The sequence below is a fragment of the Desmodus rotundus genome, chromosome 1, assembly GCF_022682495.2.
Source record: "Desmodus rotundus isolate HL8 chromosome 1, HLdesRot8A.1, whole genome shotgun sequence".
Classification (NCBI taxonomy): Eukaryota; Metazoa; Chordata; class Mammalia; order Chiroptera; family Phyllostomidae; genus Desmodus; species Desmodus rotundus.
The window spans coordinates 203,843,733-204,096,967 of record NC_071387.1 but is presented as its reverse complement, the minus strand read 5'-3'; the positions used below and the strand labels follow the sequence as shown (position 1 = coordinate 204,096,967).

Below are 253,235 nucleotides of genomic sequence, written 5' to 3'. Positions count from 1 at the left end.
AGTCTGTGGGCTTGCATCTACTTGAGTCTACTGAGAAATTTCCAAAGGTCCCCACTGTCCATTTCCACCATGCCCACAGGATATGAACATCTCTCATACGTGGCTGGCTGACCGTTTATATAGGATTATGTGGCATGATTTAGTGAAAAAAAAAAAACACCTTGAAATTGGACCACATGTTAGCTAAATGATTGATGAAAATTATCTTGCAATAGGAGAAGATGGCTATCTGTCAAAAGGAAAAATGATATGGCTTTAGTGTCTGCACACTGACCTTCAGTCGCTTCCACAGAGACAGTCTGCAGACTGGCCACTGCTTTTTAATGATCCCATTGACGTCAGACAGTGTCTAGTGCAACCAGCTATTTTTATATATCAATTGAAATTGCAGCAGCTATCTCTCCTCTGAATTAAATCACAGAGCAGCAACGAAGCGTGTGCCTGGCCACAAGGTAGATGAAGAGACACTTCTGGGTTCTGTTAGAGAGAATATGAGCTTTTCTCCATCTGCCCTGTAGCGATGGTTGCAGTTGTCAATTGTACAAATCACAGGGTGCTTTTTCTTGAAGTATTTGTTAGGGAGGAAGGAAGAAAGGGAATGTTTTTCTTTGCTAATCACCTGCAGGAAATTTGAGCACAGTACACAGAGCAAACCAATCTTTAGGAGAGCAGCAAGGTTTTCAGTCCAAGACAAGGAAAGGAGTGAGGATAAAACTATTGGTGCCCTTTCCTCAATCCTAATGATGATTCCTTTGATGAAGAAGAAAGTGGGTGATTAGGTGCAGGGCCAAGAAGATTATCTGGGCCCAGGACTCTCAGGGGTAGCTTCTATGACTTTTGAGGCTCTGGATCCCAAAGAATTTCTGCAATTGGGTATATTCTGAGTCAGATGTTACCCTAAATATCTCCTGATATTACCAGAGAGGGATCTCTGGACTAGAAAAGCTTATGCATAAGCACACAGCAGCATCGCGACTATTCTTGACATTCTGAGCAGAATTCTAAGTAGCTTTCAAGAAGTTTTCATATGCTTTCACATTTTGATTACAAACAAAACAAACAAATGATCAACAAACAGCACATGATAAATGTTCAAGAAAAATTTCCTAGATATGATGGCTAAGGTCATACAGATTTTTGAGTCCTCCTATATAAAATTGGTTTCTTGCACATACAATTTTGTTTACTGCAGAAGGTAAAAACTCATTATTTTGTAGATGTTGGAGGTGAGGTGAGAAGAAATAAATATTCAAATTCAGAACCATCAGCTTGTGTGACTCCATGTTGTCTTCCCAGGTAAGCCCAGAGGTTTCAGTGAGGCCTTTATTTGCTGGGCTGCAGGACGTGACCGCACTTCATATATTCTGAGTTTTAAATTGCAGATGATAATATCAGCTTCCAAATGTCAGACATCATAATGAACTGGCGTTTCAACTTTTCAAGACATTTGCTATCCTTGCTTTCAAAATGTCAAAAGTAAAGGCTCCTGATAACAATGCTGTGCAAACAATGTTATTTTTTTTATTTTTTTTTGCAGCAATCATCATACTTAATGGACAATTCTTCCAAAGCTTGTTGCATATGTAAAAGCCTGTGTTCTTTGTTTGATATTCTAATTGTTCAGACTGAGTCAGTTTTTCAGTAATTAATAAAATCAAAACCTCCCAATATAATAGTGCATTTGACATGATTGATTTCACCACTTTTAGTAGTGAAATTTGTGTTTTTTTAATATCAACTTAATGCTTAATTAATCTTATTTTTAATTTGTCTTTTGTTCCAGACACACAGCTGTTCAGTTACCCTTTTGAAAGTCAAGGTTGAGTAGCTAAAAAAAGCATTTCAAGGCTCATTGAATTTTTCTTCGTTAACATCTTAATCTAGCAAAACTGACATAAGAATTGCACCTTGTAGTTCATGGAATGTTATTATGAATCAGTATTAAAAATGGACTGTTGTGCCTTTTTTCTATTTTCATCAGTGCTCAAATGGAAATACTCATTGTTGAAAGTACAGACATTCAACCATAAATTGTTTAAAGGGTTGGCTGATTTATTTATACAGGTACTTGTTTACTCATTCATCCAACATGTTTTTGTAGAATACCTACCTAACTAAGACTAAGCTTAGTTAGAAACATGAGGATAAATGAAGCACAGTTTCTGGCTTTAAGGAGTTAGAATTTAAGGTGAGAAGAGGCTATACCACAGCCATAGGTAATAATTCAGGAGGTCAAAGGCTATTCATTTTTTTTCTGGACATACTTTTGAAATTGTTTCTAAAATTCTGAAAATGAATATTACACAGTAATTCTTGAAAAACTTACCTAAACCATGATCTAACATAGCTCCACTAGGAACTCTTCCTTTGTTTAGGTCACATTACTATTCCACTTTTTCCTGTGGTTCACTTATGTCGTCTCCCTTTTAATGTATGTCCAGTGATGGGAGGCAGGGCACAGCGACTTAATAGGTTCCATAATACACACAACTACAGATTTCTCACAGGGACACTCAGCAAAATAGCTGTTGTATTGCTACATTTTCAGCACGATTTTCCTCTATTTTCTTTTTCATCTCTCGGGAAAATGAGTTGGACTTTTAGCCAATTCTGATGATCGTCAGCTTGCCTGTTACAGAGGAAGCACGTAAGTTTCAGATGGCTTAATTGATAAGCAGAACTGTAAGACTCAAAAACCCTGTCCTCCATACAGACAAAGGAAGTGAGAAATGTAGTCCTGTGATGCAAGCACAAATATCTCTGGGAGGGCGCACATGCAACTGATAACATGGGTGCCTTCAGAACTGGGCCATGGGTGGCTTAGAGAAAGTGACGCAGGAACATTTTCACTGTATGTCTTTGTTAACCTTTTAAACATTTAAAATGTGCATATATTACCTATTTAAACACACATATGCACACATACATATGCAAATATCTTGAGATTAGAAACATTTTGGCCCCACTAAACAGTGCATTCACACTTTGTTTCAAACCCACTGAGTGATCTTCTCTTATCTAAACCAGAGGTCCTGAAATTCTGTTATTTCCTCTCCCTGGTCAAGTCAGCATTCTATTCTTCTCTCCATTTTCCTCCTCCTCCTCCTTTTTCTTCTTCTTCTTTTTCATCATCTTTCTTGGGGTCTTAAGTACCTCCCAGCTCTAGCTTTCCCTTTTCCTCACCACTACCCCTTGCTTCTCTCTTCACACTCAAGGTAGTTGGAAGAAAGACCAAGGTTTATGGTCTACGGGTTGCTACCTTTGTTAACTAAGTCAGCGAGCGGCACAGTATTTTTGAGAACCTGCAGGTGGTACATGAACATTGATTTCTCCTACACTCTACTCCTGCCCCTGCCCACCATGTAGAAATAATTTTTTTATGAATTAATTAAAATGTAAATGGACATAGGAAAAACTTATGAAACACTGTATATTCTTACCTGGCTCTCTCCACACTGACCTGTGATCTCGGTGAGGCCACTGGTCCGTGAGCCTCTCAGGTGCAAAGATGACATAAAAGCACACATTGTCTTGAGACGAAAGGTGGTCAGCCTCTCTCACCCATCCCTGACACGTCAGCCAGAAACAATGCTCTCTCTTTTTCCTGGTTAAGGACTTCTTGGGCCACACAATTTATCCCCAGATAACCGGTAAGTAACCTAAGAGAGCATTTTTTTTTACCTTCTTTCAAAAAAAAAGTAGCTACATTTTTATATCTGAAATTCCTTTTTTTTAGAGAATACTGCTATCTTTGCCTGATTGAGTCCAGGGACTTAACTATTCCATCTAAAATGACATTTTAAATGTCATATATTAGTCATATATTTTAGGAAAGAAGTGCCTAAGTGAAACTCTATTTTGAGTGAGTGCCAGAGAATGAGTCCAGAATAAGGAGTAAATCTATTGTAATAACCCTAGGAAAAGAGAAAATATCACTGCTTATAGAACTCATGATTGTATCACCTTTTCAGGTATCATTCTAAAAGAAAATAAAAATGTATTCTTATTCCTTTCCTTTAAAAGACATTAGAGAGGTGTCCTTTATTAGAAATCAGTCTGTTACTAGAAAATTCAGGACAATATAATTGTATCACTAAATTGGGTCTGTTGTATTTGACTTTTAAACCTCTTAACAGAACATACAGTAGGAAGTTTATATAGAATGTCTCAAACTCTCATTTAAATTATGCACTGTGTAGTTTTATGTCTTGTCCCTCCAAATATAAATGCTCTTGGAGAAAAGGAATCAAATATTACTTAATCCACAGCATCTGTGTCTCAGTATCTGACAGATAATAAATTTCAAGACCTGGTAGTTAAGTAACTTGAGTTGAGAAGCTGTAGGGAGTTAGCAATACAGAGCCTGTAGGAGAAAGAGCTGGGCCAGGAAGAATAAGCCACTTCCTTAAGTATTAGTATCCTTCAAAGGAAAATCAATTAAATGTAAAAAATAAGAAAGTTTTCTTTTCTTATAGAGAAAGAAATTTGATCTACCAGCTTTTAAAAGAGAAAACGGTCATCTATTAAACGTGTAATACACTCAAAGGAAAAGTAAGCTACTGTAGTCCTCAAAACATGATCGATTAAAGCAAGAGGTCTAGGGAAGCAGATGAATAAAAAAGGAGAAGATAAGGGGGTAGAAGCCAGGCAGATTGAGGGAGGAAATCAATGACGGGAATAGGAAGCAAGAGTGTGCAGGGCAGGGGTGAGGGTAGAAAGGGGTGGAAGTCTTCAAGATGTTGGTGGGTTGTACATTTTTATTGTTTATTTGGGTTGTGAAGCTCAGAGAAAATTACCATTAATCAGCTTAGTCAGCTATTCAATATTTTAAATGATAGTTTCTACATTTCCTCATTGATGAATTAGTTAATTGACCACTGTTCAGGGCTCCTCTGCTTGACTCTCAGACAATTAGCTGCCACATTCCACCACTGTCTATGGAGGAGAGAAATAGCAGCCTGGTATCCCCTGAAATCACTCTCAGAACTGACATTTCCTAAGAACTAGCTGGCCATCATCCCTAACTGAAGCCCCAAATTCAGATTCTAGAGGCCTCTATCTGCAAACTAAAACTATTCTGCACCAGAAGAATAGGAAGACTCAACATTTTCCTCAACAGGAAAAGCAGTATCAATTGAAGATTGTTAGTGCGACACCTACCCCTCGTTAAATGACTACAGTGTACTTACTTTCAGGTTCTGTGATCTGCCTTTTGCATTTACCACCTCACAAAGACTCTCATTTTCACAGCCAGCAATCCTAAAAAAAGGCCATGGGCCAGAGGTAGCCTGATGAACGTACGCCATCTGCAAAAAACTGCTACCCAGCTGTGAGGGTCAACGCAACTTAAATATGCAAAGGTAACTTGGGGAACAGGGCCAAAGATAGCTTTATTGCTTTATATTTGAAAACAGAGAGGCCAGAAAATTTGTAGAGGACTGAGGAGTTTAAGGGAGTTGAAAGAAGGCAGCTGCCAAAAAAATGTCCCCAGTGGTTTGGTAGCTAAAGAACTTATCAACCCTGAGATGTCTAATGTTTCATTTGGATATGTTAATGTGTATGTAATGTACATCTCCACTCTGATGTACTTCAGAAGCATCTTCCACTCACACAAAATTATCTTGTATGGGAGTATGTTTATTTTTGGTGGTTAAATCTAGGGGGGGTCATTTTTTTGTGTATGTGGAAAATAAGGAAAAGATCCAAGCCCCACACCAGATTGACTCAGAAGGGAATTGGAACGACACGAACAAGGAGGCAAGTCCACTTCAGAGTCAGCTGGCAGAAGCGGGTGTCCAAAACCAGAGGTGGCCTCGAGGACACAAGTCCCTCTGAAGCTGATGGCAATCTTGAAAGGGCTCTGGTTTTCCTCAAACCAGGGAATGGGGCGCAAATCAATCTGCTTTAGACCTGAAGGGTTAGGGAGATCTACAGACGTCCAGATGGCATAAATATTTGCTTGGAACGAAGCACTTCCCCGATTAAGTGATTACAGAAACCACAGGCAAAGGTTTTGTGTATCTGTTGCCTGCTAGAAGGTCAAAGGAATATAAGACTGTGCCCATTAAATCTCCTGAATAAGAGCTAGATTGCTGTTTTCCCTATAATTCTTCATTGTTTAAAAGAAGTTGATGCTAGAGAACTGATCCTTTGACCTAGAGCTAACACATTAAATATGCAATTATTTCTATGGAATTTTAGTAGTCACTTTTCTTGAGAAAGGCTCAGAGAACTGGGCTAAGGTAGTATAGATACACCAATACTTTGTGGCCATAGAACTTTCTCCCCTTGTCTCTGATAACACATTCCATGAAAACCAGATTTGGGGGAGGGAGGGGGGTTCGGCTGGGGTGGGGTGGAGGGATGGGGAGAAAAGGCATACAACTGTAATTGAATAACAATAAAATTTAAAAAAATAAAAATCAATAAATAAAAATATTTTAAAAACTTAAAAAAAAAACCCAAAACCAGATTTGAATGTTCTGTAAAATGGTTATTGAAGACATTGTCCATGTTGTCATCCCCTGTCTGAAGCAGACTACCCGATGCCTGTCAAATATTTTTAGTGGCGTAAATTACTACCCAGAAAAAGATGGCATTTCCCAGCAACCTTCATCTTCATATGACGTGACATGTGACTAAATTCTAACCAATAAAATAGGTGCAGAAGTTTTGTATTAGATTTTGGACAGTTTTCTTAAACATGAAGGGACAAGTAACTTGGGGCTTAGTCTTTCTTGCTGACAGCCTGAACCGCAGACATGAAGGCCGATGCTTCAGCAGCCGTCTTGGACCAAAAGATAATCTGGGGTGGAGGTCACAAATCTTGAGGACGGCAGATCAGAAAATAGGAGACTGGGTCCTTGGTGGCTCTGTGAAGATTTTCCAAACAAGGTGGAATTCCTTATGTCTGACCTTCTTTTACATGAGAAATAGCCGCTCATTTATTTAAACCATTTTTATTTGGGTTTCTCCGGGTTCATGCAGCAAATCTAATTGTCTCTTATATAAGGATATGTATTGAGTGTCTTTTAGAGTTCAGTGCCAGGAAAGACTATTTTTTCACTAACACGTTTACTCCGTATTGCACTGCCTTTGCTTCTTTTGGCCTTGTCTACCAAGAAGAGCAGTTAAATTTAGTGCTTGTTTGAAGTAATGACTCTTGCCCTAGGCTGCTGATATAATGATTTCCATCCCTTCCCTCCACCCCCAGCCTGACCCATTCCATTCTACTGGTTTACCTCCATTTGAATAGTCCCATTGCATTAAATATATATATATATATATACACACACACATACACACACACACACACACACACACACACATATATATATATATATATATATATATATATATAGTTAGGGGATTTAGTATAATCTGCTGATTAGGTGATTTATTGTACTTTAGAAAGAAAAAAAATGCAGGAAAAGGGAACTGTAACTTAAATCACTATGCAGTCTCCCTGAGCTGAAGGATAGTCTCTCTCTCTCTGTTCACCAAACAAATCTAAGTCAAATGAGACCTATATACATTTATGAAACAATCCAGATTATGAATTAATAAAGTTCTTATGCTGTTGCTTCCTTTGTATACACAGAACTCAGGAACCCAAAACAGACCCAAATTAATTGGTGTTGGATCATGAATTTTTATGCTAACAGTAAGTGGCACAGCCAGGATACTGACTCCTACGTGCAGAAAATAATTATTTATAAAGCACAGCCTCAAAACAAAACAAAACAAAATGCTACTCTGCTAACAGCCATCACCTCCTCTCCTCTTCGGAGGTTTTTTTTTTAATTAGAAAAACATAACAGAAAAATAAACACACCAATTCTGCAGTTGCACCTCTGCCTCCACTGGTCATGAGGTGCTGGCACCTTAAAATCAGTGACCTCAGGTCGACACACCTCCGCCCCTCCCCTACCTGCTCTCCTCCTGTTACTCCAAGACTCTGGAAACTTCTCAGATCTTCAGGGACTTTCTCCAGGTATAACTACTTGGGACAAAAGTGTGGAGTGATTTTCACCACGTTATACAAGAAAACGCAGCTTCATTTTTATTAGAACATAGTTCAGACTGTGATCTCTGTGGGTGGATGAAGTTGTGCTTGAAGTAGATGATTTTGATAAACCTGCTGTCAGTGGGAGAATACAGTTATATTTCCTTCGGGCAATATCCTACTTAAACACAAAGATTTTCTTAAGCACAGTATTTGGAAGACATAACTCAATAGAGTAACAAAAGGGTATTTTTTAAAAAATCCTCATCCCGAGGACATGTTCACTGATTTCTGGGTTTGGTTTGGTTTTGTTTTTTTTAGAGAGGGAGGAAGAGAGAGAGAGAAACATCAATTGGTTGCACCCCAATTGGGATCAAACCTGCAATTTAGGCTGGGGATCTAACCAAAATGCTTTGGTATATGGGACAAGGCTCCAACCATCCACCCAGGGCAACAGAAGGGTATTTTTTCCCTAAGAGATATCCTGAAATCCCAGAGTGAGAATCGGCTTAACTTCTGAACATAGGTTTCAGTTTCGAGAATTGTGCTGGCCTCTCTATCCACGCCTCGGGCAGCACTTGCCCTTGCTAACGATGTCTTATTCCTATGGGATCTTCCACTGCTGACTTTCTAGGACAGGCCCCACAGCACAGTATCAGGAATACATATGTATAGTGGGGACGCAACAAATGCCAAAATGAAGCATTTCTCACTTAAGTCCCTCTTGCCAGTTCCTCCTTCTTCACAGAGAGATCTGCTCATACCCATACTTAGTCTATTTTCTTACTTGAAGATTTACAATCCCCATCTACATTCTCCTCTCCTAACCACTCAGTTTATTTAATTATGTTTTGATTTCCTAGTTTGATGTGGTTCTTGGTATTTTGACTGGCCCCCTCCCTTTGAATGAGTGGGAAACAAACTCACTCCTTCACTGACAAGCTAAAAGTAGTTCCAACAGCAATAAAAATAGGACATGCTAGGGAAATGTTAATGAAGATTCAGCAGGTTGGCATGAATGGCTGCCTCCCATAACACCTGCTCTCATCGCTGAACCCTCAAGGCCTAAAATCCAGCTCTACAATGCACTTGCCCTCCTATTACATGGAGCATAGAAAGCATGAGTTTTTATTAATCAATTATTCTAATTAAGAAAGATTAGTCTGATTAGTCCTTAAATGGATTGCCAATTTCCAAATAATCTAAACACAATAAATATAATAAATAGAAAAAAGAATTATGCAGATATTTTTTTTCAAAATCCAGAAAGCATTTCCTGATTGGATGTAAACTACTTTGCCCATTTCCTGGAATATAATGTTTTCAACTTTATTGGAATCAGTTTTATATTATAATGGGAATTATCTTCAGACCAGCCATTAAAAAAAGAAATACAAAAAACTCATTATATTGATCCAGCCTTGAAAAAATGTATATGTGATATATAATATATGTATACATATTTATATATACATAGAAGAAATGGAAGGAAGAGGCTGAAGAATAAATGACTAAGGCATGATGAGGAAGATATATATATATATATGTACACATATATATTTTTTATTGATTATGTTATTACGGTTGTCCCATTTTCCCCCCTTTATTCCCCTGTGACCTACCCACCCCCTCCCACCTGCATTGCCTCCCTCTTAGTTCATGTCCATGGGTCATAAATATAAGTTCTTTGGCTTCCACATTTCCTATAGTATTCTTCACCTCCCCCTGTCTATTTTGTACATACCATTTATGCTTCTTATTCCCTAACTCCCAACTCCCCCCTTCCCCTTCCCCTCTGATAACCCTCCATGTGATCTCCATTTCTGTGATTCTGTTCCTGTTCTATTGTTTGCTTGGTTCATTTTTATTTTTGTTTTTTTAGATTCGGTTGTTGATATTTGTGAATTTGTTGCCATTTTAATATTCATAGTTTTGATCTTCTTCTTTTTCTTAGATAAGTCCCTTTAACATTTCATATAATAATGGCTTGGTGATGATGAACTCCTTTAACTTGACCTTATCTGGGAAGCACTTTATCTGCCCTTCCATTCTAAATGAAAGCTTTGCTGGATAGAGTAATATTGGATGTAGGTCCTTGCCTTCCATGACTTCGAATACTCCTTTCCAGCCCCTCTTGCCTGAAAGGTTTCTTTTGAAAAATCAGCTGACAGTCTTATGGGAACTCCTTTGTAGGTAACTGTGTCCTTTTCTCTTGCTGCTTCTAAGATTCTCTCCTTATCTTTAATCTTGGCTAATGTAATTATGATGTGCCTTGGTGTGTGTTTCCTTGGGTCCAACTTCTTTGTGACTCTCTGAGCTTCCTAGACTTCCTGGAAGTCTATTTCCTTTGCCAGATTAGAGAAGTTCTCCTTCATTATGTTTTCAAGTAAGTTTTTAATTTCTTGCTTTTCTCCTTCTCCTTCTGGCACCCCTATGATTCAGATGTTGGAATGTTTAAAGATGTCCTGGAGGTTCCTAAGCCTCTTCTCATTGTTTTCAATTCTTATTTCTTCATTCTGTTCTGGCTGAATGTTTCTTTCTTCCTTGTGCTCCAAACCATTGATTTGAGTCCCGGTTTCCTTCCCTTTACTGTTGGTTCCCTGTACATTTTCCATTATTTAGCTTTTCACAGCCTTTATATTTTCCTCTATTTTGCAACCATACTCATCCAATTCTGTGAGCATCCTGATTACCCATGTTTTGAAGCGTGCATTTGATAGGTTGGCTACCTCTTTGTCACTTAGTTGTATTTTTTCTGGAGCTTTCATCTGTTCTTTCACTGGGGCCATATTTCTTTGTCTCCACGTACCTGTTACATAGTAAGGGGTGGAGCCTTAGGTGTTCACCAGGGCGGGGCAATCCCCATTGCCGTGTTGTGGTGCTGTATGGGGGGGGAGGGGTCTGAGAGGGAAAAATATTGCTTGCTCTGCTCTCTGCCAGCTTTCAGTCACTTCCCGTGCTACCCAGAAGCAAATTGGGCCATTCTGGTGCTGATTCCTGGGTGGGTGGGTTTGTGTACATTCTGGGACCCCGTGGGTCTCTCCAATGAACTCTTCTGTGAGGCTGGGAGTTTCTCCCACTGCTGCCTCAACCCCCACAGGTGTTTTCAGTAAGAGGTTTAAGGCTTCATTTCACGGCACTGGAACCCTGGGTTGTGAGGTCTGTCTCACTCCCCAGTTGTTCCTCCCGGTTTATCTGCACAGAAATGTGGGGCCACCCAGTCCTCCAGCCGCAGCCTTGCCTCGAGTCCTCTCCACCCCAACTGCCTCTCTCTGCCCCTCCTATAGGTCTTGGTGAGTGTTTCTTCTTTAACTACTTGGTTGTCAGAATTTCATACAGTTTGATTTTCTGTCAGTTCCGGTTATTTTTTGCTTTTAAATTTGTTCTTCTTTTGGTTGTGTGAGGATGCATAGTGTATCTACCTATGCCTCCATCTTGGCTGGTGAAGCAGGAAGATATGTATTTTTAAGGGACTTTATCCAATAACAATTTATTAATACAAAACTATTAGGACATCTGAGTAAAGACTCTGCAGGAATAATGAGAGGTAATATCTGGATACTACCCTAAAAATTTTTTGAGTAATAAGATACTTATGAAAGAACAATAAATTAATAGTATGAGACCAAAGATACAAGCAAAATTGTAGGAACAGCTAGAAAGTCTTTACAGGTCAGAGGCAGGACAGGCTTCTTTTCAGAGAGAAACTCAGGGGCCACCAAGAAGGGTTAAGTAACTTTAACTGAAGCTAAAGCTTCTAGGTGTCAGTCCATCTTCTGGTTCAAGTTCCAGTTCCCACCAACATCCCCAACCCCTTACTGCTCTCACCAGACCAACCAACCATATTTAGTCTCTCAAGTACCATCCAGAACATCAGGGGATCACAGGGGAGGCAAAGTGACTTCCCAGCCTGATATGAAGGGCTTATGTCACAGAATCTGAGATGAGATTACCATGTAGGAAGTTTATTAGGGAGTGTTCCTGGGATTAACAGTGAGAAGGAAATAGTATTGGATAGAGGAAGAACTGAGGCTGTGATGCATTCAGTTCAAGGTCTCAGCCAACACCCCTGGAAACTCCAACTTTAGCTGGGAGTGCTTAAGAGTTGTTTCGAGTTGGTTCAATATGCCCAGGCCATTACTTTCCCAAGCCAACATGTCAGGGGGTTAAGCTGCCCTGGGAAAGGGTTGTGACCTTGGCTGTATTTGGCTTTCTTCAGTCAAAGAAGAGAATTACAGCTCTTCACAGCTGGGGTATTGTTACCAAACAAAAGTCCATGTGCCCAATGCTTTAAATGGCCAAGACTCAAACCATCAGGGTTTGGAATAAGGAAAGGATTATTGATCAAGAAGGCACCAACCAAGAAGATGGGAGGCCTAACAGTGCCTCAAATCCACCTTCCTTGCAGGACCAGGCCAAGGGTTTTTTAATGGGCTATGGGGATAGGTATGTGGAAGTGCTGGTGGGGCAAGTTTTAATTAGAGGAACTTTGGAGCTTGGCTATTAATGATGAAGGGACATCAAGATGGAATCATCCTGGAAAATGAACCCTTGGCTTCTGAAAGTGTTCCATGTTCAAGTTCCAGTTCTGTCCTGGTGCTTTGGTTCTGTGTGTATATTGGAGCAGTGGGGGTGGGGGAAGGTGCAAGACTTTGGTTTCTAGTACAGCTGGAGGTCAAGATTTTGGCCTATTGTCTCTCAAAGATAATTCAGTACTTCATTAAACTGAGCAGGTTCTGCAGGGACAGGAGAAATAAATCTTTCAGTCCTGGAGGGGGGATCAGAGTGGCTCAGGCCAACAATCAAATTGGTTACACATTTCTTCCATTTAAGTTTCCCCAAGTTGATCGGTATTTTTAGAATTGCCTTTACTCACTTCATGCATATACTCAATATGTCGATGTCTCCTGATTAGTATTATAATTAACAATTCTAAGTAATAAGAAATACTATAACTTTGTAGATGATAAAACTTGAAAGCACTAAATAATAATGCTCATACCTTCCTTTTCCAATAGAATAGCTCTTCCTTTTCTCTTGCCCAGCTGTTGCAAAGTAATTTACAACTCAAGAAAGGCTAATGAGGTATAAACAATGCACAGATGTCTCTGATTTCTTTATTGTGTTCATCTGGGAGATGTTACGAACATTGTTTCTCAGTTTTCCCAGAGCTCCTCGAGGATGATCACGAAGGCAATGAGCAACTGGGTGCAGACAGAAAGCAGTCCTGTCCTTCCTGTCAGAGAAGGTGATCAGAGGTGCTACATCAAGAAGCCATCAGAAGCTGGACTTCTGAAAAATTGTTTAATAGAGACTTTAACTGTGACATATAAGCAGCCATTTATATGATAGAATATGCAGAAATATGACAGTAGCTGGTTGAGGTTCTCACTTAATAACTGTATTCATTCATCAACACATTTCTGTGGGCGCACTAAGAAACTTAGAAATACAGTAGTAAATACAACAGATACAGCCATGGCTTTCATGGAGACTACAGAATAGTAGAGTAAATAAATATTTTAACTGAAGAAGTGACATTGAGTCCAAGACCTGAAAAATGAGTTGGATTTAGACTTTCAAAGAGGTCAGGGGAAAGTGTTCTTTTTAAAAAATATATATTTTATTGATTATGCTATTACAATTGTCCCAACTTTTTCCCCACTATCCCCCTCCACCCAGTAACCCCCTTCCCTCTAGCAATCCCCTGCTTAGTTCATGTCCACAGGTCATACATATAAGTTCTTTGGCTTCTCCATTCCCTATATTATTCTTAACATCCCCCTGTCTATTTTGTACCTATCAATTATGCTTCTTATTCCCTGCACCTTTCCCCCCATTCTTCCCCTTCACCCTCCTTGATGATAACCCTCCAAATGGTCTCCATATCTATGATTCTGTTCCTGTTCTGGTTGTTTGCTTAGTTTGTTTTTTTAGATGCAGTTGTTAATAATTGTGAATTTGTTGCCATTTCAATGTTCATTGTTCCGATCTTCTTTTTCTTAAATAAGTCCCTTTAACATTTCATGTAATGATGGCTTGGTGATGATGAACTCCTTTAGCTGTACCTTGACTGGGAAGCAATTTATCTGCCCATTCATTCTAAATGATAGCTTTGCTGGATAGAGTAATCTTGGTTGTAGGTCCTTGCTTTTCATTACTTTGAATATTTCTTGTCAGTTCCTTCTTGCCAGCAAAGTTTCTTTTGAGAAATTAGCTGATAGTTTTATGGGCACTCCTTTGTAGGCAACTCTCTGCTTTTCTTTTGCTGCTTTTAAGATTCTCTCTTTATCTTTAACCTTTGGAATTTTAATTATGATGTGTCTTGGTGTGGTCCTCTTTGGGTCCAATTTGTTTGGGACTCTCTATGATTCCTGGACTTGCATGTCTATTTCCTTTGCCAAATAGGGAAGTTTTCTTTCACTATTCTTTCAAATAAGTTTTCAATTTCTTGCTCTACCTCTTCTCCTCTGGCACCCCTCTGATTCAGATGTTGGTATGTTTGGAGATATCCCAGAGGCTCCTTATACTGTTCTCATTTTTTTAAATTCTTGTTCCTTCTTACTGTTCTGGTTGAATGCTTATTTCTCCCTTTTGTTCCAAATCATTGATTTGAATCCTGGCTTTCTTCCCTTCACTGTTGGGTCCCTGTAGATTTTTCTTTATTTCTTAATATAACCTTCATTTCTTCCTGGGACTTTTTAATTTTATTGCCATGATCTGTGAGTTTTTTGAGCAGCCTGATCACCAGTGTTTTGAACTCTGCATCTGATAAACTGGTTATATCTGCTTGTTTTAGTTCTTTTTCTGGGGTTTTGTTCTGTTTTTTTATTTGGGCCATATGTCTTTGTCTCCTCAATTTGGCAGCCTCCCTGTGTTTGTTTCTGTGCATTAGGTAGAGCTGCTTTGACTCCCTGTCTTAGTAGCATGGCCTATTGTAGAAAAGGCACCTGTAAATTGTGTAGGGCAGAGCCTCAGGTAAACTCGAGGGAAGGGCAACCCATTTCACTGCTTTGTGGCCCTGTGAGGGGGGAGGGCTCAGAGAGGTAACAATGGCGCTGCCTACCTTCTGGAGGTCTGCCCTGCACTTGCACCATTTCCAGTCACTTCACCCATTCCCTGTATGTGACTGGCACCCTTCCAGCTGTTGCCTTGGCGCTCAATCAGAGAGTGGGTGTGTTTGCATACGTTCTAAGACCATGTGAGCCCTATAAGTGAAATCTCCTGAAAATCTGGAAGTTTCTCCCACTGCCCCAACCCCCACTGGTTTTTACAGCCAGAATTTATGGAGATTTATCCTCCTGGTGCTGGAACCCTGGCCTGTGGTCTGGGTGGGGCTGGGATTGCTTACTCCCAAGGTATTCCTCCTGATTTCTATTCACCACACGTGAATGTGGGACCACCCTGTTCCACCACCGCCACCACCTCTCCACACTGCATGATGTCTCCTCACCTCTCTGCCATCTCTGTGTCTATGCCCATCTCTGTATTTCCACCTTTCCTACCTGTTTAGATAAATAGTGAATGTGACTTCTTTAAATCCTTGGTTGTCAGACTTCCATATGGTTCAATTTTGTGACTGTTCTAGTTGTTATTTATTCAGAGGTTTAGTCATAATCCTCCCTGTGGTTGTGCAAAGAAGTGAAGTGTGTCTACCTACATCTCCATCTTGACTGGAAGTCTCCAGGAGAAAGTGCTCTAAGTAAAGGGGACAGCATGTACAAAGCTCCAGAGGAAAAAAGGAGCATGGCATACTTTAGAAAGTGACTAAAATAACATTGTTTGTTCAAGGGCAATAGTGCAGGGGAGGAGTTGTAAGTCAGGGGTGAGAGGGACTAGAATCATGAAGAGCACCATAAACCATGTTAAATGCCATGGGGTTTGTTGTCCAAGGGACATGCAGAAGCCATTGAAACAGTTAAAGGAGAAAAAAGGTTCAGCCATGATTTAATTTTATAAAAATTACTTGGGTGGCAATGTAGAGAGTAAACTGTGGAGAGCAAAGCTGTGGGTAGAAATCAGAAAAGAGGAAGAGATGATGATGGATTCTATTAGAGTAGGATATTGGAGTTGAGGAGACATGATTATAGTGAAGAGATGACTGGCAATTGGAATCATGAGTGGTTAATGATTGATTGAATGATGAGGGGTAGGAGAGAGAAATCAGGGAGTGCTCCCAGATTTCTAATGAGGTAATTTGGTAGAGATTCATGCCACTTACTGTATCAGGGAAGGCTAAGAGGAGAAAAGATTCAGGATGCAGCCAACAAGTTCACTTTTGTACATTTGAGGTTGAAACACCTTTGAGACATTGAGGGGTAGCTTTTCAGGAGCAATTGGACCTTGCTTAGGGGACTTTCTGGACTAGAGATATACATTAAATTCATGTGAAAGAATGAAATGGGCCAGGGAAATTTTAGAAACCAAAAAGAGTAGCAGACTTGGAACAGAGGCATGAAGAAAATCAATGTTCTAAGATTAGGTAGGGAACAAAGAGTCACAAATGCATCAGAGAAAGAGCATGCTAAGAGGTAGGAAGTTACTACTAAGTCGACATTATTAGCTGAGTACCAATCTGCTTCTTTTTTCTAGACCTTTTCTAGCCTTCCAGACAGTTCAGCATTGCCACTAGATTGAGTTCCAACCAATGCAATGGGAGCAAAAGTGATGAAGGCCATTTTCAAAGCAGACACATAAAAATCTCCTGTAGTGATCGCTCTCTTTTCCATCTGGTGGCTCAATGTCAAGCCCTACAGGCAGCCACTAAACTTCCCTCATCCCTTGGGTGAAAACATTACTGGACTTTACATGAGTGAGAAATAAACTTTTGTGTTAAGCCACCAAAATTTGGTGAGTTATCTGTTGTAGCAGAATGGCCTTCACTTACACAGTGTGGAATCACAGAAGCCAGGAAAAGAGGCTATTTCAAAAAGGAAGGTGTATTCAACAATACCAAATGACTGCTAAGAAGTCAATCAATTAAGTACTGAAAAGAGTCTCTTAGGTCTAGCAGCATATGGGTCCTGAGTGACCTGCATGTATCCATATTTGCAAGTGAAAATCTTTAGGATGCACTGAAACATGTCTACAACGTTGATGGTAGTAGTTATTTTAAGGCTGATTCTGCATTCATAAATCAGTTTGACTATTTTGATGAACTTTGCATGTGGGGTGTTTTAAATGTCATCTTTCAGTCAAATAAGACTTCTGAGATTGGTTACATAATTGGGTTTTGGTTCACTGACTTGGTGCGCAGTTTTTGACTGACCAAGTAGATAATTTGATACTCTGAGTCTGTTGGGTAGAAGAAACAAGGCCTAACCAATCTGGTAGAGAAAACTCTGAAACCTGCAGTAATCAATCAGTCAGTGGCTGGTTTGCCTGACTACAACAACCACACCTACTGTAAATTCTCTGAACTTTCTAAATGTGATCTGAACCTAGATTTTACACACACTAAGCCTTGGTGTCTTTAACAGATAGAGGGACCTTGTTAAAAATGTAGAGGTCTGGACCCCCACATCCAAATATTCTAATTCAGTAAATAGACCTGGAGTCTGAGAATTCACATTTTTTAACAAGCACTTCAGCTAATTCCGATCAGCATAATCCTTAGCCCATACTTTACTAATCATTGAAGTGCATCATTTGAATGCTTTGAAATCCAAACTTTTCTCAAAAGAACTATCACTAACTTCAGATACTTGGCACCAAAGTGAAATGTTGAAAAAAAATCAGAAAAGCATGTTTCTTATAATAAAATGAAAAGGAGAATTATAAAAGGCAATGTCACATTTTCTACCCTTATACATTTACAGTATTATTTTCTTCATTTTTACATATTGTTCCCTCATTGTGAAATTTTAAATAAAATGTTAATTCAGTGATGCCATTTTCTCTCTTCAGAGTCCCAGAATATAATTAGCAGGTAAAGCAGCAAGCTCCTGTAGTACTTGCTGCATTATGAACACGTTATGAAAACAAGAAGAGTTTTTACTAATCTCCTGATGTACAGAAAGGCAGCTGAGGATAATATCACCTATTACATTCTGCTAGTGCCTGAAGCCTGTGCCGTAGGCAATTCACACAATGCCTGTTTACCACTAAAATTTCACTTGCTCCCATTAAATCAGTTTCTGAAAGAATTTCTGTATCTGCAGAAATGTCATATGTAAAGAAGTATGCCAGTGAGCCTTTTAGAAGCTTCTATACAAAAGATTTATGCAAAAAGTGTCCATATAGTATGCCTGGCCTGATTTTTATGCATAACTTATCTCAGATGCTAATAAATCTGGAAAAGAAAGGAAGGAAGGGAAGAAGGGAAGGAGGAAAGAAGGGAGGTTGTAGTTCTTTAATTTCAGGTGACCAGGATAACAAGTTTTAGTGACATGAACTAGTGCAAGGACTGTGATCCTCCACACACAGCATTTCTTCCTATAGAGTATCTATTGACAACCTGGATAAAAGCTTGAAAAGAGGAATAAGTACCTCATTGAATTAAAAAGGGAAACTGGTCATACATTTTAACATATGTGGCCAAACTTGAAAACCAGTTTTCATCAAGTAAGGTTATCTGCTACCTTCTACCTTCTACCTTCCGTCTAACAGAATCTTATTTCCCAGCAAACTCACCTCTAAGATAGCCCTCCCATTGGTATAACTCAAAGAATAGGATCTCAGCCCTGGCTGGGTAGCTCAGTTGGTTAGAGCATCATCCTGACACATCAAGGTTGTGTGTTCCATCCCTGGTCAGAGCACATGCAAGAAGGAGCCAATGAATGCATGAATAAGTGGAAAAACAAATTGATGTTTCTCTCTCTCTCTCTCAGATTAATTTTTAGAAATTAAAAAAAAGAATTTATTTAAAAAAATAGGACCTTCCCCACCCACACCATCCAGATGTGTATCTGCTTTAAACACTCATTCTTCTGCTCTCCATTTATTCTCTCTTGATCTTGGTTTCCTCGTTTGTAAAAATGGGTTAGTAAGAGAACCAGCCTCATTAAGTTATGAGAATTAAATGAGATAGTGTATGTAAAATGTTTAGGGAAATGTCTGGCATTTTCTAAGTCTTATACAATTGTTGTTCAAGCGAAATCCTAGCTAGCCACAGAAGTTTCTGCTCTACCACTATATGCATTCTTAAGATTCTGCAAAATCGTACACTAAACACAGTAGCACTCATGGGGGAGAAACAGCATTAGGAGCTAGTGAATCCCCCAAAACTATGGGACGTTTTAACCAGGGCGCTAAGGAAAACAATAAGAACCCTAAAGATAACACCAGCAGAAAGAACTCTCCACTGGCCTTTGCCCTGAGAACCCGAGTCTGTCCCAGCTGTGGTGTCTCAAACCCCGGAGTTCAGGCTTCTCCCTTGGAGATGTAGGTCTTTAGTGTCAGCCACTTTAATGAAGACCAGTTACATCCAAGAAAATATATAATTCAGAAGTTTGTTCTTTTTTGTTGTTATTGTCTTGTTTTCCCACAAGGACACGTCTGCCCAGGTTCTTAACCTGCATGTACAGACTGTTCAGGTAGCTTAGCATAAAGAGAGTATAGCAGGTCTTCAGGCCACTAAACCAGCCATTTGCTTGAACTAAGGAACAATATTTGAAACTTTTCAGCTTAAAAAAAAATTTAACTGTGAAAAAGCTTACGTTTGATCATTTCAAACAATGAATACACTGGGAAAAACCATGTTTGGTCCAATTTGTTTTCTGTGGTTGATTGATGTCACTCCCTAATTACCAACTGCATGTGAGTTGATTTGCATTTAAAATACATGCTGTAGCAGAACTGTGGTATGATAAACAGAGTCTAGCTGTCCAACTGCCACTCTCCCCGACCCCAGTATTCTTTCAGAAGTGACTAGAGTTCGATTATTAAGGGTTACAAGTTTGGAATGGTGTGTGCACTGGTGCACCCTGGTGGTAAGCAGAGGGCAGTCAGACTTGATGTATTTGGCTAATGTATTAACCAGAAAAAGCAGCTCTACTGTTTTAACTCCCCCTATATCTCAGCCAGTAACAAAGAAAACTCAACTCTGAGCTTTCTCCACGGACATTCTTTCACTGTTGGGTTTTTTTTCCCTTCTTTTGGTCATCACTCATTGCTTGTTTTTTTCTTTTCTCATTTCTCCTTCAAAACTGGGTAAAAAAATAAGTAGAGGTTTCTGCTGTTTTATAAGTAAGAACTGTTTTCCAGAAATACTTTAGGTCCAAGATCCTTTGAGGGGAGCTAATGGGAATGTGATATTACAACAAACAGCGGGCTCAAAAAGCTTGCGGACCCTCTTTTTTTTTTTAAGTTAAATTTTAATTGAAATACACATACAGAAAAGTGCACAAATCCAAAGAGTTCAACTCAATACATTTTCACAAAGTGAACACACCTGCATAACCAGCACCCGGATGAAGAAATAGAATATTATCAGCTCTCAGAAACCCTTAAATGCCCCCTGCCAGCCACCCCTACACCCTAAAGGCAATGACATCCTGGCTTCTAACACCATACCATGCATGTAATTCTAGTGGCTTTGCAATAGTATATGAATAGACCATGTTTTATGTAACCATTTCCCACTTTTCTAATTTGGACCTTGAAGATGCTTTTTTACTCTTAACTGTGAAACCCTTTGGGCGTATACCTTTGCTGGGACTCCTCCAAAGGATAAGGGATGCTCTGACAGACCACTGGTCACACCCACTCTTCCTGCTCTTTGTTGGGAAGTAATAGCACCAGATACAAGAGAAACCAAGGACTGCCATGGATAAGGCACCACTTGCTGAGCCAGCAACAAGGAAATGGGTCTTCTTATACATTCAGCATTTGTTCTGCTAACGCTGCAGCCGCAGCCCCCCTGGAGCACAGCCACACCCTGAAGATCCCAGTGGCAGAAAAGTCACAATGCAAAACCAAGTTCACCTCACTTAACTGCCTCTCTCCATGGCGGGAGGCCACACAAGTTTCTTTGAAAGAGACATTTTCTGAGATCTGCGTCCTACAGGGTCGGGCAAAAGTAGGTTTATAGTTGTTCGTATGGGAAATAATTCAATAAGTTATAAGTACTAATTTAAGAATAAACTCTGTGTTTCGTGTACTCACAACTGTAAACCTACTTGTGCCCACCCTGTGTGAATAGTAGTCAGACTAAGTGGGGACTTGTTGAGCTGTACATCCGTGAGGTTCACGGCGTGTTACCAGTGTTAGTTGTGAGCGTTAATAAAAGAGAAGGCAGCAGAGTTCAATTCCTCCTCAAATTAAGGCAAATGGAGTGAAGGAAAAGTAATATCACCCGGCTATAATCTACTTAGAGCGGGATGGCCCGTGTGAGCATGTGTGGAATCCCTCATTCTTGCAACTGTTTTCCACGGCCTCACCACTTGGTAGCTGAGGTCGTCACTACCCGGATTTCATTTGCCTGTGTCACAGGCACTCCCTGTGCACTCAGAACTCCAAATAATAGGGTGGAGACACGGCTACATGTGCCCCGAGCCTGCATTCTTGTTGAGGTCAATTACAATTGTCAGATCTAATGACTACAACAAAGTCATCATCGGGCTGATGTCTCTACTGCATTTGGCCTAATTGTCTAATCTCACAGCCTCCTCTCAGAAACAACCCCTCACACTCTTCTTGTGACTCTTCATCTACTTCTTTCTCATTTTCACTATGATTTCACGGTCCTTCATTTCCGCCTCTCTCAGCAGGACAGCTTTGTTCTCCTGCCCACAGACTCGGCAAGGCCTGTACCTTTTCTGCTGCTATGTAAGCATCAACTTGCTTGTGACTTTGGCTTGTCATGAAGTCAGAGTTGACCTCATGTTTGCATGTCCATTTGGGCCAGTGTGTAATACTATATGGTCAGATAGCCATAGCCCGTAAGGTAAATGTCTGAGATGGGAAATCTACCTGGTCACAAGCAAGCCAAAAATGGAGTGGCATTGGACCAGGCATACACCTCTGCTCTACTCAGTTTTGAATGGTGGTGGACAAGCTATCCAATCAGCAGGCCCCACAGGGAGCATTAGGTGAAGGCCAATCGAGTGTAAGTTTATTTATAACAGTTCTTCGCTCTGTGCCTCCAACCCTATCTCTACCAAAACCGTTAGTTATGTCTTGGTAGCCTCCTGCCCTGCCCTTTCCTACATCCACGATAGAAGTTTTGCCATTTTTTTCCTTAATTCCTCATGTCTTTGTAAATGTCCTTATCTCTACCTGAAATCTCCTTCACCATTTCTTTGTCTGCAAAATTTATCTTTCAAGATCTAACGTTACCTTCTCTGGACTAACTTTCCCTACTTCTGTAGGCATAACTCTCATTCTCCTTTACACGCACTTTCATTTTAGTAGTTACTATACACTATGGGCCCGCTTTATCAATACAGCTAACCTTGGGCATATAATTGTATCACTTTTAAGAAGATGATTTGATTTGGGTTTAAACCAATCCATAAATAGTTATTGAGCATTTACTGAATGCTCAGTTTTATTTGGCCTCCTTTAAAGTCCTTAGAAGGTCTGTTTTCATGAAAAAGATGCCATTGCTGATGGTTTTTTAATAATCTAATTTGTCCTTAAAGAAGAACAATCCCTCCCTGGGTCGAGTCTCATGAGGGGCAGAAGCTCCATTCTAGCTACATGTGTGGCTTTGGGGGACTTAGCAGGCCTTTTCAGGGTTTTGGGGATTTTGGTAACTGCAAAATTTATTTAATGAATCTTTACTTAGTACCTACTCTGGATCTGTACTGGTCTAAGTACTATGGTGTGAAAAAAACAGAAGACTGTTTATCCCCTCAGAGAACTCGCAGGGAAAGGGGATGTTCGCAAATAATGATGATGCCATTTTCTAACAGCTAGTACTGACTGCTAAGTCTCTTTCATCTCCAAAGTTATGAGGCTCTATGACTTTTAATTAACATAAACAATTTATATGTAAATGAATGTCTTTGAGGAACTTATTCTCTTAAAGGTTTAAAATATGCATCTGTAAAATTTGTTTACATTTTCAATTAACAATTGACTGTATTTAAATCTCTTCTTACGGAGTCATCAGACACCGTAAATGAAAGTGGTTAGGAATGCAGCCACTCCAATCTCTTCTTCTACAGACAAGGAAACTGAGACACAGAGAGGCTAAGGGACTCATATCACACAACCTGTTCCTGGCACAGGCAGACTGGGCCGACATGTTCCACACTTCACTATGGGCATCTGCTTGCCCACAGAGACAATTTAGTCCAGCTTCTCTGTGCCCTCTGAGTGCTAAGTTTCAGAGCCCTGTAGGTTTTCTTGCACTTGGTTTCCCTTCTTCACAATGATAGTGCTGTTTTGAGGAACAGAACTTTAATCTACTTCACAGCTTTTGAAATCATATACCGATATGTTCACTATATAGTGAAATTATCCAGTGAAAATTATGTAGTGATAATGCAGGCCCACACACTTCTTGGGCCGTGGAGAAAGGTCTGTAAATATTGATCCACGCCCACTAAGACATAGTTTCAACTGCTTCCATTTGCTCTGTAATTCCTGACTAGAGTGAGCTTAGACAACATGGTTGTTCCCAAGTACAAACATTTCACTATTCAAACCACAGTGTTATCCTAGATTTTTTATTTCTCATAATCAATAAGACCTACTAGAGACATGGTTTCTATGAGCCTCTGTCTCTGAGCTGTAGGAAGAAGTACAGATTTCCAAAAGAGATCTTAAAATACATCTAACTTAATCTCACATTTTATGGACGTGAAAGCTGAAGCCAGGGGGTGAGCTGCCTGTTCTGAGGTGCCAGAGACAGTCCCCAAAGCTTTAAACCAGAGTCCAGTTTTCTGGTTCCCAGGCAGTGCCCATGTCTAAATGAAAGAGTTCTGCTGGAACATTCTCAGAAAATAGTATTCTCACATTGGATGAATGCAAAAATGCAGTTAAAGTTATCTTTCTCCTAAAAAGAAAATGTCAGAGAAAAGCTTTCACAATCTTTCCCGGCCTCTCATTCACAAGATCATTTCCTTCTCAGGTGGTTCGGTGGGTCCATACAGATGTGCTCTGGACAATAGGGAAACACTCCATCTGTCTTAATGAAAATAGGAGAAAAAGGATGAACCCTCCATGTTTGCCTTAATGGTTCTTTTGTTGATGTGAAAATGGTTTGTTTTGGGAATTCCTTGAGCCATTTGCTGCCCACAGATGGTTTCCTCAGAATTCTCCAAATTAAGGAATTGTTGACATTATATCTTAAGGATAAATATTTGTACAAATTAGATCTTCCTTAACTTCAGTCAGGACCAGCGTGGACATGCTGTGAACCAGACAGCCTCGTGGGAGGCAGCCCTTGCTTGGCAGTTCTGAGTACTTCCGTGCTCCGTACTGACTGACACCTCTGGTCTCTGCGCTATTTCTCTTCTTTCAGCCCCCAAAGACCATCGTGTCTGCCTAAGTTTTCTTCATCCCTTGTTCACTCTTCTCTCTGAACATCTACCCCTTATCTTACTCTGGTCTTACTCACGCTTTCTTTTTTTCAGGTGTCAGTACAAATTGATCTTAAGACAGGGCATGTTCAGGCACCATACAAATTTATAGAACATGAGCTCATCACTGGGAAAATAAGGGATATTTCACTTTTATTCTCTATATACTGATGCTAAATAGACATAATCTTACTGTCTCTGTATTTTGAGTTGGATAGTAAGCCTTCAGTTTAATTTAAAAATAGGCTCCCAGTGAGTAGGCTTCTGTCTTTGACCTAATCATGAAGCAAACACCACGCCCTTTCAGGAATATCCTGGTTCTGACTCCTGGACAGAAATGCAATTAGCTTATATCTGATGTTTGGGAGCTGAGCTCTTGAGGCAATTCACTTACTCTTCTCAATGGGATTTTATTTGCTAATATTTTCCTCTGGTTCTAATGCAGCCTGAAGTCCTATCTTTAAGAAAGCTCTTAAAAAGTTAGAGAGAAAAAGCAAAAAAGCTAGCTTCTAGGACCTAGGCAAAGAGAAGCCAGAGGCAGGCTGGGAAATCTCTGTTTGGTTGTGGCAGCAAAGCATAATGAGTAGAAAACTGTAAATTAAGCAAAAGGCTGCTGTTTGATCAGAGGAAGCAACACAGGCCGCAGCACATTCATCAACTTCCAGCCCTTTCTAGAAAAGAACTGCTCGTGTTTGAAGGAGTCAATTTGCTTTAACCTACCACGATCACGTCCAGAGAAAGTACTGTATTTTCCAGTGTATAATGCGCACCCACAGTTTGTATGCGTTATACACGGCACACTAGTACTTCGGAGTGTACGCTCCTGAGTCGTCAAGTTCATCTTGCACCCTGCCTTTAGAGGCTCAAACGCAACTGGACTATCTTGGTTGCATTCCCACCCCACAAGGAGAGGCTGAGAGACAGATCTATCCCAGTCTTCTGGTTTTAGGAGATACCTGAGCTGGAACAGTTAGATGGCTCTTTTCCTAGGCAACTTCACTTGCTTTCTCCCATACTCGTGGCATCGCGTGGCCAACCCTGGGAAGCTGGGACCACTGCACTTGGGGTCCTATTTTCTCTGCACTGCACTATTTGTGGCGCAGGTGGGTGTTGGGAAAAGCCCCGAGCGCTGTTCTTTCTCTATTATCTGCTCTCTAGCGCAGCTGTGGTACCTCCCTGGAACCTGGCCTAATGGTTTTATGCAGTCAGATAATTACTCACCGGACTATATTCATTGAGCACATGCTGGGGAGAAAAATAACAGCAGGATACAGAAAGCATTATCTGCCTCAGATTCGAAATTGGTTCCCAATGACTTGACTGTGGTTCGTGTTAGGAAAGGAAAATGAATAGTCTGCCTTTTATTGCTAGGAATGCTTTGACTGAGCCCTTGCCCCAGAACTTCACAACCATGCATCAGAAAATGCAGGTGTTTCAGGCAGTATTCCAGGGGTGAGGATGGATAATAGAACCATCTATATTGCTGTCCCTGTTGGTTCCTGTTGAGACCAATGACCTCTGTTTGTGCCATGATATTGGGAGAGGGGTGTCCCATCTGTATTTGAGTTTGTGTTATGACTCCAGGTGACCTCTGTTAAAACATAGGAATGGTACCTGGAAGGGGGACACTCAGACCCGTTGACCGTCTGCTGAGCACTTTAGCAGGTTTGGTTAAGATAATGTGGCTTGAATATCCAAAGCTGTAAAAAGAGGCAAGATTTCATGAGAGAGGAGGAAGTTAAGAAAGACTTCTTGGAAGTTTAGATCTTTGTAGGTTGTAAAAACCAGGACACTATACATTCAGGGGCTATCACACAAGGTCCAAGCGCCTAGGTAGTGCTTAGAGAGAAACTCCCAAGCAGTCCAGGGGGAGGAAAGCTAAGGAAGTCTGGAGGGATGATAGTGGTGAGAGATGAGGGGAAATAGCCCCAAAGGCAAATATTTTGTTGTTGTTTTGTTTTTCTTTTGTAGTTTATTTTTTTTTCTTTTTTAAAATTTTATTGTTGTTCAAGTAAAGTTGTCTGCATTTCCCTCCCACAACTCCCCCCGACCCCAGTCATCCCCACCTCCCTCCCCTGATCCCCCCCCCTCCCGGGCTTTGTCCATGTGTCCTTTATAGTTGTTCCTGAAAACCCTTTCCCCCTTTCCTGCCATTATCCCCTCCCACTTCCCCTCTGGTTACTGTGTTTGTTCTTAATTTCAATGTCTCTGGTTATATTTTGCTTGCCTGTTTGTTTTGTTGATTAGATTCCACTTAAAGGTGAGATCATATGGTATTTGTCTTTCACTGCCTGGCTTATTTCACTTAGCATAATGCTCTCCAATTCTATCCATGTTGTTGTGAGGGAAAGGAGCTCCTTCTTTCTTTCTGCTGCATAGAATTCCATTGTGTAAATGTACCATAGTTTTTTGATCCACTCATTTACTGACGGGCACTTAGGCTGCTTCCAGCTCATGGCTACTGTAAATTGTGCTGCTGTGAACAAAGGCAAATCTTAATGGGAGCTCTCCTTTGATTTGAATGTGAGCTTTGAGGAAATCAATGACCTTAAGAGCAGTAAATATTGCTAAGATATATTACTTAAATTAAATTTAGACTTTTAAAAAAGCCAAATAATCTTAGAACAGCAAATACCTAAAGCCAACTTTCCTGAAATTTTGATTCATCCTTTTCAAATAAAACACTGAGTCTGTTTGGCCATCCGTGAGCAGCACATGGTCACTTACTATATTGGTCACTGTGAGAAGTGTCAGGACTTGCCTCGGTCAATGTTGGGGAGCCACCTGCATTAAATAGCCTCCTGCTCCACTGCTAATTGTCCATATTGGTCACTGTACACCCTTGTTAATGATTTCATGCTTCAATCCAATCCCAATTACAAACGCAAAAGCGAAAAAAACACGAACACTGACCCACATACTGCTGCAGTTCATATTGCAATAACCGTCTTCCTTAGGCACCAAGATAAGATGAAAACACTTTAGTCAAAACAATTTGAAAAATGAAACTGGTTATTTTACCCCCTGATCCATGGGTAGAGGTTTAAGTACAGAGCAAATTCCTCTGAAGGGATGTGTTCCAGATAACAGGTACAACTAATTTATTTTGTATTTGTATCTCCTGCTGGAGGTTCAAACATACTACCCCATTAATGAAGTCTTCATAATATTGTAACACCTGTTTTCAGAGGGGTGCCAAACAGCAGTGACAAAGTTCAGTCATGACCCAATGGATCAGTACCCAGAGAAGTGAAATTTCTAATAATCTCAATTTTCTTAAAGAATGCCCTCCAATTTTTTGTGTGTCACTAAGAATGGAAACATAAAATAATAAATTTCATCTTAAAAATGGGTTCGGCTGGGGTGGGGTGGAGGGATGGGGAGAAAAGGCATACAACTGTAATTGAATAACAATACAAATTTTTTAGAAAATTAGTGTGTGAGTTCTACAAGCCCTATTCACACACAAGCACAGTCTTAAAATGGTCTTTTAAATGATTGCAGAAAACTCAGACTTCCCTGCTTGCTCACATACCTGGAAGGCCCCCTCCCTGCACCCCGCCTCCTCAGTGAAGGAGTGGACAGAGGCCCTTCCCGTGGGGAGCCCTTGGGAAGCAGGGTGTGGCAGGGGAAGGCAAATGGTTTCAGGTGGTGAGTCTCCCCATCCTCACACCACAGTGTAAACCTGGCTTCTGCTCCAGTTCCAATTACTTCAAGCAGCTTCTACCACCCTGGAGTACAGCTGTGAACTTCACAAATTGTCTGTCTGCAGCAACTTTCTCTCTCTGTGTTTTCTGTTTGTACTTTCCCTCTCCTCCCTGCCCACCTCAGCTCTTCAATTCCAGTTCTGAGAAACAATTACTTTAGGGAAAGTGGATTTTGAAAGGCAGGAAGGACAACAGAAGGAAATAAGGGAAGGAAGGAAGAAAGAAAAAAGGGAAGGAACAAAGGAAGGGAGGGGGGAGGAAGGAGGAGAGGGAGAGAGAGAGAGAGAGAGAGAGAGAGAGAGAGAGAGAAGGGACCAAAAGGATTTACTTGCTCACTACATAGTGACAAGATTTTTTTCGCCACAAGTTTTTCTCCCTACAAAAGGATGTCTTGCTATCACAGCATTTAGTATATTTTATTCAGTGAAATGTTTTTATTCAATTGCTATGTATTCTAAAAGCTTATCAGAAACATAAAATTTAAAAAGTGTTTTGAAAGCAGGAAAAACCACCTTCTGGTATAGGGATACCGCTATTTTTAAAATCTCATTAAATTGTAATAAAAGATAATTTGGGGGTTGGTAAGTAACCATTAAACAATGTAGAAATGACTACTTTCACCATTTAAAATTTTAATTGTAAGACTCTAAATGTTTACATGGAACTCCAATATTCTTTTTCTAGACTCATGATTTTTTTAAAATAAAGTGAAAAGTTATTTCATTTTTAATTTGTGCTTTTTAATTTTAAAATATTGGGAAGAAGAAACTTAATATAGCTATGTCTTTGTTTGCTCTGCCGATTTCCTTTGGAAAAAAAACTTTAAAATTTAGACATTTTCAATTAGGTTTAGAGTATACAGAAATTTCTCTCTAAGATATATTTGAGTCTTTTTTAATTTTAAAAGCTTAATCTTTATTAAATTTTATTCTGAAACTAAGTCTTCAAAACTAGAATGTTTTTGAAGAGAAATGCTTCTGACCTCAGTGTTTCAGTATCTATTGTGATTCCCAATGAGAGCCAATAAGAAGTAGGAAATTAGCTACTTTGGACTTGGCTGTTGTGCGGAACCGTCTGCTGCTACCTCTTCAAGTCACCGGTAAGTTCTCCACTTTTTTATTATTTTCTTTCCTTTATTGGTAAGGATGCCTGTGAGGTTTGTGTTTCTTAGAATGGCCGGTTTACAAAGGAAGATTCCTAGATGAAACTTGACTAAGTTTTATAGGCTGTTATTAATACATAGTACCTTTTACAACATGTGATCGGTAGGTGACAAGGTCTGTGTGAGGTGACTGGCGATTTCATTTACACATTTGGGAAGCAAATCTTTGTGTAGTGTCTTATCAGTACTAACTGAAGTGTGGTCTTGTCAAATCCAATGATTAATATTTTCATTTATTACATAATTCTGCTCTTCCTACTCAGTGTTCATCTTTGAGACTAGTGTTTGAGACTAGAGAAATTGTGGGGTTATTTATTTATTTTTTTTAGTGAACAGTTTTGGAAGTCAGAGGTACTGACTCAGGTTTGACATTATGTTTGAAACTCTGTTTCTCAAAACTTTGGGTGTCCTTTCCCTGGGTAAAGTTGTGTGACTGGGTCACACAGCTGTTCTGCATGTGTGCCAGCTCTGTTCACTGCCAGGGAACCCCTTCATGAGCCCAGATGGAGAATTTAAAAGATATTTGAATTTTAGAGTTTATATTAAGTTTGTGGTGGAATAAAAACAAAATGTGGGCCTAAATTACTTTAGAAAAAAATTAAACTACAGTTAACTCTGATTGTAATTGCTGAATGATCTAGAAGTCATTATTGGTGCGTGCATAATAAACAGAGACATTAAAAAATACATTAGTTCTTCCTCCTCTGAGGTTCAGGTTTCCCGCTGGGGTGGTTTGCTCCCTAGAGGACATTTGGAAATGTGTGGAGGAGGGTTTTGATTGTCAAAATGACCGGGGACAGCCCCAGGCATTTCGTGAGTGCGGGCTGGAAATACCAACAAACGACGCATTCGAGACCATCTGGCTAATGAAGAACCAGTCACATCGGGATGCCAACAGCACCGCTGTCGGGAACTGATGGTGGCCCTATTCTTTTTCTTTTTAAAGATTTTGTTTATTTATTTTTAGAGAGAGGGGGTGGGAGGGGGAGAGAGAGGGAGAGAAACATCATGTGCGTGAGAAACGTAGATTGATTGCCTCTTGCACATCCCCAACCCCGGACCTGGCCAGCAACCCAGGAATGTGCCCTGACCATGAATTGAACCTTCACCCTTTTGGTTTGTAGGACGATGCCCAACTCATGACATGGCAGATATGAGGAAGCTAGAATGGGTCTTCTTCTCTTTCTTCTCCTTCTTTGGAAGTACAGCCTCAGGTCAATAAAGTGAACTAATTAGGAAACAAAAACTTCTCTCTTCCAAAAAGCATAGTTAACACCCACTGTAAGGAGTTGGTAATTTAAATTCTCAGTGGTGGTACCAAGGGGGTTGATGGTTTCGTGTAAGGTGGTAATGTGCTGGAAACCGTTTAAAGCTTGTTAAAAAACAAAACAAAACAGTGCTATTATCTCAGAAAACAAAAGATTTCCTGTAATTTCTAGTGCTCAACGTTGGGACAGCTGTGGAGGTCTAATAGCCCCGGACCTGAAAAATAGGATTAACGTTAAAGTGAAGCCTGTTAAGAGCCTAGACATGATTGTTTACATTGATGTGGAATAAACATAAGAGGGTCTAGAAACCCACATGTGTATCAAGGAACAGAGGGTAACATAAGCTATGTATTTGACTCATCCTAGGCCAATTAAACATTTCCCATTAGCCTCTTATGCTCATCAAATGTTTGGATATAATCATTTTTAAGTTGAGTAAATAATCCTTCCAAGTCCATTAGAGCAATATTCCCTAAAGGCATCACCAATTTATCACATTATTTTTAATTAAGCATTTAAGACGTAATTTCTCATCAGGGATCATGATCCAGAGTTCAGTTCTTTATTAGTGAACTAAAACCCACGGGCATTTTGGTGAATCTCAGTGCGCGTCTATGGATACAGTCACTTTCATTTAAAAAGTCTGTAGCTTTGAAACCTGTTCACTACAACCTCTGAGCTTTCAAAACTATTTTTTACATATTTTGTAGTAAAGTTGGGTTTTAGCTGTGTATTTCTCTGTTCTGAACTTTCGGAGCTATTGCTGAGAAAGCAAAGTGGATTATAAAAAATTTATTTGACTTGGGACTGAGTTTAGGCTGTTATGTTGCAATTACTTGAACCGTAGTTTTATGTTAGAGAACAGACATTATCCTAAATAACCCTCAGAACAACCCTGTAGGTTCAGTGGTGTTATCACCAAACCACAGCGTCAGAGCACTTAAGTGACTGGGCCCTAAGGTCCATCATTTGAAAAGGGGCGGATCTGCCTTCCAGTTTGGAGCTTTTCCCATGATATTATATAACCTTCCCAGTTTTATTTAAATGTGATTGCCCCATAATTTAACTGATCAAAGCATTCGATAAAACCATGAACCTACTGCAGTGCAGACACCTGAACCCAAAAAGAAAATTATCTTTGTGGTCTTCCCTATATGTAAGCCTAGGAAAACACTTTTATTCAAATAGACTGCTTTACCTAACCTACTGAAAGGCTGAGCCAGTGCAATCACACGAAAGGTCAGGCAGGCATATTCCGTGGCGTCAAGAAAAGGTATTTTGAGCTGTTGTCCTGAAGGGCAGGGCTGTGATGGTACCGTGTCCAAGTCATCTTGTGAGTTTCGCTTGGTGACTTCGCATCTGGGATTGCTCATCCACCCAGCCTGTTGTGTAATTGTTGTTCCCCACTGATTTCCTCTAAATTCACTGGAGAGAAGAGCAGGAATACAGTGCTTCTGTTCAAGCACAGTTCCATTCGACCATCTAGTCCTTGTAGAATAAATGAATTCATCCCAGGTTTATGGCTAATTTGCTGCTGCTCTATTTGTATTCCTGCCTCCTCGGACATGTATCTGCCAAGTATCCTTTGGGGTAACAATACCTATTGATTCCTAAATGTCAGCAATAGGAGGAACCATAAAAACCAAAGCCTTCGTTTATTGCAGTAGTACCTGAGGCAAGTCCAGCTTCAAGCTGAATGTGCATCTCCCCCTCACATTCTTATGAATGATATTTTTTTATATCTGTGATTTAAACAGATCAAAAAGCATAATATACAGTAGAATATCAAAAGGATTTGTGCATGTTCAAGTTTCTGAAGATGGGGGAAGGGAATAAGGAAAGTATTTAATTAAATGCATAATGTTAAGAGGTTAAGTTTATTCCCATTTAAAGGGCTACATGAATTTCTATTGAACAAAGCAATTGCTCATATGGGGTAAGTTTATCAATCTCTCATCATAATAGAAAGAAATAAAATGTTGTAAGCCCAAAAAAGACAAGGAAAATAGAGATCTCAGTAGACATCCTACATATTTCAACAATGTTTGGAAAATAGGAAGCCAGTGGAAGAATGGTACCTGACTTAGGGCAGAGCAAGCAGTAGGCTGAAAGGCACAGAGGTGAATGCCAAAGGGAACAGAGTCAGTTTTCCTCTGCGGGACCTAGTGCAGGCGAAGGACTTGGAGGACTTATCTCTCTCAAGATAAGCAACCACCTCCCCACCTTCTCCCAGCAAGAGATCTAGGCTTGGAAAAACAGATCTTACATGTGGACTGAAGGAGGTCAGAGGGACAAATCTGTGGTCACACATAAAAGTAAATGATTTCTTCCTCTTCATTTCTCTGAAATACATATGATGGTTAAATTACTTTCCCAACCACTTTTCATTACCCTGGGAGCCTTCTTAGACTTTCCTCCCCTGATCACTCCCTTCCCCCCACCAATTAATTATTGCTAAGTACATTTTCATGTTGTTATTTAGTTCTATAAATTATAACTTATAAAATTAACAGCAAATTAGCAACATAGGTAATACACAATAAGAAGAGCAAATGACATGAATTGTCACAAAAGTAACATAATTTAAATAGATATCTTAAAAATTATGTTTAATTAAGTTAATTTTTAATTGTTGGTTGACATAAGAAAATAAATACATGTTCACTTCAATATAGTCAATATTTTTTTAGCACTTGACATGATCGGTTGAATCATATGGATAGAATTGAATAGTAAAATATAAACTACTTTCATTTAATTCTCAAAGCCAAAGCCACAGACAAGAACACTGAGGATCAAACAGACAATGTCTGTGAGGCAGCCAATAGCAGCCAGTATGTGTGAGTAGGCCACCTCTCTCCTCCAAACAGAGCAATCAGAAGAAAGAAGCCATCTGCTCCCCAGAGTTATTTAACCCTGATCCTGCATACGTTCTATCTTCCGTGAACTCAGTGTCAGTGCCGCTGATGACATATGCAAGAAAACCCAACAAAAGCAATTAAATTCTTAGGAAAGTAGTTTTGTTGGGTAGGGTTCAGCTTTGTAGGGCCACCGACAACCATAATACCTGAGAATTTTCATCACCCCCACCAACAGCCTCGTTGAATCCTTGTGGGGACGATGTTACCCCTGTTGTGAATGCATGGTCTAAAGAAAATATAACAATATATTACAGGGTTTACATGAAGACCATAGCATGAAGACCTGGCATCAGGATAAATGGATGCATACAGGTGCTAGTACTAAGAAATATGGAGATCAAGACAACACAAAGCCCCCAGCTCTAAACTGAAAGTGACTGGCACTAAAGAGAAGATTGAAGAAGTGGGAAGAGGTGGAGTAATGGCTTTGGTTTGTCATTTAAGACTTTCATTCTATTTAATTATGTAAATAGATTAATAAAACATTTTAGTAAAATATTAAAATTAAACTACCAAGAATGTTTTTTATATCCTTGCCCTTTTAAAAAAATCTAGTTTATTTAAAGTCTTCTTTTTTTCTAATTACACTCAAAACATTAGTAGGTCTACTAAAGGAAAACAGGCATCACAAACGATTTGGGTGGCCATGGGAATACTGGAAGACAGTAGAAAACACAGTAAGACAAACTCCACTAGAGAGCAGCAGACCTCTAATTCCCCTCTTACCATTTATTTTTTGCATTAACTTGGATACTCCCTAAAGACCCAGGACCTTAGAGTCTCCTTTATTAGTAATACTTTACCTGCATAAAAATGAAGGCTGTACAAATGGCCAACAGGTACATGAAAAGGTGCTCGATATAAATAATCATAAGGAAAATGCACATTGAAACCACAGTGAGAGATCATCTCACACATGTTAGCATGGCTATCATAAAGGCAGAGGGAGGGGAGAGAGAACAGGTGTTGACAAGGATGTGGGAAAAAGGCAGCCCTTCTGCAGTGTTGGTGGAAATGTAAATTGGTGCAGCCACTATGAAAAACACTATGGAAGTTCCTCAAAAAATTAAAAATAGATCTACCATGTGGTCCAACAGTCTCTCTTCTTGGTATTTATCCAGAGGACATTAAAGTAGAACACTGAAGAGATATCTGCACCCCCATGTTCATTGCAGCATTATTCACAATAGCCAGGACACAGAAACAACCTGTGTCCCTCAGCAGATGAATGGACAAAGATGTGTATACATACATACAATGGAATAATAGTCAGCCCTGAAAAAGAAAGGAAACCTGCCATTTGTAACAACATAGATGAACCTGAAGGCATTATGTAAGGGAAATAAGCCTGACAGAGAAAGACAAATACTGCACTATGGTATCACTTACATATGGAATCTAAAAGTAAAAAATAATAAGAGTCTAACTCTTAGAAATAGAGCTGAGGAGCAAGGAAAATACAAAGAGGTTGGTAAAAGGGTGCAAACTTTCAGCTCCTAGATGAATGAGGCCTGAGGATCTAACATAAGATATGGTAACTACAGCTGATAACATTGTATTATATAATTGAAATTTCCTGAGAGTAGAACGTACATGTTCTCACCAAAAGGAGAAAGACATATGTAAGGTGACAGATACGTTCAGTAACTAGTTGGTGGGAATCTTTCACAATGCATATGTGTATCATCACAGCACCATGATTTCTATTTAAAATAATAATTTTGTCTATTATACCTTAATAAAGCTTGCAACATCTTTTTAAGCTTTAAGAAAGTAATTCTACAACTCTTTATCTGTCTCTCTTTATTCTACTTACTGAATTCTTTAATAAAATTTCAGCTCAAATATTTGTCCTCCAACCTTCCCTGATCTCCAAACCTAAATTCCATATTCTTTAGACTTTCTCGTAACATCCTATTATTTTTATGGCACTTACCATATTTTATTAAAATATTTTCAAAGTTATTACTTAATTTATACTTTAAGTTATTATATACTTTTTGTGTGTGTTCATTCATTTTACATCACTTTTACCTAATAGACTATAAATAAGCTCATGAGAGCAAGGTTCATATCTGTTTAATTCATAGTTATATTAAGGGTTTAATCAATTCCTTCATCTATAGTAGGCACTCTATGAATATTCAAAAATGAACCCAGAAAATGGGCTTTTAAAATATTTCCAAACTAAGGGTTGGTTGGGAAATAGTTTGAGTTCATTACAAGCTCTCTTAAGATAAAATTTGTATAGATGTGTAAGAAAAGTGGCTTTTTATCAAGTCTTAAGAAGGATAAACACAGCTAAATGATCAGTCCCATTTTGGCAAGTGTTTGAAAAACATGTCAAGAAATCAAGAAACTCTTTTTTCATGTCAACAGAAGTTGTGTTTTTCATCACTGTAAGACCGTCTCATCATCATTTATGGAAAATACAACTATTCATCATGGTTTGGTTATTTTAAAATATGACCTTGCCACACACTTTTCAGTTTGTTCCATTTCTTTCTTTTTTCTCTCTGCTTTGGCCACAGACCTGGTGTTGTGCAGCAGGGTGATGGGAACTGCTGTCTGCCGCTGCTGGGTTCCAAATGCTGGACCATTAATGTGCTTGTTAGGCTTCCAAGCACTTCACTGAAACAACTTCCCCCTTGAAGAACTTGGAAACACTTGGTATTTATTTGTGGGAGCCAAGTCTCACTGCATCTTAAACGCAAACTGTTGTTAAAACTTGGACTTGTTTACGTGCCCCAACACAGCATTTCTTCCCATGCCTCACAGCCACTGGCCTTGCTGTGACCCCAGTGATGTCTGACCTGGACTTATTCCTTCCTTTGTTCCATGCTTCAGGTGCTGCCCCTTGCCCAGAGCATCACATAACTGCCGCCGTTAACTTTGCGGGAGTTTTCCACAGCCTCAGAATTCAGAATAAAAGTTTTCCCTTCAAGTGCTGGGTTAGAACGATCTCAAGGACCTCAGCACTAGAATGGAGGAAGTGTGGGAGAGAGGTTGCCACCCCTTATGCTGTTCTATCTGGAAACTATTAGCAAACTTTAGAATATGGAGGTTGGTGGACAAGGAAGCAATCAACACAAATGTGATGGGTAAGTCCATGGAGGTAGATAAAATATCTGATGAGAGAAAAGAGACTGAGGATAATCTTCCAGACAGGAGTGGTAGGAGAATCACAGTGGTGGAAAGAGAAATTTCCTCAGAGGCGTCTGTGTCTGAGAAGGCAATAGCGGATCGAGAGGAGGCCGCTGCATTTGGCAGTCCAGAGGGTACTGGTGGTCATTGAGCGAATAGTTCCTGTAGGCTGGTTGTATTTATAGCACAGATAGCAAAGAGCGAAGTTAATGAGGTATCGATGGTAATAAATCAAATGCAGCCAATTTAGACTATTCTAATAATTTTCGTAGTTAAAAAAAAGAGAGAGAGAGAGAGAGAAAGAGCATGGTAGCCTGAGATCCAGCTCAAACTTCTGTTTCCTCCATTTGAGAGTTTTGATCTATGAACCACCACGTGAAATAATTCGGTTTGCAGTTTCACTTTATCCACACACACATTGACTGACAACGTGCACTCTGAAGGACTTGTGAAATAGATGGGGTCATTAGCCTTGGCTCTAATGAGAGATTATAGTATTTTTGCTGTAATGATCAGATGACATGTGAATACTTAGCATATGAAAAAGCCTTCAGGTAATCAGTAGCTTCCACTGTTCATTATCTCATGTTTGGGGTTATTTTCTTGGCAGAAAATACCATTTGGCTGTAGATCTATCATCATTAGTAGAGGAATAAAGATTTTGAACAAAATACTATTCTCCTTCTGGAAAAATTATAATTGTTCCATCTTAACTTTCCATGTCTTAGCTCTGATTTCCTCGTACACCCTTCTGTTCCTCTGCAACTAAAGGCTTTTTCTACTGGTCCCTCTACATGTAAGTTCACTAGCAACTTTCTACATTATGAAAATAGAGAACATTTTGTGTGAAAATCGTATTCCATGTCCTCAACAAGTACTTCAGAAGGCCTGCAATTGTTGAAACAGCTCAGCTGGTGAACTTCATAGTATGCTCTGTTTCTCAGCAACATGCATCCAAATATTGCTTCGAGAGCACTTGTATTCTTGCACAACTGCACACAAGCATTGGATTTCTAGTTCTGGAACAATCACCCATCCATCAGTCCCAAGAAACACTACTTCTCCCTCCTGGAACTGGACACTGTGGTTATACAGATCAGACTAGAAATCTCAATTTTCCCTGTAAAGGGCCAGGTAGTAAATATTTTTGGCTTTCAGGCCATACTGTCTCTGTTGCCAACTACTCAACTCTACTGTTGTAGTACAAAAGCAACCATAGACAATGACATTGTGTAACTTTATGTACAAAATGAGTAGCTGGCTATTGTTTGCCAGACCCTCCTCTAGAAAAGGACCCTGAGTGATATATTATTGAATCATCCATAAGGACCCAAGATGGGGGGCCCAAACATACGTTATCGAGGAGATGCTAGATTCTCTAGTTGACACCAGGTCAGTTCTAGCATTTGGATCACAGACATTTGCACTCCATCTGAGGAGTTCCTGCACACCACCTTCAACTCTCTCCACCTCTGTTTTCCCTGTGCCACGGCATACGACCCTCTCACTTCTCTGTCCTCATAGCCCACGTTGCTTAACAATCCCATTTAGGCTCATCTTATTGGCCCCTGACTTTCATCTCTTTAACTTACGAGTTCTAGAATGTGCCTTTAGCTCCAAACACCATGACCTATGAATAATGTGTTTAATTTCAGGGCTTCAAAGAACCAACAACAACAAAAGAAGTGTATATATTTAAATGATATAGTTTCTTTCTAGTCATCAACTATTTTCTCTATTTGTCATCTCACATACTCAAGGTAAATCTGCTACACCAGCCCCAAAGTGTCTTCAACACACCACTCTGCTTTCCTCAGCCTGAAATTTCTATCTTTAAAGTCCCAGTACAGTGTTGGAGAAAGAAAGCATACCATAAATCAGATATGTATATTCTGGTTGTGATGTACTCTGGTTTGGGGCACATTACTACCATGCATGTTAAAGCATGTTGTGGGAGTAGTGGTTCCCTACTCTCCTTCAGGGAATCTTTAGACCTGCTGAGATAATCATTCCCCACCACATGGTGAAAATTTAAGTTTTCTGGGGAATATTTTTTTCACTGTTTTCCATATTGAGAATATAATTAATATTTTTTTAAAATTTTTTACTGTTTTGAAAAAAATATGAAAAACATTTATTTTACAAATGAGGAATCAGTTTCAATGAAGTAAAGCTACTTATTGAATATCACACAACTGATTTTTGCTGAATCAAAAGTAAAATATATGCTCCCATGTTCTCAATCCTTATCATTTTCTTTTTAAAAAAAATATTTTATTTATTTACTTTTAGAGGGAGGGGAAGGGAGGAAGAAAGAGAGGAAGAGAAACATCATGTGTGCTAGAGATACATCAATTGGTTGCCTCTTACACACCCCCAACTGGGGACCTGGCCTGCAACCCAGGCATGTGCTCTGACTGGGAATCAAACCCATGACCTTTTAGTTGGCAGGCTGGCGCTCAGTCCACTGAGCCACACCAGCCAGGGTTCATTTTATTTTTTTCTATTACACTATTTTGTTCCACTTCAACTTAGCATAATGTCCGTATTAGTCAACCTCAAGCTATATTGTGAACCTTTTATAAAAGCAGAATCATCATTAGATGTAAAAAAAAAACCCCACTTGACCATTGTTATTTAAATCTTTTCAAATTACATATCATATTGAATTTTCCTTGTGTGTGGAAACAATTTTTTCTATAATAAACTTGTATCCAGAAATCCTACTAAATTTATTTATTAATTCTAACACATGTCTGTAGATTCTTTGTGATTTTCTACATACACAATCATCTGCAAGTAATACTATTTTATTTACTTTCTTTTCAATGTTATGCTTTTTGTGTCTTTTCTTTCCTTATTGCACTGGATAGGAATTCCAGTATAGTACTGAATAAAAATGGGCATAGCAGGCATTCTTATCTCTCTTCTGATCTTAGAAGGTAAAGGTTCAGTATTTTTCCATTAACTATGATGTTAATCTCAAGTTTTTTGTAGAACCTCTTTGTCAGATTAAGAAAGTTATCTTCTCTTCCTAATTTGATGGAAGTTTTTTTCAGTAATAAGTGTTGAGTTTTAATAAATGCTTTCCTGCATCTAGTAATTGATAAATTTGGGTTTTTTTTAAATTTACTTTATTCCATCATACACCATTTGTAAAACACAGCGTAACAGCAGAGGATTAAAGAATACCTTATATAATGTAAAACTACAATTTCTTAAATAAAATAACTTCACAAACGAAAGAAAAATTACCCAAAGCAAAAACTATCAGGGGAAAATAAGCATATTAGATTACATTAAAATTAAGATTGTTCAATCAAAGACACCATAGGTAAAATTAACACATAGGTGAGAGAAGAAATCTGCAAAATCCAAAATTTACAAGGCATTAGTATCTAGAATGTGTGGGGCATACCTGACAATCAGGCAGCAAAAGCAAGTAAAGAAAGATAGTAGAAAAATAATCAGAAGGTATGAGTTCTTAATTTACATAACGAAAATTGGAGTGTCTGACGAGAATGAAGGATGCTGAAGTTCACTGTTGATCACAGACAAGCTGTTTCAACAACAGCCGTGAGGTGCCACATGGCACAGATTCCACGTAACGGCAGGAGGCTGGCTGACAGCTACTGCTGGTAAGAACTCACTGCTGAGGAGCCCTCGCAGGTGCTGGTGAGAGTGTAAAGGTCTACAGTTTTTCTAAAGAGCACCCCGGAAGAGTGTAGACATTTTCTCCCAAGTTCACAGGGGAAGAGTACACTGTGTTTCTGTCTGCAGGGAGCTGCAGGCAATGGGAGTGCGCGCTACGTGAGGGGTGAGTGAGACGCGGCTCCCACTCCGGGTGTCTGTGCCCAGGTAGGTTGACGTTCAGTAAGGCTCAGAAGCATACTGCTCAATCAAGAGAGTAAGAAATCAAATACAACTTTTAGCCAAATGCCATTTCTGTAAATTGCAAAAAAAAAATACATGGGAAATGACACTATATTTTTGAAGGATACGCATATATCTAAATAATGGTATGTAAGGAGAAACACCAAATACATTAATACATGCAACTAATATGGGAAAGAAATGAAATAAGATCTTGGGGGTGAATAGTAATATAAAGTAAAAAACATTTTGCACAGGCCAGGGATGATATGGTTCTATAAACTGTGGAATGTGATCAATTCTATACATTTAAATCTTTAAAAAAGTATGTGATGGCATTTACAAATTATATATGTATGTTTATGCGTATACTTACACAGAGACAAATACACATTATAAGAACAGAAGTATTTATTCCAAATATTAATAGTGGTTTTGTCTGGTCATTAAAAATGATTTTGATCTTTTTCCTTGTACTTCTTCATGTTTTCTAAATCTCCCTCAATAAATATTCTATAATCAGAAAATAATAAGAATCTATATTTTTTTAAATAAACATTCCTATGGGGGAAGGAGGAGGCAATTTTAAGCAGTTTATTCTAAAGGGGTTTTTCCCCGATGGAGTCAGACATTTCTCTTCTCTGCAGTGGCAGGACTTACTATGATAGCCCTCAACTGGGACAGTCACTGAAAAGTCCAGTCCCTGGGAGTATCTCACTCTTAGGAGTGTGCCGGTTAACTGCTGATTGAAGCAATCATTTACAAAGTCCAGACTTTCCACAGAATGTTTGCGTAACACACTGTAGGTGTGCCAGGTCTCTGCGCTGTAACGGCATTACCCTGTGCTAGTAAGCCACAGGGTCAAAGGTTTGCCTGGATTATCGTTTAAACCCTTTTTATTGTAAGCACCTATTGTTTCCCCAGGCATTCACAGATTCTGCTCCTTGGCCACCACAAACTCTGTGTTAAAGGTGAGTGACATAATGATTTCATTTGTAATCTTAATCTTTCAAAATTGTAGAGTGTGTTTCTAACAAGTTTATCCTTTCACATGTAAAACACATTAACTCGGATGATCGCCATTTCTTTGTCTTTTTAAAATTAGCTATAGCTACTTTGCTTAAATTTCAAAAGACCCAAAAGTTTGTGTTTCTTACATAGATTTTCTTCCATAGAACTACCTTGTTGTTTAAGGTTAAAAATTAAGCAAACATACCCTTTAGCTAAAAGATTAGTTAAGTGCCGGGGGTTCCTCAGTCTGCATTAACAATGGTAGATCATTTCTTGAGCTCCTGAGGCATAAACAGAAGAAAAAATTAAATAAAAGATTCAAGGAGTTTACAAGGGGATGGAAAGGGAGAATCTGTATTTAAGAGCAAATGAGATCATCCCATAAACCTGCTGGAGAAGATGCACTGAGCTGCCTTGCAGACAAATCGGTCAAGGGAGGGTCACAGGTCAAAACCAGACTGACTTCACCCTATGCTAACATTCTCCAAATGATCAGAAAGCCATTTCCAGTGATTCAATGGGATCCCTGATTTTTAGGGTTCAAGAGGGGGTGTCCCTGATGAGAAACCTGCAGAACAGCTGCCCTTTTCGCCGGTCCCGCAGTGGAAGGTTTTCTTAGCCATCTTCTTTCGTTCCATGTCTGTATGGAAACCATGTGATAATGTATAAAATGTCGTCATAAAATTTTAGATATCTCCCAATTGCCTAGAGATATTAAAAATTAACAAATATGGAACCATTTGATATTATATGCTGGGAACTTAGTGAAGTAATTATCTTTATTGGAATGAAAATTATCTTTTTCACATAAAATAATTTCTCCTTGTAACAATAAAATGTTATAAAAGGAGGTGCTGCCAATTCGCTCTTTTGTGAGCATCCCCTCAAATGAGAAGCCTTGACATACCATCTTAATTTAGAGCAGTTTCTCAATTGCCTCGGAACAGTTGTAGCCAAAGAGGACATCAGAATATTGTTTCCGGATTCTGTGCTTGCAGTTTCTGATGGTAACTGAAGTAAAATCCACCTATACTTTTCAACCTTTGGGCAGTTAAAACAGTGTCTACTGACAACCGAGAATTGGTAACCTCCTGTAATTCAGTCTTTCCCAGTCCCTTACAAGCTGAATGCACATAATATACTTTAAGAATTTGTTCTCTCTACAATAGAAAGAATTATTCTGGAAGATACCCATTTCTTCAAAATCTAGTAAGAAAACACCAATAAATAAACAACAGCAACAACAGCCAAACACTCTGTTTAGATTTCCTTGTCGAAGCAGTCTTGTATAAGAAGACCCCAATTTGGGGGGGAGGGGAGGATGGGATGGTGGTCTGTTTAGCAATTAAACAGGGAAACTTCACATTGTTTAGAAACTTCAGCTCCCAAGGACCATAATTGCATAAATAATATAATATTAAAATTAAAAAAAAGAAAAAAGCAGTATTTAAATGTAAATGAATAGAAAAAGTTTTGGAAGTATATAATCAAAGTGGTAATAATGGTTACTTCAGAAAAGAGGAGGTAGAAATTAATGGGAAATAAAGAAATAATATATAATATTTTCATTTGTATGAGAAAATGTATTCATCTGTCACTTGAATAATTTGTAATTTCTTAAGAAATTACCCTACAAATTATTCTCCCCCCCCCAAAAAAAAGAAAGAAAAGAAAAACAAACCATCCAATCTGAACTTGGGTCTGATGTTTAGGCCTCCTGCCCTTCTGTCTGATCACAACCTAAATTCTGTCTAAACACTCCCGTCCTAATCTCCCATGATGCCATGCTGCTGAGGGAAACCAGGCAAGTTACTTACCAGAAAACTAAAATCACCAGGCAAGTGCCATGCTCAGTTTAATGACTTAAAAAGTCTTGGACTGTAGCTGCTTATCTATGAGTTAGAGGAAAAAAGTTTGGATAGAAAACATGGATAGAAAAGCTTGGATAGAAAACACGGGAAGCATCTTCAGTGTCTGTCCACCCCTTCCCCCTAACAATGATAATGGATCCTATTTCTCTGTATCTCACTCGATGCCTAGCTGCACACAGTGGGCACTCAAAGGGGTGCTCATTCCACTTTAAACTGAAGCACACGTTTAGCCATATGTCAATGAGTTTGGTGGCTTTCATTCCAGCATTCTTCTCTGAGCTTGTAGGAAAGGTCAAAAAGTTTACTGATTTATTTATTAGGAATGCTCTAATTTGTGAGCATATTGGAGAAACAATTTTTATATCTGATCTCAAGCTTCTGACTTGAACAAAAATGCATAAAATGATGAACCCCCCCCCTTTTTTTACCGAAGTACTTTTTCATCACAACTAAGAAGTGTAAAATAACCACATTAAAATGTAATCAGAAACTCACTCTTTGAGACACTGGAAGCTGCCATATTTCAGTAAGGCAAATTGTCAGTATCTATCAAAATTTTAAATTTACATATTGTTTGAGCCATTTTGCTTCTAGGAATACACCTGTTTACCCCATGGAGGGACTACAGAATTATGCTAAAATACATTACAAAGATGTTTGTTGCAGTGTGTGTATAAACTAAATGTCCACAATTAAGATAATGGTTAAATCTAATATAATACAACCATATGGAATAAAATTATGTAGCCATTAAAAGGAATTAAGTAGATATGCCTATGTTATTATGAGAATATATTCAAAGTGTATTATGGAGTGCAAAAAGCAAAGTGCAGAAGAGTATATATCATATGTCATGTTTGGGGGAATATAAATAATATATATATGACTAAATGAATTACCAGTATTAAAAATTAATCTGAATCTCAAGAGTCCTAGTTTTTTATTTCAATCAACTATCACAAGCTAGAGATTATCACTCTTGTTAAAACAGTGAATGACAATTGAACAGAAAAGTTCATTTCTAAAGTCTATAAAATATCCTTAATCTGGCAGAAATATTAAGAGTAGTACACAGAAGTTTCTGTAGGTATGGACTCAAATTTCATTCTTCACATTTCATTAAAACCCATTTGAAACTCTTTCTTCTACTCAATCAATTTAACAATATTTATTATTATATACTATGCTTGCTCTCATTCTTCTAAATGCTAAAATGAACAAAACAGGCAAAAAAAAGATTAACCTCCATGGTGTTTACATTCTACTGGTGGAGAAATGGAATAGGAAATATTCATTTAAACTTCAATAATAATTTCTATATAGGAGGGGGTGTATAAAAGAGAAAAACAAAGCAGTGAAGGAGGGCATGAAATACTGATGGGAAATTGCAATTTCCAATAAGATGGTCAAGGATCTGATTTTATTTGTAAGATGAAAAGTAACTGAAACCATATGTCTAAAGCATTTTGAGTATTCAATATCAAAACATATTTTTGATCTTCACTTGATATTTGCTGTAATTCAAAGATCCCTTAATTTTGGAAAATGCATGACCAACTGCTGCAATTAAATTTGCAACACTCTTAAGTGTTATTATTAATTTTAAAAGCCAATACTGGGTTAAAAGCTAATTCCATGCTAAGAATTGTTTTAAGCACCTTACATGAATTTTCTTACTGAATTCTACCAGAAGTCTTATGAAGAAGGTAAAAGTAGTATTCCTGTTTTCCAGATAATGAAACTGAGGCAGAGAAATTAGGCAAAAGGTATTTTACTTCTTTAAATGAAAGTTACTATGTTAATTACGGTAGTATTTTCTCTATGTACTTAAATATGTTGCATGTTTTCTTAGAGATATAAAGGTCAAAATGGCAATATTGTGGGGCAGAGATGGCTTTGCAAATTCCTTTCAATAATTCCCAATCCTCAAGTCTCCACAGCTTACCAGTGGGAACTACGGGTTGAAGTTTTCTCTGGCGTTCCCTCACATCTGGAAAGTCCTCTTGTGGTCTGCGAGGCAGAGCTCCAAGAATAGGGAGATGCTCCAGTAACACAAAAATTAGCATCACTACTAATTCAATGAAGGGATACATCTCACATAAGAATGAGGAGTCATGGGCTCTTATTTGCCTTCTAGCTGCAATGTCAATGCACCTCCTTAAGCCTCAGTTTCCTCACCCATAAAATGAGGGAGTTTACCCTGCAGATTTCAAAGATCTATTCCAGCTCCAACTTCTATGACCTGAAAGTAGAGGTAAATTGGGCAGTGAACTCTCTCTCTTTTTTAAATTTCTTGGGTATTTTTTCCTTTTTTATTGACTTTATTGGGGTGATGTTGGTTAATGAAATTATATAGGTTTAAGGTGTACAGTTCTATAATACATCATCTGTATATTATGTGTTCACCACCCCAAGTCAAGTTTCTTTCCATCACTATTTACCCCCCTTTACCCTCTTCTACCTCCCCCCACCCCCTTTCCCTCTGGTAATCACTATACTGTTGTCTGTGTCTGTGAGTTTTTTGGTTTTTGCTTTAACACGTTTCCAGGATGTCAGGAAACTGAATAAAGCTTCCAGGAGAATGGTCCTAACTCATGCCCCAGGCCCAGAAAAGTATGAAGAACTGAAATGTACTTGAGGGATCTGCCCACACAAAATGAACAGGTTTTTTTTCATTTTTTAAATTGTTGTTCAATTACAGTTGTGTGCATTTTCTCCCCATCCCTCTACCCCACCCCAGCTAAACCCACCTTCCTCCTCCCCCTTGATGTTCTCCATGTGTCCTTTATAGTAGTTCCTGAAAACCCCTCTCCCCACTATTCCCTCCCCACTCCCCTCTGGCTATTGTTAGATTGTTCTTAACTTCAATGTCTCTGGTTATATTTTGTTTGCTTTTTTCTTTTGTTGATTATGTTCCAGTTAAAGGTGAGATCATATGGTATTTGTCCCTGACCACCTGGCTTATTTCACTTAGCATAATGCTCTCCAGTCCCATCCATGCCTTTGCAAAGGGTATAAGCTCCTTCTTTCTCTCTGCTGCATAGAATTCCATTGTGTAAATGTACCATAGTGTTTCGATCCACTCATTTGCTGATGGGCACTTAGGTTGCTTCTAGTACTTGGCTATTGCAAATTGTGCTGCTGTGAACATTGGGGTGCACAGGTTCTTCTGGATTAGTGTTTCAGGATTCTTAGGGTATAATCCCAGCAGCAGGATTGCTGGGTCAAAGGGCAGTTCCATTTTTAGTTTTCTGAGGAAATTCCATACTGTTTTCCACAGTGGTCACACCAGTCTGAATTCCCACCAACAGTGTACTAGGGTTCCCTTTTCTCCGCATCCTCTCCAACATTTGTTCGGTGATTTGTTTATGTTGGCCATTCTGACTGGTATGAGATGGTACCTCATTGTGGTTTTAATTTGCATCTCTCTGATAGTAGTGATGCTGAGCATCTTTTCATATGTCTCTGGGCCCTCTGTATGTCTTCCTTGGAGAAGTGTCTGTTCAAGTCCTTTGCCCATTTTTTAATTGGGTTATTTGTCTTCCTGGAGTGGACTTGTGTGAGTTCTTTATATATTTTGGAGATCAGGCCCTTGTCTGAGGTATCATTGGCAAATATGTTTTCCTATACTGTTGGTTCTCTTTTCATTTTAATGCTGTTTTCTTTAGCCATGCAGCTTTTTATTTTGATGAGGTCCCATTTGTTTATTCTTTCCTTTAGGCCCCCTGTTTTAGGGGACGTTGCTGTGTGGAATGTCTGAGATTTTCCCGCCAATGTTTTCCTCTAGGACTTTTATGGTGTTACGACTTGTATTCAAGTCTTTTATCTACCTTGAATTTATTTTTGTGTATGGTTCAAGTTGGTGATCGAGTTTCATTATTCTTGCATGTAGCTGTCCAGATCTCCCAACACCTCTTTGTTAAAGAGGCTATTTTTGCTCCATTTTATGCTCCTGCCTCCTTTGTCAAATATTAATTGACCGTAAAGACTTGGATTTATTTCTGGACTCTCTGTTCTGTTCCATTGGTCTATGTGCCTGTTTTTATGCCAGTACCAGGCTGCTTTGATGACAGTGGCCTTGTAATACAGTTTGACATCAGGTATTAAAAATATGGAATGCTTCACAGATTTGTGTGTCATCCTTGCTCAGGGGCTCTCCATGCTAATCTTCTCTGTATCGTTCCAATTTTAGTACATGTGCTGCTGAAGTGAGCACAACCGTTGTTTTGAAAATGTATAAGGTTATATAAGAATTCCCATTTTGGAATGAAATAGGTTTCAAATATATGCTCTGTACTTTGTCTTGTAGCCTATCACTAACAGTTCAGAGAAATTTACTGGTACTGGGGGTTGTAGCCACAGGAATCTATGCCCTAAAATTCTTTAGAAATAGGATTTGTATTCACGAACATGTAAGTTTATAAGTGTTAACTTGCCTCCAGGAAGGCAGGGAGACGCTGATGTTTTCTAAGATAATATCTGCATCTCTAACAGAGAGTGGTTTGTGAAGCTTTACACTAATGCATCTTTGATACACACTATGTATCATTCCTTTTCAGGGCCTGGAGCCTCTCAAACATGGCCAGACACTCCATCCTGTATTCCATCCTGCTGAGTGCTCTGATTGACAGGAGCCAAGCTTGTTACTGTGATCATTACCCATGGAGTGAGTGGTCCAGCTGCTCAAAAACCTGCAATACTGGAATCCAGAGCAGATTTAGGTGGGTGGGAGCTACGTAGCTTTTCCCGTGTGCCCTAGCAACCTCAAAGACGAGTGCAATATCGAAAGTACCATACTAACCAATGGGGAAAAACAGTGTGTCTCAAAATAAGAACTCATGAATTTGGATGGAGTTTGAGATCTTTTCCACATAAGGTTGAATGAAAGTCTATTTTTGTTCTCTCCATAAAATTGAGGAGTTTCTAAGAAATTTAACTAAGAATCTGTGTGATATTTTCTGTTAACTATTTACTTAGAATCACTACTGAAGCCTGTTACTCAATCAGCATATAACTCTCCTCGCCACCAGTGAGTGAGTGAATTATAGAGAATTTTCTGCTTGTTAGAGTCCAACAGGACCTCAACCGAGCAGCACCGCCCACTATTAGCTTGGTTGTTGGCATGTGCATGAAGGCAGGAAAACTATGTTGACTTAATAAGGTTCAATAATTCAGTCTTTTCACCAATTCAGGCTACTTGTCCCTGGCAGTTTTTAAAAATCTGCTGGGTGTTTGTGCTCCATGGAGATGCTCACATGACTTGAGGGAGAAAAGCATGTATTTAATGTGGTTTAGCTATTATAGCACTTTTAAGATATCTATTTTAGAAAACTATTTTTGCGTATGTGGTGCGAGTCTCATTAAAATAACCAATTGACTCCTCCAATAAACCATCCCCTATGTGTGCAAAACCAGATTTGTTTATAATAGTCTTTTACCGAAGAATCCCTCAGCAGCTCTCTTACTGCCTACTAACTAAAGTTCAACAGTAAATCTGGTTCCTTCCGATCGTGTACTTCACAAGCCCACACACCCTCCACAGACCAGTCGTGCTGCCCACCTGTCATCTCTGCACATGCCACTCCCACCGTGTGCCCTTCCCCTTATTGCCTGGAGAACTCATGTGAATTTTTCAAGAAGTATCTCTCATGTCCCTTTCTCTCCGACTCTGGCCCCACACCACTCTGATTCCAACCATTGTGCTATCACACTGTGCTATCACCTTTTAAGCTATTTGCAGGGACTTTCTCCTCTCTTCTCTTTCCTGTCCAGCCTCTTGCAGGAATTCCATCAGGGCCAGCTGCACCATGTGTGAGCCCACACCGAGAAGGGCTTCATGCATGGCTTAATGCTCTACCATCACTGCCTTGAAATTCTTCACTTTTGAGTAAGAGCCACCCCCTTCCCCATTTTCATTTTGCTCTGGGCCCCATGAATTAGATACCTGCTCCTGAATTCCTTGAAGAGGTAAGACCTGCACAATGCCAATCCCCCTGATTTTTCATGAAAACCTGCTTTCCTTTCATTCACTGTAGTTAATACATGGTGATATTTTTCTTATTGGCTGCAGCCATAGTGAATATACTCATTCTAAGCAGATTTTTCCTCACTATTACAGACATGCAGTAAAAAATGATTACTATATGAAGAACAACTGTGACAAGCTTTGTGTCTTCTCTGAGGTCAGAGTATGTAACTTGCAAGCTTGTCCTATCAACTGCCTCCTGGGAGATTACGGACCATGGTCAGACTGTGACCCTTGTGTTGAAAAACAGGTAACACATGGACATACTCAGGAAATCTGAATCACAATAAGAAGGCTCAGACTCCCTGAAAGGCTCAACAATCACAGAAAGGCTGAATTTCTTCAATTTCTGAAAATAAGCTTTCCCACCTTCTACTAGGGGGAAATTTGTTTAATAATTTTGGGGGGGATGGAAGGTTTCATTTTACATGTTGCACTGTTGTATGACCATCAAAAAGAACCACAGAAATGGAGATCACATGGAGGATTATCAACAGGGGAGTGGGAGGGGGAGATAGGGGGAAAAAGGTACAGAGAATAAGTAGCATAAATGGTAGGTAGAAGATAGACAGGGGGAGGGTAAGAATAGTACAGGGAATGTAGAAGCCAAAGAACTTATATGTATGACCCATGGACATGAACTATAGGGGGGGAATGTGGGAGGGAGGGGGTGAGCAGGATGGAGTGGAGTGAAGGGGGGGAAATGGGACAACTGTAATAGCATAATCAATAAATATATTTTTTTAAAAAAAGGAAAGAAATCCTGCCCCCAGTAGTTGTATTGCAACTGCCCGGGTGTGTGCCACTGAGAACCCAAGAAGCAAATGCAGGTGTTAGAACATGAGGATTTCAGCCCAAGGTTTAAAATCAGACAGAAATTTGGGACATTAACCAAAAGCCTGCCTCTTTGCCCTTCCTCGTATTTCCCAACCCCCCACTCTCCTTGGGAAAGTCCCTCAATTTGTTTATTGTTCCCAGCTGCAATATTTACCCATCAGTAAGGACCTTGACTGTGCAAACCCCAGTTAGGGCAGGTGCTGAGCAACTGCACGTTAGGGGAGAAAAAGAAACTCATTTGTGGAGTGCCCACTCTCTGAGCTAAAGTGTCCTAGGCCCTTTACATACATGACCTTATTCAAACTTCACACCACCCTGTGGTCCTTTACTCATTTTACAGGTGAGGAAGTTATGGCTCATTTGGAGTTAAGTGATTTGCTCAAGAATACACCACTATTGGATGTACGAGCTATATTCTGAACCAAATTTCTCTGACATCAGTCAGAACTCTTTAATCCTGTCATGTTTCTATTCTTCCCCGACTCTCTGTTCTACTCCCCACTTAAAATCTATTTTAAAGTGTAGAGAATGTGTCAACCTTGGTTTCCATGCTGACTTCCTTGTGCAAAAGAACCCCAAATCCTTTCACATTTATCACTCACGTCACACTATCTTTGAGATATGGAAGGGCTGTTATTATTATTACCCAGAAGAATCTGCACTCAGGAGACACTCAGTAAATACCCGTGCATTAGATTTCAATTTAATTTAGAATCATGATTTTAGAGTTGGAAGTCTTAGAAATCCTTTTGCTCCACCTCCTCATTTTAGGGAAACTGGGGCCCAGAGAGGGATGACTTCCTTAAGGACACACAAGAATGGAATCGGAAAAATCATTAGTTCATCAAGGAAACACCACTGTGGTCAAAATCCCTACTGTGCGTGAGAAGTCCAGTCTTCTTAGTTACATTTCGGCTTTCATCCTGCCGCAGAGTTACTCATCTCTCTCTCCTTTTCTCTCAGTTTAAGGTTAGATCCATGCTGCGCCCCAGTCAGTTTGGAGGGCAACCGTGCACTGAGCCCCTGGTGAACTTTCAACGATGCATTCCATCTAAACTCTGCAAAATCGAAGACATTGACTGCAAGAATAAATTCCGTTGTGACAGCGGTAATGTACTTTTGGAAAATATTCAGCCTCCACTAAAAATGGCTTAACTAACAGTTTTTCCAATGGACTCCAGTAAAAGTTGTGATAGAGAAATCCCACCATATTTTAAGCATGGTGAGATGGAGGTGTTATACCACCAATTACCAAGCTATTTATGTGTGAAATTAGAGCTTTCACTATAACCACCTTGACGACTTACCTGATTCATTTGCTCATCAAGTACCCAGGTTTCTACACTGTTACAAAGCAGGAAGAGAGAAAGGAGAAGGAGGCAGATACTTTCAAAAGTCGGCTGTTAATAAGTACAAATCTATCATCGGAATAAGCAATTGAAAAGCAGCAACAGACTAAGAAGGTTTTTTCTACTTTATTAAGCTAAGAATATTGATATGAGGGTATTATGTTGGGGCGGTTAGACAGGATGTGACCAAGGTTCTGGGGTGCTCTGTTGAAGGGGTTCAAAGGAGGAGACTGAAGATGACAAATACTGGCAACATTCCCTTCAAGGCCAATATCCATGCAGATTTATAAATTCAGTTAATTTTCACTAGATTATAATCAGATCTTGAGTATACTCTTTAATCAATGTATTTTCTTGCTAATTAATAGCTCTTTAACACTCAGCATTTTGGGTAATCTAGATCAGATTCCTGCAAGTATTTTCAGTGAAGGCCCAGCAGGTAAATATTTTAGGCTTTGCGGGTCCGAGGTCTATGCTGCAGCTACCCTGCTCCGGCATCTTCACATCAAAGCTGCTATAGACAGTGCTGTGGACCAATGAGAGTGGCTGTCTTCCAGTCAAGTTGTATTTACAAAAACAGATGGCAGGTCAGTTCTCAACCACGGGCCATAGTTCACTGGCCTCTTATCTAAATAGGCCATTCAAAGTTAAATTTAGAGTTCAGGTGAATGCAATTTACATCACTTCCATGTACTCTGGAATACGCTGGAAAGAATTCATAACTACATTGTGGATTTCCAGTTCCGTAGAAAACGGACCCCAGACCTTAGAGAGGTTCTTGTCTTTTTGCTCCTTGCTTCCTTCCTTCAGCTTTGCCAATCTTTTCTAAATGTCAGTCAGAAATGCAGGTGTCAGTGTTTTCCCTCTGTGCCCTGCTCCCCCAAATGTGGAATGAGAGGGTGGGACAAGGGTAATAGATGTCATGCCTGTGTGAACAAGGTCATGTGAGATACTGATGAAAGAGGGACTAGAAGAAAAATCTTCATGGCAATGGCTGAGGACCATACAGACCCAAGTGTTATATCCAGAATATTAAGATAAAGACTTCAAACTGAAGTATAATTGTTTGAAGCTTGAAGGAGAGTTTTTAGAACAAATTAGCAGGAAAAACTTGTTTATTTAATGAATGATAAGTTCTATAATTTTTTTAAAGCTTTGTTTAGGCCAAAATATTCACAAGTTTGAGAAGGTTTTAAGTATATCCATAGGCCACCAATTCATCGTGAGCAATTTCAGGAAAGTTAGTAGTGTACACACAACTACTCACTAGTTCATCAGCAGTATGTCCACAGCCATTGGTAAAAGAAAAAAAAAACATTGAAATGAATCTGCAATGGTTAGTAAGCAGTTGCTAGCCTGAGTCTCCAGATAACCCCTGCCCTATTGTCCAGGTCCCTTCACCAGGAATCCCTAGATCTTCCCATGATTCAGCCATTCATTGATTAATCCCTGGCACAGACTTCATTGGCAACCATTCTGACTGGGTTGTGTCATGGCCTATTGATTGTTAAATATTCTACTACTATGCCCTCCTGAAACCATCCACTAAAACCACTCTCAAAGGGAATAAAAGGTTGGATGGACCATAATTAGTCTGACTCAGGATAACATTTAGCCTTTAATTACCAAAGAACTGTCTATCCTAAAGAGTTTCCCTCTTCGCTTTCCTCCCTCACAGTTTCTGTTCGGAGTTCCCAAGAGTTCCCAAGAGTTCCCAAGACTAAGCGTATTAGCTTAATGAATCTTTGAGAATTACCCATGAGGCTAGCCTCCACGCACTGTGCCAACTCCTCTCTCCCAAGTTTAAGCATGGAAGACTAGAAAATTTGCAGCTGGTTATAAAAATAATGTCATTGCAGTAACAAAAATCAGTTCGAGTATAATCAACAAAACAAACAAGTGAGCAAAATAGAACCAGAAACATGGAAATAAAGAACAAACTGACAGTGACCAGAGGGGAGGGGAAGGGGATGATAGGGGAAAGAAGGAGAAGGGTCAAGTCAAGGAACATGTATAAAGGACCCATGGAAAAGGACAGCAGAGGGGATGATTGAATGGGGGGGTTGCATAGGACAGGGGAGAGTAATGGGGGGGAAATGGGGATAACTGTAATTGAACAACAATAAAAAATTTTTTTTAATAAAACATGTTTATGCAACTTAAAAAAAATCAGTTCAAGTAGATAGGAAAACCATGTACAATTCCTAAATAATTACATGGCTCCAAGTATAAGTGTATACATGTATTATGTGCACATGTTGGCTAACGGCTGACGTCTGCAATCCTGCACGGTCCAAACTGCCCTTCACCTTTCCCACCCCTTCTTTGGTATGTGGCTTACACTCCCACTCCCTTGCTGCTTCCTGCTCCAGTGACTTTTGTGGCCTGGAACTATTCTTAGCTGTGTCACGTCAGGCCTAAATCACACATGCCACTCATTCCCAAACATCACTCAAGAGATGTTCTTTGGCTTTCATTCCTACCCTTGCTAGTAGATCTTCTCCAATATACCTAGAAGGACAAATAGAGAGAATTTCTCATGTTTTCACACATCTGGCACCCTGCGCAGGAAGCTAGATTAATGAGAACGGTATCCTGCATATGTTTCCCTACCTGTTTGATAAACTAGGGATTATTTTAGTGTAACCATATCAAAAATTAGCTTTTGCTCAAATTTGTAAGTGCCAGATTCAAAACATTTAGAAATGTAATATTTGGGGTTTTTTCTTTAGTGAAAGAATCTCTATTTCAAACTAAATTACCTATTCTGTTCTGCCCTGTAAACAAACAAACAAACAAAAACTAAAAAATGTGCTCTTGTAAAATAGAGCATCTTTCAGATTATAAGCTGAGATTAATTGAAATGCTATTCTTTCTATATTTTCAGTCTTGTATGATTCTGGGGTGTGCATAACCATAATTCTTTATAATGTTAGTCCAGACACTATCCAAGGTTTTGAATAATCGAGTGACTTAATTATTTCCATTACACCCTACCTTCTTAGCGAAAATTATTAACCGAAGGAGTTAAAACTAAGTGCTTTCTAGGGAACTCTCCAGTAATTAAAAACAAAATGTATTCAACAGAGTACCCAGTTTCCCCAAGCTTTTCATTTAGTCGAAATAGTCACACATAGCTATAGAGAGATGCCAACCACAACCTAAAATAGTTAACCAAATGATCTGGAGTGAAATGTTTCATTGTCATCGGTGAGGCCTGTATATAATGGTAGGATGCCAGCAGCACCCCTGATCACAGGCAAGAGAGTGCGGGACGGGAGAGGGGCTGTCATTGTGCATGAGGCATTTCCATGTCTGTAATATGCAGTTACCGATCCCAAGGATCCTTATGAAATTCAGTAAGATTAAAAGGGAAAGGAGTCACCTAAGTACATGAAGTTTGCCCTGTTCCCTAAACTCACTAACTTAACCTGCCAACTAATACTGTATCACAGAGGCATTTAACTTGTCCAGACAATAATTAGATATAGTAAACTATGTAGTAAAACAATTCTATGCAGTAATTATACATAGTGGCTACATAATAAAAATGTGGTAATTATGTATAGTAAAATAATTATGTATCATAAAATACACAGACAATAAGTACACAGTTTTATTTTGACGAATGTGTGCACCCATGTAAACAACCCCTAATCAAGATATAGAAAATATCCGTAAACCTGTGAACTTGCTGCTTTCTTATTTCTAGTTAACCCCTCTCCTTGCCCTTGAACATCATATGCAGCACTCGTGGGGCACGACTCTTACGTGCCTGGCTTTCTCAACATAGAGTTTTAGAGATTCAGCCATATTACCGTACATGCTAGTGTGTGTGTAGGTAGGTGTGTGTAAAAATTTTAAGATTTTTAAAAAATAAAACAGTGACATTGAGTCGGCTCTACTGGCTCAGAACAAAATTCTGTTCATTTTCTCCCACAGAGCGTGATTTCTGCAGCAAGCTTACTGTAATGGGAGTGGGATTCTAAACTTAATTCTCCTATTTAAGAAAATCAGCCCCCTGGTGACTAAATAACCATTCCATTTTCCATATGTTCCTAAATCGTTACCAAAAAATAATAAAACCTTAGGTGGGTACTAGACTTATTGAGCAATCACTTCCTAAGTTTAATAAATATCTAACCACTGTACTCCTGAAAGTAATATAATATTGAATGTCACCTGTAATGGAGAAATTAAAAAAAAAATTTTTTTAAGTAAAGCATGAGTTTGGATGAATCAGTTAAAAAAAATGAAAACTTACTTTTAACTTTTCCTTGAAATTTAAAGCACTAATATTTCAAATTAATAAATACTACCTTAAATGATCATTTGTTATCAATGCTGTTGTTCGCTTTTCTTGACCAGGCCGCTGCATTGCCAGCAAATTAGAATGCAATGGAGAAAATGACTGTGGAGACAATTCAGATGAAAGGGGTTGTAGGAGGATAAAAACAGTGTGCTCTCGGAAATTCGAACCCATCCCTAACGTGTACAGGATGGGCACTGGGTATGTAACATCTTTTTATCATTTGGGGGAATAACAGCATCTCAGAGCTAATAGGGGTAGCAACAATGGAGCAATCAGACTTCGCTCCCTCCTTAACCTCCTACCACTCTTCCCAGCCCCATCTCTGGCACCTGGCTGCCATCCTCAGGCAGCATGTGGCCACGGCCCTTGCTCCTAGGGAATAAAATTATTTAACATTTTCACGGTTACTTTGTAACAGGCAACGTTAAGGGCCCTTCATACTTGTTGCTTGTTTTAACCTTCACACGTCCTTTCTGACAGCTGTAGAGCAGATCAGGGCCAATGGGAGGGAGGCCTGCCACGCAGGGAGGTACCGGGATGGATTCCTGAGGATAGATCTTGAGTGGATGAGTAACCACTCAGAAATGCCAGGAGCCAATAGAGAACGAGGGCATCCAAAAAGTATGCCTAAGGTTGTGTCAGAAGTCCAAACACTAGAGAAGTAACCCTGAATTAGCATGAAATGGTGAGAGTCAAGCCCTGAATCGGTAATGGGAGACCAAGGCAGGGGAAAGGGTTTAGGCAAACATAGAAAAAAAAAGGGTGATTTAAAAAAAAAAACAACAACAATGGTCTGAAAAAGTTTAGAGAGTTAGAGGTGGAAAGAACATGGCTAGGGTGTCCAGAACTTTTTCTCACATAAACTATGTGATGTGTGAGGAGGTCAGTACAGTTTAAAGGCTGAAGGTCAGCCCTGCATTACTATCTGGTTCTTGTTCAATCTACAAACTGTGTCTCAGAAATCTTCGATAACCTGCCCAAGTCTACCAACTAGTAAATGGTGGAAACAAGACTCAAATCCAGACTTCAAAATCCAGGTCATTGTCACCATTTCATGCTCATTCAGAACAAGAGCCACCTAAACAATGGGAGCAGACTGGAATAAACCTCAGGAGGCCCTGCAGCGCTATCCCCATCTTTGACTACTACTCGGAAATTCTAGTATTCCCATTTCAGAAATTCTAACATCCCTATTTTAAGTCATGAGAGCATTGGAGGTTCAGCAAGGGATTCTAAATTTGTGACACTGAGCTAATGACTTCGAAAACTTTAGAAAACGTGAGAGCAATTAATGGAAACAGAAGAAGTAAGCCTGAGTAGGACGCATGAGAAAACAGTGAAGATAATCTCCTGTACTCTCCTATTCCCATGATAAAGAAATCTCCCTTTGATTTTTGACCAAAGGCAAATAGTTTGCGATAGGCTTTTATTACTTTGAATAGGACTCATTTTTTAAATTCTCCACTTATGCTGCCAGACGTGCATAACATGAAGCCTTGAGGCAGTAAAGACAAACAGCAGCCATTGCAAATACAACCTCATTTGACTGGAATGAAAACTGGCAGTTCTTGGGCCAGGATAGCAGTAAAATGGAACAGCCATTAACTTGGAAGGATGGGGAGCCGGGTTCTATACCCAGTTCCGCATTAACTCTCCACATCATAACCAAGTTGTTGAACATCTCTGGGCTGCAGTTCCCCCCTGGTATGTTAGATGACTGCAAACTTATTTGAGGTTCTGTCCTACGAATTCCTAATTAGAGTTGATTTCAATGAGAGCGTTTCAACAGCAACTTCTTATCAATGTGCAGAAATGGTTTCTGTTTTCTCCTTTCCCTGGAAGGAGACCTCAGCCAGAACTCCCACTTGAGAGTCCTGTTTTCTAGCGCTCTGATTGATGAGGGCTGACATCACACACTCACCTCTTGCTCAGCTGGTCTGCACTCTGGAGCTCCAGATGGGGAGGACCGCGTGCTGTGTGTACTTTGACAGGAGGACTATGTGGCCCTCTGCCCAGCACAGCTGTGGTCCCAAGGATTCTCAGAAATGAGCAAAACCTACTGGCTCAGAACAGCCAGTTCTCTCCTCGCTTCCCCAAGAACTGAGTTCTGAGAGCTACTTACTGGAATCTCTCTCTAATCTGCCCAAGAACTGAGTTTTGAGAGCTACTTACTGGAATCTCTCTCTAATCTGCTGGCCTTAGAATCTCCATCCCCTCTCTGACACATTTCTACCCACAAAAGGTCACTTCTTGGGTGGCTGTACCTCTTTTTAAATGGCATCTCCCCAAGGAAGAGTAACAAGACAGAAGAACATTCTTTCCTTGCCAACATCAGTCACTGGGTCTTAAATCTGAAGCAATATAAGCATGCTATTCATTTTTTTCTCAGGTTCAGCCAACATACATATATAATTTTAAATAAATTAAAAAATGTACAAAATATGATGTATTAAACCAAATTAGACAAAAGCCATTTAGAAATTGATAATATTAAAATCCATGATGTGTTTGAAACACCAAAATAGTTAAAGTCAATTTAAATATCACAGAGGGGAGGAGAAAGAATAGGCTGAAAATTGCTGCATACTCGACTTACCCCGTGAAAGGCTCCTCAGGCATGGCTTGAGAGAGCCCCTTCCTTGAAAACCCTGTCTTCAGGCTCTCCGCAAGCAGCTGCGACCTTCGGAGCTTCCTCACGACCTGGGAGCCATTTTTGTTAAGCTCTTTCTAGCTTGTGACAAACTCAAAAGTACGTGACAGAAGGCAGTATAAGGTTCACAGTCCTTTTTGCCTCATTGACTAGTCTTAAGTCAGGAAATGAAAAGGAATGAGTCTGAAACACTTGTGTTTGTCATGCTAACTTCAGTAGTTCCGAAATTTCTGTCCAGACCAGCTCTTTGTACTTCCTCCCCCAGGTACCCATGTTGACACAGATTCAAGTGTGAGTGAGAACACACCTGGAGTTGTGCTCGCAGCCTTTAGGGTGTGAGATGAACCTTACTGAACATGCAGGAATCACTCCTGTTTTGAACTGCTTTGCTGAGCTGTAACTCATGTACCAGTCCTCCCCGTGACCTGTTTTATTTTCAAACTGTACCACACTCACACTTCTGACAGCAGATATGTGGGAGCTCTCCCCAGTGAAGTGACTCTCTGTGACACTAGCTGGCTGTCCTACAATTTAACTCAATCGTGACACTGTCTACCTGGAGACAGAGTCAGATGCCATATGTGAAGGGCTCAGTCCCATAAGACTGTCCCCCACCGCCCCCAACATTTCAGGTGCTACTTCACCTGCACTCCTGATGTATTGAAGTTTCCCATCAACCCCCTCTTTGGATTTGATTAATGCGCAAGAGCGGCTCACAGAGAGAGCCCAGTGAAACAATTTACTTACTGTTTACCAGCTTATTGTAAGTGAATATGATGAATAAAGCCAATGAATACATGCATTTGGGTAGGTGTGAGTAGGGCAAGGTATGTGGGAAGGAGCTCTGAGCTTTCGTGCCCTTTCTAGGTGCACCTCCCTGTATTCACCGAACCAAAAGCTCTCAGAACCCTATACCAAATTTGGGAGGAAAATGGGGGTGTGACTTATAGTCCAAATGTAGCTTACATTTACATTGGTGAAATATGTTATTTATGTTATTAAATATTTTACCACATTTTTTACTTCAAAATTTTTTTCCCCATTTTCCTCCTCTAAAACCTAGGTGTGTCTTATAGTCTGAAAAATGGTATTTTGAGGATTTCTTTTTTGGAGGCTTCATCAGTAGGTGTGATTGATCAGTAACTCCATTTCAACCCCTCTCCTCCCTCTGGAGAATGGAAGGTGGGGTTAAAATTCTAAGCTTCTAATCAAGGCTTGACTTTTTTGGTGGCCAGTCCCCATCCAGGAGGCCACCAAGAGTCACCTCATTAGGAAACAAAAAATCATGGCACATACAGATACTAGATTTATCGGGGTGGTCACTCCATAAGTTATATAAATGCCTAACCACTATGTTGTACACCTGAAAGTAATACAATATCGTTCATCAACCATTATTGAAAAATAAATTTTACAAAAGAAAAAAAGACAACATTATCACCCAGGAAATTCCAAGAGATTGAGGAGTCCTGTGTCACAATCCAGGGTCAAAGACTAAACATTAGAACAAAAGATAAACTCAGTGCTCTTATCACTTAAGAGATTACAAGGGCTTTAGGAGTTCTGTGCCCAGCAGCAAAGACCATTATATATATTTTCTGTTATCTCACCATATGCAATCCAGCATCACTAAACATTTTGACTCAAAACTTTATTCTTCCCCACGAAATACATGTTAATATCTATTAGAATTTGGAAAACTAATAGCATCATGGAGAACTTTTTATCTACCAAAAGCAATTTCTTAAATATTTGAGTTGTGCTAAGCTAATTAATTTCTACACTTCAATTTGCTCATTTGCAAAATGAGTATAATAATTCTATCTGCATCACATGGTTATCATAAATTTTTAATAAGTAATGTTAGAGATCAAAAATGCTCAACTTATCATAAGTAGTATTGAATATTAAGCATTTGTTAAATAAATTTTAAATATTAATAAAAACAATATTACTGCAATTCTATTAAAATATTGCTATTACTATTTTATTATTAGATCTTTACAAGAATTTCTTTATCACACAAAGAAAAGCGGGCCAAGGATGGCATTAGTTATGTGGTAATTTATTTCATAATCCGCTTCCAAAGTTAGTGCTGGTTTTATAAGTCATGAAATAATTATAAACTCAAATTTTATTTCAGGTTGAAAGCCCAAAACATCTAAGTGAGTGGAATAAGGGGAACCTGGAGGGCCAGAAGGGTTAAGTTTTGGCTTCCAGAGCTTTCTGGATGCTTCACCATGGACTAGGAAAAAAAAATGGGCTTTCTTTCCTTCAAGTCATTTGTCATGAGTCAAAAATGTCTCGGAGAGGGATTTCTTTCATATAAGTAAAGTAAATTTTAAAGATTGCTATACATCTATTGAATTCTTGAAAATTACTTTATTTCTAGGTTTGATTTTCTGGCAGGAGAACCCAGAGGAGAAGTCCTTGATAACTCTTTCACTGGAGGAATATGTAAAACTGTCAAAAGCAGTAAAGCAAGTAATGCATACCGTGTTGCAGCCAATCTGGAAAATGTCAGCTTTGAGGTATGACAGCCTGTCTCGGTGGCATTCCAACACCAGTGGTGTCTGTAAGCTAAAATTTCCAATGAAAAATTAGTGATGAGTGAAGGGACAGAATAAAAAGCCAATGGATATTTTTAATGACCTGGTTTGTGTTAGCGTTTAATCCTTCCACAACCCAGTGAGGTCAGTGTGTTGTTGTCATCAATTTACAAATGAAAAAAACTAAGGTAATTCATTTGCCAAAGGCCAACAGCTATAAGTAGCAGATTAGAGATTCAAGCCCACACTTCCCAAACTCCCGAGTTCATGCTTTCCCCAGAGAACACACAGCTGAGACATATCCTCACACAGAAAATGGTTTGATTTATTCAGAATTTTCTCCTACTATATAGCTTGTTATCTCAGGTAACCACTAAATTTAGACATAAAAGTTGAGATGAATCTAAGTATAATGGGGGTAGTTTTGCCCACCTTCCTTTCTATGTTATTGGTGGATTTGGTTTTCTGTGTGTTTCCCTAAGTGGTGATGAGCATCGTACTACACACACCCAGAATCTAGCCCACTGCCTTACACGTGATAAGTGCTCCATACTTGTTGAACTAATGCAGAAATATCTATTTAATATATAAGAGAAACAGGAAAGACATGATCGTAATGGTAACATCCATGCATACAAATTGGCATGCTAGAGGGAATTTCAGAAGGTTTAATAATTTCTGAGACCACTTTATGGACCGTATGAGTTCAGCAAAAGTCATTCGACCCTTTTCTTTAAGAATAACTTTTATATACATATAAATCAGGCATTTTCCAATATGATAAACTCAATTTAACACTATGTAATATCTATTAATGGTGTGAGGTATGTCATTAGGATCCAACTGCCAAATTCAACCATTTTGGGGGAGACCTTCCCTGAGAATCCTCATCTCTGCCTGAAGGTAGAAGTGACCTCTGACCAGGTCAAGGGACCACCCAGAGGTAGATGCTAACCCCAGAGGGCCCTCCACCAACAAGGGAGGCAGGAACGATCTTACTGGTATGCTAACTAGTAACTCAGAAGAGGTGTTTTTCCAAAGAAACAATAGCATCAAAAATTCTGTCAGCGATGGTTCTAGTCTTAAGAGGTATTGTATTGAATAGGTTTTGTGGACAGAACTGAAACCCAAATATTTACATATAATATTCTTATTATATGTAAGCATCCTGTTTCAGGATGCTTTCCTTCTCTGAAAAAAGGAATTAAGCCTACTTGCAAAATACATTAATTTCCAACAAAAAAACCACACTGCCTATGTTCTCAGCATCCACTTTGTGCAATTTTACAAGTAAGAGAGATTAAGCTCAGCACTTGAGGGTAGGGTACATTTGGGCTTAGATAACAGTTTACTCTTATAGAATACAGTTTTCAAAGTACTCGCATACATTGTTTTACTCAGTTCCCATACCAGCCTGCCCAGAAAGGTAGAAAATTCTTTATATCCACCTTACTAGTAGAAGACTTGGGCTCCGTGAAGATAGACAACTTTCTCAGGGATGTGCAGCCAGTAGAAGGCGGAGTAGAAGGAGAATCCTGGCTCCCAGCTCAGGGCTGCCTGAGCTAAACGAGACAGTGGTGGCCATGGCAAGACAGACGTTAGCGACTCTGCTCTTCATGCCACGTCTGTCTGAGCACCTTTCATAAACTGTCATTGGAAAGGTGTCACCCATGTGATTTGCCAATGGAAACAGGCCTTCCAGCTTACAAGAGCCAATCGTTAAATTTTGGGGAATTTCGTGAGCTGATTATTAAACATAGCCATCGTTAAGTATGAAATGTATAATCTAACAATTAAATAAAAATATTAAAATCATGGGTGATAACTACTCAAACTGTATCCCTTCGCAAAGGTGTTTTTCCATTTTCCTATCGCTTACGCTCCTGAGGTTACCTGACATCCACTGTGTCTGCATCATGAAAACACTAGAAAATAATTTGCTTCTGGGCATCATTTCCCAAGATGGAATTAGAGGCACCGCATCAGTAACTTGAAATCAGCTATGGTAGGAATATATACACCATGAAAAAATGCAAAGGCTGGAGTAAATCACGGTATTTTTCCCCTCCCAGAGAACTGGTTGTTCAGCATTTAGCAGCAGGCTCCTGGATCCACCAACATAACTTGATAACCCAAGCCTAGAAGGCAAGGTAATATCAGGAAATACAGCCTGAAAACCCTTATTCAGAATCAAACAGACTCACTGCATTATCAGCGTAGTTCTGAAACTTGTCCAAGCTGAAGAAGCTGCGTGAGCTGATCTCCACCTGCGTGTCATTGAGTTCTAGGCGATGTTCAACTGCTGAGGAAGCTCATGGTGATATGTACGTCTTCCAACAATGATTTTGGAGATGACTAGAACCAAGGGCACAAGCTATTGTCTTACTTTTCACTGATTTCTATACTGCTTTGCATGCCTTTAGCAGGCATGTGCAAATCTAAGTGGTACCTTATTGAAAACAATAAAGGAGGAGAAATTTAGCAGGCATCTGACTTCCCTTCTCCTACAGTTCTGGAGTCTATTAAGACAGGTGATACAATGGGCTGGCTGTAGAGTGGCTCCTAAAAGAGGGGAGGGAAGGCACTGGACAGGAAATCAGAATAGGAGGCCATGGGAAGAATTGTGCCCCTCAGGGGTCCCCCAACTGCTGAATGCAGAGCCATCACCCAAGATCCCTGTACTCATCCCCAGAGTCACACCATTTACTCAGGAATCTTCCTCTCTCTTCTTTGGTGTTGCTGCTTCGCTACTGGCTGTGTGCTAAGCATTCGCTGTAACCAGCAGACTGCAGAGCATGGTTACGATTACACTGTGATTCTTACCAATATACTCACCAACCTAGAAATGGCTTCTCGCAGCATCCCAAAGCCCAAAAACCTTCAGAGCTCTGCACTTCCTCAAAGCCTTCTTAAATCCCTTGTAAAATTCACAATTTCCAGTTCTGTTTCTAACCGGAAACTAAGCGCCACCCTGTCCTCTCTATCCCCCTCCCCCATTTTCTCTTAACTCTCTTCTGCCTCTGCATACAAGCTCATCTCCTTTCTCCAAGAACAAAGGTAAAAATGTCCGTGAGGATGGAGCCCTGGGAGGTCATCAGCCCACCAGACATACAGATCGTCAAGATGGCCTCAGGGAGAAACTCACAATAATATATAAAATGGGAACTACAAGTTTTTTCCCAGAATTTGGTTAACATCTCTTCCTAGGAAAATGAAATTTATCAGCGCCTACCAGTTTTTCCTTATACACCATTAAAAAAACTCATCTTCCTCCTTTCAGAAGTCGCATTGGCATTCTGTATCCTAGATTCCCTTTCATGGAACAGTATTCTCTCTTCTTCCCTCGCCCCCCACCCCCTCTCTCTGTCTCTCCCCACCCCCATCTGCTTGGTCAACAACCTCTGTTGACCTACCTTCTAAATATCTTTTCCACCACTTTCGTTCTACCCAACCACCACTCCCCTAGACCTGGCTGTTGTCCTGTCCCACCTGGATCATTGCACCAGTTTTTAAATCTCTCCTCACCTCCACTTCAATTAACTATAATTGACATGATCTTTCAAACCACAAATATGGTGGTAGCCCTCCCAATTTTTCATTCACTCAGTTAATATTTTTAAAGATCTTATTATATGCAAAAGCTTGCCTGTGGAATCCAATCCTGGTATTTTAGCAGGGCCTACCAGACCTGGCCCAGTCCCCCAGTTTCATTTAATTTCCCAGCACTGCTCACCTGTGAGCCTACCCTCCCACCCAGTTTATGTGCATGGTGAGACGTCCTCTGAGCTTCTGCCCAGGACACCCAAGCCTCCTTCCTTACATGTTAATATCTTTTTATTTAAGCTGACACATCTCTTCTTGTGTGAGAGCTAGTTCATGAAACAAAATATTTGTCATCTGAACTTTTTAGAGAAATGGTACAGAAATGTCAGTAACTATATCTAAATATGATTGCATTGCTTCAGTGTTAAGAGCTTTATTCATACACGTGTTAAATGCTAACTAGCGTGCAGTGCAATGTCTGAAAGTAACACTGAACTTTTGACTGTTTTACTGTTGAGCAAGACTTTTTTGTAGCTGAACTATTTTGTCTTTGCTTGACTAATTGTGCAAGAGAGTTAATTGTGACATGTGGTTTGCCTCACAGTTTATTTGAAAACTGAATATGTTAAAACAAGAAGAGATTTTTCCATTGCAAAACAGACCAGCATCTTTAATATAAATACTCTTTAATTTCCCTTGTAAACTTTAAAAAAAACATATGTGTCCATTGTTCTCTTTCATTAATGTCCTAACCATAATGAGGATTTGACTTGTACTTAAATCCAGCTCCACTCAGCCCAAGTCTTCCAAGACCAAGTCATTAAAGACTGATAACCACCCACCAGGCAGAACCAACTGATTATTTGTCCTCTGCCTTGCAGGCATGGCCAGTAGAGTGCTGATGCCCAGCACTGAGACAAGGCTAAGGGGATGGGGATGATCCCAGAGCAGGATCAGACAGGACCTGCCTCTCCTTTTCTAGGCCTTAATTTTCTGAAAGATTTCTAAAATTAGATTGCAAACTGCATCAAATTCACAAGCAGACTGAAATAGTTCCTCATTATCCTAAAAATCCTCAGCTTGAGAGTCACTTCCCTGAAGTAGACTTTCCTAGTATTATCTCCCTGGGTTTTATAGTTATTTGTGGCAATTCCATCAGCAGCACAATATGTCATATATGGAATGAAGTGTCTGTGATTTTCTTTCTCCCGAACTAAACTATTGACTCCGGGCAGGCAGCAACTAATATTATTCCATGTTCGCAAGCAAGATGGATCCTCAGTAAAGATTCATTGAATACACAAATGAATGATCATTGCATTAGATCCTTACAAGAAGCTCCAGTATTTCCTAAATTCTGTTTTATTTCATATGGATTTTTCTCCAGGAAGAAACTACTGAAGATGATTTGGAAACAGATCTCTATAACGATTTAACTCCTTTTGAAAAGAATAAAAATCAACAAATCCGGGATTCGGGTCAAGCAGACCGTAGTGTTTACGTGCCAATTTTTTATTCCTCTACGCAAAGTCAATCCTCCACCCAAAATGCTGCCTTCAAAGAAGCCATTACAGCCTCCCACAAAAAGGTAATTCAAATGGTTCCTGAAAATTAATACCACCCACAATCATGCAACAAGAAAGGTTTTGACATCAAATGAGTAGGATTTCTAATTCATATTTAAATAGTATTAATTTTTTTGTGATTGTTGTTTTATCCTACTGCAAAAATTATAGAGGTAATATGTATAATGATGCTTCCTTTGTGCATGTATTTAGCTGTATTTATAGTTGTTTTCTTTGTCTTACTGTTTTAGGTGTATATACTTCTTATAAACCACATGTAACAGGACTTGGCGTTTTAAATGTAATCTGACAGTCTCAGGCCGGTGCTAGGGAAATACAGCCAACTTACTTTTAGGATATTCACTGAAATAGTTGATCATTTTCCTCCCATTTTTAATTTTTCTTATTCATTTCACTTGGTTTCTGTTTCCTATCTCTCTAGGTCTCCATCTTTGTCGTAATTCGATCTACCCCTTTTATCTGTGTGGTCCTTTTGGAACTTCTGATAGCTTTATAATGCTGCGTGTAGTTACCCTTCTCTAGCTACAAAGCCTAATTATGCCTCTGCTTTTCTTTGATCACAGTCAGTAATATCTGCACTCCCCAAAGACGCGTTACCTGTTGCCCACACCCCATTTCCACTCTCTCCTTGAGAACATAAGTACGCTCTGCTTCCCCAGCGCTGTTATCACGGGCCTTCGAGACCTGTTTTGTTGAGGTAGTTCAAAACCTTAGTGTTCTGTAAAGATTGTTTTGTATTAGCTTTTATATTCTATGTGTACATTTGTATTTTATTCTGACTCTTATCTTCTTTACTTAAAGGTCCCCTGTGTAACACTTATAAACTCCAAGATTTTTTATTCTCTTTTATTTTATATTTGTGTTATATTTTACATATGTATTTGTATGTATATGTGTATGTATATATATATATATATTTCCATTCACTCATCACCATTTTCTGTCCTCTCATCTTCCCTTTCTTAAGATCCTTCTTGTCATGTAATCATCGCATTTTTAGTATTATTGTTAGGTAGGATGCCTGCAAAATATTTTCCCTCAATTCTTACAATATCTCTAAAAATGCCTATATTTTCTCTGAGCAATAAAGACAAAAGAGTACCTCGGCTAGACAAGGCACCTGGGGTCATAGTCTTCTTGTCTAGGTGGTTATTGGCTGTTATTTCACTATCTCCCAGTTCCCATTGTCGCATAGGAAAAAATCAGTGTAGTGATGATTTTCTTCCTTTTGTTCTGTCTGGAAATTTACAATTTTTTATGCTGAGAATTTAGGTTATGTCTAACTATTGGACTTTTCCTATTAATCTTGCCAGAAGCTTACGGAATTCTTTTAATATGTAAAAATGCATCTTTATCCATTAATCTTTCTCCTTCTGTTCCTTTTCTCCTATTTTTGCGTGTTGCATCTCCTAGATATGTCTTCCAGCTCTTAAATGATTTAGGGGAGAGATTTTTTTGTTAGATATTTTTAGACACCTGGAGGGCACCGTTTTATGGCTCCTCCTGCCTGTACTGTAGTGTATTTCACATTGTTATTTATTCACTCATCATACAGTTATGTAAATGAGACCCATAGCACTTTATAGATAAATTTCCTAAGCATTTCATTTATCTTCAAAAGAACCGTAAGAGGTAATCAGAGTATATTTTTTAAATTTTTTTATTGTTGTTCAATTACAGTTGTCCTGCCCTTACTTTCCCCTGCCCTGCCCACCCCCTCCCATATCAATCCCCCTGCCATGTTGTCCTTGTCCATGGGTCCTTCATGAATGTCCTTTGACTTGGCCCTTCCCCTTCTTTCCCCCATTATTCCCATCTGCCCTCCCCTCTGGTCACTGGCAGTTTATTCTCTATTTCCATGTCTCTGGTTCTATTTTATTCATTTGTTTGTTTTATTAATTAGGTTCAGCTTATAGGTGAGATCATATGGCATTTGTCTTTCACCACCTGGCTTATTTCACTTAGCATAACACTCTCCAGTTCCATCCTTGCTGTCGTGAAGGGTAGGAGTAGGTACTTTTAACATTATTTTGCACATGAATAAATTGAAGTCCATATATTTATGTTTAATTCAACACTCATTTGCCAAACACCTAATGTATCAGGCCCTGCACTGAAGTCCAAGAAGCTAAGGGGCTCCCATGATTTTACAGTAAGCCAACACCAGAGTTGGAAATTGAAATCAGTGTGTCAATTTTTGGTCACTATTCTTACCCACTACATTACACTTCATTTATTTATAGTTTCAACAAACTGTGAAAAGAGTACAGCTCTGATATGAACATATGAAAAAATAAGAATAAAATAGATTCCTTTTACAACATAAGATTGCTAACTCAGTTGAAATGGGCTATGGGTCCTATAGTGTCCCTCAAATTTATCAAATTATATTCTTAAGTTAGTATCAGAATTATGAGGATATAAAAATATATCACCACCCCACCCCCACCTACATCCGTCCATTAATTTACTGATTCAGGGTATCTATCATTGAGCATATGATTCTGGCTTTTTTTTTTTTAAGTCCAGCTCACTCTGATATCATACCCAGGATTGGAAATAACTGCCTAAAAATACAGTCAAGATGGGTAAGGAAATGGAGATGTTGAAAGATATATGTATAGATTGACATTAAGATTTGCTTTACAGAATTGCTTTATAAAGACAGTTTCAAACATGCTAGAGGACACTTGTAAAACTCTCATCTGTAGGTAAATGGCTGTTTGATCCTCGAATAGTCTGACCTAAAGTAGAAACATTTAGGACTATTACAGTATCAAATTGAAATATGTGAATCTTTTGATAGTCAACCTGATTTATAAAATTGTCAACTTCATATGATTCAACCCAATATCATAACTGTTGTCTTTGAATAAATCAGAAGAGAATGGGGAAATCTTAATCTAAATAGGAAATACTACTGCAAACTCTTAGTCTTCAAATATTGAAAACAAGGTCCCACAAACTTGAAAATCAACCCAAGCCCTTTAGTCAAGCTTAATGTTTTATTTATTCATTTTGTCAATCACAGATTTGACTAGATATATTTGTTGGGTGTGCAGTCTGTTTCAACGTCAAAATGCCAGTTTCCTCTGTAAGAATTAGTGCTTTTCTGATTTGCTTTGCAACAAAAGATCTCACAGAATGTTGAAATAGATCACACATGGTTAACAACATACTGTCACACGTAATATTTTTAGTCTAAAATAACCAATTCAAGCGATCATGCACTGGCAAGTGGAACACCATGGGGGTGCTTGTACTGAGCTGAGTTACCAAAATTTTACTGGTATTTTCTACAATTTAGCTTTTAAAGCTACCTGGAAATTTTGAACCTCTCATTTCAATGCCCAGATCTAAATGGGTATTTCAGGTATACAGGGAGTGATTGTGCTTCTTATTAAAAGCATCATGTCCCTCCAACTTTCAAAAGCCATGTTTCTATGACAAAATTCAGGTTTTAAACATAAAGCTAGAATGAATGGGCACTTCAAGTCTAAGCTCCACAAAGGCTTGAACTTGGCCTTGTTCACTTCCGTGTCCACTGCACCTAAGACGGTCTGGCAATAAGTGTACCAAAGGGAAGAAGGCAGGAAGCAGGGAGGGAGAGACAGAGAGGGGAAAAGGGAAAGGAAAAGAGGGGAGGTGGATGATGACTCTTTTTCAGGCCTTGTGATTATTGTTTTTCTTTTGTGTTAGCAGTCATTTTGTGGCCAGAATTATAGCATACAGGAAGATAGCTGTTTAATAATTTACAGCTATAATAAAGTTCTGTTGCCGAAATATGCTCCTCTTTCTGTTTCTTTTGGTCAAACACTGTAATTTGCTAAAATTGAGATATCAGATAAAGTACATAGCAATCTTTACAAAGAACAGTTACATGGGTACACTTACAACTCAGTGGCTGTGTAGAAGAACAATCTAATGGAATGAGATTTGCAGCTTAATACCAACCACCTAATTCTAAATCAACCAGACATGACAAGAAATGATTAGAAAAAAAACCCCAAAATATCCAACAGATATTTTTGCTTATGGGTGGAGGAGAGAGAGAATACAAATAATTTTGGTTAATTTTACCTCTTAGTAATTTTGAATCATAGCATTTTGGTCCATGTGATATTGAAGGGTTGTGAATAGTCGTGGTACACAGCCCTCATCCGTGCACCAGGTGACACAGATAACAGAGGCCTAGAGAATTTAAATGCTTTAGCCCAGTGACACAGTTGTGACTTGACTCTCAGTTACATAACTTCCGATTGAAGATTCGTTGCACAGCTCTGATTCAATTACCAGAAGTATTTGCGTTAGCAAGGCTTTCTAAATAAAAACTCAGTAGGGATGCGGCCACGAGTGACAACCAAGAGAAGAAGATGACTTTTCTCATCACTGATCTCATTTTGGTAGGGAACATGCTAGTCACACCGTTCACATCATTGAGATAATCTCATCTGTTCAGCACTTTGAACGTCTCAGGCAAAGGTGCTGGGCAACGAAGTGAAAATCATAGTTTTGCATGTGAGACTATATGATAGAGAGTTAAAATGCTCGTAATACTAGATTGCAATGAGGCTAATGACCAACAGATGACATTCGAGTGCTTGATACCTAAAGGCAAACTTTCACGACCTTTAGTCATCTTTTCTTTTTACTCTTTTCTCCTGTTTCTTTCAGGATTCTAGTTTTATTAGGATCCACAAAGTGATCAAAGTCTTAAACTTCACAATGAAAAGTAAAGACCTGCAGCTTTCTAATGTCTTTTTGCAAGCACTTAACCACCTGCCACTGGAATACAACTATGCTGCGTACAGCCAGATATTTGAGAACTTCGGGACGCACTATTTCGCCTCTGGCTCCCTGGGAGGTGTGTACGACATCCTCTATCAGTACAGCCGGGAGGAACTAAAGAACTCAGGTATGCTGACGGCAGCCCTCATTTCCATTCGCTGATCTGATAGCATGTGATCCCTTTTTCTCTTACTGTATCACTTTAATTCTTTTTTATTGACTTTATTTAGACCCTGCTTTATTTCCAAAATGATATGAAGAAATACCAAAGGTACAGAGTTAAGTAAATAGAACAAAAATAGAAAATTGGGACCAAAAAAGAAGGAAAAATAAATATGCTTAACCTCTTTAAGGGGGCATCATTTTTGTCTCTGAATTTCCTGATTACTTAGGAACATCATAAGCTACACGTTAGTGGTCCTCCAAAAAGAGAGAGGCATGCCCTACCTCAAGGAAAACAAGGTCAGTGCTGGAACCAAATTCTAAAGGATAATCTACTTATAGTATTTTTATAAGCAATAATAAATTATATAGAACAATAATCATAGCAAATTCACTAGCTGTCTTTTTCTTTTAATAATTTTGAGCTAAAAGCCAAGGGCATAAGATGAAAGAACAGTTAAGGTCTTGACAAGGGACTGAGTTAATGTGGGCCAGATATGCACCTGTTGGTGCTGAGCTTGAAACTGGATGAGAAGCACTCTTAAGGAAAAGTCAGAACTTTATATCTTGGTATATAATCAGTGATATTTTCCTGGTTCCATATAGAATAATAATATAAACCTTAGTTTATAAATAAATCTTGGTTTCTTAACTATTATCTTTTTTAAAAGATTTTATTTATTTATTTTTAGAGAGAGGGAGAGGGAAGGAAAAAGAGATGGAGGGAAACATCAATATGTGGTTGCCTGTCATGTACCCCCTACTGGGGACCTGGCCTGCAACCCAAGCATGTGCCCTGACTGGGAATTGAACTGGGCAACACTTTGGTTCACAGGCCCACGCTCAATCCACTGAGTTACACCAGCCAGGGCATGGTTTCTTAACTATTATTGTAAATTGTAAATATTAATTATTCTTACAGCTTAAGCACCTTTGAAATAATTTGTTTTCAGACTGCTTTGTTAAATGGCATAGGGCCCTTATAATAATTCTATCACGTGTCCCTTGAGAACATGGTAAGAAGCTGGATGGTAACAAGAATCCAATGGACCAATTTGCCCAAATAAATCATAATTCTTGATCATGTACCTTTATACAAAAGAAACCAGGAATTTACTTAAAAAGACAACATCAGAGTCCATGGACTGTCAATTCCTCTGTCCTTGCCTCTCATATGACCAACACTCATGGTTCCTGTGGCTGCCAAGTCCTTCCAAACCTTAAGTGACCAGAGATCGCTCATACTCTGCTCCCTAAGGGGGGAGTTGGGATGAATGTCTCTGAGAAGTACTTTCAGTAAGAGGGTCTTCAAGAAATCTCACCTGGCAGAGTTAGTGAAGTCGAAAAGATTCATGCTGTGATGCCCTTTCCACACCGCCTAACCTGCATGTTCATGTCCATTATCCTCTCCGTGGAGCGGTGTTTGCATGATGAAGTTGATGTCTTCTGTCACTGAGAATAGCATCCGCATCAAAGCTGAGCAAGCCCAGTCAGATGGACGTGCCTGGCCCTTTCGTTCACCCTTGGGATGAAATTATTCTGGTCACTGCTGCTGTGGCCCAGAGAATAATTTCTCACTTGATGAGCTACACTCGTCATGCATTCAGAGCAAAGCCTCTCAAGGCTTAGAGATCAGGTCGGTTAAAGAACGATGTGAATCTTTAATCACCCCTCCAGCATTTTAATAGCTGAAACCCCATAACCAAAATGAAGAGTGATGAGCGATACTTCCCTCTTGGAACATTCTTGCCTTCCATCTCTTTCTCTACAAATGGAGGTAGAGACTGACAGTCAGATATACATAATAAGGAAAAGAAAGGGAGTTTGAGATGTGAGAGCAAACTGGAAATATATAACCATGTACACCTGCATACATATACAAAAACACACATACACAATATACATATATAGTATTTATAGTGTGTATATATGTATACTTAATATAGTCAATAAGACAGTCATATTCAATGTTCTTAGGTATGTATTCTTATGTTTAATGAATAGATATTTGTATTCATTTCTCTGAGTCACAGTAATGATATTGGTGCACAATTTTAATTATGGTTAAGATGAAGCACCCCTAGACAGAAATAAATTTTTAACAAAATAGAATTCTCCAAGGGGATGTGCTTCACTGTTTTTTTCCCAATCTCTAGATAAATATATATCCTGACCTCTTCCATTTTCTTTCTTTCTATTCCTTCTCCCTGTATGTAGTCACAACATGAAACTGGAATATGAGCTTGCTTTTTGTTTGCTTTATCCAATAAGTATCATATCCCTTGTCATTAATTTCTCAACGTGACTTGAATATTTCATAGCACTTTGTCTCTCTCAAGGAAAATAAACAAAATTCAGTTGCTTTTTTGTTTGCATCCCTTGATTTATTCTACTGTTCAGTGTTCTCATAGTCAATTTAAAACCTTGAATAAAAGTTGACGTTGCTTCAGCGTGCAAGGTGAAAAGAATTTCCGGAATTGGGAGAAACATTAAACAATTAAAATACCATAATATGTAAGATGGTAATTTTAAACTCCTTTTGTTGAGAAGTCACTCTCTGCTCTTCATTTGAGGAGAAATTGCCTCACTATTTATCAGTATGACATTTTCAACTAGCAGTATTGACTTTTGCCCAGTCAGAGCAGCTGAGGACATTTCCAAAACACTCGTCCCTGCGCCACATCCGAGGGACACTCAGGTGAGAGGGGCCAAGTGCTGTGGCATCACATGACTCCTTGGCCAGTGTGGACAGAGGCCAGGCAGCGAGCTGGAGAACACACTGCAGGGAAGAAAAGGCTCATGCAGAAATTCACTGAGGAAGCCTTCATATTTTAATCACTATTTGACCAAGCCCAGGGCTCACAGGAAGGATTCTTTATTCAAATCTTCAAGAAGTCCCCTCTAACCCTCAGAAAAGGAAATTAACTAAGCTTATGGCTAATTAATTATGTTATAATCAATGAATAGAGCACATAAATTTCATTTTAACTTACAAATAATCGAAACCTAACAAAAGAATGAGAACATGTGGGCATTATGTGCTACAGGTATAAGTTCCTAACATGGCCTAAACATTTGATTTTGACCCACTTAGAAGAACCATATTTTCAGGAGAAAAGTGGCTCATATTTATTCAGCTTGATCAAAAGAGCCATCTTTTTTTCTTCTAAAGTTAAAGGTACAAGGTAAACATGAGGACTTCAAGCCAAGAATTTTTTACTCCCAACTTCTAACGCATCTCTTCAGATGTGTCAAACTACTGAAAAAAACTATGGGAAAACCATGAAATGGGCACAGCCCATACCCGTCCACTCAGCCTCCTTCCTCAGTGAGCTCTGCCATTAGGTTCCAATTTCAGCATCACCTGGACCGGGCCTCAGGCTTGAAACCTGCCCTTTCTTGCCTATGGTAACCTGCAACCCTAAATATTGGGATTTGATAAACTACTTTGCTTTAAGGTGCTTAAGAGCTGTTATTAACAGCTCTATCTCTCATGTGTTTACATTTTGCAAGGTAATTTTTAACTAAACATCAAAAAAAACTGGATTCTAAAATTGGTGTTTCAGGTAACAGGTCAGGTGGTTTGGGAAGCCATTAAGAAAAAGGAAAAAGCCATTAAATCTTCTCAGGTGACCCCAGAGAGACAGTACCACCTCAGCCTCCAGATGGCAAGACCTGTTTCCCTACAGGGTTCCCCGCTCACCCCTGACACCCACACTGATGTGGAAGTCATTGAGAACAATGGCAAGCGTGGTGGTGGGAAGAGTGGTTCAGGTGACAAAATCTTCCACAAAGATGCTTGGGAGTTTGGTAAAAGACAAGGACAATGAAGACCGGAGATATTAGAGCTGGGTGGCCTCAGCCTCTGATTATTGGAGTTTTTATAAGACTTAGCAGACTGTGGAGAGGCATCCTACAGAAGCAGCGCTGAGAAACGAAGACAATAGCACCAACCCCAGCTCCCATAGCTGAAGGGGCTGGAATGAGGACAGTGGGAAACATATCAAATTCGGGTTCAAATTCACATAAGGAGAATGAGAGAACAATCAGTGGGGATGTTGAAAAGAGCAGTTCATAGGTGAGAAGTCAGAATTTCTGAGAGCAAAACAAAGGGATGTGGAGATAGAGGTGGAGTGGGCCACTGAGTTGGGGAGAGGAAGCACAGAAAGGTGTGAGAATGGGTGTTCAGGGAAGGAGGGCCAACCTCCGAAACTGACATTTTAGGTGATTAACATAAAAAAAGCAGAATGCACTGAGGTCTCACAACATCAGCTGTGGCCCAGCGGGGCAAGCGGGGGGGGGGGGGGGGGGGGGGGGGGGGGGGGGCGGGCGTCTGTCAGTGGGCCACCACACACAGTGTGTGTTCATGTCTTGGTGTGCAGGCTGCACACAGTGGCAGTGCCCAGTAGGATGGGCAAGCTGAGAAGTTTGTTCTGTGTAAGCAATGGGGAGAGGCCTAGGTGACCCACGGGATGGGCCACAGTGACCCCATCTGTGCTTCTGGGGGCCAGTGGTGAAGGGAGAGAGAGCAGGGACTCATAAACACCTCTTCTGTTCAGTACCATCGCAGGGCCTGTGGAGGATGGAGTTGTGGGTGAGGACTGCCACTCATTCTCCCCAACAGGAGCTGGATGTCAGTGGCTGATACACGGGGGCCCTGGGGCTCCCAGAGGGCCTGGGTCCCCAGGCTCGTCTCTGCGTTCTCAGTGGTGCATTCTCAGGAGTTTCTGCTTGTACTCTATTTCCTAGGTTTAACTGAGAAAGAAGTTCAAAGTTGTGTCCGGATCGAAACAAAGAAACGCTTTCTTTTCTTTACAAAAACATCCGTGGAACACCGGTGCACCACCAACAAGATGTCAGAGAAATACGAAGGTAACAGTACTCTCTCTTTGCAGCTTCCCCTGCGTGCCCTGCGGCTGGCAGGAATTTAAGTACCAGATTGCACGGGACTGTGCCGTTTTTAACTTTTCATTTATTTCATTTATCTACCTCAGAGCTCTATGTGTGGGGGAGAGAGTGCTACATAAAATATCAGTAGCACCACTTAAAAGGGGAAATGGTGAAGGTTTTCATCTGAAGTTGTTTAATTTAGTTAACATTTATTGACTCTTCCCATGGACGAGACCCAATGTTAGAGATTGTGATGTAAAGATGAATGTGAATCAGACCTTCCTACCAAGGAGCTTACAAAGCAATGATATGTGTAAACAATCATTAAAAATACAGACGGATAAAGGGCTAAGAGAGTGATGTAAAAAAGCTCAGGCTCCAAGCCAGAAACCTGAGTATTCTTTTTTTTTTTTTTCCCTTGGCCTCGACGTGGCCTCTTCTTTACATCTTACAGAAGTTCTGTTCAGCTGGTTCCCCAGGTGGTGGCTCTCTAATGTAGGTGTAATTTTGATGTGGTTGTGGGAACAGGTGAGCACAGTGGTTCACCTGCTCTGCCCTCTTGACCCTGAGTGCTAGCTTTTATTTCTCCCTCCTTCTAGCCTTCACACCCACTAAGCAATCACTCTACCTCCCTCATATTTCTCCCAGTTACCCCCATCTGCTTACTGTTTATCCCCATGCACACCCTCCACTCATCATTTCCAACCTGGATCACCACAGCAGCCTCCTGACCGGCCCCTGGCCACGAGACTTGCCTTCCTCCAGTCCATTCCACACATTCTCTGAGAGCAATCTTCTTCAAGGCAAATCATAGCATAAAACTCTGATGCCTTAAACGTGTAGTGGTTTCACAGAGCCTGAAGGATAAGTTCTTGCCTCTTTTTCTCTGCCTGGCTAAACTGTAGGTTGTCACCTAAATAAGTCATGCTCTCTCCTATGCCTTGCCATTATAAATAACTCCGTTCTCTGTAAAATTCTCTTATTCCCTTATGTCACCAGACTGATTGCTACTCATTCTGCTCAGGACGAAGGGAAGCAAAATCACAGAAACCTCCAAGATATGAAGCTTACTTCTCATGAAGAGTTAGATAAGGAACACATAAAAATATTATGTTCACTCTCATGATAAATAGGGAATTTAAAATATCAGAGAATATAGATGGCCCTGTATAGATCTCACGTTCAATCACGCATGAGCAAAATGAGAGCTGGTTTGGCAACCATGCATTCCTATTATATAAAGAAAAAACACAGAAAAGGAGAAAAGCAGGCAAAACAGACCTAGTAAAAGAATAGATACATGTTCCATGCCAGCTTTACGTGCAATAGAATAATAAGAATGTAAATTCAATGATTAAGAGCTCAGAGACCAAAAATTAATTTTAAGAATTAAGTGAAAAGGGAGATTTCAAAGCTAAGGTACAAAGACAAAAAATAAAAATATCACCATTATAGTTACAAATAAATTAGGCACTGTAAAGACAAAATTAATTGCCATATTTCAGAGATACTAATTCCCACATCTTAAATTATACTTGTCATTCCATTTCCATTAGGTTTGTAATGTAATTGTTAATATCTGAACTTTTCCCTGCACTTATTATGAATTACTTTAAATATTTTCTATATGTAATTAACTTTATTAATTTTATTTTCTGACAATTTTTATTTTGTCACTGTCAATTAGTATATGGTATAGTGGCAAATACTATTTTTTCTCTTATTTGTATATGAAAATAAGTACAAAAATCTTTAAAATTTTATTTTTATAACTCTGTATCATTTTACATGCCTCACTTTGAAAAATATACTACTCTTCATAGGGAGAGTATTTCGCCCATTGTTCCAATCGTTCTAGACTAGTTTACAATGAGGCACAGCTAAGCCTTCCTGGCACTGAAGAATCAACATCATATTAATGGTATTCACTGTTACCCATATCCCTAGTCTGCTTTTCATTTGATTTTATTTCTCATTACAATATCCTCTTACTCAGTTGCTATTCTTTTAGTTAAAGACACCATTGGTTAAGAGGGGTTGTTTTAAAAACTTGTAGAAAAATCTGCTGTGCACATTAAATGCCACTGCCTCTAGAGAAGCATCGTGCCAACTCTTAACTTGAGGTTTAATTTCTTTTTTTCCCCTTTAGTTAGTTGTGCTTTTGCTCCTGTATGTCAGCTTAAAAGCCGTCTGTCAACTTCTTTCTATAATTGGAAGTCTCAGGCACACAGGCAACGGACTGGCCCGCAGATGCCAGGTGGTTCATATGATCCCCAGGGACCCAAGGCATGCACTAACACTCATCAAAAGTGGGGTCTGGCATCAGAGCGCAGGGGACAGAGTCCTCAGGACTTGGGCTGCATTTGCATCCCAGCCCCCCACACCCCCTTAGTCCACACGTTCAGGGCCAAACTGCTCGCTTTAACATCCATGGTTCCAGTAATACCTACTTCTCAGGATTGTTGTGAGAAGGACATAAACAATGTGTGCAAAGTACCTGGCATATAGAAGCTACTTAATAAATGGTAGCTCTTGGCACTGTTACTATTGTTTCTGTTATTAAACTCTCTGCAGGGTTGAGGACAAGTGTTCTCTTGCTTTTCACTTAACTTAATGGAGCTGCGTGGCTATACCATCTACTTTCATGCAAACAGGCTTTTCGTTAAAGGTTGGATGTGCAGTGAAATTAAATGAGTCATTTTCTTAACACATCTTGCAGGTTCGATAGTGCAGGGAGCAGAGAAATCCATTTCCTTGGTTCAAGGCGGTAGAAGTAAGGAGGCAGCGAATTTGGTGTGGGAGAAGGGGACCTCCGGTCCCAGCAAGAGCGCCTTTACCGAGTGGCTAGAATCGGTGAAGGACAATCCTGTTGTGATTGACTTCAAGGTAAGATGAAAAAGCAATATGGGTGAGAAAGCTAAAGTAGTTCTCTAGCAGCCCACAAACGTCACACTATGCCTTTTCCGTTTTTCTCTCAGAGGCTAAAGGAAATGTCTTCTTTAGTGTGCATTGCACAATGGACCTTTTCTTAAATGTTAAATTACATGTCTATTGCTTTGCTCTTCAAGCAAGCATTCTCTAGTATAGCATTTAGAATTTCTATCATACATAGAATATCAGGAAAGGGAATTTGGTTAATAAAACTGCTCAAATTTGCCGTGGGCAGTGTTCTTCATCTCCCCAATGTATACAATAAATTCGATTTCTGTAGTTTTTTTGCAACTCTTATTTGACGAGCACCCCTAAATGTCCATTTATAGCCCCATCGGATCAATAGGATTTTAGAGCTATTTGGCTTTCCGGTTCTATTGCCTTTGATTAAATCTTACACTTGTTGTAATTACATAAAATGTTGATTTTTATTATTTATGGAACATTTTGCCCACACATCAGTCATAGGCCATTTAGAACCAGTTTTACCTAAAACAGAAGCTCATTTTAAAATGTCCGCTAACAAGCCATTCTTCTCCTTTCATTTAAATGAAGCCAAAGGAGCTCAATCATTATGAAAATAGACTAATTTCTATGTGGCATGAAGATGCATCACGATCTCCAGGTTGTGGGGGGAAAATGAGACCCAGGCACCCATCCGGGCACCTGTGAGTCGCACACGGCATTAGACAGTCATTGCTTTGGGGTTTTAAAATATTAACAAAATGAGCCCTGGTTTTGTGTTCACCCAGGGGTGTCGAACTCACTTTCACCAGGGGCCACATCAGCCTTGAGGTCGCTTTCAAAGGGCCAAATGTAACTTTATGACCGTATAAATGTAACTACTCCTTAACTGTTAAGGAGTTGAAATTACATTTGGCCCTTTGAAGGCAACTGGGAGGCTGATGTGGCCCCCGTGAAAGTGAGCTTGACACCCTGTCAGCTGCCCCATTACTTGTTACGGTAATTCTTCCATTCATCCTACCAGTGAGTTCATCTCTCCAGTTTCTCCCACTCTGCATGTTCTCCCATGGTTCCACCAAGACCAATGCTGCCCTGGAAAAACTGAGAACTCAGAAAGCCTCTCTTTATCCTCTCTGGATTTTTCTGCTTGGGTCAAACATAATGAGGTTTCAGCAGAGCATTCCTGAGCTGCCTAACTCGTGGTCACCTATCTCAGCACTTTGATGCATGCATTTGGTGCTTAATAAATAATATGATGCCAGTCCAAGTAAGCGACACCTCACATGAGGCTTCCTCCATAGTAGAATTCCAGGGAGAGGAACCTCCAGGTCCCTCACACCTGCCCTACTTTGGGGAGTACAAAAGCAAGCTGATCTTGCTGAAAGCTGCCGCACCCGCTGTAGAAGGGTAGGAAACCCCTCTGCCCTCCCCTTTTCTCCACTGGTTCAGCTGCAGATGCACCACATTCTACCCTAATCCCTTTGAAGTTCGGGATTTTCCATGCCTTGCCTCCCATTCCATGAGAATTTTGACAGCATGTGCAAAAGGATGTCACTGTGATGGGACCTCCTCTCTGCCATCTGCTCTTAGCTTGCTCCCATCACGGACTTGGTGAGAAACATCGCCTGTGCCGTGACCAGACGGAACAACCTCAGGAAAGCTTTTCAAGAATATGCAGCCAAGTTTGACCCTTGCCAGTGTGCTCCATGCCCAAACAACGGCCGCCCCACACTCGCCGGGACCGAGTGTCTGTGTGTGTGCCAGAGTGGCACCTACGGTGACAACTGTGAGAGACGCGCCCCGGATTATAAATCTGGTAAGTGTCAGTGACTGACTTGTGGCACACACCTTTTCCCCTGCAAAAGGTATGTTAGGTTGGTCCATTCAAACAAAAACACTTCTATTAGCATCTTCCACCTTATGCAAACACAGGGGGGAAATAAGCCTGTAAAAGCTAGATGCTAAGGTCAAACAGCCCTGGAATGTGTCCGTTGTGACCTCCCAATGATGTGGCCTTGGGAAAGTCACCCAGCCCCTCTATGCCTCCAACTGTTCATCCATTAAACATATCCAAAGATGTATCATACACACACACATACATAAAGGATACACAGCACAATGCCTATATTATAAAATAAATAAAATAATAGAAAATATTAGGAAATAAAAATGTGATAGTATTGTGATAAGCCTTTTTTATGTATTGTAATGTAGAATGAAGATGGCTTGGTATTACGGATACATTAAGCCAGGACCAAGGCTTTCATACAGGACTAAGTAATGTCCCTGGTTACCTGTAATTCTTCTCAGAAAGGGGAGGTGTCATGGGAGTAAGAAAGTATTCCATTGCCTTTAAACACATGGGTTGATATATGTTGTATTCAGAAGAAGTTCCTCTTTCTACGCAGATGTATGCATATACCTGTATGTGTGATATGCTGCAGATAGTTGAAAATGATTCATAATAGTTGTCATTTGATCCAGGCTGTGGGAACAGGAAAAGGAAATCAGGCCATGTGTCAGGCCCTAATTTCTTTTTACCCTACAATAATCCTGTGATATTCCGCAAAGGATGATACAGCTAAAAAGTAGGGGAACCAAGCTGGCCAGGTGCCAAAGCCCACATCCTCTCAGGTGCACTGTGATGGGTGGGTGCATTCCAGATGCAGTGGATGGGAACTGGGGCTGCTGGTCTTCCTGGAGCCAGTGTGACGTCACGTATAAGAGATGGAGAACCCGAGAATGCAACAACCCTGCCCGCCAACAAGGAGGGAAGCCCTGTGAGGGGGAGAGTTGGCAAGAGGAGCACTGCACGATTTCAATAATGGAGAACAAGTAAGGAGGCAGGATGCCTAGTGGGAAAGGATGGTCAGTTACCCGCTAACACAGGCAGTTAAGGGGTTAGTATCCTACCGCTAAATAAAGAAATAATTAGAATTGTCTCTATTCCCACAGAGCATATTAGTGAGATATTGTACCTGCTGTTACCCTTTCTCTATTTTTTACATATATTACATATACACTATATAATGTGTATGCATATGCCTACACATATACATAGACACGCAAACACGTGTTACATATATTCATGTTTATTGTATTATGTACACATGTATTTTTCCCTTTTAGTGGACAAGCCTGTATCCATGATGATGAATACAGGAAAGAAGAAGACCTTCCTGACAGGGAACCAGATACAGGGTGTCCTCTGCCAGTTCCTCCGGAAAATGGATTTATCCGAGTAAGCATCCTCACCTTCACTTTAGGTGTGGATTTCAAAAAAAAAAAAAAAAGAGCTTAAAAAAGTATGTTTTTTAAATTTAGAGATTGTTTTCCTAGTTTGATCATCTTCTGTTGACTTGGAAAGTAAAGAAGGTGACCTTCAGAAACGGTTGGCCACTCTTCCACTCTGAACTCCCTGGAGAGGTCTTTGTGTCTGATCGTTAGGGCAGAGGCTGCAGGTCCCCTGTGTTCCTGGGCACTACCACTTCATGTGCTAATGGGACAGTTATGTGAACATGTGAACGGGGAATGGAACTTGAGCATGACAGGTTTGCGTGTGGGTGAGAATCTGCGAGTACGATCCGACTGTTTAATTCTGAGTCCGAGCGGACAAATGCCCGACCCAAGCATGTTGTCCGAGAGACAAACTAGTCCCGGCTGCAGTTGCAGGAGGTGCTGCATCTGTAATGACTTAGTAAGTTAGGAACCTATAGCACCTTAACTAGTCAATACAGTTTTAATATAATTAATATACAATTAATCATTTTATTTTTTTATTAAGCCACAATATGTTGCTATGATTTAAAAAAAAAACAAATATATATTTGGTCAGACTAGTCAGACAGGTCTGTGGCTTCAGATATAAACTTTCAAGAGACAACTTAAAATGGAACGGTATGCTCCCTAATCAATTTTACTTTTCTGCAGAAAAGCCTTTAATTTTTTTCAACTATATCATTTTATCTTGAGAATTTTAGTGCCCCCCCCCCACATACATACAACAGTAGTTGTATTTTAATTACCCATAATTGGGAAAATATGTAATGACCAATGGCTTACTAGGAATTAACACTTTTAAATGATTTGTAGTCAATTAGTCATCATAGCAACTGCATACGTTTGCATATGTAGGATATATTATATATTCAGTTTATAGCCGCTAAAGGATAAGCATGTAGTTTTTCTTTTCTTTTCTTTTTTAATTCTTGAAATAGTAGGGCATCCCATATACAGGGGAGCAAGTTTGTAAGGGAAAAAAAGAGAATCCTAATCAATTTAGATTAGCAATGTGGAAGCTGGATTAGAAAAGGGACCAGTTAGAAAATTGTCCTTGTAAGAGATGATAAACTCCATGCACAAAGGCCGTGGCAATGACAAAGGCCAGGGGAGCATGCTGAGAGCTACTTAAAAGTCAAAATTGAGAGGCCTCTGTGACTGAGTAGATACAGGAGTGAAAGAATAGAAAGAGCCCAGGACAACCCCACGGCGTTCAGAAATATTATACATAACCACTAATAACTTGCTGGTTTTGCTTTTGATTCTAGAATGAGAAGAAATTGTACTCATTTGGGGAAGATGCTGAAATCGCATGCTATACTGGATTCAAACTTGTTGGCTACCAGTACTTCCGCTGCTTACCAGACAGGACCTGGAGACAATCGGACGTGGAATGCCAACGTGAGAACTGGGCATCTGTGTCGCGAGACTACTCTAAGGGACGAATGCACCCAAAATAAATAAAGCAGAGTCACACCCATAGATCAGTACATGTTACTGCTTTTTAACAATGCTGGTAAAAAGCTTTAGTGAAGCAGAAAATAGGATTCATCTGCTAAAATTAGATTTCAAAGTATTTTCATGTTTTAGTTCTACCCCTGTGTGTTAGCCTCATACACACAAGATGGCAAAACCTGTGCTTAAAAGGGAATCTGGAAGTTTGCTCACTGCATGTAACCAGGGGCATCTGCCTCGCCTGATGTACAAGCTGATGCAAATGGTTGAGTCCCAGGAAGATGATACTTACACCCTGTATGTATTAGAAATGGGATTTTACAGGAAATGCGGTTTTCTCTTTGGAGCACATTCACATCCTTTCCTGAGGAGGAGGGGAGGAGTTTGCAGGCTCCACGCATATCTGTGCTATAGAAGCGTCAAAACGGGATTCAAACAGGGCTCGCATGGGGACTCCAAAGAGTTATTATGGGACCCCATGAAGCAGAATTGAGACTAGCATCAATTACAATGTCCTGCCGCTGAATCACCCACAGTGTGGTGACTTGCGCTGGGGCAAACAAGAAAAGGGAAGAAGAAGAGGTCCCAATAATGCAATGAAAGTTGGAAGTGGTGGGAGCCAGTTCCTTTGCAGGGGAATCTCAGAGAGTGGAACTAAAGGGGAAGCCTGGGATCCTCAGCCGTCGAGTGTTCTGATCAAAAGGCGGCATTAAAGCAGACCAAATGCAATAAATCACATTAAAATCGCCTCTTGGGCTGCATAAAACCTGCCTACACCCAGTGAGTATTCTGAGCTCCACTAAACACATCGCAACTGCTTCTCTGCCTGCAGGAACACAGTGCCTCAAGCCACTTGTGCAGGACGTTCTGACACTGTCACCATTTCAGATATCATATGAAATTGGTAAATCTGTTGAGCTCACCTGTCCCAAAGGCTTTGTCGTTTCTGGGCCGTCGACGTACACGTGCACAGAGGATTCCTGGATACCGCCCATTTCAGACTCACTCACCTGCGAAAATGGTGAGTAGCAGCACAGGACCCTGGGTCTGCCAAGGGGGCGCCTCCCAAGATTGTAGTATGACTTCTACCATGGTGCTGTCTCTCGAGTGTGATTTGGGAGGACAAGGCAGGTCGTATAGATAATGAGGTCACATGTCATCCTATATAGATGAAGCAGTCAGGCAGAAATGCAAAGTTATCAGCCAAGGGGATATATTCAAAGTTTAGAGATCGAGGTCCTTTTTCTTTTTCAATGGACTTCAGTATTTTGAGGGAGTGCAAGTTCACTCGTCTAAACGCAATCATAATTGATGGTTAGCTGAAAACTGGTTAAAGTAGAGGGCCATAAAAATAGCAGTGCACACTACTTCTCAATTACATAAGCATTTTATTTTTACTTGAAACATAGAAATGCACATTTATTCACCAATTTTCTGACGTAGGACAAAATTCTTATTTGTAGTGAGTCTCCTAATTTGAGTTCCACAACTTCTTCCTCCTCATCATCTAAAACAAATACATAATTCACCCCATACCATGTTATCTCACGCCAGTTGCTCTGAAACAACAGTTTTAACTCCAGGTGGGGCACATCTTTAATCCAAAGTCGTCCCCCCGATTCTGATGTCATTAAGCTAGGGAGGGTCCAGTATTCAGTCTTTGTTTAAAATCTGTCCTAGCTCATCCAAGTGTGTGTAGAGTTGATAAGCATTGCTTTAAAGGCACTTTTAAAGCAAATTAACTGGACAGTGCTTTACAATTTTTTTTATATTCTTCTAATGCTTTCATAGTACAAAATTTTGCAAATTACTTATACTCATTCAAAGTTTTCTACTTAGTTTGTATAAAAATAACTTTTTTCTCCTTATTTCTTCCGTTGATGTATTTAATTGACTTACAGCTTTACAATAACAACTGACGTAAATAGATTTGGAACAAACCAAACTGACTCTTGATAAACCTGTTGTTGGACTGGTGGGAGCAGAAGTGTGAACCTTCGGGAGAGAGGAACCATAAGTCTTGAAGTTCAGTGTCAGACAGGCAGCTGGCAGAGAGGGACCAGAGAACAGCCTGGCAAGTCAGGTACTTAGTGAAGGATGGTTAAACAGTTAACGGAGCTTCTACCAATTCATGTCTTCTAAATTTCTTAACATGCGTGTTCAGATAATGTCTCACTTTTAATCAGAGAATCCTTGAGGCTGTATCTGAGATCAGATGTGATTAGGCCCATTTTGCTAATGAAAACACAGGAGGCACAGAGAAGGTAAATTCGACCCGAGGCCAGACAGTTCTGGTCAAGCAGGAACTGTGCTAATTCCCCAAGCTCTTTGCCATCTTGCCTTCTTTATCCTCTTCTGAGTTTTTACAATGTGTGAAGGAAAGGGAAAAAGTTAACCTGTTTCATAACCTTAAAATTATTGATAAAGAGATCTCATGAAAATTTGTAAGAATTTCAGGTAAATATTGTAGCTTGGTCTCGGCTGACGCCTAATCATGCATGCGGGAGGGATAGAAACGTTTGGGATGCACAGGCTTCAGAAAGCTAAGGTCCTTGGGGCATCTAAGGCAGCATCCTCTTTTCTGTGCAGACAACAGCACATGTACGCACACCCACACAGGTGCATGACTGTGTATGAAAAAGAAATTGCATTTATAATCCAAACTGAGGGATAATGAGATGTTCTGCATCAAGATATTGGAAACCTATATCCTCTCCTATAAACTTTCTCTCCAACAACATTGACAAAAATGATTAATGAAGCAAGACACAGAAAGAGAAAAAACTCATCAGTGAAATTGGGCACCCTTTCAATGTGGGGGAGCTGTGAGGTAAAGAGACTTTCAGGCCATTTATTGGACAGGGAAGGACTTTGGATTCTTTCAACATGAAAAAATGAGATGCTGCTCGCCTCACAGTTACTATTTTCCTTCCTCTGAGAAATCAACACCTCCAGAAGATCCTCTTGCCCTTAGCCCCTCACACATGGTGATGTCCTTATTTCCATGTTGCTCACAAACTGTGCTGGGGGGTGTGGGCCACTGAGGGCCAGCTCTGCCTCCAACCTGACTCTCAGCAAGGGAACAAAGACTCCTTGCCTGTGATCTCTGACAATTTCAGCTTCCCAGTGAATGTGATCCCTGACAATTTCAGGTCCCAAGTGAAAGAGTAATGCTCTGTGTCTCTGAAAAGGTGATTCTCTTTGGAAACAATGTGTGGCTTGCAGTCCCTCCCTGACCTAAGTGTGGATTTATTTCCAAAGGGCAAAGAAATATAGCTATATAAGAAACGAAAGACAGTCCCATGTTCCTGGAAATCTTACTATCTGAGGCCTAACCAGTGGCTGTAGGTCTCCATGTTCATACAAGTTCCGGGCCAGATTTCACCAGATGCAGTGAGGGTTCTAACAGAGTAGCAGGAAATGGCAATAGCAGTGAAGAAGAAAACCTACCAATTTTTTAAACCTTTATTTTCGCCTTTTAACATAAACCTTCTTTGTTTCTCAAACCCTTATCGGCTAAGAGGAGGGACTATAAGCAGAGTCTCTTGCCGTATCATCTAATGTGGCAGAATATAAATAACTGCCCACTGCCCCCTTTGACAATGACTTGCTTGTAGAGGCCAATGTGGTTCCGTGGCTTAGTCAGATTCAGTCCCGGGAAGTCTTTCAGCCCCCAGGCTCCAGGGGTCAGTTCCAGGTGTGACTCAACCCGTGTACAGGTTCTGTGGATGAGCCTTAAGGTAAGCAAATTATATCCAAGAACTCCCCTCCCTTATAATACACCCGAGTGCTATTCTCTCTACTTTAATTTCCCTTTCTCACATACTTACAAGTCACTTGCTCATCTTAGCTCAAGTGTCATTTCCTTATGGATCTTGCTTGCATTTCTCAGTTGGGGTCTTTTTTAATGTGATCTCCCAGAACCATGTTCTCTTTCTTCAAAACACCTATCTGAGCCTTTAAGTGTGAACCCATTATAATGATTATGATTAATGTCTGTTTTCCCACTACCCTTTAGATTCATGGAGAAAGGGACCACTGCTGTTTTATCCTTTCTTTTTCTTTTTCATCATGATATCCTAGTGCCCAGAATATCGTGCATGTATCAATAGCTCCATTACGTTTCTTCATTGATTCTTCTTCTAAGAAAATCAGACTCTCAAGCCATTGCTCCCCAGCGCCCACTTGCAGAATTGTCATCACTGTTACCTGCATTGCTAAATGTAACAGACAGTATGTTGGTTCTCATCTTTCTTGACCTCTCAGCCACATTTAACAGTGTTGACCGTCAGTATATATGTTCTTTCTGTGGTTTCCAAGATAGGACACCGTCTCCTTTAGATTCTACTTCTCTGGTTATTGCCCTGTATTTTTGGCAGGAGCCTTGAGGAAATCCAGCATTTAATGCTGAAGCTCCTCAAGGCTCCAATCTGTCTCCCCCCACCTATGCTAAACTTTTACTGGGGAGTCTCACCCCTACCCATAGCTTGGATGATCCCCCATATGCTAATGACAAGTGTAAGTCTTCCACTCCTCCACTGAGCTTTAGACCTGAATATCCAAATTTCTATATATCTGTTCTGTTTAGATGTCTTAAAGATGCCACATATTCAATACATGCAGAAAGGAACTCTTGAATCATCACACTCCCCTCCCTAAAACTAACATCCAATATTTTCTGTTTCAGTGAAGGCACCCATGTCTAGTCTCTTATGCAGACAAAAAACCTAAGAATCATGCTTCACAGTTCTCATATCTCCCCCACAATGCACACCATCAGCTACTTTATCTACTACAATAACCTCATAGGTTGTCTACCCAAAGCTGTCTTGACCACCATGCCTCTCCATTCTCTACACAGGAGCCAGAATTAATTTCTTTTTCAAAAGCCAGACCTGATTTTGTCACACCTGCTTAAACCTATCAAAGACTTTCCACTGCTTATAAAGTAAGGACAACGGTCCTCCCAAGGCCTGTGAGACCCTGCCCAAGGCCGTACCTTGTTCCATGCGCTTGTTTTTGTGCACTCCAATCAGCTCGTGTCCACTTCCACATGCTGCTCTCTTGAGCACTTAAAAAAAAAAAAGATGTTATTTTTAGAGATAGGGGAAGGGAGGGAGAAAGAGAGGGAGAGAAGCAGCAATGTTTGGTTGCCTCTAGCATGCCCCCCTGCTGGGGACCTGGTCTGTAACCCAGGCATGTGCCCTGACTGGGAATCGAACCAGCGACCCTTTGTTTTGCAGTCCAGCACTCAGTCCACTGAGCCACACCAGCCAGGGTCTCAAGCACTTTTATAATGATGTTTCCTTTGCTTTGAAAAGTTCCCCTTTTTTCATTTTACCATTTCTAACCTTCCTAGCTATATCAATTTTCTTGATTATATGCTTTGTCTTTAATAGCATTAAGGACAACAATTCTATTTGTATTATTATATATTTTTTATTTCATTAATTTGAGAGAGAGAGTGAGAGAGAGAGATATCAATTTGTTGTTCCAATTATTTATGCATTCATTGGTTGATTCTTGTATGTGCCCAGACTAGGGATCGAACCCACAGCCTTGGTGCATCTGGATGACACTCTAACCCACGGAGCTACTCAGCCAGGGCTGTATTAGTGTATTTTGTATTAATATCTGTCCACCTCCATTAGACTATAAGCTCTGTGAGCATAAGGTCTGGGTAAAATTTTCTCAATACTCTACCCCTAGAACCTAATGTAGTGCTGGGAATACCATAGTTGTTCCATAAATATTTAAAAAGTAAATGAACAGAAATTTCTATTTTGTTGGTAGTTATCTGAACCTAATAGGAATTTTAAGTTGGAAATGACAGCTCATGAGAGCTAGAAAGGACCTTTCAGGTGAGCTATTTCATGACTGCTTATTTGGAAAAGCCATAATGAATGTTTTAACTGCAGGAGATAAATTGCCTTCGCTCCTAAATTCAGGTTTATCACTTGGAATCTATACTGTGCACTGTTCTTTACTCATTTTTCTCTTCTTGCAGATATTCTGAGCAAATTAAGGGGCAGTTGTCAACTAGGACAAAAAGAAACAGAATCTGGATGCATTTGTATATCTCTGGAAGACTGCAGGTAAGAGATACTCCATGGACTATGTTTGGAAACTGGGAAGACCAGTCTAGTGTAGCCATCTTGATGGGGGAGCTGAGCTTCTTGAAGCACAAACATGGAATATACTAAGTTTTCAGATAACTGATAGCCTCTGTGTTCAGTTGAATTCCTTCTTCCCCACTGGTTGCAAGCTTTCTCATCGTCTCTCAGCTCAGTTCCATAAATTTTCAAGGATTTTGTTTATTTAAAGTCTTGTTTTTATTATAAAGATTTATTTCTGTCTATTTTAAAACTTCAGACTCAATTGTCTTAAAGCTGTCCTCTTTCTCAAAATGTATGGCAAAGTCCTGACTCAAAAACCTTGGAGAAAGTGGTATGAGGGTAGAGTTCTCACACACACACACACACACACACACACACACACACACACACCTCTTTGTCAGTTTATTTTTTCATGCAGGGGCAGAGAGCATGAAGAATAAAAATTATTATCTTTGTTGCTATAACTGCCTTTCCTTTTATGAACAAACCCAGGAGGGTTGATGGTGCTTATTAATTGAAGGCCTATATTCAGCTGAATTTAATCTAAAACAACAGTAGTTTAAGATAATATTTTGTTTCTCTATATCACAAAATATACCCGGAGGCAGGCCATCTAGGGCTAGTTTGGTGATTCGCTCATTTAGGAAAGCACCGAGGCTCTTTCTGCTCTCTGGCCTGCCGCCCTAAAGTTACATCCTGGCACATGGCCTAGGGGTTGGTACTTAAAGCCTTCATAGTGCCCATTTAACCCAGAGGAAACTTCTTTCTCTATCTTGGCAATACCAAACCATGAGAACACAGACCGCCCTCTGTAACTGTCTGAATGCTAGTTCTTCCCCTAACCTCTTTCTGTCGTCCTTAGCTCTCTCTTCTATGGTGTTGAAGGAGCTGGTGAGAGTAGCTAGCCCCACAGCCTAAGTTCTCTGAACTCAGTGAGGGGCCTTTTCTTCTCTGCTATGGGATCTAGTTCCTGGCAACACTTTTAAATGCTGGTACACCGACTGTTAACTCTAAAACTAACATCAGAGAAGAGACCCAGATTTGGAGTAACCAAGGGGTTCTTGTCCTCTCAGTAAGACAAGAGCTATGGCCCCTGGGTACCTCTTGGTAACAGGATCCATCACCTACTTAGAGAGATTAAGCAAGGTAACAAAGAAGAACTTAAAAGTGCATGCTCTTCATCACAACATAAACACACTTGCAAAGCCGTGTAATGATATACGATTCTGGTGTTGCAATTAATGAGTGTTACTGAGTTCAGATGAGATACAGACTCCCATGTGCAAGGTCAAGGGGGGTTATTTTCAAAATGTAGACAGGAATTGAGCTGCACACAGATAGGCAGAGAGGAGAGACTACACAGTGCTGTTTGGGCAGGGCATGGGATGGCAGCAGAGAAATGATCTTACCAGTTTAGAAAATGAGCAATACAATTGTCAGGTGATGAAGAAGGAGTAAGGGGGTGGGAAAAAATAATTCCAGAAAGGCAACTTGATTAGAGTCAAAATATGGGAGATCTTCATTACCAGAATTTAAGAATTCAGATTTTAATTCAAAGGCACTGGGGGTAATACCAAGACTAAGATGAAACTTTAGAAAGATGAATCCCAGAGCGTGCAAGGGGATGGAAAGAGGAGAAACTGGGATGGAGGGTGGGGGGATGAGCAGGGTAAAGATAACTGGGTACTAAGGTAACATATTAAACTGGCTAGATGTCTTTTCTTGTTTCCTGGTCCTCACGTATAAATGCTTGCTTTCCTCTCTCGGGCAGCCGTTATTCGGAAGACCTCTGTGTGTTTGATTCCAACTCCAGCTACCACTTTACTTTACCAGCTTGTGAATTTTTAGCCAAAAAATGCTTAAATAATCGGCAATTCCATTTTCTACATTCTGGTTCCTGCCAAGATGGTCCACAATTAACCTGGGCTATTGAAAGGAAACAACTTGCATTCAATGGCACAAAGAGAGAGCCCTGTGGCTATGACACCTGCTACGACTGGGAAAAGTGCTCAGGTAAGCTCCAGGGTGACCCCCTCCTGTAAATGCTCTCGCCTGAAATTCATCTCAGCTAGAGTATCCTATTTGCATTTCTACACTCTCCCTTAAAACAAACCTTTCTTTAATCAGAAATTATTCTGTTTTAGTGTACAAAAAATGTATAAAGTTATTTAAAGAGAAAAGAAAAATATGAACCACCCACAATGAGAAATAACTACTTTAACCATTTTGGTGTAAGTCTTTCTATTCTTTCCATGCATACACCATCAGCAGCACTGTTAAGAGCCCAGGAAGATGAGTCCTCACCCAACCGCATGCACCAGGCACACTTCCCCACTCTCAGCTTTGGAGAGCATTGTCTAAGCTTCCCTTTGGCACCAGGGACCAGCTGGGGACAGCACATATAGAGTGCTCTGGGCCTAGGCGGGGTTCCTCATGGGCAGCAATTGCTGAAGCAGCTCCCTCGGTTTTGGGGTTTGTTTTTTTTTACATCCTCTTGTACCACCTGGCACTAGCCAAGGCACGGTGTTACTCGGGCTGGACACCCTGAACCCAGACAGGGTTCTCAGGGACTCAGGCACTGTTTCTCCCTGTGGAACATTCTCGGGCCCTCAACTACTTCTCTCCTCCACCACGTGTGGGGTCAACCAGATGTTCTAAGGGGTTCCACCCAGAGTCATCCCCGGCTCACAGCTAGACTCCTGTGCCCAGAGAGCAGCCTGCTGAGCCCCCGCCAGCAGGACAGTCTCTCCCAAGATTGCTGGGGATTGGACTGCTCATGTAGTATGGCCACTCGGAACTGGAGTGATGTTAGTCATTTGTACAGACAAGCATTCCATAGAAAAATTTTCTGCAGGGGAGGCCCTGATTATGTTACAAATTTTAAAAAAATAAAATAGGGTCATACTCTCCATATGATTTTACCTATTGCTGCTTTTCACTTATATCATGAAATTATTTCCCTAGCATCATATACTACTCCACTACATACTTTTTAGTGCCTGCAAAAGCCTGTATGGACATTTTGTGATTTCTTTAACCAACCTTCCGTTAGGCCTTTAGATCTGCCCCAATGTTTTGTTATTATAAACAGTGTGATATTATCTATCACAGATAAATCTATAATGTAAGATTGTTTTCATAGGGTATACCTTAGAAAGTGAAATTTCTAGTCAAATACTATTTTAAACTATAAAGTCTGTTGTGTCAACTTGCTTTCCAGAAACATTTTTCCCACATTACATTCACATCTACAACGTGTGGCAAAGACTGCTCGCCCACACGCTCGCCAGGCCTGGACTTACCATGCCTTTATAGCTGTGCCAGCTCGGTACTCAGAAAGTGGCATTCCACTTCCACTTTCTGCACGTGTGGACTATTTGCACTTTATTGGCGAATGTCTTGGAAGCAGAAACTCCACAGCAGTACGTTTGCTCTGACATAAAGTTTGACCCTGACATAGCCCAGATTAGCTTCATACAATACGCAAATATGGGTTGGAGATTAGAATTTAACAGAACTCACACGGGCAGTTAGATTTCCCTTGTGACACTCTTCAGAAACTTTCCTTAAAATGAGGCATAAAGTATGCAGTGAAAACTTGTTCGATTGTTACATCCTAGGTTTTGCTAAAACCACCTTCCTTTTGAGGGGAGACCTTATTGTTCCCTTGACTCCTTTTTCACTTTCCGGCCCAATGTTCCTCAACTCAGCCCTGGAAAAGGGGAGAGATCCCTGTTACCCAAATATAGTTTCATCCCAATCTATGCAAAGCTGGTGACCAAGACCCAGCTCCCTTGGTAGGTGGCAGAACTGAACTCACGGCAGAGGGCAGACACAGGAGGGAGGCACGGTCAGCAGGCCATCTGATGGTGGCAACTCAGGATGTTGATGTCTGGGGCTTCCAACCTCCCAGCCGTGTCTGAACAAGGCAGTTCCACTGTGAGAGACAGCAACCCAGGGCCTGCTGTGTGCATTGCCTCGTCCTAGTCACTACTAAATCAACTCACAGAGAAACACTATCACTCATTCTTTCACTGCCTGACCAACACCATTACCCAGCTGCCATCTCTCTCAGAAACAATAATTTGTGGTAGAAAAGAGCTGCCGGTAGGATGCAACACCATTTTGTATTTAAAATACGCCCTTTTTCTTTGAAAATTGTAGTGCGAGAACAGTTTTGTCAAAAATACATACAGACAATAAAAGGAATCTGGACAGGAGACCAAATAAAAATGGTGCCTGTCTGTGCAATAATAGGAGCCTCCAGCATGCAGGACTGCGTTTACCGCGGACTTGCCTTCCTCCTCATTTATCACCGAGGAAGTGTCTGCAGGGGGCTCTTTCGTTGCAGAGGACTTGTTTTTTTTTTAATTTTTGTGTTTTTGCTGTTTTTCCACAAATTTTTCTTTTTTAAATCTGAGTAACAAATAAGCTGCAGCTTCCAATTTCACAAAAATCTGCCTTTACTATTAGTTCTTTGTTTTATATATATCTAAATCCCAGGAGTCTAAGTTTACCTAAATGAAACACTGTAAAATGTTTGAATACACCAATTTTGCTTGAGTTAGCAGAATGTCTTAAGGTAATCGTGCTAAAACATAAGTATTTCTTAATAAGATATTTACATTATTTAAAGAATTCTTTGATCCTGCACACAATCAGCAAACGGAAAGCATCTTCTCCGCAGGAGATACGGACTGCCTCTGGCAGCCTTCTGTACTTAGAGAGCAAAAGTCAATGTCCCAGGGAACTCAGTCCAGGTAGCACTCTAGAACCATGTACAAACCACAGTGTTTATAAAGAAAGAGAGAGCCAAAAATGCATTTTATACCTAACCCGCTCATGGCAAGTTGGGAGATTATTCAATGTCACCATGGCTAAATTGTGTTCTCAATTACTGTGTACATTACTACTCATTTCCTACTCTTTCTGAAATGAAATAAGAAAAAGTTAAAAACTGAACTTCAAAGTAACATGAAGTTCACTTGTCAAAGGTTAGAACACAAATGATCTTGCAAGGAGCCTATTTTAAGAATATGAAGTGTTTTGTCTGAATTCCAAAAATACCCACCATCAACCAACAGGAGGGGAAGATTTATTGAGCAAATAGCCATTGTTATTCAATATGCAGAAGTCACTGCACAAAGCATGATGAGATGCCTGAAGTTAAAGGACTCTGTGCACTGAAATTGTTCACCATAACTGGAGGAGCTACTTTACACGATTATTGCATGGATAATTTTAATGCACAGCTGCATGTGAAAAGGGCTGTGGGAGAGAGAAATGCCTTCTGGCCTGGAAGGGTTTCATGAGGCTGCAAGCATGAGAACTGAGCGTGGGAGGACAAGTGGATGGAGGTGATGGGAAAGGCCTCCTGTGCCAGCCCTCTGAAGATAACCTTGCTCAGAGCATTGAAGCACTCACTATCCCAAGAGTAGTGGAGACTGTGGCCTCTCCAGAGATGGAACAGCCTCGCCTGACCTTTCCAACAATGCACAAGACTTTCCACATCTAGAATCTGCTCTAGCTGACTGGCAGAGGGCATAGTAGGGAAATTCATGCTTTCTCACAAAATGTTCCTACCAAGGGCAGAAAGCCTGTACATATGAGTATCTCCCCAAGCCCTTTCCCTATTTTCTCCCATCAGTTGAGACACATGGGTTAGAATTGATATCTGCCTAAAAGAAGCTACTCATTAATGAAATCACTGCTGATTCTCAGCCTGACTTAGAGGTATTGGCAACATGAATGATCCCAGACCCATCAGATACATTTCTTTTTGAATATGTATATCTGCACCTCAAGTTCAGAATATGAAATCAATGGGCAAAGCAGAATTAATTGAGTGCCATCATAAGGACTGAGTGGGACATGCAGATGGATAAAGCCACAGTTACTGGTCTCAAACAAAGCACTTGTAATTGTCTTGGGAGAAAGACATAGGAAAAGCTCACTAACGAGAAAGTATGAAAATGTCAGATATAGTACTGACAAGTTTACACCATTAAAGTTTAGTTAAATAGAAGTTTGATGTGGGGGTAAGTGGCTGTAAAATGCTTCATGGAGGATGTAAAACGTGTAGAAACTGGACATGTGGGGGAAAGTAGGACAAAGCACATTTGTCTGACAAAAAAAAGGAGAAAGAATCGTATGGGCAAAAGGACAAAATGGGAACACCTTTCAGAAGGAGGGAACAGGTTACTCTACCTGGAATGGAGAAAGCAGGAAAGGTAATGTTGCAAAGGGAAGTTGAGGCCAAAGTGTGAAGGGTCTTGAACTTTGATTAAAACATGTATATAGATAAATGAATCTGTGATTTAATATACTTAGCTTTGGTAACTTTATTCCTAAATGATCTTTTTTTTTTAAATTAATGGAGTAACATTGGTTAATAGGGTCAAATAGGTCTCAAGTGTATATTTCTATGATACAAAATCGATGCCTGAATGATTATTTTGATACTATTTCATAAACACAAAATTTATTTCAATTGCGAAGTGACTAGGTGGTTCTGAAACCGGGCCTTATTCATAAGAGAATTACCCAATTTAACTGGCATAACTGAGGAATATGCTGGAAAGAAATAATAAACAAATAGATAGAGTTAGGTTAAGGAGTTCAGGCCTATGAGTCATTTAGGGTTTAAAACCTGCCTTCACCACTTACTAATGTGGAACCATGGACAAATCACTTAATGTCTCTGAACTCAATTTCCTCATCTGTATAATTACTATGTTAACATGTATTGTATATGCTTGTTGTAAGGACGGAATGAAATAAAGCATGTAAAGTGCTCAGCATGCTATGTGGGATTCATAGTACATGTTCAGTAAATGATAAAGACAAGTGCACTTTGGCAGTGCCCATGAGAAAAGAGCAGAAGGGACTGACTGAAGACATTGTGGAAATGGCCCATCAGGATGGAACTGATTGGATGAGGGCAGTGAGCAGAAGGCAGGGTCAGAGATAGCCCCGCTGCTGGATCTTACTGGCTTACTGTGCATTCTGCTCATTTACGTCCAGGCCACTCCCCTCAGCCACAGTTGGGTATTTTGGGTCATCGCCTTTGTTTCAGCTTTCTCATTTATGGTCACCAAGGCACTTGCCACTCTGGAGAGAAGTTAGCTAAAAGCCAACCTGAGTACCATGGTGAGTCACATGGTCTTTCTCTCTCACTGCAGCCTCTACTTCCAAATGCGTCTGTATGTTGCCCACCCAGTGCATCAAGGGTGGAGACCAGCTCTACTGCGTCAGAATGGGATCATCGACAAAGAGTAAGACAGTGAACACCTGTGAAATAGGAGCTGTAAGATGTGCCGACAGGAGGCTGGAAATCCTGCATCCTGGAGCGTGTGAGGCCTGACAGTTACTGATAAACAGATTAACTGTCCAAAGCTAATCCCTACAAATGGGCATTCTTATGCCAGCTGCAGACTGGCATGCCCAGAAGTTACTGACAAATTCTTCTGTGTTAGTTTCTTCTCGTTATTCTCCCCACCTCTCCTGCCTTGGCTTCCCCTCCAGCTCCAGCCCTGATACCCTGCAGCACATCCTGTGGTAACACCTTTCATATCGATCCAGTAAACTCTTCTGTTCATGTTGCATTGAAATGGTAGCACTTCAGAGGACCTTATGACACCTGTGGTATTAAGCATCCTCCCAAGTAGAAATAAGGACAAAAACCATAATTTTCTTCAATGAGTCACTAAACATAGAAATCTACAACAACTTGTAAAACACATTCTTGAAATCCAACCTTCACACATTCATTCAACAAATAGTTCTGAACGTTTACAACGTGCCAAGTACTGGTTAAGATGCTGGCGAAACAGCAGTGAATAACAATCAAAACCATTTGCCTTCATGAAACTCTCATTCATGTGGAGGAAGACATACAGCAAATAAAATAAGCACATAAATTACATGGTATGTTCGATGGTGATAATTGCTATGGAGGGAATAATGCAGGGAAGGGTGAGTCTTATCCTAAGCCTCATCTTATGCAAGGAAATATTCCAATAGTAATAATAAGCATCACAGTAAGGATGATTGGACTCAAATGGAAATCATCTGGTTAGAGGGGTTAATAAATTTCTGGAGTTCTAATTTCTTAGGAAGAAGAAAAGAGATTCCCTTTGCCTCAGCTAAAGTGCATCACAAAGTCTTTAAATCAAAGCATGTGCTGGATGGAAAATTATCAGAGAATTTTCAGGGAGTAATTTTTCAAGTACATCATACTTTTCATATTAGGCCATACTAAGTAGACCCCCATTTCTCAGAGAGTCTCGAGTGCCATTGGGGATGAGCAGTGTCTTTGGAGCAGCAGTCCTCAAATATTAGTGGGCATCAGTATTACCTGGTTAAGGCAGGTGCCTGCAACCCTCCCCCAGTTTCTGGTCCAGCAGGTCTGGGGTGAGACCTGAAGATCTGTATTTCTAAGAACTTTCCAGGTAGTACTGCTGCTGATGATCAGGGGTCACATTTTGAGAACACATAGTTTAGAAGTGGAATCACTAGACTGCTAATCCTGATTTGGTAATGGATCTCAAAACCTTCGCCAGCCAGTCACCAAGCTGGCGAGGGGCACAAGGCCAATTCCCTTCCTCTAAAACTCACTGGTTTCCCCACTTAGTGGGAGGGGCTACCAGTCACGGACGCCTGGCAGCACCTTCAGTAAACCGTACACATTAAATGCAGCTCCTCCTCCATCTCACAATCATAGGGTGTTGACAAAATCTAACACATCTTGCAATATCAAAGGAGAATGAGAAAGGAAAAAAACTTAGAAATAGAGAACATTTTATGGTGTAACAGAAACTGAGTAGGAACTTTTCTTTTCCCCCTGAATCAGTAACCCACCTTTGTCCCAGCCATGCTACTCCACTCCCTTCTCACCACAGGAGTGGTGCAGGTAGGTCTTCAGCACTCCTAGGACCCCCGACGGAGGGCAGAGAGGCACTAAATACTCCCACCTCCTAAGGAGAGCCACCAACAATGACATCCACAAAGCTTCCTCAGGACTGAATTGGCTCTGCTCTGCACAACTCACAGCACCCATACCTTCCAGGCTACACGGTGGGACAGGGGGTGGGACGAGGTGGACCTTGGGGACCTGCGGTCACATGAATGCAGTGCCCGTAGTGAGAATCCTAGCCCTCCCCTAACTCCTTTCCCTCCCCTAGCTGAAAGTGTCCACGGAAGCTAGGCAAAAGAAGACCCAAGAGAGTCATTTGTAGGGTATGAGGACACCTACAGCCAGGATTTACTGGGCTGCCCCCTCTGGGGAGCAGGGCGCTGGAGGGGTTCCTGGGAGACGTGGATCCACCCTGGGGAGTTTTCCCTGACTTCTGCCCAAGATGGCCTGGGGCTCGGAGCACTGACAGCAGGAGGCAAAGAGCGGACAGAGCCCGTTTGCAGTGAGAAGGACAAAGACAGGTGAGCCCTTCTCCACCTGCATCCCAAGGCATACCTAGTGAAGGAAAAACTCTGATAGTTCTGACTCTGCAGAAGGAGCATAAAGAAGAAAGGCAGGCACTCTGAGGCCATCTGAACCTTGGACGTGAACTGTAGAAAACACCAGAAGGAGAAACAGCTGCCTCTCTCAGGAAGTTCTGTAGGCAGAGAGGGTAGGAGAAAAGCAAAACGTCACTCCAAGGAAACATAGAGACCACCGGTAACATCAAGCCAGATTTGGTAAGAGCAAGTCCAGAGGTGGTGCCCTTCCTGGACAGTTACATCAGACAACTCCTGGCATCTCACCTAGTCCACTTCTTCTCTTCCAACGCAGAGAACCAGACCTGGCAGCTGCAGGGGAGGGTGGTGGCCAAGGAGATGCCCCTCCTCATCACTTCCACAAGGCTGGAGGGCTTGGAAACATGCCAGCACAACCCGGGTCCTTTCCCCACCCCACTTCCTCTGACCCAGGAGCCTGGTTAGTACCAGAAGCAGGGAAGGTGATGAGATATAAATTGGATACGAGGGTGAAGGCTTAAACTGAACTGACTTCTAAACACAGAAACTGACCACAAAGTTCTATGATCTGTCCCAGATTTATGTGAGGCAAGGGAAAATGGAGTTGGGCAGAACCTAATAAAAGCTGTATTCATTTGCTAGGGCTGCTGTGACAAAGTACCGCAAACTGGGTGGCCTAAAACCACAGAAAGGTTTTGTCACAGAGTTCTGGAGGATAGAGACCTGAGACCAATGTCTCCGCAGGGCCAAGTTCCCCCTGACAGCCTAAGGGTGGAATTCTTCCTTGCCTTTTCGGGCTCTTGGTGCTGGTCAGAATCCTTGGCGTTCTTTGGTTTGAAGACGTACCCATCACTCCCACCTCTGCCTCCATCATCACATGGCAGTCTTCATCGGCTCCCTTCTGTGCATGTCCGGGTACTAAATTTGCATTGTCTTACAAGGACAGCAGTCATGCTGGATCAGGCTCACTCTAATAACCGGATCATATTTCTATTACCACTGCGAAGACCCTATTTCTAATAGGGTCACATTCACAGGGACCAGGGGTTCGGACTTCAACATATCCAGTGTTGCAGACATGCTTCAATCCATAGCACTGTGATTGAAAAAAAAAATGTTCTCTGTTTGTACCCCATACTAGAATCAAAGGCTTATACTAGCTGTTACATTCTGCCTTGTTTGATTAAAGTTAACCATGTTGCTTTAAAGGATTTTATTAATTTATTTATAGCAACATTCCCTTTTTACCACTTTGGCTACCCTTGTGGCAAAGGATTTTTTGAGTGCATTAATCCATTAAAGTTTGCATTAGTTTACTTTGCATACCACTTACCAGTTGAATTTTTCACACTCTAATATCAATACTAATATAGCAATTTAGTACAATAAAACCATCCTCGTGAAGCAGAGAGCAAAACTGAAACATATTAAATACCTGGATTTGGACTTAGAGTCTCTACTGCTTTCCTAGAAGATTAAATAAATTTTAGGTCAAAGGTGAAAGCTTTATCCTCTTAGGCTATTAGAGATGAATACCAAGTATTCATGCTTCTATCTTAAGTAACAGAAAAACAATTCAGGTCCTTTTTTAATATGAATTTTAATTTGTGTTGATTCTGCACGATATTGACTAACTCAGTAAAACCCCAGTTTAAAGAACTTTATAAACCATAATGCTGTACATCTCAGATGCCTTGCACGCAGAGTTCTAAGACTATGATTTTTAAGCTCCAGTCCTCTGGTGAGGAGACATTCAAGCCTCACTAATGAACGCCTCCTTTTGGCAGTCTGTGGGAAAGCTCATGAAATTTTGGAAAACTCCACTGTTCTTTCTCTTCCTACAAAAGCCTGCAACTTGTACCACCAAGATTCCTTAAAGATCTTGTTTCTTCTGCTACGTGCAGAAGAGCCCCCAGAAGCTAACCCTAATCCACATCCCTCCCTGAATTCCAATTCTGAGTAACGAGAGTCTGGCAGATCATGATGTGTTGTTGGTGTTGGAAACCAAACACCTTGAAGCTTGATTAATTTGATGCTAAATGGCTGGCTGTCTCTAAGGTCACCTTCATGCTTTGGGGATACATCATGTGTGGAATCAATGAGGCATCAAGCTTCTAACCAAACAAATGGCCTGCAAAATTATAGTTGTATCTATTTTATTTTATGGGACTGAGACAGTCATTGCTACCCTATCTGTCTTCTTGACAGGATCTAGCTATTCAGCTTCAGTTCCATGTGTCAAACGTCAGTTAGTTGAGGTATGTGTCACTAATCAAGGGACTCCAAGGGACAGATGGTGCCTTGAAAGTCATGTCACACAAAGATCTATAGAGAAAGGTGTTCATGACAACATTATTTATAATAGCAGAAAATGACAGAGCCTAAATGTCCAATAATAAATTATGGCTGCTCCATATGGGAACGGTACAAGACCACTGACAAGCATCTTTTAAAAAAGATTTTAAAGGACGTAATAAAAAGTGAAAAACCAGGCTACAACACTGTATATGATTAAAGCTATGGAAATTGTGTGTGTATAATGCCTTTGAAAACAGTGAGTGGGAGAACTAATCTCCGGAATTTGGAGTTGTTTTAATTTCCTTATTTGTACTATTCTTCGTTTTCTAGATTTTCTACAATCAGCATGCATTTTTTTTTTTCATAATTGAGCATGAAAATCACCCTAAAAATCTTTCTTTTCTACTTTGGTTGAGAAACAGAGAGTTACTTCTGCTTGTATAGATACACTGATGGCAAATTGTCCTGAGTTCAAGCCAGCCCCACTGGTCCGGACTGGCCCACATAGAGCAGGTAGTAGCTTGCAGCCAGACAGGTCAGCCTCACATGCATGCACACACATTCCCGAAGACCTGCTTAGCCCAAATGCAGAGATTTTGGAGGTGCCCACCTACGGTGTACAGGGAAGATTTTAAAGTTGTGCTTAAACCAGCGTTATACAAAATAGAAAGCAGTGAGTTGCTATTTAAAAATTAAACAGATACAGATACCATCTTTTGGAAATTAAAAAAAACTGTATAATTAATAAAATCAAGCCTCAGTTCTCAAAGTCTGATATAGTTGGAGACACTGAGTAGCTGTTGAAACGTAGGAAACCCCTCTGAGACCCAGGTTCCTAAGTGAGAATGGGGACAAGACCAGCCAGCTCACTCTGCTTGTTCTGAGAACTGGTGGGAGTGTCTATACTACAACTACGAAGTGCCAAATGAATTGTGCATTCAACTACTTGGGTATTGTTATTATTATTCAGCGTCAATGGAGAGAGTGACTGGACCTCATCCTTTATTCCCTATCACTCGAGACACTGTCTCTACTGCCAACCTTGCCGTCGGAGCCTGATTTATGAAGGAGCTTGTCGCTCACACCGAGTGTTACTGAGGGTAATGGCTGCAATACTCGGACTCCATAGCTGCCCAGAGTGATGAAAGGCACTTGCTCACTGTGCTCGCACAGGCCTGACCCTGATGAGCAGTATCAGCAGGAAAGGTTTCCAGTGCTCTTTGGAATGAACCACCCTTCATGCCAAGTCAGTGGAAATGGCCCAATGTTTGCCATAGAAAACCTAACAATCTACAATATCGAAGCTATGTAGACAGAAGACCCATGGATAGAAAATGAAGAGAAAATTAGACTGGGTAGCTGAAAATAAGTAATCCAAGGACTACCTATTTGATACCACCCCTCCAGTCTGAGGAGATAACTTAGACTTGGAAAAGGCTACCTTTTATCTAAAATGTGACACTTAACATGAGGGTAAAACCATATCTCAATTCAAAGCCATGAGACCAAAATTTGTTGTGCTTCACGAAGCTGTGTTTGTAACATGCCAGAATGTATAGAGAGTGCCACCCTCTCTGAAGCATTTCCCTTTCGTTTATAACAACCAAAAACAAATGGTTGCTTTGGGGGAATGTCTCCCCTCATGTTGAGAGGCAGTGATACACTTGGGGGCATCTTTACAGGTGTCAAAAATGCTGATCAGCAGTGTTGCCGGGTCTCCATCTCTCAGGGACCTGATAGCATCATACTTCCCGGGTCTCCTGGGTTGGGGTGCCATGTAATTGGTTCTTACCAATCGACTGTGAGCAGAAAAGTTCAAGCATAACTTCTGGCCAAAACGTCATTGCTGCCACAATTTCCCCAGAGCTCCCCTTTCCCTTTGGCATGTCTGCAATGGTGGCTGTTCCATCAGCCTGAGTCCCTGAGTCACTAACATGATCGGGGTCCTTGATACCCCACTGAACCTCTATGGATATGTGGCTTGAGCAAAAATAAGCACTTCTAAGATTTGGTGTGGTGTATTGGTTACATCATTACCTAACACACCCATCTGATCTTAACTATAAGTGTAACGAATGACATTAGAAGCTGATCTCTTTCACTTCCCCAAACTGCATTCTAGAATCCGTCCAGTTTTCTATGGTGATTACTGAGTAAATTGGGGTTGTTATTGCTTTGAACATGGCCTATAATCACTAGTACACTTGGGGGGAAATGCAGAAACAAATCAGAATGAGGAAAGCAGATTGATTATATCCAGTTCTTAAATACATTCTTGATTGCATCCATCATTTTTTAGAGAAATTTATTAGTGGAAAATTAAAATTATAAAGAAAATAAATCCTTATATGGAGAGTTTACCTGCTAGAACTAAAAAGGAGCATATATGCAAAGATGGCAAGTACTCTTCTAAGAAACTCCTTATTATACTTGGGGAATTTTTTAGAACCTTAGAAATGTTTATTTAAAAAAAACCATTTCAATGTTAATTACATTTGCTTCATATTTTTGATTACCAATCATTCCTATTATAGTTTATATCAAATGCTTATCAAAAGTGTATTCTAAAGAACTTCAGGCATTCACTAATGATGAAGATATACAAAAGTGGGTTCTTCATTCCAATTTCTAATGCTTGGATATAATTTAAAATCTAATCAGCATATTGTAGCAGGTAGAATTTATTGCCCCTGCACCAAAAAATCTATTCAGCCCCTTGCCAATGGTCAGTATTTCATAAGATGCTGGTCCCAATCCCAACACCAGAGCCAAGAAATAAATCCAAATTGGCTTAAGTCAATCAATGGGTTCTATTTCCCTCTCACATGTGGTTTAGACACGTTTGGGTGATGAAGTTCAGTAAGTGAGAGGTGATGAGCATCTTCTGGAGGGATTCTCAGAATGAGTTTCTCTTCAAGGGTCCACAGTCTCTTCTGAAGGTTGCCAAGTCTGAATGTGATACTTGGAACTGCTGCTGACTTTCTGATGCTATGAGGGGATTTCAGTTTGTTGTCTAGGCCAATATGTGGAAGAGGATCCAATAGAGATGTAGAAAAAACCCTTTGTGGGACTCTCGTGAAATCACTGGGCCACTGAATTAGCCAACTTGGGAGTGCCCATGCTTCTGGTCTTCTTGTCATAAAATAATAAATTTTCTCTAATGTTTAAGCTATTTTGTGAGTTGGGGTTTCTGCTACTTGTAGCCAAAGGTACTCTGATTCAGCAATTCATCATATTCTTGAGGTTTGTACTTTCATGATGTCTCAAAAATGAGGACACAAGGAACTACTATAAAGGACACATGGACAAAACCAAGGGGGAGGGTGGAGAGGGGGGAGGGAGGTGGGTTCACCTGGGGTGGGGTAGAGGGATGGGGAGAAAAGGCATACAACTGTAATTGCATAACAATAAAAAATAAATAAATAAATAAATAAATAAATAAATAAATAAATTTTAAAAAAAAAAAAAAAGACTGAACTAACATTTAGTTATAAGTCGTATCAATTTAAGTACATCTGTTCATTTCCATTGTTGGATCTTGTAAAAAAAAAAAAAAAAAAAAAAAAAATGAGGACACAAAATTCCATCAGAGTTTCAGTGAAAAGCCCTGGTGGACCAAGGCCTAAGAATAAATGATAGACCACTACCCAGCCTCAGCCCAGTTCAGCCAATGGGATGATTAATGATCAGTTCCATATTCTGTCTAGCAGAAAAAGAAAGAAAAAGAAAAAGATTGAAAGTTCCCTGATGGATAAGAATATCGACTGAAGACTCTACCCTTTTAAACACATGCAATATATGATAATTAACTAAAAATTGCTAACCATGCAAATAGACAGAAGCATACAATGGTTATATAACCACTAATCAAGAGAAAAATAGACAATAAGTGCAAATACTCATGTGATCTAGATATTAGAGTTAGGAGATAGAACATTAAAATGAGTATGACTATTATGTTCAAGAATATATTTTTAGCCCTGGCTGGTGTGGCTCAGTGCATTGAGTACTGGCTTTTGAACCAAAAGGTCACTGGTTCAACTCCCAGTCAGGGCACATGCCTGGGTTGCAGGCCAGGTCCCCAGTTGGGGGCGTGTGAGAGGCAACTGATTGATGTATCCTCCCCCATATCGATGTTTCTCTCCCTCTCTTTCTCCCTCCCTTCCCCTCTCTCTAAAAATAAATAAAGCATTTTTTTTAAGAGTGTATTTTTAAAAAAGAAATAAGGCTGATGTGGCTGGGTGACACAAGGCCGTGAAACACGAGACTGAAAGTACAGGCGAGGGTGGGTCACGCAGGCCTTCTAGGCCACTGTAGAGAGTCTAATTTTTTTTCTAAGTCACGGTTTTAAGTGAGACAGTTAAAATAACCCAATTTTCATTTGAAAAGAACATAAACAAAATCAAGGAGACTATTTAAGAAGCTATAGCTCTAATACAGGTAAGAAATACTAGTAGTTTCTTTTTTAAAAAAATATATTATATTGATTATGCTAGTTCATGTCCATGGGTCTTATATATAAGTTCTTTGGCTTCTACATTTCCGATACTATTCTTCACCTCCCCCTGTCTATCTTCTACCTACCATTTATGCTACTTATTCTCTGTACCTTTCCCCTGTCTTTCCCTCTCCCAATCCCCCGGTGATAACCCTCCATGTGATCTCCATTTCTGTGATTCTGTTCTTGTTCTAGTTGTTTGCTTAGTTTGTTTTTGTTTTAGGTTCAGTTGTTAATAGCTGTGAGTTTGTTGTCATTTTACTGTTCATATTTTTGATCTTCTTTTTTCTTAGATAAGTCCCTTTAACATTTCATATAATAATGGTTTGGTGATGATGAACTCCTTGAACTTGACCTTATCTGGGAAGCACTTTATCTGCCCTTCCATTCTAAATGAAAGCTTTGCTGGATAGAGTAATCTTGGATGTAGGTCCTTGCCTTTCACGACTTGGAATACTTCTTTCCAGCCCCTTCTTGCCTGCAAGGTTTCTTTTGAGAAATCAGCTGACAGTCTTATGGGAACTTCTTTGTAGGTAACTGTCTCCTTTTCTCTTGATGCTTTGAAGATACTTTCCTTATCTTTAATCTTGGGTGATGTAATTATGATGTGCCTTGGTGTGTTCCTCCTTAGGTCCAGCTTCTTTGGGACTCTCTGAGCTTCCTGGACTTCCTGGAAGTCTATTTCCTTTGCCAGATTGGGGAAGTTCTTCATTATTTGTTCAAATAAGTTTTCAATTTCTTGCTGTTGTTCTTCTCCTTCTGGCACTCCTATGATTCAGATGTTGGAATGTTTAAAGATGTCCTGGAGGCTCCTAAGCCTCTCCTCAGTTTTTTGAATTCTTGTTTTTTCATTCTTTTCTGGTTAGATGTTTCTTTCTTCCTTCTGGTCCACACAATTGATTTGAGTCCCAGTTTCCTTCCCATCACTATTGGTTCCCTGTACATTTCCTTTAATTCACTTCTCATAGCTTTCATTTTTTCATCTAATTTGCGACCAAATTCAACCAATTCTGTGAGCATCCTGATTACCAGTGTTTTGAACTGTGCATCTGATAGGTTGACTATCTCTTCATTTTTTAGTTGTATTTTTTCTGGAGCTTTGATATGTTCTTTCATTTGGGCCATATTTTTTTGTCTCGGCATACCTGTTACATAGTAAGGGGCAGAGCCTTAGGAGTTCACCAGGGCAGGACAACCCACGTGGCTGCGTTGTGACGCTTTATGTGGGGGAGGGGGTAGAGAGGGAACAATGGCTCTTGCTCTGCTCTCTGCTGGCTTTCAGTCACTTCCCCCACTACACACAGGCAAAGTGGGCCCTTCTGGTGCTGATTCCTGGGTGGCTGGGTTTGTGTACATTGTAGGACCCTGTGGGTCTCTCCAAACAAACTCTCCTGTGAGGCTGGGAGTTTCTCCCGCTGCTGCCTCAACCCCCACAGGTGTTTTCAGTCAGAAGTTTGAGGCTTTATTTCCCCACACTGGAACCCTGGGTTGTGTGGTCTGTCTCGCTCCCCAGTTATTCCTCCCGGTTAATCTGCACACAAATGTGGGGCCACCCAGTCTGCCAGAAGCTGCCTTGCCGCGAGTCCTCTCCACCCAGTGCCCGTCTCTGTCCCTCCTACTGGTCTGGGTGAGTGTTTCTTCTTTATCTCCTTGGTTGTTGGACTTCCATACAGTTCGATTTTCTGTCAGTTCTAGTTGTTTTTTGTTTTAAATTTGTTGTTGTCCTTCTTTTGGTTGTGCAAGGAGGCACAGTGTGTCTACCTACTCCTCCATCTTGGCCGGAAGTCAAGTAGTTTCAACTGGGGTTGTTATAGAAGGTATGGAGAGTCCTAGCTAGATTCAAGCTATGTTTTAGAGATGGAATCAACTGGCCTTGCTGATGGTTTGAATATAATTTATTATAGATAGATGCCAAAGATGACTGTCAGGTTTCTGACTTGAACAAAACTGGGTAGAATGATCGTAAGATAGTTAGGGAGCCATGGGAAATCCCATAGGAGTTGAGCTTTCCTGGGAACAACTAGATAGTAACAAAACGAGAACTAGAATCCCGGTGTCCAAGTTTCTATTGCATTACTCTCTGCTGTACTAAATTAACTTTCCTTCAGGAATTCTTTCAGTAGCATTATGTCTGTAGTAGTATTACACACACACTGCACAGGAAAATTTTGTTTAGGAGTCCAGTTTCCAGGAGTAGTCGGATATTACCTTTCAGACTTTAGACCAGGGTGTCAAATGCAAATGGCTCCAGAGCCAGGAAACATAAGATGGGTGAGATCAGGTTTTATGCTCACAGAGAATGGCTGGGGGGTGGGGGGTGCTCTTTTAGTGAACCTGCAGCACATACACCACATAATGGCATTCACAACCAATTTAAAAAGTATCTTTAATCACTTTCCTGCCAATTAAAACAAATTTGTATGCCGTGTACCAACTCCTGCTAATTAAATGCAAATATGTTTGGTAACACCTTATTTTGCCTTTGAGCCTAAGGAAATGGTAGGCAAGTTCTGTTCAAGGACTCTGCTCTTGTTCAGCCACTTATTGGAAATCACAATATGTTTAACTGCATACATAGTCACATGTAAAACAGGAATCTAGATATAATTCCATTTACAAAGAACTAAAAGAAGGCCATGCCTTATGATCCAGCGATTACAGTTAATCAACCTTTTACAACTCAAATCCAAATAAATTAATCGGATTTATTTTACCTGATGGGGTAGAAGCTGCCTGCCATGTCTGAACACACAGGAACTCAAAAAGAAACCAAAGGGAAAAAATTGTGACATTAAAAAGAACTGTTTCCACCTGTTTCATGAAATTGCTTAATGTTCAGAAAAAACGTTCAATTTGTTTCTGTTTCAATTGGGAAGCTGTTCTACTTAAATGTTTCTTTGGCTGAATGCCTTTTAAATGCTTAATTTTTGAAAATGTCCTTAATGAAAGGTCAAAAATTTAATCCATTATGTAACCCACAAAACAAAATAATTAAATAATGATGAAATATCTTGAAAATATATGACCCAAGGGCTTTTGTTATCAAGTTAACATTTTAGAATTTGTATTATCACTTTTGAATCTATTTTTTATAACATTTCTTTCTTTCTTTTTTTTTTTGTTTTTTTGGCTCTCAAGATGCCTGAACTTTCTCCTTACATGTTGTTGCCTTGGCCACTCCAAACCATTCTGTGGGAGTGGTAGGACAGATATTACCATCGATAACTTGTGTGAAACCAATCAGTTAAGTTATATAGCTAAGGCCTTGTGAATCCACACGCACTCCTCTTATTCCACAGCTTTCAATTTGATATAATATTGTCTGTACACATGAATTAACACTAAACCTTTTTTAAGGGAGAATAAAGTTGTTTTTCTAAATTGTGTACATAATGTGTGTTAGTGCAAATAGTTTAATCTGTACTCCAGAAATTCTATTGTATTTTATATCTCTACAAAACAGATTTAAAACAATTATTTACTTTAAGAAATGTAGTTCTGAAGTTAAACATTTCAGAACAATATTTGCAATAACCTATACACAAGAGGTACTGGGTAACACTGGCATATTAGCCCTCTGTGGTAGAATGACTTCCTGCAACAGAAAATGGTGAAATGAACTATACAATACCGACCCTTCTTAAGTGAGTGTTGCTGAAATTTGACTCTCATCCTTGTGCTTAACTTTGATGTTACAAAAAAAAATTCACCCTGGAGCTAGCGCTGACTTGAACCAGATGATGGCCATATTACCCTTGGGACCAGGACTTCTATTCCACACTCATAAATACGCCCTAACTGCTGATGAGTTTAGACAAATTTCATGAATAATATAATGAAAGTGATGACACCGCACACACGCAGCTTGCAGTGAAGAAAAGTTGCAGTGCTCTAGGAAGAGAAAATGTGATAAACAGGACTAATGCTCATGGCAGAGAGAGAGTATATTCCTGGAGTGATTTTTTCACTGTGAGTGGAACTTCCCTTTGGGCTCAGCTGCACAAACTGCTGTCCTTTCATGGCCAAATTGGTCTATACAATTGGTCCTTTGTATCCATGGGTTTTGCATTCATAAATTCAACCAATGGCTGATCAAAAACATTTAGAAAAAGAAAATACCAGAAAGTTTCAAAGAGCAAAACTTGAACTGCCCAGGCACTCAGCACCACAATGAATCCACACCAATGAAGTGATGTGTCGGATATCCTGCTGGAACCCCATATGCAAATGTAGATTATATGCAACTACTACACCGTTTTATACAAGGGACTTGAGCATCTTCAAATTGGGTATCTCAGAGGGTCCTAGAACAAATCCCTCACAGATACTGGGGAGAAACTGTATTCCTTAACACTGAAAACATTCCTTCTAGAAACTGATATATTTTTTATTTGTTTGAGGTGCATTCAATACAACCCTCAACAATTCTGCCGTGACGACAAATGCCTTTCCTTCCAGTTCTGTAATGTCACCGCTGGCCCTCCCAGCTTGCAACATCCCTCTCTTATTTTAGACTTCAATCTGCTGCGGGCTCGGAAAGCACCGTGGTGTTTTTGGAATTCGTGTTTATTTTTAGAGGTATATGACTTTCATTAGAATTCACAGCTCTGCCTCAGCCCAGCTTAGACTCATGTCCTGACAAATGTGTTCACGCCAGGAGAGTTTCAGCGAGCATGCTTTGAAAAATAACTGAAGAAACCAGTCCTGGGGAGGCGTGAGGGTGGCGGGGTATGTTCCTCCGTACCCCTGATTAAGAGTCCTTCCAGGTATTTGATTCATGCCAACAAACAACGTCTGGTGAGGGTGTCTTTAAAAATAAAGATTACGAGTCTGATAAATAAATCACGGCCCCGTGAAGCAAGATGAAAGCCTATTTGAAACAAAACATGTTGGAAGAGGGAGGGACTAAAAACTCAGTAAGTGCCCACCAGGTCCCAAGTATTTTCTGCAACATAAGAAGTAGGTATTGTTACTATCGCCACCTTACAGTTGACAAAACTGAGCAAATAAAGAACAGAGCCAAGCTGTGAACCCAAGTCTGTTTAAATGCCCAAAGCAAGGCAGCCCTCTGTCCTACAGAGTACATGTTGAATGCAAGTGCAGTCTGGCTCTCAGAAGTAGATGGTATTAACTCTCCCAGCTGCTCCCTGCTTCCTGTATGTGTGCCCGTGACCATGTATCTTGATGGGGCCCTTTCACTGGAAGCAGAGTAACCCCCACATCCCATGTCTGGTCTCAGCCATGTGACTTGCTTTGGCCAATAGGCTATAAATAGATGTAATGCCAACAGGGGGTTAAAAGCATTTGCATGATTGAGTTTGCCCCCTTGTACCTCTGCCAGCACTATGAGAATGACTCACTGGTTCAGGGTGAGGTGGAGAAACACATGCAACAAACCCGCACAGCCTGGATCAGCTGCACCCAGCAAGTTGCCAACACATGGGTGAATGTAGCCAAAACCAGCAGAGCCGTCCAGTCACATCTAGCCTAATTCAGCCACCCTCAGCCAATCTGCAGATCCATGAAAATAAATCCTGTTGTTTTAAACCACTGAGCTTTGGGGTGATAATTTATGCACAGTTTTGTGGCAATAGTTGACTAATCTATCTTCCATACTCTGTCCCAATATGGTGCAAGAATTGAGTTGTGTTTTTCTTTTTAATTCTACAGGTTACAATACCTACAACAGATTGGATATTGCTGCTTTGCACAGTGAAGGGAAAACTTTTAATCAAACAATTAATTCTAGAAATGCTTCCTGAGAGTTCTTGAAATACTGAAATGTCAGCCACAATACATACACAGTTCAGCAACTGCGAAGTAGTGTGTCTCAAGATCCCCAGGGGTTGGACTTCACAGAAGGTAATCTCTTTCCAGGGACAAGGTGATATGCTTTTAAGAGACACTGGCAAGCTGTGACTCTGAAGAAGTAAGTATGTAAAAATTGTAACCTATGAAAATCACTTTTGAAAATAACTAGTGGGGGATGTTAGAGTAGTTTGCTCTTTTGTCCCTACAGTTTCATATAGTTTCTTTTCCCCAAGAGACCTGACTGAATTCTCAGAAAAGAGAAAATGACCATGTGGAAATAAACAGATTAATTATAAATTCATTTTCCCACTTTGCTTATGATTGCCCTTGTACTAACATGCAGGGCTCGCTTCTATTTTGCACATTCTTTTGTGTCTGCAGATCACTTCTTAGAAGAAGGCTTTTGGCTTTCTGGCAAACTTCTACCCCTGCATGGGGACTCAGCTCCAATTTCCACTCTTTGTTAAAGAGTTCCATACGCTGTTCTCTCTTTTCATCCTAATGACTTGCCACCAGCCGAAAATAATCCCACAGACCTCCCCTGCCAATTTATTTGCACTTCTTTGTAATAGCCTCTTAACACTTTCCAATTGGGTTTTGAGGTAATTTTGTGATTTTGACCCATCTGCCATGCAACCTAAATTGGTCATAAATGAAACTGCCTCCAGAAGCCAGATGGGTACTGACGAGGAAAGAGGGCTGACAAATGGCAGTGGTGGGTGGTGACGAGTCTGGCTAACTGAAAGGGCCTGTGCCATCTGAGGGGAAGAGCTGTACTTGGGTCCACCTAATGCTTGCTGTTAAGAGAATATAGGCTCAGAGGTGACAAATCTATCAGATTTTATGATGTGCGACTCCATATTTTTATGTAAAATTTCTCAACTTTATATGAAAATCCCCACATTGAGATGTTGTCACGGCCGAGATTTCATTATTGTTCTGAGTTACACACCCTCTGTCTTGGGTCTCTGCCCCTCTGAGGATGGGCTTGGCTACGTGACTTGATTCACTGAATGGTGGTTATATTCCACATGTAACCAGAACTTAAAACGTGCCACAGTGGCCTCCGATCCCAAAATGAGAGACACAGGGAGCAGACCCCAACCCCAATGTGCAGCCTGAAACAGGACCAGCCCGGCAGACTGGCAGGCCCATGAGCAAGGAAAAGAGACAGTTGTTGTTGCGTGTTCCTGAGACTTCTGGGGTAGTATTTTACACATCATTATTGTATCCAAAATGTCACTAAAACATTTGGACATAAATTTAAAGAAAAAAATAGAAGCACAAAACATTCCGGTAACCAGTCGTGGCTCACAACATTACTGGGAAGTTTTTTACGGGCGTTCATAGTGAGTCTATTTCCATTTAAATTCCCTGCCCCCCCCAAAAAAATAAAAATAGAATAAATTAATGAATTACCTGTCTCCCATCATTTCAACATCGCCAATCATCCATCACTGAGAAAACAAAACTAATTTTTACTTGATAATAATCTGCCACTTTATGACAGATCTCTTCTTATTAAAAATAGATACTTCCCATCCAGAGTCAGATTACAGGGAGATTATTTTATATAGGACACTGAGTCATCATTAAAATAAACTATCTCACATTTCCACACACCACTTCCCCCACATAAACCCTACAGAAGTAGGTAGCGCCCTTGAAAAGGAACTTAAAAACCTTCTCCCAGCACTGACTTCACTATTGATTACAGAGACACAAAGGAGCAATTGTAAATAGAACAAGTTGATGTTCAGAGTTAGTTAAATGCAGTCGTCAATCTGGGTAATTGAAGCTGTTGTGCACAGAGAAGTTTAGTTCTGGGAAATGTAGCTTCATAGACATACTGCTCCCCAGCTAAAGCTTCAATGTCTATAGAAGTGATTATGTATTGAAGGGACAACTACCAGTCTAGGTAAAATGCAGATAAAGAGAACGTTTTGACAGTTTTTAAAACATTGATTCTGCTTTGGTCTATGTATGTGAATTTATAAGAGAATCTGTCTCTCTGTGTGCTTCGTTAATAAAAGCCACCACCTTTTCCCCTTACTTCCACTATGTAAACATTGAAGAAAGATATTTAAAGAAATAAATTAAAAATTTTCAACTTCCCCCAAAAGGCCAGAGGATTTGATCTAGTCCTTTCCTTGCCATCGCAGGATCGATATTGGGTCCACTTTGTTACAAAATGAAAGGGGTGAATTTCACAAAGGCAGGTGATCTGTAGTTGTTCATTAGCGGTTAGTGGTTAGTGGGTGTCTAATTATTGAAGGACAACATGAAAGGCTCTTTGCTAGGCACGGGGGACACAAATGGATAGCTAAGCCTACGCGGTCTTTGTCTTTTTGGAGAGAAGCTGGACATCAGTCACATCATCACACAAGTAGAAGCACGATTACAATGGATGCAAGTGCAGTTAAAGTTGACAGTGCAGAGCAGCATGCAGGCAATGGAGATACGAAGATAAACGCACTGTTAGAGAACGCAAAAAGCTTCTCCTCTCACCTCAAGCACAAACTAGCTCTCTTCATGTATCTTTTGTTTTGAGGGTAAAACCTAAGGGATTCCTTAAGAATATGCCACCCAGAAATGTAGCTAATTAGCTTTCAGGGACCACAGTTATACCTTTGGGAGCACTCTGTTAGTATAACAATTAATTTTTATTCTAGTTTTCTACCCCGCCCAAAAAAGCTGAATAGTCCCTGTGAATAATAAATAATAACTCAGGGATGTGTTTGTCCCAAGCCATACTCTCTGCTTCTTGCACGGAAGTGTTCTTTGGCTACCAAAATGGTAATCAGCCTCATTAAAAGCATCCCGACAGTCAGTGCTCGGCAGAAATTGAGGAGGATGCTGGGAAATTGGCATTGCTGTGCAAGATGCTGGGTCTTCGTTAAAAAGAGCAGGTTTTTCCTGACAGGAATGTGAGGTCCAAAATAGAGCAGTGCCTCGGGACGATATAGCACCCGGGAGAGTTTGGAGATCTATGGTTTCTATTGTTAGGAATTTTTATTGTGTGTACTAATATTTTTTATTTTATTAGTATGGTCTTATGACCATTGCTCTTACAGAATCCCACTCAGTAGTTCCTGCCTCCTGAGCCAGTTGCCCCCATTCTGCACTGCTGCCCGCTCCATGACATTCGCTCACCTCTTACCTCTGCCTTTAAAACCACAAGCGCCCTCATCCTGTTCGGCAAAATAAGAAAAATTTTAAACACTCAGTAATTCCATTTTCCAACACAGGTCGAACATCTGCTGCTTCAATGGGGAAATCAGGAAGGGGAGTTGCTCCCGAAGTCAGCAGACCTGAGCCTCGGGCTCCTGCACAACAGCATGGTGTTAGAACACCTGCCGTCCTTCACTTTGTGGGGCTTTGATGACAGGAAGTATACACAAGCATTTTGAAGATGACAGTCAGGGTCCCGTGAACACATGACATGTGGCATGTTTTAAAGACTGAAAAATCTTGCTGTCTTCATGACTTCACTCCTCCCTTAAATCTCAGTATAATCCAGTGTATCATGATACTCAAAATTTGCACACTTGCTATTGTTCTTTTAAATTGAGTCTTAGGTCTCCAGAAATTCCTCTGAAAATACACAGATCTACCCAGTATTAGTAACATGTAAATCTTGGGGGCAGGCACAAAGAGAAGTATGTCAGATCACTTCATTTTGGTCTTGCCAAATAGATGTGATACCTCAGAGAATGAGATACGATATGAGGAAACTTGGATTGAATAGAGAAAATTCAAGTTTGGCTGAACTACGTATGTGATGAGAGAACAGAAATTAGGGAAGGGAAAAAGGAAAGCAAGTACTCTACAGAAAGTCCATCTACTTACCCACTTAATTCAATCTAGTCAACAAGGACCAAGTTTGCCTGTGAAAATCAATTATGTTCCTAAGTCTCTTTCACCACATCCTTTGTGAGCCTTGTTTTTCTCATTTGTGAAATAAGAATAGTTAACACCTTATCATTCTGTTGAAGTATTAGATATTAATATAATGAAAAGCAGTAAGATACGGTAGCTAGACTATAGCATGTGTGGAATAAATACTACTGTCTTCCCCTTGTACCATCTGTGAAATTTTACTGCATGAAGTGTTTAGCAGAGGTGCAGGAGGAAGCATTGGCATAAAAGGGAGAAGAAAAATACTCAACTCATAGAAAGTTACCTTAATGAATATGGACAATAATAAGCAAATGTATAATTTTTATAAAAATATTAGGAGTGCACTCAAAAGCATGTTTTTATTTCAACTGAGTGCTTAACCAAAACTCTCACAACTGTGTAGTCAAGAAAGAGAGAATTAATATGATAAATACATACAGAAAGAAAAATTTATAGATTTATTAAGAACCTTCAAGTAGCTCCTTCATCGATGTCAACAGGAGCAGAATAAAGAAGGGTCCAGTTATAGACTTTAATTTCTATTTTATTTTCCTTGCCCTCATCCACCTTAAAATGACTTTCCAAATCCCCCCTATAGGCAGCCTTGAACCAGTCCCCTTTCCTAAGCCCATCGTGAGAGAACAGAATATACCCTGACTTCATGTTGTATCCTCAAGTGGTAGAAAGAGGGCTAGAGATCTCTCTGGGGTCTCTTTTATAAAGGCGCTAAAGTCATTCATGAGGGGTCCATCCTCATGACCTAATTACCACTGAAATGTCCCACCTCCTAACACCATCATATTGGAGGTCAGGATTTCCTTTTTTTTTTTTTTAAGGTGTATTTTATTGATTATGCTATTACAGTTTTCCCAATTTCCCTCCCTTTATGCCCCCTCCACTCTGCACCCCCAACTTCCAGCATCCCCCCTTAGTTCATGTCCACAGGTTGTACATATAAGTTCCTTGAGTTCTCTGTTTCCTATACCATTTTTGACTTCTCCCCATCTATTTGATGCCTACCAATTATTCTTCCTCTTCCCTGTACCTTTCCGAGCCTATTCCTTCCCTCCCTCTCCCCACTGAAAATCCTCCATGTGATGTCCATTTCTCTGAATCTGTTCCTGTTTTAGTTGTTTGCTTAGTTTTTTCATTGTTTTTCTTTTTTTAGGATCATTTGTTGACAGTTGTGAGTTTGTTATAACTTTACTATTAATAGTTTTTGATCTTCTTCAATTTCTTAGATAAGTCCCTTTAATGTTTCATGTAATAAGGGCTTGATGATGATGAACTCCTTTAACTTGACCTTATCTGGGAAACACTTTATCTGCCCTTCCATTCTAAATGATAGCTTTGCTGGATAGAGTAATGTTGGATGTAGGTCCTTGCCTTTCATGACTTGGAATACTTCTTTCCAGCCCCTTCTTGCCTGAAATATTTCTTTTGAGAAATCAGCTGATATCTTATGGGAACTCCTTTGTAGGTAACTGTCTCTTTTTCTCTTGCTGCTTTTAAGATTCTCCTTATCTTTAATCTTGGGTGATGTAATTATGATGTGCCTTGGTGTGTGCTTCCTTGCATCCAACTTTTTTGGCACTCTCTAGGCTTCCTGGACTTCCTGCAAGTCTATTTCCTTCACCAGATTGGGGAAGTTTTCCTTCATTATTTGTTCAAATAAGTTTTCAATTTCTTGCTGTTGTTCTTCTCCTTCTGGCACCCCTACGATTCACATATTGGAATGTTTTAAGTTGTCCTAGAGGTTCAAAAGTCTCTCATCATTTTTTTTGAATTCTTGTTTCTTCATTCTGTTCCGGTTGGATGTTTATTTCTTCCTTTTGTTCCAAATCGTTGCTCTGAGTCCCGGTTTCCTTCCTGTCACTGTTGCTTCCCTGAATATTTTGTTTTATTTCATTTTGGCTATCTTTCATTTGTTCATTCATTTTTCAACCAAGCTCAATCAGTTCTGTGAGCATTTTGATTACCGGGGCTTTAAATTCTCCATCAGATAGGCTGGCTATCTCCTCCTGACTTAGCTCTCTTTCTGGAGTTTTGCTCTGTTCTTTCATTTGGGGCCCTATTTCTTTGTTCAGGGCCTTGTTAAGTTGGGCGGGGAACAATGCAGCTCACCTTCTGGTCTCTAGTGCACTTTCCAATGAACTCTTGTGTTAGACTGGGAGTTTCTCCTACCTTGGCAACTGCCATAGTCCACAGTCAGCTCTGAGTCTCAGTTTTGCCTTAAGTCAGCCCCACCCTTGCAACCTGCCACCACCTCCTCCCCGCAGCCAGCCCCATCTGCACCGTCCACTGCCTTGCCATGCTGTGGGTCTCTCTGTTCGCCCCCTTACAGGTCTGGTTGGTCTGGTTGACTGTTTCTTTAATTCCTTGGTTGTTGGAGTTCCATGCATTTTGATTTTCTGGCACTTCTGGTTGTTTATTGATTTCAGATTGGTTATTATCCTTCTTTTGGTTGTGTGAGGAAGTGAAGGGTTTCTACCTACACTTCCTTCTTGGCCAGAACTCTGGAGGTTAGGATTTCAATGAATAAACTTCTGGAGGACACAAACATTTAATCCATAACACTAAAACTTCTATTGTTCCAGACATTCTTCAAAGCTAATTAGACCCAGAGCTGAATTACCAGGAGCGAATCTTGGGCACCTGGGCAGAAGTCCTCAGATTGCTAGCCCCACTCCCTTCCCCACACATTTTATACTGGTCCATCTGAAAATTAATGAACAAGTGTTTGTTCATTAATTGTCCTTCTTCTCTGTTATTTCTAGTAGCTGAGTTTTGCCCATTGTGTTGGGGTGGTAGGAGTCCACCAGTTTCCTTCTGTGCTCCTTTCTGGGATGGTCCCTGGTCTTCACACACTCACCCCTCCTACCCACTGGCAAGGATCTCTCTCCCCATGTGATGCATAACTATGACTTGCTCTATATTTGTCTGTCACTGAAATCCCAGGGGTCCAGAACTCTGCTCACTGTCCTGAATACTTACTTATTTTACTAAGCTTAATTTTTTAGTGCTTCTAAAAACATTCATCCTTCATTTTAATGAACATGTCTCTGGTCCCCTGATATCCTCTCCATACTGGCTGTACAGTGTTGCCAATTTCTAAATACTCCTACGGGTGAGATCACCTGGTTTACAGCATCTAAACCATTTTTAAATGTTTATTTTCAAAATTTATTCATTCGACAAGTATTTATTGAGCATCTACTATATGCTGACTACTATTCTAGGAACCAAAAACAGAGAAATGAATAAACAAGTGAAATGCCCTGCCCTCATTTGAAGTAGATGTACTTTGAATTTTTTCTCAAAACTGTGAGGTATATTATTAGAAGGCAGAAGAATCAAAATATACTATAAGGATAATCCTAAACAAATAAGATTAAATTTAGCAGAATAATACATTTTTAATTGTTTTTAAAAACTCCTTTATTTAAACGTGAGTTAGAGAAGATCTAATATGCTGGCAATTCAAGTGAAAAAGACCTGACAATTGATTAGAGTATAGAAACCCAGTGTGATAGAGCTGCTGAAAAGAACAAAACAAAACTTCAGTCTTAGCCTAAAGGAAGAGAAATTCAATGTTTACATCAGTATGGAATACTGCGATCAAGTTATTGGCAATACAGAGGGGCTTTTGAGCACAACAAGGTATTTAGAGGAAAATGAGAAAGATAGTAAGAGAGACATGGAAATCACATTATCGTGGGAACGATTGAGAGAGCAGGTAGATACTTCCTAGAAAACAGAAAAATTTGTGAGGTATAGAATGGTTCTGGAAATCTTACCAAATATTTAAAGTACTATCATATGGAAGTGGGAATAGTTTTCTTACTTCAAAGGACAAATCTGCAGCCAATCATATGCTTTCCAAACCAAAGAAACTGGCTCATACACTAGATTTTTTAAATCTTAGTTGTGTCAAGATGGAATGGTCTGACTGTCTACAACTTTTCCAGCAGAGGCCAAGGTGCTACCTGCTAAGAACTGGAGGTGAGTGAGAGCATGGTAGGAGTTTTACAGTAGGACACAGGTGACTGACTGCACAGGCCTCTAACATCCCCTCCTCATACCTCCTGCTTCACCACTTACCAAAGGAAAGAGATACTTCCCAGGCATCACAAAAATAATCTGACAAGCCCAGGGACCCTCCTGACGTGGAGAAAATGATATAACATCAACACAGTCAGCACAAATGGAGGCAAAATTGTTACAGTAGGCAGCCAGCTAGATATTAACAAAGGAAGGGAGCAAATGGAATCAGACATTAAGCCTGATGTCCAGGTGCCCTAGGGCACAGCTGCATCCTCTGCCAAACGGACATTAATCCCAATCAGTCTGGACGGATGGGCTTTCCAATCTCCCCAGGGAACAACTGGCCTCTGCCCAGAGGTTACGAGGGTGGGGGCGGGGGGGGGATGGGTTGGGGGAGGAATAAAACAGAAGGGGAATTTTCCCTGCTGGGTACATGCACAGTAGAAGCCAAGATAGAGCAGGGGTAGGTCCTTCTACTATGAGGCATGTGCAGTAGGAGTCACATGTTGACCAGAAAAAACAAGTGTCTAGCCTGGGAAAATCTGGGAAAAGAATTAGATAGGATAAGAGCACAGAACACCAGAAGATCCAGGAAAGGAATTGGATAGGAAGAGGGCCTAGCACAAGCTAGGAAAGGATTAAGAAGATTGGTTAGTCTGAAAGGAGGCATACTCTTTCCCAAACCCGAGGCGATATAATTAAAGCTTAACAAAGGCCTGAGGTTCTCTCTCAGTAGCAGTTTTGAGCCTGGGTGTGTCGATCAATCATGCCCCGGGTGCCATCAGTCTTTGACCAAGCACATACAGATGGAGAAATGAGACACAGAGAAGTTCTGCACCTCCGGGTCCTGGACCTCCTGGGCCTGACAGGCAGTGGTGCAGGTCAGAAGCCCTGGACGTCTGCAGCAAGATGGAGCTAAGCCACCTGGTCATGGATGAGGCAACAGGCACCTGGAGGCAGTCCTTTGTTTCTGCTTCAATAAATCTTGCCACTATTGCTCACATTCTCCTATGCATGAGCCTTCAAAATGTTTTTATTGTGACTCTGTGGAAGAATCCTATTTCTACTGGCAGCAAAATGGCCCTTGTGAGAATTGCTAATTCAATCGCTTAAATAAAACTGTCTAAATTTAGATGTGCATATGGTCCACATTTAATAAATCTTAAAAGCTACACTTCTTCTTGACAGGCAAGGGAAATATTTAAGTGCCAACTTCAGAACCACAAATCTGTCTAAATCCTATCATTTGTGAATGATATACCTTGCCAATTAAAATACAAGTAAGATATACATACAGCTGCAAATATGCACACACATGCTTTTTAAAGTAGTCCTTCTTATATGTGTTTGTCTTTATAAGGCAAGTGTTTATAGCTGAAATTGTTCATTATTGTCTTGTCTTTAAGCTTATTTTCTCTTTATTTCCTTAATATTGCTATCTTTTACCAAACCAATGTTTTGTAAATAGGGAAAACAATCATTCTGGTATAGTCTGCATGTTAAGTCACAGCAGGCAGTAGTAAATTTTGTTCACATTAACTTTAAACCACGTGCAATATTGTAGTATCTGTACAACCAAAATGTATTTGTCATGTAAATTTGGCCTTCATTCAGGCTTTCTAGCTCACAGCTCCCAAAACCTTAAAATTTCCTTAAGTGTTGAGAGTGATAAATATGTCTTTTGTTATTTAATGAGGAGACTTTTGGAAAACTCCTGAGAATAGGGGCTGGTGGCCAGACGACCCAACCATGGGATTAAAGGGTTGGGGCTTTCAGTCCCACCCCTGACCTTCACCTGAGAGGAGGAGAGAGGAGGAGAGAGGGGCCGGAGATTGAGTTCGATCACCAATGGTCAATGATTAATTATTTATGCCTATGTAATGAAATGTCCATTAAAAAAACACAAAAAGGTCTGGAGAGCTTCCAAGCTGGTGGACACATGAATGGGGAGAGTAGAGTGTGTAGTAAGGTCATGGAAACTCCTCGCCCTTTCCCTGTGCCTTGCACTGTGCATCTCTTCCATTTGCCTGTTATTAAATTATATCCTTTTATAGTAAACTGGTAATCTAGTAAGTAAAATGTTTCTCTAAGTTCTGCGAGCCACTCTAGCAAATTAATTGGACCTGAGGAAAATTTCATAGGAACCTCTAATTTACAGCTGATCTATAGCCAGTAAGTGATATAGCATTTATTTTATTCCACCAAAAACAAATATATTCCAAATAGCACAGGTAAATTATGCAGACTTTATTGACTGTTTAGTTAGGAAATGGGAAGAATTTACATCATTCTTTACACAGGTGTCAAATTTTTTAAATCTATACATGGAAATAGACTTAAGAGGCATATCAGCTAATTGCAATGGATGTACCATAACTGGCTCATATTCAAACAAATGAACTCTAAAAAGCATATAATGATACTCTGAGTAAATTAAACTAAATATTTAATGATATTAAGAAAATGGTGTTAATTTTTTGAAGTATAATAATGGTATTATGCTTATGTTTTCTTTAAGGACTCTTTGTTTAAATTTTAATCTTTATTGTATTTTTTCCATTCCCGTTTAGTCCCCTTACACTCCACTCCCCCAGCAATCACCACACTGTTGTCTTTGTCCATGAATCCTTTTTCCTTTTTGTCCAATCTCTCCACCCCCTAACCCACCCCCCTCCACTAGCTGTCATCTGTTCTCCATCTATGAGTCTGTCTCTGATTTGCTTGTTAGTTCAGTTTATTTATTAGATTGCACATATGAGTGAAATCATATGGTACTTGCTTTCTGGAAGTCATAGCCACAGCAATTAGAGAAGAAGAATTAAAAGCCATCCAAATTGGAGAAGAAGGAGTAAAATGTCTTTATTTGCAGATGACATGGTTCTGTACATAGAGAGCCCCAAAGATTCCACCAAGAAACTACTAGAACTGATAAATGAATTGAGCAAAGTAGCAGGATAAAAAATTAATATTCAGAAATCAGTTGCATTTTCATATGCCAAAAATGAACTAACAAAAAGGGAAATAAAGAAAACAATCCCATTCACAATTGCTCCAATAGGAACAAAATACCTAGGAATGAACCTAAACAAGGATGTAAAAGACCTGTACTCAGAAAATTATAACATGCTGAAGAAAGAAATTGAAGATACGAATCAGTGCAAGCACATACCGTGTTCATGGATAGGGAATGAACATCATTAAAATGTCCATACTACCTAAAACAATCTGTAGATTCTTTGAATCAGGGATTTGCTTTAAAACAATCCATAAAAGCAGGGAAAGGGGGGACATGGATGAAAGAAGGTGAACTATGACTTGATAATTACTGAAACTGGTGATAAAAACATATATGAGATGCAAGAATGGTGGAGGACTAAGTGGAAGCTACACTAACCTCCTCCCAGGATCAATCTGGAATTACAACTAAATTGTAGAGAAATCACCCAGAATAACCAACCGAACAATAACTGGAAGAAGACTTATAACCACAGACAGAAGAAAACACTTCAGCACAACATGATGGTATGGAGTGCAGAGGAGACGCAAGAGAGCTGGATGGGTGCCCACGGGTGGCAGCTGAAGTACTTGAGGAATATTTCAGCAGCTGTGGGGGTCCCCCTGAGAAGTGTGGGGTCTAAACTCCAAGCTGGGCTCCCCAGCCTACAGCACGAGAGCCAGAAAAGAACCCAGATAACATCCAGAGTTTCAATCTGCCAGGGAGAGACAGCTGGAGTCACAGAGTCTCTTAAAGAGCCAACACATAAAATTTCATTTGCAGCCACTTACCCTAGGCTCTGGCAGAGGGGGGACAGAGCAGACTGGAGATGCTTGAGGAGAGACTGGAGACAGTGGCTTTGGGGACAGAACTGAGGGAGTAGCCACCAGGGTCCCTGGGCTGAGTCATCCCCCATGCTGCAGGAGCCTTCTTGCTCAAGCAGAGCACTGCCCTCCAAGTGGCATCAGCCTGAGGGGAAGCAATAGCCCTACCCATAGGAATTACTCTGCCCCACCCTGTGGTGCTTAAGCTGGGCTGTTGACTACAGCTTGATTAGATTAACAACTAAAGGAGACAGCCATAGCTTGTGGACCCCTTAGTCTCCAACACGCTGCCTAAGGCCAGACTGGGACACCATCTGGCATCACCAAGGGTGGATCCAGAAAGAGAAAAAAGTTGTAAATACTAGATGTTACCAGGACAAATTCCACTGTGTCATTTGTGATAGTTTCTCTTCTGCAGAGCTTGTTAGCATTCATTTCTTGTTCTTCAAGCGTGTACATATTAAGTCACTAGATTTTATATTACAGTTTATTTCAAATCTCATATTTTGCTCCTCCCTTCTCTTTCCCCATTTTACCTTCTTTCCTCTTCTTATTTTCTATTTTAATTTTATTTTCTCTCTTGCTATAACTTGTTTCCCTTCCCTTACTATTTCTCCCCACTCCATCCTCTCAAAACCATTTTTTCCTGTCATTAGTCAAATCACATTCTTTTTCCTACTCTTAAAATACCATTATTCTCTCTCCACCTTTATCAATCTTTGCTTGTTGGTTGCGGATAAGGTGGTTGCTGAGCATTTTTTTCAACTTTATTTCTAGATCTTCACTATTTTGGTATTTCAAATCTCAAATTTTATTGTTCCCCTCCCCTACTCCATTTTGCCTTCTTCCTGCCCTTTATTTTTTTTATCTCAGATTTTAATTTTTCCCTGTCTTAGCCTAGTTTCCATTCCTCACTCTTAGTATTCCTTCTCCTTCTATCCTCTCAAAATCACTTCCCTTTCCTCTAGACATCGCTTAAGCTTTTCTTTCCCCACCCCCTTATTGCCATCCCACCTATATTAATTTTGGCTCATTGGTTGTTGATAGTGCTGTGGTGGATCTTTTTCTCTAATTTGGTTTCTATTTTTTTTTCTTTCCCTAACTATATATTTTTTTAAATTTCTGGGTAAACCTAATACTATGCACTTCCCTTCTCTTACTCCATTCTGCCTTCTCCCCTCGCTTTTTTACTTACAATGTATGTTACTTTCTTTCTCCCTTCACCTTGTCCATCTTCCCTACTCTTATTATTGCTCCTCCCTCTACCCTCTCAAAATCATTTTTATTTCACTTAGTCATCTCATATTTGTTTTTTTTTTTCCTTATAAGAGTCTTAATCTCTTTACACCTTTACTAATACTGGCTCATTTGCTGTTGATAGTGTGATCATGGGTGGGGGTTATTTTTGAGGGTGTGGGTTTGTTTCCTGAGCTGTACTGTTTTCTTCTGGCAGCACAACAGCTGTACAAGACCTGGTGGGTGGAGAGACTAACAGTCTGCCAGCCGTAGGGAAAGGCCCACCAAAGAATGACCCAACAACAATCAAAACTCAATTACAGAGAGCCAACATAAATGGCATAAAAGGCATCCCAAGAGCATCAAGTTCAGGAGATCAAGGAGACTGCACCACTGAGTCCCACAGGCCTCCTACCACAGAAGGTCACACCACAAAGACAGGGAGTCAAAGCAGATCAATCTGAGAAGCAGAAAGAAACAAGAAGAGTCACAGTTTTATCCATTTTGAGTATAGTCTGGTGTATGGTGTGAGCTGGTGGTCTAGTTTCATTTTTTTGCAAGTACCTGTCCAGATCTCCCAACACCATTTGTTGAAGAAGCTATTTTTACTCCATTTTATGCTTCTGCACCCTTTGTCAAATATTAATTGACCATAGAGACTTGGGTTTATTTCTGGACTCTCTGTTCTGTTCATTGATCTATGTGTCTGTTCTTATGCCAGTACCAGACTGTTTTCATCACAGTGGCCTTGTTTAATATCAGGTATTGTGATCCCTCACACTTTGTTCTTCTTTCTCAAGATTGCTGAGGCTATTCAGGGTCATTTTTGGTTCCATATATTTGTTCTAAATCTGTGAAATATGTCATTGGTATTTTAATAGGGATTGTGTTGAATTTATAGATTGCTTTGGGTAGTATGGCCATTTTAATGATGTTGCTTCTTCCAATCTCTGAACATAGTATATGCTTCCATTTATTTGTATCTTCCTTAATTTCTTTCTTCAGTGTTCTGTAGTTTTCCAAGACATGTCTTTTACCTCCTTGGTTAAGTTTATTCCTAGGTACTTTATTTTTCTTGTTGCTATAGTAATTGGGAGTTTTTCCTAGTTTTCGTCTTTGATATTTCATTGCTGGTGTACAAAATGCCTTCAATTTATGAATATTGACTTCGTATCCTGCTGTTTTGCCAAATTTACTTATTAGGTCAAGTAGTTTTCTTTAGTGGAGTCTATAGGGTTTTCTATGTACACTGTCATGTCATCTACAGATAATGACATTTCTATATCCTCCTTTCCAATTTGGATGCCTTTTATTTCTTTTTCTTCTCTGATCACTGTGGCTAGGACTTCTAATATTATGTTAAGTATAAGTGGTGAAAGTGGACATCCTTGTCTTGTTCCTGATCTTAGTGGGAAAGCTTTTAGTTTTTGCCCATTGAATGTGATGTTGGTTGTAGGTTTCACATATATGGCCTTTATTATGTCGAGGTATGCTCTCTCTATTCCTACTTAACTGAGCACTTTTATCATAAATAGGTGCTATACTTTATCAAATGCTTTTTTAGCATCTATTGATATGATCATGTGATTTTTGTCTTTCATTTTGTTTATGTGGTGTATTGCATTTATTGATTTGCAAATGTACCATTCTTGTATCCCTGGGATGAATCCCACTTGATCATAATGTATTATCTTTGTAATGTATTGCTTGATCTGTTTTGCCAATATTTTGTTGAGGATTTTAGCATCTATGTTCATCAGCAATGTTGGCCTATAGTTTTCTTTCTTTGTTGTACCTTTATCTGGCTTTGGAATTAGGATAATACTGGCCTCATAAAAAGAGTTTGGGAGCCTTCCCTCATCTTGAATTTTTTGGAATAGTTTGAGAAGGATAGGTGTTGGCTGTTCCCTAAATGTTCGGTAAAGTTCACCTATGAAACTGTCCAGACCAGGGATTTAGTGTGCTGGGATTTTTTTTGATTACTCCTCCTTTATAACCACCATTTTGAACTCAATGTCTGACAGTTTACTTGCCTCTAAAGTATTTAGCACTCTTTCTGGGCATTCTTCCTTTCCTTTCAACTGGGGGTTGTTTCTTTGTCTCCCCATTTTGGGTGATTCTTTTTGCTTGTTTCTGCTTCTTAGATTGATCTGCTTTGACTCCCTGTCTTTGTGGTGTGACTTTCTGCGGTAGGAGGCCTGTGGGACTCAATGGTGCAGTCTCCTTGATCTCCTGAACTTGATGCTCTTGGGATGCCCTTTATGCCATTTATTTTGGCTCTCAGGTTGTAATTGGGTTTTGATTGTTGTTGGGTCATTCTTTAGTGGGTCCTCCCCTCCAGCTGGCTGACTAAGGGTCACTCCATTCACCAGGTATTGTATGCTGTTGTTCAGGGGCACTTTTCTCTTTCTTGATCCACCTTGGTGATGCCAGATGGTGTCAGCCTGTTCGAGACTATCAGGGGTCCACAAGCTATGGCTGTCTCCTTTAGTCGTTAATCTAATCAAGCTGTCATCAGCAGCCCAGTTTAAGTACCACAGGGTGGGGCAGAGTAATTCCTATGGGTGGGCCTATTGCTTCCCCTCAGGCTAATGCCATTCAGAGGAGTGCTCTGCCAGAGAGTAATGGCTTCTGCAGCATGGGAAGTGACTCAGCATAGGGATTCTGGGGGCTGCTCTGTCAGTTCTCCCCCCAAAGCCACCGTCTCCTGTCTCTCCTAAAGCATCTCTAGTCTGCTCTGTCACCCCTTGTCCCAAACCCAGGGAAATGGTTGCAAATGAAATTTTATGTATTGGCTCTTTAAGAGGTTCTCTGTGCCTCCAGCTGTCTCTCCCTGGCAGATTGAAACTCTGCAGCTAGATGTGATCTGGGTTCTTTTCTGGCTCTGATGCTATAGGCTGGGGAGCCCAGCTTGGAGTTTAGACCCCACACTTCTCAGGGGTCCCCTGGTCACTGAAATATTCCTTTAGTACCTCAGCTGCCACCTGTCGGTGCCATCCAGTCCTCTTCTCTCCTTCACACTCTGTACCAATCATGTTGAGGTGAAGCTGTTCCTTGTGTCTGTAGTGATTATAAGGCCTCTCTCCACATATTGTTCAGTTGGTTATTATGTATGATTTCTCTACAATGTAGTTGTAATTCCAGATTGGTCCTGGGAGGAGGTTAGTGTAGCTTTCTCTTATTTCTTTGCCATTCTTGGATCTCCCCTTTGTCAAATATTAATTGACTGTAGAGACCTGGATTCCTTTCTGGGCTCTCTATTTTGTTCCATTGATGTGTGGGTCTGTTCTTATGCCAGTACCAGACTCTCTTCATTACAGTGCCCTTGAAGTACAGTTTGATATCAGGTATTGTGATCCTTCCTACTTTGTTCTTCTTTCTTAAGATTCCTCAGGCTATTCAGGGTCTTTTTGGGTTCCATATAAATTTTTGAAACATTTGTTCTACATTTGTGAAATATGCCATTAGTATTTGAATAGGAATTGCATTGAATCTATAGATCGCTTTGGGTAGCATGGACATTTTAATGAAGTTGATTCTTCCAATGCATGAACATGGTACATGCTTCCATTTATTTGTATCTTCTTTAATTTCTTTCTTTAGTGTTCTATAGTTAACTGTGTACAGGTCTTCTATCTTCTTGGTTAAATTTATTCCCAGGTACTTTATTTTTCTTGTTGCTATAGCAAATGGGATTTTTTTTTTTTTCAGTGATTCCACTGCTGGGAGTATACCCTAAGAGTGCTGAATCACCAATTCAAAAGAACTTATGCACCCCTATGTACATAGAGGTGCTATTTACGATAGCCAACTGCTGGAAACAGCCTAAATACCCATCACTATATAAGCAGATCAAAAAACTGGTACATTTACAAAATGGAATACATTTAGCAGAAAGAAAAAAGGAACTCCTACCTTTTGTGATGGCATGGATGGAACTGGAGAATATTATGCTAAGTGAAATAAGTCAGTAAAGATGAATAGCATATGATCTTACCTATAAGAGTACTCTAATAAACAAAATAAAGTAATGAACAAAATAGAACCACAGGCATGGAAACATGCAACAGACTGGAAGTGACCAGAGGGGAGGGCAAAGGGGTATAATGGGGGAAGGAACTAGACAAAGAATATGTATGAATGACTCACAGACATGAACAGTGAAGGCATTGACTGTGGGAGCAGGGGTGTAGGTTGAGCAGAGGAGGGCAAAGGAGGGAAAATTGGGGCAACTATAATAGAATAACAGTAAAAAAAGGAAGGAAGGGAGGGAGGGAGGGAGGAAGGGAGGAAGGAAAGAAAGACCTATTGTAACACTAAGACAAACCACAAAAGTCATGGTTTGTTTTTCAGTCCTTGACCTGTGGTGTTGAGATGTGCCTCTTTTCCCGCAAAATCCCTACTCATATCTGAATGATTCTGGTAACCCAAAATTTATCAATTGAACTTTTATCTAATATTTAACCATTAGTTCTTGACTTAAATGTTTTTGAAGACTTTCACTTAATAAGCTGTTTTTGTAAACTCATTGAATATTTATAGGATTTTAAAAGTCTCTAAGTATACCATAAAAATATCCACATTTTTTATGATCTATCTAGAGAGGCCATTGAAACTACCAAAATCATGAATTATGTGTTTTTAATGTTATAAAAGGAATCAAAAGACAACAGAGAAGTATTTGTTTCCTTAAGGAAAAAAAAAAGTAAACTATTTTTTTTTTTTTGCTTTGTAAATATAAGATAATCACCCAGAGGTAGTCAAGTATCCTTTAATGCTTAAAAATATAATACTAATGACTTTTTTAAAAGGATTTACTTACTTAGGAAGTTAGGGGACCCAAGTAATTTATTATGGAAAGCTGAGATATCTTAGCAACCATTGAATTATCTAGCAACCATTAAAGCTAAATTCCTCAGTCAAAAACATGACGTTTCATTTCTCACTAACACAACCTAACAGTTAAGACCTAGTCTTTCTAAAAGCTTCAGCCAAGGTCAAATGAGCTCCAGAAAGCAGCCAGCCAGTTTCTGTGATGCCAGGCATTAGGTGAGGTCTGTGGGGGTCAAGGGCTTCCTCGCTCCTCCAAATTACAAGGTTGGGCTGTGTTCTCCTCCTGGCGCTTGTTAGTAATGAAGCTAGGGATGCCTGATAGGAGAGGCATTGGAGAAACAAATTGCTAGAAAATTACTTACTCATCTGCAGGGGCTTGAATTACCTATCACTTGAGAGTGAAATCATTATATAAATCCATCTTCAAATTTCCTTGTCTGGATTAAATTCCTAAGCACCTTCTGAATTCCTGAAGTGATGACTTTCAAATCAGAGTCTCAATTTTAAAATGCAACATGTTAAAAATAATATACAAAAAAGTAACTGCTGTTTACACATGTTTCATATTAGCAATTCATGGCTAATATCCCTTGAGGTTTATTATTCCACAAACATTAATGAGGCTTAGTCACTAGGCTTTCAGGTGTTTTCGTGAATCTTCCTGTGCCCTCCACAGTGGTTCTCTTACATTCAATCCCTAGACCTCCTCCACCTCCATCACCAGCTGCTGCTATCAGTGCAAGGAAGAAGGGAGTCTTCATCCTGGGTCTATGTGGGGAAAAGTATAGGGCATTTCTTATTCACAAAAGATCCAATACAAATAAATCATAAGCTTGTTGCTTAGGAATTAAAAACAGCATTACAAATGATTTTGGCATTACCAAGAAAATAGAAAGTAAGTCGCTTTGTGCAGGAAATAATAATCCTTAGGTCAGCTAAGGATTACTTGTGATCCTCACAACTAATGTGATCCTCATATTTTACAATTGACAACACAAGCCCAGTCTAGAGAGGCTGATTTTTTCCAGAGGGATACAACTAGTTTGAAGCAGAACTTAGATGCAATTCAAGTTTCTGAACTCCAAGTTCCATGTTGTTTTTTCTCTTTCCTTTTATTTTAGATCATGCTCTGGGGGAAAAATAGGTATTTTGAATATATACTTTGTCATGATAACATAGATGAACACCATATATTTGCACTGAAAACAGTAACTAACTCTTGGCAAATAAATAGAAAAAATTGATCACCTAACTTTTCTAATCTGTATGAAATCAAAACATTTGTTTTTTTAAAGATTTACTTATTTATTTTAGTTAGAGGGGAATAGAGGGAGAGAAACATCAATGTGTGGTTGCCTCTCACATGTTCCCCACTGGGGATCTGACCTGGCCCACAACCCAGGCATGTGCCCTGACTGGGAATTGAACCGGTGACCCTTTGTTTTGTGGGCTGGTACTCAATCCACTAAGGCACACCAGCCAGAGTGAAATCAAAGAATTCTTTATGTACAGACATTCACAAAAATTTATGACATCATTTACAAAAAGAGTAAGACATGGGTTATAGCAACACCTAAATGGCTAGCTTTCTTCTTCGTGATTCTATTGCACATTGTTCTTTATAATTCTAAGTGCACATAATTGCCAAATGTTTCTTTATTTTCCTGTAAGACATTAGGGTTTTTAGGCTGCCTCTCATCACCTCCATACCTTTCTGACCCACCAATTCTCAACCCTTCTCCAATGGCTGAGTCGGGGTGACAAGGTGAGCAACTGCTGGTTGTGCCCAACCCAGTGGATGCCCTTGAGGTAACTGCCATATTTTCAGTTGTCCACTAATGGGTGATTGGGCAAGGATCTTGGCCAGTGCTTCTCAGAATTTAGCAAACCTAAGAATCACCGGGGCACTCATTAAAAATACAGATTTCTGACACTCGTTCTAATTTACCAGGTCTGACATGGACCTGGGAAGGGATTTTTTAAGTAAGGCACCAGGTGGTTCCTGTTACTAGGCACTTGTGGACACATCAGAAAATAGTGATGCTGACTTGGAAGCTGAAAATGTTCTGAAACACCAGCCTGCGGAGGACCCCTGAGTAAGTACATTAAAAAATATCGGTCTATGAAAACAACAGTGAATTCAAAGATTTAGTTGGAAGCATTTTACCTCAGAATGTGGAATAAAGTTCACTAATGAAGGGAAGATAGCCAGAGAAGCAGCAGCACCTGAGCACGGTGCTGAGCCACCCCCCACTCCCCACCACCACCAGCACCAGGCCCCTTTCCCAAACAGACCTATAGATTGCTAGGATGTGCTTTCCACTCCCTCTATCAGGTCACATTAACATACCATCTGGACACACCTTGGAAATTGTGGTCATATAGATTTAGGGTTAGGGGGGTATGGAGACCAGATTTAAGTCCATACTAGTAAAGTTGAAAGCATTATAGCTAAGAGGTCTGGATAAAAAAATCATTTGAAAACCAGAAGAGAGAATGGAGTCAAGAGAAAAATCCTGAGCCTGGAGTGCAGCCACATCCAGGATGGGGGTGGGGTGGGGAGAGCCGGGAGGGAAGTAGAGAGAGCTTTGCTTTGCTGTCGTCAGTTGGACATTCCATCCAACTGCCCCTGGCAGGGATTCCAGTACACTGAGCATGCCCAGTTTGTGTGACTGACTTTCACCAAGTAGAACAATCAACAAGACCACCATAAAGGCTTTACCACCACCAAGCCTGTAAAGTGACCACTGAAAATCATTCCCAAATTTGTGATCAATGGACCCAAGTTTAGAGAGAGGAGCTCGTTTGGTCTACAAAAATGGTTTAAGTTCCAGGCTCTAATTTCTTCCCTCTCCGATCCTCTGGTCTCCACTAAAGGGACACTATTTGGTGAGATGCACCCATTTTGTTGGTCAGCAGGAGCTCAGAAGCAAGAAAATGTCCTAGTGGTAGAATACAGCATCCTCCTCCTCAACAGCAGCCCATCGCTGGAGCTTCCAGGTCATTGTGCCCATCAAGTGAAGGAGGGAACTTTCAGTTAGAGAATCTTATGTGAACCTTGTATGAGAAACCTGCCAACCTGCTTCTTTGAATTTTGAGCCTACTGTTTCAGATACTTCGGTGCTATCTCTTCGCCTGAAACAGAAAAGACATGACTCAGGGCAAGGAGGAATCCGTAGGTAAGCCTCACACTCTCCTGCGGAGTTCAGTGTTTTGGGTCTGTGTGGCCACATGCATATGTGGGGCAGGGGATGGTGTGTGTCATGGTGGGAGGTCTATACACCTTAAAGGTTTTGTGAGAAGCTATGCTAAAGTAAGACTGTCTCTCTCCACTCTCTCTTAGTTCCAAAATGATCAAATCACACTAATTGTAAATGACCGAGGATAGACTAGGAGCCTGGGAGATGATTGCATAGTCTTTAAAATGAATAGTCTGCCTGAGGATAAAGTGGCTGCAACACAAGAATGACCATTTATTTTTGTTACTGTAAGAAACATCCAAACCTGTACATAAATTGTATGACTTTTTTGAGCTAAATTGATGACATAGGCTGGGGAGCAAGTTCTTAAATGTTCTGGAAAAGTAACGCTTTTGCAGTTTCATTTATGCATTTGAAATAAAGGAGGGAACCTAAGGAAGATTACATAAAGGTGGGAGGAAGGAAGGTGGGGACTAAGTTACAGTATACTTAATGAGATTATGCGCTCTCCGAAGGTGGTCACATCTTGTTTCAAAGGTGTGCTAACCTAGACACACAGAAACAATGAACTGGCTTGTTTAAAGTATAGCTAAACCTCTGACTAAGAAGTGATAGGCTTGTGTGGCTAGGTGAAAAACAAAAAAATAAAGGGATTAACCAAAAACCTATACACACAACACACACACACACACATATGCATGCGTGCCTGAGGTGTGACTAGCCACCATGATCTGCCTATTTAGGATTTTATGATCAGATAACCCTGTGAGGTTACTTCTTTGAACCACTTTTTTTTTTTTTTTGTCCACATTGTTTAACCTTAAATACTGATTAAATAAGAATTCTTTGGAAATATTTTCCCTAATTCTCAAGTTTGGTTGCCTTTCTGCTCTGCCAAAAAGAGACTGCTAAGGGCTCTGTCGTTGGACTTAGAGGCTTGTGGAGAATCACTGTCTCCAAAAGTATCTCTTCTGCAACTTGCTGTGGGGCCTAAAATTACTCAATCTCTTTGACTCAATCATTTTTTCAGTTTTCCAGAGAGCGGTCTTCAAATACAAATATTCCCAGAGAGTGCACATCAAAAACCTTTAGAATGCTCTTATCAGGAAACAGCAAGCTTCCATGAGCATGGGGCCACAAGGGGGACTGGCAGGGCCCAGAAGGAAAGAGGGTGTGGAAGGAGGAGGTGGAAAGTGTGCTGAGGGAGAACCGTTTCCCATGCTGCCCTCTCAGGCTCTTGTCAGGTGTAAGGGCTTCAGCTCATGGAACCTGAGGGCTGAGCCTTGCTGGAAAGGATGTAAGGCAGGTGATGCCTACAGAACTGGAGGGATACACAGAAATCTGGCATCTTTTATCTTTTCCTCCACATTTAATTTATGTTTGGGGAAAAATACTGACCATCGGCTAGTTTCGAATACGTCAAGTAAAAGAAATATGAATAAGACATAGTTCCTGCCAACCGAAAGCTGGCAGTTAAGAAGCAGGGGAGGGTGAGAGAGGGAAGGAGAGAGAAAAATTTTTCTGTGACTATTGATTATAATTAACAGGAGGGAACTTTAGCATAGATTCAATTCATTTTTCCCATGCATTTCAGAGACTTTTGGAGATATTAACCTCACTCTTGGCATGCTGAACAAGGAAGATATTATCAGCAAGGTAAGGAAAATAGAGAAAAATCCCCTTCCCACTCACTTTTTCTAGTTTGGTTATTTCAGCATTTCACATACATCCTTCTTTGCCTCAACCTCCTCTTTTCTCTCTGGTTTCTTATGTGGTAATCATTTTTTCAGAAAATGCACTTACAATGAAAGTCATTATAACCTCTAAACAATTACCTTTGGCATTTGAGGTATCAGAGTATCCAGCTCCAGCAGTTAGCAAAGACTGCCCCTTCCTATAATCTTTCAGAGGAGCGTGTGGACAAGGGGATGGTGGGCTCCCAAGCCGTGGATTACAGCCTCCTCCTGCATAACTCCAGCACTCCCCTGAGAATCCCAACAGGTCTCCCGTGGGCGTTTGCAGTGCTAATTAACAATCGAATGTTCTTTCCTCGGGGATGTGAAGGCTATCTGGCTTCATTAACCTTTTGTAAAATAACAATAGCTACCCTCTGATGTACACTTATTGTTAGCTTTGCAAACAATAGTGTATCATATTACATTCCCTCCTCGCAGCTTTACAAGGTAGGTATGGCGGTCTCCATTTGACATCTAAGAAAAGTCAGGCACAGAGAAGTTGTATGCTTTGCCTCAGGACAGCAGGGCCACATCCACACACAAGCCCGTCGACCTCCAAAGTAAGGCTCTGGACAGTTATTGAGTGCAGCCTCCCAGTGAGCGCCAATGGCTAGTCTTCTCTCCCTTCGTCCAGTGGCTCTCACCCCTGACTGCATGTGAGGGTCTGTATTCAAAGAGAGTTGTTTCACATTTTAAATATGGGCTCAGCACCCCGAGGTAACATGCTGAGGCTGTTGGAGATTTCAGAACACCAGTCTCTCATCTTCTGAAGACTGTGGAGCTGCCTAAGGGATCTGCAAGAGCCTTCTCACACAGCATCTGCTCAAACCGTACAATTCTCAGAGTCTAGAGCTCTATCCAAACAACAACAACAACAATGAATCACAACTTCCTCCCCACAAAGGCATGAATGGAGCAAGGACCTATAAAGCTCCCTTAGGAATAAATTTGGTAGCTTAGCCGCCTCTTTGGGAATCACATGTATTCCTAAATACCATGGCTACACCCTGGTAGTAAGGGCAACAATTAGGTTGAGGGGCATTTCCATTCCCTCTGAGTGCCCTACAACAGTGATTTCAAGAGCCCTTGATTGTCAGGTAGCCCACCCTTGCCTTCAGTTAGATTTTGCCATATGAATGTATTTCAGTTAAAATAGTTTGTAGAATGAACTTTGCTCTACCTAAAAGCCTTCAACTCCTAAAGATGCATATTATGTTTAGGAAGCCCCAATTAAGATACACAAAAATCTCCTGTGCAGTAGAGATGAATTGCTTAGTTTAATGGTGGTATTCATTTGGGCTACCTCTGATTCCTTTAGTTTTGCAACGCAAATTTCTGTGCATCCCTGGTATGTTCACAGGAAGACATCTATAGTCATCTGACTTCCATTATTCAGAACACTGATATCTTGGATGACGCCATCGTCCAAAGGCTGATTTATTATGCTTCTAAGGACATGAGAGACAACAATGTAAGTTTGATTATTGACAATGAATCAGGGTCACAGCTAGCAACAGGTGTTTGAGTGACCCCAACCGCACCACGTAGACATCCACAGGCTTCTTGCACATCGCTGCCGGGACCATTAATTATTTTTGTATGTTCTTCCTAGTAACTTGGATACCGTAACAGTGCTTGTTATTTACCCTTTCACAGATGAGGAAACTGAGGCAAAGCTAAGAAAGACTTTAGAGGTAGTGTTATTCAACCTACTTTTATGTGAGGCAGTTGATGTTTAGAGGGTTTGTTTCAAAGTAACGAGCTATGTATTGACAGAACAAATGACTAGAACCAAATTTTCCTGGCTCCCATATAAATTTTATTTCTTTATGTACCTCCTTATTTAGGTTTGTAGGCATTGTACCTGAAAAATTATTTGCAGAAATTATTCTGTGTCCTGGGATAATGATATTTTCTTCCAGAAAGGATTTTCACTTGTGTGCCTGCCAAGAGCATTCACAATCTATGATTAAAATTTCAGAGCTTGAGATTTTCTAGGCAACTTCTCAGGAGTAAGGTTGACCAGATCTACCTGGTTCACCATTACCAAGAGCAGAAGTCCCTGCAAGTATCTCCAATACCAAAGACATTATTAGATGAAGACAACACTAAAACCCAAAGCTCTAGACGCCTAGCCCCAGTGTTCTCTCCTCATGGCCTTTCCATCACCATAACTCCACCACAGTACTTCATATCACTCAGACATAAAACATAAATCCTATGTTTACAGTGTCTGATCTATTAGCAAAAAAGTATGTATTTACCCCAGGTTTACAAGATTCCCATTATAACTTAGTTTTAAAATTACCTCTGATTTCCCAGCTACTGACAGCTACCCTGAGACTTTCGCCCCGGGTTTATAAACAGCCTGTTCTGTAGCTACCCCAAAGCCAGGGCAACTCATAAATATTAAGTATTCCATTCCCTTCTGCTCTTCCTGTCCTCATTGTTGTTTTCCTTTTCTTCTTCAGGTCCCCAGAGAAATCAGAATGCTGGCTGGTGAGGTTCTGGTGTCTCTTGCTGCACATGACTTCAACTCTGTGATGTATGAAGTGCAAAGTAACTTCAGGATCCTGGAGCTACCCAATGAGTTCATTGTGCTCGCCCTGGCTGAGCTGGCGACCAGCTATGGTATGGAGGGAATGCTCTGCACGTTTTCTTGGGAAACACCCCCCTGACTAATTGTTGAAAACCCCAGTGGGAGCAAACTGCAGAAGGGAGAGCATCTCTCCCTTGTGCCGAACTAAAGAATATTGATAGAGGGATTTGGGCAGCTGTGTATGGGCTGAGATGAGCCTGCTGACTACCACAGGTCCGTGTGGCTCTGAATTTGGCTGGATTCTCCCCCAACCTCACCTTCCCTTTCATCCAGCTTTGTGTCTGCAGAAGCACATTTTCCCCAGGTATATTCTGCAAACCAACCAAAGCTTAAATGAAGCAAGGGTTTCTTAAGATGCTAGACCCTCAGGATATAGCAAAGTTCTGATAGAAGGGATGAATGTTAATGAAATAATTATCCAAATAAGTAATTGCTACTAAACTTAGGTACAGGTGGCTGTGTAGCTAGTACCTTACGTTAAGCCAGTGATTCCTTAATTCTCTAACTACAGCCTGGCATTATGGTGGGGCTGGGATAGAGAACATCTTCCTACTGCGCCTCTGGAAATGCTTGTTGTTGGCCTAAGGAGGAGTCACAGAACTCTCCTGTGTGAGAAGATAATGCCTTTCTTCTCTGGCCCCTCACTGCAGCATCCCAGAGCATCCCCTTCATGATGATGACCCTGCTCACCATGCAGACCATGCTCAGGCTGGCCGAGGACGAAAGGATGAAGGCAGCTTTCTGTGTCGGTGGGTACCCTGTGCTTTCTGCTTTAGGACCAGACTATGAATGAAACAAATATCTCATTTTTCTTTTGCTCCAGTCTTGTCCTTTCTAGTAGCTACCATTTACTGAGTGCCTACCATATGGAAGGCCCTCTGCAGAGAGTTATCAATCCTCACAACAATTCTGCGAAGTAAGTACTTATTAGACCATTTTACAGACAAGAATCATGGAAGTTCAGCAATTTTCCCAAGGTGGTGACAGAGCCAATGAGATGCGGAGGTGGCATTCAAACCCAGGTCTACACAACCACCCAATCTACACTCTTTCCGCTGCTTTGTATGGTCTCCATTTCCACTAGCCTCCTTCTTTAATTGGACCACAATTTCTCTGCAATGATTACGAGGGCTTACCTTTTCTTACCAGTTGGCTAAATTTTAACATCTCTTTATAATGCAATAGCATAATCATGATAAGCACACCATCTAATTAACTACAAGCAATCATAAAATCAAGGAAGATGGGTAAACAAATTATGGTCATGAACTCCCTCCACCTTCAAACTGAAATGCATCTACGGTGATCAAGGGTCTGTGGGAACGGCATGCCCTGGAAGGCCCAGGAAAGAGTGTTCACAGCACAGTGAGAGGCTTCCTGGATGAGTCTGGAGACCCAGACTCTGGTCTCTGATTGGCCACTGAGGCATCAGGCGCCTCCACCCTTCACTCAATCTCAGTTTCACCTCTAAAAACATCAAATAAACTGAGTGCTAAGATCCCTTCCACACTTAACATCCCCTATGTGATTATTTTTGTATTATTTGAAAGCCCATGCTGTCAGGAATGTCTTCTTTATGATTTTCCATTCTTTTTTGCCCTTTTCCTTTCGTTCTGTCCTCAGGGAAGGTAATATTTACATCTGACATATACTAAGAATGGACTATGTGCCTGGGCACTTCCTTGGGTGTTTCATTGACCCCCCTCACAGTAATCCCATTAGGTAGATAATATTTTCCTCCACTTTGAAGCTGAGAAAATTAAGGCTTAGAAAGAGTATACAGCAAGCCTGAGGCCACACAGCTACTATGTGGTGGAACCAAGATTTGAACTCTTAACAGTCTGACTCAAGGACTTAAGCAACTACACCAGATTAGCACACTTTCCAATACTGTGTGCTATCCCTGCTCACAATGACAGCTAACATTGTGTTCTGTAAATAAACGTTGGCACCTCTTATAACATTTTTACTTGCAAAATTAGCAAGCAAAAAAGTACAAGAAATGAACATCAGAAATCATTATGTCTACGAATAAGGGAATTCTCTGTCTTTGTGTTGTGATTTTATCTAGTGCTATTGGCCCTAGAGCAACTTCTGCCCAGCTGCCACTAAAGAAAAGGCATAGGGTATAAGCTCCTTCTTTCTCTCTGCTGCGTAGAATTCCATTGTATAATATAGGGGGGAGTGAGGAGCGGACAGTGAGGAGAGGGGATTACAGGAACTACTATAAAGGACACATGGACAAAATCAAGGGGGAGGGTGGAGGTGGGGAAGGAAGGTGGGTTCAGCTGGGGTGGGGTGGAGGGATGGGGAGAAAAGGCATATAACTGTAATTGAATAACAATAAAAATTTAAAAATTTAAAAAAAGAAAAGGCATAAAATTCAATAGCTCTCTATCCACTCACCTATCTACTCAATCAGCAAATAAGTAGACCCTGTATCTGCTGCTTTGAATGCCATCCATGCATAAGACATCATCCCTTCTCTCACATTACTTATAGGCCAGGGTGAGACACACACACACACACACACACGCATGCACAAAAGATTGTGATAAAGCATAGCAGGAGATTCTTAGGAAGAATTTGGAGAGAATGGCAGCTCTAAAGCTAAGATTCTTGGCACCTTTCCTAGAGTTTTCTTTTCACAGGTGATATCCTTGAGAGAGTAAACTGTGGATTTTATTTATCATCCATGACAGGGGTAGAATGAGGGCTGAAGGAAAAAATAATATTATTTAATACATTTGATGCAAACACGTATGGGTTAGTGGCCCAAATGACATTTGTATCTGCCCAAGGTCTTCCAGACCGATGAGCTGTAACAAAATGAACATAGCCGTTCGGCCATCACTCTGGTCATGAAGTGGGACACTGGTAACCCCCAGAAGTCTCCCTTCATCTTCTCCCAGTCCGCACCCTCCCTCCTCTCACAACCTTGACTTCTATCACCATAGACCAGCGGTGCCTCTTTGTCAGATTTGTGTGTGTTGTTTTGTGCAGCTGTGGTCCATTTTCACTTCTGTGTACTATTACATGTCTACAGTAAAATTTAGTTCAGTCTAACTTTTGGCAGATATATGGACTGCTTTCTTTGGGGCTATTACAAAAAAAAACTAATATGAACATTCTTGTACAAGTTTCTAGTGCCTATATATATGTACATCTAATGAGTATTTACCTGGAAGTGGAATCTGGGTTACAGAGGTCATGTATTCAGCTTTGGTTGATAGTGTCAAGTAGTTTTCCAAAGTATTCGTATTAATTCATAATTTCACCAGCAGTATGTCAAAATACCGGCTGCACCTTAGCCTTGTCAACACTGGACATTGTCTTAGATTTTAGCCTTTTTGATGTTATGTAATAGTATCGTTTTATAGTTTCAACTTACATTTTACTAATGTGGCTGAACATTTTTTATATCTTTATTTGGTATAGTCATAAGATTTTATAGAAAGTATTAGACTACATTCACTAATCATCAGTACTCTCTTTTCACATTATTTTATGGTCCTTCTCGCCTTTATATTTTTCTCAGTCTGTCATTGTTTTTAAAATGCAGCCCTTGAAAAGTTCAGCAAGGCCATTTACAAGTACATCAACCACTGGAGAGACTTCCCCTACCCCAGACTGGATGCCAACCGACTGTCTGACAAGGTCCTCATGCTGTTCCGGTACATAATGGAGAAGTGGGCCCCTGGGGCCTCCGCCATGCAAGTGAGTGAGGCCTCAGACTAGCTCTCTTTCTGTGCCGGTGCAACTTCCTCCTTTTTTCCCATGTGATTGTTAACCTCATTTGGGGTTTTTTTTGTTGTTTTTTGGGGGTGGTTGGAAAGCTATGGGTTGTGTTTCATGAGGTTTATCAAAATTTTCATTTTTCTTAGTGCTAATCGGTATTTATTCATTCTTCCAACCAATATTTATTGAGTCTGCACAACATGCCCAACAGGGTTCCATGTGCCGGGGACATAGCAGAGGTTAAACAAACTAGAATCCCCACTCTCTTGCAACTGACTTTCCAACATGTGGAGAGAACAATAAACAAGCTAAAATGAAAAAAAAATATGGAATGTTAGCTCTTTCATGTCATATATCATAACCCATATTTGGGCTGAGTCACTGGTTAGGTAAAACAATAGTCCACAGAAATTTCCTGTGTGTATGGCTATCACAGTGAAATGAAATAACGTGTAAAGAATTTGGTTGACTGCTTCAAAATATTGTAATGCTTTATAGAGAATAGTTCACAAAGTACATATATATAATCCTATCCTTATCTTACTTAATTGCTATAATTTTTTCAAGGTAGGCTAAATTATATTCTATTTAATTTCCTATCGCTACATTTTAAAAGATTTAACACTTAGCCACCTTCTCTAATTCATGTTCCCTTTCTATACTTTAAGCTATTAAGGCATTTATTTTTAACATGCTGTGTTCGTTAAATTATTCACAAACATGGAATTTTTAAATTATCCTATAGAAGTCTTTTCTTCAGGACACCTGAAAAACAAAACTCATTACAAATTCGATGACTACTTTCCTAGCTTCCCATGAGAGAGTTAAGCAAGTGATAAGAAGGAGCAAGTGATAAAGTAATAAAGGAGCACAGAGAGAAGTGCTGAACTCCTGTGGTGAGCACTGGAAAGGCTGTGACATTGGAATTGAGCGTTTGATCCTTGAAGTCATTTACTACACGGCAGGTGCATTCCCTAAAGAGGGAATAAAACCTACTGAAGCAGAGGTCGGAGATGGGATCACATGCACACTTGCGTGACTCTGGTGGGAGAATTCAAAGGGGGTGGGGAAAGGGGATATGGAAGCAGAAAGAAATGAAACCACAAAGGTCTTAGCTACACAATGAAGAACTTGAATGTTACTCAGGAGTTTGGACTTTTTTTTTTTTTTTTTTTTAAGAAATGAGACACCTTTAAAGGATTTTAAACAACGGTTTAAGTGCCAGAAAAATCATTATAATATCAATGCTAAAGATGAATTGGCTATAGAGGTGGAGTAAGACAAAAGGTATAGCCTCAATTAGGAGGCTATAGAGACATCCCAGGTTGTAAATACTAAGGGCATCAAAGAAGTCACGTGCTGAAAAATAGGAGCAATAGGACTTGGCATCAATAATGAGGAAATGGAGTAACCTGGATGATTCTTAGATTCCCAACTTGAATAATATTGGGGCCATTAATCAAGATGAGAAAAAATAGAAGGAATAACATATTTGGGGCAGTAGGAAAAATGGGTTTAATTTTAGATATTTTGACTTGAATGCCTATGGGACATTCAAGCAGAGGTATTAATAGATTTGGGGATATTCAAGATTAGTGTTAAGGAGAAAAGCAAAAACTGGATACACAGATTTGGATGTCAGCTTTCCATAAGTGTGAACTGACTAGGTGGTTGTGGGTAGAGTCGTTTAGGAACACTATGTGTTCAATGATCGGGGGAACTCTTTGTAACTGTAATGAATGTCTATTGACTGAGCTGCACACCTGAAACTAAGGCAGAATAGTGTTGATTTCAAACTTTAGTTAAAAAAGGAGTATGTGGAGTGGAAAAGTGCCAAAAATCGAGTTTGGGGTTGGGGGGAATGCACATTTAAGGAAAAGCAAAGGAAGAAGAACTCACAATGGAGAACTGAGAATGGGCTGCTGAAGGAGTGGGAGGACAAGTGGAATGAGATCTCACAACATAAGAAAGGAGGCTTTTTCAAAGAAGCAGAGAGATCTAGAATCCATGGGCATAGTGTTCAAGCAAGAGAAATCTTCAAAGGTATTCATTTCACAGAAACGTGCTAGAACAATTCAGCTGACACACAGTCCTGAGAGAAATAAATGGTGGTTGTTATTCATGTTAACTTTGGAGGTAGTTTTCTGTACAGCAAAATTTAGCTAGCGGAGAACCATTCATCATCTAATGTTAGGCAGAAAAAGTAGAATATAGAACTATGTATTAAAGAATGTATCATTTTTAAAAATTTTTTAAATGTATCATTCTTTTTATGTATCAATTTTTTAAAAATGTAAATCCATAGAGATAAGATTTTTTAAAAGTGAAAGAAAGAACATATTAAAAAATTCACCGAGCTGTGATTATCTATGAGAACTGTGAGTACAATATTTTCTTCATCATGATTTGTGGGATTTTTAAACTTTTATAATCAATACATATTACATTCATATTTGTTCATTTTTCATGTCAATGGAAGCCAGATGATAGTGGATTGGGGGGATAGATTGGAGGACGGAAGAGGAAACAGCAAATGGAAACCATTCCTTCAAAAAACTTTGCTCTGAGAGTAAGGAAAAAAAACTGAGTGAGGATAATAGTTGGTCAAAGTAATATGGGATCAAATAATTTCTTAATATGAGGGAAATTTTAAATGTGTTGATATAGTGAAAGAAAGTAACTATTAGAGGTTAAAGAAATAAGAGGGGCAAATATTGAAATGAGAGTTAACATAGATATAGATGTCGATATAAATATAAATACAAATGTAAATAGAACTGCCTCGTGCAATGACCTTAGCCTAAACACTTCTCAAAGTTTTTAGAAACATTTCTTGTTTGAAAGCAGTGAGTTAAGTTTGGCGGGGGCAGGGGGCTGAAGCGCTACATCTCCGGGCATTCTGAGAAATGTATAAAAAGCAGAAAGGGGCACTAGAAGTGCTCTTTCTTGGCTGCCTCTGCAGACCTTGGCCATCATTAAGGCCCATGGCCCCACAGTGAGCCTGCTGCTCCACTGGGAAGACCTCTGTGAACATGCCCTGGGCCAGGTGCCCTGGCTCCTGAACCAGTATAAAGACAAAGAGATGGATTTCCACGTCACTCAGGTAAGAGCCACACCCTAAAGGAACTGATTCAGGGAGTCCTCGGGTAACCATCTTAGACCATACAAAGTCTCGAGAGGGCCTAAGGAACTTCAATACCTCTCAGGCAGCTGAACTTAAAAATACCTCTTGGGAAATACGAGGCAGCAAGAAGTTGACATAGCTGGATGATGGAAACTCCAGAAAGGGATTGTTATTATTATTTTTCAATCTGCTGAAGCACTGAAGAAGGTAGAGGGGTAGATCATTTAAAAACAAAACAAGCAAACAAGAAAAGCCTTGTAACTGCAGGAAGGTTATGGATTTCTTATGGAAGAAAACAATTATTTGCCTTCCACATCCTGTGCTTGCTGCTTCATGGGCAGCCTCCAACTCACCTTTGATTCTAGAGCCTAAAGCAAATACTGGCCGCGGCTGTCCTTTATGACATTGGCCTTCCAAAGGACTTGAAAAGAAGCATCTTCATCAATCTACTCCACCAGGTAAGAAGACCGTGCTATCCAATCTGATTGTTTTGTTCACACCAGTTGTCTGTTTTTAACATCTGCCACCTGCTTTTTCCTTCTCATTCAGGTGTGCAGAGTCCCAGAGCCTCCAGGGAAGGAAAACGAAATCGAAGCTTCAAGCTGTTTCCTCATTCTAGGTAGGACCAGACACTCGGAGGGTTTCTAATAAAAATGTCTCCAGGTGATGAAGGTGACAGTGATGAAGGGTGTGCAAACTGTCAGCATTAGTTACTTTCACACACACGCACACAAAGTGTTTCTGCAGCTCACAGTGTTCTGTGCCTGTCCTCATCCTACCTGTTCCCCAAAAGAGTGCAATATGTCAGGTCATCTGGACATAAGACTCTTAGTTCTGAAACCAGAAAAGTGTCGCGTGTATTTTGGTTATGAACCACTTAATCAACTCCGCGATACTAAAGAAGAAAGAACATAATAAAATCTAACTACGAACCTAAGAGTGACTTTGACAACCCTCACGGAATTCCCCCTTTCCCTTTCACAAATATTTTACTTGAAGAGAAAAATGAGTTCTTATGATGCCAGTGTTTCTTAAACCTGCAGCCCATTCCAACCCTGCAGACCTGATGGAATTTTTTGATGAACAAATAAGAAGTAATAATGATGCCATTCGAAGGGGAATCTTGGCTTTGTTAAGACTGGTTATCGGTGCCGAAGGTAAGCGATAGGGATGCAGCCAGAGCGGGTGATTTTGTGTCGGAGGAGGAAAACCAACGCTTATGCATGCTCTAACCCTCTCCCACATCTGTGGGGTTTCACAGAACATCAGATTCCACGGAAGCTCTGTCTTCTTGGCTGTCTACAATTTACTAATTTTAAACAGCCATTTTTCACTTACCTCCCTTCTTTTATTATATTTATAGATGCGCTGAGTTGATAAAGACAAGTAGAATATTTGAGAATTTAATTTAGAATTTAGAAGATCTAGTAAGCTTGGTTAAGTGGCCCAATAAACAGTCAGGGTGTGAGAAAAATTCACAATATTCTAGAGATTAGTACATATAGAAAAGAGCAGAATTTAATAAACTATCATATTTCATTAATTCCAGGAAGCACATATTTTCATAATATTGGAATATATCTTATGATTGACAGCATTTTTAATTATAATCAGCCACTACAGTTTTTCTTTTTTTTTGACGCAATATTAAATAAGGGTGCTTCATAACATTGATGATATCTTGGATTATTAATAAAATATAATTTATTTTTGCACTATATCATAATAGCTTTTAAATTCAGTTAGCACTGGGGTTTACTGAAAAATTGAACAAGAAATATGAAGTAGTTTCACAAAATTTAAAGCTGAATGTATTGAATTCACTTTGGGCTCTAACTTAATTTTAAACAAGATGGAACCAAATATAATAAGGAGCAAAGAATGTAACTGATATCTTTAAAGAGTGGGAGAAGGAGAGGATACCAGGATAAGATGGGGATGAAACGTTAAGGACAAGAGACTTTGCAATTTTGTACCGTAACTCTAATGGGTTGTCATCAGTCCTAGAACATACTGTACTACTGACCCATGCCTCTCAATTTCTCCTCTGCCCTTCAGAGCCCAGCTTGAGGGACCACATCACTTCAGTTGAAAGAACAGTCAAAATCGTCCTGGGTGACCCCAGTGTAAAAGTAAGAGAATTAACAGGGACTTTCATGTGATTAATGGTAGCTTTAGGAGTCAACCAAACAGTTTTGATGGTTTAAGGATCTACGTATGAGACTACTTTATAAAGAACTTGGATCAATTCTGTTTTTAAAAGAACTCCCTTTTTCCTGAAAAAAGGTAACCCAGTTAAGATCCAGTTCTAAAGTACATTGAGTTCAAGGGCTTCTCAGCAGAAAAAAAAAGCATCTTTGCACACAGCATCACTGTGCAATGCTCTTCCAATAGAGGGTTTAGAAATAAATTGTTAATTATAAAAATAATATACCTCCCTCCAAAAATAATAACCCCTGACCTTGTTCTGTGAATAGACATCCTGTTTTCCAAGCAGGGAGCAAGTACAAAAGACTTACACATAAGAGATTGCTCAATATTTCCAGATTATTTGACCAAATGTTTCATGTTAGGAAAGATACAGGATTTATGCTAATATGAATTTTTAAAAATTAGCAATTGTATTTTCTTTATAAAACCATATTTTATTTGGCCAATAAAGAAAAGTCCCCTAAGAAGCTTTGACTGACTGTGACTGTGTTTGAAACAAAAGTTGTGCAATAAATAACAATGGAGTGATTATACAGAAAAATCTGACCTAGTAATTGGACAAGCCAATTAAAGAATTATTCGATTTTAGGGTAGAATAAATGAGCACAGAAACTTTAAGGAGGGCCAGCTCCTTGGGCAGAAACAGAGAGAAGGTGTACCTCTTTTGTCTTCCCTTGGTGAGACTACTGGGTGACCTTTTTGCTAATTGCCACCATGTAGCTCTGCCTCCCTGTTCCAAAGTATCCTTTCCTTCCCAGCCTCCATTGAAAGACCCGTTCACTAAGGGATTAGATCTGAGGTTTTTATCCTCCAGGGAAGCAAACCACTAAACTAACGGAAGCCAAATTATTAAAAATTTGTAACACAAACCCATAACCCCTTATTCCAGTCCTTAGGGCCACATGTATTTCAGAATTTGTAACTTTTCAGATTTTAGAAACATATTACCATGACAATATTCCACAGTCAGAACCATTAATATTTCTGCAAGAAAATGTATAGCTATCCACACTACACAAAACAAGACCACGAATAGCTTTAAAACAGCTCGATTTGGGTTTTTGCCAGTAATGAGTTGGCACCAAGTTTAAAATCCCAGTTTTCAGAGGTGTTTGGATTTTGAATTTGTGAATAAGGGATGGTGGAACTTTACTTCAATGTATTATCTTTCATTGAGGATCTTTAAAGTGAGGCAGTGTTTTAGCCCAAAGTCACCAACATTGCATGTTTATAATAACAGAGGGCATGTCTTGGGAGCTAGAGAGAAAGCTTTTGGTTAAAGAGAGCTTTTCTGGTGACCTTTTAATCATAACCTACAAACTATATACTGCTCTATTATAGTAACATTATTCGATATATACCAGCTTTTAAAAAGATTTCCACTGAGTGATCCATCCAGGTTAAAGAATAGGAGCTAAATTTCCATTCTGGCCAACATAATAAAATGTTGCAAAGGCATTTTTCTTGTTCTAGGTGAGAAATTCCACCCTCCTCCTCATCCAAACCATGTGTGAAAAATGCTACATTGAAGCTAGGGAAGGATGGCCGCTGATCCATTATGTCTTCTCCCAGTTTGCAACGTCCAACAAGAATCTGGTATGAAGAGGGAGCAGTTCCCAGTACTGTTGCGTAACAAGCACGGGCGACTGGACTGCGCTTTGAAAGAAAGGGCTGGGGTTCGATGCCACGACGGAGTTAGAAGTGATGTTTTACTCTCATCACTTTTATTGATAAGTTTTTCAGCCTCTAGCGTCATCAGTTCCCTTTCACTGACATCACTTCTGACCTGCACAAAACACAAGGTAGTTAAATCACAGTTTGCCCTAAGGAGGAGGCAGCCTAGCCTCCAAGGCTGGCAGGTGGTGGGGGGAGAGGCAGAGAAAATGAGCTGTTAGAGAGAATAAGAGCCAACAGTACTTGCCGCACTGGGGTTGGCTTCACCTGCAGGAACAGGTGTGTAACATCTCAGTGATTTTACCAAGTTTGTCACAACTGAAACTGCAATCGACTCCATGAGGAAGCATTGCCTTTGACATTTGTAGTCCCAGAGAAAATGACAAAGGCCTGCGAGGCCAAGGGAATGTCCATGGTTCAAGGAGCCTCACCATTGGCTTTTCAGCTTCAGCCAGGGGTGCTTTTTCTAACTCATTCCTCCAAGAAGCATTTCAAAACAGGAACTGGGTGCTGAAGACCAAGGTGGCTGGGCCCCAGGAGCCCCTGCTGCTGAGTGACTGCATTCTGCACCCAGGGTCTGAGAGCACACCCCCCCTACAGTCAGAGGGGACCCGCAGGAGGGAGCATTAACAAGCCACCTCTTTCACGTTTCTTAAAGGAGAAACCAAGGAAACCTATCTCCCAAGAGGATGAAAAGGGAGAGAAATCTGTCCGGGAAACAAGCCTCGAGGTCTTAAAAACGCTAGATCCACTGGTCATTGGAATGCCTCAGGTGAGGGGTCCTTATCGCCCCTTACAGTTGCTTTGATCACCTTTCCAAAGCTCTGTTCCGTGCGTCAGCGGATCTTTGATGCTCTGACTACAGGAAGGTGATTGTGATACCCAGTGCCCAGCACATTGTAGGTCCTCAAAGATGGGTATGGAATTACTTGGTTAATTAATCAGTTATAACTGGATAGCGAGTGACAGTTTATAAGTACCCTGGTACATCTCTCCTCTACTTCCCCTAACATACCTAGATATGTTGTTAAGTGCTGAGTGGTGGTTTTAATGAGCAAATGCTAAACACCCCCACTCCTCCGGGGATGTGTTAGAAGCTCATATTCTCAGGCCTCACTTGAAGCCTAATGTAATCTGAACCTCAGGAGAAGGGCCTTGGGCTGTATTTTCCTTAAGCTAAACAACTGGAGAAGGGATTTGGTGGCCAGAAGTACAAGGTAAAGCCGGGAGACAATGAAAGACCAACTTAAGTGGACCAGAGGCTTTGTCTAGACGGGGGCACTTGAGTGGAACCCAGGGAGGCAGTGCCTGGGGCACTTCCTCCTGCCCCACATTCTAGCGACCACCCATGGAGAAACACCAACCAACCCTCACTGCAACTAGCAGCTGGAAGCGAATGTGCTGTACAGAGATTTTGTGTAATGATTTCGTTTTGACTTGGCCCAAAGAGCAAAATAGTAAGTGGGAAAAGATTTTTAAACTGAAGTAAACACACAGTGAGGACCCAGGAGAAATAATGGAAAAGAATAAGCAGTCCTTGCATCTTGGCCTATGTTTTCCACAGGTGCTCTGGCCAAGAATCCTGACTTTTGTGGTACCTGCGGAATACACGGGAACACTGGACCACCTCTTCAACATCATCAGGATTCTGATTATGGCAGAGGAGAGAAAGAAGAAAAATGCCACGGAGTCAACAGCCCTTGTCATCTCTACAGGAGCTGGTTTGTACTTTCAAAAAAAAGCAAAACATTTCTCTTGTCTGAGACTCATTTCCAGAAAGTCTACAGAGCTTTGGACATAGCCCCAGCCCTGACCTGAGACCTTCTAGCCCCCACAGCAATAATGAATGTTGCTTTCTCTTTCTAGTGAAACTTCCTTCACCGCAGCAGCTCCTGGCCAGACTCCTGGTGAGTGAGTTACAAATAAAACAGTGTGGGATAAATGGAAGCCAGTATTGCTAACTCAGTTCTGAGCAAATGCGAATAAAGATTACAGATACCCCAAACCAAAAGAAACACTAAAGGCATAATAAGTGTTCTACTCTACGAATGACACTTAGGAAAATTTATGATTGCCAAGATTATCTTCTCACTCTGAAATGCTTGTTAAACTTCATGATTTTAAAATAAGCATAGACCAAATTTGATCCATAAGTATGGTTCAAACAACATTCACATCTGTTGTTCAGATTGCATTCTCTCTTTTTTTTTTTTTGCCCCACATGTATTATTTACTCAAGTACTATTTCCACATGCACTTTTTAAATTAATAAATGTATCTGTATTGGTACCTTTTGTTTATTTCTGCTCTAGAAGAAGTGAAAATGGGCTGTAGTAATTTATTAAAAGATTAGCTAATGTGGGAATCAAGGGAATCCGGGACAATAGTAAAAAGGAAAAGGTAGGTGGCCTTTTTTTTTTAAGTTTTTCTTTATAATATTTATCTTTTAAATTATATCAGAATAAAGGTAGGTGGCCTTTTAAACACGCTGAGTTGACCAACACTCTTCTGTCCTTCAGGTAATATCTATGCTTGCCAGTTTAGGGCAGTTACGTGGTGCAGGTGCGATAGGACTTTTGAAGATACTGCCTGAGATAATTCACCCCAAATTGGTAAACCTATGGAAAACATGCTTACCTGAGCTCCTGAAGCCTCTGGAAGGTACGAGGGAGTGGGATCGGTCTTAACCCAAGGCGGCAAGAACACAAAGAAATGAGGCTCACTTCTCTGAAGGAAGCCACTATGTTCACTTTAAGCAATCAAAACAATGAACTTGTATACAAGGTAGACCGCTATATTTTTCCTTGATCGCTCACGTTCTGTTTCTCTGTCAGATAACTTACACTGCAAGAGGACCTGGTGGCTAACATCCTTAGCAGGAACTTTTACTTTTGCCCTGGTCTTTTTCTTGTTCTTTGAGAAACTGTTTTGGTATTGTTCTAGACAGTTATTACTCATTCATGTTAGAATATAGAAATAATGATCATTTCAGTAGTTACTGTTGAAATTAGCAAAAAGCTTAGACTTCTATCTCGGATTGAAGACCCTCTTCCCACCTGACCAGCACTTGAACATGGGCAACGTGGTACATTTCGTCTGACATAACCATCCCATGTGAAAACAAAGCTTGAAATGGAACTCCACATCCTCTGGGGACCTTGGAAGGGGGAAATTGAGTCTGGATTTGGGGGCACTTACAGCATTAATTTCTTTTTCCAGGAAAGAATGCTAGTATCGTGCTATGGGAAACCATGCTGCTTCAGGTAAGGGTAACACCTGGATTAATTGTTGATAATGGGGTGATAAAATCAGCTAAAGTTACCCATCTGGATTCCAAACTGCAGTAAGCAACATTTCTTCTCTGAGGAAAAGGACTAAAATGGTAAAGTGACCACTTAAGAATTATGCTCATTAAATCGCCATAGTTTGAGCAACAATCTTTAGTCTCCAATTTAAGAGTTGAAGACAGTTTGGAATGTTTCACTTACCAATATTTGTCTCTGTGTCTTTCTTAAATCTTCTCCAGTTCTCAGGGTTTTTGTTTTTCTCTCCTTGCAATTGCATTCTTTTGCCATTCATGTAAAGAAACACAGACTAACACCATTTTTACTTCCATGCTTCTAAATACAACTCCATTTCCTCTATGTCTGCTTCTCACTGTCTTTTTCTGATTCCTAGAAACCAAGGGGCCATGTTGTACCCTTTTTCAGAAAAAGAATCTCCTTTTCTTGAGAAAAACTTTTTGGACTTTTGCAACTAACCAGAGCCCCAAATGATGTAAATTCCCAAAATGGCAAATTCCAGACAAGAGCTGTACATTGGATTTACAGGGCGGATTTGATTTCAGGAGCCTACAAGAGGTCAGAAAGCCCATGAGCAGGGAGCTCTTGACCTCACAGAGGAATTGCATGTGCTGCTTTTATTTTTTATTTTTGAGGGATTTCCTTTTTCAATTGCAGTTTCCCTTCAGTATTATTTTGTGTTGGTTTCAGGTGTATAGCCTAGTCAGACAGTCACATACTTTATAAAGTGTTCCCTCCAATATTTTCAGGACCCAGCGGGCACCATACATAGCTATTACAATGTTATTGATTCTATTTCCTACGCTGTAGTTTACATCCCTCTGACTATTTCGTAACTGGCATACAGCTTCTTGTAAAATGTCAACTTTCAGTGACCTCTCCACAGCACCTCCACTTCCCCTCACCAGCCCTTCCAGAATCAGAATCTCAGGGCGGGCTGGGTGGGCGTGAGAACTGACAAATTTTAAAGGCTCCCACAGTGATTCTTACCCAGTATCCAGTATGAGATGTAAAAACCACTGTCTACTCTCCTGGTCGTTAATTCTGGGATCTACCTCTTCTCCATATTCATGTTCCTTTTATCCCCTACCCCACCGCCCCTGCCCATCAAAATTCCTACCTTATATGCCCCTGCTGCCATTTAAAAATAATTGTTCTAACTAGGAAGAAAGGTTCTTTCCCTGGAGACAAGCCTTGAGGACGGGTTTGGGTTTTTTTCCCCCTCTCTTCCAATATTGAGTATGCTTCTAGCCTACTTTCAAAACTCTTTGCATGTAGCTTCTTCCCCATCAACTTCCAGGGCTGTTTAATTTTTTTCTCTTCAAAGAACCCACTCACTGAATGAGTTCTTATTAAGAAAATGCATATAGGTTTTTGCACTGGCTTTGAGATTAAGTGTCCTTTTGTAGGCTTAGAGAAAATATAGGTAAAATAATAGATTTTAGAAATTACAATGGATTTTGCCCTCCAAAAGTCAAAAACCCCTTTTTGTGTAACTGTTTAGTGAGGAAGGACATGGGTTCAGGTGACTGATTGTGGCCTTAGCTCAGAACAGTTGGTGAAATTGGGAATATTTAGTCCTTAGAGCTGAAGTTAGCAAAAAGTACCTGTATATCTAATTGGTTTTTAAAGACATTTATTTCTTTGTTACAAACATGTCCCCCTTTTTTTAAGTATGTAATAAAGTAAACTAACATTGACTAATGGAGTTTTTCCAAATCTATTCACAACTTGGAAAACCTTAACTTCAATTTAAGTTTCAGGATAGATTACTTCTTCTTTTTATGTTTTTAAGCAATTTTTATTTAAGAAGAAGAAGAAAGGCACTGATCTGGAGTTACTTCCACATTCTGTGTAACTTATTCCTAAGGGGAATTCAGAACATGACAGATTATGGCTTTTAAAATAAACAAAGAGGAAAAGTCCCAAAGTAAATAGCTTTTTAATGAGAAATGGAATAATCCCATTTAATATATATTTGTACTTTTGAAAAACAAGATAACAAAAAAGGACCAAGAAAGCACACTAACCAGTCACATCTGTACCTAACTTCCACTTCCTACCACAGTTGCTCAAAGAATCTTTATGGAAGATCGATGACGTGGCCTGGACCATTCAGCTGAGCCAGGATTTCAACCAGCAAATGGGCAGTTACAGCAATACCTCCATTGAGAAGGTTGGTGGTCAGCGGAAGGGCCTTGGCTCTACCTTAGACTGTAAAATGTCCACTCAAGTTCCAATTCGTCTCTACTGCCATCAAAACGATGAAGGAATTGTTGGACAAACGCCACCTTCTCTTACCTCACCTTTGTCCAAAAGTCACCCGTGGGGCCGCAGCCGTCTGAGAGTAAAATTCAAAAGTATCGTGTTTTCAGGATAGGTATATGCTCACTAAAATTCAGGGGTTCTGTTCTAGAGAAGGAAGAAGAACAAATGCCAGAAGGCAAATAGCAGCCTCACCATAGCACTTAGCACATAGCTTATGTCCAGAAAGATCTACTAGAGTTTAACAAAAACTTAGAACTAAAAGAATGCTCAAAGGCCAGTTTTTCATTCCTCTGTCTCCAACTAGCCTCTGCGTAACCCTCCTCTCTGCAGCCATCCATTTCGAATGGGGTTTGAATCCACCTTCTGCCGCTTCCTCCTTTTGTAGCTTTAGGTAAATTGCTTAACCTCAGTATGCTCGACAATGAAACAGAGATTATTCCCACCTCCAAGGGGTGTGGTGTTATGAGGATTCAATGGGATAAAGTACATAAAGTCATCAGAGTCCTGCTTTCCAACTTTTAACATTCTGTTGCTTGTCCTTTGTTTTCCAGAAATTCCTTTGGAAAGCCTTGGGGACCACCTTAGCATCCTGCCAAGATACACACTTTGTAGGCTCACAGATTAAGGAATTTCTGATTGCTCCCAACCAACTGGGGGATCAAAGACAGGTAGTAGCCCTTTCTCTCAATTTCTTCTTCTGACAATGGTAATTAATTCCACCCAGAGAAACCTCTGTCACTCTCATGATAATGTCTTACTTGTCTAGAATTATCCATAGATACCTTCAGAATCGCCCAATGAAATTTTTCAGAAAAATGACACATCCCTGTCTAAATATCAATGCCTTATAATTTAACCAGGTTTATAAAAATATTGAAAAATGTGTTTTATCATTCTTCCTTAACAAAGGTATCTTTAGTATATTTTGACACTGGCTTTTTTACTTGAATATGATCACAAACATCAATAGCATTGAGTTTACAAGCTTAATGTAAACTTACATACCAATGGTCCTCAACCTAGACAGAATATAAGTATAACCTGGGGAGTGTTTGCAAAACACATTTACCTACCCCTACCCCAGCCTAGGCTGGAGAGCATTTTTGAGTGTGGAGGAAGGAGAGAGTCTATATTAAAAAAAACAAAAAACAAAAAACAAAAAAGAAAGCACAACTCCCTAGGTTAATGAGGATCACCTAGTATAAAATAGTTATTGGGTCATGTTATATACTCTCCTCAGGAATTCCAAGGTGTTTAGGGTTCCTTCCCCCATGTTAAATGTCCAGATACCACTAGACTCACTAAACTTTTGAAATTGCTTTTTTACTTGCTATTATTTCTTTTGTCCTAGTCAGATATTTACTTATCCATTATTGCCCTCACTATTATTGCTAACACCATCTTCCCTACCCTGGTTGCTGTTTTACTTCTGCTATAAGCTAGGAAATAAAGAAAGTTTATTTTATTTTATTTATTTATTTTTTTAGTTTTATTTAATTTTTTAAAATTTTTATTCAGTTACAATTGTCTGCATTTTCTCCACATCTTTCCACCCAACCCCAGCCAGTCCCACCTCCCCACCCCCACCTCTACCCTCCCCCCTGATTTTGTCCTTGTGTCCTTTATAGCAGCTCCTGTAGACCCCTCTCCCCACTATCCCCTCCCCCTCCCCTCTGGCCATTGTTACATTGTTCTTAATTTCAATGTCTCTGGTTATATTTTGTTTGCTTTTTTCTTTTGTTGATTAGAAGAAAGTTTATTTTAGATATAAGCATGCAGTACGGCTCTCATTCTAGGTCTGAGGAGTTTACAAACTTTAAAAGACAAACTTTATGACATCCATTTGAGCTTCTTTAATTCCTTTTCTGCTTAACTTCACTTCAGGTTTTAGAGTGTCCCACACACTTGGGTCACTTAGTAAGTGATCTCTGAATGGGGAGCGTGTTAGCACATGGCTTTCGTAATCCTGTGGCCTGCTGACTTTCCGGCTCCTAAGCATGCCTCTCACTCACGTAACACCAGACTTCAGTTATAGCGTGTCAGACTAGCTGGACTCAAATCTTGGCTTCAGTATACTAGCTATCCTCCTCTGGTTCCCCAAAGTAAAACAAGGGACAATAGGATGCTTCTGGTGAGCAGTTTCAGATGAAGAAAAGATTTGAAATTGAGAATTGCTATGAGAAACTGGAGAGAGGCATTGAACTATGGGAAGACAGTTGGGGATTCGTGCAGATCTGAGGGCCCTGCTGGGGCTGCAATCACCTTCTCCCGCCGCCAACTGTCTCTGTGGTATCACCTTTTTTTCAGTAGCATCCAGAAGACCAGGTGTGGGCATAGGTGACAGGTGAATTGGAGAGTCAGATTATTGCAGAGCTTGGGTTTTGCCAGACTTAAATGACAGAAAGATAAGGGCACATAGAAAAGTTGGGGAGGAGATAAGAAGGGAGATGGAGTGGGAGAGGAGAAACACAGAGCGTTATGTGGTGAGAACACAAAGAAGATAAAAAAACATAGAGAGGGTTATATCTCTGCCCATGACCAAGGAACACAGCAATGTCAGGCTACAAGCCTTTGAGGATTTTTCTGAGTGTTGTCTGGTGATGGAGGCTAGGTGGCCTGGTACCTGAGGACTAAGAATGGTGCTAGCTGAGACCATAGTAACAGTGGTCTAGCCCCTGGGTTCTCTAGCAGGGCTATGAAATCAAAACAAATGAAATAAGATTTGTGAACAAATCACCATGAAGGTACTGTGCTGAAATCAGCCCGGGGCAAGAGAGGTGGAGAGGAGGGAACATAGCCTCAGAGTGCCAAACAGGAGCTAGCTGCAGCTTTCAAAAACTAAACCACTTAAGATAAAGTTTCAGCCACAGAGTGAGCCTTTTAAAATGTTAGTCAACTCAAGCTCAAAAACCCCACCAATCTAAGACTAAAACTCTAAAATCTTGAGTATTACCTAGAAGATTCTACTAGAACCAGCCTGCACCTCTGCTTTGACCTCATCTTGCATTGTTCTCCTCCTAGATCATCCACTCAGTCCTCCTCGGTGGGCCCAGGGCCTTGGCTCTTACTTTCTCTCTGTTTGGAGCTCTCCTTCCCAGAGTCCAATGACTCGCTCCCTCACTCATTCCAGGGCTCTGTTCCACGTCACCCCACAATGAAGCCTTCTCTGGCCACTGTATTTAAATTGCAAACTTCCCCCAACCCACAACAACTGCACCTTTTTTTCTGTTTCTGTTTTCTCCATCACACTTATCACCATACAAACACTGTATATTTCCATTTACTGATTTTGCGTTTATTTAATGTCCCTTCCCTGACATTTCCCTTAGGTGTATACTCCACAAGGACAGGAGTTTGGTGTGTGTCTTTTCACTTTTGCATCCCCAGGACCTAGAAAAGTGCCTGCCACATAATAGGTCCTCAGTAAATATTTGTTGAATAAGTGAAGGGTTAAACTCAAAATCTTATCTTTTCTGATTTTAGGGAGTAACATCTATTTTAGGGTACTGTGCTGAGAACCACTTGGATACTGTTTTAAAAGTTCTTAAAACATTCCAAGATCGGGAAAAGAGTTTCATGAATCGATGTAAGGTAAACAAAAACAACAAAAACAATTTTCTTCTCCAAAGCTTTTGGTCATATTGTATTTACTCCAGTCCTCAGGTCTTTATTCCAGGTCAGAACTGCGGGACCCCAGGCCCCGCAGAATGACCAGCTGGGAAACAAGGCTACTCTATTTTCTGTCACTAATGCTGACCCTGATGGTCCTAAGGAGCTCTATATGTGCTTAGGTTTGTCCCTACTAGCTGCTCTGGCCTCACAGACAGCTCCCATTGTGTACGCCCTGCCTCCCCTAAAGGAGACAAATTTAATGAGTAAGAAGAAACCCAAGCCTCCTCACAAGTAGCTCTGTTAAAGCCTGACCCATCAACAACACAGTCCAGGGTGTTTAAATCTGGACAAACAAGAGTACTGTTTTAGACAAATTTTCCTCATCCCAGTCTCATTTCTTAACCGCTGTACTTGTCCGTAGGATTAGGAAAAGACAAAGAGGAAAGGAACCCCCTTCCGCCATGTTTTTCATGCCTCTCCTTGTCTTCAGGGTCTTTTTTCTGGGAAAAAGAGCCTGAGCAAGACTGATGTCATGGTCATCTATGGAGCTGTGGCCCTCCACGCTCCCAAGGCTCAGCTCCTCACCAGGCTTGATCAAGACATCGTATCCCAAGTCCTGTTCCTTTATGGCCAGTGCTCTCAGGTAATGACCAAGAGAGCTGCTTCCGTTTCCGAGGTGGGGTTCCCAAACCCTGGAGAGGCTCCGTCCTTGGGAATCTTCATGCTCAAGGGACAGGCCAAAGTCAAGACAGGATCTGGTGTGTTCGGGAGATGAGAGCATGTGGGAGCAGAGAAGTTTACTATGAAACGGAATCAGGTGATTTGTTTCTCTGCTATGTCCTGCCACCCCTGTGATGCCCTCCCAAACCAACTATACCCATAGTGGCCTTACTCACCTTTGAACTTCAAGCAATTACTCCCATTCTACTTTAAGGCAGCTGGTGTATTAATTGCTTCTAACAGCCTCTAAAATGTTACTAATGGTATGTCATTCATCAGGCTACCCCATCTACCTCATTGTCCTGTTTTCCTCTCCACACTCATCCCAGCCACCTAACTGTCCTTGACACTCCCCAAACATGCCAAGGATGTTCTGATTCTAACTCAGAGCCACCAAACTGAGTTAGAATTCATCCCATCACTTTTGTGCCCCATAGCACTTTGTGGATGTTTAATAAAGGGCTTCATATGTATTGTCAATTCAGCCATTTTGCTAACTAGTACCAATTTAGCCACCTAAGAATTACCTAGGGATCAAGTTTGAAACAGGTTCCCAGAGCCGCTTTCTAGGGAGGTTGGTCTGGGGTGAAATATGACATGTGTTTTTCAAAGGTTTATGAATGATTCTTATCCACAACCAGGTTTGGGCAGCTTTCATTGATTAGGTACACATCTGCTTCTCCCATTAGGTTGTTGGCATCTTGACTTTAGGGATTGTAGCTCACGCTCCTTTATCTCCTCTTCTGTGCCTTCCCGAAGCCACCTGCTTGATAAATCTGTGCTCTGGACTCCTGTTCATGTGTGTATGTGATAAGAATGGAGTCACAGGGAGCTCGTGGGATAGGTATAAGCCTATGCCAGTGGGAGGGTGTAGGGCAGTGGTTCTGACGCCTCAGCTGCATGAGAATTTTTATCTGGAGTCTGTTATAAATAGAGATCCCTAGTGAATCACAGCCTCCCAGGATGGATCACTGAATCTGTACTTTTAACATGCTCCTCAGAAGATGATTCTGACGTACCCAAAATCTGATACACGATGATGATACCGGAAAACATAATTTAACAAAAAGACATTTTATGTTACATTCATTTTCAGTCCATCACTGGGGGAAATTGTGATGCAAATAAAAGAAGAAAGGAGATAAAGATGTTTTAGGTAAAGATGACTGTCCGCTTTCAAGGGACAATCATTTTTTCTGTAACACAACACCTGTACTAGAAAGTAGTACAAGAAAAACCACAGGGATTGTGAGGGAAATGGGTTGAGGGGCATAACATTTTAAAAACTCCATCAATGACATGTTAAAAGAAACAAGAATATCTTTAAAACAATTTTTAAAAATAATTAAATATATATAACAAAAAATTATGGCCCTTTTCCTTGAAAAACACCAAAAGTCAATTGTGAAAGTTGTAAAATATTATGAAAGGGTAGCAAAGAAAAGTAACCTGAAGTCTGGCAGACAGTTGTAACGGCAGACTTGGATGGGAAGTGCTCACAACCCAATAAGCTGAGGCGGCTAGCAGATGTGCTAGGGGGTGAGTGTGAGCATTTTTACATGGCTCGGTTCAAGTAGGGCACATTCTGCTCTTACAACTGTGAGACACAACTGTGCATACGCAAACGTGACCTAGAATTGCTACAAGTATTCCCCCATACACCAAGCTCACTGCAACGAATCTGCATTCTCAGCACAAACGTTGTAACAGACCTGACTGTATCCAGTTCCAATGTGAGCTGCTCTATTAACTTTCCTTTTAGAAGATTTCACTGCTCATTTATTTAGCCAGAAGCCTTCCTACCAAACTGCGACGCCTGAAACCCAACGGCTTGGCATCCTCACGCTGCCTCCTGTAGAGCAGCCACGACTCCCCCAAGGGAAAGCTTCTGCCAACAAACAAGCCGCACTTTGAAAATGGGGGAGGAAGTGAGCAGACCCCACCCTTTGGCGAGATGGGGTGTACTGTTTCTCTGTGTCCTTCAGACTGATGGGTGGGTCTTCTGCTGGGGTGTGGGAACTCTGTTACTGCTTGCTCCAGTATGTGTTTTTGCCTTTGAATTTCCAGGTCCTGGGCATGTCTGTGATGAACAAGGTATGTGGAATATTTGAATATACATATCTGAACACAAATTCTGCTCCCATAGATGTCCTCTTGATTGGATTCTGGAGGAAAGCATCCCAGTATATAAGCGGTGAATCCAATTCTGCAGCCAGGATTACAGAGCCTGACCTAGGACCGAACAGGTTGTTCTATTTGGTTCCAGGTGGTTTGGAAGTTAGACTGCAAACTGTGCACTGTGACCCGCCAGTATACCATGGAATTAATTTCATAGATCACAACTGGCGACATTTTTATAGTGAAATAAAAGAGAAATAGAAGAGTACATTGCACATAGCAAGAAGTATCCTAAAACTTTTATAGATAGATAGATACAGAGATATGTATGGTTCATGGAGATGCTGGGTGGAATTGTAAACTGTTCCCTACTCTGGTTTATGGTCAAAAAGTTTTGACCATACTCTAGAGAAAGTATTCTAGAGAAAACTCAGTCTGTCAGGCGGCTGGGAGGCAGAGGTGTTTTTCACCTTCCCTGCAACTTCCACCCTAGACTGAGGTAGAGATGGCAATAGGGGCAGAGATTCTCACTCCTTCTGGGCACACATTTCAAGCCCAGGTCACATGCTTACAAAACCAGGAGCGCTGCCTATGAGCTGGCCTGGACCTTGAGTCATTGTGCTTCAGGACATGGATCTGCAAATGAGCTTCACAAGAAGCATCACTGAGATTGGCATAGCTGTCCAGGACACCGGGGACCAGGGGTTCAAGTTTTCCTACAAAGAGGAGCTGCTCGGTCACATGCTGGTGAGTGAGCAGAGAGGACATGGGCAAGGTGCTGAGAAGTCCATTCCCGAGGGTGCAGAGCTGTCTTTTAAAAAATGGGTGAAACTAACTGGCCAGTCCCAAGGAACAGATCCCTGTGGTAATTCTGCCCGAGGGCACCCGAGGGTCCCATGAGGTTGCAGCTACACCTGGAAGCTCGCTCGATCCTCTCTGAACCATTTCACCTCCTTGTCTGTGCGGCAGGACCTCATCAGGGATGAGCCCCTGGACTCCTTAGCCAGCCCCGTCCGGTGGAAAGCCTTAATCGCCATCAGATACCTCAGGTAGAGAACTTTCTGTTATTCTCATTGAAAAAAAACCATTTCCTTCCCCATGTCCTTTGGATTTGTGGATCAGTGCAGACTCCAGGGCACCCTCCCAAACATGAACACAGTTCATCAGTGGGCCCTGCAAACAGAGGCCTTTTCTCTTTCCAGAGTTAAAGAACCGACGGGCTGGTCGTTTGATGACCAACAGAGACTAAAGAGCTACTTAGAGGAATTGCATTTGTTGATAGATGAAGACTGAAATTTCTGGGCAAAAGGAAATTTTTTCTTCCTAGGTTTAGGTCTACAGGGAAATTTTAATCTTCCCATTAACAAAAATGCAAAAGCTCTAATCACATTCTGGTTGGTTAGTAGCAATAAACCTGAAGCAGAAACTAGTTTTAAGTAAATTTTAAAAATAATATTTCCTCCCGGCAGTAAAAGAAATACAAGTTCATTGCTAAAACTTGGAAACTATAGAAAGTTTTTTAAAAAATGATAAAATCACCCCTACTTCCTCCCCCTCTTTTCAACATTTTGATATGTTTTCTTCTAGTCTTTATGTATAGTGCTCCGTATTGATTAGTTCTGATCCTACTCTGCATATGCTTTTTCATGCTGCTTTTTCCTTACTTCACCTTTTAGCTTTCCAAGTTATTGCCAATTCTTCACAAACATCATTTTTTTCATTAAATTTTTTAAAAGTTCTAACTGTGTTGAAATACACATAACATAAAGGTTATCACGTTAGTCATTTTTGAGTGTACATGGTTCAAGGGCGTTCAGTAGAATCACATTGTGGAACCTACACCCATTAAACCACCTTCCATTCCCACCTCCCACCAGCCCTGGAAACCGCCATTCTACTTTTTGTCTCTATGAATTCTATAAGTTAGGTACCTAACATAAGTGGAATCATACAATATTTGGGGTTTCGTGCCTTCTTTACTATACTTAGAATAACATCCTCCAGGTCTACTCATGTATCACACATTAAGCCAGATTCTAAAAAGACAATAACAAACAAAATACAGCCTTGCCCTGAAAGAGTAAGAGCCCATTGGGGAAAACAGGTGCAAATCACAGCTACATAATTGCTCTAAGCTGTGGGAAGAGGCAAGATGAGGAGGGGCATAGGTTGCCACGTTCACAGAGTGAGGAAAATTTGAAGATGGCTCAAATAAACAAAGCTTGAATGTGAGTTAAGAATTAACCAGACTGTAGATCAGTGTTGTGATGTAGAAAAACAATGCCAGTCACATACGTCATTTTAAATTTCCCAGTAGCCACTTTTAAAAGAATAAAAAGAAACAAATTAATTTTGGCAATTATTTTATTTAATCCAATGTATTCAGTATATTATTTCAACATGCATTCAATATAGAAAATAGTAATGGGCTAGTTTGCACAACTTTTCTTACTAAATATTTAGAATCCAGTGTGTTTTCGAATGGCGGAGTGTCTTCCGACTAGCCACAACTCAAGTGCTCAGCAGCCACACGTTGCTAGTGGTGGCCCTCGCTTGGACAGGACACTTACAAGCCCATGTCTGATGACAGAAAGCAAATCGGTGTTTGCCTGGGATGCGATGAAATACCAAGGGGCATAAGGAAAACCTTGGGGCAATAGGAATATTTTATATTGATTATAATGTTTGTTCCATGGGTATAAAAATCATTTAATTGCACACTTTCAAAGGAAGTAGTTTGTTGAGTATAAATTATCTCTCGGTCAGTTGATTTTGAAAAAGTCAGCCAGACAACAAAGATGAGAAGCCCACTGCACCTGTATCAGCACATCCACCACTTTCAATAGAGCCATCCCAGCTGCCCCTGACTTTTCCTCCCTGTAGGGGGGCCAGTGTCACCCTACCCGCCAGGCAAGTGTCGTCTCTTTGTTTTTTCACTCATCTGGTCACTGACAAGTCATATTAGGCTGTCTTGATTTGCATTTATTTAATAACAAATGGAACGGTTCATGTTTTATTGAACATTTGCATTTTGCCAAGGTATGTCCAGGTTTGTTCGCATCCTCATGTATATTTAAAAAAAATAAAGGGAGAGAGGAAGGGATCATTTACTCACTTGTGCTTTTATAAGAACTTCTAGTATGTATGACTCCACATGAAGCCTGAGAGGGCAGACGAAGTTGATAAACACACTGCTCCAAACTCAGAATCTCTCTCCTTCTCACACACACACGAGCAATAACGAAAACAAAAAGGTTCATGTTACCACAGGTCATATACTAAAGGGTTAAGGAATGCAGAGCAAGTCGCAAGCTGCTTATAACTCTGATGAATCATAATCGAGGCATATTGATGATGTTCACTAGCACAGTCTCATTCCATGTCCCCAGTCGCTCTCTCCCCACTTCTGTCACCTCCTCCCTCAGCATCCCAACATGTCAGAAGGTGTATCTGACCCCTTCAGACATGACGGACAGTTCTTGGGGACTCTACTGGGTCCTGTTTTGTTTGTCATTGTAATGCCCACTCCTCCATGTGGTTCTCATTTCAGTAAATTGAAACCACGGCTCTCACTAAGCGACCACCTTAATATTCTTGAAGAGAACATTCGGAGGCTGCTGCCCCTTCCACCTCTGGAAAATCTCAGAAACGAGGGTGAGACAGACAAGGACAAGGAGCACATTAAGGTAGGTGGGGAGAGGCCCAAGTGGAAGGAAGAACCCAGGGGGACCTTCCTCTTGTTCCCCAACCTCACCCTCCCACTCACATCCGGTTTCAGTTTCTCTACGAACGGTCCATGGATGCTCTTGGAAAGCTGCTGAGGACCATGATGTGGGATAATGTGAAAGCAGAGGACTGTCAGGAAATGTTCAATGTGAGTAAGGCTCAAACTGGTCCCCATGTCCCCTAGTCTGTGCGCCAAGTCACCACTCAAAACTGTACCTCATCTTCTTCACAGGGAGACATCCAGTCTGACCCACTAACCCTCCCCCCCATGTAGGGCCGGTCCACTTAAAAATAGTTTGTGAGGAGGTGAGCCCCTGCTCCAGATGAGGCAGAGAGAGAGTGGGACTGAGAGAGAGTGGCAGCAAGAGCGGGAGGACGCGAATGAGTGCATAGGAAGGACACAGAGGAAAGGACAATTCTTCTTTGACCAACAGCTTCTCCGAATGTGGCTAGTTTCACAAAAAGACTGGGAAAGAGAAAGAGCCTTCCAGATCACCGCAACAGTGCTGACGAATGATGTTGAGGTGAGTGATCCCCTAGAATGAATAGGCATCTGTGCTTGCTAAGAGCAGAGGTCACCGAGGCCCCTGGAATCCAAAACTCCTATGCACGATGGGTCTCCAGTCCCAGCCGGAGCGCTTTCCAGAAAGGTGGCTCCCAATCCCGGTGGCGGGGCGAGGGGGTGGGGAAGATCAGAGGATGGCAAGCACTTGGGAACAGTATCTAGTTGTCATTGTGTACTTGCTTAATTATTTTTCACCACCCTTAAGGGGCAAGTCCAAGACTGGATTTCATTCTAAGGACCTGCAGGGAGAAAACAAGGGACTGAATATCCAGGGTTGGGAATATCCAGAGGGATTATCAAGCCCCCCTCTTGCCTTGGGGGACTCCTTTTTCCTGCAGGCACCAGGGAACTTTAAAATCGGCTCACTCCTGGGCCTCCTGGCTCCCCACTCCTGCGACACCCTGCCCACTATCCGCCAGGCTGCGGCCAGCTCCACCATCGCTCTGTTCTGTATAAAAGGTGAGTGAGGGACAAATGAAGAGAAAATACCGTTCTCAGTTTTTCCTCCTTGTACATATGTCTCTCTCTCCTTCCTCTTCTCTGTTTCTCCTTCTCTCTCTCCTTGCCTCCCCACTTCATCCATTTCTGAGGAAGTGAGGCACCATTTCAGTAAGAGAAGAAATGTGTCAGAGAGGGGACCTCAGAGGAAGAAAGGAATTTGAATTCCACTATTTTTCTACCTCTTCTTCCTTTAGCCTCTTTTATTTCCTTGAAAGATGCAAAATTCAGATCTTCAAATACTCTTTGTTAACAAGAAATCCCCTAATTTGTGATTCACTTTAACTCTTTCTCTTGATTGATCAAATACGCAGAGTAGAGAGGAAGAACATGAATATTAAACACCTACTAGATATAATTATCGAGTGTGATACTAAAGTAAATGCCCATCCATAACTCATGGATGTTACTTTGTCAGTTTGAGATGAGGTGTCTGAGGTTAAAACGTACCAGTAGTTTGGACTGCTGAACTCATGGGGCTGGGCTTTCAGCTCTAGTCTGTGTGACTCTCAAGCCTGTGTGTGTTTGCTGGGCTAGGTGGCCTTCCGCCAAATCATTCACATGCGAGTTCTCACAATTACTATATATTCAAATGACAAACCGAAAATCATTTCTATTTAGGTCTGCTTTTATAAATTGAGATCAACAAGCACCTACGCAGTTGCTGACATTCCTATTAAACGTGACCTTTCCGTCCCCCTACGGTGGCTCACCACAGGAAGGAAGGCTGACAGGGCAGGCAGGACAGCGCAGTAGTGGGAGCCCGGGCATCGCCGTCAGGGTGTCAGACAGACCAGGGTACCGGCTCTGACTCCCTACTTTTTACTCGCTATCATGTGGCCAAATGGCTTCATCTTTCTGCCTCAGCTTTCTCATCTGCAAGATAGGGACAGTAACAGCAGAGTCCACCTCAGATAATTTCTCAGAGTAGTAAGTGGGGTTGTTGTATGTGAGGATTCAACACAGTGCCCAGCAGGTAGAAATTACTCAGTGCATGTTTGTTCTTATGTTCGCTGTCTCATCACACGGTCTCCATGGTGTCCAACAGCTGAATTAGCATTGCATCGAAATACAGCCAGCCTTTTCAAGGTCTTGCGGGTCTCTGAACTCTTACCTACGTCTCCTGTTGTTGCTTGTAGGAATTCGCCTGGAAATGGAAAGGCTGCAGGATTTGCAGGATGGGCTGCAGTGTGATGATGTGCAGGTCCAGGTCAAGATTTCTTCTAAAATAGCAAAGGTAATAGATGTGGAGGCCTGGCCAAGGGATGTCAAGGTGATTCTGGCTGACTTTCAAGTAAGTAAGTTGTGTATATCCCACTACCAAAAAGGGCAGTAGTATAGCCATCCAAGCCGAACAGAAGACCTTTGACCTGTTGTTTGTGAGCTCTGGGCTGACATGCGCCCAGTCGATGCCTGCTACTGCTCATTTCATAGTCTGGGAAACCTGGTCAGCCAAGTGGTCCTCTGCAGGCTGAGGAAGACAGTGGGGTGGACTAGAAGGGACAAGGACTATGAGAGTCAATCAGGTAGACTCCGTGTGCACTGCTTGAAGCTCAGAATCCTTACTCCATAAAAGTTCCTAGACTACCTGTCAGACTTGTTGTGAGGATGAGTCGATCAATTCATTCATTTATTCAATCATCCATTTATTCACCTAATATGCCCTGAGCACCCGCCATGTGCCAGACTTTAAGCTCTAAGAACAGAAAAGGACAAAATGCCTGCCCTCACCGAGCTTACACCCTAGTAGATGGAGTCCGCCAAACAGATATCGTGTCGGGTAGGGATCACTGAGAAAAATACAGTAGCGTCAGGAAGGGGTGATCCCTCCGGGACTGTCACTCTGAAAGAGACAAGTGTGCAGACCTGTGGAAGAGAACGCTCCAGGCAGAGGGGAAGCAGCAGGTGCAAATACCTGGTGTTGGAGAAAGAGGCAGATAATGAGATCCAAGAGATAGCCCAGGGACAATTCGGGAACCTGCCAAGCCTGTTAAGGACCCTGGCTTTTACTGCAATTAAAATCTAAAGCCACACACACACACACACACACACACACACACACACACAGGAACGGAACCACAGAAATGGAGCTCACATGGAGGGTTATCAACAGGGGAGTGGGAGGGGGAGAGAGGGGGAAAGGTACAGAGAATAAGTAGCATAAATGATAGGTGGAAAATAGATAGGGGGAGGATAAGAATAGTATAGGAAATGTAGAAGCCAAAGAATTTATATGTATGTCCCATGGACATGAACTATAGGGGGGGAATGTAGGAGGGAGGGGGTGTGCAGGATGGAGTGGAGTGAGGGGGGGGAAATGGGACAACTGTAATAGCATAATCAATAAATATATTTTTTAAAAAATCTAAAGCCAGTGGAGGCTTTTGAGCAGAAGAGTCAGGACCACTACCTGTAGTTGTGCCACTTGCGAAGAATGCACCAGGCCACCCCCATGTGCAGCAGCATCTGTTCTAAAGTAGACATTGTAGATTTGTGTGCATTATGGCAATTATCCACAAGTGGCAATGGAGAGTCCGACAAAATCAGTCAGGATAGAGGACAGGACACCTTTATCTAATTTGCAACACCCTTTCATGGGCTAGTGATAGTTCTGTGAGGAGGAAATGGCTAAATTTTTATTTCTGAAGTGTTGTCCAACTGCTGTGTTTACACCAGAAAACAGGCTGGCAGGAGTGCCATTAGTGAGCCGACTTTGGAGGAGACTACAGGAATCTAGGTGTGAGATTAGGTGACTCGGACTAACAAGGCAGCAGCGATGGCAATGAGAAAAGAATCAGAATATGGGAGAGAAGCGAGGTGGGGATTAGTGGGGAACATAGGCCACATGCCTAAGGACGTGTCTGTCACAGGATAGGGGCTCAAAGACATACATCCCCTTTCTTCCTTTCTTCCTAGACCAACACCCATCACAATGTGTTTAAAAAAAAGAAGAAGAAGAAGAAGAAGAAAAGATAGTCACTGAGCTTGGCATTTGGTGCAGTGTAGAACAGACAAGCCAGCCTAGCCCTTTGATCTGGGAACAATGAGAAGTCACACACTGGCCAGGACATGCCACTGCTCGTGAACAGGAACTCAGTTCCTCTCAAGGGTGGTCCTGCCAAACATCATCAGCCCATTTAATCCGGGGGGCGGAGGGACGGTCAGCTGTGAATAGGAATGTTTTCATACCAAAAGACCTGTAATTACGACCACCTTACTTGGTTAAAGTCCCAAGTAATGCTCCTGGAATTCTTTCAAACTGCTGACTCTTCATACACTCACCCCTCCCCCCCACACACATCCATAGTCACACATTGCTATCAACCAACATTCTATATAGTTTTTGTACGTAAAGACCAAATTGCAAATTTTTTAATTTCTTGACATTTGATTGACTACTCTTAATATTGAGACAGAGAAGAGCAAAATACTGGACTCATAATGGTTCATCTTAGCTAGTCTTTGGCAGACGTGAGACTCATTTCTGTGCTGTGTGAAATGTTTATGAAGTACTTTGAAACATATAAATTACTGTGTACACATTGTACATCATTTTCCCCTGTGGAGCGTACTACAACCTTAGTTTGGAGAGAATATTGCATCAGCAGGCCTGGGACTGGATAAGTGCACAATGATAAAAAGGCAACTCCAGGGGAATTTTGCTCAGAGGTAAAAGGTCATGTGTGTGTGTCCATTTTGAGTATTTTCTCTAGTTTCTAAGGCCCCCGTCCCATGCTCACTGTTTGCCAAGCCCATTGGTCTCCAATATCCTAAAGCAAGGAGTAACAGCACATTGTACGTGTCCAGATATGAAGAGCGGTGGTTGGTAACATGAGTTTTTCTGGTACCTTCTCAGATGGTTAGTAAACTCATCCCAAGTGAAGAAATTGTCGTGTTCCTGGAGGAAATCCTGGATGGCCTGGAGACCCTCAGCCCCTCGTGTACAACTGCCTGTGGCATATGGATGATCACTGCCCTGAAGGAACAGGGAGCTGCTTTGGAAGATCAGGTAAACTGACAGCCCGTTGGGCAACTGAGCCAAATTCCCGCACTTCTGAAATGCCACTGGGTTGTCACTTCTCACCTTGTCCTTTCATGGGCAGCAGACAGAGTTGACAGAGTGCCTTGCACTGTCTCAGTTGCCTCTCTAATCTGTAATCATAAACACCTTCCAAATTGTTGTTTGTTGGCCAGAGGAAGCAGCTCTGAACCAGAGGCATTTGGATTATGGGAAACTGGCTATTAGATCTTCGAGGATGAGAGTGGCCATATGAATATCTCTGGGATGGCCACTGAGAGCCAGGACTGTCTCTACAGCCACTGGCACTCTTCTGGCTGGTCTTCCACACACCTTAGAACCTATTCTGGGGGAAGGGGAGCTGTCCGTGAGGAACTGAATGAGGGGAAAGTCCTCCATCCTTTTTCCCAGCTGGAGAGGGAAGCTGAAACAGGATTTCAATTAAGGAAGCTTGGCTAAGAGCTCCAAATGGATGTGTTCTATTCTCTCTCTTGAAGTCAGAAACAGAATACAAACAATTCAAAGATTAGTAAGAAGGAAAAGACTCTTTAACTCAGTGCAGGCATCCCAAGAGACTGGGAGAAAGAAGATATGCTCCCCACAGCCCAGTGTCACCACCCTAAGTCAAAGAATTCACTAATGCATGACTTTTCCAATGACCTCTGTGCTAATTATTTCCCAATCAGTTTGTTTTTTTTCAGGAACATTTATTGACTACATACAATTGGCAGGCATTGAGCCAGGCATGGGAGAATCAAAGGTTAATAATGTAGAATGTTCATGAACTTGTGTGTTTAGCATAATAGAGAGTTACTCACACTGTAAGTAGAAGGATACAAAAGGGACTTAAATCTTCTCCAAGAATCATTGAAATGAGACGCTGTAGTAATCATGTTATGCTTAACCTAAAACTTTCTATCCAAAATAAGTGAGGGAAATGTCTACTAGAAGCAAAGTTACCTTACCATAGAGACACACCCTTCTCCACGTCAACAATCCAAAGGTATAATATCACTCCATGCTTCTCGCAGATCAACACCCAAATTCGTAACGGCAGCCTTTGGTGGCCTCTAGGACCTGCCTTCATCTTTGCTAGCAAATGGTCTTCCTTTCAATGCGTTCATTCTCTCTGCGCTCCAAACTAGACCGTTCTCCGACTCCAGGAGTCTTTTCTGCAATTGCTTGTGCCCATGATCTCATACTGTTTTTTATATAGATTTTTTAATTTTATTTTTAAATTAAATTTATTGAGGTGACAATGGGTAATAAGACTATCAGGTTTCAAGCGTACGATTCTACCACACATCATCTGGATATTGCATTGTGTGCCCACCCCTAAGGTCAAACCATTTTCCATCACCCTATATTTTAGCCCTTTTACCCATTATGACCCCTCCCATCCCCTTCCCTCTGTTCACCACCATCTTGTTCTCTGTGTCTATGAGTTTTTGTTTGTTTTTCTTATTTCATTTGTTGCTTTCAGTTTTATACCTAACGTATGAGTAAAACTATGTGGTTTTAAATTTTTCTGTCTGACATTTTGTTTAGCATGTTACACTCAAGGTATAGATTTTATCTTTTAGAGTCATTTTAAGCTCACCGCAAAATTGAGCAGAAAGCACAGAGTTCCCCCACGGCTCCTGACCCCACGCAGGCACAATTGACGAACCTGCATCGACATAGGATATGAGCACCCAAAGTCCATAGTTTACATGAGGGCTCATTCCTGGGGTTGACAAATACATAATGACACGTGTCCACCACTGTTGTGTCATCCAAAACAGTGTCACTACTCTCAAAAGCCCTCTATGCTCCCCCTGGTCTCATACTTTATGATTTTACCTCTTCACCTGTATTCTTTCTGACGAGACTGCCTCTCGCCACCACCTCCACCTCACCTTTTGAAATTGCTGCGTGTCCTTTGAGACCCAGACCAGGTATCTCTCCAAAGTAACCTCAGTTACTTCTGGATTCCCCTGTCAGCCCTGTGTATTGCTTGTATACCATTTGTCACACACTGTCTTGTGCATAGGCCTTGGAGTATATGCCTAACGGCCTTCATCAGGCTGCCCATTTCTTCTGGGAGAGGGCCACATCTTACCTGTCTCAGGTAAATTTTGCACAGCGCTCAACTTGGCACCACACCTGGCATAAAGCAGCCTTTCACGAAATAGTCACTAAAGTGTTTAAGAATACTTACCCAATTCATCAATAATTCTCCCAAATAAGAGAAAGACCATGTGTAGAATTGATTATCATTTTTAACAGTTTGTATAATTCATCAACCACCAATGTGCTGACCATAGAAGCCCTAAGCCTTTCACGTAAAGGAAAACGACAACTGAGTGTTCGCTTTGGCTTTTCCTTTTTAGCTGTTGGATATCTTGAGCATAATTTACTACCACATGCCGGTCCTCAGGCAAAAGGAGGAGAGTTTTCAGTTCATGCTGGAAGCCATCTCCCAGATGGCCAGCTTCCACACGGAGGCCGTCGTCACCAGCCTCCTGCAGAAGCCTCTGCCCTTCGACAGGTAGAGTCTGACTAAACCAGCCCCTTCTCCCAGGAAAGGCCACTCTGCAAGGCATCAGAAAGGGGTTGTTGTGTGAGAGGAAGAGAGTAAATCAAGGCTGAATAATAATTTAACAGTTAGAATTTGAATCACAAGTAATGTTTTCATATATATGCTCCTTGAATGATAATGAGATTTTTCCTAAATACACCATAGGAATAAGTATTAAAAAGTGAATATTTCTCCTCTTTTTGGTTGCCCAGAACACACCTGTTTGTAGGTTTCTGTCCTGATGGACATCGACAGGAATCCAGGGCCAGAATGCTGGATTGTTAAATAAAACATCCTCATTATCCCCCCGCATGCTGACATGTCCCTCTGCCCTTGAAATTTTGGTTAGTCATTACGTGGTTTTAGAGTGAGTCAGAGGCAATAGCTCATATTCCAAGGAGTTGTGCCTTATCAGCCCCTGCCTCGCTGCCCTAGGGACACAAAGACACTGTGGAAGGCTCTGGCGGAGAACCCGGCCTCCAGCAGCAAACTCCTGCGAGCCCTGACAGACAAGCTGGAGAACAGCTTAGAAGATGACCTGGCTGGCATGGACGCCATCGCAGTGAGTTGGACAGCCCGTCACTGTCTGGAATCAGGCCCCACTCCATGACTCTCCCCACCTGGAACTTGGTGATATGCCATTCATCATGCTTGTCCTCTCATGCCCTGATTTTAAATCAACTCCAGTTTGTAACAGACAAACATGGCAGTCATGTTTTCTGTGGCTGCCATTGTTAGAAGCAAATTTCTCGTCAGCCCAAAGAAAATCTGTGTCACTATATTTCCAAATTTGTCTTTAAGATATCCGAAGCAGCCTTTTGTGTTGAGAGAGCCCCCACTGCTGGGAAACATTTCGTTTTACATGACTGGTGGCCCCTGGAGTGTAGAGGCACCAAACATGGCAATCCTGAGAGAGATACACAGTCCAAGTTGACAAGTTTCCCAACAGGTCCCACTCCCCACCCCCCCGCTTTTTATGTGTTTTTACCGTGAAGGTGGTCAACTCGGGAGGCAGTCATCTGGGGAGAAAACGAAGTTGCCGATTGGCCCAGTGAGAGGACGACCTTGGAGGAAAGGAGCCAGCCTGACCACTAGGCCCTTTCTCCCCGCAGGTGGCCTGTGCCATCCATGAAGTCGTGTCAATAGGCACCTCTGTGACAGGCCTGTACCCGGAGCTGTTCACTCTGCTCCTAAAGCTGGTCAGCTGCACGCTGGGCCAGACGATGCCCACTTCGACCCTGAGCTTCCGGCGGCGGGTGATGCAGCAAGGGGAACGGCAGCAGATTGCAGACCCCTGCAGGTGAGTGGCCGGGCGGGCATGCCCTCCAGAGCTGTCCTCGGCCTAGATCCAGAACCAGGATGCAGGAGTCAAGGCCTGCGCCTTCTGGCATGGCCTCAACTACCCGTGAGAAAGCAACGCTCTGCCACTCTGACGTCCCTGAGCCTTGGAGCGATTCTTCCTGAGTCAAGACCCAGTGCAATTGCCCAGAGGGGTAACAGGTCAAATAAGTGGCTGTGTTTTCTTCCCCAGTGGGCCCGCTCTGTTTCCTGTGTTTTCTTTCATTGAGACCTTTCCAGGAAAGCTGGCATTCTGCAATACACAAGGCCACCAGGGAAAGAAGAAAAATAAAAAACCATATTTCAGCAAATCTAAGACTTCGCCCATCGAAGGAAGCAACTTTATTTTGTGTACTATTGAGAAAGGAAAAAAAAAGAAACAATTAAACCATGGATCAATGCTTTCTCATAGTTTAAAATTATATTCTATTTTTATCCAAAAAGCTGCTTTAGGATTATTAGATATACATTTTTCTCCAATATTACATTTCTCTATTTCCCCACCCTTTTGCATAACTTTTCATTCCAAGGTCAAATGAATTTTTAAAAAGACAGTTTAAATAGCAGTTAGCACAACCCGTGTAGTTTCAATAGCACATGTAACTTCACTAAAATGGCATGGGTATGAAGGGCCCTCCCCCCATGCACGTGCACACACGTGTGCATGCACAGACACACGCAACCACGTCACCGCTACTGGCTGGCCACCAACGGCAACACACTGTCCACTGCAGGATGCACCCTGACCTCTGGGGCGCTGTTTCAGAATCAGTGAACTGTGCCGCGGAGCTCACTTTCCATCCGAAGGCTTTGTTTGCTGCTGAGAGGTTGACGAGGTTTAGTGACATTATCTGCCAGCTCACATCCTCTCGATGTCTGACAAAGTGTGAGGCCAGGCCGCCTGTTCGTTTCCTTGCACCACATCCCCTCGGGCAGTAGTGAGGGAGTGTTGTGGGGAGAGGAAGAATGGGCTGGGGAAGTCACAGCGCACTGTGCAGGGCTGACTTCCTCTTGCGATGCCATCTGGCTCCTGCAGGCTCTCAACTACTACTCTGAAGTGCGTGCAGGCCCAAGCCGTGAGAGGAGGCTTCGCCATAGAGTCTGACGAAGGGGACAACGTGTGGACGCTGCTCCACAGCCCCAGCACCCACCACCTCGGAGTGTGCGCACTGGCCAGGTAACACGCAGGTATCCCAAACTGGATACTAAGGAGAAAACTAGAAATGGAGTAAAAAATGCAGTGCAGGCGACTTCACTGAGAGCAATTGACTCACCGAGAGCTTGTATATAGTCAAGGAGAAGAAACAGAGAAGAAGGAGCAAAGGCGTTTGGGAAGAGGTGGTAGGGTCAGCCCAGAACTCACCACCCCCTCAAAAAAAAAAAAAAAAAGCAAAATATTGAACAGTTCTGGGCAAACCACACTTAAGTTGGGCACATGATAGGCAATTTTAAAGTTGAAGCCTTGGTGCTCTTTCCTTGAACATGCCTTTTTAGAGGATTTATTTTCCTGAGAGAGAGAGAGAGAGAGGCTACAAGCCTCTGGTGCTGAGAAAGAGAAGAGTGCCCGCTACAACTGGAGGCCTGCTTTTTCTAGGAGCATGGCCGTGTGGCAACACAGAGTCATCCTGGCCGTGGTGGAGCACCTGCACTGGTCTCTCACCTCCTCCTCGGAGAACTACCGCATCACTGGCATGGCGTTCTTCTCTGAGGCAAGGCCAGCAGCATCTCAGTGGGCTCGAGGGGATGTCCCCTGGGGTGTTTCTCTCAGGGACCTTGCAGGGGAGACAGGGGACCGGCCAGGGCCTTGGTTCCCTGAGAAGAGAGTGAGAGGAAGAAAAAAAAGAACCCACCCCAACCTCTTCCTTCCCTCCGGTCTGCAGAAGTCAGCCTCCCAGGACGCAGAAGGGTGGAGAATAAATACAAAAGGGACAAGACAAAAAGTAACCAACAGGCATCTGTTACTGCCCCCCACACTCTGGGATAAAGGCAGTCCCAGTTGATCCAGAGAACGAAAACCCCCGTTTTCCCCGCCCTGTGTTTTCCACTTAGCTTAATTAGAAGCATCTCCTTAACTAGGGGTTCTCTTCTCATCACGGGGTAACCTTGACCTGTGGGCTGCTCCCATCCAGAGCTTAGTTTCTGCAACACTTTCTGGTCCACCTGAGGTCTCTTCCTCCTCTGCTCGACGGGCAGTGGCCGCCCCCTCTTCAGCTGTAGCTAGGAGGCTTCTGGCACTCTCCCGAGGGAAGCCACTCCCTCACCTAAAGGGGAGGACTGCTTCCATTTCAGCTCATGAAGGAGCCCATCCTCTGGAAGCTCTGGAATCTGCGGAACGTGCTCATCTTGATGGATCAGAGTGCCTGGGACTCCAATGCCACCCTCAGGCAAATGGCCATCCGGGGGCTCGGCAACACAGCTTCTGGAGCCCCCCACAAGGTAACAGGAGGGTTTGGGGGGTGGGGAATAGTATATTTAAGTAGAGTTTGAAATACTTATCGACTAAGCCACACCTTGGGGTTGCAAAGGAATTATGCACAAATCTAAGTAAATTGCTAAAACTGTAGCTCTTGATTTGAAGGGCTTCTGACCCTAACAGAACTTCAGTCCCCTTCTCTGGGGTCTTCTACCCTTATCCCAGATACACATACGACAGCTTTTGAGATTAAAGGAGCTTACTTCAAAACAGGTGAAGAAGCATAAACAGATAATATTAGAATCTATCATCAGAGGTCTGTACCACCTGGCCCGCACCGAAGTCGTCTGTGAAAGCTTGAAGGCTCTAAAAAAGATCCTGGAGCTGCTCACAGACCGAGACGTGAGCTTCTACTTCAAAGAAATAGTGCTGCAAACGAGAACCTTCTTTGAAGACGTAAGTGAGCCTGCTCAGGAACCTTCCCTCCCCCGGAGAAGTGAGCGAACACAAGAGGTTCAGGTAGTGCTTGTAGCAGACAATATCGGTGTCTCATCCATATTCCTTGTCCTGGCCCTGAGGTCACCTGCCCAGGGGTCACCTGAACAATTCCTGAGCAGGCTGTTGGCTTCCTGTGTCTGTCTCTCTGTCTAAGGGTACCCTCTGGCCCAGGAATCATAATGGGTCTAAGAATGTTGGGCCCGATGTAGGGGAAGGACCCTCAAATGATAAGAAACAGGAGTTTGTAGCTAAACTCCCCAGCTTTCTCACCCCTCGGGACTGAGCTCCACCTTCCTACATGGGTAACACACTCAATCAATGTTCCCTTTCACAGCTTTCGTCTCTTCCCTATCTCATTATGCTGCCTGGGCTCACCTCCCAAATAAATTACTTACACCTAAATCCTCATTGTCAAAGTTTGCTTTGTGGGGAACACAAGTTAGGACTGTAAGTTACACTCAATGCAGAAGTAGAGGCCCAGGAATGGTGCTGTCACCTCTAACTCTATCTTTTCCACATCTGAGATTTAAAGACTCCAAACCCTTATGTGGCTCATTTCATCCAGGAGTCAGTATGAACCATAGCTCGTGGGCCAAATTTAGCCCAGAGCATCTTCCTGTAAATTGAGTTTCTTTGGAACACAGCCACGCTCGCTGGTTGCATAATGTTCATGGCGGCTCTCCCATTTCATCTGCAGGGTTGATTAGCTGTTACAGAAACCAGATGCCCCACAAAGCCCAAATGATTTCCTGTCCGGCCTTTTAGGGAAAAGTTTGTCGACCCCCTGATCTAGTCCATAGCCCTAATCTCAAAAAATATCAGGCAGTGCTCCTGGGTCAGGGAAGGCCATTTTCCTTTAGAACTTCTGGGAAACTTGGTGTTATTGTTTGGTTTTGGTGTGTGCACTGTCATGGTGTACAAATCTACCTCACGTCTAACTTCAGTCTCTGTGTTTGGGATCCAAACCTGTTTTCTGTATTGTCAGAGGAGGTGGAAGACTGCTAGCTGCCTCCTTCTGAAACATTAAGGCTTTATTAAATTACTTCTTTACCTCCAGTCTCCAGCCTGGAAAGTCTTCATTTCCTTCACTATTCATCACAAACCTCATTTTTCAGCACTTAAGTATTGTACAAGCCAGTGACTGTATTGTATCTCTAAATGAAGCCTGAGAAGTATGGAATAGAACCTAAAGAAAAAAGTACCTCTCAAGTCCACACTTTTCCAATTCATTCACTCCATTTCTTCCTTTAAATCTTGTCCTTTCTTCCTGACTCTTTGGCAAAATTTCTTAGCCACACAGACCTCTGGATTCGGGCCTGCGCTGTGTGCCCACAGTCAATCATTCTCCAGTTGTGTGTATTTCAGCGTCCCTTGTTTCCTCACGTGCTAGCTTAAACCAGACCTTGGAAAGGACCTTCCTGCTCCTGTCTGGCTACTTCTTTTTCATTGCGCATTCAGCTGGTGACGATCTTTAACAAGGGGCTCAAGTCGCCCCTGCAGAGCCCGTCTGCTTGCTGGATTCCCCTCAGTCGTTGTTGCTTCAGTGATGATAATTGTTTTGGATCTGAGCCTCCAATCATCACAAGGGCATTTAGGGCAAGATAATGTTTTTCCGTCTTATTGTGGAAGATAAAATCTCAAGTCGCACAGGTTGTTTAATTCGACCTTTCTCATTCCTAATAGGTATCAGTTCCTATTGCATTTGCATAAAAGTTTGATAAAACTTGGGTCTTAGCAATGACATGCAATTTATTCTCCAGTAATGCTCTCTTTCTGCAAATATATTTAACTCTACTTTATGACACTTTGCCCCTATATTTTCTATAGATTAAACATACAATTTTGTAATCTCCAAATTCCCCCTCTTTTTTTTCAATATTTAAATATTTTCCTGGACTTCTAAGAATACGGCAGCACTTTGGTGAAATGGTAAAAGAGAAAACATGGCTGCCGCCCCGGGCCCCAGGCCCACCCAGTTTCCTGCTGTCTCCCACACCGTCACCCTGAGCAATCACCTCTCTCTGTGACTCCACCTTCTCAACTCAGAACAAGGACGTCGGACTCCAATGTCTCTCCCAGCACCCGAAACGCTTTGGCACTTCTCTATTCTGCTCTTCCATCCTCCCGGTCTGTTGATTCTTCCTTAACCTATCATTAGGTCATGGGTTTTGAAAAATTCAGATTTTTTTTTAGTAAATACCTTTGGGGTACTTTGTTATTGACCTGCTTTCTTCTCAAAAATGACACTTTAAAAAAATCTATATCCTGACCACATTCCTAGTACATTTAAAGAACATTTCTACCATACGAGGTCGTATCTCACAGTTTTGTTTAATTTTCTGGCCCTTTCGCAACAGGCCAACTTTATTTTTTCTGGGAAATCTTTATTAAGTTCCTTTTTCACAGCACTTTGTTTGTGTGCCCTCTTACACATGTAATCTGCCATCAAAATTAACCGCTCTGTCTGCCCTCCCTTGCATTTGGGCAATGCTTTTGTGTGCCCATGTTTATCGCTAGTCTAAGTAATGTTCTGCCCCCTGGGACTCATTCTTTCATCCCTGTGCCCCCACATAGGTCTTTTAAACTAATTTTCTAGACCTGGGTCAGGGGGAAACTCTCCAGAAGATTCATCAGAGTTTGTTAGAACTCTGAATATCATCAGCAAAGCATCAGAGACCATAGAAGGGCATCTTTCTCCACCACCTTACCCTTCAGTTTTTAGGGTCATTGCCTGCCATCCAGGACACCCAGCAAGGAAGTTCCATAACTCCACATACACAAGAATAAGGCTAAACGCATTTTTGTTTATCCTCTCTCGTTGAGACCCAAAGTCCAAATTTCTGAACGGCCTGTAATTCCATTAGAAAGTATTTGGGATCTTAGAGAAGGTCCTAGGTCTTGGGAAATTTAAATTATGGGTCCCATAACTCTAGGCCCACGCTGCTGTCAGGCAGATCTGTGTAAATAAAAAATAAACAGGAGCCCTGTCCTGGCTTTCTGCTCCCTGCTTCTCATTCCTGTGGTCACATGTCCCCATTAGCTACTCAGAGGCAGAGACCAAGTCTCCCGTTTTACAGCATCACTTAGACCCCAGGCCGGCGGCCATTGAAACCCTTGTAGTGACTGTGGGTCAGAGGGCTGCTGGAAAAGGAACAGTTGGGGCTATGACCAGGCTGCACCAGGCAGGGTGGGGGTGGAGCTAGGCGTGCTGGCTGGAAATGGCCTGAAAGGGGGACTCATCCATGACCCACGTCTGTCACCACAGGAACAGGATGATGTGAGACTGACTGCCATCGTCTTATTTGAGAATCTGGCATCCCTAACAGGAAGAAGGTGGAAGATGTTTTTTGTGGAAGAAATTAAAAAAAGCATGATATCGTTCCTCCTCCACCTCTGGGATCCCAACCCCAAAGTTGGAGCCGTAAGTGGCCCTTGCACAGACACCTGCCCCTTCTCCTCCCCTGTGGCCAGATGTGCCCATGTGCCCTGTGTGACCCAGAAAGCCACTTCTCCACTCCTGGCTTCTCTCTCTCTCCATCTCTTCCTGACTTTGCTCTTCCTCCCTTGACACCTCCCTTGGGAAGTGCCAGTATGGACTAGGAAGCCCTTCCTGTCACTGACATTGCTCCTTTCCCAACACTAGCAAACATTTCACCCTCTGGAAGGGGATCCAGTGCTATGGACTGTGATGCAGAAAACTCTGTCTTTCAGGCTTGCCGTGATGCCCTGACGGTCTCCATCCCTTTTCTGGGTCTCCAGGAACTCTACGGGGTATTAGATAATCTCCTTGATGGTCAGGATCCACCAAGGGCCCGAGACTTCTATAGGCAATTCTGTGCAAAACTGGTGAGTGTGCTGTCGACGCTGACTGGAAAACAGTGCAGGCAAGAGTCCCAGCCAATCCCAGAAAGGCAACCAACAGGGCAAGGGAGCTCCAGCCAGATGCAGAAGTGTCTTGGAAGGACGGCAGATATCCTTGGTATCCCGCCAGAGTTCCCAAGTCCTGGCTGGACTCTGTTCTCCTCGATTCCTGAAACACCTTTGTTGATTTGTCCCCTAAGCCCATTACCTTTCCAATTCAATTTAGGTTGGAACAGCTGAGAGAGTAATCAATGGCTTTGTGAGTTTCACTGTCCTTTAGAGCTTCCTCCTTAGGGCTTCTAGGATGTTGTTTTTTTGTAAAGGGTCCCTTTCTGGTTCCCCTCTTTGCAATTCCCTTCTCTTCTAGGCCAAGAAAAACCAGGAAATTCTGTGGATCCTGCACACACACTCCTTCCCCTTCTTCAGCAGCAGCTGGGAGATGATCAGGAGCTCGGCTGTAAAACTCACAGGTGAGAGCAGGCCACACCCCAACTCAGGTGAGTCTGCTCTTTGCCCCCAGAGCTGTGCTCTGACTGTAGCTGCTCCAACATGAAAACTGGAGAAATGGGTATGACAAGAAAGAAAGAGAAAGAGAGAAAGGGAGGAAGGGAGGAAGGGAGGGAGGAAGGGAGGAAGGGAGGAAGGGAGGGAGGAAGGGAGGAAGGGAGGGAGGAAGGGAGGAAGGGAGGGAGGAAGGGAAAAAAGGAGGGAGGAAGGAAGGAAGGAAGGAAGGAAGGGAAGAAAGGAGGGAGAGAAGGAGGGAGGGGAGGAAGACAATTTTGTCTTGCAACATCTCCCCTGAAAGGAGCAAACCTGTTCTCTTTTGTGCATGAAAACCTACAGTATCTTCTGTCTTTGCAACACTCACTCTCCATACTGGGCTCTTTGTTCTTCTTCTGGCCCCAAGTCATTGCTCCTTCTTTTCCCCAAGTCTTTGCTCCAAGCCTGCTGCCCCCTGCCTACATGTTTTCCTTTGTATCACCTCTTATCATAAAACAATACACCCAGGCTCAGGTCAATCTGAGAGCTTTGGCAGCAACACAACACAAGGGGAAAGTGCCTTGGCACGGGGGGTGAGTGCCTCACTCACCTTGGCTCTGCTGTGTGAATCTGGACAATTCACTTCTCTCGTCGGTGTCATGTCTTTGTCTGATCTATAAAATAAGAGAGAGGAAAGAGAGTGAGTCTCTAAGGACCCTCCTGTCATGAAATTCTAAGCCCTAGCATGGTGCCTGTTCCAACTGATCAAGCCCACAGTGCACAGGCCCACTGGCTGGCCACTTTAAAGAGTGAGGATTTTTCATCAGATTGTGTATAGGACCCCCAATAACGCTGTAAACTTTTTGAAGACAGGGGCCATATCTTACACACATTTGAAACCCTGACAATAAATGGCACACTCCCTGGGAAGTCATAGTTTGAGCTTTGTCAAATACACATCGAGTGAGTGGCCATTGCAGAAATGGCACTCAGGACACCAGACACAGGAGCCTCGCGTCACCTGGCATGAAGGGGGAGTTGTGGATTGCTCATTCACTAGCCAGACCACTTAACCTCTGACCAAGCGCATGGCCTCTTCCTCTATAATGAAGTCAGTCCCCTTTTCTCCTATTGATTTTAGATGCCATTGTTCTCAATCTGACCAACCAATATGTAGAGTTGTTAGACAGAGAACAGCTGAACACACGTGAGTACCAACCCCAGTTTCCACCCGGTGTGCAGCTGTATTCTGAGAGAAGGAGAAAGCAATGCTGCTCCAAGCTTCATGTTCACCCAGAAACTCTCTAGATGCTCCCTAAACCTTTCCCAGAGCATCAAATGATCCCCAGCTCCATGCCTGTGCAGTCATCATACCCAAGAGACTACAGTTTTCCAGTTTTCTTTGATCACAGGCTCAGGAGCTTCTCTGACCTTATTTCAGTTTGTGATTCCCAAATCCTACTTTTCAGGGCCACACGTGAGCCTGAGCCCACCTTGATCCTCAGTGGGGAGCCTCATAGCATGGCCCAGCTCGGGCCTGGGCATTCCTCACTCACCAGACTTGCCATTGTCTCCATTTCAGGGCTCCAAGAACTGCGGCAAGACCCCTGTATCAGTGTCCAGAGGGCAGCTGAAGCGGCCTTGCAGACCCTCCTGAGAAGGTGTAAAGAGATAAGCATCCTTCCCTAGGCCATCAGGAAATAAACTGCTAGGCTTTTCCGTAACTGACTCCGGTCTTCTCCTCATGACTCAGACTTGCAGTATCCAAAGGAGGGACGTGGTGCCTGGGGTGGGACCTTGAATGAGTGGTGGACTCCTCACCCTCCAGGGCCTCCCTGGGGGGCTTCCACAAGTCCGAAGTCAATTCCACAAATATACTTGAGCGGTGACAACCGCATGGCTTTGCCATGGGCTAGCCCTCTGTCTGGAGGAGCTCAAATGCCTGCAGATACCCCAACCAACAGAGCGTGAAACAATTCTGCTGCCATGAGGAAGAAGGCCACTCTGTTTTCCACGCACAGCCCTTTTGTGTTGTGGATTAGCCAGCTTCAAATTACTGCCCACATGCCTTTCTTTCTAATAAGCAATCTTATGATAAACTTGAACCTGTCGGGTTCTTTCTGGCGTTATAATTTATGTGTCAGGACTATGCCAGCTACTTCTCAACAAAAGACACTTTCTGACATTCTATTACATCTCATGGTGTCCTCTCCATTTTTATCCCAGAGTGTTCTTCCCTCTGCATTGTGTGTGGGCCCACACATGTACATGAGTGTGTGCGTGTGTTAGACTTCTGTGTAGCATCTGAATCTGAACTCTTGGCTCTTTCCCGCAGTGCATACCAGAGAGGCCATACACAAAGTTGTGAATGGAAAGAGGAGTCTGCAACACAGTGCCTGGCACTCATTTAACAAACACCACCTTCATGATGGTTTATTAGCAGCTTTATTAACTTGGTGTATCCCTTTTACAGATTCCTGTTCCTTACTTCTAATCTCTCCATCCTCAGCCTCTGAGGGAGCAGCTTTTGTTCCTATAAAACCTTGTAAGGACCAAAGGAATCTTTTAGGTCAGAGATTCATTTATTCAATCATTTAGCAAATATTTATTGAGTGCCTACTATTTATAAGGCACTGTTATAGCCACTGGGGCTACAACTATGACAAAAAATATTTTAAAATTTTACCCTCATGGGGCTTATTCTATGAAATCGGTGTGTAAATTCTAGAGGCTAGAGCCAGCCTCCAAGATGGCCTCCAAGATGGTCCTTGCCTCCTGGGATCCATGTGGTCCCCTCCCACAGTGCCTAGAAAAATAGAAATGACCTGTGCAATCAATATTTCAGAAATGACAAAGTATAACTTCCAAGGCAAGGTCATACATGGTGTTGTACTCTCTTGAGTCACTCACTTCGGGGGAAGCCAGCTGTCATGTCAAGAGGAACCCCAAGCAGCCCAACAGGAGTTCGTGAGCAAAGAACAGACGCCTCCTGCAAACAGCCAGGGTGAACTTTCCGGGCATTGTAATACTCTGTTGTGGGAATAAATCCATGAGCCTCAGGGAAAGGCCTCACATGAGGGAAGCCTGGCACATTGGTGGGCTTATGAGTTAAAATACAGAACGCCCAATTAAATCTGAATTTCAGATAAACAATATTTTTTTAGTAAAAGTATGTCCTGATTATTGCCTGGGGCATATGTATAGCAAAGAATTATTTATTGTTTATCTAAAATTCAAATGTAACTGAGCATCTCATATTTTATTTGCTACATCTGACCACCCTATTGCACTCTAATGAGAACCCTGAGCCAGAATCACTAAGCTAAACTCATCCTGAATTCCTGAACCACAAAACTGCATGAAATAATAAATCTTTCTTGTTCTAAGCCACTGAGTTTGAGGTAATTTGCTATGCACCCGTGCACCCGTGGGCAACTATTACACAGAGGGTTCCTGATCCCACCAAAGCTGTATGCAAATTTCTGTGTGTGATTACCCAGGTGCATTTTCTGGGTAATAGCTTTCATTAAATACTTAATGGAGTCAGAAGTTATTCCCAAGGCTAACATATGAAACGGAGCAAGGAAAGAAGGCAAGGGATATGGGTTTAGTTGACCTCTTTTGGCAGGTTATTTTAAGTCAAATGACTTTTCAAAATATCCCTGCACGACAGAACTTTCTGCTCTGATGGGAAAGTTCTACACCTGCACTGACCTGTATGGGAAGCCACTGGCCAAATGTGGCAACTCAGAACTTTTCCAAATGTGGTTGGTCTATCTGAGGAATTAAATTTTTTAAGTTTAATTACATTCAAGTGGTCATATGTAGCTAATAGTTACAACACTGCATAAGACATTTCCAGAACATGGGGCAAAGGGTCATATAGAATTTGGGCTGAGCCACCCGAGAACTATAGGACATTCTCAAAAGATGCATAAATTGAATGACACCAGACCTCGACTGATCCTTCTTTATAAATCTCCATTGTTACTCTCCACCCTTCCTAGCACCCAGCGGAGAATCCTCCTCATCATCTATTGATGGAAATTAGGTAGAACGGCCACATGTAACACACATTGCTGCTAAACCTCTATCTGTGTAAACCCTAATCGTAGATCCAAGGCAAAGTTGGTCATACATGGTGTGACACTCTCTTGAGTCACTCACTTTGGGGGAAGCCAGCTGCCATGTCAAGAATATTAGAAAATTTCACCCTGACAAGAATTTCCAAGACTTTTTTTTTTAAAAAATCACATCCTGGCTCCACCTCTAACAGCCGTGATACTTTGGAAAATCATATGACCTCTCTGTACTTCAATTTTAACATCTGTAAAATTAGGATAATAATTATCTACATCAAGATGCTATTGTGAGGACTAAATGCATTCCTGTACGCATAAGGCATTTAGAAATGTGGCACAGCAGCATCGTTAAGTAAATGTTAACTACGCAATATGAGTGAATCAACAAGCGTATTATTATTAGGATCACAAATAATAACGTGAACTCAGTGATTGGTATATGAAGCCAGCTGATTATCCGATCCCCGTGTGGCCATGTTCCTGGCCTTCTTGGGAGGCTGGAGATGAGGCAGCCTCTCTGTTCAGAAGATCCTCACTCAGCAGCTCCCACTGCTGCTCTCACCACCTCTGAGTCACCGCCATGCCCTGGCGGGGCCTTCTCACTTGCTCTCGTACCAGACAGAGTAAGCCACAGCCAGGTTGTGTGACAGGAGAAATGGAAATCTAACTGCTCTCCCCAACAATTATGTCCATTAATCCCAGTGACTGCCATTCACTCTTATGAGTTGCCCACAGCCCTGCCTGACGCCTGTCTTCCCAGTCTATCCTCCGTCAGCCTCTGCAGTTCACCGGTGGGATCAAACACAGGTATGTAACCCAAGTGAGATTGGCCTCTCCAGGGTCTCGGGGAAATAGAACTACAGAAGAAGCACATGTTCAAGTACTACTGAGGAAATTACAGATTCTGTTCAGTCTCCCTCCTGTTGCTTGCCTCACTATTGCTAGCCCATGAAATCATTTTTTTGACTCATGTTTACTTGAGGGTAGAGAGGCTGCAATGGTCGCAGCCTGCCTAATGGGCTAGTGCTGCTTTGCAGGACTCTGAATCGCGGCGTTTTGCAACTCAGGACTCTGCCCTTTAACCCAACAGTGAGAGCCAGTGTTCTGCTGGTAAATCAGGGACGTTCAGCCTGGCTGACCCTGGTGAGAAGGCAGTTTCACCAGAAAAGAGGAGAACAAAGATCAGAGATGGGAAAAAAGAAACAAGCTTCCAGAGAACGAAGCCAGGGGCATTGCATAATTGGAATCATCCCTGTGTGACCATAGTTTTCAAGGATAAAATACAAGACCAGCCACTTCCTCTGAAGCCCTCAGGAGACTCTGAGATTATAGTAGAGGTTTTCTAATAGCGTTTTATTATTACTTGATTTCGTCCTCAATCCCACCATTATCCTTCATCTTACCTAAGTACAGAATCGGAGAGCTCATGGTCAGTCAGACCTGGTAAAAAAGGGCATTTTGATCCAGGCCCCTGAGAGAGAGCAGCTTTCTGACAAGCAATTTTATACAGCTGCAACTGGGAACGATCGTTTCTTGCCATTTCTCTTTGTTACTCATTTACTGCAGGTGTCCTTAAACTGGGACAGTACAAAACAGGGAGGGAGTCAAGTGCAACGTGAGGAAAGAGAGTGGGTTTTATTACAAAAATGTGTGTGTGTGTGTGCAGAAAATCCCCAAGTCGTGACCTGAGAAATGGCATTGGCTTCTTCCCTCTGTCAGACTATGCATCCAACAAAACATCCTCCCTTATCTGTGTTCCTTTTGGATGAACTGTCCTGGACTTTATTCATTGAATTATGTGGTTATCCTGAAAGCAAGATAAATTTGGAAACACAGTTTTATAAATACCCATGACTCACAGCTTCTTTTTCGATCTCAGAGCCACCAAAAAACACAAGATAAGAAATCCTTCCTTCTACATTACCTACCACTTCCTCCAAACATTCTCAGAGGTAAACTTTGAGGATTAAATTGACCAGTGCGCTCACACGTTCTTAACTGCACAATGGTCAAAAAGAGGCCGTATCTTGGAGCTGGAGAGTCTGGAGAATTGCCGATTAGCCTGCAGAACAGGATACCAGGACCTTTTTATTTCCAGAGACAGCAGAGGGGGGTTGGGTTTATCTTCACCCTGATCCCCGTGGAATCATCAGAAAATCATTAATTACCCGACGTCCAACCCTCAAAGGCTTTGCTCAGGGTTGGGATGACAAGACTGAGCCAGGCCTGTGGCAGACTTGTGGTAGGGCCATTGTTTAGTCTACAACATTCTATGGAAGATGGAAAGAAGCCCCCTGGGATGATAGCAGAAAGGTTTTATTAATAGATAAAGATGGCTGCATAGCAAGGCACAAATATTGAATGACAAGTTGAGTTACACTGTATCTAGAAAACAATGAGAAGCCAAAAAACTTCTTGGTCAAGGTAGTAAAATGATAAAATCAATGCTTTGGCATGGGACTAACAGAGTAGATAAAATGATAAATCAGGGAGTGGGCAATGGGCTTTTAGACTAAGGAAATATCGTAAGAAAAAAAATGACAGGGCCAATTACTAGTAAGGAGATTGAAACAGAATAAAAAATCTCCCAACAACTAACTTGGACTTAAATAGCTATGCTTTGTCTTTTGTGCCTTGGAAGCATGCCCAAGTCAGTATTTCAGAATAGCAGCCCTGTGCATGTAGCAAGAGACCACCCCCCACACCTTGTTAACTCCTCCCTATCCAGGACGACGCAGCTCAAACAGGACATCCCAGGTCCACAGTACTGGAAGGAAGCCGGTGATGTCGTGATACAGGACGAGCACTCCCCTGGGAAGCACAAGAGCCATCTTCAGATTAGGCCTTCTGCTAACTAGCCGAGGACTATGAAGACTACCTGTGTGACTATGGAAAATGGACATTATATTGAGTATACACAGGCAGCATGCTGAGCAAGAAGGGGCGCAGAACCATCCAGGTTCCAACCCTCACCAGTCGAGAGGAGATCTGGGACCAGATCCTCAAATGTACCTTCCTCTCCCTTTTAATGCATCTGTGCACCCTGTCCATAGCAAACAGCCAATCATTGCACTTTTAGGAGACTCGAGGTCCTTTGTAAGTCGTCTTCTCATCACACCAAAGTATTAAATCCTATAGGGCTGCAACCACCCAATGAATGGGCTTGTCCACAGTTCTCCATCACACCCAATTTCAGGAGTTCCTCCTGGTGCTCAGCATCCAGGAGTTCAGTTAGGGCCCTTTATCAAATTCTGTCACAGTGCACACTTGGGTTGCACATAAAGTGGGTCTCACTTTCCACCCATCCGGGGCCTTTCATGGGAAGCACTTTCTTTTGAGGATGTCTGGTAAAACTCGCTTTGATGAGGAAACTCCTCTTCACTATTACGGAAAATTCCTTTGACACCTCTCTGTGATCCCTGCCCACATGGCCAGCTGACTGCTACACAACCGTCCCTCATTCAGTATTACACATGCCTTACTCTTCCGGCCAATGGCTGTCTGGCTCAAACCTCACTGCTCTGTCATGAGTCTAATGGGCCCTCCCCTGGGATTCAGCACAAGTCTCCTCGCCTCGGGATGCGTGGAAATAACAGTGATGACAGTGCGGTTCTCTGGGTTTGTTCTTTCACAGGCAACTGACCGTGGCCTGTGAATCAAGGGGGATATTGTATTGTTTTTCTTCTCCTGCCCAGCCTCTCACCTTCAGCCCATGCCTTGTAAGCAACAACACTCTTTCTCTCTGGTCTTGTTAACCCTTGGCTGGAAAAGGAAATTTTCCTACATGGTTGCTGTTTTGAGTGTAAATCTGGGTTTTTTGCCTGACAGGAACCAATAAAAAGACAAACTGTAGATGCTTCAGTTGTCACGGCAGGGGCTCCTATCTTGCCATCAGCCTTCATGTCCCCAAATGTGCAAACTGCCTGAAAGACCAAGGTAATTGAAAGTTGTGCCTATACCTCTGGTCTCTCCGGTATTAACAGAAATTGCCTCCTACTGTGGTTGCTTTCTGGCTCAGCATTCAGGATGAGAAGCAGGTCGTTGCATTCCTAGCACAAGTAGTGAATATGCTTTAACTAGTTCATCAAGGAGGAAAATTCTCAGCAGACTGGCACATAATAGGACTGTGGGTGTTCAGTTCTGCTAATCCTATACAAGAATGGCCCAGTATCTCTCCTTCCCTCTCTCTCTCTCTCTCTCTCCCTCTCTCCCCCCTATTCTTCTTCTCATTCCTCTTCTCTCGCCTCACCTCTCCTCCTCTCTCTTTCCTACTTCACAGAGAGAGAGAGAGAGTAGTAGAACACACACTTCATCTTATACCCAAAGTATGCAACATCTTAGTTTATTTTCAAGTTTATGAAGACCACCTCCACTAGCTGTTACACCTGTCTTACATATAATCCAAATGCTTACAGCGGGTTAGTGGGTGTGTGATTTTGTGGCTCCAAGAAATGTTGGTGAGCATAGAAAGTATAGAACCAATAATAAATTGTGGGGTTCAAATTTCTTTAATACACATCTTTATCTTAACCAAAAGCAAAAGTGATTGATGATTTTATGTTCAGACACCCAATAAGCTACTGCAGGGGATGCTGGGTAAGCCAGCTGCCCAGTGGAGAGGGGGGCCCTCACTCAAATGAGCCACCTAGTCTAGCTAATCCCTGGGTAGAGTTCCAGGGGCCACCTGCCAGATATTCCTGCCTGCTACTCTGCACCCCCCATGTACCCCCCCTGAACACCAAGAACCTTCTCTCTGTTGCAAGGGGATTACAGTGCCTAGGACCGGGGAGGGCGGGGAGGAAGGTTGTGCACAGAGCTGTTGGGATGGGGCTCACTAGGTCTCAGGGCAATGACAGCAGCACTTCTGTCAGTCCGGGATCAGGAAATGTGTGCCGTGTCACAGGAAGACACTGGCCTCCCGAAGCAGCTTCTCTGCCCGGGTGACTCACAGGGTCCACTTCGATTGCGAGCGATGCTCTGTGGGGTGCGGCTTGGCTCCCCTGTCTCTTGGAAGCTAGCGTTGGTTAATGCACCAGCCAATCCTCTCTTCTCCCTCCGTCCCTCCCCTCACCAAGATGGCTTTAATCTGAGCACTCTGCCTTTTCCCGCAAGGCGCTACCCCTTCCTCCCCAGGTTGCCCCCACCTGGCTTGAGGCAGAGGAAAGGGAAGCAGGGAAAGTCTCACACTCCCTCAGTTCTCTCTGCAATCAATTTTCACGTCAGAAACAGTCCTCGCTTTTCTCAAAGCCCTCTCTTTAGCTATTTAAGACCTTATTTTGGGAGTCTTAAACATCTTTAAAGATGTAACATTGAAAGTTACTTTCTCTTTGCAGACCCACTGTAACAAACCCAATTCTCTTATACACAATTGTGAATGTCTCTAACAAGAGGAAAGGTCAAGTATAACAATGTTCAAAAAAGAACAAAAAAAAAGCATGAAATTATGTATTTCAAGACAGCATCTTTCTAGAACCTCATTCACTGCTCCCCTCCTTCTCTAACAGCTGGTCGTTAATCCCTTACTTCTTCTTCACTATCTCTGTGAAACTTATTTCTCAAACTTTAGCTGTCATATCTTCTGGGGGTTTTCCAGGCCTCTTTCTCCTACAGCATTTCATAACGCCGGCCATGTCCTCTGCCTCAGGTAGGAAGGGGACAGCAGTAGACACCTACCCCCAGACTAGCTTAAGACTGGAAAGAGACCGAGCTATCTCCTCCCAAAGAAGTTACTGTTTCGACTCTTTGTTTTGAGATCTGCATCTGGCCTGGCATTTTCAAATCTATCCCCCACCCAGGGTATAAATCAGCTCCATAATAAACTCTAACAAATATTGTTGGCCTCAATCAAACATCATTGTTTAATTGTTTTCAATTTGTTTCCATTTGTTTCACATTGTTCTCAATTATTATTTTCAGTTGGACCCTACCTCCTTGTAACTTCCACACATTATGTCTGAAATGTCACTTGAGGGATAATTTGGTATGTAAAGCTTGACCTGGGTCAGACCTGGGTATAGCCATTGTGGAAAACAATAGGGAGGTTCCCCCAAAAAATGATAAATAAAATGACCATATGATCCAGCAGTCCCCCATCTGCGGGAATACGTCCAGAGGAATTGAAATCAGAATCTGAGAGATACCTGCCCTCCCATGACCACTGCAGGGTTATTCACAATAGCCGAGACATGGGAATACCCCGAGTTCCACCACGGATAAATGGATGAAGGAAATGTAGTACAGGTGTGCACTGGGACGCTACGCAGCCTTTATAGAAAGGAGAAAACCCTGCCCTTTGTGACAACATGAATAGACTAGGAGGGCACTGTGCTCAGCGAAATAACCCAGGCAAAAAAAAATGAAACACTGTATGATCTCACTTATATCTGGAATCTAAAACAGTCAAGCTCATAGAAGCAGAAATGAGAATGGTGGTTGCCAGGGGCTAAGGAGAGGGAGCAATGGGGACATGGCAGTCAAAGGGTCCGAGTGTCCGTGACATAAGGTAAGTTCCAGAGACCCCCCATGGCACAGCCATAGCCACCGGCCAGCTATAGCGCCTCTGGCTAGCAACACTGTCACGGATGCTTAGGATTTTCTAAGAAGAAAGATCTTATGTCATATTCTTATAATAATAATAATAATAATGGGAGTGGGAGGAAACTTTGGGAAATGATGGATACATTTATGGCCTTGATGGGCATATACTTATCCCCAAACTCATCAAGTTGTAGTATATATTACATATGCACGGCTTTTTAATATGTCCATCATACCTCAATAAAGTAGTTTAAAAAATAAAAATATATTTTAAAAGAGCACATTAACCACTCTTCATGGAAAGATTCTTTAAAATTAAACATAATACAGATCAAAACATTGCAAAGGGTAGTATCTTTAATGAGTATTTTAATCATTGTCATTTTAACTAAAGATTTGCAGAAATGTACTTATCAGTACCAGAAAAATACAGAGATATTATTTGTATAGGAAAGCGTATTTTAAATTCCATGTGAGCCCACTCATTTCATCCCCCACAGCTGTTTTCTTTTCGTTTTGTTTTGATGAAGAATGAATAAGGAGCAAACTGGAGGCCAGCGCTTCAGATCGATCTACCTCCACAGGCCCTGAAAAGTCTGGCGCGCACCCACGGGAGAGAAAGACGTTCTCTCTAACGGGCGACTGCGCCGTGGCTCGGCCGTGAACTGGAGCTTCCCACCAAAGAAAAGGGGGCGGGGCAATCTGGAGGTCTCGGGTGTGACCTGCACTAAAAAAAGCCCCCCAAAAGACTGAATTATGTGAGTTCTCAAAGAGGCAGACAGTGCCCGTGACTAGGACGGGATGAATTCGGCTCCGACAAGTCGGTGTTTCCGTCTCCCATCGACTGGGGAGCCCTGAGCGACGTGCTTGGGCCCACAGGGTGGCGCACGAGGGTCCTTCCCGGGATGGCACCACCGTAACTGTCTTTCTGCATTCAAGGTCCCCTGTGTATTCGGGTTTACCGAGCGGCCGCTTCTCTAGCATTTCTGTTTCCTAATCCAGCTGCAGAGCCTGTTCTGGCCCCTGGGCGGGGTCACCCAGACTTAAAGGGAGCATTTGAGTTTCTCTGGCCTAACCCTCTAATTTTCTGATTAAAAAGTCCAAGTCCAGAGAAGTTAGCAGTTTCTCCAAGAACACAGCTAACTCAGGCAGAGGTTCCTGAACACGAACCGGACTGATAATTTTTTTAAAAAAAGGAGAAGGAGCATCTGATGAAGGTCTGGCTTCTGCGGGCAGCTGGGGGCTGAGGGCACCTGGGCCTCGGAGGGAGGGAGAAAGAATGTGCCTGCCCCTGGGGATGTTGAAGCTCTCAGTTATGGGACGTTTCCATGGGCCACGGCCATTGCTGGATTGCAGCAAGCCCCCGGCAGCCGGGAGCCTACTGGGCGTCCCCCTTGCAAGGCTCTATGCTGGTGACCAAGACGCTCTGCCCTTGACACCTCAGGGCGCCTGCCTCACACTCCGTCATCGTCCGCTCCTGGCCGTTCACCTCCACGCAGATGCGGACGCCTTCCTCCTCGCACTCGGAGGCCTCTCTGCAGACACATTTGCTGTCCTGGGCTGCAAAGGTAAGTAGAGATGGGCGAATGAAGGCCCTTTACCTCCAGAGTCACGACATGGTGGTTAGCCACCCACAGGAGCTCCTGCCTCTGGGGGTTGAACCCACCACCCTTTGGACTTGCAGGACCAGGGAAGCCAGCCTTTCTGCTCCACTCAGAATAAGCAGGTTTGGAAGCTGGTGCCAGGATTGCTGTTATTGTTTGGACCACAGGGGACAGTTCTCCCAAGTCAAGAGCAGTCCAGCTCACTCCTGGACTGCAGCTCAGTCCAGGCTGCTGTCCCTGTGAGTCAGAACCCAAGTGGGACCCACCAACCACCCTATCACCAAATGAGGAGACCTCAGCAAAGAGCTGAGTGGCAAGGGTCAAAGAGAGACCAAGAACCAAAGAATCAGACTTGGTGTGAGACAAAGGGCATGAGGCACAAAAGGCTGCATGTCCCGCAAAAATAAATAAATAAATAAAAACAGAAATAAGCCGTGCATGATAGCACTGTGTGCGCTGAAGTGTCGAGGCTGGAATACAGCAGCCAGGTGTCTCCAGAAGGAGAGTAACAAGGTCAGCCAGGCAGCTATGGTGACTGCCAGACCCAAAGGGACCCAGCGTAGCTGGAATTACGGATGTCATCATCTGTGCTGGAGACAGATGGGGAAACTGAGGGCAGTGACCCAGCCCTCCCCCCTTGGGGGTATAGCTGACACCGAGGGAGGTGGGCCATGCCTGTGGTGGTGGTGAAGGTCATTGTAAGTGCCCTTGGACACAGCACCAGAAATATGGAATGACAACTTGAGAAAGTAACTCCTCTTTCTATTCTCTTCAAACCCTCCGTTCCTTCTGGGAGAAAGTGCCAGCTGGACACTGCAGGTTTGTAAGATCTCCCTGGTATCCCAAGGAAACAGCCTCCCTCAAGCTCCCGGCAGCATCTAGCTGGAGGCTACACCCTCATTTTGTTTCCAAGTATTTTACAAGTATTTTGTTTACAAGTATTTTGATAGTTCCTTAATATTTATAGCAACTGAGACTTCCCTTTAAGAAAATGACAAAGTTTCTTTTTTTTTAAAAGAGTTATTGTGAGTCTATTTTTTATGAAATTGAGATTTTTACTGACATGCAGATGTGCTTTAGAGTTATGTTTATCCAAAAGGGTTCTATTAACAATAGAACACTTTAGCATGAAGTCACAAGATGTTAAAAATAGTACAGCACAATAAATACAGCTACATCTTCCACAGCCCCAACTGCAGAGAGGGGGAGAAGGCAGCTACCATGTCTGGAGGGAACCGTGCTTTCAGAGCCTTCACAGGTGACCAGAAGCCCAGTGCGCCATCTAGGAAGAGGGTATGGGGACAGTCTCTGCCACAGAGATAGCTAGCTGCACTGGACGCCAAGTTCTGCTCCCCCCACCTTCGCCTCTTCCTGGGCCTCCCTGCCTGGGGGCCAGCACCAGCTACAGCTTCAGTCCACGCTACCTACTCAGTCCTCGCTGATCACCCCCCATCAGTGGACTGGATGGATGGCAGGCCTCCGTCTTTGCGCAGAGCCCACAGGCACACACACTGTGTGGTTTCTGTCTGGATCAAGCTTGTCTATGGCCAGCCGTGACCTCAAGGCTAGCGTCCTGCATCGACATCTCCTATGCTCACGGGACCGTCCAGCGACCTCTAGAATGGGCTGGAGACTGACCATAGGGAGGCCTATTTTCTTCTGGAAATGGCCCATGAAAGAAGTGACCAGGGGCCTGAAAGGCCATGGGACTTTTGAAAGCACCTGGACTCAGCAAGTTCTGGGAGGGAGAGACTGGCGGCCTTGCTAGCCGCTTGTCACAGATGTAGCCTAGTTAGTCTGAATTCTCCATTGGTGCCAATGGCCTCACGTGACACTGGAGAGGGTGCTGTGGCTCTTGTGGCTAAGTGGGCCCTGGGGCTGGGGACACCACACGGAGAGGCCATCCGAGGAGGGGCCTGTGTGAGCTACAAGGTGCGTGTTAGCATTATGGCTGTGGACCCATCCCCGTCCCTGAAGGCACTGCACTTGATACAGCGTCCAGAGCTCATGGATCCCAGCAGCTGACCAGATTCCTGCTCAAAGTAGAGAGGGAACTGGCCAAATTCAGGTCAGCCCTCAGCCCCTGAAACAGACATGCCCCTGGGGGACAGGGAAGGCTCTCTGCCAGCCCAGTGGCATGAGGGCTCAGTGGGACTTGCAAAGGTGCGGGTAGAGCTCCCTGGTACAAGTAGTTCAGGGCTGAGCCCTTGCCACAGGGCCGGCTGGTTGCACTGTTAGGTATGGTACCCCTGGTCAGCACTCCACACAGGTGCATGGCTGCATGGGGACAAGGGAACTGGCGGGGAAGGGCTGCTCTGCCCCAGCTTTTCCCTCTTGGAAAAGCCAAAACTCCAAGTACACAATGCGGATGATGCAAGGACAGGGCAAAAATCATGAAGGCAGAAGGGACTCACTGAGGTTGGGGAGGACATTCAGACCAGCAGGGAAGGCCTCTAGGTACTTGACCCAACCTGCCTCCCTGTTCACTCTCAGACCAGCCTGAGCCTTGACACCCTCAGGGGCCTGTGCTGATCTGCTGCTGAACTAGAAAATGACATTTCTCTAACTCTCAGCACTATTGCTTTAGCAGCTTTACAGTTTCAAATAAAAAATTCCCTTTTCTCTCTTTGGCAGCACAAATACTAACATTGGAACAATGCAGAGATTAGCACGGCCCCTGAGCAACAATGACATGCAAACTTGGGACACATTCCGTTTTTTTTTTAAATGAAAGAAAAGAAATGCCCCTTACCGGCACATTTTTCCCACAGTGCACAGGTGCCGCAAGCTCTCCCGGCGGAGGCAGGCTGGACACAGCTGTCGGCCTCCGTCAATGTGAACCGGAGGCCCTGGCAGCGCAGAGCGTGCAGTTTGCACACGGTCAGGGGCAGCACTCTTCCCCTCCTCTCGTCCCGGGCACACACCTCCAAGGAAGACCTGAAAGGAATTTGGTTAATTATATCATTTACAAGATGTGCATTCCTTAAAAGCTGAGGGTGAGAAGTGACAGGTGAAGCTCTGCAGCAAAAAGGTGGAACAGACACTCACATCCCTTCATTCCAAGGGCCCAGCCCCCTTCAGGGGTGTCCAACCTTTGGGCGTCTCTGGGCCACACTGGAAGAAGAAGAGTTATCTTGGGCCACATATTAAATACATTGCAACACATAATCACAATATAATCTCATAATGTTTTGAATAAATTTATGATTTTGTATTGGGCTGCATTCATAGCCATCCTGGGCCTCCTGCAACCCTGCGGGCTGTGAGTTGGACATCCTTCTAAAAGAATGTTTTTTGCTCTTTCTTTGCTCCTGATGTTTAGAGAGCTGAGACAGCTAGTGTCGACCTAGATTCATGTAGAACAGATCAGGTACTGCAAATAGAAAGAGAAGGCAAGATGTGCTGGGGACAGCTGCTGGGCTGACAACAGGGAGGGACAGAAAGTACGCAGAGATCCGACACTCAGGAGCTGTGGATGGGGAAGGCCATCGACCACAGGACACACGGGCCCTCCCAGCCCAGCGGCCAGCGACCGAATCCTCAGGGGAAGATGAAACTATGCTTCAGTGCTATGTTTTAGCGTCCGTGTTTACAAAATACTTTAGAAATATTTCCATTAAAAAATGATTCCTTTTTTTCTTAAGCGTTGGTGCCAAAATGATGAGATCCAGCTTCTTAGAGATGTCGCTGATGAAAACAACTACAGTTCTGAATGTGATGGATAAGGAAGGCATTCCTGCGGTGAAAGCTTAGACAGCGAAGCATTTTTGTGTAGTAGACAATGTCTGTCTTTACTTGTACGTATATTTAGCTCTAATTTTTTCTTCTCTGACCAAGTGCTAAATTTACTTGGAGTTATTTACACAATGAAAACAAATCTTTATATCTCTCTTCTATCTGCTTATTTAAACTTTAAATAGGACCACTCAAAACAGCTTAAAAGGCAGAGACTTTACAAGGCCCTGTTGCTGACAGGATCTCATGTGTAAACGCACACACACCGTGTCTATAAATAACAGCAGACTGCAAACTAAATGAATCGGGGAAGGTGGAAAGCCAACGGAAGTGAATCAGAGTAAGCAGTGCTTGAGAGAAAATAACAGCAGTCAGAATATTCAGGCCAAACCCCATTGCCAGCCACACTATTCCACTGTATTCTCCCTCCCACAAGAAGTTCCTCTGGGTCAGACACCACCACAGTTGCCATCACCCACAGCAGGCGTTCATGGAGTTGGATGTGATGATAATAATAATTGAAAGCCAAGTAATTGGCCAGTACATTTGTGTTCTGATTAGGCCCAGACAGGAGGACATATTTCTGCCACTTGCCTCTCCTGTTTCCCTCTCCTCTCCCCCACCCTGCCTGGCAGGCTGCCGCATCTGACACATCCAACAGACTTCCTTGTCCGCTAGCTTTGGGGGCATTTAATCGGTGGGAGCAGTGGTAGGAGACTGGAAGGGGAGGGGAGTGCAGGTAGGGGGTTTATTCCCCTGGGTCCCTCTTCAGCTGCCATTCCAACCCTCCCTGTCTCTCGGTTCTTGTAAATGCTCCTCTCTTGCTCCTTCGGGCCTGGGCATGGATATGTACCCACATTGTGACTCATCCAGGACACCGCCCTGTGGCTGGAACTGTCCTTTACTCTCCCACTTTCCACTTAACAGTCCCACTTGTCATCCTCCTCTTAGTTTAATCGTGCCGTCTGCACCGGCTAGGACCGTGACGAGGACATCTAGGAACTCCCACAGGTCTCCTACAATGAACTGGTCTCCAGCTGGGTGGCATCTTATAAAGCAATCTAGAGGCAGATGTTTCAGGGATCAGAAACCCACTGCTTTTCTCACTGTGGGCATTGCTTTCTGTCTCCGGAGGATTTCTGTCCGAATCCTCTCAAGCTCTAAATCCTCAGGTGGCAGTTTCGTCCTTTGGCACCATTTTACATGTAGAGCAGGCAGTGCTCAAGTAGTCCTTCCGCCTCCCTCTAGCCAGGTTACATGCTTCCAGCTGTCAGCCCTGGGGACCCAGGCAAACAGCGGGCAGCAGATGGAGCAGATTAAAAGCAAAGATCCTTAATTCTTGGTAAGCGGCACCTTGGATCTAACAGAGACTAGCCTAAGGAATCATTTTATTTATTTTGACTATAATGAAACAGAGAGGTGAGCAAAGATGGGGCTTACCGACATTCATTGGGCAATTTACAAACACATCTTGAATTCTTCACTTTCTCCCAAGGCTGACATACAGGCGCTGCCGATGGCAAAGGGGCATCTGAGAAGCAAAAGATACAGGAGGTGCAGTCATCGGGAGAAGGGCTTCTCCGTGATCAACAACGTACCATTTTCATCGCAGAGCCTGGCTGTATAATAGTCTCAACGGCAACAAGTGTGTACAGTAAAAATATAAAATGCTGGGAAGTATTTTACAAGAGATAGAGCATTCTTCAGAGCCCCCTAAAAATAATACCATTGATCATGGTCGCTACCAATTCTGGAGCATTTATTATTAGCTATGCACTCTTTATACACTGTGATACTTAAATCTCCTTAACAAATGCCCATTTAAGAGATGAGGAAGTAAAGATCAGAAAAGTTAGAAAGTTGGCGCCAGTTCATGTATTTAACAGATTGGGCAAGCCAGGATTCAAGTCGGCGTCTGTCTGAATCCAAGGCTGGCACAGTTGGTAACAGGCTCCCTTTTACCAGGAAGTTGGTGTTTAGTGCTCGCTCTGGCAGCGCATATGCTAAAATTGGAACCATACACAGGAGATCAGCATGGGCCCTGCGCAAGAACGACACCTAAATTTGTCATAGACACAGACAACAGAAGGAGACTAGACTTTGGGCTGTGAGCATGCACTAAATTATACAGATGTTGTATTATAAAGTTGTACACTTAAGTTTATATAATGTTATCAACCAATGTTACTCCAATAAATTCAATTGTTTTAAAAAGCTGGTGTTTGCTGTGTGGACCGCATTTTGCCCACTGTACCTTCAATGGGACAGGAAACAGAACTATGACTTGACTTAAACGCAGAGAATTCCCTGGAATCCCCAGGAGATCTGTAACCACCTGTCATGTGTAAGGTCCAAGCGGCCTCCCTTCAACAGTGAGCAGATGTCTGGACGTACTCCCATTAATAGACTCCTTCCCATTGTTTTAGCTTTTCTACCAACGGATCAACAGTTAACCATCATTCCAGTTTTGACAGGAAAGCGCCATGGTCCAGATCATAAAAGCATAATTTGATCTGCATTGCTGTGGCTGTACTGACTGCAGTGGGAATACTCTATGACACTCTGCTGTTCCCTCCTCCGTCAGCGTCCTTACAATGGAATTCACTGCACTGTAAAACCAGTTACCTGCTGAAAAATACATCTGTAAAGCAGTAAGAAAGGGCTGAAGAGCATGTTTTCATGATGCACAAACTATGAAATACTCCCTAACTTTGGAAAACGTCAGAGCTTTTAGACATGACAGGAAAATCTCCTGAACCACACATTGGTAAACGCAGAGCAATGTGAACCACACCTGCTGCGTCCGCAACCTCTGTAACTAGTGCTTCCTCTTTAAACACTTCCCTTTAAAGCAGTTTATCCAAAATGCCATGTAGCGTCTTGAATTGTATCCTAGACCGTAAAAAGGTTATTAGTGGAAAAACTGGTCATATGAAAATAAAGTCTGTAGTTTAGCCAATAGTACTGTAATAATATTGTCTTAGTTTGTCTTAGTTTTGACCAACTAAATTATGTCAAGTTACGTGAAATGTTAACATTATGGAAAGGTGGGTAAAAGGTATATAGAAAAGATATTTGCAATTTTTCTGAAACCTAAAATTATTCATATATATGTGTATATATATATGTATATATATACATGTGTATATATATAATGGTATTATCTAGATCGGTGGTTCTCAACCAGTGGCAATTTTGCACCCCAGGGACATTTTGTAATGGGGTACAGTCAGGGGGCCCCCCAAAGAGGGATTTGTAATGGGGTCCAGAACTCAGAGTGTCTAGGAAATATTAAAAATATAGGATGTCCTCACCCCCACAAATCTAAACTGGGGGATGGGACAGATGGAGCAGGGCTGTTGAGAGTTGTCTGCATAGCAACAGTTTTGCAACTAACCTTAGGCATGGTCATTTAACATATCTATAACTTTTAACTGGTTTCATGGATATGTTAAATAGCTGTGGTCCTGCTTTGAGCCAGGGAGATGGGAGTGACTTCCACCCAGGATGTAACTGGAAGGCAACTCCCCCTGGTTATAGCACCTGCGTAAGAGCTTGGAGATGATTGGCTCTACACCATGGGGCCACACCTGCCTGGACTTACTATTGCAGCCCAGAAAAGCTTGGAAAAAAAAATACCAGAATGCTGGCAGGTGTAGCCAATTGTGAGAGGAATCAGAAATGGGACTGCAGAGGAAGATTGGCGCTGGGATTTAAACCCGAGTGCAGCAGCCTTGAGAGGGGAGAACCACTCAGCTTTGACGAGAAGTGGGCGGGGCCCACGTGGCTTTGGAGGTCCCTTTGCCACACAGCTTAGGAAGCAAGAAAGCAAGACAGAGCTCTTAGCAGCGATGCAGCGCTCTCTCTTAGCAGTTTGGGAGAATGCAGGAGAGATGCTGCGGGAAGGAAAGGGGTGAAAGGACTCTTGCTGGGGTCCCTGAGAAGGTGCCACGTGGGTTTGGATTAAGAACTGGAGATCCAGGTGACATAGCTGATGGTGCTGGGAACTGTGGGAAGCCTGCCAGCTAAGCACGGATTGCTGGGAAGAACCAGGGACTACCTGAGCCATGGACTTCTCTTTCTTTTCCTGAGATACGGTACCCTGGGCTGGGCAAAGGGGGGAAGGAAGGACTGTGTGTGTGTGTAGGTGTTTTAAGGAACTTTGGGATTTTAATGAAGACATTAAGTCATTACTCTTAAGTCTGTATAACTTTTGAATAAATAATTCCTTTCCTTTTCACCAATCTCTGACATTAAGAGCTATAATTCCCTGGTGGTGGGCAAGGAGAACCTAATACAGGAGGACCCCGAGAGAAGGGGGATGTCAATTCAGTAGTAGAATCTCGTCCCCCCTCAGGTCCCTTTGGTAACAATTTGGCAATGTCTAAAGATGTTTTTGGTTGTCACTGGGGGGCACTACTGACATCTAGTGGGTGGAAGTCAGGATGCTGCTAAATTTCTCACAGTGCACAGAGAATTATCGCCTCAAAGAATTATCAGGCCCAAAATTCCAACAGCGCTGGAGTTGAGAAAATTTAATCGAAAATGTACCGAATCTAAAGTTCAATGTCAAAGCCATGGAAATTATTCCTGCATTATGATTAGAACTTCACTTGCTAATCATTTTAGATTTTAAATATTTGCTAAAAGTTTTTATACTTTGTGAAAATTCCTTATAGAATTATCTAGACCAAAGACTTTAGCATTTAAAAAGAGCACAACTTTGTTTTCTTTGTAGCTCAATTAGCCAAACAAACATGCAATTAGGGATCATGTAGAGTATGTACCTTTACTATTTTAAAACCAAATCACCTTCTCATTAAGACTAAGTACTAACTGGGTGGGGAATGCGGGTTTAGTGTTTTAGAGGTACAGAATTTTGGTTTGGGAGGATGAGGAAGTCCTGGAGATGGATGTGGTGACGGTTACACAACAGTGTGGATGTACTTAATGCCACCGAACTGCACCTTTAAAATGGTTAAAATGGCCAATTTGTGGTATGTATATTTTACCGCAATAAAAAAGGCTAAATATTGACACAGCAGGTATTTTGAAACAATTCACTTTGGAGGCTGGCAAACTTGGATTTTTTGTTTGTTATAGGCTTATTTTTAGGTAGTTATTAATATCTACATCTCCTGAAAACATGCAGGTCTGGAAAACATTCTTAATTAAAACGTAAATAGAATGTGCTACTAAGTGGGAGAAATTTCATACCAAACTGTGCTATAAAACGGCTGAAGCGGACATTTCAGAAAGACAGGCATGTGCTCCCCTTTGGAGTTCAGGAGCAACCGCACCAATGGTACGCTGCTCTCGTTCACTGCAGAATTACCGGCACAGGTGCATTCCTTCAACCGCGCAAACAAACTGCAATATGCAAATATATGCAAATAAATGTCTATACGTGCTTCCGTGCATGTGGAGGAAAAGCAACCTTCTCCGGTAGGACTAAAGTGCACGTGGTAGCTCGTGCTGGGCATTCCATGGGACAGGCCGCCTTCCTCGTCTGTCCCATCCCTTTCACACCACTGCCCATGGAGACGTGAGTCCCAGGGTGCCCCACGCAGCCTGCTCGTCGTAGTTGTGCCCACCTAACTCACCTGATGGCATCTCTCACGGCATCTAGTACTTCATGCTCCCTAGAAAGGACAAGTTTCAGCACCGAATTCAAAATCATAGCCAAGGGAAATAAGAATACCATGTAAAATGGAATGCAAGAGGGTTTTTCTTCTCTCCTGTTTTTAATTATTTCAAATATTTTTAGTTATTTTAAAAAATGTAAACAAAGAACAAACAAAGGGTTATTTTAAAAAACAAATCCATTTCATCTTAAGTATCTCTAAAAAAGAAATGATTTGGCTTTCCAAATCTTTTTCCACCTCAAGTTCCAAAACACCATTTTAATTTGCTTAATGTTCAAAACACTACATTTTTTGGATTTACACTATTCAGAACAATTTCACAAGCCACAACACTTTTCCTTCAATCACTTGTGCTTTGCAGCGTTAAATGTAAATGCTTTTAAAACTTTAATTTCAATAATACTAATAAACTCTCTGAAAGCCCATAAATAAAACATACAGAACTTCATATAATTATTATCTCAATTTTTTACTTAATGAAAGTATATTTAGAATCAGGAGGAAACCAGCAATTCGCTTTTAAAAATCCTTTTCCTTGGCACCATAAGTGATACAAAGCTAATCTGTGATATAAGGGATTTCGATTACAATTTTAGAATCACCAGGGCTATTCTTGACTTTCTTTCATCCCGTGAGACTACGTGTGCCCAGTATCGAAGCCTGTTATTTGGTCTACAAACTGACCTCCTTCTCATGGAGGGACAGGGATGGAGGCAAAGACTCAACTGTTACAGTGACTCGGGGCCACCAAGGACCCCCACCAGGACTGTCACTCTCCTGAGTGCGGGCATCCTTGAACAGACCTGGACCGCTCACCTTTACGCGCACAACGGACATCCTTTATCTCAGGGCTCCACTTCAGGCTGGATCCACAGAGAAATGTCGAAGGACCTTCTAAGGACATGCCATCGGAACAGGAAAAGGTCACCTTATCGCCAATGGTGTAGGAAGGCTGCTGGGGATGACTCTGAACGCCATCCATCAGTGTAGGGAGAACACAGGCAATTTCTAAAGATTAAAAAAAAGTCACGCACAGAGCACAAGAGTCATTGCTTTCCTGCACCATCTTTGAAAAAGCAGGACGGCTTTGAACGGCCCTGCTGGACTCGCTCTGCTTTTTCACATTAGAAGACATGCCACACTCCACTGAGCCCACGTGAAGTTAACCAATGAATGACTGAAGACTGAAACAGCTCCCGCCCTCCACGCCTACCCTCAAAGCATTGTGACAATTTAAAATAAATTAGCTTATAAACAGAATCCTATAGTCCAACCTGCTGTCAAAACCAGACTTTTCACGACTGCCACTTATCTCTCTGGTCTGGTTAAGCCCCACTAGAATTTTCCCAAGAATGATGTTCGTTGGTGTATCATTAGCATGTATCCAATTGGAAATTTTACTATCTAAAACTTTTGAAGAATTGCCTTTAGCCTTGTAACCATAAAAGTGTGAAATGTTGTTTCTCATCTCTTTTCTTTCTTGCTTGATTAGTTCATTAGCTGAAATCTTTTACTTGAAAAAACAGCAAAGAGAAAAATGAGAAGCATGCATAGTGATGGAAAGCAAGTCAGAATTCACAATTTAAAAAAATCTTGGCAATCTCTCTAATGGACGATGGTCTACAAAATACTACTCTTTCTGCACCAGCAAACCCATTTACTCATCCATTCAAAGCAGCATCTGTCAAGTGCCTCAGTTTCAGCAAGTGCATTGTATGCTGCTGAGGACAGAAGATGCAAGTCAAGTTTTGAAGGTCCAAGTTCCAGAGAGAAAGGAAGTCTAAAGTGGTGATGACAACATTTGGTAATGCCTTTGTCCTTGGAGTATTTGCAAATTTGCGGGGGGGGGGGGGGGGGATGTTGAAAGGCTGCTAAACTGAGGAGAAAAATGCAGCTTAGAGGCTGAAAAGTTGTGTGGAGTTTTAGGCAGTTTCACAGGGCTAGGAGATAAAAATTAGAGCCCAGTCCTGTCAAACAGAAGGGACCTAAGTAGAATTTCTTATCACAGTTTCAGTTGGGGTCCATTAACAGCTACACACTGGGAATAAAGGCAAAGTGGGCATAAACCAGACTCATCGCTTGCCAGAAACAAAACAAACCTTCTGTCGAGGAAGATGTCATGCAGAGCCTCAAATCATTTCTTTAACTTTTCACTCATAAACTGACATTAAATCAAAACTAACAGTCAAAAAAGATAAGAATTGACCAAAATAAAATAAAAAGACTATAGAAGCAGACCCACAGCAGATCCAGAAAATGGGATTAATAGACATGGACCTTGAAATAACTGTGATTAACATGTTGGGAAAAAATAAAAGACAAGATAAGAAATTTCAGCAGAGAATTAGAACATACAGAAAAGCAGACAAATGGAATATCTAGAATTGGAAAATAAAATTAAGAATTCAACAGAGCTCTTAAAAGTACATTATGTACAACTGTACAGTGAATTAACAAACTAAGATCAATAGAAAATTTAGAATGAAACAAAGAGGAAAATGATGTAAAACAAAGAAAAGAATGTATATAATCTATAGAGTCTAAAAATGTATCATTTGTGTCTCATGAGGAGAGTGAACAAGAGTGGGACAGATGAAATATTTTAGGACACATTAGTCAAGAATTTTCTAAAATTGACAAAGAACCTTAAAGCACAGGTTCAAGACCTCCTGTGAGTATCAACCAGCATAAAGACAAAGAAAATCACACCAGGGCACATCAGAGTAGAGTTGCTGCTGAAAAACAAAGACAAAAAAAATACCAAAACAGTAAGTTAGAGGCAATGTACTGAAGTCTTTAAAGAGTTTAAAGAAAATAAATGCTAACTTGAAATTCCTTACCCCCCAAAAATATCCTTCAAAAATGACGATAAAATGAAGACATTATAAAATGAAAAGAGACTGGGACTGTTTTCCACTGGTATATACACAATAAAGGGAAAGAAATTCTTCAAGCAGAAGTATCTGATTAATTTTTCATTGAACCAGTTATGGGCTCTATTACCCCCAGCTAGGGAATGTTTATATTCTATTTCAGTAATTTCTGCTGAAGAACTTCAGACAGAGACAGAAAGATAAAACAGCAAAAGAGGCAAAGAAGAAGAGAGGAGGTCCTACAAACCAGTAAGAAAAAAGATAAACCTTAAAAATGAACAAAAGATTGGACAACCACTTCACCAAAGAGGCTAGCCAAATATCCAATAAACAAGTGAAAACAGGTTTAACATCACTATTCATCAGAAAGAAATACAGATTAAAAGATATCACTACCCACTCATCATATAGCTAAAAAATTTTATAGATGATGTGAGTGAGGATTCAGAGCAATCTTAACTTCTCAGATTTTGGTAGGGATGCAAATTGGTACTGATCACATGGAACGCTGGCAGTATCTTCTAAATTTAAATGTAGATGTCCCCTATGACTCAGAAATTTCACTTATCGGTGTATATGCAAGAGAAAAAAATGTGCTTGTGTTCACTAAGGCATTCCTTCCAGGCACAGGCCAAGCGATATAGGAAAAATATATCTCTACACTGTCTCTCCATCTGCCGAATGAACTTCTATGCAGTGCAACTGAGATAGAAGCCAAAGAGTAGTGTTAACGTAACACAATTTGCCTGCACTGGAACGGAAGAGGATCCAAAACATTTAAGGATAGAGATTGATTGTGGTATTGATTGCGGTACACTCCTACTTATTGAACTTTAGAAGATGTCTTGATGGTCTTAGCCAGAACTGAGCTTCCTGGCCAATTCTAATTGGTCCCAGAAACTTTAAAATTGCAATAAAATGTGTTGCACCTACCAGGAGCTCTAGCAGCTAGAGAATGCTGAGACCTTACTCAAGGCACTCCTGAAACTCAGGATTGTATGAACCTTTCAGAAAAGGGAGGTCAAGACGTGGGGTACTTGATGAGCAATTATTTATCTCAATTCATTCTCTTCCACATTATTATCTCATCTTAAAGTTTAGGCTACAGCCGAGGCCACTCACTCTGACAATGCATTTCCCCGACAAGCCACTGTAAATCATCTCCACATCTGGCAATGGGGTCTCCAACGAGAGAGTATCCCTCGCTGCAGGTGTACACTATGTTCTTCCCAACAGGAAACGTGGTATCTTCACCCTAAACAGAAATAAAAGAGAGGGAAAGAGTATGCCTGTTTTGCATCACCAAAATGTTTCTTTAGATATATTTTGTCTATAAACCACGCCTTGTTTTAATCATCAGGCAACCAACATTGAAATCACTGGTTTAAAAATTGTTTATAAAAATAGTTTTTGTTTATAGTCCCACCGTCAACTGAAATAAAGCCATTGATGTCACTGTACCATAATTTATTGATTGTGCTCAAAATACCAAGCACTGTACTAAGCATTTTTCTAAAATTACTTTAGTACACACTGTCCAAGTGACTTCTCTCCTTTATACTTTTAGTTAAAGGCAGTTTGTTGTCAGATTTTGGAAACACCCTAGTCAGCCAACCCTTCACGGTAAGGTGTTAGGGGCTGTTCACTGGCAACACTGCCTGATGAATGCCAGTTTGAACAGACAGGTTCAAATCCCATCAGCCAGTTCTTGAAAGTCAAGTCTCCCCCTGGTGACTTTCAGAGGAAGCAGAATGTTGATCTTCTCCCGCCCCACCCTGTAGGGAAAGGGCTGCTGGGCTGGGTCAGATTCAAGGGCATGTCATTAGCCTCTAATGCCAGGAGGTGAGCCTTCTTAGTAAAGCACAGAAGAGTCTGAAGTCTGAGCCTTGAGAGGGCAACCAGGCTTGCTTGGTGTCTCTCCTGGGAGAGGGCTTGGAGCTGGACTGGCTATGCTACAGGCATTAGAACAGGATTCCATGGTGTACCCTTCTCTCCATTGTCAGCCCTGGCCCAGGCTGGCTCCTTCATGGAAGCTGGTAGGAAACAGAGGCCCAGGTTGATGTGGAGGTTTGAAGAAAATGGGGAAGGACTCTCAATTGGCTTTTTGTTCTAGCTCTGCTCCTGGGCCTCACAAAAAGGACTCCTGTATGAGAAAGTTGAACTCAGCTATGTGTAAACTTGGCTCTCTCTAAGAACTGTTGGTAGTTAGCAGCAATTTAGAAAAATATAGACTCTCAGGATCTACTCTAAACCTACAGAATGAGGAAAAATGAAAGACAAGGGGTAAGCAGCCACCTCTATTTTTAAGGTCTTAGGTGACTCTGATGTAGCCAGTCTGTGGGCTCCTTACAGGACACTACGGGCAGTGGAGTTTGGGACAACAGCCTCATGGTTTGCTAAAGTATGTTAGTCTGCATGGCCTCACTCTCTGAGCCTAGGCTACCGTCAGGAACTTCTCAGACTGTGGTGACTGTAGTGGGACAATATGAGTGTTAGTAGCACTAGGTTCATCTCTCTCTCTCTCTCTCTCTCTCCCCCCTCCCCTCCACACATACATACAGTGCTCTTCCATCTCCCAACAGTACATCCATTGGACAAAACTTCAGCAAAATCTCAGAGCATGTATGTTCTAAGGCCTGCAATTTGAGAGGCAAACTCATTCGTGGAGAAAGCAAGGCTGGCCGCACACAGAGAACCCAGATGAACAACATCTCCTTTATGAATCAGGAGGAGACTTCACTGGGTCCAGGGCCCGAGCCTCACCGTAACAAGGAGGGAGTGAGAGGGGCACAAATTAACAGGGTCCCAAAGCCAGGAAAATTCCCTAGAATGACAGGTAGCAGACAGCTCATGTTCCTTCCTGAACAAGAAAAGTGCCCAAAGTATAATGACTCATACATATCTCACCAACACTGGCTAAAGGTCTGATTGGCTCCTGGAATAAGCATAATACTCCATCACAAACCCTTTTGTGAAAAAAAAATTTTTAGAAAAAGGTTTCTTTTAATGGCAAGAATAGAGAAAGTCCTCATTATGAAGAACTTGCTTACAGATTTCTGTTTTAGTGGGAATGGAAATGTTTCTCTGGCGTGATTACACTTCTAATTCACTGGGCGGCAGTATTGATTACCCTGCCACAGAAGATATACCGCCTTCTGCAGAATTCTAATCACCTTGGGTCAAAGAACAAAAGTCATGATCTAAAAGCCCCATCACGAAAACTAAGATGCACACATAAAATATTTAGCACCACTTCATCATGGAGGAGGACATGGATCATAACAACAGAAGAGAGGTAGAACTTGAAGCAAAAAGTATATATAAAGGGAAAATATGTCTCTCTCATAACCAACTTGAACAAATCCGTGGTCCAAGGCCGGGGGTGGTGGACAGAATTCTGTTGAACCCGAAGGCAAAGGAAAGCAATGCGGTTCAAGCAATCTGGAAGGAAAAGGAAACAAAATATCATTAATGTGATAAATTTCCACAGTATAATTAGTATTTTGCACCATAGCAAGTTTTTCATTTGCATCTGAAAGGACTCCCTTTTCTAAACCCTCCGTCACAGAGCCAGCAAGCTGCTGCCTTGTCTGAGACTCCAGTCAACCTGGCTAACACTCTTTGACCCACCTTGGAGATCCCCAGAGATTCCGCCCCACCCAACTTACAGGTCCACCCAAACTGCTTTTCCGTATGAGGCTGGTCTTGGCTTATATTACATAAATTCCTAAATCCCCCCAAACAAGCAACAGCCAGCCTCAGTGAGCTCCAGGCCCCGCACTAGCAGCAGCCAGTCTAGATTCACAGTTTGGCTTTGCCTGGGAAACTCCAAGCCCAGCACAAGTAGCAGCCATCTCAGACTGCTTTATGACTCAGGCAGGTTGGCCCTGGGAAAAACACAGGGGGAGGCTAACCTTGTCCTGTACCATCCAGGAAACCCCAGGGCCAGCACAACCAGTGGACAGCTACAGTCCACATTGGAGCACCACCACCCTGTCCCTGCACAGCTGATTCTCCATGGAGGGTGGAGGTTGGTGGTAAGTGGTCACAGTCAATCCTTGTGGCTAACTGGCCTGGGTAAGTCCCTCCTATTGATCTGCCAATAGCAACCAAGGCTCATTTACAAGAGGAAGGTGTACTCAGCCCACACAAAGGGCATGCCTTGAGTACCCAGCTTGGGTGATAGGGGTGGCTGCATCACTATACCTTACAGGACACCTACTACATTAGGCCACACTACCAAGACACAGAGTCAAAGCAGCTCTCCCTAATACATAGAAACAAACACAGGGAGCCTGCCAAAATGAGGAGATAAAGAAACATGGACCAAATGAAAAAACAGATCGCAAATCCAGAGAAAGCGCTAAACGAAATGGAGATAGGCAATCTATCAGACACACTATAATCAGTTCAAAACACTGGTTATAAGGATGCTCAAGGAACTTAGTGAAGACCTCAACAGCATAAAAAAGATCTAGTCAGAAATGAAGGATATACTCACTGAAATAAAGAACAATTTACAGGGAAATGACAGCAGAGTGGATGAAGCCAAGAATCAAATCAATGATTTGTAACATAAGGAAGCAAAAGACAACCAATCAGAACAACAAGAAGAAAAAAGAATCTAAAAAATGAGGATAGTATAAGAAGCCTCTGGGAAAACTTCAAGAGGTCCAGCATTCTCATCATAGGGGTGCCAGAAGGAGAAGAGAAAGAGCAAGAGACTGGAAATCTATTTGAAAAAATAGTGAAAGAAAACTTCCCTAATTTGGTGAAGAAAATAGACATGCAAGTCCAGGAAGCACAGGGAGTTCCAATTATGATAGATGCAAAGAGGCCCACTCCAAGACACATAATTAAAATTCCAAAGGTTAAAGAGAGAATCTTAAATGCAACAAGAGAAAATAAGTTAGTTACCTACAGGAGAGTTCCCATAAAACTGTCAGCTAATTTCTCAAAAGAAACTTCGCAGGCTGGGAGGGATTGTCAAGAAATATTCAAAGTCATGAAAAGCAGGGACCTACAGCCAAGATTGCTCTACCCAGCAAAGCTATCATTTAGAATCGAAGGGCAGATAAAGTGTTTCCCAAACAAGAAAAAACTAACAGAGTTCATCATTACCAAACTATTATATGAAATATTAAAGGGACTTACTTAAGAAAAAGATCAAAACTATAAACAATAAATGGCAAAAAATACATATCCATCAACAATTGTCTCTAAAAAACAAACTAAGCAAACAAGAACAGAGACAGAATCATGGATACAGAGAGCATTGTGATGGTTGCCAGATGGGAGGGCAGTGTGGGGGAATGGGTGATGACGTGAGGGGATTGTAAAAAGTACGAATAGGTAGTTACAGAATAGCCACAGGGATGTAAAGTACAGCATAGGAAATAAGAGTAGCCAAAGAACTTATATGCATGACCCATGGACATGAACAATGGTGGGGGGATTGCCTGAGGGAGTGAGGGGTTCTGGGTGGAGGGGTGCAAAGGACAAAAAATCATGACAACTGTAATAGCATAATCAATAAAATATAATTTTAAAAAAAGAAAAAAACAATTAAAGAGCTTAGCCTTAATTAATAGTTTAAGTGACTAATGCACATAGAAAGTTGTTATTCCAAAATTGTGAAGCTTTTGAATAAAGACTCCTTTCCTTTATCACCAAAACTTTGCCTCTGGAATTTTGCCTAGGGGGTGGCGTTGGTCGTTGGGACCCCACTTGCTGTTTGGCAACAATGTTCCCAGAGACATGTACCCAGAGGCAGCAGCCCCCTCTCATCATCATTCCACCAGCTCCACCTTCCTCAGTCAGCAGACACTGCTTATGTTACAATATGAGATATCGAAGACCTAAGAATAAGGCATGGCACCTCCGGATTCCCAAGTAGCATGCTTTCTCCAACTCCATGACCTTCAGTGTATCTAACTAGAACTTTTTGCCAATCCCTGCTTAGAAGAGGTTAGTAGGACAGGGTATGATTCATCAACGAAGCATTTCTGAGAGAGCGTTCACAAGGTCCTGGCCACAGGAAGTGAGTGCCAGACCACCGGGCTAACCGTTCAAGATATTCGCCGTCTCGGGTGCCTACACTGAGACACAGGTTATGCTTCCGTCGTGGTAAGCATATTGCAATGGTGGCAATGAGACCTGGAACATTTTTTGCCAGGCTCTCAAGAAAAAATTGTGTGTAGCAAGACTTTTCAATATTAGAAACGACTGAGATTTTAGATCACTCGCCAAAACTGCGATATACTTCCCACCATGTATAATAACTTCTAGGGATCTAAAATAAATTGATTAAAGAAATTGGACCCCGAAGGTTGCAAGTAGGGACTTTTTGAAGTATGTCCATATTCACGTAGAGATCAAGGAGTCTCCACCTAAAGGGTTGTGGACTGACTGGGAAGACAGCTGTGCATTAATATTGAAGTTTGCCAAAATAGGGCAAACTTCAATATTAAACTCCAACTCAGGAGGAACTAAGTGGAAGGAATTGCAATGTGATCATCTTTAAATAAAAATTTACTGACTTTTTCAAAAAAGCTGTTAGCCCTCTCAAGCAACTGGCCTTTTGGTCAATCCTAAGTAAATAAGTAAATAAATAAGAAGAGGTGTATTGGAAAAGTAAAACAAATAGTCTTGAATGCTTACTCTGAGCCAGGCACTGGGCTAATTACCTTACATGCTTAATCCTTTTTAATTCTGACCAAACTCAGTTATCATTTTATCTGCCATGATGACCTTAATGTTAGCGGTGTGGCGACTAACTTGCCCGGGGTCACCCAGCAGGGAGGTGGCCCATCTACTTGATGCCAGCGCTGCTGCCCTGTCTGTGGACCCAAACTGCCTCCCAGTTCCCCAGCCTTTTGTACCCACGTCCGGAAAACTTGGAACATGAGTGCAAGTGGCCACGACATGCCTCGGTCCTTCAACTGAGCCCAGGGCTAAAGGGCAAAGCGGTCACAGATAAAAATCTCCATTTAACTTTCAAATCTTTTAGTGGCAGCAATCGCCTAGTCCACGCGTACAGCAGTGCACAATGAATTTCGTGCCATCGCCAGCAGGTCTGGTCTCCATTACCGCAGATTCCTCAGCTCCTCGTCTTCTTCTCCACACTGCCTGCTTTCTGATTTTTCTCCAATACAGGATAGCCCTCCCCCGCTGGGAGATGGGTTATTGCATTCACGATGCCTTGTTTTCTTTCCTTCAACACAGGGGCTCCATAAGGACCAGCAGTTCCATCCTCCATCAACCCTCCCTGTGAGATGAGAGACGGGTTGTTCAGAAAGTACTTGGAGAGGGAGATTTCAGAGTTCAGTGCTCAGCTTCCTGCTCATGTGGGTGCTGGGGCAGAGGACGATATGGGGACTTACTACCTCCAGCGTTCACTGAGGTCTTCGGCAATGGCCAGAGGTCTCTGCACACTGACCGGGGTTGTCCACTGCAAGGCTGCATTCACAAACTCCTTACAATATCTTAAATTTGTTTATCATTTTACAACCATTTCAAAGCACTTTCACATGTATTCTATCATTTATTTACTGCTCACAAGAATGAATCCAGGTGAGCAGGCGGTCAGTTACTATCCTAACTGGACAGGTGTGGAATCCACCACAAAGTGGTTGAACTCCATGCCTCACACTATAGTGGCTGCTAAAAGCCAAATCCAGACTGTAACCCGGGCTTATGACTGAGTTCAGGTTGTTTTCACCACCCCACAGTCTCTCAATGAAGACAATAAGCTCCTGTTGTTAAGCAGTGGTAGGGGATGAGAAGGACATAATGTACTGTACACTCCAGGCTGCCAACCCGGGCTGGAACTCTACAAAGAAAGGCAGCATGCAAGCAGGGGAATGCTTTTACTGCCTGTCAGCATCCTTCCCCAGCTCACCCCGGCTACCCTCCACCTCAGGCTGACGCATGACTCACAGTTCTTTAGTGTTTCCCCCCATCATGTTTCTTGGGGGAGGCAAGAGAGAACTTGAGCCATGTTCTAAGAACTTAGCTTTACTGGTTAGAAACTGAGGTCAGAAACCATTCTCCCAAACATTGTTTTCTAATAATAGATGGGTGTGTTACTGTATGTTCTTTAGTTATTTCTACTGTACAACCCACTCTACCCCCTTTCCTCAGTACCATCCACCCAAACTAATTTGTATAATATTTTCCCATGATCTTTCTTATGCTTTCTTCCATAATTAGAAACTGAGTTAATAAAGTAGTCCCCTGAGTATATATCAATGGGGGTTAATAGCAGCTTGATATATTATGATTGCTATTCCACTCCTTCCCAGCAGGGGAAGCTTCCATTTTTATAAAACACTGGAAATCCAAGCCACAAAGGAGAGTCCGTGGTGGAATTTTAATTTACCCGGACAGTTCCCTTGGGGAGACGTGTGGAGGGCAAGGGTGCCTTCCTGATGCTTGTCTATAAGCAACCACAGTTTAGTCACGTGTTTATTCATTTATCAGGCATCTATTAAGTGACTTCTGTAAGTCGAGGTGCATGTCAGGCTCTGGAAATAAACCAAACAGTCCTGATCGGAAGAAATGAGCTTTCGAGTGGAGAGAGACATAAACACATATAAAAATAAATGTACATACATTGTCTCATACTTTGTCTCCTCATAAAGGACCTTCACAGAGCCCTGTACTAAAGTGCTTAAAGCCCCAAGCACACTGCGGAGTGCACAGCAGATGTTCAACAGACATGTGCGAGTAATTGATTGATGGGACGGAACACAAAATAGAAATAAAGATGACTCAAGGAGCTTGCCACCGGAAGGTTTGGACAACTCGAACCCTTGCTCCACAGACCTACGTGATGACCAAACCTTAATGAGATGACTTTGGAGAGATAGAAGGTGCTTTAGGCACTAATCTGGTCTAATGGAGGAAGGGGGATGGTGCAGGCACAGCAGGTCTGTTAATTCAGACAGAAAATTCAGAGAGACAGCCACAGGTCTTGGCCCCAGAATCTACAATCCGGAAGTGGAATAGGGACAGAGATACTGAACTGAAATGCTCAGTGAGACTTCCTCCTCTCCATACAGCAAGAAGGGCCACCTCAGGGGCCAGAGGGGGAGGGGAAATCCCTTTTCCATGGGTCCAACACATCAGAGACAATTCAGCGCACTGACCTGCTTCGCCCTGTACGAGGACCCCTCGCTCGCATGCACTGCCAAATGTGTATGGTTTGCAATGGCACTGACACTGGGTCCCCTCCACAGTGGCTAGGCCGCCGTTCTGACAAGGCTGGCAATGGCAGGGGTCAGATTCATCCAGGTATTCCTCCAGAGCCCGTCTCAGGTAGAGTCTTTTCACCGAGGCACAGGGTACTTCCTTTACCAGCTCATATAAAGGTGTCAGCTATACAGGTAAAGAAGTCAACATCAGAAATCAGGGTTTTATGCAACAATATTTTCCTTTTGGCATTTAAGCTCAATCCCCATTAAGACAAAATCAAAAGCCACTCTTATGTTAATTCCAATTATTTCTTGTTCAAATTTTTTAAAAAGCAATTCACTTTCTTTAGAGGACAAGTCTGGGGAAATTAGGGCCAGCTAGGGAAGGCATATTTTTTTTGTATCTTGTGTACATGCATAAATTTTTTTAAAAAAACCAACAGGACATTCATTTTCTAGTTATTGAAATATTATTTTAAAGGCAATACACTCCCGCACCTGCAGAGGGCAGAAGAAAAGGAAATGCATTCACATTACAGTAAATAAGCATGTGCAATTAAATTTAAAATTAAGTATCCTGACTCTGAGACACTTAACACGTCCCTCAAGTGAAGACCGTTACTCCTTCTCCCTGAAGACACTTAAGACAGGTAGGCATTACTGCTCTGCGTCGGGCATGTCTGACGCTTCCAGACCGCGGATGTGCTGGCTGTTAACAATCTGCTCTCCCAGGAACAAAAAGGCTCTGATTTGTAGCATTTGCCAATTTCTTGAGTGTAACTACTGTCACCATGGCTGATTTCAGGCTACCTCCATGATGTCACTGAGCACAGAATTAGGCAGAGATGTGCCTCACTGGCTTTGGAGAGAGCTGGTACACCCTGGTTGCAGCATCCAACCGTGACAAATGCAAAGTCGGTCACATTGCCCTCCATCGCTGCCCAGGCTCTTCTGAACTGCGTGGTCAGAGAGCTGTGAAATGTCTCTACTTTCTCTCTTCCTTTCCTGTCCAACTAATGAGCTTGCACAGCTAGCTATAAACAGTTACAGAACTACGTGGAAAAGTGCATAGTTGAGAACAGCAAAGAATGCCTGCTTTTCCCTAGTCAACAGTGTAGGGTTTTAAAAGGTGTATGGGGTACTGACAATGGACATAGGTCACTTTGAATCTCAATGAATGGCACTTTAAGATGAGACTTCTGGGGAAAATCCTCCCCTCCTCCATCAGCCTTATTAGGAGGCAGGTGGGTGCTGTATGGTGCTAGGGGGATAACTTGAGAAGCTCTGAGTCCAAGTGTCTTAATCTCTGAAAGTCAAGTTTCGCCTGGGACATTGTGTGGCTCCCATGGCAGGGAAGAGATCATAGAATCAATTCTGCTATAGCATTTGTTTTGAAGATATGAATTTGTTCCATTGAGATGTTATATTAAGGAATAATAGAAGCATACCACACAAGTTTTGCCTTTTCTTACATGTAATTTTGTCCACAGGAAACACCAGGTGAACACAGAAAACTGGACACACTGAACCAAACACATAGGGGTACACAAAACACACAAGCACATACCTCGAACGTCCATCTCGTTCACTGCCTGTGTGATAAACTACCCCCATCTACATCCGGTGTTACAACTGTCATTTCTCATTGTTCTCCTTCCACTTCACAACAATTCACAAGCTGTAACTGGTCCAGCACCCAGCATGCTTCAGATCTTTTTAGAGGTAGTGTGCCATATTTACTATAGTATCTGCATTTCTTAACAATTTAACGTGTATAGAACTGTGCTGCTGGGTTTGGTGTGGTTTTAGTTTTTTTGGTGCCTATTTTTTTTTAATGAGTGTCACAGATTAAACTTTTGATTGTTGTGTGCCTAACCCTATTTTTCCTATAAACCTTATAGTCTTTTTATTGTGCAATATTGCCTTGCTCTTGAGCTTTAAGGAACACATTCGTTGCATTAAAAGAGAACTGACTGTTAATAGAACTTCCTAAACTTCTACTAGCCACGTTGATTCTAGCTGAATTTACGTGGCCCCAGGAGCATGCAAGCCAAGAGCACAGGAAGAAAGGTGATCCAGCAAATATAACAAGCGTGAACACCTTCCTCTACAAAGAATCCATAGCTCCTCTGAATTAGGGAACAGGGAAAACAATCAAATTTAGGGCAACAGCTTAAAATGCAAATTTTGTCATTAATTTCTCTTGGGATTTACTAGGCATTTTAACTGAAATATGGACACACAAGATAACAAACCTTCCGTTTCTTGTTATTAGGTATGCTTTCATTTCCTCATACAGAACATAAATTGGGATTCGGAAAAGGCTAATCGCAGCCTTCTCTGTCCAAGCACCTTGACGTAACCTCCTTTTCCCGGTGCCCGTCAACACGGCTGCTTCGGCTGCTGTACACACAGCATCACATACCTTTTGGTTTATGACCTGGGGAAGCCCAGTCACAGAAGCTGCCCAGGAAGCATATCGTTCTTGGTTTCCAGCAGGATTATTCAACTCCAGGTAGCTGAGGCCAGACACCAAGCCTGGACTCCCCCCTCTGACAAAGGGGGTCCCTTGCAGCCTATTGTTCGCAGTTGCTACATGAGGAAAAATCAAAGGAAGGAAGTCAGGACACACAAAATGAGAACATAAATGTGAAAAGCCTATCAAGTGTTAAAACACAGCCCACCCAACACTATGATATTCTGGAAAAGGCAACACCATGGAAACAGGAAAAACATCGGTGTTTGCCAGGGATGTGCGGTGGGAGGGATGAACAGGTGAAGCACAGAGGGTTTTTAGGACAGTGAAATTACTCTCTATGATGCTCTGTGGTGGATACATGTCATCATATGTTTGTTCAAACCCACAGAACATATAACACCAAGAATGAACACGCATGAGAACTGTGGACTTGGGCTGATAATAGCGTGTCATTGGAGGTCCATCGATTGTAGCAAATGGACCGCTATGGCGCTGGGTGCTAACAGCGCAGAGGCCTTGCCTGTGTGGGGACAGGGGTACGTGGGAATCCTCTGAACTCCCAGCCCAATTGTGCTGTGAGCCTAGCACTGCTCTGAAGAGTAATATCTATTAAAATAAAAAAAGAAAAACGGTCATTACCTGACAGCAGATGACTTTAGGGAATTATTGTTCATATTATTAATACTCTTAGTGTGATAAGAGTATTATGTTATACAGGAATTATGTCTTGGAGGATCCATGTGCATTTTTAGGGGTGAAACTTTATGATGTTACTTCTAAATGGCTCAACACATATTACAAATGTCTTAAATATATAATATTTATACATTGCTAAGTAGTCAATATTATAAACATTATATGTAGATATATAGCAAAATGTCAAAATAACTGTTACATAGAGGAGGTGGGTATATATATTGGTGTTTATTATTCTGTTCTTTCAACTTTCCTGTATGTTTAAAATTTTTCTTAATAAAATGGGAGGAGTTCATTGCATCTGGAATACTAAAAATAACCAAAAAAGCTGTTAACAGGCACACAGTAACACATGAAGAGTGTTCTGAAAAGTTTGAATACTAATTAAATTCTTTTTTATTATTTGCGTTATAATTTCAGAAATATTTTTATCTCCACTTATAATTGAGTTTTACACTGGTCAGGACCAGAAATTCCTAACTGGCAGATAAGACTTGGGATGACTTTCATTTCCTTTCCTTCAAGTAAATTTCATAAAATTTTCAGAAACTTTTGCCAATTCAAAAATTGTAGTTTTATCATCAGAAATTATTAAAGCCTGACATTTTCAATCAATTGCCTGAGTGCTTCCTCATCTTCATTGTCAGTGAATTTTTAATATGCAAACAGTCACCCTTGTAATGAAGTGTATCACCAAATTCCGTCCCTGAACTACCTGAGTCAGAATCACCTGGAGTGACTGCAGATTCCTGAGCCCCAAGCTAGGTTCATGAGACAATAGCCTTGGAATCAGCATTTTATTTATTTTTTAAATATATATTTTTTGATTATGCAATTACAGTTGTCCCATTTTTTTCTCTCCTTTATTACCCTCTGCCCTATCCAACCCCCCCGCCACTGTCATTCCCCCACCTCAGTTCATGTCCATGGGTCATACATATAAGTTCTTTGGCTTCTCCATTTCCTATATTATTCTTAACCTCCCCGTCTATTTTGTACCTACTATTTATGCTTCTTATTCGCTGTACCTTTTCCCCTAATTCCCCCTGCTCCCCCTCCCTGCTGATGCCCCTCCATGTGATCTCCATTTCCATGGGAATCAGCATTTTAACAGACTACCCCAGGTAACCTTCATGCATGCTAAAATTTGAGAATCATTGCCCTAACAGAAACCCCTGCTTATGAACTAGTGATCCCGAGAGATCAGTGTTTGTGCTTATTTTTAAGCCCGTAGCCTTGCTGGCCACATCCCAGCGAGCTCTGTGCTGCAGCGGGTCCCCTCTCCCCAGACAATCAGCCTGGTCCAACAGTGAAGAACTCGGATCCGGAAGCCAGATGTGGTGCATCTGTAGCTCGTGTCTGATGCTTACTGACCATGATCTTGGGCAACCTTTCTGTGCCTCAGTGCCCTTGTCTGTAAAATGGGAATATGAACAATACCTAACTCTCAAGTAGGCAGAGTATATTGGTTAATTTTTGTGAATCACTTAAAATTGTGCTGGACACATAGTGTTATGTGTTTGTTGAATACAAAATAAAATAAAATCAGGGCTGGCGACGGATGTCAACACCTTGCCAAAGCTCCCACTTCCATCTCCATTTCCAGATCAGTGCATTTCCATCTTGTTCAAAACTTGGGCTTCTCCTTTGTCATCTCAGCTCCTGGAGCAGCCACTTTCTCTGGTAAATTCACTGCTGTATCCCCAGGGCCTATGACAATCCCTGGTACATTCTAGGGGCTTCATAAACCGTTGGTAAATGAAGTGAGTAAATAAACTTGGTTTCTACTCAGTCTCCCTCCATCTCGCAGTCATCTACCAATATCCTACAAGAATCCTCTCTTCTTCAGTGAGAACTTTGGCCCCTGGGGCAGTCTTCACCACCTCCCCAGTTTCTGCTGTCACCCCAGGAGAACTTAATTTCCATACTGCTCAGTCCACAGCCTCACACAGTGCACTGTAGTCTCACTTGTTTTTTTAAAGTGTATTTAATTGATTATGCTATCACAGTTTTCCCAATTTCTCCCCCTTTATCCTCCCTCCACCCTGCCCCCCCAACCCTCCAGCATTCCCCACCCTTAGTTCATGTCCGTGGGTTGTACATATAAGTTCTTCGAGTTTCCTAAACTGATTCCTATACTATTTTTGACCTCTCCCCTTCTATTTTATGCCTACCAATTATGCTTCTTCTTCCCTGTACCTTTTCCCTCTTATTCCTCCCCTCCCCCTCCCAACTGATAACCTTCCATATGATGTTCATTTCTCTGATTCTGTTCCTGTTCTACTTGTTTGCTTAGTTTTTGTTTCCGTTGTTTTTCTTTCTTTCTTTCTTTCTTTTAGGTTCATTTGTTGATAGCTGTGAGTCTGTTGTTATTTTACTGTTCATATTTTTTACCTTCTTTGTCTTAGATAAGTCCCTTTAACATTTCATATAATAATGGCTTGGTGATGATGAACTCCTTTAACTTGAGCTTATCTGGGAAGCACTTTATCTGCCCTTCCATTCTAAATGAAAGCTTTGCTGCATAGAGTAATCTTGGATGTAGGTCCTTGCCTTTTATGACTTGGAACACTTCTTTCCAGCCCCTTTCTGCCTGTAAGATTTCTTTTGAGAAATCAGCTGGTAGTCTAATGGGAACTCCTTTGTAGGTAACTGTCTCCTTTCCTCTTGCTTCTTTTCGGATTTTCTCTTTATATTTAATCTTGGGTAGTGTAATGATGTGCCTTGGTGTGTTCTTCTTTGGGGCTCTCTGGGCTTCCTGGACTTCCTGCAAGTCTATTTCCTTCACCAGATTGGGGAAGTTTTCCTTCATTTCCTTCATTATTTGTTCAAATAAGTTTTCAATGTCTTGATGTTGTTCTTCTCCTTCTGGCACCCCTACAATTCAGATATTGGAACGTTTCAAGTTGTCCCAGAGGTTCAAAAGTCTCTCATCATTTTTTTGAATTCTTGTTTCTTCATTCTGTTCTGGTTGGATATTTATTTCTTCCTTTTGTTCCGAATTGTTGCTTTGAGTCCTGGTTTCCTTCCCGCCACTGTTGGTTCCCTGAATATTTTGCTTTATTTCATTTTGGCTATCTTTCATTTGTTCTTTCATTTTTCGACCAAGCTCAATCAGTTCTGTGAGCATTTTGATTACCGGGGCTTTAAATTCTCCATCAGATAGGTTGACTATCTCCTCCTGGCTTAGCTCTCTTTCTGGAGTTTTGCTCTGTTCTTTCATTTGGGGCCCTGTTAAGTTGTAAAGGGGCAGGGCCTTAGGTATTCACCAGGGCGAGGCAACCCCCCTTGCTGAGCTGTGGTGCTGCCTGTGGGGGAGGAGCCAGGGAGGGAACAATGCAGCTCACCTGCTCCTCTCTAGCACACTTTCCAAAGAACTCCTGTCGGACTGGGAGAAACTGTGGCAACTGCCATAGTCCACAGTCAGCTCTGAGTCTCGTGGACTCATTTCTGAGTTTCCCGTTCAGCCAGCCCGGTCTGCACGGTCCACCACCTTGTTGCAGTTTCTCTCCATCCGCCACCTTACCGGTATGGTTGTTCTGTTTGACTGTTTCTTTAATTCCATGGTTGTCGGAGTTCCATGCCATTTGATTTTCTGGCACTTCTGGTTGTTATTGATTTTAGATTGGTTGTTAACCTCCTTTTGGTTGTTTGAGGAAGCGAAGGGTTTCTCCCTACACCTCCATCTTGGCTGGAACTATAGTCTCACTTCTATCTCTACCATGCTAAGAATCTCTTCATTTGCAGGCAATTAAGTGTTAATTGCCAAATCCAATGAAGAGTCTTCAGTCCTTTTCTTACCAGCTCTCTAGCATTTCTCTCTGTTGACTTCTCCTCCTTCACTTTCCATGTTACTGATCTTTTCTGGTTCTTATCCTATCAGATTATTCTTCCTCAGTCTTTCTTCCTTCTTTGCAACTTTATCCTTGTGAATGTCCATTGAATCACATCTTGTGTTAAACCCTTTAACAGCACCCCTTGTCATCAGGCTTAAGCCCCAACTCTTTCACCTGGCATCTAGACACAGTCTAGATCAGCTCACTGTCCTATTACTTCTTGACTCAAAGACTGGCACCCTGGTTCCCCACCTCCATACCACCATCATCACCCACAGCATGCGCCAAAGACTTCAACCTCACGGAGCATCCATGTCACAGAGAGAAGCTGAACCTTCTCCTGATGGTGACAGTTTTCTAGGCTTGTCTGCCAACAGTCACCATAGGAGAGAGAGGTGATAGACACCGAGGACGTACCTACAGTCCACAGGACAGGCCCAGTGAATCTCACTCTGTGTGAGTCTCGTCACCTTGACATATGAAAGAGAGATCAGAAGCAAAAACAACCGAACACTTGAAAACCACAAAATAGGACACTCACTAAAATTTTAAAGGACCTTGATGACTAGGAATTAACTGAAGAGAGAGGGATGGAGGAGAAGTTTATAACGCATACTGCCCCTTTCCCATTTACCTGAAGCCAATTTTAAGGCATCTTTCAGGTCCTTGCATTTGCTTGAAGAATGTGAAAACACGAAATTGATACTTTTGGAACTACAGTCCTCCGTACTTATTGAAGTAAGACCTGGTGGGAAAAATTAAAAGATGCTTAATTTTGTTGAAGACCTTTGAGATGCTGCCAGGTGTAAGAATGAGGACAAGAGCTTGTCTCCTACTACTGTGCCCATCTGATCAAGACTGATATGATAGGTGCAATATGATAGGTGTATGATAAGTGCTCTAGAAGAGTCAAGGGTCAGAAAATGGAATATTTGATTTTTGTTATTAAACAAAGTAGCAGATACTAAAACATACTTTCAAATGGGTGAGCAAATAGAGGTCCCTTCTGATTTTGACCAGAGAGAGAAGGAGCTGGGGGTGATTTCTATATTAAACAGCAGAGAGAGCAGAAATTAAATACCCCAAGGAGTGATAGCTTTCACTAATTCACAGTCAGCCTCTCAGGCATGATGCAAGTAAGTAAAAGTAGATGTGTGGTGGGCTCCAGCCCATCTACTGGAGACCCCAAAGCTGGGTTCTGGTTCTACAGCCATTAATTCCCAAACTCTAGTTCAACAGCCTCCATCTCTCTATCTTAAACATCTCTGGTTTCTAACATTTCCTGCCCCTGACTCATAACCTTAGTATGTGAAAATTACCACTCATTATCAAATGCATCTATTTATTTTTTAAATGAGGATAGAAAATAATACAGTGTGGGAATATACTTTTCTTATATAATTTTATTAAGGATAATAACCTCAATATTTCTTAAAGAACAATCTGGGGCATATACAGGGTGGGACAAAAGTATGTTTACAATTGCTCATATGGACAATGATACAATAATTAACAAATAATACTACAAGAATAAACTGTTTCCTGTATTCACAACTGTAAACCTACTTTTGCCCCACCCTGTATTATGTCCCAGGAGATTTGATTATATTTCAATTAAAACATTTAGGAAGAACAGAAACTGCTCAAGAGTAAAATTTTACTCAAAAAATACTTTTATGAAATTAAAGCTTTAAAAAAATTCTCTCCATTTCTTTTAAGTCCTAAATTTAAAAGAAGAAGAAGAAGAAGGGCAGTGAAACTGAGTTCAGATCAAGCCACTTTCTTGATTAATTTTCCAGAGAAATATCATGCCTGTCATTTCTACAAAAACCTATGCTTATGCAATTTAATCCAACCTGTGAAGTTAGAAAAGTTCAAATACTACTTCAATGTTATTGCTAAGCATTAAGCCCAATGGAAAAAAAAATTCTGTTGCCAATGGAAACAGAAAAATATTGTAGTTCCCCCACAGGACAAAGCTACAAGACCTCCTCTGAATCTCAAGTAAGAAGCCTTTCACCACGCTAAAACCCATAATGGGAGCAACTACCTTAATCTGGGAAACTGCCCTGCATTCTCTCTGGTAAAGATATGATTAGACAATTTGGAACATCCCCATATAATCTCCTAGCGACAGTTATATCAAGTACACATATGACCTGGATCCTGGAGCATCAATTTTTTAAACCTACTGCTCTAATTTTACCATCATATTTTAATAGCAGCTATTCACTAATTATTTCTTGTTATAGAAAAGTAAATAAAGTGTGCTACTTAACACTTTTAAACTGCTGCTTTAATGAAATATTTAAACATGTTTTTTAAAAAAGAAGGCTTACTCTCCTCCAAGGTCGTAAGGGCATCTCGACTGATGAGGAACACCTTGAAGCGAAGGTTTGGGATGGAGAAGGAAGCATGGTGTCAGCTTAAGGACAAAGTTGGGCAGGAGCAGGTTTGACTGGGAACGTTAGTAAATGAGGGCCAAAAGGTCTTTGGAAAGAAAAAATGGATAGTAAGTCATGGTTCCCTCCCTTCCCACACTAGGGCGGCTGGTGCGGATTTCAGTGTGAAGTCCACAAAGCGTGAACTGGGCGGCACACTCTGAGTCCACTATACAACAGGCATTTCTATCACCCACACAGCAGAAGGCAAAAGCTAAGCTGGCTTTGCAGCTGGTTAGGTCTTCTCACGATCTATATGCCCTGTGATGTGTCTCTTCGTAGCACTGAGTCTCCGTATGACAGTCTGTGGGACAGGAAGTCTAGTGGCCACCTCACTGGGTGACAGTGAGGGCCATCACTAAGATACGGAGCTCACCTGTTGGAAGGGAGGCAGCCAATGAATTTAAGATGCAGTTACAAGTGTTAGGTAGCAAGCAAACGTGTGATATCCAGAGCAGAGTTTTTAAAGGAATGTGAGTGGTAAAGAACAGAGGTGAATCAAATAGTTCTTTAAAACCCTCTTGATTTCTGCAATAACAGTCAATTCCTCATTAGTTTTCCCTGAGGAATATTATGTAATGTGAGAAATGGGAAAGCTTATAAAGTATTCTAAAGACCCAGTGGACACCCTCTGGAGACAGCCAAGACTGATAACGGATTAACTCACACTTCAGGGCACTGTCCAGAAGGATAGGCAGGCTTTTCTTCAAGCCCATATGATTCAGAGTTGGAGTACAATGGATTCTTACAGTTTGGGATTCCTCTGCAAGTTAATTTCTATTTGTCTTATTTTAAAGCTCTAAAGTTTAAATTAACTAGATGTAATTTCCCTATTACTATCCCTGCAATGATTTTTTATAGCACTTTTTAAAAATATTCTACCATTTTGTTTCATCTTCTCCGTGTCCACATAAAATAGCACTTTGTACTCTCCTCCTAAGGATCCAGACTGCAGAAAGTGTGTCCCGTAGTTGTCGATTAGTTTTCGGTAGGCGCTGTAGTCATACAGAGAGGGGAGCTGGGAGAGCTCCCTCCAGAATGGCTCTGCGAGTAGTAAAAATTCTGGATTGTTGTTGATGAATTGAGCCACTTCCACAGTGTTCTGAATAACCAGCAATTGATAACTCTATGGGAAGAGTAAAGAGAGTTTTCAGATGAAGTGAAAAGGTAGTGGAGATAATGCCCTGTCCAATGTCTTCATCGACAGCCATCTTCATCCCAGACTATATGAATTTTACTTTTGATGCATGAGAAGGTGTATTCTGGGCCCACTCACTTGGAGCAATCTAAGGAATTTTTAGAATCCCAAGTAGGAATAACTTCTGAGGGATGCCATGGTAATTTCTTCTATACACGGCCTTTAAAACACTACAACCAAGTTGGTATGCCCTCCTCAACCACAGAGAGACACCAGCTTATTAACTGCAAAATAAGTTCACAAATAGGTATATGTAATAATGTGTCCCCAGGATCCACATCTCAGTGATGACTTATAGGTAGGGTGACTATATAATTAGTTCCCATACTGAAGTATTGACAAATTAAGCCACTTTATAATGAGATCTTTTAATTATTTCCTAAGCATTTTTCATAATGTTCATGCAAGATCTACCTTATACCACATCCTCACTTACGTGAACAATATGAATATGATACATGTTTCTATAGCTCATATTTCTACAGCTCCTTAGTCATAAAACAAACAAAATACTTTTATATCTCCCTTGTGTGATTTATTAATCAAGTTAATGACTTTAGGAATGAGATAGAATATGCAAATTGTGAATGATCATCAGCCTGAAAAGTTTTTCAGCAAGAAGTGTATATCAATTAGTACAATTCCTGTCAACTGTTTGTGTTGCCCAAGATGAAAGTTTTGAGATTTCAAAACAATAAAGTTACCTTAAGTCTTTTAACTTCCTTATATGAAATTTTGGCATCTCAAAAGTAATAAAGTACTTTATAGTTGTTCTAGTATTAGCATTTAGGAAGCACATATTAATTGGATTTTTTAAATTATAACACTTAAAATAGCATCAGTAATCATGGATGAGACACTTAGGAAAGTTTTAACTAGAAGATTTGAAAGTAAGTTCTTTTTTAGGCTTTGAAATAAGTACAAACACTTTAATGAAAAAATAAAAGTATAAATAAATATTCAAAGAGAATTAATAAGACAAGACTATACCTTTTAAAGAAATATATAGTGTTGTCTCTGAAGAAGATACTATTATCCCATTTAAAAAATGAAAGCTGATGCTTTTGGTGAGCACACTTGTTAATGTTATAAATCTTTAAACCAGTAACATATGGAAACATTAACTAATATTCCATACTAACCTTTTCCTTCTGGTTATCATTGTAATTTTTACTAGAATGAGATGAAGAAGAACTTGATGATGAAAATCCAAAAAAGGATTTTTTGCTTGCAGATGATGAATAGCTTGTTGATGTTTGTTTTACATAAGACCAGCTACTGTTGTAAAATTCATGATTAAAATCATTATTTATTTTCACCTATAAAGAAAATGCAAAGTTTTGCTATGAGCATAAAGATTTGGACATAATCAAGACTCTTTTGTCATAGATCCTTTAATATAGATAGTTTCTTCATACAATCTCCAAAAGACTAAGTTCTTCACTGACACAAAACCACGGTGGCTGTCATTAAGACCAGGCCTGCAGGAGTATAAGGAATAGAGTTCATTCTATAACTACTCTTTGTTAAGCAGGAGACATGGTATCAATAATGGCAATTCCAAATGAATCACAAAATACATCTGTGTACAGACATCTTCCCTTTTCCTTTGATGCTAAGGTTTAGCCCAGAAGTGAACAAAGTAACAAGGCTACACTAAAAAAAGAAGTACAAAGCATTTGGTTCTTGATTTTTTTTTTTTTTTTACCTAACAGAGAAGAACAGAGTTAGAAATAGGTTATATGAAGCAATCAAATTATTTGGGTTTTGTTTTGGAATGTTCTCTGTGATCCAGTAGTAGATTTAATGCTCCAATTCTGTTATGATTTATGCAAGTAAGCCTCTTAGCAGTTTAGTTCAGCGTCCCTTCGCTCCCATGTACTCTACACATAACTGCAAAAATCATTCTTTTTCAAGGTAGTATGATCTTAAATTTTCCTTAATTAATACCTTCTTCCTTCCAACTTAGATTCTGGGTTCCCTCTGAAATCATAAATTCAGACATCCTACACTCTGACCCCACTTACTCTTTTGATGCTCATTCTATTATTTCTCTGTCATTCAGCTTCGTAGAGACAAGCTCATCAATCTCTCTTCCTTTCTTTTCTCCTTACCAACACCTTCACTTTTTCACATCTTTCCTGTTGCAGTTATGACTTCAACCATTCTCTTGCCAGTGAACTTAACTGCCTTGCATAGATGTGTGTGCCATGATATTAGTCTGGCAAGCACCCAACCTTGGTTCGATGCTTGCAGCCAAACTCTTAGCCCCACCATAGGAAAATCACACAACTATTGAGAAAGAAGGAGCTTATACCCTTTGCAAAAGCATGGATGGATCTGGAGAGCATTATGTTAAGTGAAATAAGCCAGACGGTGAGAGACAAATACCATATGATCTTACCTTTAATTGGAACATACTCAACAGAAGAAAAAAGCAAACAAAATATAACCAGAGACATTGAAGTTAAGAACAATCTAACAATAGCCAGGGGGGGAATGGGGAGGGGACAGTGAGGAGAGGGGATTACAGGAACTACTATAAAGGACACATGGACAAAATCAAGGGGGAGGGTGGAGGTGGGGGAGGGAGGGGGATTCGGCTGGGGTGGGGTGGAGGGATGGGGAGAAAAGGCATACAACTGTAATTGAATAACAATAAAAAAATTTTTTAAAAAAGAAAAATCACACAACTATATAGATCGGTGCCTCTATAAGTCCATTCATGATTTCCAGCCTCAGTGGAACCCTCAACACACTCTAGCAGTCCTTTATTTCTCTATCCAATTTTCTCTCTCTCTCCCATTTCCTACAGTAACTGTTCCAGAAATTTTGCAACTACCTCAACCCTCCAGTCTTACAACCACTTCCTTTCCTCTAAGAAGATGAACTTAAACTCTTTCTTTACAAACACTCCTGTGATCAGAGAGAGTCCTCTTAACCTTCTGGCTAACCAAGCTACAAAGTTATTAATGTTTCTTCTTTTCCTTTCCTCCGCAAGTGTCCCTCCTCCCATCTAAGGCTAACTTCTCTGTCTCTTCTCCGTATTCATTTCCTCCCACCTCTTTGAAGGACATATTTAATTGATTGAGTATTTCCCCTCCTACAACATCAACTTCTCTTTCTCTGCTGTCTCACTCCTATCAACACTTACACATACTCTAACCCCACCAAAGTAGAGGGCACTGCAGGGACTCTGGAGTCATAAGCACTTCCAGAGTTCAGGCCCCATGCTTGTCATCTGCTACCTCTATGATCAGGGCTAAGTTTCTCAGGACTGCTTTGCCTCAGTTTCTTCATCTGTAAAATAGAAATAACAGTACCTACTTTGAGTTATCATAAAGAAAAAAATCAATGTAAAGCACTTAAAATAGTGCTTCATATATAAATGCTTCTTAATGCACATATTTTTATTATTATTTAAGTTATTGCTGGTTAACAAGCTAGATTTAGAAATCTGAGACATCTAAACCCAACTGAGTTTGAACAGAGGATGCAGAAGATAAAATAATTAAGCAGTAGTTAAAACTGCTTTTAGAATATGTTTTTGTTATTCATTTGATATACAGATAGGGTTTCTTTTCAAAAATATAATGAAGCACATTCAAGACCAAATGCAGAAAGATCCAGGAAGTTATTTATTTTCTCCACCCTAATCTTTTATTCCCAACTCATTTCATGCTGAGAATCAGCACAAGTCTTTCGGCTGTCTCCCAGGATAAACTAAGCAGACTGACACCTTCCCAGAGTGAGCATGGAGCAGGAATGTGCTTATGTTTCAAAAGCTTCCTGGTGGTATGAAAAACAGGAGGAAAGAGAAACTATGCCTCAGCGAAGTAAGTGGCTGACTCTGGGTTTGCCCTGAATAAACTCTAGTGCTGATAACCAAAACAGAGATTCTAACAGAGGTTTACTGATTCTGTTATAAGATTACTTACTAATATTTACATTCCAACAAACCAAAAGTTTCCTTCTGCCTCGTAGAGAGCTGACCCTCTGTGGTCCGAGGTCAATCTCTGAACTCTGGAGGACAGCCACCAGCCCACAACCCTCTTGGGCTTAGCAATTTAATGACTGATGCACCGTACCGCCCCACTGTTGCTTCCCTCTGGCTTCCCCCAGGCTGGATCCTTAAAACGTCTACATTCTTCACTGACTAACAGCCTATAATTTCCCTCCACTGTGACAAACACCTACAGATTCAGTGACTGGAAAGGGGTTTAGATGTCAATCCAAACACCAAGCCATGATGAGAAAAATAACATCAGGATGTGCTGTTCCCAAATCATTCCTCGTCTTCGGAAGCTGTGGACTCCAGCACGCCTGCCTTCCAACGACGTCAGAAAGTCTCTTCCTTTCTATTGCCGTTGTTCTGTAAGTTCCTAAGTTACACCCAAGTGCATACATATTTTCATTTCTCCCTCTTATAATTATGAAAGAATTATCAACACATCCACCTAGGAATAGAAAGAGAAAGTTTTTTCTACAAATGCCTAACTCACATTCTCCCTTCCAGCCACAGGTTAAATTTGAATACATATTATTCACCATGTAGATTTTAGAACTGAAGTGCAATTAAATACAATGCACCAGGAGAGTAAAATATAGTAGAAAAATAAAGGGCTGTCAAGTCTGACAGGCTGGATCCTAGCTCTACTACTTAGTAATTTTTGTGACTTGGAATAAGCCAGCTAAAGTCCTCTCTCTGAGCCTCAATTTCTACATGGATAAAATTGTAAAATGTCACTTGTATCCCAAAGATATTGTGAGGATCAAGCCTATACAAATCAACAAAAATAGTGTAGGTGCCACAAGAGATACTCAAGTTGGTAACTACAACTACTTTTCACATCAGGTTCACTTTTCATTTTCATGATTCAATAAGTCTTAAATGTCATTTATTCTGTTGTGAGTTGGAGGATGGTGAGATTGCTATTCATAATCAAACTGCTTTCTGGAAAGTGTTCATTTTGATAAACAAAGGCCCTTCTGTCTGCAAGTCCTAATAATTTCAGAGTAATAGATAAGAAGCAATGAATTGTAAATTTTGGGCATTCTGGGAAGAAGGGAGGAAAGCACTAAGAGAGGAGAATTTGGAAGAAGACAGCAAGGAGGAGGCAAAGAAGAAGAGCAACTGTGAACCTGCTCAGTGCCTCCAGAACAAAATAAAAGCAATCTCCACAGTTGGAAGGAAGGAAGGAAGGAAGGAAGGAAGGAAGGAAGGAAGGAAGGAAGGAAGGAGCTAAATCAGGATGAGACCAGAAGTTCATTTAGTTGAGCTTGTGGAAGGACAAATGTTTTAAGACAAAGGATGTCAACTGTTTTTTTTTAATGTGTTTGCACTACTGCAACAGAAAAATTTCTCCTCTGTATTACTCTCAAATCTTCAAGAATGTCCTCCAAAGCCCTAATTGTTTTTGCATCAGTAGATTTTGTGCTGAAATCAAGGAAGAGGATGAGTTTCGGTGTGTCTGATAGAAAGGGCATATGAAAAGCAGAATCCTGGAGCCAGAGGAGATTCTCATTGAGGCCATCAGCAAAAGGCAAAAGTCAGAGAATACAGACCACATCAGTCAGGGCATGAAGTGTGGACCGCTCTTCCACACTGCTGGTGGGCCATCAATTGGTACATCCCTGTTGGAAACTTTACCTAGTAAAGTACGTCATAAACCAGGCAGCACCTTGAGTTCCAAAAGTGCCCTAGAGCAATCCTCCCTCATTTGCATGGCACTCATGCACAAGAATGCTCAAGGCATTTTCATACGAAACTACAGGGAACAGCTCTCTAAATGCCATCTACATCAGCATGAATAAAATTCAACACCATAATTTTGAGTGAAAATAAATCCATAGAAGTCTATATACTATATGAGTTATTTATATAAATGGCCAAAACAGTCAAAACTAAGTTACAAATTTTTAGAGACAGAGACATAGGGGATATACATATACAGAACAACAAGGAAATGATTCATATAAAATATAAGATAGTGGATGCCTGGGGAATGGGGGGTGGGGAATTGATAAGAGAGAGGTAAATGAGAACCTTTAAGTCACTCATATATTCTAGTTCTTGAGTTGGATGATGGGCATATATGGGTATTTGTTTTATTAGTTTTTTTCAACTGCATGTACATGTCATTCACACTCGTTTGTATATATATGAAATATTTCACAAGTTAAAAATAAAAGCATTTTTAAGGGACACTGTGGCAGTTCTAAGGAAATGATCATACCAGGCATGGCCAGGGCCCTGGGTTTTGACACCCATGCATGGTCAGACCATGAGGTCCTGGGCCCACGTGGAGCAAAATCAAAATGAGGCAAAACGACATTTCAGCTTACATGGCACAAGCTGAAAGCACCATCACCCTGTACTCCAGAGTTACAGAATAGGTGTTCTTTTTAAGTCCATATAAAACATTTATAAGAATGACCCCATAGTAGGCACAGGTAAATTCTCCACAAATACCAAAAAAATGAACATCATACAATAATGATCTCTAGTAGCAAGTCCTGGGTTAGAAACAAGTAAAACCAATGTCACAAAGTACCTGGAATGCATAGGAGAGGACGTTCGCACTCAGTCTGTAGTAATCTCTTCCATCCCCACTAAACACCTTTCTGCACTGGCCACCGAAACTCTTCGTGTTGATGACTCTGTTCCTGAACTGGCCAGTGAGGGCATTGTAACTGTTGTTTTGGGTTTTTTAAGGAAGAAAAGATGGCTAAAATCAGAAATAGCACTTGCTGCAAAAGGCATCATCAGACAACTCTAGAAATACATCACGGTTAAGGATTAGAGAGCAAATGGCAGGACCAGCATCCCAGTGCACACCGTTCATTATCCAGCCTCCTTACTCGGTCTGAGAGCTAAAACTGACATCTGGGAAAAGCCAACATCTTTGCAGTGTAAGAACATGTTTGGGCAACACACGGCCCTTTTGTATCTATGGCAGCAGCTGGCTTTAAACCGAATCTGTAGATAAAACCAATACAATTAAGATTACTCGGAGAGAGAGAGCTCTCTGCAGTGAATTTCAACTGCTGGTCTCTTAGCAGGTTGACTGGTAGACCCTTTAGAGTAATTTTATCATTTCTCTGGGAATTAATTTTAAAATATCATAGAAAAAATTACATCTATCATTCAATAATTGATTATTTTAAAGACTTGAAATCTTAACTTGGGTTTCTGACCCTTAAAAATTCTTCAGAATTCTTTTAGTCCCAACTTTACCTGTAAATGAAATTTCTCAGCCAGTTTGAGCAATTACTTTTCAGCCTGAATATTCCCAACACTCATCTCTCCTTTCCCTGCTCTCATGCTACTGTCTTCATTCTCCTGAGTGGCCCTTCTTCACTGAATCAGCGCGCTCTCTCTGCCTCTCTCTTTTTCCCTCCCCCTCCCCCCCCTCCCATAGTGTGACCGACTATTCCGGTTTTTCTAGGGTCTGTGATATTTCCCTGGGTGCAGGACTTTTGGTGCTAAAATCAGGACAGTCCAGGGACAATTGGTCAGTAGATATTTTACCGCATATATATAAAATATATACATTATATATATATAAATAATATATATATATTTACAAGTATACAGATAGGAACTAAAAGGGTGTTTCAGGATGTGGCAAAGAGCTCTGAGCCAAACACTTAACTATCAGATGATTTGCTATTAGATTTACAAAAAAATAAATAAATAACACAAAACCAAATGAAGACATAACCCACCAATGTGCACAGGAGGTCGCCCAGCACCTTACCCATTTCCAGTAAGTTCTATGTTGGGAGGAGGCTTGTTGAGGTCACAGGAACGTCTGCTGTCTGTGTTCTCACATCTGTCTTCATCAGCACCGTCTTCTTCACAGTCAGAGTCGCCATTGCAAACCAAGGATTTGCTGATGCACTGACCTGCCCACGAGGAAAGCCACCACACAGAAATAAAAGAGGGAAGAAAGGAACCACCACATGGGATCAGACAGGTTTGCCTCCAATCCCCAGCACCATACTGGCCTGCTAACGTGAATTTGACCTAAATCTTCAGCATGTCCAGGGGGAAAACTGGTGATTATTTTCACCCTTATTTTGCAACACACAAAATTGATTCTCACCTTGGTCGGACACAAAATCAAAAATAAAACCTCAATTCCCCCTCCAGGCTTTCCCCCATGAGCAGCAGGCAGTCTGTCTGAACCCTCCCAAATCATGCAGCGCCAACCACTGGGAAGGGAGCGTGACCTCCTGTCCTTCAACTTTCAGTTTCTTTTCTGGAATCACCGACAAATCCTACTCCTCTTGGTGATGTGGATGTGCCAGCTTTGAGAGCACGGGGACTGAGCCAAAGGTTAAAACTCAAAGTTTCTTTAGCACCTACTCTGTGCAAGACACTCTTCTGGGTGTGGGGATACAAATATGAATAAAATGGAGATATTTGTCAGGCTTTTCGTGCCCTTTACAAAGTAACAGGAAGACTATGAAGACATAGATCACTGCAACTCAACAGCATCATTGCCGCAGCAGACACAAGCGCAGGGCTCCAAGGAAGCGCTGGAGGGCAGGAACTACCCAGCCCCCAACTGCCTCTCCAGCAACGTCTCCAGACAGACTGCTCACTCCCTGAGCTGTAGTCTTATTGGATCACTTGCACGAATAAAGGCCAGGCCTTCTGTCATTGCCGTTGAACCTGCACTTACATTCATTCTCTCAGCCTAGATGGGTTTTCTCTACCTGTTACCCACTTGTCTTCAAGAATCAAATCACACATGATCTCCTCTCAGAAACCATCCCCATCCCACAGGTTGGGACGCATGTGCTGCCTCTCATCCTCAGAGTAGGCGGGCCCTGCATGCACTGTCCTGATAGGACAGCATCTACCTCATTATGCTGTCACTCAATCCAATGCAGCAAACATTTGTGGAGGGTCAATTATGCACCAGGCACTCCAGGTGCAAAAACCCCATAAAATACAGCGTTACAGTTGTTCATATGGAAAATACAATAATTAATAAACAAATAATAGCACAAGCATAAACTCTGTATTTTGCATACTCACAACTGTAAACTTACTTTTGCCCCACCCTCTCTTTCTTCAAAGAGTTCACAATCTGCCAAGAGACATCCAGGCCGACAAATACTCCAGAACACAGATGGTACAAGGTATGTAGGGAACACAGAGAAGTGTTTGTTAATCAGCTTTGTCAGTTAAAGTTTAGGGAAGGCTTCCCAAAGGAGCTGTCATCCCATTTGGGTTTTGAAAGTAAAATAGGAGTTTGACAGGTATTGTTGAGGTGCGTTTCTAACACAGAGATTATTTATGTAGTATTCTGTTCATAAAACTTTAATTATTCTTTAGGGAAGAGGCTATGTGTTTCATTTCTAAATCCACAACCCTCCTCAGTATATCTGGAATATAACAAGAATAATGTTTGCTAAAGGTTGTTGAATTAATCTGATTGCACAAATGCATCATAGACAATAAATCAAAAAATGGAAAAACTATGTTTCAATCACCCATGCATTGGGGTGACCTGTATTGTTCCTTGATTAGCTATTACAGTTGCTTTTCTCATAAACATAATAATTTTGGTTGTAACAACATTTTTGCCCAATCTCAGTGCCCATACCAGATCTTCACCAAAAATGCAATGTCAAGTACTGTCTGGGTCTCTCAGTAGTCCAGGCAAAGGGTATCCCCACTTTTATTACCATATGCTTCCCCTTGATTTTGAAAGAATAATAGTTGAGTGTGTGATTATTACACCAATAAAAGTGACAACTGGTACTTGGGGGAACTTAACTTACAGGCCAATATAAATTCAGTAAAATTCAACAAATACATACTGAGCAAGTTAAACAAATAACATTTGAGTTTACACTTTGCATGCTAAACCGATGGAAAACCAATACCTGAAAAACACCGGAACAGCTCTCCACACCCCTCTTCTGCCGGACATCCTTGTGTGGGTTCACACGCTTGTGTCTGAAAAGCACTGCCGGCGCAAGGCTGGCCGCCAAACTGCCCATAAACCGCAACTGTCCGCCTGCGCGTCTAAACAAAAACCAGATTCCTTCATCTGAGAAATGAAATCTGAGAAGAATTCATACAATTGGAGAGGCAGTGTTTGGGGAACGGTTCTGGTGTCCTGCAGAAGTGGAATCTCCAAAGCAATGAACCCACAGACCCATTTGTCCTTGAATCCAGTGACATATAGACTGTATATATATTTACTACATATATTTATTATATATTTATTTACTACGTATGTATTTACTGTCAGGCGTGAGTACTAAAAGGATATATTAGTGAATCTTTAAGAAAGTGACCTGAAAGTGTTAGCTGGGTAAACATATGTGCAAACAGACGGCAGCATAGAACAATTAATTTTTGCCAAAGCTATGTAACAGAAGACATTAGAAAAGCAAATGACTTTGGCTGGGGAGCAGATAATGGCATTGGGAAGGGGGTTGAGATGAAGTGCAGTCATGGAAACCTTTAGAAAAGTGGTGGCAATTGATTTGAGGTAAATGTTAACCCTTTTTCAGGAAGGCAAGGCAAGGCCAAACAATCCAGAAAGAAATATGTTAATAGAAGCCTAAGTAGTCTAAAGGTGAAGCTATATCTACAAAGAAATTTTATGAGATAATCAAAATCATTGACTTCTGAAATGGAAAAATATGTTAAAAGCAAACCTCTGTGGGGGAACGTAGGGGAAATTGAGGACATCATCAAACCACATGAAAAACAAGTCGTCCAAAGATGCACTAATCAGAATTAAAACGTATTCAATGTTTAAACAAAAGAAAGATCTACAAAACCCTTTCCCCCCCGCAAAGGCAATCAAAGGTACATCTTTTATGCTCAGCTCTTCCCTATTAATAAAAACGAACTACATCTGAGATTCCAGAGAATTTAAACCATGAGCAAAGACCAACAGGGAAGGTGAGATAGGCTGAATCTATTCATCCATCGTAAACTGGGTCACAAATGAGAATGAAGGGTCACAGTCATATGACTTGAACTCCGAGCAGTTTCCCATTGGCCTGGGCGCAGCTCTGGCATTTTTCAGTAGGGAATGGAACTCAGTACCAGTCTCTCAATATGTTTTCAGTTTCTGTATTTAACGGATGAAGACACCTCTCACGTTTCGCTTACTACTTTGAAGTTCTCTGAAGTTCCGAAGCACAGACTGTGTTGTTTGTACGTGTAGTATTTTCCTCACTGTCTGCCAACACCACTTTGATGACTGTCTGTTCTCAGCGGCTCATTCTCACCTGTCAGATTCTGACCTTATGACCCCCTTTTCATTTTCACTTGCCTCTTTCTCAATGAAAATTTTGATTTTACAAACTAGGGATGAATCCATTTCATGATGACCTTCGCTCAAAGGGAAAAAAATTGCTAACATGAGAAATATTTTCTATCTACGTCTATTCAGTGTTCTTTCTTCAATTATACAAATGTTGTCTGTGGTTAGTTTTATTTGATGTTTGCCTTGTCATTCATGTACTTTTCGGCCTGTAATCAGAGTTGTCAGCTCTTATGTTTCCCAGGAGCCACATTCTGCATTTGTGTGACTTATTTTGCGACTAATACTCATGAAGGTACTAAATACATGCTTGATTGAAATGGCGATTATGATGATGCTTCAAAATTATCTTCTGCAATATGTTTCTGCTGTTCCCATAATTAAAAAATAAAATTTAAACACACATTTTATCCAAACAGAATCACCTCTACAATATTTTACAAATATCAACTAATGTTGTACACCTGAAACTATTATAATGTTACATGTCAATATATTTCTATAAAAAATATTTAAACATTCAAATGCTCAGAAACTTTAAAACAAACATTATAGTTTTGGAATTTATTCTAATAAATTATCAGAAAAGAGAATATATGACTATGTATAAAAATGTTTATTAGCTCTGGTTGGTGTGGCTCAGTGGATTGAGTGCCAGACTGTGAAGCAAAGGGTCTCTGGTTCATTTCCCAGTCAGGGCACATGCCTGGGTTGCGGGCCAGGTCACCAGCAGGAGGTACACAAGGGACAACCACACATTGATGTTTCTCTCCCTCTCTTTCTCTCTCTCTTACCCTCTCTCTAAAAATAAATAAATAAAATCTTTTAAAAAATGTTTATTAAAGTTTTTTTTATAATAACCAAAAATGTAAATAATCTAAATCTCAAACAATAGGTAGTAGATAAATAAGTTTGGTGTATTTATATAAGGGAATGTAATACAGCTGTTAAAATTCTTGCTAATAGTATGTTAGGTTAAGATGGTAGAGCACAAAACTATGATCAAATAATCCTATTTTTAAAAATCATAAACTAAGAAAGAAAGTAATATGGGAAATAAATATCGAAATGCTGGTATATTGGTCTCTTCTAAATGGTGGAATTATAAATTGTATTTTCTTTATTTATACTTTTCTGGTTTTTCTCCAATAAATAATTTATAACAAGAGAAAAAGCAGGCATTTTTAGAAGTACTCTATAATCTCTAGATAAGGTCTGGTATTTTATTTGTGTTACTTAAGAATTAAACTTTAAAACATTGCAAAATGGTTGACTTTTCATGGTCATTCACTATTTGTCAGGCAAAACAAGGCAGTAATTTTGCTACTTGTTAGTGTTTATTTGAAATAAGAAGAAAAACTGAGGCCGCTACCTCCCAGGATGAGAGAAAGCAGGAGAGGAGGTCCCATGGCCAGCGCCAAGCTCGCCCGCAGTCCGGCTCTGATCCCAGCTGGACCCGGAGTTGTGCCCAGACCAAATTCTGCATCAGTGTTAGCTGTCTTAGCCAGAGGCGAGGGCTGGAATGGGCTCTCGGTACTTAATGGGGCCCCGAATGGTGTGTCGCAGCCAACCCAGCGGGAGTTTCGGACCAGTGCAATCAGCAGAGACATTGATACTGCTGCCAAATTTACTGGTGCAGGTGCTACAGCAGCAGGAGTGGCTGGTTCTGATGCAGGGACTGAACAGTCTTGGCAGCCTTGTCATTGGTTATGCCAGAAACCCTGGGCTGAAGCAGCGGCTGTTCTCATATACCCTCCTGGGATTTGCCTTGTCTGAAACTATGGGTCTCTTTTTGTCTGATGGTCACTTTCTTGAAGGTGTTTGCCATGTAACAGACATTACTGTTTGAGCCCTGGCTGGGTAGGTCAACTACTGAGAGCTCATCCCCATACACCAAGTTTGCAGGTTCAATTCCAGGTCAGGGTTCATGTGAAAAATCAACCAATGAGTGCTTAACTAGGTGGAACAAGAAATTGATGTTTCTCTCTCTCTCTAAAATCAGTACAATTGTTTAAAAATTACAGCTGAAACGTTGACATTCATATTAACTATTAATGTAATTCTATGTATCTGACTGTGACTCCAAACACCCTAGTATTGGTGCCATACAAACATACATTATTTCCAAAGTCATTTCATTACAGATGAAAACTTTTTTAAAAAGGAAAAAAATCGAAGCCAGTAAACATGAAACATATTTTGAATTATGTACTAATTTCATTTTATGTATTCTTATTTCTCTAGTAGCTCAAGAGTTAGTGAGTTGCTTTTAATTTTTGCCCTATGTATATTTCTAGGCTCAAATATAAGATTTATAAAAGTCCTGTGAGACAAATTAGAATGCAAAAATTACTTTATTGCAATCCTAATTATTATACAAATTATATTTCTTTTCTTTTAAAATTACTAATTATAACTTCAAGGAGCATAAATAGCATTCAAAAGTTAATGCCTGTCTGTCTATACCTAAGCTATTTCAGCACGTAAGTAATAAATACAAATTTTCTGCGTGGTCCTACCTGAGACTTCGTACAACCATTGCATTCTGACCAAGGGCCAAAGGAGTTCCACTGGCAATTGACTGCACTGGAGGCACTGGCCAGTGGTTCATCATCACGCAGGTGGAGAGGGAAGAGACAGGGGACACAAACGTCAGTCAAGAATAGTCAAAAACAGGCAAATACAGTTAAAAATGGCTTCCAATTCTTTTCCTAAGAGAAACCAAAAGTATCCAAAACTATATTTTAAAAAAATGTAAAAGGGACCCCCTTTCCTGGAGATTAATGTTTATTGAACATTGTAATGTAGCAGGCACTGTTTAGACGCTGGAGTTGGAGACATGTTAGAAGAGAGAGGTCACTATGCACTGACTGGGGGGGCGGGGACTAAGGTACACATGCATAAACAAATAGTCATGATACAATAACACAACCATAATTCACAATACAGTGCATCTAATTTGAAAGATCTCATAACAAATGTGGACAGTGTGATGTTTTACGGCAACACAGACAAGAGTGTCCAGAGTTTGGAGGTATAAGGGAGAGCATACAGAAGGAAGGTACTACAGCCTTTAAAAGGATTCTGGATGATGAATGGAAGAGTTCCTCAGAAACCCCGGACTGGGAGACCAGGAGGGCTAAGTGAGAAATGACATACTGAAAACTGGCCAAGGCTGAATGGACAGGAATTTATCTTTAAAAGCTCCCCTGTTCATTTAGGTCATTTCTGAAGCTCACATCCATATAGGAGAAATCTGAGCTTAAATAATTCCACTCAAAAAAAATGCAAGTGGAAAATGGGGAGTTTGACTCTCACACAAGACTAAACTCCGGCTGTGTTGCGGCTCAGGCCAGAGAAGTTAAGGCAACCTCACCTAAAAGCACACTGACAACAGGTTAAGGAAAGAAGACTCCTGACTTCTGGAATTCGAGCACATTTCTAGCCTCGGAAACATCTCAAGTTAAGGTGATCTGTGCTTATCTGAGGCCGTCAGACAACTTTAAAGGTAAGGGGGTCCCATTCTGCAGTCCGTGTGCCTTGTGCTTCTGTGGAGCCAACCTTGCTGACCTGTAGTCTTGACTGGTACCGATGATCCAAATGCCTTGGAATCGTGGACCCTTAAAATAATCTGAACTCGCTGTTTTTCTGTTTTGTGTCCCAGGGACGGCTGCAGCCCAAATACCCAGGTTTAGTGAGGGATGCTGGCTTGGCCAGAACTTCTCTGTGTTCCCACTGCACCTTGTCCAGGCCCCTCGCGCAGAGGGAGCCCCCAGCACCTTTGTACTGAAACCACCTCTTTCCAGCTCTGAGTCACGCCGCAGACTCTCAGCGCAGGCTCAGCCCTCCTTGCATCCCCAGTCACTAGTGCAGAGCCTGACACAATTCGGACAGTTTGACCTAGTGAGCTGGTCCGGTCTGGTCCCACCCAACTGACCGTGAAATCAAAGCAAGGCCATCCGCGAAATCAAAGCAAGGCCATCGGTAAATGACGCTGCTTTATTCCAGGTCTCAAGAAACAATAAAACTAGTTTCTTAAAAAACTCTCAACCTTTAAAATCCAAAGAATGTTTTGCAAAGACTACATGTAAAGATCAAAATCTGCTCTGAGCTGTGAAGCGCAGCTGCGATTCTCTGAAATGCAGGTAAAACCGTGCACTGGGACAAGCAGAAAACCTCAAGGTGGTTTTCATCTTCCGCTTTCTTCCTTACAGCAAATGAAACACAGTAAGAATGAGAATAAAACAAGCTTTTGCTTGTTGGAAAGATAAACATGCTCGGGCTGCAATGTAGGAATCAGGTCATGCTAAAGAATTTCCTAAAAACAAACAAAAAATATTTTTAATGATTTCCACACACAATCCAAAAAATTCTTACCTTGAAAAAACTGGGAACTCTGCTATAAATCCCACAAAGATGAATAAACTTACTGCCTGGGGAAAATAAAAGCGTTATTTCAGTTTGCATTACTTTAATGAGTTGAAAGCGAATTCATTTGTGCAAATCAAGATTTGTGGTTTAGGAATACAAGGAGTAAGAGAGCCGCAGAGAAGGCTTGATGACTCGACTTGTCTTTTAACTTCCCATTTTAAATAAGCGTTTAATATAATTCTGTTCAGCTCACCTCCACAACTCATTTCTGTAAGGCCAGCTAGGAGCTGGGCGATGTCATGAACAAATTAAAAACCTCCACTAGAGTGAAACTGTTGCAAGCATTTCATTACGGTCCCATGATCTGAATTCCTTTCTCCACTGTCCGTCTCTCTGACTTCAACACCCATGAGCACAGCCGAAGAGGAAAAGTGTGGAAGAAAGTGCAGTGCCCAGGGCTGAGGAGTTAAAGGGGAAATAAACTTCATAAATGAAGAAGCAAAAGTTGAGACACAGCCCCAGTCCGAGGGGCGGCGAAGCTCATCGTACTCCTGATCAGCCTTTGAAAAGCCGCTGAGGCCTTTGATCATCTTTACCTGATAACACCAGCTAAATATTGTATGTAAATCTCACTACCGGCACATTTTGTTTGAGAAATCAAATGTGTATTGAGAAGAAATCTAAAAAGAAATATAACACAGAATAATGGTTTATTTCCAGTTGTGAAATTATAGGTGATTTCTATCACCTTACTGTTACTTTTAAGTGTCTTCCTACTTCATCTGACAACTGAAGGTGTAGGGAATACAATTCAAATCTTTACTGGAGATGCTCCAAGCATATCAAATGTATTCAGTTCATAACCCAGTACAACCGTCATTAAAATCACCTTATCCCCTCATGTTAACAGGCCAATATTCTTTCTCTTCTGCCCCTAAACTCTTTTCTGTCGATGCTGCTGGGGAGTGGCTTCCCAACGTTTTTCTTAGGGCCTTCTATTCACCCTCCGAGACCACCTGTCCTCATATTAGGTAACTTCCTTCAGCTATAAAATCCTTCTCACCTACCTCTGTCTTTCATACTTCTACAAGTCTTTTTGCCCCTCATTCTGATCGGCACAACTGAGGGGCTGTGAGCAATATGGAGATGAGTAAATTGACAGAGACGGGAGGGGCGGGGGGGGGGGGGGTGTTGCTGGGACACTTCCTGAGTTTTCAGCAAACATGAGAAGCATAGAATATAAAGTAGCACCTCTTAAAGGGTTTTTTTCCTAATTATAAATTGCATGGTTTTTTTTTCTTTTTTCAATATGTCTCTGTGCTCTCAATTTTCCTGCCCCTGGGAAAGCCTATCTCATAGTTTGATGAGTCACTTCCAGGGACTAACAGATTTTCAGAAAATAAAAATTCCAGAACAATTGAATAGTCAAATTTCAATTTATCATCCAATTTTAAATATCTCTCCTACTCCCAGTTCCTAGATGCTTATAACCGGGGAGGAGTGTTCTTCTGCTTGTCTTCTCTACCCCGCCCCACCCCCACAAGCTGCCTCTACCTTCTTCAAAGCCAGAGCTGCAGCAGTGACAGAGGAAAGAGCCCAAAAGGACTTCTTTTAATCATTAGATTTATTGGGGTGACATTGCTTGACGCATTCAGCGGGAGGCTGGTGATGGTAAATCAGGGGCGCTGGATGTTCGAATGCCAGTTGTTCACCTCTCATAGTGTTTGTGTGGTTCTTTGGATGCCACCCCTCCCCCACCCCACCAGAGATGGGGATCTACAACCACTTTTCTCTGGTGCAAATGATTCATCTTCTCAGCTATCACTCCTGACGCTCGCCAGTGCTGCTCCCTGGGGCCGTTCCAGTACTGATGCTGTCTGTGGGCATCGCTTTACCCGACAGACAGCCTCTCAGGCAGAGCCCCTGACAACACGAAGGTCCACATGTGGCCCGTGGGATGCTGCAACACACTCTTGTTCTCTCAAGTGCTCAATGGCCACCATGCAACTGATACTGCTGTGGTGATTTATGCTGCTGAAGGCAGGTCAGTCAACCAGCCTATGCCTTTAGGTTTTCTCAGACGTGAGGAGGTGTCATTCTCTATATCCTTCATACTCAGAGGGACACGATCTTGCATAATCTTGAGGATGGAGATGGCCCCAGGACACTAGACAGATTCAGGGCTACTCTTTCTGTAACTCTGCATTGAATGTCTAATATTCCCCTGTAACATGTGGGGTTACCAGGCACTTATTGTTCTTGGCCTTTGACTTCCAGCCAAATCAGGAATCATGAAAAAAAATCAATTTTTCAGATTCTATTACATATGTTTTAAAAGGACTTCAACTATATTTTAGGGAATATCTTTTTTTCGTCGAAAATGCCTTTGACACCACCTTCCCCATATACATACTACTTATTATAACCCATGAACACCTGCTTATTACAAAGTCAGTTTCTGCTCATGAGTTACACAAGCCGAATCTAACAACCAAAAGAATTTAAGAATTTGCTAGCTGCAGACCTGAAAATAAAGCAATTATCATTTCTTGCCTTTGGAAAGAGTGTCTTATCAAAGGGACACGTTAGAAGATGCATTAATGACAAAGATAGACACACAGCTGCATTGACTCTATTAAAAAATTGCTTAGTTGAAAACATGTGGTGTCTTTATTCTGTGTGATATGGTGAAGCTGGAACTACATTTCCCAGAATTCTCTCTTTTGTTCTTTCTTATCACTGACTGAGCAGTACTGCTACCTCCTTCTTCTAACCTGTTCCAGCTGTGACCATCATCTCCATCCTTCTAATTTCTTCAAGTCTGGTCATTTGTGTTTGTCTGTTGAACCATGAGCATCTCTGGGGTAAAAAATAAAATAATTTCTGTAGCATACACTGGGTTTCAATATCCATTGTTTTAAGTAGAAAAAAATCAAACTTAATTCATTAGCATCTCCCAATATTTAATATCTTGGTCAGTACATTTTGAACATAGGGCACCATTTAAATGAAGAAGTTAGATTTTAACATCAATTTACTTACATCTTTATTAGATATAGACATCAGTTTGCAACTCTTCTAACAATAAGTGCACAACGGTCCAATAACATGACTGAGTACTCCACAGCCATTGGAAGGACGTTACAGATTCCAGTGACAGGAGAACACACTCATGATATAATGAGTAAAAAGATCCAGATTTGGTTTGATAGCAATTTAATAAAGTACACTTTGTACATATTCATAGAAAAGTCTGCAAAGAAATGGATTAAAATGTAATAGTGGTTACCACTGCGTGGGAAAATAATGTGTTATCTTCTCTTTTAACTTATTTTTCCCAATAAGGCAGTATTGTAATCTAGAAAAAGACATGTTTTTTAAAGGCACACATATCGACACTGTCTGATGAGCGAAGACAGCTGAGAACGTCAGATCAGCCCTGGGTGCAGAGAGAGAGCAGAGAGGCCCTGACCGGAGACATCACGGTGCCAGACCACAGGCCAGCCCCATGAAAATCAGGCCTGAGGTTCACAAACCCCAGGTTCATCTCTGTCAGGAGAGGAGACCGTAAAAGGCTGGGCCACAGCCTGGTCAAAGGCAAGCCACTTTTGCTCTGAAGTCCTTCTGAAACACTTCAGACTCAAGTTATCTCCTAACCAATGGACACAGAAAGAACCAGGGGACTCTGGGACCACCTCTCTGAATTTCATTCACGTGGCTGGGAGGACAGGACAAAAGCACGCTTCCCCTTAAAAGGCCAGACCCGGAATCATTTTTGGTCGTGGCTTCATAGCCCAAGTTTCCCTTCTCTGTAATGTATCACAAAAGTATTCCTTTCAGGTTTCGTAGTAAAAAATATGAACAAATACTTTCAAATACAGAACTTTGTGTATCACTTGCAGGGAAATAATGACTTTACTACCATGGCAGAACAATACCATAATAATCGATGACTGTGGACACATTTTTTAAAACAAAACAATTATTAAGATGTCTCATTATAAAATAAATAAAGAAGTTGGCTTATGGCTAATACAAATATTTGAAGAAGATATATTAGCCAGATGACCCTAAGAAAAGCATCATGTTTTTTTCTGAGCTAACAAATGTCCTAAAATTTTAAATAAAAATACAAGGCACATTAATAAAAATTAGATTATACCATAAGTCTAACTTTGTAGGGTTACTTGGTATTCTAGCATCATAACATTAGGCAAATTAACTTTGTGATCGTGTTTAATTTTGAATCACTTAATTCCAGGTCTGAGTTATCCCAGACCCATTGTCCAGTCCTCCTCCAACCCCATCGGAAACTGAACATAGATTCACTATCACAAATGGACAGCATGGCGACCACAAAGAAACCTCGCAGCTGACAGGACTGAGAAATTACCGTTTCAGCATTATATTGCAAAACTTTTGAAGTTTAAATACAAAAGTTTTCAATAATGAAATTATAGTAGCAATTTCAAGTTGTTTTTACATCCCAGAAATATAGTTTAAGAGTGATTTCTATTTTTGGTCCTCTCATTTGTTGAGTAGTAATATTTTTTTATCATGTGGCCATTTTGCATTGGGCCAACATATGTATTTGGTAAACTTTTAGTTTCATTCCAACTACCTGAACCTTCCACTGTCACAGTCCTAACCCTCTGAAGTTCCAAGTCTGTGAAGTCTCTCTTTGTAATAAAGCTCTCACATAAGTCAGGTCACAGGGGCTCGATGCTTGGCTCCGAGTCAAACACACAAAAATACACTGGAGGGAATTTTTCCCTAAGAACTAACAGTAGTACTATCATATTTCTTAATGGCTTCCTCGGGTCTTTCAACAACATTGTCCCCAGTTTCTGATTCCCAGACCTCAGAACCAATCATTTAATCCCAGGTCAAGTAAAAGGAATTTCTCTTTGTCTGAACTGTTAAATGTATTTAAGGATTTTAAAAGTCACCTCCATCTTCCCTATGTCCCATGTCCTCTCCTTATTTGAGTTCTTCCCATTAAGCCTTACTCTTACTTGCGATAGCTGTTTATAAAAGTAATGAAATAATTATCTCACCTCCATGTTGGGGAAAACATTCAGGGTAGGAGAGAGGATGAAAACTTCTCCTGTGAGTGCCTGGTGAGTTCTCAGCGGCTGAGGAGCCCAGCAGAGTGCGACCTCCCTGGCTCTCCCTCCCTGCTGGGCTGGGGCTGCGCCTGGTACTCTTATATGGAGCGAGGGCTCTGAGACTCAGGTCCCACCCCAACCAGACTCTCCAGGAGAGAGGAGCCTGCCCCTATGATTAGTCTGGGTCTTGAAGCCAGATGCATCTTATCAGCCTGCATAGGACTTAGCTCCAGCCAGCTGGAGCTGTTTGGATGTGTAGTTTTGAGGAAACATCTGTAAATAAAGAAAGGCAGAAAATGTTCTCAGTTCAGCGTTTAAGTGATTCTCAACCAAAGGAGACTGTGTGTGAGACAAGGAATAAGTCTTCGTTCTGTTTCAATCTACTAAACTAAGTGAATGTTTACATGAATTTTTAAAAGGATGTTAAACGCCAGACTTAGAGATTGAACACTTTGTGGGAGAAAAGATCTAAATGCAGTTCTGTCACTCAAAATGTAAATAGAACATTCTGGAGTGGAAGCCTCCCCCAACAAAAAAATATATGTGGTCTAAAACAGTATGATACCCATACCCATCCTTCATGCTTGACTTTCATAGAATGATCAAAAAGAACATCATTTTTTTGCAAATATGTTAAAAGGCACCACTAACTTTTCCAACAACTTCCCGTAACCCCTTCAATCCAGACCACTCTGTCGGAAAATTCTTCTCACGGTCGGCATCCGCATCCGTTTTCTCTTCCTCTGCTGTCGCCTTGCCTCACTCTGCCAGATCCTCATTTCTCATGGCTTTGCATTGTTCTAGCAGCTCTCCAGCATCACTTTCACAGATTTCATAAAACACTGCGTGTTTGGGGAGATCTTCCAGGTTTTCTATGACGCTGAGCTACAGTTTTCTTTGCGTGGTTTGGCTAAACAGTCTGACACTTGCTGTGGGGTGTTATGAGTAGGAGAGACAGAAGTGCTAAGCGGGAGGAGACACCCAACATGTAACTGGGAATGTAGGTATCTTCGGGAAGAAATGTTGTGGAAAGGGGCAGAGGTAAAGCCACAGGCATGAGGAAACATAGCTCAAGTCTCTGGAGACTGATCACTGTGAAGTACAAAACCACAAGAAATGCTCCTACTTGGGGAGCGAGAAGATGGAGAAAAGCCAGCAAGGAGAGAGGGAGAGGGTACAGAGGGCAAGGAAATGAGCACAGTGCACATCAAGCTCACTGGGGAGAATCTCAGGGAGAGGCGTGTGTGCACCCTACGGAGGTCAGAGAGAGGGAGTGCTGATGAAGACCACACCACCAGGCACTTAAAGCCTGAACTGAGGGCAGAGTTTCCTGACGTATTTTCTCCTCTGTGCTGCAAGGCACTTGAGATTCATTCATTTTGAAGTTCACTAAGTATAAAAGGTTGTGTGTATTACAGAGCAGAGTTTCTCATCAGCTGAATTACTGGCCTTTGGTCCTTATCATTCCTTATTGGTGATGGGGGTGAGAGGGAGCTGCCTGGTGCACAGATGACACTCAGCAGCTTCCCACGAGATGACGGTAACACCCTCTGCAGTCGCAACAAGCACAAATGTGTCCAGACATTGCCGGAAGTCCCCTGGGGGGCAAGATCACGATGCCCTCCCCCCTCCGTTGCGGAGCACTGGAATGATGTCTCCTTCTGGCAAATGCCCAGCCTTCGAGTCTCAAGCACAGTGCACGGCGTGTTACAAAGTAGACATTCTGAAAGTTCTGCCAATTAAATGCATGCCCAATTAAATGTCCTGAAAGTTCAACACCAAGTAATACTTCTTTTTAACTTTCCTCTCACCAGAGTTTCCCAGATTCATGTGACCACAGGACTTGCATTTCTAACAACTGCCCAAAACTGGTACGTGTGACGTGCTTGGGCAAGTGGCATCTGAGCCAAAACTGAATGGGTGGAGAGGAAAGCAGGTTTCTGCCAGACTGGGGAAGGGTCCCCAAGAGCCCAGCACTTTCCCCAACTCCTGCTACAACACACCCCCTTTTCCCAGTTAGTCTTCACTTTGCTTGGTAGCACCCCAAAATCTGTTAACATCCCCAGACCCTAAAAAAACTATTAGACCACTGACGATATCAAGAAGCTGTTCTCGCCCACCTAGGGGAGATATTTGAAAACATTCATTGTAACAAGCCTATTTCATTTACTAGCCAGTTGGTTTTGTTGTGAAGTGTTCCAACAGATTCCGCTGACTCTGGAGGCACAGGAGAAATGAACTCACTGGGGAAGGATAAATCCTTCTTCTCTCCTGTTGAGACTGGTAAGGTCAAAATTGAAACTGCCAGGGGTTGGAGCAAAGAAGCAACAGCACCCCCTAGTGGCAGGTGTGCCCAGCCCCTCTAGTAAAAGAAGAATATGAGGCTCTGGAGTTAAACCACTTGGAAGCGGTGAGAAACACTGAAACTTCTGAGGCTGCCAGTCAAGTACTTGTTAAGCTGATAAATACTCCAGGTGGTGTCTCCTTTTCCATTAAAGTGTCACTGTGAATAGTGAAAAGTGACTTTTAGGAAATGCCTGCTCCAAATCAGTATTTCAGCAAAATAATGATTGTTAAATGTTTGATCATTATACCTAATAAGACTCTGCCCATCTCTGCCAGTAACACTGCATTAAATACTGTAATTGGTGCATTAGTTTAAAGTGAGGTCACTAGATTAGTAGCCTCTGTTGGCATCCAGTCCTTCATATGAAAGTTGTTTAAGGTTTAAATGGAGTGAGAGAGATTTACTGGGCTTCACACTCCTCTTTTAGACAGAAGTCATTGCCCCTGATAACACTACACAGGACTTCCCTCCCTCCCTCCATCCCCTGAACAAGGATCCAATTACCACCAGGAGGCAGTAAGATCCGTTTGTCCTAAGATTTTCAGTAGTGTGGGCACTTGCTGAATGTAGGAAAAGGCCCCATTTGTTTGGGTTTCTAACTGCCATCTGGGATTTTCCATTATCTGAGATGCACATAGTAGCAGCAGCCTGCGAGTCCAAGATACATGTCATCTGGTTCACATTTGAATGAAGTCAAACAGCTCTGAGAAGGAAGACATGAAATGCAAAGATTTCCCTAGTTCCCTACAGAGGAAGGGTGCATAGCAACAGACAAGGCCATTTATTCATTCTTCATTTTAAACTTGTGGTGCCTGCAAAGACAGTTGGGGTTGTCTGGGGCTTTTTTGTTTGTCTTTTTCAGATCAAGAGTTCAGCATATTGTGGTCCTGAAATAAAAAGTAATCAGTCTCAGATAATATCAATCTGCTCCATAATTTTAGGCATTTCCTCCTTAAACTCCCCCTAATGGATGTAGCTTGATTTCAGATTCATCATCACAATACTCCACAAGCCACAAAAAATAAAGAGTGAGTGGTAGAAAGAAGTAGAATCCCGAATTGTACAAACCCTTCAAATGTTTGTGGAAAAATCTTGGAAACAAGTGATGTTCAGTTACAAACACATAACTAGAAACTTCTTAAAAGAAGGAAATTTTCTAAAATCAATAAAGGGTACTAATTATGTTTCAACAGTAGAAGAATGTGCTCTAAAGACAGAAAGTCTGGGTTCACATCTTAGGTAGGTTGCTTAGTTACTCTGATGCTCTTGCTTCCTTCCCTAAAAAGCAGAAATAATGTTGTTGAACTCATAGGACTGTTGCAGTAAATGGATCCAAGAAAAGCAGTTAGCACTGTGCCTGGAATATGGTAAGCTTCGTTCAGTAAATGTGAGCTATTGCACAAAAGATTAGAAAGAACCCAATGTGCACCAGCCATGGATGGGTTAAGTAAATGATAGTATGCAATTAAATGGAATATTATACACTTATAAAAATGAGGAGGTTCTCTATGCATTGATATGAAAAGATTTACAAAATATATTGTTAAGAAGAAAAAAGAAAGATACAGAACAGTACGTTATTTCAGGGTTAGAAGGAGGAAGGATAAGGAGAATATAAATTCGTATGTGTTCACATTTTCATGAGGAAATTCTGGAAGGACACCCAGGAAACTAACAAACATGTAACCTGACTGGGCACACATGCGAGAAGGGGCTGGGCGAAAAGATGGACGCAGGAGGGATGGGAAAAGAGATGGGATGAAGACTTTTTACCTTATAGTAGTTTATATTTTTAATGCATTAATGGACATATTACCTATTCAAAAGTAAAATTTTGAATTATTTAATTTTATTTTGTTAGCTGCTATTGTTGTGTCATTCAGGGTGTGCCAGAATAAGCATCCTAAAGACTCTCTGTCCTTTGTTTGCTTCTTTGTTCATCCGTTCGTTTGACGGAACCGGGTTATACTGTGAGAATATGCGCTGTAGTAACAGATCTTGCTGAAGGGCTTCATGAAAGGACGGCCTGGCGGCAAGGCAGGTCTAGTGACTCAAAGATGTCCACTTAGGTGACCGCTGGTGCAGGTCTCGGATTTTTCACGTGGCCGCGTTTTTAAATGCACGCTCTTTCAGAGTGAGCATTTCAGTGCAGTGCGCTGATCGCCTGCGTTTAAATGTACACGAAGACGTGTTAAGTTACCCACACTCGTGCAGAGATTAGTTTCACTGTCTTCTTGCTCCTTCTTAAGCTCCTGTTAGTGGGTGGGCCTGCTTTCTGGGAGAAAGTGTGGCTTGCCAGAAAGAGCATCTGACAAATCTTGTCTCAAATCTTGGCTTTACCATTTACTATCTGTGTTATTCTTTTAAGCCTCAATTTTCTTACTTAAAATAGAAATAATGAGGTAGGAGACGGTAAAGGGGAGATAAACAGTTGACACAGGAGACTTGGCTTGGGGTGGCAAACACACAATACAGTGTACAAATGATGTGGTATAGAATTGTACACCTGAAACCCACATAATTTCCTTAATCCGTGTCACCCCCAAAATTCAATTAAAATTAAAATTAAAAAATAAATAATGAAAAAGTTTGAAGTAAAAAAAAATAATAAAAATAGAGCCCATTTACTTTTCATGACTCAAGAGTGCCATCTAGTGGTTACACAGGCACTTGATGGACACAGGCGTTCCATCAAATTAAGAGAAAATAAATTGTATATCTTTTTAAAAATATATAAAAATAATGAAACATTTTCTAAAGCATTGATGAAAATCAATGTATATAAAATTCACACTGCAGTATCTTGAACACACACGGGACTCCACACCCACGAACAATAAATGAGTTTTTCAAAAAATATGCGTAAATGAATGTGAGCCAAAGAAAAATGTCAGGAAAATAGTTTATCCAAAGATATCCCTTCAATGATATACAGTTTGGGTGCCAGACTTCCTGAGAAGAATAAAACCAACTTGCAAACCCTGAGTCCAGAATGAGCCCGGTTAATAAGTACTAACTATGTGAATTTAGATTCTCACGGGCCTGAGAAGACAGTCATTGGGGGACCTGCGGTTATTTCACTGATCTAAATTTCCCTGATCTGAAATGAAAAGGTACAGGCTTGTCAAAGTATCAAGGTCCTTGTCTTCACATTGAAACTGTATCAACTAGCTCCGAGCTAATGACGGCACAGCCCACACCAATGAGAACGTCCAATGTACAGTTGCGTTTATGACAACTTTGATTGACAAAAAGTGAAACCAATTATGTTAATAAATGCTTTTATTGCCAAAAAATATTTCAAAACATGTGGCCCCAATTCAGGGTGAAGTGAGGAGGGCGCCCACCCCGTTTGTGAAAAAGACGAGAACTCCGCAGAACATTTAACGCTGGATGTAGTCAATAGAGGTTAGTGGCTTCTCTCATCAGGACTAAAATGGGGACTCCAGTCACGGTGGAGGCGTAGGTGGACACTCTTCACCTCCTCACAGAACCACAGAGAGAATTACAAGTATTTCTCAAAACAAATAACAACGAGAACCATCAGAAAATGGGGCTGTGTGGAAGCCCGACAACCAAGGATTTAGAGAAGCCACATTCATCCAGACAGGTAGGAGGGGTGGAGTCACAGAGATGCAGTGTGGCACAGAGAGGCACTGGCAATGGAATGGACAGTCCCACATTCTCATGTGGTGGATAAAAATCTGGAGGGACACCTTGGGAATGAGGGATCCCAGCCCCAGGCCAGACCACAAAGCCCAGGATTACAGCACCGGGAATATAAATCCCCATAACTTCTGGCTGTAAAAACTAGTGGGAGTTGGCACAGCAGAAGAAGCTGCCAGATTTGCAGGAGAGTTCATTTAAAGGGTCTGCGTGGACTTAGAATGGATGCAAACCCACCCACTCTGGGATTCACCACCAGGGCAGCAGCTGGAAAGGCACCAGTTGTGTATGGAAAATGGGTGAAATGAGTGGAATTGGGGCAAGTGCCAGGCAAACCTCCAGAAGCCAGGTAGTGGGGTTGTCCCCTCTCTGAGCCCTCCACAAAACCACAAAGCAGTGAAGTGGGTTGTCCTACCCTGATGATTCCCTAAGGCTCCACCCCACACAATTTACAGGTGCCTTTTACAGGGAGTCAAAGGAGCTCTACCTAATACACAGAAACCAACACAGGGAGGCTGCCAAAATGAGGAGACAAAGAAATATGGCCCAAATGAAAGAACAGAACAAAACCCCAGAAAACGAACTAAACAAAACGGAGATAACCAACCTATCAGATGCAGAGTTTAAAACACTGGTCATCAGGATGCTCAAAGAACTCACTGAGTATGGCAAAAACATAAGGGAAGAAATGAGGGTTACATGAAGTGAAATAAAGAAAAATCCACAGGGAACCAACAGTGGAGAGGATGAAGCTGAGAACCAAATCAATGATTTGGAACACAAATAAGGAAAAAGCATTCATTCAAAACAGCAGGAAGAAAAAAGAATTCAAAAAGTGAGGAGAGGCTTAGGAACCTGTGGGACAACTTTAAACATGCCAACATCCGAATCATAGGGGTGCCAGAAGGAGACAGGGAAGAGTAAGAAACTGGAAATGTATTTGAAAAAATAGTGAAAGAAAACTTCCCTAATTTGGCAAAGCAAATATACATGTAAGATCAGGAAGCACAGAGGATCCCAAACAAGTTGGACCCAAAGAGACCCACACCAAGACACATCATAATTAAAATGCCAAAGATTAAAGATAAAGAATCTTAAAAGCAGCAAGAGAAAAGCAGAGATTTACCTACAAAGGAGTTACCATAAGACTACCAGCTGATTTCTCGAAAGAAACTTTGCAGGCAAGAAGGGACTGGCAAGAAATATTCAAAGTAATGAGGAGCAAGGACCTACAACCAAGATTACTCTATCCAGCAAAGTTATCATTTAGAATGGAAGGGCAAATAAAGTGCTTCCGAGGCCAGGTAAAGCTAAAGGAGTTCATCATCACCAAGCCATTATTACATGAAATGTTAAAGAGACTTATTTAAGAAAAAGAAGAAGATCAAACCTATGAACATTAAAAGGGCAACCAAATGCAAAACTATCAACAACTGAATCTAAAAAAACAAAGCAAACAAGCAGAATAGGAACAGAGTCATAGATATGGAGATCATTTGCAGGGTTAGCATCTGGGAGGGTGAAGGGGGAGATTGGGGGAAAAGGCACAGGGATTAAGAAGCATAATTGGTAGGTACAAAATACATGGGTGGATGTCAAGAATAGAATAGGAAATTTAGAAGCCAAAGAAGTTATATGCACGACCCGTGGATGTGTAAGGGGGAGATTGTTGGAGGGAAGGAGGGGTACCAGGCAGAAGGGGGCAAAGGGGGAAATATTGGGACAACTGTAATAGCATAATCAATAGAATATATTTTTTAAAATAATTTTTAAAAACGACTAAAATGAGGAAACCTCAAAAGGGGAAGTAATCTTTCAAAACTGTCCAAACACAGGAGGTAACCTTTCTGTTTACAGGGGAAATTGAGCAATTGGATTGTATAAAACAGACTCTTGAAAATGGACATACTGGGTGTTTTATCTGAAGCATATCTAAAATTGCCACCTCTCCTCTCCCCACAATAAGCCCTGTATTTTGTCGAGGGACATATATTCTAATGAGGTGGGCAAATATTTAACAAATCAATGGAGTATGAGGTGATCAGGGACCTCTGAATCATTCTTGAATTTTTCTTTTATCCCTG

General features: G+C 41.4%; 3 protein-coding genes, 3 non-coding genes and 1 pseudogene across 7 annotated transcripts; 5 read left to right on the top strand and 2 right to left on the bottom strand.

The window, feature by feature from the left end:
- Positions 1 to 40,367: 40,367 nt before the first annotated feature.
- On the top strand, positions 40,368 to 97,814 carry C6 (complement C6). 2 transcript variants are annotated; one of them, XM_045186377.3, is made up of 20 exons: positions 40,368 to 40,534; positions 41,474 to 41,520; positions 45,980 to 46,095; positions 47,991 to 48,152; positions 49,550 to 49,706; positions 51,257 to 51,401; positions 56,011 to 56,152; positions 60,997 to 61,135; positions 66,084 to 66,284; positions 70,957 to 71,197; positions 75,982 to 76,104; positions 78,842 to 79,008; positions 80,608 to 80,833; positions 81,681 to 81,852; positions 82,147 to 82,258; positions 83,565 to 83,697; positions 84,584 to 84,772; positions 89,759 to 89,846; positions 91,639 to 91,880; positions 97,049 to 97,814. In XM_045186377.3, the coding sequence occupies exons 3-20, from the start codon at positions 46,088 to 46,090 to the stop codon at positions 97,228 to 97,230; spliced, it is 2,829 nt and encodes a 942-aa protein (XP_045042312.2). In that variant the 5' UTR covers positions 40,368 to 40,534; positions 41,474 to 41,520; positions 45,980 to 46,087; the 3' UTR covers positions 97,231 to 97,814. The 2 variants fall into 2 exon arrangements, with proteins under 2 accessions (XP_045042312.2, XP_024434339.2); XM_024578571.4 differs by lacking the exon at positions 45,980 to 46,095 and having other exon boundaries at positions 40,369 to 40,534.
- On the bottom strand, positions 47,537 to 47,647 carry LOC112321220 (U6 spliceosomal RNA). The gene has a single exon (XR_002976501.1). It is a non-coding gene; the product is annotated as a U6 spliceosomal RNA (small nuclear RNA).
- A 22,841-nt stretch (positions 97,815 to 120,655) lies between the features above and the next one.
- Positions 120,656 to 182,150, top strand: MROH2B (maestro heat like repeat family member 2B). The gene is made up of 42 exons (XM_053918306.1): positions 120,656 to 120,770; positions 134,572 to 134,633; positions 136,074 to 136,184; positions 137,185 to 137,344; positions 137,963 to 138,061; positions 140,875 to 141,029; positions 144,013 to 144,153; positions 144,540 to 144,632; positions 144,724 to 144,793; positions 145,218 to 145,331; positions 146,233 to 146,306; positions 147,859 to 147,981; positions 148,718 to 148,831; positions 149,624 to 149,780; positions 149,926 to 149,966; positions 150,579 to 150,720; positions 151,279 to 151,322; positions 153,430 to 153,537; positions 154,181 to 154,297; positions 157,113 to 157,220; positions 157,732 to 157,884; positions 160,029 to 160,055; positions 160,707 to 160,826; positions 161,049 to 161,128; positions 163,630 to 163,765; positions 163,858 to 163,953; positions 164,240 to 164,329; positions 164,709 to 164,829; positions 166,008 to 166,105; positions 168,725 to 168,877; positions 171,259 to 171,416; positions 171,882 to 172,008; positions 172,559 to 172,746; positions 173,821 to 173,961; positions 174,379 to 174,493; positions 175,074 to 175,220; positions 175,471 to 175,653; positions 178,961 to 179,116; positions 179,407 to 179,541; positions 179,924 to 180,026; positions 181,178 to 181,243; positions 181,619 to 182,150. The coding sequence occupies exons 1-42, from the start codon at positions 120,656 to 120,658 to the stop codon at positions 181,723 to 181,725; spliced, it is 4,848 nt and encodes a 1,615-aa protein (XP_053774281.1). The 3' UTR covers positions 181,726 to 182,150.
- An 8,839-nt stretch (positions 182,151 to 190,989) lies between these two features.
- On the bottom strand, positions 190,990 to 245,275 carry C7 (complement C7). The gene is made up of 18 exons (XM_024578494.4): positions 245,088 to 245,275; positions 240,037 to 240,092; positions 238,179 to 238,254; positions 234,260 to 234,401; positions 232,117 to 232,264; positions 230,911 to 231,049; positions 225,499 to 225,675; positions 224,041 to 224,284; positions 221,352 to 221,462; positions 216,132 to 216,298; positions 213,662 to 213,890; positions 211,602 to 211,779; positions 207,866 to 207,953; positions 205,635 to 205,767; positions 202,456 to 202,647; positions 197,435 to 197,525; positions 195,012 to 195,196; positions 190,990 to 192,215 (listed from the first exon to the last, which is right to left on the bottom strand). Exons 1-18 carry the CDS (start codon positions 245,091 to 245,093, stop codon positions 192,034 to 192,036), a joined length of 2,544 nt encoding a protein of 847 aa, XP_024434262.2. The 5' UTR covers positions 245,094 to 245,275; the 3' UTR covers positions 190,990 to 192,033.
- Positions 194,878 to 194,981, top strand: LOC112321227 (U6 spliceosomal RNA). Its single transcript, XR_002976506.2, has one exon. It is a non-coding gene; the product is annotated as a U6 spliceosomal RNA (small nuclear RNA).
- On the top strand, positions 197,974 to 198,082 carry LOC112321228 (U6 spliceosomal RNA). The gene has a single exon (XR_002976507.1). It is a non-coding gene; the product is annotated as a U6 spliceosomal RNA (small nuclear RNA).
- Positions 237,067 to 237,491, top strand: LOC112321052 (ATP synthase F(0) complex subunit C3, mitochondrial pseudogene; annotated as a pseudogene).
- Positions 245,276 to 253,235: the final 7,960 nt, after the last annotated feature.

Excerpts from the sequence above, each read along its gene's own strand:
- C6 (XM_045186377.3), top strand. Across the intron at positions 82,259-83,564 it reads CGGAAAATGGATTTATCCGA|AATGAGAAGAAATTGTACTC; the intron begins GTAAGCATCCTC and ends TTTTGATTCTAG. Across the intron at positions 91,881-97,048 it reads CGACTGGGAAAAGTGCTCAG|CCTCTACTTCCAAATGCGTC; the intron begins GTAAGCTCCAGG and ends CTCTCACTGCAG.
- MROH2B (XM_053918306.1), top strand. The coding sequence starts at position 120,656 with ATGCCCCGGGTGCCATCAGTCTTTGACCAAGCACATACAGATGGAGAA. Across the intron at positions 160,056-160,706 it reads GCATGTCTGTGATGAACAAG|GACATGGATCTGCAAATGAG; the intron begins GTATGTGGAATA and ends ATTGTGCTTCAG. Across the intron at positions 172,747-173,820 it reads CAGATTGCAGACCCCTGCAG|GCTCTCAACTACTACTCTGA; the intron begins GTGAGTGGCCGG and ends TGGCTCCTGCAG.
- C7 (XM_024578494.4), bottom strand. Across the intron at positions 211,780-213,661 it reads CCTCGTACAGGGCGAAGCAG|GGAGGGTTGATGGAGGATGG; the intron begins GTCAGTGCGCTG and ends CTCATCTCACAG. Across the intron at positions 207,954-211,601 it reads GAGGAGCTGAGGAATCTGCG|ATTGCTTGAACCGCATTGCT; the intron begins GTAATGGAGACC and ends TTTTCCTTCCAG.